The following is a 288,358-nucleotide window of genomic DNA, read 5'->3' on the forward strand; positions in this document are numbered from 1 at the left end:
ACCATAAGTGTTCCAGCTTATAAAAATGACTCTCCACCTTCCCTCTCATCCGATTCTGTGACAAGAGCTCTGTTTCTGGTTTACTCCCCAGGGGTTTGAAATTGTACCTAAGACACCATCCAGACTTGGAGAGGGCACTTGGGAACTTTAGTTTGCAGCCGAAGTTCTCTGAGGCCCTATTGCTTCTGCACAGAAATAGAGCAGAATCTGCAAGCTGTGCTCTGACCTGGCCGTACTGCCTGCTAATCCCATGTGTTTGTCACAAGCACTGTGTCAACAGCAAATGTGATAATCTAGAAGAGCATATCAGCTATTTATTATTTTCTCTTTCAAAATCAGGTACATCTCCCAGAGGTCTTGGTTCCAATCCCCGTGTTTTATGGCCGAGGATATTGAATGTAGCTATTAAGCTGTTAGGCTGGTTTTCTATGAGTAATTTTCTCTGAAATGAAGAGTAATTCCTGAATCCGAACCATTAGCTGGCATTTCAGCCGTGCCACACCGAACGATGTGCTTGCATGGGTAATACCCCAGCTGCCAGTACAGCTACGTGGCTCCTGTTTTACTGGTTTTGACTGGGATGGCGTGAGACAGCTGGTGGCTACAGCCACTGCAAATCTGCCAGTGTGGGAAGCTGAGAGCGAGCAGAGCCTACATGGGTGTTGCAGTGATCTGTCAGGAAGCTGAAGTGCAGTTGACAGCACTGTTGATTAGTTCTCTTAGAAATGAGCAGGTGTTTGCCTGGCTTTGGTACTGATTGGCAACCAGAAAATGATTTAACTGCACAAGTGACAGCGCTGCTGCGAGGACAGAGGATTTGTGTCACAGGCAAGGATAGGGTGCTGTACTTTGGAGGAGCTGTTTTAATGCCCACTGTTGTCTATGGTGTTTGTTTCTTGTATGGTGTTTGTTTCTCCAGTCTTGCACAGAAGTGGAAATGCTGGCCATAATCCACAGCAGGAGATGTGAAATTGTCGCTCTCTTCAGATTTTCACTTATCTTGTTGGGTTTTCTGAGAAGGAGAGGGCGTGACTACTTTGCAATAATATGGTGTCATGGCACCCTGCTTCATGTAGCTAGCTAATTAAAATAGATAATTAAGAAATAAGATTATTCTACATGGGCATTTAGTATTACATGGTGAGCCTAGCATATACATATTAATACACGTGCTTGTTTCCTGTGTAACTGATAGCTTGCAGTCTTCTCTGTTTTCAGAATGTACAATTTGCACCATGAATTTTAACCCAAACCCAGAAAAGACTTACACACTTTAGTGAGCAGTTTGCAGTCTTTCTTAGCCTTGTTTTTCCCAAGGTTGAATCTAATTGGATAAAGGATAGCTTAAAAGCAAATGTTACTTTGTTCAACTAGAATGCATTTTCAAAATGTCTTTCTTTATTTGAATTTTATTCTCATATTAATCTGTTTTGTCTTTTAAACTCTCAGATTTCATAGATAAAGCAATGACCTAGTATTTATTTTTTAAATCTCCGAAGACAGAAAGAAAGGCAGTCACTAGAAAAAATAGATGCAGCATCATTTGTTTGCATAGTTTAGTTGAAGCCAGGTAAGAAAATGGTGTAGAGCTAATACAAATGAGAGGTGGTGTTGTGTGGCTGAAGTGAATAATTTTCAAGTGCTCAGAGATGAGGCGTTTGATGAACTGCATCATATGTGTGGCCAAGGTGATAATTTGAAATGGAGTAGAAAGCTGCTGCTTGTGGGGGCTCTCTGACAACAGAGGCTTTTTAGGCAGACTCTGTAATTCATTTCCTCTATGTGTCCAGATATCTTTTGCTGTCCACTGATCCATTTCAGGGCTTCCTCATCTGTGATACTTTTGGCTTGAATCTTAAATTCATTTCGAGCTCTGTGCATGGAAGAATCTGGGATACTTGAAACAGAAGTGCAATCTAAGGAAGAACAATCATCATCTAAACTCTTGACATCCACAATTCAGAGCCAAGTCATGTTTTGATGACTTAAGGATATTGTACTTTATTATGTAGCATTTTTCTTACCATTCCTGGAGGATATCCTGAGTTTTTTATAATTTAATGGCCTGTGAAGAATTCCTAAATAAGACTTTCTCCTCCTTCCCATTTTGGAGTTGTGTTTCCTCTGAAGCATTGTTAGACTTGATTAGAATCTAGGAAATTTTTAAGTAATGAGTCAGAAAAAATAAACAAAATCTGAGCAAGCAAAAGGTGGGGAATGGAAAAGACTTCGGGTTTAGATGAGTTTAACTCCTCTCAGCTCTAAACCAGAGGTGTAGTTTCCCTCTCCTGCATGCACACCTTTTCCTTCCTTTTTCCTTGTCCCTTTCCTCCTCTTGCCCTTGTATTCTCAAAAAACCCAGGAGAATAGTTGTGTTGTGCCTTACTGAGACGACTTTATGGGTTGTGGCATATCTGTGGGATATATGTGCTTCTCTAAAAGGCCCTGGAGGGAAAGCTTTCAGCTGTAACAAATCCGTCCTGTAAAGGACAGAAAGCAGTAAATATGCTTTTAGTTGTAAGCACTAATGATTCCACAGCAGTCCCTTATGTACCTCTTAATCAAAAAATTATCTTTGTTGTGACTCTATGTGCTTTATTTTGGGATTTCAGGGTTTTTTTGACATTGTAACTGAGCTGTGATTAGAAGGTATGAAGAAATGGACCATAAAATAGATGTTTAGTGAAAGATAAGTAAAAGCACACTTGATAGGATTAGTGGAATGTACTGGAGATGTGTTATGTTGCCGGCATACCCGTGACTACTTAACAACTCAAATAATCTGTTGCTATTTAATCCAAATCAATTCCATTTGCTAGGTCGTCTGGAAGTTACTGAGTAAGTTACTTAGTTGCTTAGCCAAATGGCAGGGGGGGGAAAAAAAGTCAAACTACTGAAGAAATATGCCTTGACAGTAAAGAACATAATAAAATGTTAAGGATCTCAGTTCTGAAAGCAATAAGTGGTTGGCTGGAAATAATTGCTTGAATATTTTGAATTCATTATGGTGAATTTTGCCAGATGCTTTTGAAGAATATTTATGTATGTTTTTTGCTGTGGTGTTTCCTGTGCTCGCTGCAAGGCATGTGTACTTCTGGGTAATTTGATCCTATTTGTTTATGGTCTAAATACTTCTTTTCCCCCCAGACAGCAGTATTCAATTGTGCTTTATTTCAGCTGCTTTTTGAAAAACGTGACACAAATATAAGTCCCGGGCAATGTTTGTCTAAGGTAGAATTGTGTTTGTCTAAGGTAGAATCAAGCGTATTCCTTCTTAGCTGACAAACTTGGTGGAATCTTGACATATCTTGACAGATTTCTGAAATTTGTGTTTCACAATGTACCTGGAAACATTTTATGAGGCAAGATCTTCAAAGCGATGTTGCAGCTCAAATACATTTGTAGCATGTCTGGAGTAAGCAACTTATTAACTCCACTCTGAGCCGCTGACACTGCGGAAGGGTCAAGGGTGGGGAGGGTGTTTTCTGCTCCCTCCTATCTTGTCACTTATCTGGAAAGGTGTCAGTTATTTGAGTCTGCCCTGGCATCAGGAAAACTGGTATAGATGGCAAAGCACTGGATAATGCGGGAGCTGAAATGTAAAAGATTGTGTTGTGAATGACAGCTGTTATGTGGTTATTAGTTCTGTTCTACATCGATGTAGGAATCCTGCTCATGGCTGTTTGGTGTCTCAGGGTGTCAGGATGTTCACCCTGTAGTTCTGGAAGTCATTTAGAGTGAAATGATGCTCCTGAGATGGTGGGTGAAGCATTTCTCCACGTTGCCACCCTTTCCCTGTCTGGTTCACCTTTCTTTGGGTAGTGGCTCAGGTACTCTTGGTATGGCCCTGGGATGGAGTATGACCAAGAACTGGGAAGTGGGAGGAATAACTTCATTTAGACACGTTCAGTCTGACTGTGGAGCAACAGATCAAGATGCAATACAGTTGCTTTTCTGAGTAGATACAAAACCCAGGTGTTGGTTCATCATACACTGGATTCCTCAGTGCTTGCAGTGTGATTCATGGCTGACCCAACCAGAACAGATTTATCCACATGGACACAGTCTCTATCTGCCCTTCACTCATGTGCTTTTATGCTCCTCAAGGCACCCCGCTTTAATAAGAGAGGATGAGCAGTGCTGTAGTGCAGAAAGCTGCTTGTTACTATATCCAGTTTATTTGGCTTTGTCCTGAATTCAGGTTCCTATGTTTGTGTTTTAGGAAGGTTTGCTTTGTTTTCCTGCTGAGCTCTAGCGGGGAAAAAAACCAAAACCAAACAAAAAAAACCCAGAAAAGCTTTTCTCTTGATTCTCACCTCTCTTTAAAAATGAGCAATGTATTGACTTTTGAATGCATCTTATCTATTACCTCAATTTATCTATTAATTAGTTACAGAAAAGAAACAGAAGTTGCAGCAAACAGTGTGGTGGCTCTGTCTTATCCAGTGGCTGTCGTCCCCTGCTCACCCCCATTTAAAATATGCCAAAGGTAGAATTTTGCCTTTGAATCTCCACTTTTGTAAGGTTTGTCATAGCGTGGAACAATATGCCAGAACTTAATTGCCTTTTGGCAGATTATTTTACAGCTAATGGTGTTGGTGGTGCAGGAAGAGATGGGGGGTTCAGATGTTCAAGGGACTGACCTTTTAAAAAGAAGGCAGACCATTTAAACTGAGGTTTTTTGAGCTAGTCTCTAGTGGAATTGGGCTGCAGCAGAGTAGTCCCATTTTTCCTTTTGCCTCTCTCCCTGGCAATGACTTTGGAACTTGTTGAAAGCCTCCAATAAAATTTTCATGTGTTTCAAAAAATCTGGTGAATTGTTAGAAAATAGAGATTGATGTCAGCGTCCCTGTAGGAGACATGCAGCTGACTGGAGGATGATGTTTTGGAACAGTGAATTCTTGCTCATCACCTAAATCTGCTGAGTTTTAGTGACAGCTACCTTTAATAAAACTGCTGATAAAGAGTCTTTTTTTCTTGGTCATGAAAATGAATCCATTAAGCCCTGTCATAATGGATGCAGCCTTTCCACTTTGTTTTGGAGTGGCCTTATAGGTGCACAGCATTGTGGATTTTTATTGTGAATTCTTTATCATACTCAAGCAGTTCAGTCATCTCTTTTATTTACCTTCTGTTTTTATCACATGTTATCACATTCTGTTTTCTTGAAACTTTTGTCTTAGCCCTCTCCAGTCTGCTTTTCCAGTAGATAGTCTTTTGCTCACTTGTGCTTCAGCAGAACTGGCATGTCACATCTAATATATGTATAGTCTATATAAATTCTCTTGTTTTGCCTGTGTCTCTTCAGTGTTCCAGATTGTTTGGGAGTGGGCTATCAATCAAATAGCTTACCTGTTTTTCTATGGACTTCTCAGTTTGCTGTAGGTGGCCTCTATGCATTCCATATGCTCCCAGCATCTGCAGCCAATTTTGGTTACAAATATTCCTTTAGAAGTCTGGACATTTTTAAAACTGCATAGTTTGGTTGTGTTCAGATGTCATTTCAATACTCTTGGTTCAGTAATGTTGTAAATGACCTCCTCCTCTATCTGCACAGGATTCAGACTTGCTGGGTTTTTTGTATGTTTCTGAGGATTTTTATGGCTTGGCATGCTTTGGTGCTCTCAAATGAAACCAAAAAACAAAGGAGAAAATCTTGTGTGCTGCCTCTGTCTGTTCTCCCATTGCAAGCAGCAATGTAGTAATGTCCATCTAGAGGCTTTGAAGGTTACTCTTATCACATTAAAGAATTTTAGATCTTGTTGTTCACTGGGTTGTTTCATCATCTGTGCCTGTTTGTTTGGTACCTTCTCTATACAGTAATTCTGCTGCATTTTGTTTGATGTTTGTTCATTTTGTCCATGCTTGTAGGGATTTTTTTTTCTTTTTATGATTCATTTTAATTGGATAAAATTTTAAAGAACTAAATTTTGCTTTTATGAGTTTATCAGTTACCTGTTTCAGCTGCTTTCTCTTCATTTTATATTCTCCACTATTCCTTTTATACCTCTATTTCTCCACCATGTTTTGAAATTGAATGTGTGTGTCCATCTGCACCTTCCAGTTCATTCACAGAAGTTAGTGATAACTTAATTGATGAAAGCAAGAATTGGAAGTCAGAATATTTCTACATTTGTTCTTTGTGCCTGGTCCCCATCTGGAATTGCTCAGGAGGAAACTAAGAATAGGTCTGACTCAAACACTGAGGATGCAATTTCCATCTCTATGGTGTTTCACAAACACTCTTTTCCTCTGGCCACTTTGTGATTCTCCACATACTCAGATTGCCATTTATGATGTTGAGGACAGATGATCAATATGTACGAAGATCTCCTGGGTTTAAATATAATCTGGTGTTCTCTGGATGAAAAGATGAGTCCTGTTCAAAATTGTTTTCCTTTCATCTGCTACATTGCGATGATATCATGGATGGGACATTTTTAGCTTCTTGTGTGGTTTTTTTGGGGTTTTTTGATACTTAATATGTTTCACAAAGAAGGTTTTTCCTATTATTGTTCTCTTCCGTGATGAGAAATACAAATGTCCTGAAGAAACACTATGAATAATTTTAGCTGAAATAGACTGCTGATTTAAAAACCAGGTAGGACTCTAAGATGTGAAATGATATCTCAAGTTTCAGCAAGACTTTTTGGAGATTTATGGCAACTATTAGGGCAAATATTCTTAAAGTGCTGGTTTTTTTTTTTTCTTTTTAGCTGGATGGTTGTTTCCTCGTTGTACCTGAGAAACTGAGAAGACCACTCCGTCACTTCCGTCAATGAAATAAATGATCATAGGTCAGGGGGAGGTTTTTAGTTGGTTGGTCGGTTTTATCTGCAGTGTGAGTGAATGGAATATGTTAATCCTGATGTCCTGGACTTTGAAATAATGGTGTCATCAGTGTCCTGCTTTTCCAATTCTAAAATGTACATTGAGTGTGGTGACATGTGTGAAAGGAGAGTATGTGGGATTGTACTAAGCTCTGGATTGAAAATGCAAACAATATGATTAAAAGTTTCCCTGTGGAGAAACAAGGATTTAGACAGCTCCTGCTCAAACTGCACAAGTGAACAAATTAGATGTTTTTTGTGATGAAAACTGGGATGTTTGTGGCAGAGAAGTAAATGTTTTTCCTTTAAGCTTTGTACATCTACATCTGTTTAGTCCATTGGTTATATTGTTGACACAGCTTGAATTTATATTTATTTCTTGAAAACAGAAAGTATTCTAACGTCTCTCTGCATATTATATCCTGCCTGAGCACACAATTTAGTGTTTGGGCTCTAGATAACTTGTATCAGTGTGCCTAGATGAGTTATGTATTACAGTGAAAGAAAACTGTAAAATGTCTATTCTTACATTTCTGTTTTGCTGCTTGATATTGTCTGAATACTTGATCACCTAGATCTTGGTTCCTTGAAAAATTACTTGTTAGTTTTAATAAGTAGTCTGTTTTATTTGTCATATTTGCAAGCTTCAGTAAAAAAACATTCAGTCCCCGAAAAGAAGCTTTCATTTTTATAAAGCCAAAATTTGCTGTCCTATTCTATATAATCCAGGTGTGACAAAAAAATTGTTCTGTGCTAATTAGCAAGTATGTCAGTATGTCCAGTCACAATCACAGACTATCAGTCCTTGAGGTGATTGTGATTAGTTTCATTTAAGGAGCTGCTTTCATTAAGGTGTGCCTGAGTAGTTGGTAGTTTTGTAAATGTGGATGGCTGTGCATGGGCTGTGTCTAATGAAGATTTTGGTTTATGAAGTAGCAAAGCTAATGTGATTTTGTGGGGGTTTTTAACGTTTCTTGAATTGGTTGTTGGAGAATAGTTACACTCTACAAAAGTCTTCTGCTAAAATTGGTATCTGTAAGTCACTGTTAGAGTTTTCAATAGTGCATGCAGTGCTTCTTTTTATGTGCTCATTTTTAGTTGTCTATTGCTGCCTGACACTCAGTGCAGCAGTATCATGTGGTTAGCAGCATACTCCTTAACAGGAGTAAAGAAGTGGGGGGAAAATAAAAACACATGTAATGAAAACTTCTGTGCATCTATGAATAACTTTCTAAATGAAGAAAAAAATGTCCAGTCTCATACTTGAGGTTATGAACTTGCACACCAGAGTGCAGACAGAACTGAACACATCAGCTTCTGGTCGAAGCAAGCCAGGAAGAGCTCCATCCCAGAAATGCTGTGTGTTTACCTCCAGAGTCACGTCAGCATGCTTCACTCTTAGGGCAGCTCTGGAGAGTGAGAGCGCTGTGGACATGGCCATAAACAGTGGGAGGTTTCAGAGGTCACGTGGGTTTCATGGATTGGAGTGTTGAAAGGCAGCCCATGGAAATATCCAGTTTCTATCGTGTGCCCATACATTGCTGCCTCTCTGCCTATTCCATGCATAGTTCTGTATTTCTTGGTGCAATGTCTGGCTGTCTCTACATCAGTTGTTAGTACATGAGCGTGGTCAGAATCTTTTTGTAGCTTCTTGACAGTTATTATTGCTAGAGTTTTATTAGATTTTCTGGCACTTGTGTCATAGCATATTTGGTGTGTTGTAAGATGTCTGGAGTAAGTTAGTCATAAGTTATTTTTTGGAGAAGCATGTTGAAAGAGGCCTTTAGGTTAATTTTCATATCAGCTAGGTTGTAATTTTACTGAGGAAAAAGGGTTACGCCTGTATGTTAGGCTGAGGAAAGCTGTGGCTTGATATAAAACTTCTGTCTGCGTTGCCTGGTTTGCTTTGGGCTGCCCCTGTGTGAGGAGCAGCCTAAAGATTTGATGTGGCTTCTCTGTGGGGTGGCATTTTTTTCCAAGGTCTGTGTACATGTGTAAGTCCGTGTGCTCCCCGACATAAACACAAAAAGTGTTTATTTTGCTTGTGATAGAAAGACAGAACTTCTTCCTTGACAACTTTTATTGCTCTCTTCAGACCCTGAAATGGAGCTTAACCAGTCAGATATCATTCTGGGGCATGTGATTCCCATCCCCACCCTGTTTTTCCTAATTGATAGTGGTCAAGGTGCTGTAGGAAGCTTTTTGCTGATGTTAGGAATACCTGCCTCTAGCTCTTGGCTGTGATTTGAGCAAGTGCTGACTCTCATACCTGAAATCAAGGGCAGCCTGCTTTGATAATAAAATACTCCACATTTTATAGCTCTTTAGGAAATAACACCTGAGGGCTTGCACATGTTTCCTTGGCAGGTTGTTTCTGTAGTTTCTGCCAGGTTTTACTGCACCTGCAGCCAGTTTGAGTGTAGCTGAGTTTAAGCCTCTCACTGAGAGACAGGAAAATGCTTGATGATCATTTCAGATTGGGACCCCCAATTCTGTTGTGCTGAGTAGCCACACTGACTAAATGTAAAATAAGGACAACACTGCTTTTGAAACACACTCATTTGTGGGCCATGAAGTGCTCTGATGAGAGCTGCCAGAGAGCAGTTTCTTGTGAGTGTCCTCTGGCTTCAGGCTGCACTTGGAGCAGTTTGTGGCAAATAATGCACCAGGCTTTGCAAAGGACCATCAGACGTTCATTTGGTGAACTGCATCTATTTTGGTGAACAGGGCAATAGCCTACAGAAAGGTGTCACTGCACAATCGCACACTGTCATTATGGCTACATGTAAAGGAATCCCAGTTATGGTCATAATAGGCAACATTTTGCCATTTTAAAAACAAGGACTTCAGTTTTCAGAAAATAAAACTACTTTTCTTCTCCTGGACTGTGCTGGTGGCTGGGCTTGCCTTTTTGTGACAGGAATTTTCAGCTGAAGCACCCACTTCCTGCTGTGTCCTCTGTTCCTTTAGGAAAAGGAAAGTTCACTATATTATGAGGGAATTCCTTCTTCCTTCCCGCTGTGCAATCCCTGTAGATTTATCTCATATTTGATTAACAGCATGGCTTCTGCCAAAGGAAGTATTGGTAAATCCAGGATTTTTAAGAACTTTACAGAAGCTGATCATGCTTGGAATACTTCATGTGTTCTTCTTCATAATTTAGATTGTTATTGTTAATATAGTTGAAGGGATTGACAGTCATAGATATGATTCCTACTGGAAAGCTGGGGTTATTGCCCTTACGGGATTTAGCAACACACAATTTTGCAGAATCATTGTTTTTGGATCATCTGTTTCTTGTTCAGAGTCCATGACTAATTAGCTTATAAAAAAAGTCATTGAGCTAATATCTTATAGAGAAACCTGTGATGTCAGAGTTGATCCCCTAATTGCTCTTATAATTGGCATTTATTGGAGCTCTTTCACGACTCAGGGCAACAGACCTCGTTTGTTTTATGTAGAATGTTGTAAAAACAATTGAACTGGCAGCTGATTGCAGTTTTCTATTCAGTAAGCAATTCTGGAAGACTGTGGGCTAGACAGTTATCTGATTTGCCTGGGTTGTAAAACTTAAATGTAAAGAGAGATGAATTTTCAGCATATGGCTCTGTGTTAGCAATTACATGCATTAGTGGTTTAGCTGGTGCATTGTGTCTGCTTTATAAATGTTTATATTGCAGCCTTCTGCTAACAGATATTGATGACAGGCAGTGTTGTGGAGGCCCAGTGAATGGCAGTGGCCATTAATTATGGCACAGTAATGACCCATCTCTGTGTGTTTGGTTGCATACCCAGTTGTAACCCGTGCTTGTGGAAACATCAGCTCTTCTGTTGTTCCTCAGTAATTTAACACAAGGTCGTTGTCAACTGGGATGTAAATGTTTAACATTTTATATGGAGCATATTCAAGTTTTAGAACTCGTTAAGCATAAGTGAGCCTGGAAATAAAATTATGCTGATGCTTACATGAAGCTTGTCTTATTAATTCTGAAATAATTTGGAGTGTTTTCTGATTGCTTAACTATGTGTATAAAGGAAATATGCAGTCTCTTTGTCTGCTCTGAAACTACAGAGAGCTCTGTGGCTAAAGGCAGCTTTGAAATGTCACACGCTTGTCAAGGAGAAATAATTCATTGACCCTTGTCCATAAAAATTGATGGAAAAAATGGTACAGTTCTGACCAGTCTCTGGATCTCATGTCTCAAAAGCGTGAAGAACATGCTAAGTTTGAATTAAGCTATGATGGGTATTTTGACACCAAAATATTTAACTTTTGCCATATGGCTTCTGTCAGATTCCATACTACTTTCTCAGTTGCACATCAGCTTTGAACAACATGGGGTTTGTGCAATGATCTCCTCAAGCTGCAGACACAAAAATGAGCTTTTTTTCTTTTCCCCAGTATTTTTCAGTTAGAGACAGTCTTCTGAATTGTTTGCATTAAATTTTTTGTAATTGTAGCAATGAATGTCTAATATCAATGAAAAGAATGACTGAAGTATTTCTGGTGGCATTCATCCTGAAACCAAGGCATGATTAGGAAGTAATTAACTGTCTGCCATGCCTTTGCATGACTTCACTGGCTGGATCCCAGAAATACTAATCTTTCCTAGTGGGAAATAAGGGCTTCTCTTGGATGTTGAGTTCGGGTGGCAGAGTACAAATTGCTGTGACAAGTGTGACAAATGACCTGTGGACCTTATCCCAGGTGCGTGAGCCTGTAGGGCAAGAACTGCTGAGCTTTTCTGTGCCCACAGTGCTGCTGTGAACACGTCACTTTTTGCACTGGAAAGCTTTTAGTTTCTCTGGGGATGTTGATAAGTTGTTTTTTTTTTTTTTAACATGGATCTCTTCAGGCCGCTGAAAATTTTCTGTTCTGTTTTATTTCTCCACATTTGATAACTTCAGAGGAAACAGATCTGTTTATGAAAACTTTTATTTCAATCTGTAATATTTGGGAAAAAAGTGCCTTTCATGAGATTATTCAACAGTCTGTGCCTTTTTTATACACAAAGCCTCTGCACTAGACATGGTAAAATTGCCCAAAGAAGGCACATAAGTGAATTGTCATAAGATGTCATGGGAGCCTTGGAAATCCTTGGGAGAGTTGTAGTGGATACGTGTCCTGGAGAACACATCCCCAGAATTCTCAACTCTCTTGGGAGTTAATTAGTCCTTGGCATTGGAAAATTTTTCCTCTGTGTGTTTAAAAAAGTTTAACTGTGCCTCAAATCATCTCTTGGTTGATGTCTGACAAATTATTAGCCAGATCAACTTGATGTCCAAACTATTAGCGACATATGTGAGTACAGAATGAAGATTTAAAAATCATTTTATGAGTTGCTGAGAGTTTGATCTAATGATTGTGGTTTCTGATCTTTCTGACAGATACCTTGAGGTGAGATGCAAGACACGTGGAGAGGAGGCAACCACTAGATCAGGTTCAGTAATAACCTTTTTTGGTTTACTGTACATCTGCATTTGATCCCATAAATGTGCTTACCAACACAAACAGCTAGTCCTTTATGTTGGTGAGCTGATGTAAATAGAGTTGATTTCTGTTTGTTGTTGGAACAGAAACACTGCAGGAGGTTTTAGTGTGCTGTTTACACAGGGGAAAATCTGTAAACACCTATGGTCCTTTTGCCATCTGAATGCTTCTGTTGTCACTGTAGGGCAGGGAAACCATAATGGAACCGTAATGATTGTGGAATAGTGAAAGCTAATCCTTATCTTAGATGAGTGTGGTTAAAATCTTTCTATCCAGCTCATATCTTGAGACCTATGTCAACTTTTATCACTAATTTATGGTTCATCGATATGCTTTTTCTTGACCATTATTTATCTCCCTTTCACAGGCCGATTATTTTATCAGTTGCTTTACTTTTGTTTCAGAGCTGGACTGGGTTAGATCACAGAATGTGCAGTACTTTGGGTGATGTGTCTTCAGTGTGAGGTTGTCATCACTGCTTTGAGAGAACACAAAGCTGCCTTTTTACTGGATCAGTTTCCTGGGGAAGTGCAGTCATTTACAAGTTACACTTGTGACCTTGAATTTGTTCCATTTCCATTCATGTTGTTGCATTTTGGAACAAGGAGCCCAAATCACTGGCCAGGTCAGGTGGGTTTTGGAATTGGTAGGACTCTGTGGTTATGATTTGCTGTAGGATTTGGGTTACTGGTGTAAACTGCAGCCTGTGTTCTGGGGAGTTGAGTTCTAGAATTTGACAAACAAGTTTCTGTGCTGAAGATACACAAGTAGCTAGGTAGAGATTTGTTCCTGATGAAGTCATAGCAAGACTTACCATAAAACTGTGATTTTTTTATTACCTCACTTTATTACAAACCTTTTAAATTATTTTCTTGCAAAAGGAAGCATAAATTTAATCTGTATGATTTCTGCTCTCAGAGTGGGGAGTTACACTGTGTAAGAAGTGATGATGTTCTGGCACCTGTAAAGCACCATAGCTGATGCTGAACTTAATTGATTAAAATATTTTTGAGAAACACATCAGAAATGGCCAGATGGTCTGATATTCTGCCACAAACTGTGAGCTTTGGCCTCTTAGCTTAATCAAAGTGTTACGGAAACAAGTTGCTGGTATTTTGCAAGTTGCTGTGGATTATTTTGGGAGTTTAGAGTTTGGGGTTTTTTTTTTTCCTTTTTGGGGGCTCATTTTTTACGTTGATATATGTTGTCTGTAAAGAGGTGGTGTTTTAAGGCAGAATTTGGTGTGTCTTCAGCCCTTGCTCTGGTGTTCCCAGGCATCAGATCATGTTGGTCTATGGCATAAATTTGGAGACATGAGAGAGAGCCCAGAAATGAGTTCTGCAGGATCAGCAGCATACTGCAAGTCTTCTAAACTTCAGATCAGGCTCCTAAAGATACATTTCAGCTGTGATTGTTGCAGACAGAGAAATATAAATGGGCTCTTTCTGCTGGTGCTTGTCGCATGGGACAGTCACTCTCTGTGTAAGAGTCTGTGTGAGCTTCACTTACTTGCCTTTTTTTCTGGCTTTTGCCTTTCTGCCTAAGAATAAAGCCTCAAATTTTAGTACTTGTGCTGTGAAGATTGTTAGATACATTTAGTTACAGTGAACACTCTTCCAGGGTCTTACTTATTGGAACAGAATGAATAGAAAGCTGTTGTTTATATCTATATTCCCTGATTATTCTTACTAGTGTGCCAAATATCTGATGAAGAACTGCCTTGTGAATTGTTGGTTTATGTATTTATTTCTTGAACAAAGCCTGGCATGCTGATGTGATCTTATGGTTCCATAGGGGTAGGCTGATACACTGTAGTGGCATTAAGCTGGAGCTCTGTCTTGGCATCTTTAACCCCATCTGTGGGATTAGTGCAAGACTTTGTTGTTTTCCCCACTTCCCATCTGTCTTTGCTATTAATTTACTCAGTAATATTGGATGCTTATTAGGTTGACATTAGATAGGAAAAAAACCTTTTACTTAAGTTTATAAAAAGGCAAGCTCTGTGATTTTTCTTTATTCCTTTTACAAAGTAGTGTTTGCATTTATCCAAGGTGAGAGAAGAAACAGTGAGGCCTATATGGAATGAAAAAGGACATTTCCAGTCCCTTCTACAGATCCGGGTGTTCTCACCATAAGAGAAGCCTTCACTGTAACAGATGTAGTTTCTCATGAGTTATGTTCATCCTTTGGGATGTCTAGGTGTCCTAAAGCATCTTTAAGGACAAGGTGGTAAACCTCTAGTTTAAAGAATGCCAGCTCCTGATGACTTTGGAATTGTGCTGAAGTTTGGAGTAGGCACTATTCCTTGGCACAGGGAGGATGAGTGGTTTTAAAACTGTGTTTAGAACCTAAATGTTCCTTTCAACGTCAACATGTGGATGTCCTTCCTTTAGATTTAGAGGCAATTTAGTTTCGTTTTCACAAAGGAAAACCACAAATTACTAACAGTGCACTCAAGTCATTAGCTAACAGCCTCAATTAGCATAACAAACAAAATGCAGAATAAATTCAGGAAGAGCAAGACTGACTTAGCCTTGGATTTTCTGCTGTGCCTTATTATTGTGCTACAAGGCTTCATCCAGTAGACCTGGAAAACAACTGGAGACTCAAGATGTTAAACAATAAATTCCATTTTAATCTCTTTTGAGGGGGGAAAAAAAAAGCCACCAACTTTAGGGACCGAGATAGTAATTAGGCTGAAGCAGCATAGATTAGCCCCACTTAATGTGGAATTGAATTATTTGAAAGCAATTAAATTCACATAGAGTCTGCTCAGCTTGGGGAAGGGTTTGAGTATAGGGATTTTTGTCAAAAATGTTAATACAGTCTCTGTGCTATAACTTGGTTAATTGAACATAACTTTCTTCTTGCAGTGTCATCAATTCAAAGACAACTAGTTTTCTCTAAATAGAATAGCTCCTCTTGGTAGGAAAAAAATGTCAGAACTGGCTGGATTGGACTTTGGTTCCCGGTTAACAACAACCAGGCAGATAAGACAACATCCCTTCCTTTATTACATTTGCGATTTCCAGCCCTTTGCTTCCCCTCAGCTTGTTTACTTCTTCTTTACCACCTCGGAATTGCCAGTAACTGCAGCACAGCTACCAGGGAAACAGTTTGTCTGGGATTAAGGGAGAGATTGAATCTTTTTCCTCACTGTGATTTAAGATTCACAAGATGCACAGGACATCCACCTGTTGTGAGGAGCGAAACTTCTTTGTGGTGTTCTGATCAATCTTTCGCCATGGTTAAAGGAAGGAGGGCACAAGGCCACTGCTGGTGGAGCCACAGGTGTCAGGAAGGCACTGGGCAAGGGGAAGTCCACTTGGTGTGAAAGCTGCTGAACTTTTCATTTTAAGAAAGGATAGGAATGAAGGAATCCGGGATGTAGTGGTGCTACCATCCTTTGTGCAGTGGGAAAGAGGGCATTACTGGTCACCAAATGGATCCAGTTGTAGACAAGGTGGTGATGGTTTGGGGGTCACATCTGAGGGCTCTTGTGAGGAAGGGCCAGTCCAATGCTGCCTGTTTGCCCTGGCTGCAGCTTTTGGGTGCTGATTGCACCTGCTGCTTTGAGAAAGGTTCTCTCAGAGCAGCTGCACAGGGGTTCTTCAGTGCCTTGAGCCCCTTCTGCCGGTGCCAGCCCAGCCCTGGCAGTGGCTGCTGCTGCAGCTGGTGTAGGGCTGCTGGAGCTGGAGGTGTCCCCTCTCATTTGTCAGTGAGCAGGGGAGGCTATGGGCTGTGCTGGGATGTACACCAACTGATTTCTTGTGCACTGCCCGACTTTCAGATCAGAAATTTGGTGCTGAGAACACCTTGCTTTGGGTATTAGCAGGGACTAAGTGCCATCCCTCCATCCCTTCCTCCCTGAAGAAACCCGAACCCACAGTGCTGCTTTAGTTGCTTTTTTCTGTTTGTGAAGTAAAGGACCTGGTATTTTTATGGCAGCTTTAGGTTTCAAAGCCTGCTGTGTTAAGGTCTCAAGAATCCTTTGAACTTGTGATGTCTCTGTTTTCTGCTGGCACAGTAGATTTAAATGTGGCAGTAAAGAGTAGTAACGTTTTAAGTTGGAAATGTCTTTGGAATGTGGTTTGGGCATATATTTTTCAAATGAAGAACACAAGTTCAGATTTGTATTTCTAGTGATAGACCATTTTGAAAGATTGTTCAGTTCATGGGCGATATTTTCAAGTTTCTCTTGCTGGGTTTTCACTGAGCAGGTTAATGGTGTGTGTTACTCAGGCAGACTGCAGTGAAACTAAGAGACCCAAAGAGATCTCGTCATCCTTAACTTACTGTGAAACTGTTTGCATGCTGGTGGCTGCAAGAATGAGCTTGGAATGTAAAGAGAAGGAGAGAAGAAGTGAGCCCAGCTGGCTGTGCCTTTCCTCAGAAGGTGACTGCACTCTTTTGTACACAGACCACAGAGGAGTGGTGACTGTAATCTTCCTCCTTGGCCTCTTACATGTCCAGTTAGGAAAGGCAAAGGCTGTTCCAAAAGTCAGATTTTTTGGTCTGGATTTGAACAATGGGCTGATAGTCGTGACTTCTTTCTTCTTCTCCCTTTTTGTTGGAGGAAAAGGAGCTAGAAACCTTGGGATGCATCTGTGTTTTAATGCCCCTTGACTGGGGTGCAAAAATCTGCTGTGTTGGTGTGTTTGTAGCCCTGCAGTGGACTGTGCTCACAGGGCACTGTGGGTGAAGGCTTAACCTGCCATACCCTTTTGCAGAGTGTTTAGGACAAAATGGGCAGGGAAAGGCCACCTTTGGAGGCGTTTGGGGTTTGTCTTACCATTGCAGATAAATCTCTGCATTGTATTCATTGTACTGTGAATGAAAGGGCAGGTGTTTTGATTTGAAAGAGAATCTTGTTTATTGTTTTTGAGTGTAAGCAAACTGTGGGGAGGAAGCCTTACTGGGAAGCAGAAGAGCCTTCCTGGACCATCGTCTGGTTCAGCGAGTAATGACCCTTACGGTGTTTTGCATCAGTGACAAGTGTGTGTACGTGTATTTTTAGAAGGGCTTCCCAAGGGCCCCAGCTGCATGTGGGTTTGCTTGTGGCTCTGTTACACAAACCATGGCATGTTCCCAGCTCTGCCCCCCTCCAGCTGGAGTTCCCAGCTCTGTGTGCCCCTGTGAGCTGCCGCAGGGAGCGGGACTGGTGGTCAGTGATAGAGCTGTCTTTTCGCCTCAGTTTCCTCATAAATGGCTCCAAATGCTTATTGCTTTTCATCCCGCGCTTCAGCAAGAGCAGAGTGATACAGAGCTGGGGTTTGCCTTTCCCCGGGGTGCCGTGGGTGTGACTGATGGAACAGAGCCAGAAGAATTTGGCAAAGTAGCCGACTGTAAAGGGAATAATCTCTTTTTCCTGATGATGGATGGCACTTAGAAAGCAGCCGAGCCTAAAAGCCATTTCTCATGCTAAGGCTCTGCAATGTGCAGGTCAGCCATTGAGCAAATGCAAGCCTTCCAAATGAGAGCTAATAGCTTGGCAGGTTATGCCTGACAAGCAGCAAGTGATTTGCTTTCAGTTCTTTAGTGTGGGGAGGGTTTAGTAGGGTTGTTTTTTTTTGTGGATTGTAACACTCAGTAATTCTAATATTTTTCTAATGTTACATGATCATCTGTTTCTAAGTTCAGAAATATCTTAAAGAAAACACAGTTAATAAGGAAATGTATTTTCATAGTCAAATATAGTACGTTTCTTGAATATCTAAAGCATTATTTCTATTTAACTGCTGCTCATGCAGTTAAGAATATAGGGTTAAAAAAAGGCATTTAATGTGAGCCTTTGTTAAAATATTGGCCCTTCACTTTTCTCTGTAGCAAATTGACAACTAGAAAGAATCATGTGTTGTTCCCAAATAAATGGTCAGGGAATCATGGAGAAGAGATTTGAGAGGGAAATCCATAGTGGAGTGAAGGTAGATTGATATAGGATAAAAGTTGGAAAAGACACTTGTCTAATTTGACATGCCACATTGATAGCTCTTGGAGGGCTTCTGTTGTCATATTTACTGCTGGTCTGGTAAAAGAAGAATGCTGTCTGGAGGATAGGCCTCCTGCAAAATCCCCAAATACTGAGTTTACCCCTGCAAGTTTCAGAGCTGCTTCTTGAAGAGATCTGAACTTTGAACAGCTGCTGTTGTCTGACACAGGAGTTTGAGAAGGTGAATTGACAGAATATTTATATGGAAAGTCCAATAATGATAAAGTATCTACATGTGCAACGAAGTCCCAAACCATTGTAAAAGTGTGCATTTTTCTCCTAGGAGATAGGCACAGCACATGTTACTCTGTGTTGCTCTGTGAACACAGGCAGTTCTCATCTTGGAACTGCTTGTGAAGTGCTGCACTTTTGTCTAAAGGGTTTTGAGAACTGTTCTGTCTGCAACCAAATAGTGCATTATCCAAAACACAGACTTCACAAATAGGTTTTGTGAGATTGTATTCAGCAGGCAGCAGCATCTTGACAATAAGTACTTTTAGTATGTCTGAAACTCCTTGTGTTTACCAATTCTCACTGTGATGCTGGAATTGATTTGTTAATCACGAAGCTGGAGTTCTGTTTTACAGGAATGTATTGACACAGTAATTATAAATGCAAAGTTTTCATCTTTAGTGTAATAAAAATTTTATTATCCAGTGTTTGAAAAATTATTTTCCCAACAGACATATTCATATCTTGATACACATGTCCACTCAGTGCAGTTTTCCTAAGACTGTCTCAGCTTAGCAGTGGCTTAATAAAGTATTCAGGTGAAGTGGGAACCTCATTTAGACTTCCAAGAAGGTGAATTGTATTCTTGTAGAATGAACTCCCCTTACAGTTTGAATTCAGTGGAGTTGAATGAGGTTCTTAACTTGTTGTGAATCAGTTCAGTACAGACTGGGAATCTGCTTCAAATTCCTTCTTCTACTTTATAAAGTTAAGTATAGAGTTTAGAGGTTAGGTACTTCTGTGGTCCTAGGAAGAAGGGGTTTTTTTAGATCTTATTCTAAATTTGCAAATGCATTCCTGCTTCTTTTCTTGTTCTGCATCTTGATGTTATGAGAGCAGCTAAAGCCCTGTTGCAAGGTATCTGTATCCTGTTGTAATTGTGGTCTGATAAAGTCCCATATAAGACGAGGCTGTTTTTCCCTTCTCAAATAGTTGTGATCAGCAGACTTTGGAGAGCAGTGGCTTACATCTCTTGGCCTCCAAGGGCCAGTTGACCACAGTCCAGATGCAGTGTAAGGTGTTGCCTGTACAGCTCCTCAGAACATCCAGTTAGTGATGGAATATGCTGCTGTGGTGTAACTGAAATAATGCTAAACCCGTGTACTCCTCATCAGGAACTGGCAACCTTATTTACTGGGGCCTTGGTTGTTGTGAACATTAGAAATACATTGAACAGAAGGAGACATGAGAAATTTTCAATTTACTAAATAAGCAATGTTTTTGGGGAGATCAGGAAGAAAATGTGGCAATGAGATCCATTTTGTGGCAATGAGATCCATTTTGTGGTAGATCTGGTGTGCCTGTGATGGGAGGTTTTCAACTCTAAACTTTTGATTTATGGGAAATAAGTTGTGGAACAAACAGTAGATTGTTTGCAACATGGATGTCAAATCCCTCAGACTGTAGAAATAATGAATATATTAGTGTTTTATATGCAAAATACTGTGTTCTCTCTTAAAAATTAAAAAGTAAAAATCTAAAATGTTCAGGGTGATGCTTTAGCTAAAATTTATCCATCCAGTTTAGGAGGACCTTTGGCACAAAATCTTTCTTCTTCCTTGTTTTGTGTGATAGGAAGACACAGTCATACTATTAAATTTTAAGAAAGAGCTAGAGCAACAGATGAATGATGGAATATGTAATTTCTGCTTAGTTTAAACTTACAAGACTCTTAAGAATTTCTCTCTGACTTTTGGAGAGGTAACAAACCCAATGCACGGAGAGAGGAATAAGGAATGTTCCTACTGCATTTTCATAACTATACCTTTGGGCAAGTTGTTGCTCCAGACTTTGACTTTGTGCTAATATTGTGATAGATTTTTTTAATCAAGCAGTCAGCATTTTATTACTCAGTGAAGGAATGGAGTGGCATAAGGCATGCAGTGCACATGGCATTGTTTAGAGTGCTTTGGTTTACCAATACTTCCTCATTGCTGTAAATTCAGGAAATGTTGTCTACTAAGATCTGCCAAGTAATGACTTAGCCAAAAATCAGCTAAGGATTATGAGAATAACTGTTTCATTTTGCCTTTGTTTGTACCTGGTGCTATTTGCAGATGTTTCTGTTGCTTCAGATATTAGACGTGACTCAAGTAAGAAGCGTGAACATTGTTTGGAAATACTCCTTGGTTGTCTTCTGTGGTGTCTCAGTGTGGCTGGCATTTTTCCTGGATGTGGCTGTGTGTCTGCATTTGGAATGTGACAGCCCCAAGCTGTTTTTCCTGCAGGCTCTATGGGGTTTTGTTTTTCATGTTGAAGTGCCAATTTTTTTTAACCAGTCTTCATTGTGAATCTTCCTGGACAGTTACAGGATGGCTTTTAACAAACTTCTTTTCTGAGACTTAAAAAAGTTGCCTTGCTTACAAAGAGTAGGTGATTGGTCATCCCTTGCCTTTTGTGAAGAGGGCACAAGTGAAGAGGGACACTTGTCCTGCTGTGCAGTGAGAAGTGTGGCAAAAATACATTGACAAGTAAAAGAAAAGGGCAGTAGTGCTTTATCCAGATCTTTCCTTAACAGGAATGCCCCTTTATTTCTCCTTCTGTGGGGAAAACATAAAGTTAATGTCTGCTGGGTTCAAATGTATCCTGGGTAGCAAAGGTGTAGACTTGGGCAAGGCAAGGTAACAGGAGACAGCTGCTGCACAAAGTGAACCCTAATCACCCATCCAGAGGCATGTCTGAAACAATTTTGGTAAGGATGGCATTAAAAAAGGTAGCTTGCATTGTTTTCCTTCCAAGTGTATAAAAAAGACTCAGGAGAAGCTGAAAAAATATCTGCCTTCCAAATAACCCTGCTAACTTGGTATCTATATTGTATTGCTGATGTACTTTCTGGGGTTTGGCCACACCTGGAGGAGACATCAATTAGTGCTTTATTTCTGCTCCTTGTCATAGATCTCTCCTCATGCAGTAGTAGACATGATAGCAGGAACATGAAGAAATGTGTTTATTTTACTGTTCTTCCCTTATCAGAGTAATTGCTAAATACCTGTTGCTGTAACTGCAGTAGTTAAGGTCACTTAAATTTGACATCTGCGTCTCCCAAACTTCTTGTCTTCCCTTTCACAGCTGCTGGAGATAATCAAATTATGGAAATAAAGGATGAGGTTTTTCTCTTTCTTGTAGTAAAGAGAAGGCAGAATTAAAATGTCAAAAATCCCTTATTATATAAATTTTGTAGACATGGTTTGTCAGGAACTTAAGCGTACAAAAAGGGTTTGCCCAACATGCACTTGGAACCCCTGAATGCTGCTGTATTGGGCAATACTCCAGTTGGAGGCAATTAAGAGGACACATGTAAAAGGGTTCCTTTCTTTCTCAAGGCTGTGTGCTCAGCATCATAAAAACTCCATGCATGATGAAACATTATGAAATTCCAGAGCAGATTAAAAAAAAAAAAAAAAAAAAAAAAAAGCTGCTAATCCAGTTTGTCTTTCATTGAATTTCTTTTCAGGTTAAAGGTTTAGTCAAAAGGCTGTCTTGTGTACTTAGAGTTGCTAGAGACCAGGTTGGAGCTGAAAGTCTTCAGGGTGTCAAAACAAAGCTCCATGTGACACAAACTTTATTTTAAGAGTCCTCTATCACAATTCTTCAGGCTCATTGGTTATTATTCCCTGTGATGTGCACTGAGACTTCAGTAACAGCCGTGGCAATACTCTTCTGAGACTTCTCCAGTCTGAGAAACGTTGTTCTTCCAAACCTAGGAGCTTTTATCTCTTTCAAGATGTTCTGGGAAAGAATTGGGAATAGCAGAAGGAGAGGAGAAGCAAAGGGAGAGCTGCTACAAACTTACTGCACTTGCATGGCTCTCTTGGATTAGCACTACCCCTGCTGTTCAAAAAAAGCGGCAGCCTGAAGGTTGCTACCACAGTGTTTGTGGTTTTGTTTTGATAAAAGATACATGATCATCTGTGATTCACTTGAATCAAGTTTAATAGGGTCCAGTGTCATCCAGGTGAATCCTGGCAACTGGTTCCATTACGGATTTTTTTTTTTTATTTATTTTATTTAGGTGGCATGTTTCATGCTGTTTAGATGGAAGATCTTTGTGTTCTCCCAAAAAATAAAAAAGGAAGCCTTTATTCCAAAATGTTCCTCTTGTTTTTTAATCAGAGAAGTGGAAGTGGTTTTCTGATATCAAGGAATGAAGGTTTTCTGCTAAGCAGGTACTACAGCCATTTTGTGTGTCTGACAGTATATTATGGCATATTTGACAATGTTGGAAGCCAAGGAATTTGACTTATATTTAATGCACAGCTTGTTTGTCTCAAAATACAGTTTCTGTTTCTGCTGACTTTATGTAAGAGGTGTCAAATGAAACAGGTTGGTTACAGCAGATGGTACCCCTGGCTGTGATGACATGCAGAAGATATCTGTTCCTGAAGTCTCAGCCTATTTCTCAACCTGTGTTCCTGAGCAGTTGTGTTGTCTACTGTCCTCCAGAAGGTTTGGGGCTTTTTCAGGCTCGTATGAATGAATGTGAGATACTCTGATGTGTCTGGGTTTGTTGGTGTCCCTCTGAATTACAGCTTTGAGGTCTTGTCAGTCACTGATGTCTGAAATAATGGAGCTGCAAGGAGACTGCCCTCTATGACACCTGCGAGTCTCAGGTGGAGAACCACCCTTGTTCTGTGTTAGCAAGAGATGCTGAAGGGTGGGAGAGAAAATGAGATGAAATAGAAATGCAGTAGGTGATTTTTTGCCTTGTCTCCATCATAACAAAGTTTGATTTTAAAATACAGTCATGCCCATGGTGCCTGCTTATGGAGTTCTTGAGAACATAGTTGTATAACTGTAGAAAAGAGCCATAAAAATGTGAAGATTGGTGATTAGAGACTTAATGCTCTTCAGAAAGAGCAATTACAAATGCCTTTACTATATAGGAAACCAGCAGGTAGTAATGCTTGTGGTGGGAGACACGTAACAAGTATCAATCACTAAAACAGATGCTGAGCAACTGACTTTGGAGGTGAGGCATATGTTTTTGACAATGAAGATGATTCATCTTTTGGACAAGTTACCATTTGGGAAAACATTGTAGCCATCCATTGAGACGTTGAAATTGAAAATGTAAATTTTTGCTATAGCTTTTCAAAGGTGGAAATCCTTCCTAGATGAAATTTAATGGCCTGTGACAGGTGCAGCAGGTAATTTTGGTCATGAAATTTAGAAGTGCACTTGCTTCCTAGCTTAGCATTCTGATGTGGTGTTGGCTGTTTCATCTGGAACAGTTGCCACCGCTTACTGGTTTTTTCTGAAGTGTGATGTTGATCTAAGGGTCCAGAGATAAGCTCCCAGAACACTTTAGGTGGTGACTTATTGACATTGAAAAAGCTTCTTCCTCCTTAGGAAATGTCTTGAATTGGAAGCTTCTTTTTGATTTGTGCTTCTTGATTTTTTCATGCTGTTCAAAACTCAGTAACTTGCTGCGGGTAGTGTGTCAGAAAAGAGCCATTTCTTAGGCTTGTGACAGGTGTGGATTCAGCTTGTCCTTTTTCTTGTTGTAATGAGCAATATTAGAAACAAGGTTTGGCCTTTAACTTACTGATCGTTTAACAATGTATTATTTTTGTTTTCAGGCCCTAATGAAATAATGAATGTTTTGGTGCCTTCACCAATGCACTGAGGTGGACTCCTAGCACAACACTCTGTAGTGCTGAATTCTTCATGTTGTGTGCTCTTCTCATTAGTGTAAGGTTGACAACTCAGCTATGATCTTTAAACAGGACCTAGGAGATTGAGGGGCTAGAACACCTTACCAGTTTTGAGTAGTGGTCCATTTCACTCCTCACTGTGTGGATTTTGATGTAGTATCAGAGGCAGTGGTTAAATTCCTGTAGTTGGCATTTAACAGCAGGACTGAGAAGGCTGCTGTGGTGGCTGTGGACTTTGCAGACTGCTTTCTTTCCATTTCACTTTGTTGGGTGCTTGCTATCCGTGCCAAGAGGGTGTGGATCACAGGTACCAAGTGGAGATGGGAGGCAGCTCCTTTCCTTGGGGCCCAGGAGTCTGATTTTGGAGACGAGTTCCCAGACACAACAGGACAACTGGCAAGTGCTGCAGGAAGGCACAGCTCCCATGAAGTGACAGAAGGGGCAGTGAAGAGAAAAGCCCCAGAGACTCCACGCTCCATAAGGAAGAGAAGCAGCTAAATTAATCTACAGGCTGACAAACCTGCTGAGCCCAAAAGGATTCACTGGCAGGGAACCAGTGGGCAGGAAAAAGGCTATCTTTTTTTTTTTATCTCTCACAGTGGGTTCTCCTTTCTCAGCTGACTTATTGTAACACATGCTTCGATGAAACTTACATTTTTTGGGTTAAGCAACCTGTGGATTGTTTTTGTTAACTTACAGGAGAAATTCAATTCTAGCCCAGGCCAATTTGGGCTAGGAGAGCATCACAAAGCAATTAAGTAGGAGCAGTGGACTCAGGTATTGGAGAACTTGGACAATAAAGGCTATATTTGCTGTGGAAAGCTATATTTGCTGTGGAAAATCCGCATGTCAACAGTTAGGAATGTTAAGAATAGTTTTGTGGAATCAGGTTGTTCATCTTTGTGCTGTCCTGTATATGGACTAATTTTTTCCCTTTATTCTTTATTGCATGGAATAGCACACAGTTACTTTCTCAGTTACATGTAAGTCAAGGACAGCTTGGATCAAAGAAGATTTATTTTGTGCTTAGGGGAACTGGATGGACATTTTACCCCTATAGGGTTGTTCAAGCGCTTTTTGAATGCTTGAAAATTTGGAACATGGAAAAACCATGAGCTTTTATCAGTGTCCAAGTTAGAAAGTCTGTGTGCATATGTATTGAATACTTAGGGAGAATTGTTGTTGTAATGGTATTGATACAGTTGCCAAACATCAGTACTGTTTCATTTGGCATGTGGATTTAAATTGACTGCTTAAGGGGTTAGTGGACATCTGTTCAACATTCTAGCACACCAGTTGAAATAATTGCTTAATAGATGGTCCTAGCTGTATGTTGCATAGTGCTAACTTCGGGGGGAAAAAAAACAAACCTTTTTGTTTCAAGGCATAATATGACTTTTTTTGTTGTTGTTCCTGTTAAATCATTGGTGTAGAAACAGGGGCAGTGGCTCTGAAGTTTTGCTAGTTACATACACAGTTAAATGGTGTGTCGCTTCCAGAGAAGTGAGAGGCTGATGTAGGAAGGAACTTTTCTGAAGGAAATTGAGCACAATAATGCGAATCGAATTCCATTGGGTAGGAAATCTAGTGAATAGCTGAATTGTGAGAGAACAGAGGTACTGTAGTGGCAGTTCAGCTTTTAATTAAAAATCAAAGCAGTCATATATTTTTTCCAGTTCTATGCACTGTGAAAAATGAACAGTTTGTACTTGTTTTGTAATATACATACCATGTCCTTGTAGGAGAGTGCAGGGAGCAGCATATGACATCTTAGAAACTTCGTGGGATTTTTGAAACAAATGATTGTTAAAAACTTTGATACTTATCAGTGTTCCATATTTTATGTAAGTTTGAGCTGGAGCTGTCTGAATTCAGAGGATTTGCTGATACAAAATTGAGAGGATTGTACCCGACTTAGCTTTTGGAATATTGGAATTTATTTTATTTATTTACTACTTGGCTTGTTGTTTTCAGTCAATTTAATTATCCTTCAAATGAGGCTCTGAAATTTCTGTAACTGTAAAAAGATGAGGTAAGTATGTGTGCTCCGGGAAAAATTCCAAACTTGGTTTTTTCTGGTTTGTACAGAGAGTTTTTTGCAAAAATGGGAGAGGGGAGAAATGGGCTTGCAGCAGTTTTAGAAGTTTTTTTGATATGTGAGCAGGGATATCTAGGAGCCTTATGTAGCAAATACTTTACCAAAAAGGGAAGCTTGGAAAAGAATTTGTTGTAAATGCCAAGATTAGATGTTGCACTCCTCGCAGGTGTTGAGAAAGAAGACAAAAAAAAGGAAGGAGTTTGTGTTATTGCCACATCTTTTTTTCGGTTTCCGTAGCAGCCGTGGGAAGGGAAAGGCAGTTGGATCACCTCAGCAGTAGGACAAAGGAGCTAACTAAAAACCCCTACATCTTTCAAAACCCTGCTGAAAGAGAACTTCATGTATAGTACAGGAAGATTGCCTTCAGGAACTTGCCATGCAGAGCAGCTTTATGCTGTAAATCCAGCTTTTCCTGCACAATACAAGTCAATGCTTGATCTAACTGGTATCACTTGTGGAAATTGAATGTTCACAGCAACAGTTCTCACATCTCCTTGAATTTTCATTGGATTGCAAAGTCAATGTTTCTTGCCATAAATCTGTTTAGTTTTGTTTATGTTTTCATGCACAAGTAATAGCTTATTTGATTGTGGTTATTTGTGGCAGTGGTGTAAATTTCATACACAAGGGTGACCTTGGGATTCTGTTCTGTTTGCAAGTCTGGTTATAGAAAACCCATTTTGTCATGTGACCACAAGGTAACACTGTGATAATCTCATCCTATAGATATACCAAAAGAGAAGTGTTTTTTGAATTAGGGTAGCTTTTTGATGATTATTGACATGTAAATGCCCATCACTGACGTTTGTTAATATGAAAGTAAGTCTCTCTTGGGCTGCAGTGCATTAGAAATGGGATTCAGATTATACTTGACTAGAGGGAAAGGCTTCTATCATACTCCTCCAACACCCCAGTTACCTGTCAGGGGAGCTTAAAACCTGTGTTTTTTAATGATTTCAGATGACATCCAGGGCATTTCTCAGTTAGGGAAGCTGATAACCTGCAGAGGCTTTGATGTCCCGTTTCACATGGCTGTGGTACATCAGAGCCTTTCCTTTGTTCACCCAACAGCCTTGCTTAGGGCTGGTTCTCTGTTAGGAGCTCTGGAGAAAGTTATCTTTGCTGTAACAGGCTTGGCTGTGGGTGGTTGTGCTTTTAAATTTCAGAATTTAAAAGCTCTATTAGTGTTTTAGTATAGCAAGTCGCCTGGTGAAATGAGGGCAGGGGAGCTTTATTTAGGGTCCCGTATTGGTCTCATCAGTGTTGAGGTATCGCTTTTGTAGTTTTTGCAGTTGTCTCTGTTGCCCTACCCTCTTCCCCGCTGTGGGAAGTGTGACTTAATAGCCAGTAAAGTAAGTAAAACAACTGAAAAATGTACTATGGGCCTCCAAAGTTTTCTTTTTGAAAGACTTCAGTGTTATAAAATGCTGATTCTGTATTTCCCTAGTCTTTACTAAATGTCTTGTATCCTGATTTTTTCCCCAAGTGTGTGTATCTTAATGTTTTTGCAGTTGGGCTCCATTTCTCTTGGCTGTGACTCTGTGGTCATTACTGTGCCCTAAGAGAAGCTCAGCTGCATTCCTTCAGCAGTTTTGGTTTTTCATACACTTGTAGTCCGGGTGTATTCTGTAGTCCAGGCTCCTGTGGAGAAACATCTGTTTACTGTCAGGCTGTGTGAATACATGCAATCACCTCAAAACATATTTAAAAATGATAACCATGTTTTCCCTTGCTATGACAAGACCGAATTATGTTTTTTTTTTCTGGCTGTTCTGACCACGTAAAAGTTTGCCCTGTCCACTGCAGGTTTAGGTTGCTTCTAATCTGTAATGGAAAAATACAGAGATTTGGAGTGGGTTAGTTTTTTGGGGTGGGGGTTTGTGTGGTTTTTTTGTTGTTTTGGTTTTTTTTAATGTGGTTATTTCCTGCAGAACTGCATACAACCAGAGAAGATAGAACTGAGATCAGCTGGAATTTTTGCAGGCACATTGGAGGGAGCTTGTGTTGGGTCTGCGGTTGGTTTTCCTTGTTATCCCCTGGAGCTGGCACTGGCAGTCCAGGTGCAGAGCATGTAATGGAAGGGCCCCTCCCGAAATTGTGGATTGTTCTGTGTATTGATCTCCCATCATCAGTCAGTACAAGCTGATTGCTGCTATCTCAACAGGCAGAGGTTTTAACTAAGAAAACAAAGGAGGGAATAGTTAAAGTTGATTAAAATGTTTTTGAGTAGGAAGAGTAGGAGATCAGTTACTGGCTGCAAAATGAATCTAGAATCAGGATGATATTTCAGGAAGGTAAATTTACTGAATAATATAAACAGTAAGAACTGTTCATTTCTGTGAAGATAATTTTCATCCATTTTAAAAGATCAAAACAAGCCTTAGAGTGGAAGGAAGATGAGTACTTTATTTTCTCTCCTAATTAACTTAGTGTGCATCTTCTTGCTTCTAGGACAGGTGAGACTGAATGCATTTACAATGATGAATGACCTTGGCCTATTCAGCCATTGCAAGGGTCACCGCATCTAAATTGTGGCAAAGCCAAATACTTGCTTCAAGGGGATACGTTAGGTATTCATTTGGAACTAGGGTGAGGTCTAGTGTGCTGCCTGTGTCTGACTGAGGATGGCTCACTCCAGTGCAGTGGGTTTACTCAGAACTAGAGAATGTCCCTGTGAAATGCAGCTGTGGCAGCAGGACAACTGTGCTGCTTTCTTAGAGGTCATCGCTGCAGTGGAATTAAAGAGAAGGGGAGAAGCATTTGTGTGTAATCTGTGTGGAATCTAAAAACAGCTTCCCAGATGCACATAAATACTCCAGGATGCCTCTTCCTTCACAGGAACCCATGGGCATTGCTTACTCTCATGGTGAGCCCTCGGGGAAGAGTGAAATGGCATCTAGTGAAACTGTCCTTTAGTCTGCATCTGCACTCAGCCTGCCCATGCATCCTTACTGTAATGTGTGCAAGGTTGAAAGAATGTTATACAGACCTTTCTGTGTGTAGCATCTAGACTTGACTGTGCTTGAAGCTTTTGTTTGTGGGGGGAGATGTTCAAATTTAATCCTATTAATAGCTTTAGTTCAGGGATAATTTTTGAGCCTCTTATCTGAAAGTGTTTTATCCATCTAATATATTTTTTTTGCTGTGACTTAGGCTTATCTTTGCTTTATGTAATGTGATTTGCAAAACAGAGTTGGAGAATATCTGGCTTTCAGGTCACTGATTACAGCTCTTGTGGTGGAATGTATTTGGCAAATAAAAATCTGAGAACTTTTAAAAATTCAGATGAAAATTGAACTTGCCCACCTTGAATATATTATGCTTGTTAAAAATCTCTATCTGATGATATGGTTGAGAAACCCATCCAAAATACTTCTAGAAAGATAATTGTTTTATGTTTTGTAGGGGGGAGCTTTCCATTCTGTTAGTATCTATGAAGTATTTCTATTTTAGGTTAAAATATGCAGTGAAGCACACATTATTTCCATATAGTGCATTTTAATGATTGATTGTTAATTGCAGGTTTGTAGTTTGGCAGTCCTGTTTTTTGTATTGCCTTCCTTACCTCTTCCTTAATACTTAATAACATTAAAAGCATATCTCAAGATGGAAACTTCAATTTCTATAGATAACCTTCTCTACCATATTACCTCATACAGGTGAATGCTGAAATGATTCTTAGTTGAAAGAGCAGGTGTTTGTCAGGTAACTCATTCACCACCTGTGCCTTGTGGCAATTAGGGTTTTTCTTAAAAGAGAATGTCTCTAAGGACAGGGCAATTTGGGAAGTTGCCATGGATGCCATAAGTGTTCCAGCTCCAGTGTTCCAGGCGTTCTGCTGTGAAACTTGTCGTTTTGTACTTTTGTTCTTTTCTTTCCTGGGTTATCCCTGAAAAACAGGATGAATTACCCAGGATGAGGCTTGGTGGTGCTTCTGAAGTCTTACTCAGTCATGCCTTGAACAAGCCAATCTTCCTTAAGATGAGGATCAAGTTCCCTATGTGATGCTTTTGTGATTCTGGCATAACCCTGAGATTTTAAGTGAAGCCCATGACCCTCATTCCTTGCATTGCTTCCATCTGCAAGGGCAATTGTGGTTGGTGTCCTGCTCTTAGTTGGGTTCTCCATGCCTGTAATTAAGGGCAGTGAGGACAGAGCCAAAGGTTTAATAATAATATTGTGTCCTACACGTGAAATGGAGCCAAAAGAGTCTTTAAAAGCAAGATGGAGCAACTGAGAGTCTTTAAAAGCCATGATCATTGTAGAGAAAATACTATTGTTTTTCCAGAGTAATTTACTATTTACTAGATACCTGATGCTTTTTGTCCCTGTTTACTTGAGTTTTGTTTTCTTCGTGATTCCACATAGTTACTTTTGGAATAGTGTTTTCTATCTCTATTCCTAGCTCTGTCTTTCCTTTGCCTAGCAATTTTGTGTTATTACATGGTCATAACATGGAATAATATAAAAGAGGTTGAGAAATGTGATGGTGTCCCCTGTGCAGTTCAGAATTGTGCGAGAGGGGTCCTGTATAATTCCAATCTCAGCTGAAGTACTCCTAAGTATCAGGGAAATTTAGGCTGTGACTGAAGAGCTGTGTAAAGATGTGCTTGAGACTGCTGCAGGATGGCAAAAATAATATAATATGACCAAGTTTTCAAGTATAGTGAAATAGCAATAAACCTAGTGTTTCACAAAAATCTAGAGGGATGTGGTATTACAACCCAGCAGAGACTTTTGCCATGGAAGAACTTAATGTGAGACAGTGTAAAAGCTCAGGTTCAGGCTTTCCATGAGCAGTGCATGGCAGCAGCATTCACCATATGACCTCAAATTACTAAGAATCGTTTTCCAGTTTGAATCATGTAAATTCAGATTTTAGGGAAAGATCGTAGGTCAGATTACAACTTTGGATGTTTTTTTTACCTTCACACAGATACACTCTTGTTAGTCTTTCATGTTGTCAACTGCTTGTCTCAGCCTGTCTGTCCTCATTTGATTTTTATTTGTTCCAAGGCCTGATTAGGAGTGATGTGCTGCTGGAGTGTCTGTGCATATTCTGAAGGTGTCACTGTATCTCATACAGGAACCCTGTATGCTGAAATAACTGCCTTAGTCCTTCTTTACGTGGTGCTCTTCATGGCTGTTGTAATGACTGTAAGTTGTTTGTTACTAATCAAATGAACCCTTGATACATATTCATGTGCAGATGGCAGGGGCTCCTCTCTGAACCCTGCCAGTCCTTTGCCAGTTGGTTGAGTGTCAATGTGCAAAATTCTCTAGTTTTAATCAGGTATTTTGATCAATAATCATGACTGAGTGTTGGCATCAATTTTATTCACGAGTTTTGATAGCAGCACCAATTAAAGTAGTGGCATCTAATGCATCATAAGAAATAAATTTTATCCTTGGGATGATTTCTGTACTGAGTGCATTTTCTCTTATGAAGTGATGGCGCTATCAGCTGCTCCAAATGCAACTGTGTATCAATACTGTGATAAGAGAGATCAGTTTGCTGGGGTTGATTTATGTATTTAGAGATCTTAATCTTTTATTTACTGATTGGAATACTTCAAATTGTTTGGGTTCTTTTCCTAAGTAAGCCCAGGACTGAAGAGTTAAACAAAATGGTATTTTGATGTTAAATGCATTTGTTTACTACTTTCTGTTTGGGTATAGAGCAAGTGTATTTTATTGCAGGGAAGTAACGTGTCCATTTAGAAGATGACTTAGGCTACAATATTTCTGTGGGCAGATTTATTTTCCAGGCATAATGGTTCTGGTTTTTTTCCGTACCCATTTGTGGAAAGATGAAATCATCATTAATCATTTTTTAAAGACTGTGATGCTGAAGTTGCTCTGTTTTATGCAGCTGTGGGCTGTAGGATGTAGGCAGACTGTCATCTGCAACCTGGCCTTTTAAATTTCTTATAAATCACAAACATAATCAAAATTTTATCACCAGATAAAAACAATACTTTCCTTTAAAACTGGCTCTGAATGAGTAACTTGTCAGACCATTTAAATCAAAATTGTCATCTAAATAAGAGGAAAAAAGGCTGCGCTTCCTTAAATCAACTCTAGGCAAGCAGGTGGCAGGCTTACAAAGAGAGGCTTGAATTCCACTTTTGGTTTCATGGAACTACTACATTTAGAGAACCTGCACTGGAAAATTAGCGTGTCCAGTTGCTTAAATATAGTCATGTAGCTGTTCCTCTGAGGGTGAGGAGGAGGGATCAATCACCTCCTTAGCTTTTCAAAGGTTTTAAATAATGAAACTCTTCTAAGTCATAGAACAAAGCTTTTGCTTCCTGAAATGTTCTGGCTTAGTCTGTGTGATGCCTCAAAATATGTTTTTAGGCCTGAGGAGGGCTGTGAGGTTGGACATAGGATTGCCCACAGTGTGCAGATGTTTTGAAGTCCAATGAAAAAGAATTTAGGATACATGATGAGGCTCGTGTTGGCTATTTCAAAGCAGTCTTAATTTATGTACTTGGGCTTCAGTAAAGCTGAAAACCACAGAGGAGTGAATAATTAGTGTGAGAGTTGAGTAGTTGAGTCTAACCCAGCCTTGTATTTCTATTTGCATGTCAGTTTAGCAACATGGTAATTTTGGACGTTCCTCACTCAACTCAGCTTTGTTTATTTAAGATCCTAAGCACAAAATTGTCTTTTTTGAAATCTAAAAGAATGTCTCTCAATGCTCTGTGGGGTAGGAGGGAGTCCATTAATAAAGTCATGTACGTAAGATTTCCTCCCCACACACTTCCTGCATTGTTTCTGTCTATTCTTGACCTTGCCTGTCTCCACTAGCTCCATCTCCAGCTCTTCACGTCTTCAGACAATGTTTATATCACTGTCTTCTTGACTTACTGAGGTAACAAATAATCTCTGGAGTACACACTGAAATCTCGCTCAGTACAGCTAGAAGGTTGTTTGGGGCTTTTTGTGATTTTCATTTCCATATGAAATTTGGTAGTGGTGTTTCATGAAATTATCATTAAATGTGTAACAGCTCCTCTTGAATGTTTCATTCCTGGTTTTACACTTACGTGACTTTGCTCTCACTGCACCAAATTCCCTGCTCAGAGGGGTGGGTTTGCAGTGTCCCCATGGCCCCACTGGTGTTTGCTGCTGCAGGCACTGCTGTTTGCATGGTGAGTGTGGCACATCCCGGGCTGACTTCAGCTGCCTGCAGGAATTCTGCACTCCATGTGCAGGAGGAGTAGTTCAGGGGAATGCAAACAGTGCTAGGAACTTGCCAGGCTACAGCAGCTGAATGAGAAAACCATCCTTGCCAAATGGTAAATCCTGCAGTGCCCAGGGTTGCAACATAAACCTTTTTTTACAATGAGGAGGCGCCCTGTGGGAATAAATTCAACACAGTGCACAACATTTTTAGAGGAAAAAGCTGCTGTGGGAGACAGAGGTATTTTTCCAAAATGGTCCTGCATGAGTCATTTGGAGCTGCAAGCAATACTGTAATTATATTATAAATTGTACGGAGGAAGGAGTTCTGAATCCCAGCTTATAAATCAAGAAGTTTGTGTTTCTTGACTGTGTAACAACTGCTTCTGAGCCTTGCATTGTTCCCCTGTCTCAGTCCCTCTCCAGCTTGGAGTTAGGGAATGGACCAGCTGAAGGACAGATTGCTTGCCTGCTTTTGTGGCTCTCCTGGAAACAGCACTGCTGAGATCCAGACTGCAGTACACAGTGCAGAGAAATTGTTCACTGATGCACTCTGCGTGTGTTCACACACCAGTGTGTGTTTGCATGTGCACACACTCCATTCCTAAAGACGTACGGGAAAGTAATTCACTGTCTTATGTGTTTTTTTTAGTGATGTAGTGTGCAGATTTATCACTGTTCTTCCAATCTCACAAGGCTGTCATCATCTGCTCACAATTATTTCATCTCTCAGATGTTTTGGAGCTGGTGTGTGGGTGGGCATAGATTAAAAAAGCTTTTTTTTTAAACCTCCTCATGGATTATTGTTCCAACAGTCCAAGATTTTGTTTTGTTTGGGGTTTTTTATCGATACTATAGACATTTTAACATTTCTCATCCTGCTGTTTTCTAGCAGAATATAAATATTAGCTGGTTGGGGAATTTTTCTTGCTTTCGTGGCATCTTTTGTAACACCCATTAAAATGCACTGAGACAAGCTTTTGCCTTTGTTTGTAAACAACTATCTCAGATGTATATCTGCAGATTGGTTTATATGAGAATAAGGGCCCTGTGTTTGGGCAAAGACTGGCTGTGGAGGGAGAACTTGAGTAGTCATTTCTTAGCTAATGAGCTCTAGGCTTGCTGTCCATTGTAAGGCCAGGAGCTGTGTGTTGGTTGTCCTGGCAGAACTCTATGCAGTTCTTGTTTGGTAACTGGTTTAATTCAATTCCTTGTAAGCATTTTTTGAGGAGGTTAATAAATGAAGTATAGTGATGAAAGGTTTGTATTTGTGCATAGTACTTGCATATCATGCAGCTGAACAGAATCCAGTTTCTGTCAGTTTGCCTTTTTAATTTCCTCTCTGAATTAAATACCAACTACCAGCAGCTGAAAACTCCTTAGAGTCTCTTTCCAGCATTTCCAGGAGTGTTTGGCTTATTAAGCTTGATAGGCTCATACCCTCTCCATTCTTTGTGTCTGAGGCACAGAGACATGTAATGGTCAAATAAGAAGTGTAGCACTTTATCTTAACTCTCAAATCTGCATTTTACAGTTTGTTGTTCTTTCATGTTTTTTTATGAAAAGTTCTGTTGTCCAGCACTCTTGCAGCATGTGATTTGTATATGTGATGTAATTGTTTTTTAGTGAGAATAAGAACAGAATTAGCAGAAAAAATGCAATGATGTTACCAAGAAAAACAAAACATGCAATGTATTGTCTGAAAATAAGATGGGTTCACTGAATGCTTTGTGCATTGTGGCAGTTAATTCAGCCCTGGTCACAGCAGTGGAGGCTCCTCAGTGGATCACAGTGAGCTGGCCTGTCTGTGCTGGGCAGAGTCATTCACATTCGCCAGTGACTTTTACAAGCTGACTGAGGTGCCCTGTGCTCCTGCCCAGGCTTGGTAGGGGAGGACAAAGGAATTCTCTCTGGAGTCCTGGAGCTGCTGACCTGGCAGTGCTGATGCATTGCCTGAATACCTGGGGAGACAAACCAAAACGTGTGTAACTGCAGGAGTAAAATGGAGTGGGAGCATCCTGGGATAGGTGTGTGTCATTTCCCTGTTTCTCTAGTCCTAGAGACCTTCAGAATATCCCTGGCAGAAATGTCTCTCATGCAGAGGATTTAAGCAATAGCCTATTTGAAGGTTTCTTCCCTGTGTAAGAGTGACTGTGTCCTTAGTGTCAGCTTTGGAAATACTTTATGCCTAAAGTGTGAGAAATTTCTATGTCTAATTCGGGAATTTTATTTCCCCCATAGTCTTTTCTTTCTATAGAGGACAATGTGGCTTTGAACTGTAAAAAGTCATAGCTGGTTTTCCTTGAGAAGCACTTTAACTTCTTGCTCCCTGAATTAACCTTAAGAAAATAGTTTGGCTTAGTGGATTTTGATTATTTTTTTTAAATCAATTGGTCTACCCCCTTTTATTTCATTGAAGGCTCTTGCCTTTCCAAGAGGAAATGCAAGAATAAATACTGTATTTTCCAAGCACGTGTATTTCCAACCATGTTGCATACAGTATTTAAAACCTGTGTGGGCAACATGTTGTTTAGACAGCCCTCAGACTTGTCATGAGATTTGTTTTTGACCTGGATACAGTTTCTGATATCTAACTCTGGCTGCTTCCTTCCATAATCTGCTATTGCTCATTATTTTATGGGGCTACTCTAACATTTATACTGCAGGGTGGTGTAATTCCTTTGAGTACAGCTTTGATTTCTCTGTTCTATCACCCACTGTAGAATTTTCTCTCTTCTAGTCACCCACTGTAAAATTTACTTTAGGCCTTTACATATTAGCTTTATTAATTTTCCAGGATTATTTCACATTAAACTACAGATCCAATTTTTTTTTTTTTGGTGTGTGTTTTCAGCATTACTCTATGGGTATGTAAGTAAATCCAGTTGTAATGGGAAATACCTAGATACCATGTTCCTGAGATGTACAAGACTTGTACTCTCTGTAGAAAACCAGGGTCTCTGAAGTCTGTTGAACCAGAGTATTTACAACAATTATTTTTATGACCTTGTAAAAGAGGAAGGTTAAATACTTTGCAGAACAAAGAGGAGATTACTAATCACATTAAAATCCTGTAAGATTGCAATAGGGAATTCACCTATGAACTGAAGAAGATAGACAGGGATGGGGTAAACAAATTTGGAAAAGGGAGTTTAGGAAAGACTGCTTGCTTAGTTGTGGCTGTGGAAACTTTCTTATGGATTTAAGGTTTGGAATTATTTTTTTTTAATGTCATAATCAAGGTGAATGTATTTGCCCTAGATGTGCTATATAAGTCCACTAGGACAGGTGTGGTTATTTAGATAAATAAATGGCGTTTTCAAAAAGACAAGTTGAATGGTTTGGAACATTTTACTCTGAGATGATGTCAAACATACTGTATCTCACAGGTTTTATTGCCTTCAGTAAATGCTGTTTGTTGTTTTCTAAAACTGGCATAGCTTCTACAAAGCTATAAAGACTCATCTTCCCTCTCTTTAAGGAAGAGGAAACATGGAGTATTTAGGAAGAAGTTTTACTACATCCTAGGACTGGTATATTTTGAAATGTATTCTGAAAGCTGAGTTTCTTACGTGTTATTTTATTATGTGGGTATTACTGAAGCTTTGCAGGATTGCTTCGGATATGTACAAGTGAGAAAATACTGGTTTTGATAAAGACAGATTTTTGGCCACTGTTTGAGAACAAAACACAGCCAAGGTACTTCCATGTCTTTTTCTGATAATTCAGTTGAAGAACCTCTCTGTGTATGGTTTCTGCAATGTCTGTGCCTTGAATATAAACAGTGAATTGCTGTAACTTTCTGCTGCACATCCAAGTCCTTTTGCTGACACCTGCTCTATAAATACAATTCCTGAAATATTGGTTACAGTGACTGTGAACAGTACAATATGAAGGAGTTTCTAAAGAAATTTTGCTGGCAAGCAGCTGTATCAACAGCTTCAGGCACTATGGGGTGAACAGCAAATAAGCAAAAAGGAGTACAGCCATTTGAGTCAGTGTAATCCCAGTTCCACTGCTCCTTTTGATCTAACCTTGAACGCTGCATTAATGAGTGTTGCCTTCTAGAGCGTCCCATGACCTTTTCTCTTGTTCTGCTTTAATATGAAAAGCACAATTGGAATGCTGTTACCATGTAGTGACAAAAAACCAACAACAAAAAAAAAAAAAACCGAAAACCAAACACAAAACCCCAAACAAACAAAAACACCTGGGAGAGCCAAGTAAGTGTTTTCACTTTTTTTTTTTTTTTTTTTTTTTTTTTTTTTTAAATTAAACAGCGTTTGAATCTCCCAAGTGAGGTGTGAATGACACTTAAATATGTGTTTCAGACTTGTCTTCTGGGTCAGATCCTGTGTCAGTTGACATGACAATGTTAGAGTGGATGCTGTCTTTAAAACCCAAATTTGCAGAGGGGGAGGCTGAGAATTTAGAGCTTCTGCTGTTCTTCAGGGGAGCAGGAGGTGCTCAGCTGTAGAGTCACAAAGTCATTATGTGTGAAATAGTTAATGGTTTTATCTTCTGCCTGGAATATAAAACTCCTTAAAAGCACAGATACAGCTTAAAACCAAAAATGCATTTGTGAAAAAGCTGGAATTGCCACTCCTCTGCCTTGTGCACATTTTTTTAGTAGAAAAATGTGAGTGGTAGAACATCAGAGTGAGAGTACAGCCTTTGTGTGCTGCAATACCATCATGATGGTGAAATAATACAGGATACATTTCACATCAGATCAAGGGGAAAAAGTGTCTTGTAGCTCCAGAACACATTCTCTTAGACAAATGACCTTCAGCATTTATTATCTTGGTATCCCAATGAAGGTGTGATAAAAGCAAGCGAAATAGGCGAGTGTGATGCATTGGATAATTACTGAACCTGACACACGTTTGGTTTGGCAGAATAACAAGGCAGTGAAATCACGTCATTGTGGGGCAGTGTGCAGCCTGTTAAGGGAGCTTTTGGATGGTTCAGCACTGGCTTTCTGTTCTAATAGCCAACTACGTCATTGGGTTTTGTTTTGGGGTCATCACCACTGGGTTGGTGAGGCGAGTGCCTAGATACCTGAGGCTATCAGCAACTTGCTGGGTGAAGTTATTTGGGGTTATTAGGATTCAAAGACAGTAAATTGTGTTTGGTAGCTCTGACTTTTTGTCCCTGGTAGCATAAACACAATAATTATGCACTTGGTGCAATGTCTTGAAGCTTTTCTGCTTCTGGAATTAACAAAGTGTTTTTGCCGCAGAAAAACTTTAGGTAAGAGTATAGGTCTAGATTTGAGTAATATTTGATCATGGGGCTTCAGAGGTTCAAGTTTACCATGATTTTTACTTTCTTACTGAATTGAGACCGCAATGAAAACCAGAATTTCTCTTTCATAGATATCAAGTGCATGTGTGATGATCAAATCTTAAAGATGACAAAAATAAAATAAAAATGATAGTTCAGACTCTGATGTAATAACAATAAAAAAAATTTACTAACTTGATATTACTGTTTCTTCTTGTTTTTCTATGAAGATGAAAAGCTGATTTTGGTAAGAATTACATGTTTGATATGGAATTGCAAATTTTATCACTTATTTATTCATTGTACTGGAGTAGGTATCAGGTTGCAATTATTTTTGTTGGCCTTTGTGCTGTAGTTGAAAAGCCTTGGATATTTGTGCTTCTCCAATTTGTGGTTAAAAAAAGGATTTTGAAGTCCTTGAATACAAGAACTTTGTCTTCTTGGTAACAACTTACTGCAAAAAAAGAAAAAAAGGCATATCATATTGAAGGAAATTATTAAATCATGTGCCAGAGGCATTGGTGTCACCTGGCTTTACTTGCCAGCTTGACTAATGATATAGGAAAAAGGGAAAATATAATTAATTGGATTGATTTTGGTAAAAGTCAGTTGAGAACTAATAAACAAAACCAACCCTGTGGCAATTAAAAGAGAAAATGGTACAAGGTGAGGAAGTTTAATAATAATAATAATATCCGTTTCTGGTGTTTTCCTTAAAGTGAAGGGGGAAAAACAGCCGCCATGTCAGGGGAAGAGGAATGAAGTAGAGAAACAAGAAGTGAAGGAAAAGAAATAGCATGAATTCATATTCCTCACAAAGATAGTTTTTACACTAAGGCAGCAAAAGAAAAATCAATGAAAAGAGTATATAGAGGATGTAGTAATTTATTCATTTCATGGATCAGGGAAATTATATTCCCTTGCTGATTAGGTAAACTTCTAGGTCTTGATGTCTTGATACTTAAAAGTTAAGAGATCCAAGAGGACTGAAGGAAATAGTATAATTAAATAGCTCAGAGTGAATCAACAAAAATATCAAGATTCAGACTAGGATGGCTTATTTAAACATTGAGTGAAGAGCATATTTTCAAGTCCTCAGTTCTGCACTAGAGGGGATTGAACTTCCTTATGCTGCAAGAAAATGTGGTACCATTTCTACAGACACATTTCCTTCAAGCTGTGGCAGTTCTCCTTTTTATTTTCCCCTTTTAATAATTATGAGACTGCTTATCAGGTGGGTTTCTTTTTTTTTTTCCTTAAGGGATCAGGAGTTCTTGTCTAATTCTGCATGTCTTGTACACTTGATATTTAGTGGAATTTATTTAAAAAGTGGTCAAGCGACTGCTCCATGTGTAAAGTGGCTATTTTGTTGGTTTAGGGCAGATGAGGAAATTATGGTGAAATCTATGTATCAGAATTTGTATTTGAAAATACAGATGTATTGCTCACAGCATTTTGGTTTGATTTACACCTTTCTAGCAGAACTTCATTAGATCACATGAAACATATTTCCACTCAGCTGTTGGCATTACATTTCTTAAAATGAGAAAACAATTTCTGTGCTTTGATAATACTCTAGTTCAGAGCTTTTATCTGTCATTGCTTCTTTTTACTCTGCTACATCAGAAACTATAAAGCAGCAGTAACAAAGGTTCAGAAATGTTGGCAAATGAGTGATCTTATTCCACATGAGAATTAGTGTCTGCTCTGTACCTTGGCAAGAAATTGGAATGCAGAAGAGTAAGCTGGTGAAATTGTTGCTGTGCATTGTTTTGCAGAAAAGGATTAAGCAAATATTTTTTGTGGTTGAGTAGAGGAAGGTTTTTAAGACTTGGAGTGAATGACTCAAGTTAGGATTTTGGTTTTCTTTTCCGTATCAAGTGTAAGAAAACAAAAGGTTTATACGCTTTGGGGGTTAGAGATGCTCATGTTTGTTTCCTTATTAAACAGCACCCCTGACATGAGGCCCACTGAGGTCTGTACTGAGCTGCTGACCCAAAGCTCTCCCAGTCTAAGCAGCTGTGTTGCAGTAAGCCTACTGCTGGATGAGAGGATAATGCTTGCAGGCATGACACTTACCAACTGGCTTTTGCTTTTTCCTCCCCCTTTTTTACATCCCTCCCTTGTCCACAGCTGATAACTCAGGGCTTACAGCCCACTGGAGCTGCACTCTCCTTGCTTCACTTCTCTGCAGTCCAGACAGAAAGGCTTGCCTAGATAAAGGAAAGGCGGCAGCTGTGAGTTTCCATTGATTTACTGGGGGGGAAAAAAAACTGGCAGAATTTGGGGTTCTACAGCCCTATGGTGTATAAGAGTTCATTTATAAAAGTGGTTGTAATATACTTGGGGAAAACATTAAATGATATCTAAGCCTGGTTAGGGAACTAGGAGCCTCTGGAAAAGTGAATGTTTGTTTAGCTTTCTGAAAGGAAGGGGCACTAAAACATTGTGTCAAACTTTTATTGATCTTCAGCAGGGATAAGCAAAAGCATTTGTTCAGCAATCCAGTGGTTAACAAAAACTTTCTCTTGGCTGGCTTGTTTCAGTTGCTGCAATGTGCTCTAGAGCAAGTGATGAATTTGATTATAAATCCCCCCAGATCCCTTGAACCTTCCATGCTGCTCCAAACAGATGCAGTTCCTCCTGACCTCCTTGGTGCCCCGTGCTCCAGGGGGTATGCAAATACTGCATTTCAAGTGGAAGCTCCTTGGATTTTTGGATTATTGCTATGGCCTTGTCTTGTAGGATGACTTCAGTTGCTGCTGGTTTTCAAGAAGTCAGCGTGTATCTTTATGACTTGGTTGTTCATTGCTTCTGACAACAGCAGCTCAAAATCTCTCCCATGGATGTTCTGGATTTGCCTTCTAGCTCTGCACTCAGGACTTCCTGAGGGAAGTGAGGGGCAAAGCCAGACCCATTTGCAGAAATTGTTGTTGATAGGACTCATAACCAGTCCAAGGCACAGAATCATTCTGCAAATATAGACTTATTTGAAACAGATTTGTATAAGATTCTTAGGTACAAATTCTTCTGCTGATTTGCAGCAGGCTTATGTAGTGTGTGGAATTCTGGATTTTAAGACAAATCTGATGTTATGAATAAAGGCTTTATTTCTTTAAAAAATTAGTCCTTGGGCTTTTAATGGTGTATGTACTTCTGGTGTCCATGTTTATTGAGTGAATGGAGCATGTAAAGTTAGAGCAGAAATGACATAAAAATGCACAGACCAACACTACACAAACCTTTCGGGCCAGGGTTGATCACTGACATTTTCAAAAATCAGGTGTTGACCAGTGGGGATCTAAAAACTCCAAAATAGCCGACGCATTCTGACTTCACTGAGTGGAATATAAAGACATCTTTCAATGCGGTTTCGATGTGTTTTTGCAGAGGGTTAGAGTTTATTTTTACTGAAGGAGTCATGTGCTGCAGCAGTAAATAGTAGGAGGCTCTGGCATGCATGACCTGGTTCAGCTGGGTATCACTATTGATTTGTTTTTTTCAGTGCCTCTGCTTTAGCTAATTGTAACTTTATTTTCTGAGCCTTGATTAGCTCAGTGGTAAGTTGTCATTACAGCATTCAACTCCCTAAGGACATGATCTATAAAGGCAGACTTTTCCAGTGGAGGGTCATGATTCAGCTAGTTTACACATAATTTAAACAGCAGTTGGCCTAATACCCTGAAGTGGAATTGGAGGTACTTGTAGTCCAGGAGTGTAATGCCATAAATTACTGTTTGTGTTAAGCACTCTTTAGAGACCTGCAGGAGAGGCCAGTGGGACACGTAATGCCCCTTGTGTTCCTTTTTCAACAGGCAAGAGAAGTTAAAATCTCCAGGAAGTTTAAGAAAGCAGTTTCACTTAGGGCAAAAGTGCCATTTAACATTTCATTGGGAAAGCTTTGTTTCATCAGAGCTGCCATGATATTAGTTTGCCCAGACTCTGTATTTGGATTTGTTTTAATGGCCTATTCCAATAATAATGGGCATAATAAAAATGTCTTCGTGTGATTAGAGCAAGCTAATGAACTCTGACTTTTGCACATACTGGTGTTCCACATTTTGTGTAAGTTCAGTGCAGAGCTGCCTTCAGTTACTTTAAACAATTTTTGAGATACAGGGAATTTGTCTCTGCTGTAGCATCTAAATGGCTTTGTCAAGCAGAGCTGATGTCTCACCAATGTCTCTAGAGGCAGCAAATTGAGCATGAATGAGTTGAATTCGTGTCTTTCCTGACTGTTTTGGCACAACCTGCCTCTGGACTGAAGTGTGACTGTCACCACACCTGAGAAGGGATTGTTATTTACTGAAAGGTTTCTGATGTACACAGAGGCCGGGGTTTCCAGTTCAGTGCCCCAGCACACTGCAGGCTGGGAAGTGGCAGAGACAGTCCTGCTGCTCTTCTGCTTCTTATTGGAAGACTCTTCTTTTTGTAGAGTGTTATTGGAGAAAAGTTCAACACAGTTTTTTGTGGCCTTTTGGGGTTTTTTTCCTACACAGTTTCCTTACAGGAGATGTTTGTGCCAGTGCAGAAGGAGTAAATGTTTGGACAGAAGGCAGCAAGGAGCACAACTGCTCCACGAGTGTGCTAAATTAAATGTGAAACTATTGATAGAGTAACATCAGATCTGCAGCATTTGAGTGGCAGGTTTTCAGCCTGTGAGGTGGTGAGTAATTTAAGTGCTATAGCGAGGTTTTTAAAGAAATAGAAGCTGCCATATAGATTATTGGGGGGTTTTAAGTAGCTGTATTTTAATGTGATTGAGTCAAAACTGTACAAAACCTCCTCTCTCCAAGGGTGATAACTCAAATGATAACTCAAAACATGGTTGGATGTGGTTTTCCCCCAGAGGGTGGCTGGGCACTTGAACATGTTCACCAGGGGAGTGGTCACAGCACCAAGCCTGAGTTCTAGAAGAGTTTTTGGACAGTTATCTCAGACACATGGTGAAATTCTTGGGGCTGTTCCATGCAAAACCAGAAGTGGGACTAAATGATCCCTGTGGGTCTCTTCCAACTCAGGAAAAACATAAGTAATATGTTTTAATAAGCATGTATAACTAGTAAGTGTGTATATTCAAAAGATTTTTTCCCCTTAAAGCACTTAAAAACATTTGTGTAGGGAATATGAATGGTGTTCTGAGTTTGAGCAAAATCTTTGAAGATGATGTTCAAGTAGGTGGGCAGAGTTGTTATTTACATAGTCTGGATACTGAAAATCTTTCCTATAAATTATTACGCCAAGGAAAACCACAGTCTTAATCCAGTCTTAACTGCAAGGTGTTTGCATGTCTCAGTTTTAGTTTTCTGTTGTTGTTGTGTGTGTTTGGTTGTGTGGGTTTTTTTGTTGTTTTTTGTTGTTTTTTTTTTTTGTTTTTTTTTGTTTTTTTTTTTTTTTTTTTTTTTGTTTTTTTTTTGTTTTTTTTTTTTAATATTCCAAAGTGGATTCTGTTTATAGGGGACAGGAATTTCAGTGCACCCACGGAAAACCTGTGTGCTGTATCCTGTTAACCATGACCTGCTTGTGTAAAGCTCTGTTTCTGTGCCTTGCTGTGTGTGCTGAGCTGCCCCCATCCCTGCTGTCTGTCTGCTGCTGGATCTCTGCCTCCCCGTCCGCCAGACTGGTTTTAGCACTGCTTTGTCTTGGTTCCTTTATTGCCTGTGGTGTGGGCACGGAGCCAGGCAAGGCTGCAGCCAAAGGATTTGGAATGTGAAATGTCTTCCAGGTCTGCTTCAGTGCTTTACCTTGAGCTTCTTGTAGTCACCTTTCCTACAGGCAGCCTGCCATTTGGAGAGTCACTACTCCTTTTCAAAAATTAAACTTTTCAAAGTTTGTGGGGGGTGAAGATTCCGCCACATCTCTAATTAATTTCTTATTTATGGGCAATTATCTTTTTTTTTTTTTTTTTTTTTTTTTTTTAACCTGCATCTAGGTTGCATCATTGTTATTGTTAGTTCAGCATTAGGCTTTTGCATCTCCGAAAGTCGAGCAGTTATATAACTTTAAAGCATTTTTTATCTCCAACTTTTTGGTGTATTATTAAAATAAATGTGTGCATTGCGCAGTGCCTTTTGGCATAATATGTAAGGTCAAAGTGAAACTACCCCTTGGTTTAAGGTACATTTGAGATGCAATTCTAGCTGCTTTGAACTTAAATAACCGTAAGAACAGAGGCCTCCCCTATGGACGAAAGGGCTTTATCAATATCTAGATGTCCTCTGTCACTGAGAAGTGTCAGCAGCCAGAGGGTCTCTGTGCTGCAGTTGATAAAGCTTTTGGATGCCGTGCTGCATTATTTCAGTTTGCTGCAATCGAGCAGAACAGCCCAGTCGGTGTTATGGAGGACACAAGGCATGAAGTGATGTCCCAGCCATGACCATGTCCAGGTGGAGATAAGTATGTCTTAAGTGGTTGCCAGAAAAGGTTTCCAATATCCTGAAGACAGGTCATCGGTGATTTAAAAAGCAAACAAACAAAAATCTGATGGGTTTTGTACCTGTGTTTGTCTTCCTGAACCCCGACTACTGTTGGAAGGGTGTTTGGAAGAAATCCCATCATGTGCCTGGTCTCTTTTCAGTGCTTCTTTGGGTTATTTCCATTCTGCTCTTGGTGCTGCTCCTCAAACCTACTTGTTTTAGTCTTTGCTTTAAGAAATGCATGGTGACCTGCACTTCCTGCATTTATTGAGCTGTACTTTTTCTCTAGGAGTAAACAGATGAATCCAAGTATCAGAGGCCACCTCCAGTGGGCTTATGAGACAGCTCTGTAGTGTGTGCTGCTCTTTGTGGGAGAGATGAGTTACACAGCTCCCCTCTAGCTAATTCTCAGTCTGGTTTTTAACTGCAAGTCTCCTCCATATTTCTGAGTCATGTCCAAACCAATCCACCTGTGGTCAGCAGCTCAGTGGCTTTGCACTGCAGATATTATTTATCAGGTCTCTCTTTTTTTTTTTTTTCTGACACTGGTTAAATGGTATGTGAAATTGAGAAATTCATTCTCAACTTCCCAATGCTGTCTGTTGCCACTTGGTATTTTCATTTATAAATTACTTTATTTTTAAGGTATGTCTCCCCACAGTTAACATTCCTGACAAGTATGGAAGGGGTTTTATTTTTTCCTGTCCTCCTGGAGAAAAAGATGAACTGCAGTCTTTTATTTGCTGCTCTTGAGAGAGAGAGAGAAATAATTGCATCTCTCTATTTGGTATGAAAACACAATATTCTTGTTAAGACTGAAGGCACTGTCTTGTATTTCATATTTTATTTATTCTCCTGTAGTTTATGTGTATTCATAAATCACTGCATGTCATTTACTTCCAGAACTGGAAAATTCCCACCTTTGTTTATGAAGTCAGTCCAGTTTTGGAAGCTGTTTTATTCCTTTACCAACAGGAATATCCAAACGAAATTAAATTGCTATTGAGATAAGTCTTGAAGCAGACAAGTGCCCTTACCCCGCTTTGGGTTACTGCCTTTTTGCAGGAAGTTGCTGCTTGGTGCTCAGCTTTAACAGTGTTGTACTGCAGGTGTGGGGGGGCTGGGGCTCCTCAAAGCATGTTCAAGGACCTAGATCTATTAGGACTGATATTTCCACTGCTCTGGAACCTTATTTTCTGGGTTTTATTAACTTTTTTGATATTTGGGGCACTTTCACCTGCTCCTGGAGTGGAAATACAAAGGTCAGCTAGCCTTACAAATGTTTGAAAAACAGTGGGAGCTAACGTGTGGGTGTGTTTGGAGAGTCTGTCTCTACTTTGACAACTCAAAAACTTGATAAATGATTTAGTGATGAATAAAAATTTGCTTAATTGCTTCTCTAAACATATATACTCTTCAAAACATCTATATTTTGCATTTTTAAGTCATTATGGGGTTTGAGAGGAAGATGAAAAACCCTACCAAAGGAGAATTCTAAATAAATGTATTTTTAATATTTCTAAATTTAACCCAACATCTACTTTGACAAGACCATTAAAGTTTTGGTTGGTTTTAAAAAAGCCTAAATAAAATATATCAGACCTGGATACCCAAATAGGTCATATTTCAGTGATGCAGAAAAACAGAAAATAAAGGCTTGCTGTGTTAACAGTGACACTAGGATGCTTTTTGGAAAAAATAGTCAAGTGTCTCTCTGGAGTTTGTCACACCTATAATAAAAGCATTTTGGAAAAAAAGATTAAAAAATCAGGAACATAAAGACTAGCAATATTTAAAATTTAAATTTTCAGCTTCTGCTGTGAGGTTCATGGCCCTGTGGTGGCAAGCAGGGATTCTGTCACAGGCCCTCCTCCTCAATGTGTCTTTGCTCTTTGCGAAGGTTTTATTTTCCTGGGTGAATCTAATGCTTTTTGCAGACGTATTGCTCTGCCAGTAACTCTCCAGCATGTCCATTATCATGTGTTTGCTCTGCCATGCTGGACATTAATATGCAAGACTCTCTAAAAAAGCATTTGTGCCGGAGTGCTCCTGCAGCTCTGGCAGCAGTGTCAGCAGCTGGGGTGAGGTGACAGCCCAAAGGGTGACAGGGCTGTTTCAGAGATCTGTGGAGAGCTCTCTGCCACCTTTAAATAAATGGCATGGCTCTGTGATTTTGTCATTTTCCCTCACTAGGGCACTGTGTTTGAATTGTCATTCACACAACGTTCTGACAGATCCCTGAACAAGTGCTCATCTAAAACTGCCAGTCTTAAAACTCCATTTATTCCTCCCCTCTGCTGAGGAGTTAAAAATTAAAACAAGCCTCTGAATATTCTTCTGCACCTCTAGATTGTTTTACTTCGTGGCTGTTCACTCAAAACACAGGGTGTTTTTCCAGGTGTTGGCTTCCCAACACCTGATTCTGCATTTTTACACATGCTGGTCAATATGATCTCTCCCTGGTTTTATCCTTGAATGCTAAATGGTGGCAGAAATGTCTGCTCCTGAGCATCAGGCTCTGAATCTGCCCTCCTATCTATAAAACGAAACGAAGGTGGCAAGTCTTTATTATGTGATTAAAGAAGGTGTCAATACTGTGATAATGGCAGCTTTATGGATATTTAAGAACTGATAGCTAAGCCAGGTGATTTTCTAGTAAGTCAATTGCTGTTCACCTTAGAGAAATGATTTACTGCAGTTTAGAGAATTTCTGTTAATCAGATAAGCCATCTTAATTGCACAGATAATGGCTTACTGACAAGTACAAGATAAAACATGTAATTTTAACCTTGAGTCCAAGTGGTAATTTGTTACAAATTTAAAGGCAAGTGTATAATTTATTTCTTTGCTTTGGAGAGTGGATCTCATTGCTCGTAAAAATATCCCTGATTGATAGCATGATAAGACTGACTTTTTATTGGCCGATATCACCAGACTGTTTTGTTACACACCTTGGAACTGCACTCACAGTCATCCTTTGTGCTCAGATTTGGATGCTGCTGGGTAGGTGTCTTTTCAACAGCAGAAATGTAGCTTATTAACTCCTGCTGATGAAATGCAGAGATCTCTGTCTAGCAGTCTATTGAATAAAGGTAGTTCTCAAAATTAACTTTTTTGACTAGGGGGCGTAGCAGTGTCTGCCAGCAACTTTCCATTTATCACCAAGGAAATTCTACAGGATTTGCTTACTGACTTTTCAGGCCTTGAAAAGGTACCAATTTGAAACTATCACAGTACAGAGAAGTAAAAAACAAGTATCAAAGGGTGATTCTTTGTATGAGTAAAAAGAAAAAATTACTTGGAGATGAAAAGTGCAGATCTTCTGGCGCAATGAAATATCAATTTATGATTTTGATCAACATATTGTAAGGGAGTGCTCACGAACCAGGCAGATCAATAGATGTAAATGTCACAAGTGAGGTTGTTCGTGACCCTGAGCAAAGCAAAGGTTTGCTTTCATGTGGATGAATATTCAGTGCTGGAAACCTTGGACTAGTGCTGGAGCACAGCTGTGTACAAAACAGACCCCAAACCCCCTATTTAAGGTGAGTTGTGAGACAGAGTGGAAGCTGATATGTGGATGAGAATTCAGGGCAGAACTGTGTATCTCATGAGAGTAACCTAAGAGAGGATACCCAGCTAACTTTTACTGGGTTTGTCCAGGCGTTTGCTCCCTTTTGCCTTAGCCAAAAAAGTGGGGGAAAAAGCCTTTCAAAGCTGCCATCCTTTTGCCAGCAAGTTTTGTAACAGGGCAAGCCTGTGCGTGTATCATGTGTTCTGACCACTCTGCAAGATCTTTGTCATGCTAATATTTTAAATAATTCAGTGGCAGGGAAGATGCAGTGTGATACTTAATATCATAAAATAGCGATAAAACCACAATTCATCTCAAGTTTCACAATATCCACAAATAGGTGAAGAAAGTGGGATAGTAAATGCTTGTTTCTTAAAGCAGATAGTTGAACAGATTAAAGGTGTGGTGGTGAATTGCTCCTCCTTTTATTCCAGGCATTTGGAGGAGAACCTCTTGGTTTTAAATTTTGGAAATGAAAAATGAGAGTATCATTTGTCCAGGACCTTGCATGAGTGAACTCTCCCCTGTTCATCGAGCAACAACGAGGGATGTGAGCTGCCCTCAGCAGCAAACAGATTCATGTCAGCTAGGACTATTGGAAAGATGGAAGAGCTCCTCCTGTCAAGGAAGGCACAGCATGTCACAGTCATAAACAGAGTGAAGAAAAAGGGAGCAGAGGTTTGGCAGAGAGATGGGGAATTTCTATCCACAAATACACTGTAGTGCCTCATGACTCCAATCCTCCCAGCTTCCAACATTGCTTCCTCTTCAGTTTCTTTTCAGTTTCTCAAGCCATGTATTTTCACATGTCATTTTCTCTTCCAGCTGAAATAATGCTTTATGCTTTCAGTTTGCAAGGAAACTGCTAATCAATCCCTTTTATTTTCATCTCTTCCCTTCCCACATTTCTTCATCTTGTTTTCTCTTCATATATATAAATTTGTGTTGCAGTTGATATTGGTATTGACCTTGAGGTTTCTTTCTTCAAGAAAGGAGATTTTTCTCAGGTGATCTCAATGCTGCTGTTCTTTGGCTGCCTCCTTTTTTGTTTTAAAAGAGGAGCCCAAGATGCAAGAATTCAGTAGCAGTCCTTGTCCACCTGCAGGAGACAGTGGAGAGTGCACATCGATGTATATGCCTATGTAGAAAAGTAATTTCCAAAGAAGAATGAGCTTTGCTTGTGTTTTCTTGCATACATTTTCAATTAAAACAGAATGGGTTTTAGACCAGCGTGGGAAACTGTAGCTAAAGATGATATGTGTTTGAGCAGGGTATTTTTAACATTGATATTCCCTGTTAAGGAAATCCTCATATGTTTCTGCATTTCTCAATTATTAGCTTTGTGCTCGTTTTTTACCAAAAAAAAAAAAAAAAAAAAAAAAAAAAAAAAAAATTGCAAGTGCACTAGAAGCAAGCTGTTTAGGATGGTGATTTAACCTAACCTTAGCTTTTTTTTTTTCAGTACTCCTAGCTTTTTCTTTTGAAATGAACTGTGAAATACATAAATACCAGCAGAAATGCACAACTTGCTGTCTTGAATTGTCATTCTTTGACTGTATAGCAACATTAGAGACTTTTGGAAAAACAGTACTGATACTATGTTTGTAAAGTTGTGTTTATATCTCAAATCCAAATCATCAAGTAATTTAATTTTCTTTGGAAACTACCAGTAGTATTTGCATGTGGTTGTCCTGGAAGAAACTTAAAGAAGCAGAACAGTTATTTGTGATTCATAAAACCAGCAATGAGTGCTGTTGGGGGAAGGAGTGGGGGAGATGAGCACGTGGTTTGGTGTAATTGTGGGGTACAGCTGCAGTCTCACGTTGATGGTTCTGCTTTCTTTTCATCAGCTGATTCCTAGGTTTGGCTTTTGAAATAAAAAAAAAAAAACAAACCCAAAACATTTTCTTAAGTGTGTGAATTCACTTTGTGGTCAGTGGTTTGTCCTAAGGGTGATGATAAATGTGTAGGAGGAGATTGTGTCTGGCTGTGTGTTGCTGGGGTGTCATGAAGGAGTCAGTGAGTGCTGGAGCAGCTGTGAGCCCCAGGAGCTGTGCTTCCCAAGGAACTCGGGCACCTCTGGGTGCTCAGGTGCCTCGTGCCAGCTGGTAAGCACAGATGTTAAAGGTTTATGAACCTTTATGATCTCTCCAAAACAGCGTAAGTTCAGTTAGCCTGCAGCCTTCACCTGCACAAACAGATTTGAAAATCTCACTCAAAAGTGGTCACATTTGATACGCTGTGAATTCGTGCAGTGAGTTCTTGAAATCTTGGCAGTGAAGCTGAAGTTTATCAGAGGACTGAGGTGCTGTGAAGCTATCATAGTTTTGCTTCAGTGTTTGCAAATCTAGTCACTGTACCCAGAGCCGTAGACCAGACTAAATGGCTCAGATCCGTAGACAAATATGGGGAAAAGGAATGCCTGGCACAGACATTTAAGCTGTTCAGTATGAAACTCTGGCAAGGGTCCATCTCCATTTTTTTTAAACATTATACTTCCAAACTTTGAGGTTTGGTGTTCTATCTTTTTTTTTTGTGTTGTTTTGGGTTTTCTTCCCCTTTTCTCCCTGTCTCCCTGCATTCCTACTCTCCCCAGGTTTCAGGAGGGTAGCTTAATATTTTTTTTTTTTTTTTTTTGACACAACAGGTGTAAGTTCCTACTTTTCAATCCCTCTTCTTTTACATCCAGTCATTAAGTTATGGAATCAGCCACAGAATGTGATGTTAGCAGTTGCCTAAATTACCTCCCAGTACTCAAGAGGATGATCCTGTATTTCTTTCTCTTTGGTTCTGGAGGTTCAGCCCAAGCTGGTGCTTGCCTGGGGATGGAGTTGCTATGTGCAGTGGTTTGATATGATGGGTGATTGTGAAGGGTGGGACAAGGCAGTCTTTCATTACCAAATAGAAGTTGCCTCACTGCGGGTTTTAAACTATTTATTTCTTTTTAAACATTTCAACTCCATAGGTGTTAATTGGAGCAGGGACTGGACCTGGCCCAGTCCACAGCAGCCAAGTACCATTCTGTGTGTGATGTGATCAGGGTTTCAGTCTAAACCTGATGATCTCCCATGTTTTTAAAAACTTACATGTTCTCCTTGGTCCCAGCTGTGCTGGAAGATACAGCTACCATAGAAACTCTCCTATGTATTAGTCCGTATTTCAGTACTTTCCACTGAATTACTCTAGGATGGATCACTTGCCAAAATCTTGAACTAAGATTAGTCATGACTGTAATGGTGCACAAAATCTGAATGTTTCTCCTGATCAGACACTGTAATGAACCATTAGAATCTACACCAGCTCTGAAAGACAGAGATGTGGTGATAAATTTGTCATAAATATGATTTTGGTTCCCGTGCTTTTGTGCCACTTTCATATCTGTGCTTTTAACTTCATACCAGAACCTTACCAAAATGGTTGGATTCTTCAGACTGTATTCAGGTAAGCCAAGGGAATGTCATGTGATAAAGCCTAAAAACCAATATAATCTTGTTTTCAAGATACTCCCTCTGAGATTCATTTAGTACAAGTGAGAAAGTGGATATTGCCAATTTTTCTCAATTTTGAACACTGTTGAAATCACTTAAAGCCCATCTGATCTGTATAAATAAAACTTAATACTGTCCTTGAGGCTAACTAATTAAAGAGAGGAATCTGAATGCATTAATATTAATGAGAAATCTATTGATTTTAATAGTAAGGGATTGTGTTCAGTGTCATGGATTTTAAGTCTTTGTGAAGTGGATGACACTTTTTAATCCCTTGTGAAGTGAACGTCACTTTCGTATGTCATTGTTTCAGAAGTACTTAATGTGTTAATACAAGAAACTAAATTATTAGAAATTTTTATGATAGCGATCTTATCGTATAACCTTTAGCATTAGAGCTAAATGCTGGTAGGAATTGGACTGCAAAAGACAAGAAAGCCAGCACATATAGCCTGCATAGCAGTCTGCATGCTTAGACTTTATACAGGGTTCTGGTTCTCCTTTGAGGGACAGTTGTGAGACAAGACACCCCAAATTAAAGTATAAAAGTATGGACTTTAAGTCCTGCAGATAAATTAAATTGAAATAATGGCTTATATGCCTCATTTCCATAAGAGGATGATCTCTGCTAATTTTATATTGATCTTTTACTTTAAAAATCATACCCCAATAAAAACAAAAAACCCAAAAGCTTTTATAATTAGAAGAAAAAACCCAAACTGATTTCAGAGACTTGGGAAACCATTTGGAATGCCGTAGTTCAGCTCCCTCCAGTAAAAGGTGATTGACATTTTTCATTTTGCATTTATAATAAATTGGAATTAGCCTGTTGAGAGGACTGTAGCAAAGAAAATATCTAGTGTGTGCTGCACAGGAGTAAAAAAAAAATACCCAGGAGCATGTGTGAGGAGATGAAGGCACATCTCTTCTCAATCTTCTCTTGCAGGTTGTTGCTTGGTACCTACCCAGGGTTTCCTTGGTTGCTTTTGTCTAAGTGACATCTGGGGTTTTCACTTAGTCTTAAATCATCTTTGGGACATCAGTAATCAGCTTTTGAACTTCAATTAAGGTTAATGCACTTTGAGGGAAGTACACCAAGTGGCCCCCAGGGACCTGTTGAGCGTATGTGCACAATGGTATGTCTGATGCACTTTTCAGGATTAGCCAAGTATACTTCAGTAGAAGGGAAAGAGGATGGCTTTTGTTAAACTCTTGTGCTTCTATAACAGATCTGCTAAATATGATGAGTTTTTACTCTAAGTGGATCTAAACCTATTTCTGAAATTGGTGTGCTTTGTTTGGAGATTTACTTTCAGAATACCTAATGAGACTTTTGGTCTCTGCCTTTTCTGTCAGCAGCACTTTTTACAATGCTACTAAGAAAATGCAATGAATGCAGTAAATGTCGCTGGAAAAAGTTCAGAAGGTTGACAAAAAATTTGCTGCTGTTTTGAGACCTGGAAGTTTCACATACATACCCTTAAAGGAAATGCAAGGGGAGGGGTTGAAAATTATCTGCCAGGAATTAAATAAAGAGGTTCCCCAGATGGCCGTAGAGCAGTCAGCTCTCCAGAGGAGAAACAGTGATGCCAGTGTAGAAGTAACCAAACTCCGTGTCAGGGAATACCTTTCTTGTGACTGTCTCTATCTATTCAAGGGCTGTGTGAAAAATTCTGAAAAAGGACTCCTCCTGTGAGTCAAAAGCTCAAGTGTCCAGTTATCCCTTCCACCAGAACTGGTTTATTTTAAGAGCTGTTCTGTGTTTACCTGTCTGCAGTAGGCCCCAGGGATGAACTCTTGCTGTTAAAAACAGAACAGTCTCAGAGCTCCCCAGGTGTTCCATCATCCATCTGAAAGCAGTGGGACAGGCAGAAATCTTGTTCTGATTCTCTCTAGCTGATCAATTGGCTAATGGGATGTGAAATACGGAATACTCTTGTCTGCAAGATGTTTGCCATCTGTCTGTCCCTTGGAAGCAGATGAAGGTGTCTGAGTTCCTTGGGAGAGAACACGCAATAAAGCCTTTTTGCTGGCTCTGAGCAGCTGACATCTGTAAATTCTTGTACAGTGGAATAGGAATTAGGCTGACAAGACTGAAATCCTTTGTGTTTGACTCACCAGTGCTTGTGGACTGGAGGAGTAAGATAGCTCCTCTTGTATCTTATTACAATTATTTTGTCATAATGAAGCAAATAATAGAACAGGTTTCCGCAGGAGAGGACACTCTTGTGTTTGAAATGGCTCCTTTTGTTAGGGCAGTCTAAACTTCAGTTTGTTCAATGAGTCGTGTTATCTGCTAATACGTATCAGCATAATTAAGCGTAATAAAAAATAATTGTTTACAAGTAAATATGCTGAGAAGTGCAGTATTTTTTAAAATTACATTGTTCCTAATGCTTTAAAAGACATCTAGAGAACTATTTTTGTGGAACGAGTACATTTTCTATTTGTGGTTTCTAAAGGTCGTTCCATTATCAACTTGTCTTGAGGATTTATTGGTGCTCACAACAATTTTAAACACATTTCCTTCATAGTTCCATTTCAATACTGAAGTTTATTCTTGCTATACTTATTGCTGTTGGTATTTCTTCCTGCTGTAAAACAAAAGTTAGTGATAACCTTGCCTAAGGAGTTGTTTTTGCTGTCAGCTGAGTGATATCCCCTTGTCACCTGTTTACTCATCTCTGTTTTCATTTTTTTTCCTATTGAAAGAACAGGTTATTTTAGGAAGTGGAAGAGTAAAAAATCACCTAGAAAAGTTTTGTGAAAGCTACTATGAAATGCATGAGTTTCATATAAATTTTCTTCTTCCTAGCCCCTCTTTGATATTGATATCTGTAGCAAAACACTACTGTCTGCTTGCCCTTGGTTTCTGTGAATACTTTTTTGGCAGATCTACTGTGTGAGAAATTCTTTACCTGTAGTCTGAAAGACTCCTTGCTGTGGGCTGGAAAGCACTTTGTCACAACAGTACTAGACTTGTACTGCTTGAGAGAGGGGAAGAAAAATATAGGGCATGTGTGACTCTTGTACTTTCTTGGTGGTTTCAGGAGCTTGGAGAGAGCAGGGTGACCCTCAGTCAGACCACAGGAAGGTCTTTAGCTTCCACACTGGGGTGTTCCTGCCCATCCCATTCTCAGATGGAAAATCAGTATGTTAGAAGGCGAGCTCCTTTTCAGGGCTGTGGCTTCCAGCTGTTTTGGTGGTTGCCCAGATCATTTCTGTCTTCTCTTCACTCACACCTCTGAGCATTTCACTCACATGGTGCCCTGGCTGCAGGCTCCAGGGCCAGCAGAGCTCTTTGGGCTCTGTCCCATTGGGAATACTGTCATCTCAACAGCAGTGCCTGCTTTGGTGCTGGGAAGATGGGAATTTCAAATAGAAGACCAGCTCTTGACCAGTTTGCCCTGCCCCATCCTCTGCAAAGTTGGAAAAACTGCTGCAAGAAGTGATTTTGAATTTCTGCAGATTCACCTCCAAGAGGAAAGTATGGCTGCCACTTGGCTCTGGCTAGTGAGTGTTTTTGAAAATGTGGTGATGAAGAAAACCTTAGAAGTAATGTTTTCCAGTGACTGAATGTTTTGCTTTATACTCCATTTGTGCTTCTGTAAATTGTGAAGCACAAGGGTAGGTTAAGAACTTTGGTTGACAGAAAGAATTTTGGTGAAGCCCATGGAGCTGTGGTTTTTTGAGTTATTTTTCCTGCAAGTTTTTATAGTGCTAAATTTTATTTAAATGCTCTTGTGGTTTACAGTCCCACAGACTGTTCTATTATTGTTTATAAACATAAAAAGGGCTTACGTGTTTTCATAACCATGATTGAAAGAGCTCGCTGCTTTCGTAGCATGACAGTGCAAGTTAGGGTCTGCACCAAAGTATGTTCATTGACGTGTAATTTTTAAATGATTTTACTGTTTCAGGAGGAAAAGGGTTGTGGCAAATTAGTGTTTTAAAAGGAAGGGAAGTGCTTAAAAGGAAGGGAAAATGCCTCCTGATATTAAGATGTTTACTTGGGTTTGTGTATTACTTAATGCAGTCTTGTATTATAATTTTTTTTTCTTTGTTATGCCCCATGTCGTATTAAGGCAATATTTTTGTGGAGTTTTGGTCTAAATCAGAAAAATACTTACAAAGCTGTTATTATATTCCAGTTTCTCATCTTTCCTTCAGAAATAGCTTTATAAGCTTAAGTTTCATTTCAAGTCAGTGAATCACACATTCCTGTGTGCTGTGGCTGTTTTGAAACAGGCTTTAAGACATTTTGTGCTTCATTCTTTAAGAAATGTTGCCCAGTATGCTTTAAAGGCTGAGAGGGGAAAGAGTCTCAATCTTCATGTCTTCTGAAGCTAAATTTGCCTTTAGGGAAACTGAATGGGTGTGTAAGGGAAGGGACAGATTGGACTTGTGTGTTTTATTACAGGGAGTGGATGGGTGCAAGTTTGACTTTTTTTGAGAGGTTTCGTTGTCATTCTTTGTGGAAGAGGTATAAAATCCAAGATTCAGACCAGGTAACTGTTGTAGCCCATGCCATTCAAAGAGCTGGACTGGAGGAGAAACCCCAAACAAGTCCTCAGGAGTGTTTCCAAGAGGAAATAAGAGACAAAGGAGATGAGTTACAGTCTCGGCTGGTATCTTCCCTTCCTAAATGTGTTCTCTGGGCTCCTCTGAGACAGCTCTAAATTTAGGACACGCGTCCACCCCCAGCGTTCTGGAGGCGCCTGTGTGGTTGTTTCAGCAGGCAGGGAGGGCTGTGGCCGCCTGTGCTCCAGCTGGAAGTCTGCCACCCCGCTCCATGGTTCACTGCACCAGGCATGGGAGACAGCGACCAACATGACTGGCAGTGTTAAAAAGGAATTACTCACTGAGCTCAGCTCAAATCTTGCCGCCCTTGCACTCCCCAGTCCCCAGCCAACACCACAGGCAGCGAGGCCATTTGTTTATTGCACCCCTTGCCCTTCTGCAGTTCCCTCCTTGCTGTGACAAGAGCCCACCATGCAAACCAAGGGGTTAGTGACAGTGAAGACAAAAGGAGATGGTGTTTGCTTTCTCTGTGACTGCTTAAAGTTTGATATGACGGCTTAAATACTCACCTGCCCCAGGACATATGCCTATGTCAGTGTTCAGACTCGGGGTGTCATGTCTCTTTGCTCAGGGTGTTCGTCTGTCTTTGAAATATTTTAGTGTAATAAAATTATTTTCTAAGCTTTTTCTCTTTTTGTTCCTTTTACCTTTGTCCTGAAGAAAATAAACTGATATTACTCAGATTTTCCCTGTTTTGAGCCTGTCAGAACTCTTCACATTTTTTCAGTTAACCGTTTTGTGAAATCCTGTGCAGGTTTTTTATTTCCCAGTAGGGTTTGGTTTCTGGACAGTGCTGAAGAAAACTCTTTGGATTAAGGTGGAGAAACATTTTTTAACTAGGTGTGTCTTCCTGAGTGATGAGTAATGGGATGGCTCGGTCCACATTCCTATTCCCTAGTGCCTCTGATTGTTACAACTGCTTTACCCTGGAAGTCAAGTGGTTTATAGGGAGGACTCTCCCCTCGGTGCACAGGGCACCCTGCACCACAGTGGGGTTCTTTGACTTGCCTTCCTTTTGGCTCTCGACAAGTTTTTAACAGACTGCTCTGTTCCAGCGGTTTTGTGCACTGAGATTTGTCAGAAACTCAATTGTTTCCTGCCAAAAAACCTGTCTATCTTCTATTGCCAGAGAACAGCTTGCTTGCTCCTAAGAGTTTTATTCTTTGTCACTGGAATATTGTGAACAAAGATATTGCAGGATATGTCTAAACATGACTCTGCTGTTCTGATTGAGAGCTTAGTAGTGCTGTGTATGACAGTGATAACCACCCTTTGTGCCCCAAGCTCCACTGAGGAAACTGAAGTGAACCTTGGGGTGTTTGGCTTTGTCTTTTGTAAATAGCAAAATTTTATGGAGCATTTAATCATCTGCTTTAACACCGTCTGAGAGGTTGATGATGTTGTTCATATCAGAGTTTGAGGGAATTGTAAATGTGATTACATGATGCTAATTTTGTTTCCCTCTCTAATAACGTTTTCTGCGTGAACTGGAAGTGTGCTGATTAAGTGTTTTGGTATTGTTGGTTGCCTAAACCACATCTGTGTTTTGTTCTACTGATGTTTTGTTGGAATTGAAATTATGAACATAGTTTTGGCAATACTGCCCATTTTTAGCTAAGTCGTCAATAAAATCTGGCTTTTATTTGCATAGGTTACTTCAATGGTAATACATCCTTGCCCATGAGGAACAGACATAGGCATAGTTACACTGTGTTTTAAACAAAATACTTGCATGGTGAGCTCTAGAAGTGTGGCCAGCCAGCTGCCCTGTGATGTGCCTGCAGAGTTTCTATTTAGAAGATGCTCTGTGCAGTAACCATCTCAAATATGTTCATTAACAGTCTCTTGGATGAGGACAGGAATACACAAAAAAAGGCATTCCAAAAAAGGACATGTTATGATCCCATTGTGGAGGAGGACCAAAGTGTTTGGTCTAGTGCTGAGCAAGACAACTGCCAGAGGTATCTTAGAGGGAAAAGGAAGTTTTTAACTCAAATCTGACTGTGATAATCCAAGAGGGTGAGCACCCTGGACGAAGTTGTGATACTACTTATGTATCCTAAGCTTATCTAATAGGGCTCCTGTGTTAAACCTGTGAACTAAACACACTTGTAGATGCTTTAAAAACCTGAAATTCTGATGTTCTTCCTGACTACTTTATTTCAGCTGAGTGGATTGTCCTCACTCACACTGGGGAAAGGCCCACACTGTGCCTGTGCTGCCAGGAGAGCTGCTCGTGCATTCTCAGCTTCTGGGGACACTGGTGTGTGCTGGAACTCCCCCAGTAACGCCCACTGCCCTTTCCAGGGATGCTGCTAAAACCATTCCTAGGACTTGAGAGCCCCCATGGGTGTTTTTTGGTTTCACTGCCCCGTGTGTGCGCAGCTTTCCATGTGATGACAGTGAGGGCAGGGGATGGCTCTGGGGCTGGGAGAGGCGCCAAATGTCTGGGCTTGGCATCCAAATCATGCCATGGAAACTGGATCGCTCCTGCCTGGGCTTATTGTGGTGTTCCTTCCCTTCTTAAATGCTCAGCAGAATCTGTGAAACAGTGATCTGTGCTTTAAGGAACAAATGGTTTGTACCCAGGGTGCTACGTAGTGTAAGTAAACAGAGATTGCTCCTTTTTTCTCACAGGACTGTGTGGAGAATGACTCTGCTGCATCAGTGATTAGTGGAAAATAAAATTGAGGTTTTCTTGAGAGTTTTTTGCTGGTGGTTTGTGATTTTTTTGTTTGGTTTTTTGGTTTGTTTTGTTTTTTCTAACTGTAATCTCCCATGTGTTATAATCTGAAAAATATCAAATATTTACTTAGAAACTTGGGTAAAATGGCTGTAATTGAAAAATTTACTTGAAAAAGAGGGGTAAGCACCACAAGAAGCATTTGTGAGCTGCATGAAGTATCTTAAATTGTCATCATAATGCTGGCACTTGAAATATTGGCCTAAGTTTTATTTTTATGCAAAGTAAAAGTGTTGTTCTAGTTGATTTTAAAAAATCATCTGATAGCAAAGTGTTTTGATTTAATTTTTTTACTATCCCCTTGTTTTTTTCTTTTCCTTTAACTGGACTGCTTGTAGAGTAGAGAAAGAGAAAGGGCACTGGTGCAACTTTTGCTTGGAAGAACAGAATGAAAAGTAGTAATGGGAATTGCATGTGTTTGTAAAATAAAAGCTCCATAGTCCAGAATGGGATGGTCTTGAACAGCTTTGGATGTAGTGGATTTTACTCGGTTTTTTATGTTGGTAAGTGATAACATTAAAAAATAGTATTGTGAATCAAAAATTAAATAAGAATGTAAGAGTAGATCCATGTTTTTAAGGGAAGAAAATACAGAGGTTACTGTACTATCTGAGGAAAATGGAGCAAGGATGTAGTAGCACTGACAGAAGGCAATTTTATCAGTATTAAGTCCCTGAGTGAAGAAGAGTCTATATATTGTGATTTTTTTTTTTTTCCCCCCCCAAGTGTCAAGCCCATGTGAAGACGAAAGCCTAGCAGGAAATAATCTGACAGCCTAAATGACACAAAACCAGGCAGTGCAAATGTGAACTGAGTGTTTTTATGGAGTCTTGTAGTTAGCATGCATTTTCAAGCTTTCTTTGCGACCTATTTGTGTGTGGTATTTGTCTTCATGTATATGTATAATGCCACCTGCTCTGTGCCTCTGAAACCTTCAGGAGAGCAGCTTAAAGGAACCTTCAAGTGTCTTTCTGTATGAAGCATCACTGGGTGTTTTGAACATAGATCTTCTCCATGCTGAAATTTCTACCTCAGCAAAGCACGTCCCCGCTTTCTCAGAATTTATTTCAGAATTCTCTAAGATCTTGCAGTGTTTTTAATATGGAGATAAATAGAACTTCAACGATAATAATGGAATTTTCTGTTTTCTTATGTGTGTTGTTCTGCAGGTTAAAGTGGGTAGGAAAAAACCAAACCCAGAAGCATCATTGTCTGGGCAGATTTTTTCAACATGAATCGTGCTTTTAGCAGGAAAAAAGGTAAGTAATTTAGCTTATGTTTCATGGAGACATAAATGCCCTGTAAAATCCTTGAGAATATTATGAATTTTATAAGAAAAAACTTAATCATTGCACTGAATTATGTATATAAAAATGAGCAGCCTTCCAGAAGATGTACAGAGCAAAGCATTCTTGATTGGTAGTTACTGAGCTTTCTGCATTCTAAGGCTGAATTTGAATTTTGTGTATTTTTTTACTGCAGGATGTGTGCACACACACACATATAAATACATAAAATACACATTCTGTTTTCTATTTTTGCCTGCACACACCAAAGGAGGTGCTGGAGGGTTTTAGAACTTCTAAGAGTCAGTGACTTTTCTTTTTATATATATATATGTATATATATATTCATTGGATTCTTATTCATGGGGAAGCTCTGTTTTCAAACTGTGTTTAATATACTTGAACTCATGCAGCAGGGTATTTTTAGCTGTAAGAAGCTATTCTGGATTTGTAGCAATCTGAAATGGCATGCTTTCCAAAAGGATATCAAAGCAGTAAATATTCAGAGTTATATATGTTGCATCTCTGGCTTTCTTAGTCTCTTTTCATGGCCTCTTTATGATTAAACATAAGTCTTTAGAAGGAGCATTAGGAATGCAGCTTTTTATTACTGACAGCTTTGTTGCCATTTCCTATTTGTTTTTAAGGTAGAAAATACTCAGTAGGTCTCATTTCTTTATTTTCCATGTTTTCTTCTAAAGGGCCTTAAGTGTGGCACACAGTGAGAGGAAGCCCTTGCATGAATAAGGAGGTGTAACCTGAGTGTAAATGTTTAGTTGAGATAACAAATATTCCTGCTTTGGTATCAATATCAAAGCTGGAAATGAAAGGAATCTGGGTACTTGAGGCAACATGAAGTGACAGCATCACTGCATCCTTGTGTGTCCAGAGCATTTGTTTGTTAAAGCCAGGTCAATCAAGGCAAGAGAAGCAGTCCAGAATATCAGCACGTGATCACTAAAGGAAGATACACTTCCAAAACCTGCAAAATAGGATGAAAGATCTGTTAATACCCTGACAGCAGGAGGAAATAAGCTTAAACCCATAGGGTGTGCTCTTTTTAAGCACTGATGTATTTCCTTTTATAGGTAATTGTAACATTGCTGTCAATAGATCTGTGCTTTCCTGGTGCTTGATAGGGTTGCCAGGCTTCTTCCAGATCATTTGAGAAACCTTTTCATTATTCTTTAATTGTGGATTGATTTATCACAACTGAGAGAGAAACTTGGGGAGTGTAGATTGTTTTGTCTAGGATACCATGTAATTATGTTCCTTTTTTTTCCCTAATGACTTCTGACAATATTTGAAGATCAGCCTGTCATGTTAGAGAAACAGACCAGTTGTGTTTTACTGGATATTTTCTGAGTTTTGACTTGGACCCAGAGTGCTGAAATGCTCTGGCACTATTTCATATTGCCCATGGCAGTTTCTGCACCTTGCCTTTATCATCAGGTTGTGAAGTTGTATCCTCAGTTTCCTGGGTTCATTTGAGGGGGTCTCAATTAATTTCTCTCTGTTTTCATTTCTTCATAAGAAAATTTTTACTAATTTCTTACTAGGTCCTTACCTACATTTTTGGAATCTCATTGTATTCAAAGACATTTGCTTTGTTGTTCAGTTTAATTTTGTGCGCAGTTTTCTTTATCTCAACAAGAAAAAAGTATCATATAAAAGCTGTCAGGTGCAGTGAAATGCAATTAGCGTGGATTCCTAATAATGATTCAGAAGCTGAGAAGGCAGAGGATTCGGTGCTGTCATCCATTTATTTTACTCATAGTAACACTTGTGACATTTCCTTTCTCATACCCTAGGAAAAAAAAAACAAGTTTCAGTTAAGCAATTGTCAAGAATAAAAAGTTACATTTTCTTTTAATTACATTTTCTTTTAATGCAAATTGCAGTTCAGAAGAACTCTGTTCTATCAGTGTTCATGCATAATAACTGCATTTAAAAACAGTTTCAATTGCTGAACTTCCTTTATAGTGTTTGATTTCCCCCCAACCCAGATCTCATAGATACAGTTATTTCCACTTCTTGATGGATTATTTGGGGGTTTCTTCTGTCCACAAGGATGGTTTGAGGCATTAACTGTGACTGCTGTGGCTTCCCAAGCAGTTCTTGCTAAACCCCAAACCAATTTCCAGCTGGCTGTGCTGGTAGTGTTTGTGTGAATTACAATTTGCGCCACTCTGTTACCTTGAAGCCACAAAAACGAAGCCTGAAATCCGTAGGATTGTGAGGGGAATTCAAATGGGTGTAGGTGACAGTTTGATAATAGCCAGAGACCCTTTCTGAATTGGGCAGATTTACAGAATAAACGCTCCCTCATGTTCACTGAGATGATGAGTCGTTTAACAGGATGCACACAGAGGAGGCAGCTGCTTGTGCCATGGCTCCTCTCTTTCTGAACTGGGCACTAGAATGGCTGGGACTGCGCTGTTCCTGCTGATGAGCTCTGCTCTCATGCCACCACCTGATTCAAGCAAAATTTTTCTTCTAAATGTTCAGGAAATTATTTAATTTGCAGACACTGGTAGACAAAGAAAAAAACCATTAAAAGCAAGCTTTCTTTACCTTTTTCCCCCCTTTTTTTTTTTCCTCTGTTGGAGGCTGGATAGCAACCTGTGCTTTCACAAAAGAATTGCCATGAAATGTGAGTTGCTAAGACAGAAAATGAGTCCTTTTTAAAATTAATACTGATCCTTTGTAGGCAAAACTTTCTTATAGAGATGATGTGTGGCATGAGTGTTTATGGAGGGAATCTGTTATGGGAGCAGCAGCTTTGGCATAAATCAGAGCAGTTCTCTTGAGAGCACACATCTCCACTTTCAACATTACTAGTACTTCATTTTAAGGCACAATTTTTACTACAGGTATTGTATCTGCAGCCAGTACTCAGTGTAAGTTTATTTTTGAGGGTGATGGTTTGCACATGAAGTACCCACTTCAGCTGACAAGATCTGCTGAGTGCTCTGGCCTTAAAAAACTCATACAGCCATTGCCTGTCTGACTGCCCAAGATTTAGTACAAACCAGAACTGGTGAGTTTGCTTGTATTTCAATTGGAATTATTTTTACTTGTCTGATAGTCATTTTGGTAGAAGCCTTAATTGATATGTTTAAATCTCAAATTGAAAAAAAAAAAATCAAGCTGTTCATCTTTCATCCTAATAGTGACAATGAAAATTATATGAAAATGTGGAGTTTAAACAAATTCAGCTTGTGTTAGAAAGTACTTACACAGGTAAAGATAAATAAGTGGAATCTTTCAGCAGTCTAGGTTGTGATATCTGGTTTCTTCTGTTACCCATGAGCTTGTATATAACAGGGAAACAAACTGTAGACACTAATACTGGCCAAAAAGTTCATTTTGGGTTTAAAGCTGATATCAGCACTTGCTGTTGTAAGTTGCTTGTTGAAGTATGGAAAAAAACAAAAACAAAAACAACCCACATTCATGTGTGTTGACTCCAGTAGAGTTTGGTTGGACTGACAGATAGGTGTGTCATGGAGAAAATTCTCACTTGCAGAAATACTGTATAACTGTACAAAAGCAAGTATTCTGTTTTCCACTCATTGAGTGCAGTAAATTACAGTGAGAAGGTAATGATATTTTCTTTAAGGATCTCTTTCCTTCTCCCACCAAAACAAGTTGATGAACAACATGTATGTTATTGTTGTTTTGTTTTTACAAAACTTGTGAAAACGTTTGTGTATCTGTCACCCTGTTGGAAGCTTGCCTTTGTGTGTGATTCAGTTTGGGGAAAGGGGTTTTAAAGAGTCCTCTTTACTTTTCATTTTTAATTTTTCCTTTAAAGTCACATGTGGTAGCATGCTCACTTTGAAAGGTTGTGGTGCAAAAAGTCTGTAGTGAAGATGGAAGTCTGTTCAATTTGAAATATGTTTGCATCTTGAGAAATTCAGTCACTCTTTTAAGTAGCTTATGGATATTAATGTAATTCTCCTGTGAGAGATCTCTCTAAATGCTATATTGTTATGTAAATTTTTCTCATTCTTAGTTTATTTGCATCTAAACTGAATTACTTACTTGTTCTTAGTTTAGTGTGGATTTTGTGATGTGGCTTATTTGCATAAACAAAACAGAAAACATTAACTATGGGCGTTTTGTTTTGCTAATTTTTTAGTGAATGGAGTTGCCTCGCATAAATGAATTTGGCACGTTTTGCTAATCCTGCATCCTTCTATTAAAAGATGCTAGTGTAACTGGCAAAATAGGCTGAAATAGCTAGTATTTCCTGGCTTTTGCCTCATCAAAAATGTGAGAGAAAACTACTGTTCTTCCAGACATGGAAATCTTTCCTGAGTGAGGAATGACTGTAATCCAAACCCTTTGCAAGGAAAAGACTGAAGTTGTTTGAGTGACTACAAAACCGTGCTCAAGATGTAGATATATCTGTCTGCTCAAGATGTAGATGTATCTGTCTACTGAATCCCAATGGCTGAAATGGGTGATGCTGTGCAGGATGTACCAGTTGAATTTAGTGTTTTCTTTATTGTGCCCCAGTGGTGCTCCTTCATCACATAAAGAATATCAGCCTTGTTTTTCTTATGACATGAAGTTCAATGTATGTGGGAATCTAAGTTTTCTGGGATTTTTTTCCGTATGATAGCAGTTAATGAGGTAGATAATTGCTGCCAGCTACCAGCTCCTGAGATTGTCTTTACAATGCTAAATGGAATACATCAAAATATAAACCTGTTTTAAATCATGAGTTTCAGCAATAATATTTCTCTGCAATGGCTTTTTATGAGTCTTATTTATGAAAGTGTAGACAGGTGCATTTAATGGGCAGGGGCTAAGATATAAAAAACTGCAGTCCAAGGTTATAGGATGCTCTTTTATGTGAATGGACTGGCTATAATATGATCTTTATTTTTATTACAAACATATGCTGCATTCTAGAGATGAAATTTGGTTTATATTTTATCTCAATGAGAAGACAATAGGTGAAGGCCCAAAAGAGTGATGGGGGTAAGTGTAGTCCTAAAGTAAATACTTTCCTTCTGTTGAGTCTGTCTCACATCAGTGGTTTAAACAAATGGCTAATTGTGTGCTGGACTTCCACATTAAGAGTAATGATTAAAAAAAAAAAAAAAAAACCATAAAGAGGATATACTCGGAGAGTTTTAAAAGAATGTAAGCAGCCATCAGCTTCCCCACTGTGGTCTTCAGATATTCTTGTGGTTGCACTAGGTTTTTTCATAAAAGCATTCACCTTACAGGGGAGAAAAAACCCCCAAAACCAACAACCCAACAAATCAAACTTAGGTTTAAATTTCCGCTTCTGCCCCTACTGCAAAGAAATCTGCTGCTTGAGGTTTATAGGATTTTCTTGAAGAAAACTTTTTTTCAGGAGTGAAGAATGGGAGGAAAAGAGGGTGCTTGTTTGGTATAACAAATATTTCTGTATTCAGCTGGTCTTGACACAAAAATTATTTAATGGTTTTATAACACCTCCACAAAGAAGTCTTAGCATTCCAATTACTGCTTCTTGTCTTTCTAAACGTGGGGTCTTGTGGAAAACCAATATTCAATGGCCAGGTCCCTTTTTTTTTATTTCTGACTCTGTTTTTTGAACTTCTGTGTGCACTATTGGGCTGTGGCAGCACTCATTCGAGTACACCTGCAGGGTTTCCACCTCCATCTGGCAAAGACCCAGTGGTCTTCTCTTGGTGGGATGGGGATGTGCTCAGCCTGACACTTTGTGTGTGTTTGTAAATATTTGTATGCAACTGGACACATATTTATAGTCATATAGTCACATTCTGAAAGCAGAAGGGACAGCTCTAATTGATTAGGAAAAAAAAGGGTTACAGTATGTCTTCAGAGGAGGCATACAGATGAGGAGTGTGGTTTGGAAACCTCTGAAGGATTCTTGGCTCTATGCAGCTGAGCCTGATTTTTCTTTTCTTTCTGGTCATATAAAAATAGGAGGATAATTTCCTGTTGCTTATCTTATCTGTGTTATCTTCAAAAAGCTATTGCAGAACTGATCTTATCTCTTGCCTGCTGTCAGCAATATTCTAGGCAGGTTAACAGTGATATTTACAACAAATAACTATTTGTTACTTCTCCAAAACCTCAGGAGCTGCTTTGCAGAAGATGTGTGCTGCTGAGCCATAGGAACAAATACTGGCTTTGCAGTGGCAACAGCATGAAAGGAGTCTGAAGCTTTTTGGCTTCTACCCTTCTGAAATATACACAGCCACAGCCTAAATACTTGAGTTACACAGGTACATTGTGAGATAACTTTAACTACATACTCATCTGTGTGAAATAAATTAGGGGTGTAACAACCAGGCCTTGATAAGAATCACAATGGCTACTTGATTTCATAAGAATGTGTTATAAAGCTGTAGGAAAATTGCAAAGAACATCCAAAATAGATCACTCAGGAAAACGGTGTTTTGTGGAATCAAATCCTTCTGGCACATAAAAGGATATACCTTAGGTACATAAGCAAGAGGAGGCTAGAGATATGCATGTTTTAGTTGCTCACTTTGGTTGCCCAAACTCCTTTCTTCTCCTTCCAGTCTGAATTTTAAAGAAAGCTCCGCTTAAACTTTTATATCACATTATTTCAGTGTTCTGAAATCAAATAATTAAAATCCTATTTTAATTGTAGATGGAGATTGTCATTTATGCTCCTTTTCGTTTGTTTTGACTGATTTACATAATGTTCTTTAACAGCAAGAAATTCTTCTGAAGCTTGCTTTTCTAAACATCTTTTACAAGTTTAAGTGATACTCCTCCAAATTTATTTTTAGCAATCCTGGAATAGTTCACTGAACTCTTTTTCTACAACAAGACTACAAACGTGAAGTATGGAGTTGGAGGTTTGATCTCTACATATATCTTAGTGAAAGCTTGCAAAAGTGTGATCACTTGAATTATGTTATGACTGTAATCTCCTTTTTGACTTCAAATAGAAGTCTTTATATCAAAGACAGTGGAGCTGCTGTTGTAACTCGGAGACATATAAGGTATGGGCTGAATAGTTCAGATTTATTTTTCTTGGTTTTTTTCCTCTTTGGTTTAGGAGTATGAACTTGTTAAAAGTTCTTAACATCAGCAAATCAAAAGTGCAAAAGCTAAGATTTTGCTAACCACTGGTGAGTTGCACTGACACTTTGATCCTATTTTCCTTTATTGTCAAAACTTACATATTAGCATCCATATCTCAAAAACATAGTATGAAATGTGTAGGCTATGCAGCAAATGTTACGGTTGAAGGAAATGCAAATACTAGGCTTATTTTCATTTTGTAACTATGCCAACCCAGCATTCTGTGACACCATTTTGCGATTATAGCCATCAGCTGTTTAAAACCATTTACAAGGCCCTAAATATTAGGGGAGAAGCACACAGGCAAAGCATTTTGCCAAGCTCACTGTGTTCTAGGGAGATGCAAAGAATAGATGTGCATCCAAAGCAAATCTTAGGTTTAGGGGGCAAAAAAGAAGAAAAAATTAACAAAAGTAAATATTTTTGAGTTCTGTGTATTGATGGGCATTTTTCTCTATGTTTCTAGGGAAAGCTCTGATTCCTAATTTAATTTCCATAGACCTAGTATCCTGTTAATAGCTTTAATGAATTAGTGCTGTCAGACACCCCGATTTACTCAGTCATTGCTCTAGAAGGTGGGCTGAAACAAATGCTGCAGCTGAACAGTGCAATAAAATGGCAAGATTTGTTAGTAATATTTTGGTATTACATTCTGATGAAAACTCTGGTGCCAAGTGTTGAGTCTCGGGCCTCAGCCCATCCATTCATGTGTTAGCTGCAGCGAAGACAGATTCTACCTTCACAAGGGAGGCCTTGTGAGCACCTGCCTGTTTCTACTGCAGTCACAACAAAGGAAATTATTTAACAGTCTGGCAGCTCTTTCATGTCCTGTTGTGAAAGTTTTCTTTCTTTACAGAAAAATAGATAATCTAGGAATAATGAAAGAGAGAGTACTTATGTCCATACACTGAAGCAAGTAAGCTGTTTGTTCCTGAGGCAATAATACCTAGATGTGTTATAGATCTCCTAGGATATCTTCTCCAGGAGACTCTTATTAGGCTGCTTGTCACAAAAAATAAATTTTCATACCAAATTTTGTAAAACAGGAAGAAAAGACAGTTCGAAGGTTTCTTCTGTTAACAGTGAAAGCATTCATTGATGTGAAAATACATTGATCCAGTAAAGAATAAAGGCTTTAGTTTCTACCTTTTAGAAATTACTGTATTTTCACTGTGGCACTGAAAAAGAAAAAAAGAAAATCAGAGTCTTTCTCTGTTCTTCATACTAAATGAATGGCCACAAGCTCTAATATGCTTTGATAAACACTTTGGAAATGTTAATTAATTAATGTTACTTAATGTTAATGAATTAATAATGACAGTGGGGCTTAGGGAGGCAGTTAACTAAAGCTGCACTGTGAGTATGCCATTCTACAATCTCTTTGGGCAGCAATATGCAGGGAAATTAATCTCCAAGGGAGAACAATTTCTTGGCACTGCTAGCCCTTTTAGATAAATGGTCAGCTGTGCTGTTATCTAACCTCATGTCATCCTCCCCTGAGTGCAGCACTGTTGTTCAGGGTCCTTGATGAAATCCCCAAGCTGATTGTCTTCAGTGTGTGATGTGTCAGCCCACATTTGTCCCTCTGTCCTGGCTCTGCTGTGGCTCACACACGGGACCAAGCAGCTGGTGTGAAATGCAGGCTGGGAAGAACCTCCTCTTTTTAATGGGAATAGTCTGGCATGGCTCAGGTGGGTTAGAAAGGAGAGAAGGCTCCACTCTGAGCAGCATGAATCCTCTGCCCATGGGAGTGCCCAGCTCCCACCTCCACCCTTGCAATTCAGTCTGTCAGACCCTTGGCTCTCCCAGTGTTCACTTGACGTAGTTTTCCCTTAGCAGACTGGTGTGTGCTGGCAGGGAACAAAGCCTGAGAAGTCCTCACCAAAGTCAAATTCACTTCAAAACTGGCTGGGCTGCTGTGCTCTCTGTGCCACACGCTGAGGTGGTGTGAAGAGGCTCCACACAGGATTGCAAATCCAGCTTAATCAGAGCTGTGATTTACTCCATGCCCTTGAAACTGGAGTGGTGACCCTTTTTCACACCTCTTATTCCAGGCAATCCCAATGAGTGTGGCAAAACCACCACATACTGAGACTTCTTTGAATTTCTCAAAGTACCTTCATTTAAAATAGGTTTTATTGGGCTCTGAATGTATCAAAATCATCATGCTCAAAACCTCATCAGTCTCAAAAAATAACTGCGCAATTTTTAAAACTTTAATGTGAACTCTAGTGCAACCTGGATTAAGAACTTCAGACAAGATCTAAAGTAAATGTGCTTTTCACCCAGTATAACAGCATGAGTCCTTTCTCTTTCTATTACTGTTAACATTGGATGCAGGTTGTTGAGTTTGGTTTTATCTGAGCTTTCAGTCCTTTTTTTTTTTTTTTTTAGGACCTACTGTTTTATTTAGTTGGGAAGTGTCTAGAGCTCTTTTTTGTGTAACTAATAAAATAATAATATGAACTGTGATTTTCGTTGTAGGGTTTCATATTTTGCTTGTTGCTTCAGAATGAATAATTAAGTTTTAAACTGTGAAAACTCTTTAAAAATTAAATTAGGTGAGGGATCATGCAAACCACAATATCTACATATTGTAGATATGCCATATCTACATCAGATATTTGACCAATGCTTCTTTTATTGGTTCTCTTTTTTTCATGTTTTTCTGTTTTATTGTATGTAAAATGTCTGAAATTTGGTCTTTCTCAACTGCTGTGAATTCAAACTGATTCTAGGCAGTATTTCAAACAGCTGCTGAAGGCTAGTGTAAGTCCAAGAGCAGACCTTACAATTCAGGAGATGCTGGTAACAAAACTAGCCCATAAATAGCTTTCATGACTTCTTGCACATGTTTTCTGTGAGCTTGAGTTTTGCCTTGTATTGATTTAGTTTAGCAATGAGAGTTCTTTCCAAAGTACCACTGCTCTGTCTGTAATTACTACTTGTCTCTGAGCAATGGACTTCCATCCTCAGTGGAAATCTTCAGTAGCTGTGTCACAGTGTCTGTGGATCTGCCTCTGAGTGTTGGATTATTTTAACCAACAAGCTGAAATTTCATTAACGATTAACAAGTGAATGATTTAATTTTGAGCTGAGAGCACCTGCCCATATTTGCTGATGTTGCTCACAATTAGGGCTGCAAGAGTTACAGCAGCACCAGCCTAGCAGAGTTAGTCCTTGCTGGAATCTCTGTAACATTGCTGTTGGAGGCTGGTAGGCAACTTGATGATTTCACAGAAACATTGGAAGTAAAGCTTTGTACATGATAATAGAATTGGAAAGATTACCTGTTGCTGGGTTTAAGACCAGCTTTTCACACTTGACTCCCAAAGTAAATAACATTTTTTTCAGATTTGAATTTGCCCTGATGGGCTGAAGGGAGGAAGAAACATTTGCAAGTAGTTAGTTTTGCTAGTACCTGTCTAGCCACTTGTCTGCTTGTAAAATTGCTTTAGAAGCTACAGCTCTGTCACTTATTTGTGATGGTACTAAGCGTAAAAAGAAGGGAGAGCTATTACAATTTCCTTAAGAGGTTCAGTGCTCTACTTTTACTAGATTTTCTTGTATAAATGTATAAATATGATTGTATCCCTGCTGAAGCTAGTAAAGGGTGATGTGAAGAAAACAGGTAAATTAACCCTTGGTATTAGCAATGTGACTGCACGTGGAGGAGCTGAACTTGGCCCTGTGCAGGTGTTGATGGAGCAGTCAACCTTTGATATTGTGTTAAAGTAGAGATCGGGTTTCAGGTGTTAAAATATTCTGGGAAATGATTTCTTGGTTCCAGCAGTCCAGTCACAAGCCACAGTTAAAAGGAAGAGCCACTTTAATCACCCTCCTGGGCGCTGCTGAATGGACAAATCATTCTTCCTTAATTAAGAAGTGATAATATCACTCTTCAGTAATGGAGCTGAGCATTGCTGCCATCTAGAAGGAAATTTGCTCGGGGAAAAAAGAATTCTCCCAGCTTTGTAGTTCTGATCCTGTTACTGTGGTGACTGGTGAATATCTTGTTTAACGGTTTTCTTGCTTCTGCATAATCTCAAATATTTCATTATTGCTTTAGTGTCAATCAGTGTCACAGCTTTTGCTCTTCAACAGCTTGAAGTGAACAGAATTATATTGTTCTTAAGTGTAACTAACAAAAAAGTTAGTAATTACTATAACTGCAACTCCCCATAAAGGCAAAGGGAATTGTGAATATCCAAGGATAGAATTTTGCTTAAAGCTATTATTCTGTTACTTAACTCAATAAAGTTCCAGATTTGTGACTTGAATTTTTTTCTCATTTAAACCACGATAGTCTCAAGTTAAAAAATGCTACTAAATGTTCAATATATGTCATATAAAATACTAATTATAGTTAAAAATTCTTCTGTATGTGTGGTAATGCAAATTAGTATTTTGGAACATTTATGTTTTCTTAAATGCTCTCAAATGAGGAAACCTTGAAAATTTGTTTCTAAGATTGTAATTAAAAGAAAAAGCTTTTTCTTAACATTACAAATTCCATCTTAAATTGTGTAGAACATACAAAAAGGCCATTAAAATAAGAGGAGAAGATGTATTTGACAAATATTTACAGAATTATGTCCCTGCAGCAGGAAAAGTAAGAGAGTAACACAGTCTTGTAATGGGAAAGTTAAAGGTGAACATGCAGATTTGTTTATCATATGTATGGAAAAATTACAGATGATCTGAATTTATAAATCAGTTCTAAAACTTACGAATCTGATGCACATCCTTTTTCTTTTATAAAGATTAGAGCTTTCTTCTCTTGGTTACAGCTTGGATAATTTTTTGTTTGTCCCTTTAATGTCTTGATGATTCCTGAGAAAAAGCACATAATTAATCAAAAAAGCGTTGTTAGATGCACAGGATGCAGTCAGTGCTTTAAACAGCAGGATGCAGAAAATACTGATCTGAGGCAGAAACAGCGAACAACCTCAGGGCAATTGGTACATTTGTGAGGAGGAGTTGTAGTTCTTATGGAAAACCAAGTTGGTTAAAACAGGAAGTGTGCCCAACAGAAAGAAACAAGTTCTTTCTTCCAGGTGTTTGGGAAGGTGTGGGATAATTTCCTCCAGCCCCTCTAACTACTTGAGTCACTAGTTTTTAGAGTAAGAGGATGATTATTGAATTTTTCCACAGAGATACTATTATACTTCAGTTAACAAGTGAATAACCTATTCAGTGCTTCTTTTATTTTGCTTTTCTGTAGACAAAACATGGATGCACACTCCTGAAGCCTTATCAAAGCATTATATTCCCTATAATGCAAAGGTAAGAAAATATGAAGTTATTTTCTCCTCATACCTTTAGAATGCAGCACATTCTATCTTGTTTTTAACTTGAAAGCTGCAGGGACGTAGATTTGCCAGATGAAATAATGAAGAAAAACTTAATAAATGTCTGTTTAACATATGAAAATGTTCTGCTTTTAATGGCCAGTTGATTGTTGTTCTGAATTATGGTTTACTAGAAAGCAAGCCACTGTTCCTTTTCTGCTTGATTATGTTCTTTTTAAATGATGGAGATTTTGAGTGCAAAGGAATTTAACAACAGGCTGCATGCTACAATATTAAAATAATTAATGGCACAAACTTCTTTTGAGCAATATCAAAGAGAATGAGTAGCAACCCCTTCTGCTGGATATATTGAAATGTCAACACTCAGGAAATGTGGTAGAACAATGATGACATTTTTGCACAGTGAAGCCAGAAGCCTTACTTTTATTTTCTTATCCCAATCACAGTGAGATAAGTTTATATGAGTAATGCTTCGATTTGTCTGATGACATCCCTTGGCAGGAAATGCATCTTACCTGAATACCTTAGAACCTAAAGATTCCTAAAGACTTCCCTAAACACCAGCTTAGAAGATAGTTTGCTAAAAGGAGGAGAGAATATGCAGCCATCAGCATAACTCAGAGTCAACTGAGTAATCTGCAATTACTTGCTCAAAGTGTATAATTCAATAAAATTCTATTGTGTGCTGTTCTGGATGACGTTCTCTTATGATTGCTATTTCTTAATATAAAAGCGTTTCTTAAAATAGTCTTAATAAAGATCAACGTGAAAATTCTTAATATCAAAAAATTATATTTTTAATATATCTATATTTATTTACATACAAATGTTTTCTTCACTGGCCAGGACTCTATGTTTCTACATGAGTGTTCCCTGCTTTTATATTTGCCATTTTCTTTTGCTTAGCAGTGCCACACAGTGAGCAAGTATTTGTAGTGGAAAGTGGAGTTTCATTCTCATGGTTGCCAGGTTTTTGAACGTATTTTTTTATCCTGTTTGTTCTCCAACTAAATTCCTGTCCAAAGGATGTATTACCATTTAACTGAATAGCTTTACCAGACACCTTGGCTTTATATTACCCTTCTTGAGAGGGAGGATTACTTGCTGTGGTGACTGTGCTGTCTGTTTTGAGAGCAAACTGAAGCCCTGACTTCTTTCAAAGCACTGAACAATATCTGTTCATTTCTGGTCTTTGATAGAAAAAAAGAAACCTCCTTCATGTTTCATTGTCTTGCTTAAGAGCAGATCTGGTGAGTAGGTGTCAGTTCAGCTGTGCAGAAAAAGAGTTAGAATAAAGAAGATGGTGCTCAGATGGTGCTAACTGTAGAAACAACAGCATCAGCACCTTCTGGAGATGATGGAAAGAATGGAGAATTCCAGTCTAAAGGAAGTCTGCTCTCAGCCTGGTTAGGAAGACTCATGGATCAAAATGTCTTTGCACTTATTTAGGCTGGTATGTGCCTAAGTGTTCTCTCCATTTCTGCTCCTGTTCGTTGTTTATTCCAGGGCCTCCTCCACCTTTGTGCCTCTCAAGTCTCAGAACACTTGCAGGAAACTGAAATTTTAATACAACATATGCTGGGGTTTGGTTTTGTTTTATTAGTTGGGTTTTTTTTTTTTTTAAGTTAACCTATTTTTTTCATTTGGATCTCAGTAGAAGATTCTTATTGAGAACTATCAGTTATTTGATTCAAACAATTGCTCTGCTCTGTAGCTGGAGTGTAAAGGGTATGGGATTGCCTACAGAGTTTATTTTTTGACACTAGGAATAAATTCACACAGCTTTTATGAAGTTGGCTGGCTTATGCATGCATAACATTAATAAATCTAGATGATACTTCCACCTGAGTTCTTAAGTATCGCTCTCATTAAATTTTGTGGTATTTTTCACTTAAAGAGGGAAGTATTTATCTCTCTTATTTGGGGTTTGCAGCATTTTGGTTTTTCAGTGAAATGTCTCACTGATTTCACAACTTGTAACTATATTGTGAAATAATGATTGAAAGATTCAGAAAGCCTTCATAACACAAGTATTGAACAAGACTCATTGATTTTTGCCCAAATTGTTCCGCTTCCAATTCTCCAGCATTCAGTTGGTGTGTCTTCCATATTTGTTGGGAAGACAACACTTTAGTTGATTTATTTCAAAAAGTGATCGTGTGAGTGAAGAATGACATGTTCAGAAAATCAAATCACTTTGATGGGGAGTAATACCAGAGATGTTATTTGTCCATGAGCAAGTGAGCTGCATTCTCACATAGCTTTTTCGGATGCAGATTACTGTGGGTGGAAAAGTGGTTTCTGTTCTCTATAAGACACAAAAATAATTTCTCTGACACTAATCTGAGATGATCAGATCACGGGGAGAGCTTACTGGGAAAAATGAGATTTTGTTGATTCCTAGGACAGCTTCTTGATAAAATGCAGTTCATGAGTTGACTGTTATTAAAAAAAAATCCTTGCAAAGTTAACTGGAAATTAAAAGAACCCTGCAGTATTGACAACTGGCCTTTTTTCTCTACCAATTGGAGAGGAGTTTTTCACAGAGAATTAGTAGTGTCATGTTATCTCTTAGAACATGCACCCTCAGGATGATTTATGGCCATAATCCTCTTTGCAAGAAAACATGAGCCGAGTTACTTCTTCTGGAAGTAAAATTCCAGGAGCCATGAGTCTCCTAAGGAAGCCCTTACATATAAAAGTATCTGGAATTTCTCTCTCTTTTCCAACACACCCACTCCTACTTTGCTGTTTTGAAATTTGCTGATTTTGGCATGGTTTGGTTGGTGTAAATCAATGAGGGTTTGGGCTTTGGGGTTTTTTATTTGTGAGGGGAGTGGGTGACGGGGTGTTTATTTTCCCTCTTTGGTTTAGCTTTGTTTGCTTTTGTTCTCTTACTGTCTTTTGTGTGTGTGTGTTTGTTTAGTGATTTTTTCCTTGGGTCTGTTTTTTTCCTTTTTCTTATCTTACTGATGCCTTGGTCTACAGAAGGCACTGACAATAAGATTCCTCACACTTCAGCATGCTCTGGATATGCAGCCTTGGTTTAGTGAAGCCAGAGTTTTGACATCAAAATTGGTCCTATTTTTTTTTTACTGTGTCACTACAAATGAAAGCGTATTGGTCACATTATTCCCCCCTGAAAGATAATCTTGAATTTTTATAATACAGTATCAAATATAGACTCATTTTGATGTGGTGGCATGACAGTTTTAATATCACCTGAATATAACATTCTAAGACAAACCCAAACTTGTCTATGTTAACTTTTTCTGTAATGGTCCTTAATTGATAAGAGATGTTTGTGTTATTTTCTGTACTGTAAAGAAAAATCTCTCTTTTGCCCTTAAGGTGATTTTCTTGATTTAAGGCCAGCTTCCTTTCTGCAAAACAAAAGTGATCAAAGTGACTTTATAGTGGAATAAGACTGATAAGACTGCAGCCTTTCAAGAAGGGCTGGTGGTTGTCATCTCACCTGAGTGGTGCCTTTCTGCCAATCAAAGCTGCCCCAACCAACGGTGTTTACTTTGTGTCTGTAGTAATTGTGTCTGGAATCTCTGGTGTCACTCGCTTTTTTTTCTTTGGCTTATATCAAACTTGCACATGCACAGCGTCCCATTTTGCAGGGGAGAGGTTGTGCTTTGGCAGCCTGGTGTTGATGGTGGCTGCTGGCAAGGCAGGGGGTCAGTGGCTGTGACCTTGCATGAGGAAAAAGGGCTGCCCCTTTCCATGGCAAGTGCTGGCACATTGAAGGATGTGTCACCAAGAGGTATCACAGTTCCCTAGTGCTCGCACGGCCACTGGCTTAATGCATGCTTTAAAACTCACCTTCCGAGTGAGTTTTGTTTTGTCAGCTGCAGGTTTGATTCTTGATGCAGTAGGTTCGGTTTGAAAGCTCAGAGTTAAATGAACAGTGCAAAAAGGGAATTCAGTAATGGTTACACTTCATGATCTGGAAGGTCTTTTCCAACCCAAATGATTCTGTGAGTCTGGAATAAATGACCTCCCTTGGCAGTACCTAAAACTGTTAATCTTCACTGGAGGAGGATAAAGTTTATTTAGATTCTCAACTATATTCCATTTCTTATTCCATGTATTTTTTTATCATTGAGGAATGGCAAATAATACTCTTATGCAGCAGGCATTTTGGACAGGGGTCATAGGTCAAATGATGTCACTACTGTAGCAGGGCTCTCAGTGCTCTTCTGTCCTTTGAATATCTGCATTTTGCTGTCATTAGTGTACAGTATTATCAAAGCCACATTTTTGTGGCCTAAACTGCACTTCTACTACATTTTTTTTTTTGCCGTTGCTATAGAAAATCTCTTTATCCATCCAGTTAGCATTTCAGCAGAATGATCATGACTGTGTCATTAAAAGTAATGAAAAAATGTCAAATGGGAAATTGTATGTGGCTTTCCAAAGTCAGCAGAGTTACAAGGCACACTATTAAAAAGTATATTTAAGTTATGTGAAGTTAGATATAGCAAGATATTTGTTTCAAACAGGAGGAAAAAATGTTGAAAATTATAAGCTGCTGCAGTAGAAAAGAAATTGAGAAATAATGAATTTTCCTACTTTAAATTTATTATAATTAGAATTAATAACTTAAGGGAAATTAACTTTCATTAGAGTACCGAAATGTCTTGCATGTGATCATAACTAATTTAGTGTTTAAGCACAGGAAAAATTAGTATTATGAAAATACCCAAACGAGATAGCAAAGCAGAAAAATGTAATTTTACAAGGGAATGCAAATTTGAACTCCTTAGTTATTTCTGATACATTACAGTCATTAAATTTAGTGTGCATTATACCAAAGATTAATAAACATGTAAATGAAATATAACTATTTAAAGTCTGCAGCAGGTACTCTCAACAGACTTGGTTTGATTGTTCCTACTCTCCAGAAGAGGATCTCCTTCAAGAAAGGAATCAAATTTATGAGCAATTCCAGTGTTTCTTCCTTAAAATCCATTTGTGTATAGTACTGCAAGGCAGTTCAGTATAATGGATAATGTTTCATTTCTTTCCTTTTTCGGGAAAAAGGAACCATTAGGGCCTATGTGTTTCAGTGAAATATTTGTGGCAGGTTCCAGTTCAAAAAGAAAATGACAAGAGTTAATTTAACTGGGGAGGTGAGGGAAAAAACAGTGGTCGTGTTTGTCAATACTTTATCAACTCCAGCTGAAGGAAAAAAACCAGCAGCTCTTGATCTGTTCTCCAGGGCTGTCATCTTCTTTAAGGCTCTGCTTGTCATCCTTTGGGCTTTTCATAAGCTCCATTTGCCTTGGAATTTCTGAGTCCTGTGTGACATAGCTGCAGTTACAACTATGAAACATCCTCAAACACGAGGAAGTTTCTTGGCAGGAATCACAAATAGTTCGAACCAATAAATGGCATTCAGCGTAGGATCTGAGAAGTAATTGGTACTCAGTGCAGTAAGATGTTAAAAATGTCCTGAAACAGGATGGAAACAGAGCCCCTTGTCTACATGGAAGCTGATGTGTGATCTACCGCAGCCCTGAAGTATTTCCAAGTTTTAGGTTTCCTTTGTATCTGGGCAGTTTGTTTCTCTCACATAAATTGCTATCACGTCCATTTATTTAGCATCTTGGCTGCTTAATTAGTCTTTTTCATCCTCTCTGACTTTGAGCAGTCTAATTTTCACTTCTCTCATCAGAGAAAAATTATTTTAAAACAGTTTAAGAGCTTTAGATAAATTTTTGTTAGAAAGTTGTAAAATCAGTTATTTCACACATTATTATAATTTATAACAACTGTATTCTGGATTGAAAATATAAACCTGCAAAAGATTTAGCTCATTGTTGGACTTTGACCAGCTTCAATTTTAGGGAGAGGGAATGTCCTATGTATCCTTGAATGTTGGAGTTGTCCCTTGGCTGTCCTGCATTTGGGTTGGGATTTGCTTTGGGAATTGAAATGGAAGAATCCAGTGTAACATAGTCTGAAACAGACCTCTGGAGATGATCCAGCAGATTCCCATCTGAGAAATTATTTCAAAGCCAGGTGGTACAAAACAGAGCCTTATGGCATTAAGCTTTAAATGCCATTAAGGGCAGAGATCAGGGCCCCTCAGCAGCCAGTTCCAAGGCATATTCCCTACCATTCTGACTTCTTTTCCCTTATTTCTAGTTGTAATTTTTTGCAGCTTGTGATTCTCAGCCATGCATAGACATCCACATGTGCACACCAGACTCATCACCTTCAGGCTGAACAAGTGCAGCTCTGTTTTTCCTGACCATCACCTTGTCTGTCACATTCCTCACCACTTTCAACCCCAGCTGAGGTTTGGCTTTTCTAAATTCATCCTTGCATGCCTGGAAAATATTTCTGTGTTCCTCCTATGTGGCCTGTCTCGTGTCCCCCTTCCACGCCCTCCCCTCTGTGTCTCTGCCAGCTGCAGAGATGCTCCGTCAGCTGTTCAGGGATGCAGGAATGCTTTTGGGAGTTATGCAGTCTAACTGATGGCTGCCTGGCCTGTGGCTTTAGGAGGAAAGGTGATGCTGGTGTCTTACTTAGAGGCTTCAGCTACCATAGCAGCTGGTCTAGCAACTTTTCACATGGAAGTCAGGCTTAGTTTAAGCTTCCAAGTGTGAATGCAGCTTGAGAGAAAAATATCAAACTACAAGGCTTTATTTACCCTTCAGGGCCTGAAGAGTTTCCCTGTTGGGGTGTCAGTACAGGGAAGTTTGAATGTTGCTGCTCATGCAGAGCTGGTCTCTTGGTAGCAGAGGGCTGTTCTCAGCATCAGGAACTAGGAATCCAAAGTTTCTGGAGCATGAATATTGCCAGGTTTCTCACTTTGCTTAGATATGGGGAAGAATTTGGCCTAGGTGTAGTTTTAAGCCTTGCGTTTTATTTTACTTCAAGAATGGGTTATTATTGTTCTGTTTTGTATTAGAATCAGTTGCAGAAGGGCTGGAATGTGAAACCCCTGGAATTTTTATGAATTCTGCATCATGGGACACGTAGTTTATACATGTAGGGTAAACTTCCTTCTGATTCCAAGCTTTTTGCAACCTTTTACTACAAGATTGGGTTTCCTAAGTATGTATATTGTTTTGGTTGAGTTTGAAAATCCATAGCAGAGGATTCTGTGGTGTTGATTTCCCTGGCATGGAAGATTTGTGTGGATGGTGGGATTAACAGAGCGCATTGGGGAACAACATAACATCTGAGACCCAGCCTGTGCTTGGTACTTTCTTTATATTTTTGTTGTTGTAGTTGTATGAATTATTATTCTTTATGTAGATTATGATTATTAGATTATTCTTCTAAACTGTGATTCTTGGTGTAGAAGAGCTGTCTGTTGGAATGAAGAACAGCCATGTGTTCGAGTGTTAATCCAAAAAGTTCTGAAAGTAGAAGAATATATTTGTTTTCATAGAAAAGGGAAGTGGAGGTTTTTCTGCAGTAGTAACAGCAACTCTCAACAGCAATTCTTCCTACTACTGCATTTTGAGCACTAGTCCTATGAGGAGCTGCTGAGGCAGCCCCAGATGCTCCCCAGCTTTTAGCCTGGACAAAACGAGGTTGAGAGAAGACCTTACTGCTCTCTGCACACCCCTGAAAAGATGTTGTAGACAGGTGAGGGTTGATGTCTTCTCTAAGGTGACAAGTGACAGGACAAGGGGAATTGGCCTCAAGTTCTGCCAGCTGAGGTTTAGGTTAAATATTATGGAAACTTCCTTTGCTGAAAGGGTGGTCAAGCATTGGAACAGGCTGTCCAGGGAAGCGGTGGAATCACTAGCCCTGAAAGCATTCAAAAAACATGTGGATGTAGCCCTTAGGGCATGGTTTAGCAGTTAACATGATCGTGCTGGGTTAGCAGTTGCATGCAAGGATCCTAGAGGCCCTTTTGCACCTAAATGATTCTATGGTTTGGTACTGAACACAGCATCTGAAGAGTATTTCCAAAGACACCACGTTAACTATGCGTTTAAAGTATGTTTTGAACAGTTGCATCACTGGCCTCCCCTGGTATTGTCTCAAAAGAGGTGAGCAATGAGATGGTTGAGACAAAAGTTAAAATTATTAGAAGCTTCATTGCAGCTTTTGCAATGTCATTTTCCTATTCTTCAGAGAAAGACTAAGTTAGGATTTGAGTATTAATCTTCTCAAGTCTGTGATACTCAGAGTCATGAGTTCCTCAGCCCTGGATAAGAGCAGGCGCTCCTGAAGTGATCTGCCTGTTCAAGACAAATGAATAAAGCTCAGAGGTCTGTCTGGTCAGAATTAGCAAAGCAAGAAAGAGTGAGCAGAGACCTTAGGGTCAACAAAGATGTACTCAACCCTCCACATCCCTCTCTGTTCCCTCTCTCTTGCTCATATTTATTCCCTTGCCTCTCCACAAGTCTGCTTGAAGCTGCCAATTAGCCTCATTAGCATGTCCTTGGGGATTCCCTCCGAAGCTCTGGTTCCAGGAGAGCTGTGTGCTGTGGGAACGGGAGGTTTCTGTAAGAAGCCTCTGCACTGTCAAGTGTCAAGTGAGTTGCATGTCTGGAATTTCTAGTCTGTAGGGTTCAAACATCTGGATTATTGTCCTTGTGGGCTAGGTTGCTTATAGATTGGTTTACTTTCAATTAAACCAGGTTTGCAGATGAATTACTCCTTATCTCCCATATTTAATCTCAGCCTTTCTATAAACTAGAAGCAGAACTGGGCTGGTTAATAGAAAATAAGAGAGTGGCACAAGATTTTTAACAGAGAATTTTACAAGGAGACAAAATTCTAAAAACAAAACCAAGACTGCAGGAGTCTGTCCAGCAGCCAGGCTGTTCACCATTCAGAAAAAAGTTTCACATATGCTGATTTCCATGAGGATTCATCCTCAATAAACCGTCAGACAAACCACCAGCTGCAGTCTCTGACTTTATTAACTTTAATAAAATAGTAATGTACACTAGTCAGCTGTAGATCTTGGACTGCACTGAATTTTTCTCTCAGAAATGTCTCCTTCTGATTACTCTGGCTCAGAAAGGGTAAAACCAGTCTTGGCCTGTTTTAAAAAGCATTTTGAACCTTGAACATGAGAATATTAGGTATAACTTAATAGAGGAATCAATAATCTCTGGTTTGGAACATAGCAGAGGAGAAATACTTGCATTAAGTATTTTGTGAAGTTTTGTTGAAATCTTCTGCATTTTCACTAGGAATTACTATGTGCCACTAAAAGGGAATGATGGGTTACACTGGTCTAAACTTTCAATTTTTTTTCTGCTGTATTTTCAGAACTAATATTCTCTTCATTCTGAATCTTTAAAGAAAATCAAGACAGGGCAGGTCCTATTGTTTTACAAGTTGTTTTTCAGTGTGTTGCTGTAGTGTTACTGAAAACATGGAAAATTTATAAACAAGGATGTCCATTAAATCCTTGAAATGTGTGGAACCAAGGGTTGCATTTGAAGGAAAAGATACCTTGAAGCATGAACTAGAAAGGTCCTTAAACCCTGTCTTGTCCTGTTGCTGTAGCTCCCAATGTTTCTGAGGGAGGAACTGGGAGGACAGATAAGTAACTCAACAAATCATATTAATTAGAGCTAAAAGATTAGGTGGGAGGGAAATCTCGTTTACTCATGAATACAGGTTTATTGTGGAAAAATCCATTCAAATCAGGAATGTATGGGTCTTCTTAAGTCTTATGGGTCTTCAGAATTTAGAGGCCCTTTCCCAGCTTGCACTTTATGAGGCATTGAGGACATGAAACTCTTAAAGGCAAACACATTCTCAAAATTAAAAAGCATTCCCCAAAATTGCGTGTGCATACTTAATGTTCAAATTAATCTGAAGCCTTTAAAAATAGGTAAGGGTTTGGGGGTTAAATTTTGGGTTTTGAACAGAGGCGAGTGGGAAGGTGAGACCTCTTCCCTATTTTTTTATCTTTGAAATCTGCTGAAGCACTGAGTATGTGCTGTATAGCAGAGCACTGTTAAATTTGTAGTGGTTATAGCTCTTTATTTGTGTTAGTGTTTGCTGTTTGATGTGTACAAGGAAGAATAGGGTCGATGTTTTATATTGATTTTAATCAGTAACACTCAGAGGTACTGACTGAAACTGTGCTGTGCATTTCCAAGGGGTTACTGCAATTTATCACAGTTCATTAGATCATAAATTCTTTGAAGCTAAGGGCTATCTTTTTGATGTTTGTACGGCCTCTAGAATAATGAGAGAGAGGCTGTAGGTTCTACCCTGATTCAAATAGTCATAGATCAAAGCTCTGAATAAGTAGGCAACAGAAGACCTTGGCCTTCCCTCATGAGCTTTCTTCTCAGTTGGGATAATTAAATGATAATGCAGATAAGAAATGGGTGACTTATTATCCACAGCTTAAAGATAAGGAACTGAGGTAATACTGAAGGTTTTCCACATATCTGCCCCAAATCTCTGTTCTCAAATCAGATCCCAAATTTTGAACTCTGCTTTCATGCCTTGAGCTCAAGATTAAATGTCTTCTCAATACCTGCTCTCTTAGTGAAAAAGATTAGGTTGCTATTTAGGGAAGACTCCAAATCCTTATGTGAAGGATTTTTAAATACAGAATCAGAATTTTCTGGTTCTGTGTTCACCTAATGGTATGAGTATCGCAATAATGATCTAGACTAGATTAATTTTACCACTTCAGCACCAGATTGAGGTCTTTTATTGGAAGACATAATATTTTTTATGAAGTAAGACGTGAAAGCCAATATTATTGTTGGATTAATCACCATTGTTAAATAATTTACAGACTACTTTCCATTTCAGTTATGTTCTCTTAAACAGTTCATCCAAGGTGTTTGTCTCATCTGCTGGGGGATCTAAGGTCATGATAATGGTGGTTTCATTTCATATCTGATGTTGTCAGGTTGAAATATTTTTGCACTTAAAATAGTCTAATAAGAAAGTTCAGTTTTCTAATTTCTAGTGTTCAATGGGAAGAGTATCTCCTGTGTTTCAGTAGTGCTCTGCACATTTGCTAAATGATAACATCAAGAGACAGTTATTTCTGTTCCAAATAATGTTGTAAAATAAAATTACTCTCATCCTAGCCAGATTTTGAAAAAAACTCTGTTGTGGATATTCTTCAAGTGCCTGAAGGCCAGGTGTGGAATTATGGTGGCCACATCTGTTTTATGGCTGTCTTTTATGAGAGATTGTGTAAAGAAGGGAACTTTTTCTCAAAACAGATTCACAAGAGAGAATACAGACAGGCTCATAAAACAGAAATCATCACAGACAAGACACTTCCAGTTCCCTGGAGGAAAGTGAAAAATCCTGTACAGCTAAACCAATGTCAGAAGTGCTTTTCTTGTTGAGGCCCATTGCTTGAGTTGTACTTGCTTCCAGAATCTGTGATGGAGCTGAAGAGGAGGGATTTAGAGTGGAGTTTGTGTTCCCTGTAGTAGCACATTCACAGACAATGAGGCAGAGGTATGTTAAGGGTACATTCCCAGCCTTGGGAAGGGAGATTTCCAACATGTTTCTGTTTTCCCATAAAAATCTTGAATGCAATTCCCAAAAATCCTTGAACAGCTTCAGCATTCCTTGTGCTGTGGTCATGAACCCCTAGCAGATGACGATGCTGTTGAACTCTGTGGTTGAAGAGCCATTTCCTCTCCAGCTCTTCATTTGCTTTTTCAGTTTGCCTCCCAGCTGTGCTGTCTTGTTGCTATTGCCCCTTTTCAGTCCAAATAATCAAAGCACCCAGAACCCGTGCAGGTTGCCTTGTCCTTTTTCTTTTTGTTCCAAGATACCCACTTAAAGATATTTTGTCAGAACTTCAAATACGTTGCACTTTCAGTGTCATGGCTACTGCTCTGCTTTGTCCCCTGTGTATTAATCTGCTGCATGGACCTTCTCTCTCTGCACAATTAGTTCCTTCCACAAGTAATTAATTTGATTTTGACTCGGCTATCCCAGTTAAATATTCTCTGAAAATTTCTTGAGGGTATTCTGTGAATATAGCAACTGAGAAAGACGTTTGTATTTGTCATATGTACCAATTACCAACACGTTTAAAGAAGTAAATGGAGCTTGGGAAATAGTTTCTAGGAGCAAAGAAAAAAAAAATCCTTTTTAGTTGAACACAGACATTTTCTCGTTCACTTTTATCAAAATGATGATATTAATTTCTGTGATTATAGCATTTAATTTAGCATGTTCATGTAAATTATCCATGTGATTGTGGATTACACTTTGAAAATTGACTCCACCTATTTTCCCACTGAAGTTACATTACTAATAAAACATTAGGCTCATTCTTTCTTTACAAATTAAGTGGTTCTCAGTGTAGGAAATTTACAGTTTAGGAAAAGAAACAGCCAACCAATGAAAAAAACAACACACTTCATGTTTCTGTCCTTTAATACTCCTCAGCACCTGTGTTTGGGCCGTGGTGTCTATTATTTGCCCACAGAATGTATGTATAAATTATTTACTACACACAAAGTAGTTCTGATATTAGATTTCAAAGAGCAGATGATCTTCTCTTGTAATGATAGTTGGAAAAAAAAAAAAGAAATTGAAACTCTGTTCAAAATGTGGGTTCCTTGAAAAGCCTTCCAAAATTTATATTTCAAAGCTGCTAAAGCATTAGCTGCACACACTTTTTGGCTCTTTCTTCTTTTCTGGTGTGCTGCTTGTCCTCTCTTTGACAGCACATCGATTCTCTGAATCAAGAATTAAATCAGGAGTCATTTATTCTAATTATGGTGCAGAAAGCCTTGCAGTGTTAAAAGTCCTGATTCAGAAGCAATGCAGTGTCCTTAAAATAAGCCATTTCTTATTTCACATTAAACTGGAAAAGGCCTTTAATAAACTGAGAGGCAGGGACAATAGTTATTTGTTCCTATTACTGAGGCTATTTGTGTTGGAATGAGGATTTTGTTCCTATCTGTGACTTCTGTTTTTTGTCCCACAGGGAATTCCTGTTTCTGTGTTCGTAATGTCATTGCATGTTGCCATGGCAAAAGTGTGATAGTACAAGTTCAGTATTATGTTAGTCAAGGACAAGGGAGGTAGAAATTGGATCAAAATAAACTTTAACCACGAAATGGGACACGTCTGTGGAATTTAATCTCTGCTTTTATAAAGTATTGTTAATGTTTTCTGGTACAAAAGAACAACTCAACTGCTTTTTAATTTGTCCCTATTAACATATATATACATGTATATAAATCCATCAGAGTTTCTTCCAGAACTTGTAGAATTTATTTACGTTTTGCAGAGGGAGTCTGTAAGAACTTCATGTCCTGCTTCACTTGCTAAAAGCTGAACGCTCAGAATTGCACAATCCCACCTTGAACTGGCACATGGAAACTCCTGGCTGGTCTTGTACGTGTTTGTTATGAAAGAAAGAAGCTGAAGCCTGTGTTCAGAGCCCTTCCTAACAATGAACTCATCTGGGAAACATCTCCTGGAAGGAGCAGCTGCTCCCACTGGTGTCATGGCCTCTTTGCTCCCCTGCCCCAGAGCTGCACCCCAAAAGTCCTGAGTGCATCAAAATGCTCCCAGTTTTAGGAAGCATCACCTTACTGGTAGGGCAGAGTGGTTTTGTCAGTTTTCTGAATTAAGATAGCTTTTGGTATCAAATACCTGACAGCATATCTTGGCTCTTTATAAGGGCTTTTTGTTTCAGCTCTGCTTCCACTCATTTTGGGGAAGATAGGCCTAATATTTGTAAGAGGGGAAAAAAAGTCAGCGGGACTTTATGGAGCCTAACAGAGTTCAAGCTTGCTGTATTTTGTAAAAAGGAGAGAGTTTCAGGATGCTGATACAGAGCCAACCAGTATGTGCTGCAGAGGAGCAGTGGGGTCGTGAAAACCAGGGTGTTAATCCAGCAGGGCCAATTTGTCAAATCAGGACAGCAGCTTTGGGTGCCTTATGCTGGGTGTTCAAGTTGCTGTGAGAATGGCAGCACTAGGCATCTTCACCCTGCTGTTCCTTTAATCGTAGCATTTTACTGGAGAGGTGTGTGCTTTTGGAGGGGCCAGGGGATGGGGCAATCTCTCCTTTCCATTTGGGAGTGCTGAAGAAGGTGATCTTTAACCTCAGCTCGGGTGGAGCCGTGGCTTTACTCAAGCAGTAACAACTAAAGGTTTTGTCATACAGCAATGCAGTGGAGTTCCTGCTGCATGGCCAGGGTTGCTGCTGGCACCTGCAGAGGGTAAGGGGGAAGTGAAGCTAAATGGTCTCTGATGTTTTTAACACTACCTTTCACATCTGTACAAAGAATGTAGGAGTTGTTGCAATTTTGGGCTCTTACGCTTAAGGTAGATTAAATCACTGCATTGGCACCTGGTTCATGGGAACAAAAAGAAAAAAAGCAGCAAATGGTATCGAATTTGTTACAGTAATATGTTTCAAAATATCTGGGACCTAGTGAAAAACAGTATTTAGTACATTTAAGGGCCTACTTTGACTTTACAATCGTCATGAAGAAATTATTCTTGAGTTAAATCGAGTTTTTGTGGTGCAACAGCAACTAATCTAAGTCAGATTATGAATTTATAAAGCTGAAGAATCTGTCCCCTCTGTTATTATTTACTTCTGAAGCTGAAAATTGTCTGAATTATTTTTAGGTGACTTTCTTCAGTGAAGGTAAATGAAATATTTTTTTTACTGGAAACAATCCAGTCAGGAATATAAATTTTCTAAATTGAAGCATTCAAGCAGTGTGATGTGTCCTCAGTGAGTATCAGTGAGGCTTTCCACATTTGAATATCCTTTCTAAAGGAAGTGTCAGGTTTGATAGTTAGGACTGTTTGCCCTATCTTGGTACAGAATGGTTCTATTGAATATTGGTTCAGCAATGAAAATTGTTACAGAACCAAAGATATGCTGTATTTTAAGACTGACCAATCAGTTTAGAGCTGCCACTTCTTAATTCTTGGAGTTAACAAACTAAATGGAATCTAAAATAATATGAGAGTAGCAACAGAGGGCTGCCAGAGCCGACAAGGATGTTATTGAGCATCTGTGGTTGGATAGCTCAGTCGTTTTCTACATGTCAGAAGCAATTCAGGCCACATGTAGGGTCAAGCTAGATCACATTAGTCAATACCATGCTCATTTGATGGGTTTTCTCCTGGTGTTTATCCTTAAACTCCAGCTGTGCTGCAGGAGGCTCTGCAGAGTCGATGAGTAGTGGCAGAGAGGCAGAAGGCAGTGATTTGATGCCATTGTGTGGTGTAAGTGTCAGTAGAGTGTGGATTGAAGTGAAAGAGCTGCAATAACTTGAGGATGGTGCCTTTGGGTTACTCACAGACATCTCCTGCTGCAGTAAAAGGATCTGACAGTTTCTCCTACCAAAAAAAAAAAAAAAAAAAATTCAAGTGTGTAAGAAGCCAAAACCGCTAACACAGACTCCAAATTTAATGTCCAAATTTAAGCACAAGAGATTCATTTTGGGAATGTGTCGTTCTTTAATTTACTCCTTCATTTTGTCCAGCCTCTGAGCACAGGATTCTTGCATGTGAAGGCTGAAGAACATTGCAGCACAGGTGAGGAAAGAATGCTGTCCAAAGAACCTGTGTGACCCAGTCACAGGCAGGGAATACGTGATGAGAAGTGATGTTTTCCAGTGATGAATTTGCTCTCGCTGCCATTTTTTCCTGCCCTTGTTTATTACATGCCAAATGTTATCCTTGGTTTTATTTATCAGCTATGGGAAGAGCACCTGGGATTAAAAGGAAAACAGGCCTTCAGCATGATATACTACTGGTGTTAGCATCGCTGCCATTTGTGCAGTGACAGAGTGTTCCCTTTTTAAGCCCTTTTCTTGTACATCAAAGTTTTTAAGAATTTTCTTAAAGTGACTAGAGCTTGCTGGCCTTTTCTGCTCCAAGCTGGACTATCCCTAAGATGTATCTCTATTACCCTCCTGCTCATGCTTCCTCCCTCAGAGCTGGAGTGAACAGTCAGCTCCAGCTAACACGTGTGGAGCAGAGCCAGGGAAATGTTCTCTCCTGTCAGTGCCCGAGGTGGGAGCTGCCTGGGCTGCTCTCAGCCTGTGCCTGCAGCCCGGGAAGCTGTAGGGGTGCCTGGTGGTGTGTGCACTGGGAGGTCAGTGTGCACCACCCCTAGTGCCTCTCTGATCCTCAGGTCCAGTCTGACAGCCCTCAGGGCATGGGTCAGTTTGAGATGTGCTCCTGAAGTGCTGGGGAGATGGATGGACTGAAGAAATGCTGGCTGTTTCCTCTTGTGCAACTGGTGTTTTCTGTAGTGACAGCCTGACAAGATGCCTGTGTTACCTTTCCTACTGGCTTTCTGTATTCCAGCCCGCTCTGACCTCCCTTGTCTTGGTCCTAGCTGTATTAGCATTATTTTATCTTTAAAATTAGATGGTTTAATGCAGAGCACAGCTTTGATAGCTGTGATGCGATCCGATTTGATTTTTTATTTTATCCTTGTTGATAGCCACCTCAGTATGTGACCATACTGGGGAAGATTTAAGTTTTGATCATTTACCAAGTGTGTCCTGAAGTCTTCTGCAGTTCTGCTTACAAACAAGCTGGGTTTGGTAATTCAAACACATATTCCTATTGTATTTTTCTTTTTGAGTGCCACTGTCCCTTCTGGCTGCAGTGGGACATGAGGAGGAATGTGACCTTGTGCGATTATTCCATTCTTTGGCCTTTAGGGTTACACCAAGCTGGATTCAGCTGACTTGGCCCACATGTCAGATTTCTTCCAGTCAGTGGCTCAATAATTTCTCTTCTTACCGCGTCTGACCACGGGTTAGAAGGCAGGATTAGGGCTGCCACATGTCCTCAGTTTCTCAGGTGTTTTTGCCGGGCTCTTTCTGGGGATTCCTTTTTCCAGACATTTGGGCAGGAGCCACATCCAGGTGAGGTGCACTGCTCCAGGGAAATGTTGTCTCTGTCTGCCAGCTGTTCAAAGATATGTTGAGCTTTAGTTATCAAATAATGTTCTTTTTTACTGATAATAGATACAGAGTGAAAGACTGCAGTGACTGCTTGTACATTTGATGGTGGAGAGCTCTTAATTACTGCACTTGTAGAGAATAGAAGAAAGTAGAAATTAAGCCAGTGGGGCTTTTTGAACCTAATGATTTTATGATCCTTTCTGTAATGCTCTCTTTTCTCCCCAAGTATTTCAATAGTTATTAAATAGATTTTTCTTTCTTTATATCCTAATTACTGTAAATATTTTCTATTTATGGATTAAATATCTGGTAATATTTGATTTCCATTACTTTTTTTTTTTTTTTTTTAGTTGTGCATTCACCTTTCTTCTTTGCCAGTACTACTTGAACACTCCCTCAAAAAATACGTAGAATTTCTTTCCTGTGTCAGGGCCACCATTTGTGCAGAAAATTAGATGTCAGACAAGCAAAGGATATCCAGGGAATGTGCTGATGTCCGCGCCACTTTTCTGCCTCGTGCTCCCACGTAGTGAGTTGGATTTCTGCTCTCATTGAGTGGCAGTCATGCCTGGGAGGTGTTTTTAAGGTGGCACTAGGGAAGTGTTCTCCAAAGGACAAAAATCCAAACATTTGTGTGCTCTGGCAAAAACTGAGGAAGCTGCTGCAGGTGAGGAGCTGAGCTGGGCTGTGGGGTGGGGAAAGAGAAGGAGCCCAAAATACAAAGTGTTGTTTGTTTTAGGGTCCCTGTTGTCCTGCTGTTTGAGTGATGGAGAAGGATCACGTGTGCCAGGCTGAGCAAAAACTCTGCCTGGGCTTATGGAGTGGTGACCAGCTTAGACTTTTGTTCACACCTGCTCCCTCTTCTCTTTCATTCTTGTTTTATACACCGTTGTTCTCACAATGGGGAAACATTTATCTTCCTTTCATCAGTAAATCAGCATCCCTGTACAACTGAGGAGGTAGAAGGAGCTAATTTGTCAAAAGCTGGCAGCAGGTATCCAGTAATTTTGCATTATTGTTTCTTTTTTCTTTCTTTATTGTATGAGTTTGGTAAGTACTGTTTTGTATAATTGCATTTAAGTCTGCCTAAAAGAGAACCTTTAATGTTCAGAAATTTCAGAGTAAAAAAGAAATGTGGCACTGTAAAAGACTGGGATTTTTTGGGGATTGAAATGTGATGACAAAGGAAAGCAGATATTTATTTTTAAAATATCCTACACTGCTCTCTACTGGAGGAGTGGAAGTTTACATTAAATATTCAGAAGTGCACCTAAAACTATTTCTTAATCAAGGGTTGAATCTATTAATTTTTTCAATCTCATAAGGTTAACTTTTCTTAATAATGGATAGAGTTCTTTTTTCCCCCGCTAAGCTTTGAAGAAAGGCGCCTGGATGTGATTTGCATGTAAAGACAATAAAATGTTGAGGGCCAAAATCTAAGCTGCCAGGGGAAGAATTACTGGAGATTTTCCTGCTAAAGTCAAGGAAAAAAGGTGCACTGTTAACCTTGACACTTCACCTGGCCTTGCTGAGACCTGTTGGCACATCAGAACAGCAGCAGACTTGTCAGAAATGTGAGGGGTTCTGGATACCTGAAGTTGTCTTGCCTTTGAATTATGCCAGCAAAGTAAAAGATGATTTACCTTTTAATTTAATAGTTTTTTAATAGTACAAGTCAAAAAGCAATTTTAATAATTTCACAATGGAATTGGACAAAAAAAAAAAAAAAAAAAGGTCTTGTTCATGTTAATGCTTAGGGAAATGTCACATTCTAACCAAGATATTGGTTAGATATTGTCTACATTCTAACCAAGATATTCCCCACAATGTCTGATATCTTATTGTATAAGACAGCCCTCTTGGCCATCACAGGGCTGAATTTTCTCTCAGTTGCTGTCAGTGATAAAACCTCTGTTGATTTAATATGTTGAAATAGTGTCTGTTAATTCTTTGCAGCTGCATTATCTTGCAAATCTTTGCATGGGGAGTGAACGCATCTGGTTGTCTGCTAACATTAGATTAGAAACAGTTTGATCTGAGGTGTTTGTCTTGTATGTGGCTGGCCAGCAGCTCACTTTCTTCATGGCAGACATCACTGTACATTAAAGGAACACATAAATGGTTCTGACTGATAGGATCTGTTGGCCTCTCAAGAGTTATTTCTGATTGCAGACAGCTGCAAGTGAAATGAGAATTAGTAATACGCTAGGAAAATAACAGCTCATCACTTTTGTAGGGAGCATGTTTGGAAGAATGGCAGACTGCAGTGAACAATGTGTGATAAAGAAAATGGCTTTAGCTTGCTTTGTTATACAAAATATTAAATGTCATCTGCTTCCATCTTTTTCAAGTATCCAATGAACATTCAGTATGATCATGATGGTCTTATTCTTAATACTAAAGCAACACATAAATATTTGAGTCTAGTGGCATGCCTAAATTATGTATCGTGTCTGTTTGAATATTCTGCATGGAGTACACCAACCTCAAGAATAATCTTTTTGCTAGTTGCAGACAGTAAATAGATGTAGCAGTCATTATGTAAACATTTTTCAGCTGTATTATGTGTTTGAACACATTACTTATGTAAAGAACACTTCAGCATTTAATGCGTTTATTAGTTTGCTTTTAGGATTAATAGTGAATGATCTAAAGAGAAACTGTTATTTTAAACTGTTATTTTCTATTTCCCTCTTCTGCAGTGAGGTGCAGGAGTCCTGTTAGCTGGACTCTCAGAACCACTTGGGTTTCATATGCTGGTTGCTCTGCATGAGTCGAGTTGCAGAAGGGAACCTCAAATGAAGCACTGACTTGCCAAGTTCCCACCTAAAACTCTGGATCCGCACTGTTCCCTAAAAGGGAGGTTTCACATCTATCCCTTTTGCTTTGAAATTTTTGTTGCAGAAAGTCTTCCATGCAGAATAATTCTATTATTCATGCCACAGCTGGACCCATTTCCTGATATGACAAATATTTGTTCTCTGTGTTTGTGCGAGATTCGGTGAGAAAAATCTGCCGAGAGGACCATGCTGAAACGACCACCTTCCCGTGCCATGGGGGTGGGCAGTTAGTTGTTAGTGGCTCCCCTGGACAGCCCAGTGGCAGCGTGTCTGCAGTGCCAGGGGCTGTACAAACACAGTGACCTTGGCAGCTGAAGCCCCAGCTTTGCAAATACATCTGTTTGCTTAGCTTAACTCTCACGAGCAATGCCACAGTAATTGGGACCTGATATTGAACACAAAATGATGGTAGATGAGATGGACAAGGTGCAGAGCAGATGAAAAAGCAAGCAATAAAAAGCTTCCCATTAAAACATTAGCTGTTTGTTAAGCCTTTATTGCACAGTCATTCTTCTGTTACAAACCTGTCTTGGTCTGAAATTCAGTCTATATTTTTTCCTAAACAAAATAGTCCAGTTCATACAAATATTCAGAATATCTACCCTTAATTGCTGGTTTTCCTTTTATTACTCTTACCAAGAAATTAAGAAAGGAAGTCAAGCATGAAATGTGTAAGCAATTTGAACACATATAAATTTTAAAAAAGTACAAATGCAATTAAAAGAGTTAGAAATAGATACAAACAGTGCAATCCATAGTATGGCCTTGTAATTTTTCTTGGTATTAGCACTTAAGCTACAAATTTTTGCGTCTCTGGATTAGACATGTCTTACTGTCTTTTCCTATGCTTAATAGTTTATTATGCACATGCTTGAATTCCACATCCAGCTCAAAACTGCTGAGAGCAATAGAAATTTCAGTGGTGATGCCTAATGTCAAAACCAACACTCATCTGGAAGAGAGTGAATGATTTACGGAATTCTGGTGGGTTATGTTCCATAAATGCTGATGTAACACTCATGGTGTTTCGATATTCTCTGAGTCTTGATTGTTTATTTCTTTCATAACTTACTGAGCAAACACAAAGAGTTTTTCTTCAGGTTTTGTCAGTCTTTTAAAGTGCTTTCAGCACTTTATCTTTCTGTTTAGAAGTCTGCTTCTCCCTCCCGTCCATGATCATAAATGGTAATTTCTGGTTTGGGGACCATTACTATAAGCTTTAAAATTCAGTGACATTTAACAGATTCCACAGCTGTGGCAAAAGCTTAATTTGATGCTTACATTTTCTGAGGCAGTAATGTGAATTAGCATGAGGTATAAGCCTCTGGGAAAATGTATTTGTGGAAGGATTGGTCTGCTGCTGGGATTTACTGAACACAGCAAAGATACCTTCATCTTTCTTGGACTACAAAGCAGAGGAGAGAGCTGGAAGGAGAGTCATGGGAAAATGACTGTTTCTTTCTTAGCTTTATCTGAGCTCGCTCATCTGGATGGAAGTGAGTGAATAAAAAATGTAGGGCAGCCCTGTGCCCTCCTGCAGAAGCAGCTGCAGGTGAGGCAGCACAACCTGAGGCATCTCTGCGTGGCCATGACCCAGTTCCACCCAAGGCCTGGCCCTAAATCTGTATTGCCAAGTCCTGGGCTGCTGACCCCAATACTGGTACTGCCGGTTTGAAAACAGCACGAGGGTTAGGAAACAGCCATGGATGAAGCATCTGGCTCAGCTGGCAGCTTCTCTGTGGGCAGCAGTGAGCAGTGCTCTGCTCATTGAACCTTGTCCACGCCTGCAGCTCTTGTTCCTGTGTTTCTGCAGGATTCCTGCTCTGTGTGTCACAACTTGAGCTGCTCACAAACTTACAGCAATTATGCTTCTGCCTCTGGTGTTCTGCCAGGTGTGGTGGGTATAAGTACGCTTGTGTGCAGATATCTGGTAATGTTGGTGTTTTAACCTTCCTCTTAGACTCTCATCTGATCTTACCTACTGCTCTGGGGTTTCTTTACTCACATATATCACTCATCTTTCCCTTTCTGTCTCTGCCACGTGCATATCCATCATGTCCAAGAATCCTTCTTCCTTCTCTACATGAATTTTGTGCAGCTATCACTTTTCCAGGCAAGGCCACCCCCTCGGTCTGAAGCCATCAGAGATGTTGCATGGAAGACATTCAGTCATCAGCAGAACCTTCCGCTCTGTTCTTCCAAACCCTTGGTCTCCTGGCTGGAGAATTGTAATAGTAGAGAATGTTGACAGCAGATGTGTGTGGTGTTTTGATTTACACACTTGTTTTCAAGGTGGGATGTCATATTTCAGAGTCAGTAGCAAATGCCTTATGAGGCTTCATTATTGGCGGAGCTGCACAGTTTCTTTGTAGGTGTACCTTAACTGCACTGACTACACTTAATGTGTTTGGGAGATTCAATAAAACTAAAAACTTCAGTGTTACTCTGTTTAAATTGTCTGTATCTTGATAAATTTTAATTCCCTTCAGAATGGCTAGGACTTAAAAATTGTACATGCCTGTGTGTGTCATGGTACACAGAAAACTGTGCTTTGGGGAAAAAAGGAGGTTTGTTTTTTTCCTAGTGTTATTTTAGCATATACATGTACGTGGTGTGACTTAACTGTACTTCAGTGTGAAAATTGGGCAATAGAAAATCAATTAGTGTGTTACACAGATGGGTTTCAGGCAGGATTATGATACCTTTTGTAATAGTGCAGTAGAAGGCAAGTGTGACTGTACAGAAAAAAAAAGCATTTCAATGTACTAATAAAGAAATAAGATCCCTTTACTATATATATATGAAAGACACGTGTTTGGTTTTCATTAAAACCTTACTCGGTAAAAATATGAACTGTAATAGAAACTACTTGAATATGACTCTTGGTTTTACATAAGCTGGAACCTAGTTGCTGTAAATCTGTGAAGTTACTATACCAAGCAGCTCTGAGAGGAAAATCAGTTCTTTTAATTTATCCATGTTGTGTGAATGTTTTAGTGACATAGCCCAAATGATGGGCTCATGTTGATTCATGGGAAGTATCTTCCATCTGTAGCTTGTATATGTATGCATATTTTCATTATCTTCTAAAAAAGAGGTATTACCAAAGTGGTAATTCCCCTGTGGAAAAAGGTACTTGAACCTCTAATTTACAGATTTGTACAGGATGTTTTTTTAAAGTCAATTTTGATAGTGCTAATATTAGTATAGAATTAAGTTCTTGTTATTTTCTTGATTAGAAATAGCTGTGTGAAGGTTTTTTATTTATCAGCTACTGAAACAATTGCCTTTCTAAAATGCTGTTTGAAAATAATTGGAAAATACGATTACTCCAGTTGATTAGGCCTTTAAATGCATAACTTACTGCTCACAAATTACAATCTTTTCAGTTTCTAGGCAGTACAGAAGTGGAGCAGCCCAAAGGCACAGAAGTTGTAAGAGATGCTGTTAGAAAATTAAAGGTAAGAATTTTTAATAAAACATAACTGGAATGCACTCCTAACCTCTTTTTCACAACGAAGACACTTTTTAGGTTTTCTAGGTGAATTCACTGGCTCTCAAAGTAGTTGCTTTTACTAATCTCTTTAGTCTGCAGGTTCTTCCTTATCAAGTCTGTATGGTCAGGTGTTCTGCTGTGTATATTTAGTTGTCTTGAAGATAATTCTTCAGAAATATTTATAGAGTTCGTGTACTTCAGTGGGTGATTCTTCTTCTTTGGGCTTGTTTAGGGCTTCATTAATACACACAAAGTAGCAAGGATTTGTTTTAGCTGCCGTCCCCCGCTATAGCTGAGTAATCAGACTTTTGCTATTTCCTCTTGGTTACATTTGCTTGGGCACCAAGGGACGAGGTGGACAGCTAAAAATATCCCAGTGCAGTGACTTGTTGAGGGTTGTTTTCAATTAACCTGGCTGTGCCTTGACTGCTGAGTGAGAGCTGGCGAGGTCAGAGCTCTTCAGACACTGTGAGCTGGGGCAGGGAGTGCTGATTGTTCCAGTCCTCTGGAATGGCACTGCTTCATGCTTAGCTGCTCTGAGCTATTGGCCCTTCAGTTTGCTTAGATGCTGAAATAGTTCTCCCTACTATTGCATTTTTCATAACTTTTTTGCAGGCTTTTCATTATTTGTTTCAACAAGTTCCTTGGAGATGGGCAGCAAACGTGGGGAGTCAGTATCGAAAAAATTGTGTTGTAACATGCTAAAGAAATGCAGAAAAGAAACATTGAGACTGCTCATGTAGCTCAGCTTTTAAGGGTCAGTTTTCCCTTGAGAAGGACATCTTTACAAGATGGATCAGTAATCTTCTTAAAGTATTGAAACATGTTCTTTGCTATTGTTTTCACTCCACCAAAATAGTACAGCTGCCTTTAAAGATTCGTTGAGTTGATTCTTAAGAGTGTTTTGTGCCAAAGGGACTTTATTGTGGTGCAGTTAGTCAGAGTCATTATCAACTAACTAGCTGTTTTCAAGTGGTTTAGGCTAAGTTGGACCCTTTTTTAAGCATTGCAGCATTCTGTCAGTGGGGGAAAAAAAAAAGTGTGGGTTGGTGTGCACTTGTGTAGTTTGTCTTTATAAAATTCCAGTGCCCCTGGCAAAGTCGGTTCTGTGCAGAAATCTCTCACAGGGATATCTTGCTGTGGAGCAGCTTTGCTTCTGGTTTAATGGTGTGTTATTGGACTTGGGAATAAACCAGATGCTGAGTGTCTCTGTCTCACTGGTGGAGCCCCAGTGGGCTCTCACTGATCACCAGAGGCTTTGGGTGGGTTGAATTCTATGATTCCATAAAAAAGGATTCCAAATAACTGCTCTCAGGAGTGTGGGCAAAGCCAGAAATGTTGTGTATATGTTTATGGTGTCACTCTGAAGTATGTAGATATCTGCTCTAACTTTTTACACACATTCCCTAAGCAAACTGCCTTGGAGATAGAAGTCTGAATAGCTGCTGCCAGAATCACATTATTTTCTTCAAGTTTGGAATTTTGGAGCTTAGATATCAAGTATTGCATGTAATCTTACATAATCAAAAGTTTATTAGAGAACTTCTGAAGTAAATAACGATGACTTTCTGAAGGACTCAAAAAGTCTTGGAACAGAATTCAGAGAGCAATGAAAAGACTTTTATGTTTGAAACAATCCTCAATTAATTGAATACTCATCTGAAGACTGACTTACGTTGTGCATCTGTAGTGTTTAAAGAGAAGCCTAGAGGTACTGGATTTTTATTAAGCACACATCTGTAGCTTGTTTTTAGAAAATGCTAATTGAAATTTTTTAAGCGAATAGAACAGCTTGAAAAACTAATGTCTTATTGAAAGAAATATTGAAGAAATAGAAAGTGGTTTGGGGGTAGGAGAGGTTTTTAGAAGACATGTAGATTCTGATACCACACATATTTTTTAATAGCTTGGAATTGTCTTTAATTGCAATGTGATTAATCATAATTTGTTTTTAATTAAAATCAATAGCTAGCAGAAAAACAACTGACACTTCCTAATGTTTAGAGCTATTTTTACATGTGACATGCATCACTCTAATGAGCTCCTGAAGTCACTTGCTTCCAGTGATATGCAGACCATGAAACACGGCCACGAGAAGCATTTTTCTTAAGCCCTCATGTCACCAAACTGACAGAGTCAAGATTTGATATACAACTGTTTACTCCTCTAAATTAAAAACCCTTAGCACAAAGATTTGGGTTGCCCAGCACAGAAACTGCAGCTGCCATTCCACAAACTGATTCTTCCCAGCAGATGGAGCTGATGTTCTACAGAAACGTAAAATATCTTGGACAAACTTTTTTTTGACGCTTCGTTGTACTTTTATCCCAAATACAACTTTTATATTTTCTTGACAATTTTTCTGGGACAGTTGCAATTAGAAGATAGTCTTTTTCAAGCAACTATGTTTAATTTTTCTAGAGGATTGTCCAGTCGTTTTATCTAGGTGGGATCTCCCCTTGTGTTTTCCAAGTGCTTGGAGTTGTACTGCCAGAGAAAGAAGCAAGTTGAACAGTAATCTTTTACAATGTGTTTGCTTATTTATTTGTAAGATAAGGTGAATTATTATAATAATTTATTCCAAGCCATGTTTTCCTTCCAATTTTCTAGTCAGACCTATTTCTAGAATGAAACAAAAACTAAAGCACATGGCACCCAGGTGCTGTACCCAAACATGCCTATGGTACTCAAACGTCTACATGTTGTCAAATCACATTTTATTTTATTAAGTGAAATGATTACTTTCCTTGATTAATCAAGTTTGTAACTTCTCGACCAGACTGCAGGAATTTCTTATAAAATGTTAGAAGGGTTGCCAGAGGCAGAAACAGGTAGGAAGAAGAGATGGGAGGAGCAGCATAACCAAAGCAGTGGTGAGGAAGCTGCATGGAGGAGTGCCAGGGAGAAACCAGAATAAACACCTGAGTTTTGGGCTGTTTATTCCAAGAGTCTTCCAAAGGATGTTTTTGTGAGGGCCAAACTTAAGGCTGTTTGTTGACCCGGCTTTCAGCTCATTGTCCTTCTTTTCCTCCACTTTTCTTCTGTAAGTGGAGATGACCAGACAAAATGCAGATAGAATGAATCACTCTGAAACCACTTGAAGTATTTTTCATCATGTCCTTGACCTCTGAGGATACACAGAGTGAAGAGTGCTCGTTCACACACTTCCACACATGCAGAGAGGCTGTCCTGCTGCTGCCCTTAAAGGACCATCCCTGGATGTTGTTGTGAGCTCCATTCCGTGTTAAAGCTCAGTTTCATTTGCTGTTGAAAGGACAGAGGAGGGTGGAGTACAGAGAAGCTTTTAATTTTGGGATAAAGATATTTGCAGCCAAGCCTTCCAGCCATGACTGCTCTCTTTGAAGTACTGCAGGAAGAGGAATTTGTGGTTCAGGACCAGTCAAGGACACCCTGAAGACCAAAGCAAGGCAGATGAGAAGAGCTGAATAAGAAAATACCTGTTTACCCTGCCTCTCAAAAGAAAATATATAACATTAAACCCTGCCCCTTCCTCCACCAAAAAAAAAAAAATCAACGAAAACCAATCAGGAAAAAAAAAATCAAAAACCCACCACCAAAGAAACCCAACAACCCCCCAAAACTCCATGCCGCCAGACAAAATAACCAAAAGATCTCAAAATAGCAACAACAAAGCTGCCCACCCCCAAATGAAACAAAACACAAAAAATCTGTCAGGAAGTGAGAGATGGAAAAAAAAGACTGCACAGTCTTCTGCACTGTGGGTAATACATGCACAGCCTTCCTCTCAGTCCAGTGTGCGTGTGGAAAATAAAACACAAGCTAATCCATAGATACACACCTCTGGATGACTTTTTTCCCTGTCCAGATGTTTATTGAGAGGTTGAATTTTGCATATCAGTGTCTTCACATCCTTTTCCTCCTCTTGACCGCTGTTTTTCAGAGGCCGTAGTTTTGTTATGCCCACGTCAAATGTCCATGAGCATTTGGTCTATAACATGACCAATTAGATGACATGAAGGCACTGCAAGAAAAAAGGGGGTTTTTTTCTGACATGTTGCCTTATAATGAATATTGTCATGGAAAAAAAGGAGAAAAACATTTTCTCCAAGACAGGTTACAAAGCTGCTTCCCAGCTTATCCAACGACCCTGCCCTAAATCAGGGCTGTTTTAAGGTGTGAAGTGCAGGGTGGCTGATTTCTCACAGAATGAAGGAGTTTGAAGCTCTCTTCCCTGGGATTGAAGATTAGCACCCAAATCACAGGAACATCTATCTCCCTTTTGATGTCTCAACTATTTTTAATTAAATCTTGAATTGCGCAGGGAGGTGTAAATATTAAAGAGAAGCACATAGTTTTCATTGCATGGCTGAAATTGATTTATAGATATATAGAGCTAATTAGTCTTAATGATTAATTCTTTAGCTCCAGTTCCTGGCTGTCTTGAAAACATGATTTTTTTTTTTTCCTCCTCGTAGGATGTTTGCAAAGACTTGAGGCACAAACACATCAAATTTAATTTTAATAAGACTCTTAAGAGTTTGCATTTTCCCCTGCTGCTGTGATAAATTAAAAAATATATGGGTGGGTTTTCTTTTTTTAATTTTTAAAGCCAGGTTAAACCATAGAAAATAGGTTTTTTCGTATCTGTTCCTTTCCTAAAAATGCCATGAAAATATAATGTTAATTCTGAAGCAGCTGAATACAAACTAGCCCATCCCACTGAGCTGGACCAAACCTGGAGTTCATGCCTGGGAACATTATATATATAAACTAACAGTTTAAGAATTTGGCCCATCCTGTCTCATTTCAAGCCATGCTGTGATTCATTATAATTTTATATCATTTTCCATTTTGATGCCAAGGGGAGGCTGCAGATTTTTACCCTCTTAAATAATCTTGTTACTGTGCGAGATACAAATATTACTCAGTTTCAAATGTGTGCTGATAGGAAAATATAATGTTTGTGTATCTCCCAGGTCCAGAGGTCCCTTGGGGTCCTCCTTAGGTAGAAAGAATGACTAGAAATAAATAAAAGAAAATTCCTGATACTTGACTCAGCGGTGGGATGTGCTGTTCAAACCCCACACAAGTTTGGGGGGTGGCTGGATGTGGCATTCTGGAGAATGTCAGATGTAAAAGAAATTGCTGATCAGTATCTGTGTGCTATCTGTTATTGCACAGGACAGTGGGCAGGAAAAATGCTAAGAGATGAACTGCCACGTATTTTCTGAATTAATCTTTGTGTGCCCTTCACTGTACCCAGTAAACCTTTGATTAAAAAGCCCATCTGTCTGGATGTCTGTATGGAAGGGGTTCTTTTGTGATTGGTTTCTTTCACCATTGGCCTGGTTTTGATTTTAGGGAGTGTCTTAAAGTGGGCTTTCCAGCCCTTCGGTAAATATCCTGTGAGTTTTTTTCTCTGTTTTGTCAACATCCTTCTGCCTTTGAAGCCAACAGTGGATAACATTTGAGTGTTTGCTCACAAGCAGCTGATGCAGCATGGCCATTGTTGTCATCTTAAGGATCTCTTTGAAATACCTTCCCAGTTTTGGTTTCATGAGAAGGTCCTCAGTTAGTGGAAGTCCTGCAATGTTATTCAGACTTTATTCTTCCCTCCTCACACGGTAGTCTCCCAAGAACCAAAGTTTGTTGCCACACGTGGGATTTGCAGGGCTGCTTGTAGGAAAACAACTGGCTCAGTTGGGACGCCAGTCTGTGGTGTTCTGGTTGATGAGGTTCTCTCTGTTATTTGCCCCTTCATCAGTCTTTGTGCAAGCTTCCTCTGTAAGGATTTTAGATTTCAGATCATTAATTTTCTCCCCTTTTTTCCCCCTCTCTTATTTTCTTCTGCCTGCAGATTTTATCAGTAATTATTTTTCTCCTGGTCATTGTTCAGTAATGTCATGCTTAAGAAATAAACCCTGCTGGAATACATTAGAAGCATATCTTCCCAATGACAATTTCCTGTTTATAACTACATCTGGAGACTAATGTAACTAACTTAACTCATACTTTCTTTCTGTTGCTTCACTTTCTTAAATATAATGGCATATACAAAATGCAGAGTGGACAAGCTGCATTTTTTGTAAAATATTGATCATCATTAATTTCATGTCACTTGAATTCTCTAGTTCCTGAACCGGATTTCTGCTTTCTGAGACGTGGAGACATGGTAGGGTTAGTTCACCCTTTTTTTAGAATTGGCACAGAACTGCCTTCTGGAACTTGCTCAGTGTTATAAGTGTTGACTACTTGGAGCACGCTTTGGCCAGCTGTTCTAAAACTTGTGCAAGTTGTTCACATCACTTACTTTAAAACCTTTTTCTTTTAAATGTCTTTTCTTTAAAAACTACAACTGTTTCCATGTAGCTGTTGTTTGAGACTCTGGGATGAGTGCTGTTGGAAAGTCAAGCATTCCATCATTGCTCTCAATACATACCGTGAGTTTAATGCAGTAAAATCAAATGTTGCTTGTGCTTTCTCTTCCCTACTGCATAGAAAGACTCGTGCGTGGCTTGTTTGCAAAGGGACATTTCCAACAGGTCAGGGTTGGTTCAAGTTGCTGTTTCAACCTGAGTTGTGCCCCAGGGTTATCTGTTCCCTGGGTGTCTTTCTGGGCACCATTGAGTTGTTGGGAATTAGGATATCCAAACTATCCGGGTGATCTTTGGATTTTGTACTCATTCCATTTAACCTGGCCAAGTGCAGATGACTGAGAAAAGGGGTCACTCATGTCCTCAAAGTCCCACCCAATGAAGGGACATCAGGAAATTACAAATCAGAGAGGAAAGCTGGCAGAGTGCAGCTAATGAATGAATGCATGATCTGAAAATTATCTAAAGACACTTTAATTTTTATATTCATCTTGGAAAAAAAATCTGTGCTAATAAACCAATGGTTGCCCTAACTTTTTCCTATTTAAGCACAGACTTAAAAGGCTAACTTTGCAGTGTAAAATTTAGGATAGATTTTGTGTGGTTTAATGAGTGATTTTTATCGAACAAAACATATTTTTTTCTCTGTAGTGAATTGTAATTGCCCTTTGAAGTCAACATATGTTGGCCAAAATACTGTAAATCAGCAATTACGATTTTTAAAATTTTATTTTCTATAAAATGTCTTTTTAAAACATTAAAAGATTCATATGGAATGGCACACCTCAATAAAAACACAGAGAATAATGTATATTAAAAGTGTATGTAGCAAGACATGGGCTTGAAGTTAAACAGGTGGATGAGAAAAGGACATATTGCAAGAGGTATATACATGATGCTGAAGAGGCAGAATTAGAAATTATATTTTCTTGGCTCTCAACTAATTGGCTTTCACTAGTAAGTCCTGTATGAACCTTTATAAAATATATGGCCAGAGACTGTAACAGCTCTAGATGTTGAAGTGCAAATAGATATTTCTATTTAAGAGTTGGTTTTGAGAATGGCACAGAGGGGTTTAGATGGGGGATAGTTGTTTGGGGTTTTTGGGGTGGGAGAGTGCTGCTTGTTTTCCCAAGTGTGTGATACTTACCAGCTATTGGGGTGCAGGAATAAATAATGAAGCATCTGGGTAAGTCCAGTTACTGTGTGAAATTAATAGGATTAATTATAAATGAATGTTTAGCTATTAGAAGTCCAGTAAGTATGGACTTAATGAGGAATAAAATTGAGAGGAAGGGAAAACCAGGTTCATTCTGTGCTTTTAAGGTGGTTCTCCAAACTAGCTAATCATTTGCCATGAACAAAGCTGCCTGTAAGCAAAATGAAATAAAAGAGATTGACAATCATATTGTGTAAAGCAGATGTCTTATGGGAAGGTTTTCTGAGTACTGGTTGGAAAAGGATCAGAGCAACAATCCAGACCCTGAACTGTCACTTAAATGAATAATTCATTGTAAGCAGAGTTTTTAAGGATCTTTTAAGGGAAAGGTGTCAGTTGGCTCCAGCCAAGCACTTCTCAATCACAAGGCAATTTGGACTTGTGTATTCCAGGTCTGATAGGACAGCACCTTGGTGACACTCTAGATTCTTGAAGGCACTAAATGCCATTGTCCACACTGACTTCTGGCACAGAGAATTTGTACTGATGGGGAATTACACACCCTCTTTAGTCTCAAATGGAAATGTTGAGGATAATGTGATCAAACATAGACCTCTGAAGCAAAGACTCCAACTTCTGGCCTTTAGTGGATCATCATCCTTATTTATGCATTTGAAAATGCCATTCCAGGCTGTCAAAGACTTGATAGTAAAAGGGCAACATTTTGCTCTGGTAACACAGCAAAATATGGAGCAATCACATATATTTGCTAAGAAAGGTACCCAAATTTAGGGCACTTCTTAACTGTGATGCAGGAACAAGTTTGAGACACTGTGCTGATTTTATGGGAGTGTTCATGAGAGAAAGATAAGTGTAGAAAAGGAGATGGAAAAGGATAGAAAATGTATTGGACAGGACATATTACCCAACCCAGTCATATAAAGTGCTGTCTGGCCATCATCTAGTGGGCTGCAGGCAGATAAATGCTGAGAATGAAGTAGATAAGTATTTCTTAGTTGTTGGCAACTGTAGTGCTTTCAAATTGACCCTGCTAAAAGTGACTGATGGAATATCTCAAAGGAATATCCAGAAGTACCCTCCATGGAAGTGAGGTTAGACATAGCAGGTTGTGGAATTCCCTGCTCAACAACCAGGCAGCTGCTGAACTGAAAGTGTTCATGTTTCTGCTGCTCTCAGAGAAATCTCATGCAAAAGCTTCAATTAAGTGCATAGAAAGCAGATAAAAAGTTTCAGGGGAGCACGCTAAGTAATTTTAAAATACTTCTTCCTGAATTTTAGGAACATTCTGTAGTGCACAGTTAGAAATGCTGGTCTGTGCCCAGCTGAGACTCTTGGAATAGTTGGTGTTGTTTATGGGAGGCTTATTGATGAAGGAAGCAAACAACTTCAGGTGGAGGGGGTTGAGAGAAACTGAGAATTAATAACAAATAAACTTATTAATTATGTGATTGCTGTTGTGCTTTTTTGTGTTGCAGTTTGCAAGGCATATCAAGAAATCTGAAGGCCAAAAGACGCCCAAAGTTGAGTTACAAATCTCAATCTATGGTGTAAAAATTCTAGACCCAAAAACAAAGGTAAGAAACTTGATGTGGGTTTTTTTTTTTTTTTTTTGCTAAACTAGTAAATATTTGTTTCACTGGTTTTAAGGCTTTCATTATTTTGTATTTTTAAAGTGTTATAACAAAAGCCATTCTGTTGATGGAAAAAATCTTCTGAAATACCACGTTTTGTTACACGTGGGTGCCATCCTCCCAGGAAGGTACATGATAGTCCTGAAGGCACACTGTAGCTAATATGACATTCAATCTTTTTAATCCTTTCACAGCAGGACTTTTAAAGTTTGAGGAAGATGAAAACAACGAGCTGAATAAATGTTCATACTGCATATGATAAAAACCTTTCCATATATATGCTGAGTGTTGAATTTGGAAGATTCTTTTGTTCCTACTTAATTGTGGAGTAACTGCTGCATTCAGGCAGTGGCAGTGCTTTTTCTCAGATGGTAGCTGTAGTTCAAAGCTACAGATGCTTGCAGCCCATTTTTGTTTCAGATTCTTCACACAACCAGAACTCAACAGTTCATGCATAAGCAGAGGGGACAAGAACTATCCCATGTCAACTTTAACTGGAGTTTTTGCATCTTCCTTATGCTGTAGGGCAGACGGGGCTGTTAAACGCCATATCCTGGCAAAAACCGTTTTAAAATAACAGTTTGAAATGCCAAAAGATCTTAGCCTTCCTGCAGGGATTAACAGAAAGCTGTGGGATATATGTCTGGGGGAGTAGGAACATTCTAATCTCTTAGCAATGTTGTTATTACCACTCAAGTAGTAATCAACTGTGAGCATTTTATTTTTTTATCTCCCCCCCTTAGTTTCTTGTAGCTGCTTGTAAATTCAATCGAGTTTTTCTTCTTCTTGCACAGTTTATAAAATGCTTTAGGAAATTCAATTTCATGTTATCAGCACTAACTAGTCTTTTTTGCACAGTGTTTTTGAAACAAAGCACTTCAGTATGTTACAGAGGAATATTGGGGTTTAGTCACATAGTGACTATTAATGGCAGTAGGAACACAAGGCCAGCTCATGTATCAGGACCTGATTCTATATTTGGCATTCTAAAAAAAGATTATATAAAAGTGTTTCTGTCCTTGTATGATATAAAATAATTATGTGGACCTGTAAGCCTCACAGTGCCAGGGCAAGCACATGTAATTATTTCTGTGTGTTAAAGAGCTACCACAGGAGAGAGATTTGGGACATGGGAGAAACAGGACGCTCAGAACAGCTGTAAAGACTGAGAAAATGAACTCACTTGGGGCAAGGGGAAAAGATTGCCCATAGGGTGCATTTTTTTTGCTATGTGGCTGTGTGCAGAGAGGGCCTGGCCTTGTTTATGGGCTCACAGCAAGCTGGGAACCCCAGTGCTGCACAGACCTTTTTTTTTTAATAGATAATAGTTCACATCGAAAGGACATATTTTCCTTTAAAGAAAATATTGCTTTCCCATGTAATAAGCCAAATAAAATACCAAGAGGAGACTTGTTGAAGAAAAACAATAAAAAAATAGTTGAGATAGTTTATTTCGGTCTTGTCAAGCTCTCACAGCTGACCAGCATTGCCATTGCAGCTTTTTAAATAGTTGGAACCTGCTTTTTAATGGAAAATTAAATACAGTAGCAAAAATATCCAAATAATAATGCCTAAAAGCTGCTTATGTGGCACCTCAAGTAAACAAGTATTTATATGTCAGATTTATTTCTCTTTATTTGGTTAGCAAAGTAATTTTATTTCTATTTTCTATATTTAACGTAGCAAAGTAAGGACTCAAATCAGTAAGTCCATTTTAACAAACCTTGGAAGATGATGAAATTTAAAGATGTACATCTGGAAAAAGAAGAGATTACTTTACATAATCAGGCCCTAAATAAATTGCAGAGGGAAGAGTAAAATCAATTTTCTAGAAGAGAAATTACTGTCCAAATAAACAGTTCCACATGAATGCTGTCCAAATAAAAACTTCCTATTTACATTCAGTAAAAACAGGAGTGCTTTTTAGGAGATGAGTTTGCTAACTTCTGTTACATTTTAAGTCCATTTTTGGGTGCTCTCATGTACAGTAAGGGGCATTCAAAAACATTTATTGCAGCTTGCCTGCTCTTATGAGGAAATCCAGAGCTTTCCTTTGTGCATCTTTATCCTAAGAGAGGGCAGTAATTTGTTGAAAATGACCTTTTTGTTTGTTTGCAGGAGGTCCAGCACAACTGTCAGCTCCACAGGATATCCTTTTGCGCGGATGACAAAACTGACAAGAGGATATTTACTTTCATATGCAAAGACTCAGAGTCAAACAAGCACCTGTGCTATGTGTTTGACAGTGAGAAGTGTGTAAGTACTCGGGACACTGCAGGGCTGGAGGTCACTCTGCTGCTGAGGGGTCTGCCTTGAAGTGAGGTGGGAAGGGTTCATGAAACACAGCCTGCCTTTTAATTTCTCAGGCCACTATGGTAATCTTGCAACTTAGATGCATTAAATGAAGGAAGAGTCTCTTTCTTCAGTGATCTGAGGTGGTTTTCTGGGGTAATTTCTCTTGCTGCCCAGCTCAGCATCCTGGTGGAAGCATCTGCAATACTCTTGGAGAACAGGCTCCATCCCACCAGGCTGGAGATGTTTGCCAGCTGTTTGCTGTGACCACTGCAGCTCTGGGGCTGAGATACCCTTGCAGGCTTTTCAGCTGATGTGTCTGTCTCTGGTTTTAGTGTCGGGGTTTTGTGTATTGTTTGTTTTCTGGGGATTTTTATTATTTTATCACAGCAAGGCTCTCCCTTCTTTGTCCACCCCTTTCCCTGCCACATCTCCCAAGTGTGACACCACAAAGCCCTCCCAGACAGCTCATTGCACCAAGCACTGACATTCTCTGGTGTCTGAGACAGAACTGTTATTCCTTCCTGTATTTACTTTCTCTGCTGAAGTTTAAGTAAGTGGTGTATCCATATGTTCAACTTTTACTGGTCCTGCTTTGGCATCACTTGTTTCTGAAACCTTGGTCCTCCATCAGCTTCCTGTAGGCTTATTCTATCCCCATGATTTTTGACACAGATTCTACATTGACTGTATAAACACATCATAACACAGGATATGAATCAGCGTAGAACTAGTAAATTATTATACTTTGCACATACAAATGCAATTTCTGCAGATTTTTTTTTTCTGAGTATACGTAGTTGAAAATAGTTGGGCAAATAAATACTTGTCTGCAGTATTCTGAGTGAGCTTTTATAGTACTCACTAAAATAAGTGTTGAAATCCAGATTTAAAACCAATAAGGGTCAAAATATCCACTGGCATGAAAACGTTATTTCATTAAATTTAAAAGACTCTAATGATATTTAATGATTGAACAGGCTGTATTTGCTTCAGAAATCACCAGGAAAAGCCATTGTGCAGTATGGTATCTGTGTTTATTGAAATTGAAGACAGTTTATACTGTCCAGTCTCCTTTCTTTATCCAAAGTATTTTTACATTCTTTCCAAGTGTTTTGCCAAGGTATTTTGTTGAGGGGTGCTTGTCATGCTCCTTTGTAGCATTGGCTTCATGGTGGATGGGGCAAAGCCTTTGCATATGATACATGGTAGGAAGTATTTTGTCATCTTCTGAAATGAAAGGAGCTCCAGCAAATATTCTCAATTTACTAATTTCAGTCTTGTGTTTTATGTTAAGGCGGAAGAGATAACTTTAACAATTGGTCAAGCGTTTGACTTAGCTTACAGGAAATTTCTGGAATCCGGAGGAAAAGATGTTGAAACAAGGAAACAAATTGCAGGTTTACAGAAAAGAGTAAGTTCTGAACTATGTTGTTCTTTTTAAGAGACAAGAATTAAATGCTGCTGTATTTGTCTTACCTGCTTTTTATAGAGGCATAATTCTCAGCAAAATTTCCAGCGTCATTCTCAGATTGTAAAAAAAAAACCAGGAAATGTGTTAAAAATATTTTATGTTTTGCTGTCCTGCAAGGACGCCAAAAAGCAAAGTTGAACTATGGAGGATAGTGAAATTTCATTATGCTTTGTAGTCAGATAACAAGTTAAACCTTGATTCTAAATCACCAGATCTCTGATGAAACTTAAGCTCAGTGAATGCTGTTGTTGAAATCTGTGACTGTCCCAATAGCTCTTGAATAACCACTTGCTTTGTAGATCCAAGAATTAGAAACCGAAAATGCAGAACTGAAAAATAAAGTTCAAGATTTGGAAAACCAGTTAAGAATAACACAAGTGCACGCATCTCCAGTAAGTACACGACATAACTCTTGTGTCTGAAGCCACTCTGTATTTTATAATCACCTCTATAATCAATTTTGTGATCATTAAGAGCACCCCTGCTGTTCCCAGAGATTGCCATTAGCGTGCAGTGATCAAGTAACACGTCTGTTGAAGGGCAGTGTTGGGCTAACAGGGACATTGTGAGGAGGCAGCAGAAGTGCAGATTGCAGCTCCCCAGCTGTGGCTCTTCCATACCTATTTGTTGCTGCCTAAGGACAGTGGATGCTCATTCCAGCAGAGATCTGAATGTGCCAGCTGAGGGTGGAAAACAGTTCTGCACTGAAAGGCTCTGGTTCCTGAATGCTGCTTGGGAGCTCCTCACACCTTTGCCACAAGCACACGGTCCCCTGTGACTGACACTCTGCCTGCCAAGGAGTCCGTAGGTCTTGGTGCTAATGCTGGGGAAAGAGGAGCAGAGGTGGGTTCCTCGCTGGAGATGCCAACTGCTCTGCAGTTCCTGTAGATGATCGGGACAGAAGCTTGTTTAAATTGCTGGCTGGCACTTCTGACACCTAGGCAGGACTTCCAAAAACATGGGTTGCACTGCAGACTGGTCCTAATGACTCCCCTCTTCTTACAAGTGTGCTCCATCTGCATAGCTTTAGGCAGCTGTGAAAATAAGTCCAGTTTCTTAATGAATGCCTGGCAAAATCTTAGACCTAGAGGAACTGCTTTTCAGCTGTGCATTTTGGACTGCCTTGTTTCTGCCCTGAATGTTCACCACTTCCCCTCAAATGGATGTTCAAAACTGTGGGCAGTGCGAAAGCATTTTTGCAGTGGTGCTGACAGTTTCTCAGTAGTGTCTGTACACTCTTTATGTTGATTAGATGGTTGTTCCATGAGGGACTGCCATTTCTTTTTACTGAAATCTACTTGGAGGAGAAAGCACCATAAATTATAAATACTGTGTAACCACCACAGTGAACATTTTAAATTATGAATATCTTCTCACTTATGAAGCATTCAGTGATAGGTAATCAATTTTAATACTAGAGTTAATATCAGGTTAGTCAATTCTTTCATCTTTTATTTTTCTCAATTTGGATGACAGTTTATTTTTATTTATGAATATAATAACTAAATGCATACTTGAATGTAAATAAATAGGCTCTTAAATCCATTGCAATCAATTATTTTCTTTCATTTAAATTAAAGAACTTTGTAATTCCATTAAGAAAAAAAAAATTAAGAAAATTATTAATAATGCCCCCAAAATACCTGGTACCTTGTGATTTGTGGTGTCTTTTAAGACAATGATGTTGCATTCCATATTAAAGAGTTAAGCTCTCAATTTATTAATTTGCCAGCCACTTGTAAACTCTCTCCCTAGATGTTGTTTTATTGTTAATTACTCTTGGTACAGTGAACAAGTATATTGCTTAAATAGTACTTGTGCTGCAACAAAACTATAGAATATTGATATTCATTATTTAATTTCAATAATCACTGTTGGCTATTAATTTATTTTACTGTTTTATTTACTCCTTAATCTTTAAAATGAAAGCCCCAAACATTTCCTGTCACAAATGCTTAAAATTGCAGTAAGAGTCACCTCAGAGCCTGTTCAACATCTGCATCCATTCTGACACAAAAGATTTCCATAAATGGGTGGGTGCTGGAGCAGCCCAGAGGTTGGAGCTCTGGAGAGAGATCCATACTCCTGGAGATGCTGGATCTTCCCTGAGCATGGTCCTCAACAGCCTCAGCTAATTGGATCCTGCTTCAAGCAGGAGTTTGGATTAAGCTCCTCTCCTTTTACAGGATTCTTCTGTCAGTTGTGCAGCCAAAAATTAAAACCAAACAAAGCCAACCGACCAAAACCAAGCCCATTTTTTGGAAAACCTTTCTCAGCTGCAGGCCCACAGCGGCTCTCACCAAGCACTATGGACTTTGGCCCCTTAGCAAGAGGCAGCTTTCAGGCGGGTCCTGTCCAGACCAGGTCTTGTGGAAATGGTAAATGAGAGCTCTCAAGTGTGCTGCTGTAGGAATAGCTCCACGTCAGTGCGACTGATAGGTTGAGTGAAGGAATGGACTGCTGAGGCTGACAAGTGACTGCAGTGAGACAAAAAGAAGAATAAATATTTTTAGGGCAGTTTCAGTCTGTTAACAGGATTATCAGTCAATATGCCTGGGATAGCAGTGTGATGGCACCTATCTCCTTTTTCACTGTATGAGCAACAAATATGTATGAAGAAACAAAATTACAAACAATTCATATAACAATTGATTGCCTGTTAATAGTTTGCAATTGATTTTTTACACTTTTCAAATCAACTGTAATTTCAAGTATGATTCTGCAAAGTCTCAATTCCTATCAGTAAAAAGAAGTGCAAAAATTTCTTTCTCCCTGTTTCCACATAATTTCTGTAATGAGAAAGGTCCCTTTAGCTTTAAACTAAATAATTGGAGATTTTTTTCTGAATTTAAACTAAAAATATCTGTACTGCTGCTGCTCTGTCTTCAAAATTTAATAACAGATCTATATTGTGATTATTTTGTCAGAGTAAACTTTTCAGATCTGCTGATAGTATTTTTTGAAATAAAATAGCTTAAATGAAGCTGAATATCCACCATGGGGAATAATACCTTGATTGAGCCCATTTCTAAGCACCTTTGTATGGATGGGGGGAAGCTTCCTTCCATGCAGATAGTCTTGGTTTTACATGCTGTGAATATAAGATAATTGTTCTTCTGACTTAGAACAGATTTATAAATTATAAGTTTTATATTTTCTTGCATTTTTTGTATCACACTGTTGAACTATACAGAAATGCCAGTGCCATACAACAGCTTTCTAAAGCTTTTCTTAAACATAATTTTTTTTTAAATTTTTTTTTTAATCTTTTATGGCTGGAGCTCCTTTTCTGGCAGTCCAGCTCTGAGGCCTAGTGAAGGGATTGTTCAGTGGTCAATGGAAAGTTTTAGCCTTGATCCTTGACACCTAATGGGATAAAAGAACACGTGCCTTTAGCTGGCATCACAGCAGTTTGCAAAGAAACGTTCAGTTTCAGAAGCCAACTACAGATGGTCAAAAGTTGCTTCTGTTTGTGCTTGAGCAGCACCTTGGATTCTCGCGCTTCCCCTGTTGTGTTTGGTTGTTGGCATGCTGTTTGTGCTCTCCCAGCGTTTGCAGAGGTGCTCCAGTGGCTTCGCTGTCCCGCAGGTTGTTGAGCCCTTGCTGCTGTGCTCAGAGCATGGCCACAGCAGCCCCTGGCAGTCAGCAGCTGCTGCATCACCCCAGCAGCAAGGTGATGGAGCGAGCAGCTCCTTCCCAGAGCAGGGCACAAACACAGCACCAGGAGCACTGACATCCCTCTGGGCCGTGTCCTCTTCTCCCTCGGGGCCCATCCCAGTGCAGCCAGGGGGTCTGAGCAGGCTGAGTGTCAGCCAAGTCAGTTCCACCCCCAGGAGACAAGAATTAGGAGCTTTTAGAATTTATTTCACCTGTAGAGTGACACGCTGCTGTGACAGACAGCACACGATGTCACTGTCACGCTTTATATATTCAGGTCCTGATCCAGGGCAGAATGCCTCTCCCACTGGCAGTGACTGGGAAGCCCTGGTACCATTTGCATGCAGTGCCAGTCTAGAATTTCTTCATTCCTGCTTCTGAGGAGCATTGATTTTAGTGTGTCTTTACTCATTCTAGACACATTAGTCTTCCCCTTAGTTTTCAATGAAATGAAGAAGGGAGGAAAAAAAGCTCTTTGGGAAATTAGAAGTTCAGCAGGGGGAATTTTTTGTGTTATATCACTGACCTTTATCATTGCTTTGTGTGGTTTGTGGGGTTTTCTTGTTTGCTTTTTTTTTTTTAAAGCAAGCCAATTCTGCTCTTTCTGACAGCTCAGTCTTCTGATTCCCAGATCATTTTCCCACAAGCAGCATCCGATTAAATTTCCTGTTTTCACTTCAGTATCAAAAGAAAATAGAATGTAAGAGCATCTTGAAACTGTAGGGGGAAAACTTAATATGTGTATGGTTTTAGGGATCTGGTTCACTGCACATTAAAAAAAAAAATGTTTCAGCATGCTTCATTTTTAAGTAGATACATCCAGGCTGTCATTTGAAATAAACTTTTTTAACTTCCTGTTGTCAGTGAAAATAAGTTGGTAGCTAAATATGAAATAAAACCATTTGCTCAGCATCAGATGTAATACTATCAAGACTTAAAATTCCAATCCTGTTTTATTTCCAAAATGTTTTAAAAACATTTTTTCTGTAGTTTCACAAACTCTAGACCAAATGTGATGTGCCAGGCTGGACTGCAATATGTGGCTTTGCTGACAGATTTAATTCTCCAAAAGGAGTTGCCCCTGTGCTCACATATTCAGTTTTTGGATAGTAGTGGTGAACGTGTTCTTTTCAGAACATAAGTACTAAATACTAATACAAATACTAAAGCACCTTAATTTGCTGATCCCTCACATCAAAATGTGTACGAATTGATGACTTATCCAAAAATCCATGCACGGTCTAACTAAGAGAAGAAAATGCAAGCAGTGGACTGTAAGCTAAAGCTTCGTTTTAAGCACAGAATCAAAAATATTTCAAGTTGATAATTTCATAAGACAGAACATTTTTCCAGCTGAAATATCTGTTACTAATTGTTTTAATTAAATTATGTTTTAAGTGATAATAGTGAATTGGAGTTTTAGGGAGTTTAATGTGAATCCTCAGTTGCTCTATTTTAAAAAAATCAAAATAAATAACTTACATATGAAAATTGAAAGTAGTAATAATTTAAAAATTTAGGGATGACTTTTCTCTCTCCAGTTTATAAGTAGTGCAGGTGGAGGGCTTGTTCAGGATGTACAAATGAAAAGTTGGTCTAAAACTGCTTTTCTGATAATTCTTGCTTGTATTGCAGTTTTTTTGCAGGCCAACTAAGGGCTTATTTGAGGACATATTTTGAAATAATACTGACAGAGTGAAATGGGTGCAAAACACATGATAGAATAGTGCCATTACCTACCCTCTGCATTTTTGCAGAGTGTGTAAATGGGTGAAAAGCCTTGGCAGCAATCAAGTTCTGCTTTTGAGGGATACAATTACCATCAGGATTCTCTCCTTGCTTGGTTATAAGTATCACTGTGAAAATTTTTCTGTAGATGCTTGAAATCTAGCCATATGGCCAAATCAACATCAGTATAATTTAGGTGCTTTTTCTGTCAGTTCATAAACTCTGTGGGAAAAATAAAATTTCTTTCTGAACCTATAAAAGCAGCCATTAAGGCAATGAGATCATAGCTGGAAATGAAAGAGAGAAAACTGGATTGTGTAATGAAATTTATTTGCATAAAATATATTGTGGAAGTTGAACATCAGATTATCAATCTTCACGCTTTTTCTCTCAGGATATTGTAGCTAATTAGATTTACGTTTGCTCAGCACATTCAGTAAATAATGAACTGCTTCGTGATCATTTTTTCTGCATTCAGGTCGATGGGTTTGAGCAGTCTTTCTAGAACTTTGAAGAGTTAGTCCCTCAGATGGCTAGAATTTTGTTTGCCAATGCAGAAGTGTTATGCAACAGAAACTATCACTTTTTTTGGTGTCCTGAGTGCCTCTGTCGAGGACATGCAATCCCAAACTGAGAGTTCCCTTAGTTTGCCTCTCGAGCTGCGCTGCCATGTGCCATGGGAAATGTTGGCGTGGAATGTTTCCTTTGTCTCACTGCTTTGCATGCGCTGCTGAAGTTCCTGTGACTTGTGTATCTGTTGTTTACTTCTCATCTGTTTTAGTGGCTTGGCAGTGCTTTAATGGCTGGCCTTTTTCGCATTCTGTCTTGATTACGTGAGCACCGTTGGATTCTCGTCTCGTCATTTGCCTGTGGGGACACTGCAGCCTCCAGTGGGGGGCTTGGGGGCTGCTGCTGTGTGGAACTGCAGCCTCCAGAGCTCAGTGCAGCCCTGGCTTCACATCGTGTCCTGCTTGCTGCTGTTTCCAGTGCCAGTGCTGCCCAAAGCTGCCAGGGTTCCCTGGGAGCACTGAAATGGGGGGAAGCAGAAGGGAAGGGCAGCAGGAAGAGGTGCAGGGAGAAGCAGCCCCAGAAGGATCAGTGCTCTTCCATGCACCACTGGTGTTACCAAAGAAGCGGTGTGGAATACATAGTCCTACATGGAGGTGCTGCAAAACCCCTCCAGTTTTAAGCAGAGCATTAAAGATACTGATTTAGCCCTTTCCTCCAAGCTTTTGTTGGGAGCCAGAAGCACAGGCCACCTGCCCCAGTGACCCTCACTGGAAAGCTTTACCATGCTTATGGGAAAAACCCAAGATAGATGTTGGAACTCTATACAGATTTCAAAACCCATTTAGGAATGTGTTTATGCATATCGCTTGATTCCTGTTTCCACCAAGATTGCCAAGTGGGAAAATGCACATGGTTTTTGGTTGGTTTTTTTTCTCTTTCTCGCCTATCTTCAGCTTTTTTAGATTTATAGTATTCTGTGTTCAGTTGTTTGAGCACTTCTTCATGAGGGGATAAAATTCTGTTACACTTACGATGTTAAAGAAAATGAATTTGAAATTGCCTATGGCATATTTTATGTCACTGGAAAAGTACTAAATGAACTGAAGATGTAGCAGTTAATTAATGAAACTGCTGCTTATAACAGTATTTTATGAATTAGTAAGTTATGGAGTAACGAGTGTTCTTAGTAGTCCCAAATCTCAGGAAATGAGCAGGTTCTGGACTAAATGCATAATTTTCAATTCAAGGTCACTCACCATTCCCTGGAACATCACTGCAGTCACCCACTGTGGTGGTTCTGAATATTACCCATTTGAATGTTCTAAGGAACAAAACCATTTCCTGATTTATTCTAATTCACATTTAGGTGATTGCTATGTGGGTGTGACTCAGAGATTGAAATCAGTGTCTAGAGAGACTTTGTAAAAAGAAACAATTTTGAAGTGATTTCCTGATTAATAAAATCTCAATCGTGCTTTCTAGCATGATGCAGCACAAGAGTGCATCTTCAGCACCATTCTCAGTAGAATGAGTCAAAAATAAATCCTTTGCTGGCACATAATTACATCTAACCTTAAAAGAGACCAAGTCCACTGAACTAGTATGATAATTTCATGAAGTATAATTTCTTGTTGTTTTTCTTACGTTAATGGAATAGGGCCAAACTGGGACATGTTGCATCAATGCCACTGTTACTACAGGTCTGAGTGGGAACTTCGGACAAAACACAGTTGCTGTATAAAATGATAATTCAATTATTTTTACTCCATTTCCTTCCTTTATAATTTGGGGTAAGAATATTAATTTTCAGAAGCTGCACCCTTTTCAGGTTATATTTTTTAGAGTAAGGATCTCTTCCTTTTCCCCCTGCACTTTGTGCCTCTGTTTTCCATTGTTGAATACGCTTCCCTGCTGCCCCTGTGGTGTCTGTGGGCTGCTTGGACCCCGAGGGCTGTGGGCAGGAAGCCCATCAGCCCTGCAGGTCCTTCTGGGCCATGGGGTGAGCTGCAGAGCAGCACTCCCCAGAACACTGGGACTGTGCTGCTCTGCAAATGAACACTTCCTATGGAAAATTCATTTCCTGAGCAGGTGCATTCCCAAAAGTGTTGTAGGAAGCTGGCCACCCCACATGGTGTGTGGTGTCCTGAGTGTCACTGGTGGGACCTGTGACTGCTCCAGTTCAGGGCTCAGATGATACCAGGGCTGTACATTCTGGTTTGGAACTGAGTTTTTCCATTGCCTGGATTTGATACACCATCCCCATGGCTTTGCTGCTTTGTGTCCTATGGGCATTTTGCTGCTTTCTGTGTGATTTTTCACGTGATGTCCATTACTTATCCTTTGCTGTTTTGCATTTCAGGAGAGTATTTGGCTTTCTTAATTACACTGTATTAGTCTTTTTGAGTGTTTATTATTCCAAGGGCTGGTTTTTTTCCCCATAGTTATGTATAGCAGCAGGGATTCCATGGCAGTAGTGCACAGTAGCACTGCAATTCTTCTACCTCTAGTCTGCTTAGACTCTTGAAAAAATAATCAAAATTCTCTCCTGTAGGTTTTTTTTTTATTTCTTTCGTATTTATTACCATTCCAAAGTCTCCATTTCACAATTCCAGTATGGAAATTTTGGAAGTGGGGATAAAAACATTTTTATGGTGAGGGTTTTTTTATGCTTAATTGCGAGTTTTGAGTAATTTTGTGGGCTGTTTTAATATTCTCAAGTATGGCACTATTACTACATTCAGTCACTTGTACCCTTAGCCAGGTTAATCTGTGAAGAAAGAGGCTGAGACTCAGAGACTCATTTTAAAAAGATATGAAATGTTTTGTTTTCTACATAGCACTGAAAAAAAAATGTTTAAAATAATTGACTGAATCCTGCTCTACTGAGTTATGCAAACTTCTAATAAAATAATCATGACATACCCATTGTGTAACACTACAAAGGGAGCAAAAAGCAAGCTTCAGAATTGTTGCTGCACTCATCTGCTACTGCCCCTGCCTGGGCCAGTCCCAGGGGTTTAGGCAGGACACCTCCAGCCCAGGGGCCATTCCTGCCTCCTCTGTGTGGAACCCTTGGCTCTGGCCAGTCAGAACTTCCTGCACAAGTGTGCAGTCCCTTCTGTGGAGGTACAAAGATTAATGTGTCCTCTGAAGATTTTGGTTCAATAATGAGCTGTTCCTTCAGCATTGGTGGGGTATAAATGGTAGGTTTTTCCTCAGTTAGTCAGAGAGAAGTCTGACCTGGGCATTAACCAGCACAGTAACTCTTCCCCCCAGACTTGTGCCTGCCTGCTAATTTACAAGTGCAGATGTGAGAGATTGCTGATACCTTGTTGGATCAAGCCATTTCTTAGCATCTCATACACACTGTTGGAAAGATGTCTGACTTCATTTGATTTGGTGTCATGATCAAGGATCAGATTGTCTTTGTTCCACTTGGTACTGGGTTACCTCTAAATGTGGCATATTCTTATATTTAGTTTTGAAGTGTTTCTGTATCTTATAACTATATCACTGAACAGCAAGTTGCTGACAGGCTTTTGTGAAATATGAAATGTGTTTCTTTTTTCTTCTTTCCCTGACGTTACCACGTTCTGTTCCTCAGAATGTTTTCTCTTTCTGTGATTCCTTTTCAGCTGCTGCACATAAAGTGTGATAATGATGAACATATGTTTCAAAGACCCTCTACTTTTTTCTGGTGTAACAATGAGGATTCACCTCCTTGTTTAGATATCTCTTCCATTACGCTTACTCCTAGGAGTTCTCCTGACTCTAGACTACCACCTGGATTGTTAATACCACCACCTTCAAAAAGTGGTCTTCCAAAGCCTGCCAGTGAATACAGCTGCCCAAGACCTCGTGTAATCTTGCTGTGCAAAAGCTTTTTCAGTTTGGGTTTCTGTTTTTGTTTTTAATTTTTTGGCTTTCTTTTGTTTTCTGTTGTGTATTAACTTGCATTAAAAATGTGCATTTTGTACAGTGGCTAAAGGACAGGGCAGAGGAATCTTGGGTTCTCTAGGGGTACTCTTAAAATATGGAGTTTGTGAAGAATTACTCTTATTTCTACAGAGCTTTTTCTCTTCCATCCCCAAAACCTAAGTTTTTATTTTTCCAACGTGTTTAAATTAGCCCATTAATTAATGACCTCTGTTATCTGTCAATCTTTCATTAAATTTCTTTATAAAAAGGATAATGATTCAAAACAATTCTAAAGGTCCAATTTCAAGGGCTTCTTCCCCCATGAATTAACAGAAAAGCAATGAGCCATTATATAACTTTCAGTATATTTTATAAAAACTGTGCAAAATGAAGGTTGAAAATTATTCTCAAATATGAAATGGGCATTTAGCCTGCTTTTTCATATTCATGTGCTTATACCCTCAATTCTTCTTCCATTTGCAAGTAATATTTGGCTTTATTTCGTGACCATCCTGGGTTTCTGCATGTGCTCACTAAATAAAAATGCTTCTTGTGCTCATCCATATTCAAAATACACATTTCTTAATTCACTTACAGTGTTAATTAAACAATATCAGTAGAATCAAAATGGCCAGTAAGTGACTTCAACAAAATGGATTGTAACTGGGAAATGAGTCTAAAGTTTGGGTTTTCTTTTTTTGCCTGAAAGACACATTTAAAACTAGATGTAAGTGCTCTTTATCTATCTTCTAGATAGCCGTAAACATTTAGCAAATAATAAGATGTTCCATTAGCACATATGATCTCCAAGGCATTCTAGGATTACCCGTGGGAGTTGATGGAAATGAGGTGATGTAAGCATTTCTTTATCCCCTAAACCTGATCCCACCTTCCCGATGCCGACAAAAGCCCAGCTACAGTCCCAGCCAGGTTTGGATGAAGGAAGGGGTGGGCTTCTTTATTATGTTTATTTTGGGTCCAGCACATCCATTGCTCTGCTTTGAGTGGGAGCGGATGACTTGGCAGTGATTGGATTATCCTGGGTCCCTGCAGGGTTAAGGCAAGATCCACGGGCACTAACAGGGGCTTGTGGTGTCTTAACTCTGCACTGGAATCTTCACAGCACATGGTCTTTGGAATTCCACTAGTAACTCAAGTTGAGGATAGTAAGAATTTTGGATGTGTTAAAATCTGGTTCTTGTATGAAGTTAATTCACCTGTAGAATGTGAATTGCAATGACTGAGGTTTTTTGTGGGTTTTTTTAAGGTAAAAAAATAAAAGCAGCGTGTTAAATGTAGATTTTTTTTTATTGCTATGCTTCTGTATATCTGGAAGAAATACCCCAGGTTCTTTTAGATATTGAACAGTTATAGATCTCTCTTAATCCAATTTTAGAATATTAATACAAATTTAAAAGATGAATTCAAAACTCCTAAGAATCACAGAACCTCCAAGAAATAGGCAGTGTAGGACTTGAGAGCCCTGCGTTTTTTCCTCTTTTAGCAGCACTTTCAGAGGAAGGCTGTGGATCAATATAGAAATATTGATTGCTCAGCAGCCACTGCAGAGAACCTCCAGAGGGAAATAGGGGTGGTTCAGGGTTGCCTGTACTACTTGGCTTGGGAATCTGTGACAAGAGCTGTCCCAGGGCAGGTGCAGGTCTGCGGCACAGGCACTGAGGACAGGAGCGTTCCAAAATAAGGGTTTATCCATGGAATTCTCATGGACAAGCAGTGCTAAGGACTACCTGCTTGCCAGGTTATCATACTGTGTATTCTGAATAAAAGGATCCATGTGACTCATTTAACTCATGCCTCAAAATTTCTGCATGGATAGTTTGGGCAAACTGAATTTTGTTTCAGAGCTGCAGACCTTTGCTGCGCCTGGCTGGCCTTTCTAATACACTGGATGTGGGAATTTCTGTCTTTTCTCAGCAATAACACGAGCACACAAACTAGCTTTGCCTTCAGCTTGTCAGTCTCAGTTTTAATCTCTTTCATCCTCTGTCTTCAGTGTTCAGTATATTTTGACTCGACTGTGCCTTGCTTGTGCCCTGAAGTAGCAGACTGGTTGCAGGAGGAATGAACCATTCAAAACCCAATATGGCTGAATTGTCGTAATTGGTGGATTTGGGGTTTCTTGCTTGCCCAGTATTTTTTTTTTAACCTTTTCCAAAGTCCTGGGCCTTTTGAATGAAATATCTTCAGTTGTACCTTTGAGCACAACAGGTTTATTTTGGAAATCGATATTCAGTGTATCACGTCAGGATTATTATTATGGAAAAACACATTTAAAGCTTTGATCATACCAGTTTCTCTAAGCTGCCAAAAGAGAGTTCACGTAAAGAAGAGTTAGTAAACCAAGAATACTGGGATTGTGTCTTTTAACTTGGTTCTGTGCTCTCCAGAGCAGAGCACATCGTTGCTGCCATATTACCTAGACTCGGTCTCGTGAAGGTGTCTGTGCTTGTATGTTTGCAAGAGAGAACTGCTTGTCACAGCTTTGGCAGGTGTAACTGTGATACATTTTCAACTGAAAATGGAAAAATTACAATGCTGCTTTCGTACTGGGGAGTGTTAGCATGTGTCAAGGGTCTGTACTGCAAATGCCATTTGCTTGTTGTCAGGAGCTGGGGTTTGCATGCTGATGGTTGTTTTTTAACTTTTTTTTTTCAAAATGTGACTCTTATCTGCATGCTGAAGAATTCAGTATTGTGATCTTTGTCATGTGAAACTTTGCCCTAATATTTATTGTCCTTATTGTAGGCAGGCAGTGTGACACCTAAATCACCCTCCACTGACATCTTTGATATGGTTCCCTTTTCTCCCATATCCCCTCAGTCATCAACACCTACTCGCAATGGTACACAGCTTCCTCCAGTACCCAGTAGATCTACAGAGATCAGTAAGTTCTGTAACAACTGACCTACTTTTTGCTTACATTATTTTATTTTTTTTTTAATAAAGCATCTTTAAAGTTTTACGTACGTTTTGCATGAAAAGCCAAATACAGTTTTGGTAAATCGCATTCACTAATGCCGTTTCGTCTTTCTGCCATCTTCCCCAAGCCCTTGATGTTGCTGCCAAGTTGCATTATAAACAAACTTACTGTGAAACTGTGACATATACACTTGGAAGGAGCTGGGTTGGGGATTTTAACTTGGCTTTTCTTTTCCGGTCTCTTTTCTGTACTTCAAGGAATACTTTTACTTCCTGTTAGTTCTTTCCTTGTCAAGCCACGGTTCTAGCACCTAGAGCCTGCGTTTCTGGGGAAGGCAGCAGGTGGAGTAAGTATGGTGATGCTCAAGGGAGAGCCAAGAAACCCCTCAAGGAGACTTGGAATGCTGTTTTCAATACTACTTTTCACAGTCATGCACAGCTTTGTTTAGCTGTAGTTGATGAACCTCTCCAGATGTGTCAGCCACTCCGAAAAAATCTTCAAGTTATTAACAACAGCAATATTGCTTTGTAAACCTTGAAAGCATCTTGGGTAAAGTTCTTGACTTCTAGAAATATTTTTGGAGTCTGGAAAGCCTCTTTGAAAGCTTTGGGAATCCCTTGAGGGGGAGGAGAGTGGGGCATGCACAGGTGATGTTAGGGGTTGTGGAAATACCAGTCTGTGTTTGTGTCTTCTGTTCCTGATGCCTGCTTTAGGGTGGATAAGGGACGTTAATGTTACTGCCTGCCACCATATGGGGCACGTTTGAGGAGATTGTGCTGGTTTGGGGCACGCCTCTAGGATGTAGAATTTTCAGCTGTGAATGGGAGTTGTGCACCAAAAAAAAAAAATAAAAATGCATTTCTTAACTTTTATAACTGTAACAGTGAATGTCTTCTGTCCCCAAGCCCATGTCTAATGCACTGTCTGGTTCCAGGTGATCATTTGATCAGAATGTCTGCCACCTTCTAAAGAGAAAGCAAATGTTGAGACTCTTAATTCAATAAAGAACTCTGGGGTTTTTTTAAGAGAGTATTTAAAAATAATTAATTGATTTCTCTGGGATTCTCAAAAGGTATGCAAACAGAATATTACCTCTATCAAGTATAGTCAGTATTAACTGTTTTCATATAATTTAAAAGGATAATAGAATATTTTATTAGAATATTAGAATAGAACTGCTTTATTGAGAGCATTTTATGGCTTTGTAATAAAAAATTGAAAGAGTGCTTCTCTGAAACTACAGGCAACACCATAAAATAGATCTAAAAGTGCACATACAGTTTCAAGAATGGAAAAAATTGAATTGATTCGTAGGTCAAGATTTTGGTTTTTTACCTATTTTCCTACCTCAGTTCCATTGAAATTGTGGCTGAGTTCCATAGAAACTTTGTGGGAGTCAGGAGTCGGCATTCACACACTTTGAGGCATCTTGAAAATTCCAGCTGTACAGGATTTGTAATTGTTCAGGCAGTGGGTTTTCTAATATTAAAAAAAAAAAAAAAAAAAAAAAAAAAAAAAAAAAAAAAAAAAAGTTGCTTATTAACATTGATGTCTGTTGTTTAAAGTAGTTACTGCTTCTGCACTTCACTGATTTGCCTTCGGCTGAGGTGAAGATGATGACCTTCAGTTCAGAGATGCCACTTCAGGGAGAGGTTACAAAGCCCATCATGGTCTTTGTACTTTTGATCTCTGCTCTTTCAGTCTGGGTCATGATACTTTCTATGTTGAAAATTACTGTGTTCATCAGCTATTAATGCTTTTTGGCATATTTCAGAGTGTCACTGAAACAGGAGAGGAATATTTTATCGTCAAACAAGGGTTTTACTGTCCCAGATGAGAAAGTTCAGCTCCCATAAGCTCCTTCAGGCTATGCAATGTCCCATTACTGTGACAATGTGCAATAAAGCGTTGCTTTGTGGTGCCACTGCTGGCAGTAGCAGCAAGCTGGCATTTCTTTCTCCAGTACAAGTCAGAGGGCTGGCAGCCAAAAGGAGCCAAAATTTGGAGTCTCCATTTTCTGAGATCACCCTTTCCTGCTCCTATCTCTGCTTGCATTGTCACTGCACTCAAGCAGAGTTGGTTTGGTGAAATTGCAGAGTGATTTTGTTGGAATTTATAATTTTGTAACTTTCACCTTTCTCACTTTCAGTAGTAAAGAAGGAGAAAGATGAGGGTTTGCTATCTATGTGTTAGTATCACCTCATTTATTCCTTTTTCCTAAGTGAGGCCTGTTACCCAGGGAGTACCTGCAACAATACCAAGCACTTTGCATTCCTCCAAGACAGAGTTTCATGGGTAATTACTGGCACCAGGATGACAGTTCAGTTTCCCAGAAAGAGAAATGCCCAGAGTTAGAATTTTGCTTACCAGTTCTTCCCTTGGTAATCTCCCAGAAAAAAAAAAAAATTATAACACAGGGTGATAAATGGTACCTCTGGCTTTGCAGAGGTCACAGCATGTAGTTAAAGAAACCCAGCCTTTTTCAACAGGGCTGCTCAGTAAATGTCTGCTCACTACCGGCTGTATCAGCAATAGCAAATAAATGGGGTTTACCTACTTAAAGGAGAAAATGGCATAATTTTTGTACAGGAGGTTGCAGACTGGGCAAATGCACGCTGACTCTTCAGGTAATAATTGCAGCATAGTGAAATGCAACCAGAAATGCTATGCTGGAGATTGCAAGCTGTTTATTTTTCCTTGTAGAGTAAGGTGTTGTAAATGTTCTTTTAAGTTATCTGAATGGTCAGAATTAATTTCTTAATTTTATTTCATTAAAGGAGGAATTAACTTATGCTTCTTGTTGACACAGCATTATTTTCATATCTCAGAAAAGAACTGAAGAGGATTATTTTCTCTTGAGTTGTTCAATATTTATTTCACACAAATGCATCATGAAGAATCCAAGGTCACAACTGGCAGATGCAGAAATCTTCTCCGAGGTGCTCTTTTCCTGCAGATATTTAAGAGTATTTTGTCAAAATAATGGCTGTAATAATTTCCAAAGAAAAAAAATATGGAGTAGCCTGCAGCTAAAGGAAAGGCTTTCTGGATTTCCTTGTCTCAGTTTATTCCAAATATTTCTTTGGGTGCTTGTCTGTGTGTGATTCATTTTTGTCATCACAGCTGCTCCATCTGGGCAAAGCATATTTCAGCATAGCTGTATGCCTGGATGAGAGCTAAGGTAGAGATTGGGATGTCAAGTGCAGCAGAAAAGCCAAATATTTGTATTTTTGCTTAGTAATTGCTGATTTTGAATTTATCATAGAGTGCAGCTTGCTGTTCTCCAGTATTATGTGTTTGTTCTCCTGAATGCCAGGTCCCAGAATTTATTACTTGTTCATGTTATCCTGTGGTTTCAGCTGAGGATCTAAAACATCAGCATTTCATGGCTTTTGAATTTGTGGGTCATTTTTGCAGCTTGTGAATTTATTTCCATCCAGAAAGGAATGAGAAAGGGAAAAAGGAAATGATTTGTACCATTTGAAAGGATCATTTTCAAAGGCTTCTTGGTTGCTGTTTATTGGAGAAAGAAATGCCTGTCTATGCTACAGTAATTCTGGGGAGTATGCCAGGCAAGATATTCTTGTTATAGCTAATTTTCATGCAAATACTCTGGCCTGAAATAAAAAGTTACCAATTTATCCCATCTGTGCTAAAAGTAGACCCCCTCCATCAGGAGTGGAGTGAACACAGGTGGATAAACCTATGGATATCCCATGCAATGGTGCAGGGATGAAATCTTCATTTTTCTCCATTTTACACATGTTCTTCAGGTCCCAAGGCAAATACAAACAGTGCTACTGAAAATATTCCATGGAACTTTGTCCCTCCCCGACTCTCAGCAGTGCAGTCTCTCCTATAGCACTCAAACTTTAAATGCAGAAAAGCAGTTGTTCTGCAGACTTGTTCAGCTGAAGTGGATAGCAAGTGACGATAGAGATAGTTCCCCAGGTAACAGCTTTGCACAGAAACCCAACTAGGTAATGCTGCTTGATTTTGAATTTGATTCTGTGCAGGGTTTACTAGGCTCTGTCACTTGGAATAAGTCACACTGTGGCTGATTTTAAATTCTGACTTGTGTACAGTATAAATTCAGAAATCTTTCACTTTTAAGGAAGAAGTGACATTAAAGGAGTCAAAACTTCTGTTCTCCTGCTAATGAGCTCAAAAGTGCTTTCATTAATAAAAGCTCAGTAATAAGGCATGAATGAGATAATAGCCATAATATTGTACAAAACGCTTGCTTTTAAAAATAGTCATGTCATAATTCAGTACAAATCAAATGCAGGAGTTTTGTCCTTCACTGTTTTTTCCTAAATGCATTCATAGAATGTTTGCTAAGCCTTGGTGTTGGAACTGTCTGCTTTTGATTGTCTGACTACAGAGAAAGCTGTCAGCTCCTTTTAAAGGTGGAAAGAAAGAAAATGGACCTACATAATGAACCATAGACTGTTGAGGGTTATAAAGTAGAATCACTTTGTTGCCCAGCAGAGGTTAGATTGCAAGTGAAAGCTGCTGCACATCTGAAGGTTATTTGTTAGGACCATCAGAGCATTTCAGGACACTGGTTATACTGGAGCAGACCCATTTTGGCTGTGAAAGAGGCAAAGGATGAGGGACAACCTAATTTTTACATTAGATTATCCGAGTTATTGTCTCTCTTGCATGCAGGTGGTCTGCCTTTGCCAGGAAAGACTGGATTTCTTCTTGGCTCCAGTGTGGACTCCTGGAATAAGGCTCTCTTCTCTGGCCCATCTCCTGGTCCCATGTGACAGTTTGGCGCTGTTTAGCCACAGTTTTTGAAATATGTAATCAATCAAGTTCTGCTCAAGTTGCTGTCCTTTGTGGTGGGAATTTCTGTATTTTATTGCGAGAGCAAATGATAGTAGTGGCCAGTTATTTAAAATTTCTGGTGTGCAGCCTGATAACATCTATCTGTTTAAAAAAAAAGCCCTGACAGACTGATATGCACAATAACTGCTGGAGAGCCTAGAGAACACAGGTGTAAAATTCTGCCTGTAAGGATGCCAAAATCAAGCCTCTGTGCAGTGATACAGGACTGGGAACACTGCAATGAGGAGTTGGGTTCAGCAGTTAATTGTCACCCACACCTCAGGTGTTAAGGGTGAATTTTGTGCTTAACTGTCCAATCACTTCAGGGTTACTGTTGCCTCCCTTACTGTCATGCTCTAAAATGAGAATTGTTTTGAGGCAGGTAGAATGCTTGTCAGGTTTCTTCCTAGGCAGCCATGAAATTTAGGAGAGAGGATATTTCCTAATGGTTCTGGTTTTCTCTCCACCAGTGACAAGGCTGTAGAAACCTGGTAAATTCTGCAATCAGTGGGGTTGGTTTGGGTTAACAATTTTTTTTTAACTGCTGTAAGTTAATCCAATGTGAGATGGGAAAAGTGTCTAGAGATGGAACCTTTAACTGTAGGAAAGAAAAATCTATTACTAAGAGAGAAAAAACCACCCAAAACATGAAAACCCAAAAAAGAAATATTTGAGCAGGCAGAACTGTACTGGTCTAATATGAAAAAGGAATCCAATTTTATTGGAAGTGTTTCTACTTGCCCAGAGGATAAAAAAGAAACACCCCCCCCATCCTTTGGCCACTAGAATGCAAAACTACAGTTAAGAAAAAGGGAAAGTTCTAGTCTTGAGAAAGGGAAATTTGCAGTCATTCTATTTATGCACTCAAATTTGGTGGAATTTTATGTTTAAGTGACAACTCATGGTCATGTTGTGGTTTGGGGGGGTTTTGGGTTTTTGGGGTTTTTTTTTTTGGTTTTTGTTGGGTTTTTTTCCTTTCTTGATGTGATCTTATCCAAGATTTTAACTCATATGACTTTTAGTTTTAATTACTGCTAGTTGTTCATTGAGGAGCTGTATCAAACAAAGGCCTTGCCTGAGTAAGAGTATTTGCTTGTCTCACAAAAACATCCTTAACCTGAGGAGTGGCAGACAGGGGACACAAAGATTAGTTGGTTGGTAATTTGTTGTCGACATGATGTAGAGATGAAATTTGGCAGCTCATGTCCAGTTTCTTCCTCTGCATTTTTGAAACTCCACAGACTCCAGAGCACACATCAGTATGATGCCCTCTTCAAATGGCAACGACTTCTCCTCGGATCTCCAGAAGGCACAAGCATTAATGGAAGATAAAGAGAGGCTTAAACAGAGGTTCAGTGGTGTTCTTGGAAAAATATTTGAGTATTCAAGTTTGGAAAACTGCCCAAGACCTGGCTTGCAGATTGGGATGTTAAAAGTTGTGGTTGATGAGTGGCTTATCTGGTGGTGCTGTTAACTGAGCTCAGGAGATGTGAGGTGGCTTTTTCAGAGCACTGTTGTTGTAGCCTATACCTGTTCTCCCAGTGACTCACTTTTCTGTTGTTGCAGAGAGAGACCTTTTTGGAGCAGAACCTTTTGACCCTTTTAGCTGTGGAGCAGGAGATTTCCCTCCAGACATTCAGTCCAAACTAGATGAGATGCAGGTAACTGCTGACCTACGTGGGTTTGATGGCTGTGTGCCTGCTCTTGAAATGCATGCTTACAGTATTCTAAAAATGTGTTCCACAATGCTCACACTAATGCACAGACAAACCCCCATCGCTGACCATTCCTTCTGTAAGTTTATCTCCTGGTCCTTGGGCTGGAGTCTGGGTTTGCCTCAGGAGCCCCACCTGGAGCCAATACAGTCGGTGACACTAATGAGGGGTTTCTCAGCTGTGTAACCAACATGATTTGGGGGCCATTAACTGAGAAGGGACTGAGAGAGCTGAGCCAAGAGCCCTGCAGACCCCTTGACCTTTAGCTGCAGCGATCTCCACCATCCCAATTTATTTACCACACTCCTGCTCTGGCCCTCGGTGGCTTCACTTTGGTTTCTCATAGCGTCGGCAGACTTAGGTGCTTCCAGGGCTGTGGCAATTCTCTGCTGCCTTTAAAAACAGCCCTCTGGCAACCTGGGGCAATTTAACTCTTGATAATTGAGTCAAGAATTCTAAACTGTTGTGGTTTTATCAGAAAATGTTTGTTAATTCTGAAGCCCTCAACATTGTCCATTCAGTTATTGACCCAATTGTGAAACAATTCTAGGAGAAAGTCCTCAAGTTTTGGAACAAATTATGCTCTGCAGTTAGGCTTTCAAAACTAATTCCTTGCCAGCTTTCTTATCTCTATTCTTTTTTAAAGAGCCTGCCAGGAAAAGAAAAGGCTGGAAATAATGGAAACTTGAATTTCTAGGATCCTGGCTCCTCAGCAGAAAGTGCTCCCAGGGTTTCCAGCCCTCTTATCTCTTAGGAGCCCACAAAGTCCAAGGGCATTTGCTCTTGGGCTCCTTCTCTTCCTCTCTCCTGCCTAGAGAGCAGTAGAGGCTTCAATATGACTTAAATACCATTTTATTTTCCTGAGTACATTTTCTTTTCCGTGTCAGTTCAGGATGGTTCCACTGACAAACTCTACTCACAGTGAAGTAAGAAATTTAGCTTCTTGGTCCCCCACATAATTTCAAAGAGCATCTAAAAGCCAAAATTGTCAACTTTGCAATTCCAACAACATGCTTGTGTTTTGTGAATGTTGTAATGTTGTCACCAAGCCCTCGAACACAAACCCCAAATCTTACAGCACCTCCCATTGATATATTATCAGCATTTCCATTGCTTTAGGGAAAATAAACTGTAGCAACTGTGGTTACCACTCATAATGATATGTCAATATTTAAATGTCAAGTATTAAGAGTTCCTGTTACGGGTAATGTTTTGACAATATTTGGAATTGTTTGCCTACAACACTACAGAGTGCTGTCATCTCATAAAACATCAGGAAATGGAGTAGTAAATATCTTTATCAAAATGTTTGAAGTCCTGAAATTGCTTCATTGTTTGTACTCTCTTGTTCTAAAACAAGGAGACAACCAATCAACAACAAAATTTCCAAGCATTAAGGTGTTATTGTGTCCTGTTGGAAAGAAAGGCACTCCCCCCCTAGCATATCACCTATTCACTGAAAGTTAATTATGGGACCTTTATGTAGGCACAAAACTTGTCCTGTATGATCCAGCTGAGAACAAGTGTACAGCTGAAAGGACACAAAAACTCCCCGTATTTTTACTTGAGCCAAAGCAAAGACTGTGTGCGGTTATTTTATGTGTGGTTGCTGCAAAATACAGATTGAAGCATGTTTTTCCTAATGTCTCTTTTATCTTCTTGTGCTTTCCTGGGTGCACAGCGTCAGCGATGGTTGGTATATCATATTTTAATAATGGTATTTAAAGCATTTACAATTGAAATGTGTTTGTCCCGTGTTTCTATTTTTATGTATATTTGCTTATGTATAAAAATGTTAAGATTTATGTTTTGTGTATAGAGCTCTTAGGGCCATTTTCATTTTTAGGGGCCTACAGTCTGTAAGTTAAGGACAATTCATGGTCATTTTGTTTACTCTGTCTTGCCAGGTGCTAATACTAAGGCTTTGTTTTCACTGCTGTTTGAGTTGTCATTATCAGATTGTCACTAGTGAAATGATTTCAGCAAAACCTTTAGTACAAGAGATTGTGTCAGCACAATCACATTTGAGAGGAAGTCTTTGTTTGGACATAATGATTTAGAACTTTCCAATGAGCAGAAGCAGCTGTGCTCCTCTCAACAGCCCATGAGGAAGGTGAGAGCACAAAAGGTGTAATGTGCTCTGGAAATCCAACTATGAGAAATGTGGAAGAGAAACGTGGGCCTCTCTTCTTTTCTGAAATGCAAAGTGAATGAATCTGTCATCTTTGCATTATGGAAGTACAGCCTGCGATTCAGTAATTAATGTATTCCATTAAATCTGTAAAGGTAAGTTTTTTACAGACACCTAGCAAATAGTTCCAAGTCTAAACTTCCTCCAAGGGGGTGTTGGACCGTGCAGTGAGGGTGATAAGCAAAGCTGTGCCAGCCTGACTGGAGCAGCTCAGGCCAGGCTCTCTCACCCTGTTTCTTGTGTGGAGCACGTGAGGTGCCTCAGCACACACACCCCGTGTGCAGAAGAGCTGTCCTGACCTAGCCTTGTGCTGGAGGGGATTTGGGAACACAGTGGGAGAGGAGAGCACAGCATCAAGGAGGCACTGGAGAATAAACTCTGGAGTAGTGGGTGCTTTTCCTTTGCATCCTGCATTCTGAACTTAGGGAGATCAGATAAAGTTCCCTGGCCTCTAGGGGAACACTCTTATTTTTAAACTTCAGTGTGGATCCAAATTTCACAGTTAGGCTTTCTATTCCATTTCTCAGTCCAATCTCTGTTGATCTTTTTGGAGAGCTTAAAACTCAAACATTTGCCGAGATGTGACTTTTACAGCTCAGGCCTCTCTCTGATGACTGTCCAACCTCCTGTTTCCCTGCACCCTTATGCTGAAACATATTTTCATCTTTATTTTGACTGTATCCAGACATTAATAAAATTAATGTCTGCTTTCTCAGAAATCTTGCAGTGAGGAGAAGTTTCCCTGGATGATGAATCACACCAGCAGCAGCTGCTATAATTTATTAAAATCTCAAGGTAGTTAGTATCAGAAAGCATCCAGGAGCTGCAGGCCATTCTCCCTGCATGCCCTGAAGCAGTCAGTAGGCTTGACATCTTTCCATCTGAAATAAGTTATGCTCAGCCCTCTAAATACTCTTCTAAGAGATATGTAAATTTGTCATTGCTTCGTTGGGTTTGTGCTGACTTAAGCTCATTGAGTGAAGTCGCTGTGAAGTGATAAGTGAGTTAACTTCTGAGCCATAAGGTTGACTTTGGCAAATTCATCTCCCAAATAAGTGCAAGTTCTTTGTCTTGTGCTGCTTACTGGTTTAAACCAGAATAGCTCACATCTTTTTATCCTTGACACCAAAAAAAGGCCGAGTTTAGAGGAGGGATTGTTTCTGAGCTGTTTCAAGTGAAAACAAGTTTTGCTGCTCTCTTTAAGGCATCAATCACATCCCTTAGTACAACACCATTACTTTGTAGGTAACTAAACTGCTCAGTCCTTGTGTTCAAGTGCCTCTAAAGTAAAAAAAGCTCCTTGAGGAGGACATGAACACAGAAAAACAAGGCACAGTATAGATGCACACTTCAGAGCCCTTCTTGTTCCCTCTCCTGGCCAGTGCCACAGAGTGGTTTTTTTCAGCATTCCCTGAAAATCAGCAAATCAGAGAGAGTTTTTTGACTGCATGAAGAGTCTCTGTTTCCTGAACCTTTAAAGCACAGGGAGCTATAGCACACATGGGTTTTAATGAACAGGCAGAGTTACTCTAAGAACACATTATTAGAAGTTGAAGGGCCTGAATTTTACAAAGCAAAATATTGTAAGTGCTGTGCATTAAAATTAGTGATGCATTATATATAAATTGATATAAACTATAAAGTTTATCAAGAAGCTGACTCTATATGTCATTAAAAACAATTGCCTAACACATTAGTCAAGTTTATCAGAGGGAAAAAAATCATAATTTAAGTCTGTGTCATTGCAACTGATTTCATTACTATTACAGCTGTGGATGCTGAGCACTAAAAGCTGGCATGTACAGTTCTATAATGATCAGAGAGCAGCTTCCCCTGGGAGCCAGAGCACGGGGGAGCCCTGAGCAGCTCAGGTGTAGATATGAACTGCAGTCCTAAAAGCACATGTGGCACTCGGTGTTCTGCACCACTGTGAGAACCTGCATCAACAACAGTTCTATTCTGCATGGAAAGGGAAATCTACTTCTAAAGCCTTCCCATGGCTTGCTTGACTGCAGCTGATTGGATTTTAATTTTTAATTATGTGTTTGCCAAAGTATCGTTTTGGAGATTCCAAAAATTAGCTAAGAATTTGGAGTCAAGTTGCTGAATCTGAGGGGTTAGGAATAGTGATGGCTGTGGGAGATCTGATGTCTTTGCCTCCCTCATCTTTGGAAATTGCAATCACTCTGCCAGGGAGTCTTCTGGATGGAGATATTCTGATTATTTTTTTCCCTTTTGAGGGTTGCAATTCTTTTTTTAGGAATATTGATTGAGACAATGCAGCTTTCCTTTGTTTATACTCCTATTTACTTCATGTCCTCCACTTCAATATCCAAGGGGGAAAAAAATCTAGATTTTACATTCCTTGAATGAAAGGAATGCCCAGCTAGCCACCTGGATTGCTTTGATCCTCTTTATGGTGTTGGGCTTTTTGGCCTTGTGGTTGTTGTGGAAGTTTGAGCCTGCTTGGAGTTACAGAATGACATTGATGATCATGGATTTGGTGTGGCTCGGAAGTGACCATGGAAATGCCACATCCCTGTTACAGACAGGAACATACATGAGCCATTGCTCTCAGGAGTGCAACTGGTAACAGCACCTGGCAACCACAGCACTGATTTCTTTTAGGACAGACAATAGTTCATTTTTGAAAATAAATTTCAATAAAATTGAAAAGCTTTTTAAATAATTATGATCCATAAAAAGCAGCAATCTCTGGCCGGATTAGCATTGATCACATTGCAAATATGTGGGAATGTAATTTTTTAAATGCAAAATATCTCAGCTTGAGAAGGACTAAAATGGAGTGTGGGGAAGTGACTAGAGTGAAGCTGCAGAAGAAGAGGTCAAGGAAGCCACAATTCTTCAAGAAAGTAGAAATAGTTCTAAGTCAAGTCATAGCCAACAAGCAAAGTGCTAAGTGACAAAATACCAGTTTGTGTGGAAAAAACTTGTCATGCTCAACATAAGAGAAGTGAGATGAGTGTACTTCCAAAATGCCTCATCTGATTTGTTCTTTGCTTGCTGAAAAAGAGCAGTGGAAGTGAAGCTACTTAAGACACCAGCAAACTCAATGCTTAACTGTAAAAATAAGATAAAAATAAGAGTGAGCAGGACGGGAATGGGATGGATGTTCAGTGAAGGCTCTGGCTGGCTCAGCATGAAGGTCTCTATCCTTGTCAAACCAGCTGTTGGTGATGTTCTTCTGTTGGAGTTCATCAAGCACCCTCAGGCTGAGGCACCAACAACAATCCCTTGTTGCTGTACCCCTTTACAAGCTCCAAACTGGAAGCAGCCTTCAGATAGTTCAGAAGTTGAGCATCCTAGGCACATTGTAACTGCAGGGTTTAAAATGTACAGATTAGACCCTAGGGCTAATTCTCTGAATTCTCCTTCTGGGTAAGCAGTCCTTTGACTGCAGTTGCATCAATTAATTTTCCCTTTGGGTAAATGAACACTGTCTGTAACAGGATGTGTTTCACTTGGAATTTCAGCTGCTGTTCACTTGAAATATCTTTTGCATTGAATGTTCTTCCTTTTAATCCTTTGCTATATACAGAGGAAAAAAAAAAGGCGGGGGGGAATCTTAAATACACTAGTGGGCCTTGAGTGACCCAGGTAGAGCAAACTGGGATAGCACAGGTGGGGAGCAGTTTACACCACAGTGCTGCTACTTGCTCAGCATTTCATGGTATGGCTCTGCCTTTAGGAAAATGCACCTTTTTCTTGGAAATTCTCAGACCATTTAGTAACTATTGCCAGAAGGTTTGTTCTGTTTTGCCACATTGTCCTCCTGGTAGCAGTAGCTGGCAGGGCTATTCCATATTCATACACTTTTCAAATGTGATTTGAGTTGGTTTGAAATTAAGATGGCTTGACATGGGATTATCTTCTAAACCCAAAAGATATGGTCTGGAGGTACTGCTGTGCATGTGAGGGAAAACTTGAGTTTGTGCCTAATCCCCATACAGATGGGTTTACAAGAAGATTTATCTTGTTTACAAGATATTTTCTTGATGAAAGGACTGTTTATTGATTTCATAGCACAGAGTCAACACTCTCTCACTGAACAGAGCACTGCGACAGCTGCCACTGGAGTTGATGTTCTCATGGCATTTCCAGTCAGAGCCCTGTTTCCAATTGCTTAAACCTTCAAAGTACTTTCACCCAACAGACTGAAATTTTCTTGACTCCAAGGTGACTTTTGAGGGTCAAGCCGCAATTATTCCGCTTTTTTTAATGCAAAAGAAGAAACGGGGAAAAAAAGTGTTTTTCCTGTATTAAAAATGCAGTTGTTACTTTAGGACTGGTGTGAACTAAGTACCTTTGGCAAGCCAAGCTTGTATAAAATGTACAAAAAAAAGTATTTGTAGAATGAATTTCTTTTCCATAGAGGAGGTGTTAGCATCCAGCTTCTAATCTTTCTTGTGTTTCTACTAATAAAATGAATGAGGGTAAACTCAGGAATTTTGGTCTGAACTTTCAAAGCAGCTGATTGCACTTTCAGAATACCACTGTGTTTTATTTTACTGAGTTATGTGCCTTTAAAATGCAGAGTTTCTTCATTTGCAGTAGAGCAAGTATGATTTTATTTGCCTTTTTCATGAAGCTCAGAAGGCAGTGGGCAGTAAAGCCCTGTCAATTTAACTGCACTGGGAGCAGTTCAGAGCAGCCCTCTGAGGTGGGGTAGTCAGCACTTTTGGTTGGGATGCTCTTACAGCACCACAGAATGTAGCAGACACCTTGTATCAGTAACAATGTCCATGTCATACCTGTATTGTTCAATATAAATCTCCTTGAATTTTACTCAGTTTTTTTTACTTGTTTGGGTTTCTGTCGACCTATGTACAAGAATATTCAATTTTGTTATTTTATAGTGTTCTCTTCACCTTATGTACATGCTGTAGCTATGCTGTTTTATGGTGTATGTCTTTTAGGAGTTAACCACTAAGACTTTTTAAAAAGTGACAAAATAATGTAAATGTCCGTGGATTCAGGCTGAGATTTTATTGCAGTTTGTCTGCATAAAGATACGTTTGGATTTAAATGTTTTTACAAGGAGAGCATAATTCTCCAGAACTCACTTGGCTCTTTACTAATGATGTCTTGTTTCATTGCAGGAGGGGTTCAAAATGGGATTAACTCTTGAAGGCACAGTATTTTGTCTTGACCCACTAGACAGCAGGTGCTGATGCCAAGAAAGTCAATGTGAAATTCCTCCGCAGTGGTGGGGTTTTTTATTTCTGAACACGTACTCACAGATACTATCCATGTGCCAAAAATTGCTTTTTTCAACATGTAAACTCTTGTGAGGCTTGCTTCTGTAAAAATCCAATTTACTTCCAGTCTTTCCCTGTACAAATGTAAAAAGTTGTATTTGTTTATGAATTATGGATTAAATTACGCTGTTGTGTTTCTTTCTGTCACCTGTTGGCCCGAGTTTACTATGCTTTATGACTATTAGCTTGGAGAAGTTCTTCAGAAAGGTCACACATACCTCTCTCTCTCTCTGCAAATGTCCAGGCATGAATTCTACATAATATTTTACCTAGCAGCATTTTGAAATTATGCTTTTAAGGCATTATTTAATATTCAAGCAGTAATATTATTAATATTTGCTGCAAAAATTTCAATTAGCAGTGAAAAAAGCAGAAGATACTAACCATTACTATATGCTTCAAAAGTAAATCTGGATGCAGCGTGATCGATTTCCATCACTGTGTGGTTACTATCCTGTACAAATGTTGTCATTGGTCTATACAACCCAGATTTTAGGTCCTTCGTTCATGTTTTAAAAACTAACAAGTTGTAAGTCTGCTAATTAGTGCTTAATGAGCCTAGAAGAGCTGCTAAATTGCAGAATGGCGAAGCAACTGCCCTTTGTTTTGATGTTTTATAGCTGAAGTGTAAAATATGTACCTTGGAATCCATTATATGCTAGCCATAACTTAACAGGAAGATTATGGTCCTGCATTTACTTAGGAACTTCTGTAATTTTGTGTATAAGCAGGCACTGGGCTCAGTTCTGTAATTACTTTCAACACCTGAGTGTTTAGAGCCAGGCTCTATTGAGTATAATTCTTTTACTCTCTTCTTTAATGTTATATGTCTTTAATTTTGAGGCTTTCTGCAAAAGAACTGACTGTAAGTAAGTCCTTTGCACCCACTGGTTGTTCACAGTGCAGAAATACCTGCACATCAAAATTCTCAGCTGCTGGTGAGATGAATGCTGACATGTCTATGCATACTCTTCATTAATCTTTCTCATAAGCAATAAAACACCGTCTTAAACCCATCTCAGAAAATTATTATCATGAATTCAATTCAAAAACTTTCAGACCTCTAGTATTGTCCCTTCAAAACATAAAAATGTGGCAACCCCCTCCAAATTTTCAGACTATTTTTTGGTTATGAGAGGGTTTTTTTTGGTGACACTTATGATTTTGTCCTTAACAGTCACAGTTTACACCAAAACCACTTTTTCCAGTTTTACCACGTGTATTTTTCTGCCTTGTTCAACAAAGTACTTGTGCATGTACCTTTGGAGTCCGCTAAAAGAATGGGATTATTCCTTTGCTGGGTTTGACACATCCTCAGGTACCTTGCTGAATTGGGGCCTTAACATCCTACATTACATTTGTCTTCCTCTCTCTTATTCTGAGTTCATCATTCATATAGAGTATTATGGAGAAATATATATATATAAAAATATATATGAAATCACTAACAAATAGAATAGTATATGTTTCATAAAGAAAAGTCTTTATAATTTTGTTTGTCATATAGTATTTTCGAATTTGTATAATGAGGATGTTTAGTAGCCATAGTAATGGCCTTTTTTAACAGATAGAATTTGTATTTTTATTGTACTTTAAAAAGCTTTACATAATAAGCATCTATTTAGTGGTCATTTATTATCAATGGTAACACTAAGATAATATTTGCACATTTTAAGAAACCTTTTTCGTTACTGATTTTTATGATAGTTGACTGCAAATGGCATGGTTAAATCTTATATACCTGGTCAATACATACAAAAATACTTAAATCAACACAACAGTGCATTTTTAATTTTTATGTGATCCAATCGGAAACTGTATTTCTATGTAATCTCAAATGTCTGTTTAATTTTGCCTAAAATAAATGTTTTTAAATAAATTGCATCCTAGATCACAGTGTTCATTCGCTAAAGTGCCCAGTTGGAAAGTGGGGCTGGGAGGTGCCTAAATACTGGGCTGGACCTGCCACAAAGGAGGGTTTAGTGTTGGCATGGGTCAAAAGTCACCTTTGGAAAGGATCTGATCTCAGACAGGGTAGAATGACTCCAATCCCTTTTATTACTGAGTTTGGGCTAATCTGCAGTCAGCAGAGGAAAATCTTGCTCTATGATACTGACAGTTAGGGAGTAACTCTCTCTGCTGTGCTTCCTGGATTTAATTGACTTTTCTTTTTGCCTTTTTTCCCCCCCACACTTCGCTGCTCAATTTAGTTGGCTGCTGACTGACTATTAACGGGGAGGAAGGATATAATTGAAGTTTTCCTGAGCCTTAGCAAACAATCTCTATAACCCAGGTGTGTTTATGGGACAGGCTGCTGCAGATGGTGCCGGTGCTTTTGAGAAAAGTGATCTTAAACCATCTGATAATCAGTCATTGAAAAGGAAAAATTCACTGTGCCATGAAATAAGTCTATACCTAGAAATGAAAGTGACATCTTAGTTACTGTATTGTGAATAAGCAGCAAGGAATGTCCTGGCCTGTCTTACCAAGCTATTTTAACACCTAGGAGGAGGATTCCTTGTTTTACATTCCTTTTTCTCCTATGATATGAACTATTTTTTTCTTCCTACCTGCCTATTATGGTGTACCTGAGTAAATGAGCTGCTTAGGTTAGAATTCTGAAGTCAAACAGCTGAAATATGGTGAGTTTGTGTTTTAGTTTTTTGACCTTTGATAAATCATTGAGCATCACTGCAGGATGTTCTTGGCCTAGCTCATCGTTACTTCCTGCAAGTGGCTCTTGCCCTTCCATTTGACAGATGGGATTTATACTAAACATAAAATTGATCAAATTGCTCAAATCGGTAAAGATCAAATCCTTCACGTGGTGAAAGGAATTATATTTCATTCTGGCTTCACAGATGGAAAGGAAGAGGAGAAGGAGAAATTCTCACACTTGCAGAAGCATGGTTGTGTAATCCCAGAGGTGACTGAATGTGCCAAGGATTGGGGCTGGCTCTGAGACTTCATTATGATGATTAATTTTCAATTTGTGGAATTAAGCATGGTTTCATTCTCACCAAGCAACTCTGCTTCACAAAGAGAGGCCCTTCTGCAAAGGAGGAGAAATTGAGTCACTGCCTGAGAAATCTCTGCTTAAACACACAGAGCCTTATCTGTGCTGTATGTCAATTGTCACTAGAGATTGTCACCCCTTGGACACCCTCTTAAGACAGGAGATGTGTTAAGAATTGCAGGCAAGCTCTCAGTTTCCTTATTTTCACGCTTTGGGGGTTTGTTGTTGCTTTTTAAAATTAGAGGATGCAGAAGTCACACGTTAAAAACCCCTCAGAGTAACTGGCCATATGTTTTAAAATGCAACTGAAAGTGCCTCCTGGTAGGTGTTTGGTGGGCTTCAGCTAAAAGGCAGCAAGGGAGCTTTGGTACTTCATTAGCCTGCTTTTCCCCCTTTCTTTTTTAGACAAATTCTTAATGAGAGACTGAGGCATAAGTTGCACTGTGAGCTGGTGAAAAGTACTGATGAGTGGTTATCATAAATGAAATTGAGACCAGGATCTCAAATATCTGGGTTTGTTCAGTTATTTCAGAAGGGCAAGGCAGTGTTTTGTCTGAAGGAAAGCCTGACATTTGTATTAAGTGCTGCCTTCCTGGGATGTTTCAGCATTCAGACAGTGGTGGTACATAGTTTAAAAGAAACTGCACGTTTATTTATTCATCAGTCCAAAACAATTTCTGGAAGTACAAGAAGCAGTGGGATTCGTGGAGTGAGCATGTAATTTGTGTGTGTGATGGGATAGGGCTTTCCAAACATATGAATATGTAATTTAACTGTTGTGTTTAAGTGATTTGCCAAGAATATAATTTTTATATAGTTGGGGATAACAATTCCTGCAGGTTAAGAATCCTAAAGTGGATTCTGGAATGGACTGAACTTAAAATAAGTCTCAGATGAATGACAGTAACCAAAGTCAGCAGATTGCAGCCTTTAGACTCCTTTTTTTTTTTTTTTTTTCCCCTCACATTTTCCACTGTTTATTTCAGCAGAGCTTTTGCCTTGCAATAAAGATTAAAATGGAGCAGAAACAGATTAGGAAGGAAGTATAGAAGAAAATCGAAAGGGAAAAAAAAATCATCTTGTGCCAACATTAAGCATTTCAGTCACAGCACATTTTTTTGTGAAACTTAACTGATGCCAGGACTTCTCCCGTTCTGCCCCATCACTTTTAATGCCTATCTCAGGGTTGCACGAGGGCTGCCAAGAAGCAGATTTGCCATGTCTGCAGTCCCCTCTTGCAGCTGTTGAAGTGTGCCAGAAGCAAGGAACCTTGCCTCACACAGAGGAGGTAATCACACTGAGCCTTGTCCACGATGCTGCTTGCTGCAAGCTCCAATTTCCATGCATTTATCCTAATTTCTAGTAGTTGGCTCCATAATAAAAGCCTGGCTAAGTTGCATATCTGACAAAGGCTTCCAGAAGGAAGCCATCACAAATGTTCTTTAGCTAATTACCTTCATTCTAATATTGAAGGTATGACAGCCATCCATACTTTCTAAATGCCTGTTAATAAAACCTTTATATAAATTAATCTCTTTATAAGAACTTTCCCCAAAGAGGAGTCCTAGAATAGACCCTTCAGAATTTTAATTGGTTCAGTTTTCTTTGCAGCTTCGTGCTACACACAGGCTTTTATGACCAAAAAGAAACTCAGAAATTCTGTTCAACTTGACTACTTCTAAAAGCTACCTCTGGTTTTACCATGTGTGACATTTAAATTGTGGCAAGCTTTATTTCTTTTATGATTGTATGCTGTAAGCATTTTATTCAGTAAAAACAAGATGCCTTTTGAAGCTTCTGTGCCATATTATAATTGGAATATTTTGAGCATTTTTCACTGAAAATAACTGAGTGAGTTCTCTAGGGGTCTAAACTGGTTTGCTTTGGAAAACGATTGTGCACTTAAAATATTTGGTGTTCTTCTATTTCGAAGGTTTTTTAAAAGAAACTTCATTGATTTCAAATATAGCAATCCTTGATACTATGAAAAGACAAAATCCTTAGTCTGTGCACTGCAATAGGATAAGGCTCTAAAGATAGTGTGGTTCTTAGAGGGGGGAAAAGCAACAAAACCTATTTGAAGGGCCTGGATATGTTAAAAATCTGAGATTTCTTTCTCCTCTTCATTAATATTTAGAGTATGTTAGAACATTATCACTCATGTACACACTTTGCTATTGTTTTCGTGGTGGAAAAGAGCCACCATGATGGCAGATTAAAGTCACCTACAGTGTAAACAATGCAGGAATGGGTCTCCCCTGTTTTTGCAACATTATATACTATGAAAAACCCAAATCTAAGTTTTTGAAACACCTCAGCCCAGTAAAATAATGCCACGATCATGTATAATTTTAATCGATAAACTTGGGATGGAAAATAAGCAACTGCACTTTGCAATAAAGGTAAGAGTTTTCAAGGTAAGTGAGAGTGAGTGAGAAACTGTACAGGAGCATGGAAATGCTCTGTGGGATTGCTTGTGTGACTGGGCTCAGCTGATGAATCTGGCTGGATTTATGTAGCTCAGTTGATGATCTGTCATACTGCTGCTGAGGGAAAAAAAAAAAGAATTAACAAAAAAAATTACAGTGCTTGATGCTGTTTCCAGATTTTGAGTCGGAGTGTGTCCTGATGAAAAGTGTTAATGTTGACTTTACAAGCTGCTTGTCTGTTTTCACATCTCCAAGGTTTAGTGAGTCTGTCTTTCAGGGTGTTCAGGATTTTTAGCACTCACTGTGTGTATTTTGATGGAGCCTGTAGATTGCAGTAAGACTTGATGTAAAAAGACTGAGCAAGGCTGTGATCTGTGTCATATATATATAGTTGCATGCTGTGGTAGCACGGTAAAGGCTGGGTGTAATATAATCTCATAGAGGATTCCACTGTTTAATAGCCCTTTAAAAAGTAGGTATTTTAAAAGGATGGAATCTTATTTGAAAAGTCTGAAACATGTGACTCGAGAGCTTAGTAAACAAGATAAATTGCCTCTTGGCACTCTAATAAATAAACGAGTAAGGCCATTAAAGCCACATGAGTCATAGAGCATAATGAATTTACTTGAAACTCAGGGAAACAGCAATTTGTTTTCTCAGGACCACTGATTCAGTCTCTCACAGACCTCCCTGACTAAAAGGTTGAATGCCAGAGGGAAAAAAAATCCCACACGATATTCTAAGCAATTCTGGTGCAGGGGTCATCCTGAATCTTGGTGTGTGCTCATAAACAAACTATTATGGTGGGGAAAGGTACAGGGCAGCAGTGAGAAAGCTGATAAAAATTCCGAAAGTTGGTGTGAGGTTGTCAGCAGGAAAAACCTGAATTTTATGACCACACAGCCCCCACAGAAAACACTCACGTGATGCTTAACTGCTCTGAAAAGACATTTAGAGTATCAGTGAATGTAAAGCTGATGCAGAAAATGTTACTGAGCCATATCTATCAAGGGTCTAAAACTGCTGTCCTGCAGATGGCTTTCATTTCTCAGAAAAATGTGGACAAGCTGTTTACAATATTTCAAATCATATTTGGTCATCGATCTGCTCACTCTGGAGTGGGAATGCTGCACACATGCAAAACGGGGGCGCTGAAGCTTTCCTTCCAGAGACTGATGCTTCCAGAGGTGCCTCTGGAGTCAGGAGGGGGCACTTTGGGGTGGTGCTTCAGACCCTGCAGCTGCTGAGCAAGAACACAGATTACCAGAGTTGACAGAGTTTGTGGAAATGTCAAGTCAGTCTCCATCAGGATTTCAAGCACAAGGCAAATTGGTGCAGACAGACACTGAATGTGCTCCAGACACTGGCCCCTCGCTCAGCTGTTACAAAACAGAGAACATTTAAAACTTGCTTTTTCTCAGCATGAGGGGAAACCCGTGGGAAAAGATACCTTCATACCTTCTGGCAGAATATAGATTAAATAGGGACACATTCTGAGTCCCCAAATTTAATTAAAAAGGAACAAAATCACAAACAAGGGAGAGTTTAATGAAAGGTATAAAAAATGCATCATCCCTATGTTTTATAAATGCAAGCCTTTATTTGCAAGCCCATAGAGTATTCTAGCTTCTATTTGTTTGACTACTACTTATTTTACTACTTAAAAGTGCTTAGGTTTTAAGAATTCATTTTTATTTTTCCACAATTTTAGTCCTCCTAGAGAACCATCTGGAAAGCTGTGAAATATGTAGTGGGTGTATATCTCAATAATCTGACATCTCAGCTTAGAAAGAGTGGCAAGACTGTTTTTTTCTTAAAACCTAACATCCAGCCTTCTTCCTGGGAATCACAAATTGCATGTTGGTGTTTCAAAGGGCAAATAAGCCTCCAAAAAAAGTTGAAAAAAACCTCCTGTGGCTGGCCCCAAGAAGCCTGCTGTTTTCCAGGAATGCTGGATTAGTTTGTGATCTGCAGCTCCCTGTTTCCTTGCAGTTGTGCTTTCCCCCACCTTATGCAACAGCATCACACGACTTGAGCTCTGGCTGGAGCTGATTTAAGGTCACACTCCTGGAAAGCAGCACTTGAGAACAGTTCCAGGAGAACACAGCAGGAGTTTGTGGGGAGTTTGTTCCTGTGGGCATCCAGGGAAGCAAGTTCTTTGCATACTGAGACTTGAGCAAAGGCAGGGAAAATTCAAGTTGTGGTAATGCCTCAAACTCTTTTTTAAGGGTAACGTTGGTACAACCTTGCAGTCTATCTTTTTTTTATCTGACCAGCTTGTGACTGCTGTTTTTATTCTGGTGTTACAGTTTTTGTCCCACCAGTACATGGTAGAAAAACCACGCTAGATTTAGAAAGCAGGTAAACAGCACCATACCATTATTTTATAAAAATAATTTCTTACCAAAATTCTTGTGTGCTGCTCCGAGATTGTCTTCTACAAGCTGCTTTTTCAAAGCTGTTTTGTTAGGGGAAACTGTTTACCTTTCAGTTGCACTGCTATACTGGATGTTTTCTACTGTAGGTATGGTGAGATAGAAAAATGCTTCCATATCTTTTTCAGTTGCTTGGTGTCATTGGATGTCAGGCCACACTCCTTTATCTTCATATTGAGATTTAGACATAAATAAGATTCTATGTATAAATTGTATCTTTTTATATTGTTGCACTGCCATGTTCCTTTGAAGTGAGGGGTTAGGGCATTCAAGGCCCTCCACCGTGGAGCCAAATTCCAGCAAGCCCCAGGGTCAAGGGGGTTCTGTCTGGGCTTTGGAACCCCAGTGTGCACCTTGAGGGCAGCTGAGGGTTAAGACCTCCAGATTTGTCCATTCAGGTGACCCTCAGGTGCTCAGTACATGGGTGTCCATCTCTGGGAAAGAGGATGAGGAACCCAGAAATGCCAGCCTTGTTTGGGGACTCTGACACCCTTATGGTGCCTTGCATAAACTGGTGGGATGTCTGTACCCCACTCTGAGCTTACATAAGCCTCTGGTGTTTCAGCTCTGGTGTTTCAGTTTCCTCTTCCTCTTTCTCTTCCTCTTCCTCTTCCCTTCCCTTCCCTTCCCTTCCCTCCCCTCTCCTCCCCCCAGCAACCTCTGTGCCCACACCAGAATCATATCTACATAGCCACAGCCCCATTCATTAATCTGGGTTCTTGAACAGTTTACAGGACTTGCTGCTCTGTTCTAGAAAAGAAATCCTGTCCTGAATCTCACTTGATAGGCCTTAGTTTGGGTTTCTTTTTTTCCTCTCAAGCTTAAATTGGTTCCTGTGGAGTGTCTGCTGAGAGGGAAACCAGGCTTCCAAGCTGCACTGGTGTAGGACTTGTTTGAAGTGAGAGCATTTAAACCTCATGAAAGGCAGACTAGATACTTCTAATGAATCAGTCCCAGCTCCCCATTAAAGCCTGTCTGGAAGGACTTTCTTTGTGTGTCTGCCATCATGGTCCTCAGCAGTTCATTTGCTGGGGAGATGCTGCTTGAGGCCAAGCCAAATGTACTCCTGCTCTCCACAGGGCTGTCTCAGGACCAGTCTGTGGCTATGGCAGATTGAATGCACATGGAAAAGTGAACTGCTGCCTCACAGACTTGGCTGCCTCCACTATCCCAACTCTGCCACCCACACGATTCTCCGTGACCAATGTTCCTGTTAATGCTTTCATCCTCCTGTGGATTGCTGAAGGCCCTTATGCCATGTCTGAGGAATCCCAGAAAAGTGACCAACAGCGGTGCCACCTCCAAATTTATGGATTAACTCAGGGTAAGACCACCCATCCAAGCAGACTGTAAAGCTCCCAGTTTCATCTCCAGCACTTGATTGATGGATTAATTTCCATGTGGGCCACTGCCTCTGTCATAGCAGTCTCAATTCCTGGTAACTCCAGGACATTCAGGATCTGGCGCAAGTAGTTCCTAGAACGTTTTTGTGGTCCAGGCCTTTGCACAAGCTTCTTTCCTGTTCAGCTGCATTAGGTATAAGTAGCTTTAATTCAGAGTCTTTGTTGGTGTGGCCAGGGGCTCTCCTGACCTCTGCTGAGGGTTAAAACCACTCTTTGGTCAGAGGTGTCTGGGTGGAGTGTGTGCTGCAGGGACGCCACCTGTCCATGCACAGACTGCCAGGCCTTGGGCTGGGCCAGGTCAGGCTCTGACAGCTTTGTCAGCTCCCTCTGAGAGCTGTGTCTGGACAGTGTGACTGGGCAAACAAGTGTAAGCACAGAGGTTGTGTGGAGAGAAGGTTGGTGACAAAAATGATGAGCTTTCACCTTAGCAGCCTGTTAGTGTCATTAAAGGGAGAGGCACAGGGAAGACTTGCAGCTGAGGACAGTGCAGGGAAAGGCAGGAGGGAAAGCTGCACAATTCCGTTGTTCAGTCGCTTTCCACCTTGTGTCAGCGTTTTCAGCAGCTGCCAGAGAAGCAATGAACCACATTTTGTGTGAGGCTGTATGTGCACAGCACAGGGATGCTGGATTTCTGTGGCACTGGGCATCCATCCCCTCTGGCTTCCCAATTCTGACTTCATAGCCAGTGAGTGATGTGTTTGGAGCCCATGGCAATGCATGGGGAAAGCATTCCTTCTCCACTCAGTCCATGCATCCAATTCATGGAAATTTTAACTGCAAGGAACCCTTTGCTCCGAGGGATACAGATTTATGGTGGTGAACGGAAGTTTGTTTTTATGTGACCCTTTCATGGATTGTTATGCATTTAATTTAATTTTATTGTTTCACAATAGCCTTTATTGACAGAGTGTAATAAATTTTAGTGTGACAGTGGATCCCTCTGGGATTGTCCCATAGGTACCTAGGTACTTGACAGATAATGTAGACACTTAGCTCCCCTAGGTTTGGCAGACAGCTCTTCTCTGGAATAATTAGCAAAACATATTTTTAACCCCATCTCCAGGAAATCTAGTTAGTTCTTGTTTCCCTTTCTGAAATAAAGAAAAAATAAGTATACATTTCATGATTATATAATTATCTCTTCCTATGTGAAATCAACCTGCAGTTTGAGAAAGAACCTTTTCCCTTTCTAAGAATATGGCAAGACTGGCTTATCAACACAGCAAACTCCAGCTCTTGCCTTTAATCATGCAAGTTTTTATATATGCATGTGTTTAAATGGAGAGGCTTATGTATAGGTCTATATATGTACCTTCAAATAAAAAAAACCCCACAAAAATCTTTTGGAAAAGCCCACAGTAGCCCAGCAAGTAACCACATGAAATAGATGTAAGAGCTGTGGCCTTCCTTCCTGCCGCATTAGTGATGTTGCAATCTACTAGCTTAGACTAATGACTAGATTTATATACATAAACACTTTCCTGCATTTCTTATATACATTTGATATATAGCTTATGCCAACTTTCCTTTGTGGATATGGACAGAGTAGGAGAAAATCGAAATATTTTTATTTACTCTAGCATTTTCCATGAAGAACAAAGGGGAATTTGAGAGAAAGGGATCAAGGGTGCAAAGTTCTTGCTACAGGCTGAGACGTGTTGTGATAGATGTGTGACATATGCTGTTATTCTGAACTGGCTAGCAGAGCCTTACATAGAAACAAAAAAAAAAAATATATTACACATCAGGGAGTTACAGTGAAAGGGCAGTTGTGTCAAAATTAACACCACATTTTGAAAAGGCTTTGTTGGAAGGCAAGTCAGTGCATTACATGGCTTAAGCTCTAATTCTGTGTAGGATGCATTCTCTCTTCCCTGGATGTATTTTCAGATATGTCCATCCTAGTACTTAAGTTTCATTAGACAAATTCTTAGCATTAGACAGAGTTATTTGCTGATTTTCTTACTCAAACTATGCTAAGAATCTCATGTTCCAAATGGCGTGTGTTGTGGTAAAGCAGAGGTGTGACACAGAGAAGTGAGCACACTCCTCAGTGTGACTGACTGGTAAATTTGCCAGAACCAGCTTCTAAATGTACCGTGTTGTGAGTCCTAGACCTCCTTAACTAAAGTTGTAGTTTCTATTTCACTCGGGGCTGCCACTGAAATAACCCTGCCACAGAAAGTGCAGAGCAACAGAGCAAAGAAAAGGGGGGAAGGGGTGTTTTAGGAAAATAATATGATTAAGATGTTCTTCTTTCTTCAAATATACCCAGAACAAAGGATTAGAAATTGCTCAGAGGGCTTTTTTATAATCTAGTGACATGAACATAATTCTAATTTTATCCTTTACCAATACATTTGATCTAGCCACAAAAGTATGTAGGTCATTTGCAGCCAGCATTTTCAAGGCAAAAAAGCCCAAACCATCAAAAGTGATGGAAGCGTTCCTTGGTGTTTGTTGAGCTGAATTACTTTTGCTCTGAGTTGGTGTTTTAGCTGTCTTTAGTTATCCACTTAGCAAACTTTAACTTCAGTTAATTTCATTAATACTTCTAGGCTGTGATGTTTTTCGGTCAGATACTGGAGAGCTTTTTTACTTCTCATGATATCTGAACTCAACTACAAGTAAAGCTGTCAGTGTGGTCACTGGTAATCTGACCTCCTCTCACATGACATGACCACAAACTGAACTCTGCAATGAAGACTTTACTTCTTTGTTTCATCTGTGATCTGAAGTGATACCAAGTTTCCGTTGTTTCTGGAAAAACTCAAATCCAAGCTGAACTCCAACGTGCTCTGTGGTTTTGATCTAAGTCAGAACATGCAGCTTGCAAATCTCAGGCTGCTCTGCTGACAAGCCTCTGCTTCATTTTACTTACCAAAATCCTAGATTATTTTAGTCACTGCCCGAGCTTTTGGCACACCAGGGGGGTGAAATCAGGCCTGTCCCGTTTCTGTACTCTTGTAGCAGCTTGGCAGAATGAAGCTCATTCTGAATTGGTCATCATTCACTCTATGACCATGCCACAACAACAGTGATTTTTTATTTTTTGGGAGGAGGGCTGAGATATCTCCACATGAAAGCAGACAACAGAAACCCTTTCAAACCACACAGGTGCCACAGATTCTCTGCCCTCCCATAACTGCAAGCAGAAATAACCCTGTTGGCTGAGCAGGAATGGTTTCTGCACCTCCCTGTGGCATTGCCAGGCTGAGGCAGGGTGGGAGCCCTTGCAGGACCTGGCCATGGCACACACAGAAAACCCTGGTGGCTTTGTGTTGGTGAACAGCACAGCAGCAGTGCTCAGAGGCACGGGGGAATTCAGGGGCAGCAAAGGGGCATGAGGAAGGACCTCAGCGTCTCTGGCTCCTGATCTTTGCAGGGTAGCATGGAGTATGTCCCCTGGGGAGGGACAGTGGCATCCTGTGGATGTGCTGAGTGCCTCAGGGGGCATTGGGAAGCAGCAATGTCCTCTCTCATCCAGATTTGCTAAGGATGCAATGATGGGGTTTGTTGGTGGGTTGGTGTGGCATTTGGGTAGGGTTTTTTGTTTCAACAGATGAGGAAAGGATCTTCCCACGGGATTAAGAGTGAAGCAGTCTGAAGGGAGGAGAGTTGGGCAGGAATGTTTCCTTTCTAGGAAGGGAGGACAGAAAAGAAGAAAGATGAGAGTTGGAGAAGATAGCTAGGAAGAGCTCTTGGGAAAAACAGCATTGCCTCTAATCTATAGATCTCACTAGAGCTGTAAACAAAATAATTCAAACCACTTGCTATTAAACAAGGGAATTTAAATCTTTTAAAGGCAACAGCCTTTGTAGTTAGAAAAAAAATAAAAGAAAAAAGTTTCATAATAAGATGTGTTATGATTTTATGCCATTTTAAAATACTGGTGCTTCCTGTCATTATTGTATGGCAGATTGAACAGGAATTAGTTAGAAATACTCCTTTCAGAAGAGTCCAGTATGTAATCCTGGTTCTTTCAAGACACTGAAATATCTGTAGGCCACTTTGTCTTTACTCCTTTAAAGTGTGTGTATAAAATCCCTGTAATGTGTGGGCAGAGTGCAGCTTAATTTGACACTGAAACTCTCTTGCAGGCTCAGTAAGAAGCAGCACAGTTGTGAACAACAGCAGGGAAAGGAGCAGAAGGAGCAGTTATCAATTATCAGTTCTGCTTGCTAAAATCCTCAACTGACTGAGGACCTTCAGTTGTTTCTGTTTCTCTGGATGGATTGCCCATTTAATCCCACTGTTGTACATCTCTGCAGTAAAGCACAGCACACAGCTGCTGTCTCAAACAACTACATTTACAGATCCCCAATCCCAGCAGGAGCCTGCAGTGTTCCAGAGCAGCCTTTCCAAAGGATTGCCTGGTGAAATGCTAACCACAGGGCAGTCGATTTGATTTCTGTCACATGCAGATTATGTGTGGTTCCCTTTGCTGCAGCAGCACTGTGTGTCAAGGTGACACTGCACCAAACTGCCACATGAAAAAAAATGTAGTGATGTGCTGATTAGCCTCTTCTATTTGGGTGTTAGTTGATTTTTATTTTATGGATGTCCTTGGGGAAAATCCAATGTGTGGTTTTTTCTCAGGCTTTAGATCTAAAACTAATATTGCCACAAATTATTAAATTATCTGAGCACATCTGCTGTTTCCATCTGTTAAGAAAAAGTGCAACTTCCTGCTTTTATTCTTTATAAGTGCCATTATGTGGTTCACTCTGAAAATTTTCTGTCTGGAAGTGTCCTTTTGTTACAAACCTGAGACTTCAATATTTACCATTCATAGATACTCCTTTAAGGTGTGACCCCACTCAGATATCCTTACTGGGTAGATTGGGGGTTTTTCTGTGTTTTTCCAGTGGTTTTCTCAGGACTCATTGGGAATTTAGTATCCAAATTCCACAGAAATTCAGTGGAAAATACCGAATTGTGTAACTAAGTTTAGGTGGGGCAGTGGAGAGGCAGAGGTGCAACTCAGAGGTCTGCAGGAAGAACCTGAGTAATTGTGGGTACTTTGAGCCCTTTGAACGCTCTCAGTCCTTGCCTGACCCCTGGATTTAATCTGACTGCCTCAAGGACAGGATTGTGTCTCCTCCTGCTGTGATCAGCCTTTTCCCTGGGTCCTCTGTGCTGAGGCTTTAACCCATCCTCTTCACTGACTGCAGGCACACAGCCCATGCCAGGCCCTCCAGAAAATGCTTAAATGAGGTGTTTGGGCCATCTTCTTCCATGCCTGGAGAGAGGGAATTGAAGCCTGAGCAGAATCCTTTGATTTGTACAAAAGCTTTGAGGCTCACAAGCTTTGAGGGTCTCTCTTGAAGATTCAGGATTTGTAGGCTCCCCTAAACCTGCTGGAGGTGATGTCAGCTCTTCTGTATCTGGTCATGCTTTCCCACCATGGAAACAAAAACAAAGGGTTCCAGCTGTAAAGAATACAGCTGGAAGTAGAGATGGACACTTAGATATTTGATTTTGAGGGAGAGCTTCAGAAAACAAGGCATCTGCAATAAGGGGTCTTCTAAAGCCCAGCCTTACTGTCATGGTGCCAAGTGTTGGGTTTTCCTGATGGTACCAAAGGAGGTATTAATTCTTTATTTATTTGCTTTTAATCCATGCTGAGTAAAGGGTCCTTTTCCACCTCTTTTGGTAAATAGTGGATTTCCTCAGTGTTGTGAGGCAGAGCTGGAGTATTATGACGTAAATCAAATTACTGAAGTGTAATTGAAAAACAAGCACTGCCACTCATCTGTACCTCTCACTAGAACTGTAAACAAGATAATTAAGACCACCTCGCTATTCAACAAAAAAAATTACAAAAAAAACAGACAACAGCCCATGGAATTAAAAAACAAAAAGTGCAATGATAGAATAGTTATGCTTAGAGATACTTTACCAGGGTTTTCTTGATTTGGAGATCTGCAGAAGAAAACTCCCCCACGATAATTTCCAATTTTTTTGGCTCAGGTAATCATTATCAGAGGCCTCAGGGAATTCTGTCTTCCCTATATATTGTGAACCCCACAGTGTAAGCTATTTTCTTAATGAACCTGTCATACTGTTTTATATCAATATATCACTCATATCCCTGGTTCTACTAGTACCTGGCAGAGCCATTAAATGCTAATTTTGCTCAGGTTCTTTCATTATTTTCACCTGAACTGTCCTATTAATCCACTTTTAGGTTGCTGTCACTGCAATATTGCATGTAGGTCAGGGAACATATACTGGGAGAAACCTGAGCAGAAAACACGTGCAGTGATGAGTAACATCCAGAGAGTACCAAAAAATAGATAATGTAAAATAAGGTAAGCAAATATAATGACTGCAGTTGCATCTGCTTTCAACTTCAGCACTGTGAATAAATGCACTAAGTATATAAAATCACAAGTGAGACAATAAATATAGGAATTATATTAATATTAACATTTCCATGCTTTTAGAAAACTAGTCTGTACTTCTTGTGCTGTATCAATTTTATAAGGTATCCTGTAACTAAAACAGGAACTCTGCATAGTTGTGTATTCAAATAAGTCAATAAAAATATGCAAGAATTAAATCCTCTAGGATTATCTAAATCAAATTTTTTAGTTTCTTATAACATTTCTGTTGAACTTTATTATTCTTTTAATAAAACCACAGAAAATTCCCATAGACAGTCAGTTATAGAAAAACTTCACAGCATTGCAGAGACTACCACAAATAATAATAGCCATCCTATACAATCTTTCATCTTCATCCAAATCTCCATTTAGAGATTAAATACTTGGAGAAGTTTTAGACAGCTATGCAAAAAATCTGCAGTTTCTGGGTCATGGTTTCTCTTTTTTTCCCTTTCATCGTTTAATTTAAATCATTTATGTTTCAGTTTTCTCTTGCCTCTAAAAATTTATGTTCACGAAAATCATCAAGCTAATTCCTTATGAAAGCAATGATCTTCTTCCAGAAGATTCCTTACTAAACAAACAAACAAAGCCCATTTTTCTTAGTGAGTAGCAGTCCTCTGTATGTTGTTCAAGAACTAATGATGTCGATCAGGGGAGGGAAAGGAGAAGAAGAAAGTTACAAAATGCAGAGATCTCTAAATGCTGTGTGAAAAAGAGGGTGCTGAAATTCTAATAAAAGACAGGAACTGGGATCTAGGACAAGATTTTGTTGGATACTACTGCAGGACCACAACAAAACCCTGATAAAATAATTAGAGGTTGGCCTGTCAGTGCAGTTCAGAATGAACGTGTAGAAAGCAGATTATCTTCTTACATCCAGGAGATGAAAGAGAATCCAAAACAGTCCAGTTGAAGCAATTTGAGAACACAAAGCAGAACATATCAGATGTCATGTTTGTCACAGCATATACAAACCAGAACAGTGTCACCCTCTGTAGGAAGCACGTGGTGGTTTGGAAGTGCCAGAAGAGACACCAGTGCAGTGGCAGACACGTGACATGAGCACTTTTAGTTTAGGAAGGGTGACAGGATCCCAAGTCAGCCAAGATTTTGAGATCTGTCTGCACCCTTGTTCAAAGCAAACAGTCAAAAAACAAAAAAAATCAGATTTGTTTGTATAATATCTGGAACAAGGATATGAAACAGAGGAAATTCAAAAGAAAGAGATAAAAACAAAAGGGCCTGAACACAGCCTTTGCCAGCCCTCTTTGATTTTGAAAGACAGCATGTGTGCCCTTTCCCTGCTCTCAGTTAAGAAATATCCTATTGCAGGCCCCAGTTGTGGAAATTTCAAGTTGAATACAAGGATGTGTGGCAAAAATGTACTGATTTGAGGAGTGAGAAACTGCATGTCTCAAGTTTATGCAAAAAATATAAACCTGTCTAGACTCCAAACTGCAATTTCTGGAACCCCTGTGAAGGACAAAACACAGTAAAATGGATTGAATTTATTAGAGTAGTCATAGTCATTAAACTACAATATTAGTCCTTAGCAGTCCTAGATGGATTTTTTTGCCAACAATAGTATTGATTCTGAGAAAAATATGATTAAATTGCCATTTAAGGGTCATTTAAGGATTGGGATATATAATAGATGGCTTACATTGGCCCTAAATAAACAGCAAACGTCAAGGAAATTATTAAGGCTTTTGCTTGTGCCAAAGATTATAAAAAAATCTCTAAGGAGACCATGTCAGTACAGTTCTTTGGAATAAGTACAGATAAGCTTAGGCTGGGAGGGAGGGGAAAAAAGAGTTATTTGGCTTAATCTCAGACAGTAAGACTATATCTTCAAGACCTTCTTTAATCATATCCACTTTTGCTATATGCAGTGCATTTAAATGAGTGGATGGCAGCAGTTTAGTGAACAACTTCACAGGTTTCTGCATAGTGTGGGGTAAATTCTAAGCATTTTTATCTTCCACCTAGCAGGTTAGTGAGAAAAAGGTGTTCAAATAACTTCTTACCAAAATACAAAGAAGGCAACAAAACAATGTGAATATTTTGGTCAGCCCTGAGTCACGGTGTCAGAACTGTTAAAATATTCTGCAGAATCCCCAGGGAGTGCAGCAGCAAGAGACAAATCCAGCAGAGGAAAAACATAAGGGGGTGAGCTCCAGGAGCTTCTATTTGCTGAAAGTTGTATGTGTGGCAGCCGGGTGGGAAAGCAGGCGTGCTTTATCTCAGGGTGTGAGAGTGCCACACACTCTCCCAAGGGCTCCTGGGGCTGGGACACAAAGATGCCCAGCAGGAGCTGCTTGGAGTGAAGCCAGAGGCACAGGGAGCTGGGGTCACAGCGTGTGGCCCATCTGTGTGTGTCAGCAGTGCTGTGGAGAGGCATCCAGCAGTGCTGGGGCTGTGGGGTATTCACACGGAGCAGCCTGTGTATGAGCATTTACGGTGTTTGCTGTGGTCACTGTGGCACGTTGGTAACCCAACATTACTGTGGGCTTTGGCAAGAAGCAGGTCAGCTGGCTGGGATCTGGGCCTCTGGGATGGCTCTGGAAAGGAGCAGCTGGAGGCCTCTCTGGTAAGGGGATGTGTCACCTGTGCAGGTGCAGAGCTCAGTGGCGATGAACGGGGCTGGAAGGACAATGAGGACAGAAAGCAAGGGTCTGCCAAATTCCTGGAATGCACATTTTTCTAAGGTCTATTTTTTTTTTTTTTTTTTTTTTTTTACCTACGAAGTGTGTTGTCCCTGCATCTAAATTTCTTCCTTCATTTCTTTTAGAGCTTTCACGCTCCTCTGCACTTACCTGGGCTCTCCTTGTCCCAGATGATAATGTCCCCTTCCTCCCTCACCTCCCGAAGTTTCTCCACCTCTCCAGGCACTGGTCCTTTCCTCAAAGCACCATGGTAGTGACTTTTAGTTCAAGTGATGCCTTGGGAAGGCTGGCCTGAAACAAAGAGTAGACTGAACTAGAGAATAAAGTAGATATTTATTGAAAGCCCTTTAGGGTATACCTTGGGCAGGACAAGAGCCTGGCCAGGGCTACACCCAAGGTGGATTCAAAATTGTCACAAAATGGATGACCGGTCACGAGGTCTCACACTTTTATAAGTTTTGGTCCATTTGCATATTGGGGTTCAATTGTCCAATTACAGCTTCAGGTTGTGAGGTCCCATCCTTGTTCCTCCCTTCAGCCCACCATTGCTTGTGCTTTTGAGCCTGAAAGTTGTCCTTGGTCTTCAGCAGGTAAAGGATGTGTTTTGTCTCCCTGCTCTGTGAGGAGACCTTACTTTATTAGCACTTAATATAAGAACTACATCCCTAGGCAGCACAGATTCTGAGAAACATGAAAACTAAAACTTAAGGCATCACAAGGGTGACTTTCTAGTGCTACTAACCTCTTTTAAATAGGGCAGACAACAAGGCTATAGCATTTAGACCAATTTTCTTATTTTCTTTCTGGAAATAAAAATTGTATGATCACCCACAGTGCAAAATCCAACAGCTTAATGATTTCTCTGGCTCAATAACCTTGGATCATTTTTTAATAAGACCGGTTGATGCATTGCACATCCCTCTGTCCAAATGGAAAACAACATAGTCAGAGGCCAGATTTGCAGCTGATTTAAATTGGCATGGTTTGATTTTATTCAACTGAGTTTTGAACAGAATCTAGCTATGCATCTAGGTCTCCATCCTGCTTCCTGCTATCAAACCATTATTGAAAAAAAAATATAGAGATACATAATTCTATATTTTCCAACTAATAGACCAAATTAGATTAAGGTGAGACCATGTCATTTTTAATACTATCATTTTTATTGCTAGAATAAAAATGTCATTAAAATAGAATATTAAATTTTAATAATAGCCCAAATATTATTTCATAATCATATTTAAAAGACATGCAATTAATTAATGCAGAACTTGCATTAATTCAGTTCTCAGAATTTTTTTAACAAGATCTCTGCAACTGGGCAAAAAAAAGGAATATGATTTTACCATACTGATATCAATTCTACACTTATACTAATTTGCTTAGTGAAAATCTAGAGAAAGTGTTGCAGGGGGGTTGTAGGAGACTGCCTGCTGGCTCATCTGCATCCAAAACACTGTGCAGTTTCCTCCTCCTTCTCAGGGAGGTGCTGATGCCTCAAAGAAGCATCAGACAAAATTAGCTCATTATATTTTGTCAGGAGGAAATTCTGTCCCTTTCAAATGTTCAGCCACCCTTAATTCTGGGTCAGTGGCTGGGTAAGGAGTGGGACCACTAGGACTCAAGGATGGATTCTAAACTGCAGTGAAGCAAAATAAGAAACCTTGGAACCATTGCCCCTATTGTTTTTACAAACTATTACCACCTATGTTTGAGTCTTCCATGAAAATATGAGCCCTAGGAGCTGTGCATGCAGAAAGAGGAGGGGAATAAAAAAAACTGCTTTACTGACTGCAGCTTGATTTTTGTTGGGGTTGAGTTGTTTCTTTTTTTTCTTTCCCTGCAGAACAGCCCACAGAAAATGAAAACAGTGTTTATGTGTTCAGCTGAAAAAAAAAAAAAAAAAACAAACACTATTTGCCATGAGAAGGTCAGTGTGTCCTGGAGAGAAACTAATCTAGCAGTGGTTGCCTACTGTCCTTCTTTCCCACCACCATGGGAAAGCTGTCATTAACAGTCTGGCTTTGCTCCTTTCCCAGGCACAGGACCAGAGTGGAGACCCTCACATCCATCTCAGGTACTTCCAGCCTCTCAGAGAACATCACAAGGTTAAAGTCCCCCTTTCAACCACGCCTTCTTAGGGGAAAAGGCACAGTAAAGTACATGTGGATTTTCTTGTACATGTCAGTACTTTAAGGGTCATTACATAAGCTGGCACCAATGTCTTGGCTTTCTAGTCTCTGAGAATTGTGGTGACCATCTGTAAGATCTGAGTTTTGCAGCTGTATTCAATAAGACAGTGTTGGACTAAATCTTGGAAAAAAGTGCCTAATGCCAAACTGTCTATCACTGTCAATTTGGCTGAGCTTTAAACTTACAAATATAAATTTCCCTGAATACTTGGGAAAGAGTAATAAAGTCAAAAAGTCTCATTAAGCAATACATGCTTCGGCCTGATGAATGTATCACTGAGGAGATAAAGGATGAAGCGTAATTAAAGACAGAAGATAACACAGAGATTGTCTGGACCACAGTGACCTGTCTTTCAACTTTAACTCTTGGAAGAAAGAGGTTGCTTTACATAAAAAGGGCAAGTTCATCCCGGGCTTCTCCAGACCAGCACTGCCAAATAAACCAGATTATGACAGTGGTGTCATGCAGATAGCAACTTTCTGTAAGCTGGTCTTCCCTAAATTTGTTAGACATGAGAAGGTTTCTAATTTACTTTATGAGGCAGATGGGGGAACTGCAGACAAAATCAAATGCAGCAAGTAAGAGCCTTCAGTAGTTCAGGCTTAAATCAGTTCTTGAGTCTCTAGAGGAAAAAAAAGGCATACAAGGAAACAAATCTTGAAAGTAGTCTTACTCAATATTGATGAAATTTAAGGCTGTCAAATGTCTACAGGAAGGTGGGAATGAGGCTGATCCTAAATCATTCAATACCAATGAGATTTTGTCAATTGGCTTTATGGCCTCCTATTTAGATGCAGCAGATTTTGCCTTCTGATGGTTAAAGCTAGAGCTATCAATTCTAACATAAAAGCATCATCTAGTGTAACTCATTGGAGAAAAGAAAGCTGAGTGAATTGTTCCTGCTTACTGGAGAAACTTGTGTTGGTAAATATTTGCTGTTGTATCACTTAAGTTGTAAATCTGAGTTAAAACAGAGAGGAAATTAATATTGGTAGATGGAAGCGTCAAAGCTGAAGTAATATTGACACTGTTATTTCCATTCAATTCGTATTTAAATCATATATCATCTTTTTTGAAAGGGCTGCTGCTATTGAAACTTAATTAGCAATATTAGCCTGAAGTGTAATGGTAAAAAAAGTAAACAAATGCAAATTATTTTTTCTATTACTTAAGCATCATATTCATGTTATAAAACTGTTAAAAAATACTTCAGTTTTGGAAATTTAAACAAAGTGAGCAGGCTAGATTTTAAAAAATCAGAAATATAAACTGCCTTAGGAGAAACTGCAGCTTGCATCAATCTGTGCTGGTGTGTTGTTTAGGTTGCTCAGAAATTTTCAGCTTGAGGTGCAGTTCTGGTGTTTTATAGCTTCATTTTACAGCAAGTCCAAACAAAAAATATTTTTAAACCAATTATATATATACACATATATGTACATGTATATATGCGCATGTCTATACACATATAGATATATATGTATGTATTCACACCTCAAATATGTAATGAGTGGAGATTGTTTCTAACTGAGCCAAAATCGGATTTGGAATTGAGGACAATAAAATCTGCAGAACAGGCATTCTGACTCTGACTAATGCAGTGAAGAAATCTTTCACTGTTCTGCAGTTCTCTCACGACAATCCTCACATCCCTGGAAGTTTGACTCTAACCAGCAGCCCGATGATCCCTGCGAGCCATCCTGTGATTCTCCTGTGAGACCTGCAGCCCGCTGGTTCGCAGGAGTTTGCTGGGGCTTTGGAGAGCTCTGGCTGCCTCTCCCTGCCCCTCTTCCCCCTCCGGGCGTGTGTAGCCCAGAGCACCCTTCCAGGCAAAGGCGTGCTGGAGAGGCAGAAACAGCCTGTGCGGAGCATCTGTTTGGGAGCCTTCCTGGAGGCGCATCCCTGCCGGCTGCTGATGGGAAGCATCTGCAGGAACGCAGAGGCATGTGACCTCTTGGGGCTTCATTACCGAGAAGGAAATTGCCTGGGTCCTCTGCTCCGCCAGCTGCTTTTACAAAACAACAGGAGAAGCGTGAACCGGAGAGGCGCCTCTCCAACACCCGCCCGTGAATGAGCGTGTCTCTGATTTGCGTGGGCCCAAATGATGGCCCTCTCATGTCTGCGAACAGGAAACACTGAAAGAAAAAAGAGTGTACAGCTCTGTTTCTGCACAGCAGGAAGGCAGGTAGTACAAAGGGGATGTTCACGGTTTTCAAACCAGAGCACAGGTATCAGATATAGACAAAGGTAACTTTAATATGGCAAATATTGTGGAGGAAGCCAGCGTGACCGTCTGCACTAGAATTTATCCCAACAGGATTATAAATAAGCATGTCTGTTTTCTAAATAAATGAAAACTCTGGTGGCTTAAGGTAACATCAGCAGCACTTTACAGTGTCAGCATTGTACCAAGAAACCTCTAAAACTTGGTGCAAGACTTATATAACCATGATTAGCACGCTCATCCCGTTTTGTGCAGGACAAAACGAAGCTCTGCCAGGTACTGGGCCAGCCTTTCTGTCCACAGCTCAGGACTGAATGTATGGGCATTGCTTTTGCCACATTAACAAGAAAATTACAATTATCTTGCACAGCTCTGTTTTTGCATTTAGGAGAGGTGTGTTGTAGCTTGTAAAGAAACAACTTGCTGGTGAAGCAGGGAGGGATTTTGTTTAGATCTCAGTATCAATAGCAAGGATGCATTGCAAAAAGATTGCATTTTTCTGCAGTTGCCTCACAACGGAGATGTATTTTTGTGTGTAATAATGTATGAATGTTTTTTATCCATTTCTGTTGCAAGAGTTTTCTGAAGCAACACCACACAAGCCCAGTACCTATTGCCCCTGACTCATTCCTAAGGGCCTTCATATTGACACAAAAACACATGTATCAGACTAAAGAAATTTCTGTGGTTTGGAGCCAAGATGAATATAGCAACTTGGTGACTACCCAAAACTATTAAAAATTAGGAGTTTAGAAAAGTCTTCTGTATGGCAACAGTTGTGATACCACAGAATTTCCTGTTTCTAATGCAAGGGGATTGTGTGGAAGCTGTTGACAAACAGCTTTTTGTTTTGTCCTTTTTGTTCTGGGAACCTCTGTACTATGTCTGGGTTTTGAACAAAGTTCTTCCATGCTTTAGCACAAAGATGTGACGTGGCCATACAGCAAGCACGTGAGTCATTCACAGTTTCTGGGCTACACAACATTGACTACAAAGTATGTGATGAGGCTGGGGCCTGTCAGATAGATTAAAGCTGAAAATTAGTGTCACTGGGGAGTGACTCCAGAAGGGATAGGCTAGAGGTCAGGCTGGAGGAAGAAAAAAGCTGCAGGAACCCCAAGGTGGGAGGCGGGTAAGGAGAAGCTACTCTTTTTTTACAAAATGTTGGAAGACACACTGAAAGAAAAGCTGAGAATACAGAGGCTGGGCTGTGGCCCAGGCTGAGTCCCACATCCTCAAGGAGTCTAAAACAGACAATATTTGGAGTCTAGACATATCCAGCTGGTTGAGGGAAGTCATTAGTCCTTTCCATGTGGCACTTGTGGAGCCACATCATAAATATCCTGTCCCGTTTGGGGCATCCCGGGACAAGAGGGATGCTGACAAGTGGTGGGGATCCAGGAGAGCTCCACCAAGCTGGTTTGGGTGGGACCATGTTCGCGTACAGAGGGGCTGAGGTTTGCTCAGCACAGAGAGCAGAGGGAGAGAACATCTCTTTGCTTCCTTCAGCTCTAATTTTACAGGACAGAGCCAGACTCTTCTCAGAGATGCAAAGCCAAGGAACAAGACAGAAAAGTCACAGATTGCCACCAGGGAAACACTAAACACTGCCTGTGCCATACTCCCCAGTGGGTAAGTGGGGAATGAGCCTTACGACACGTGGTAACCAAGGAGGAAATGTCTCAGCAGGTGAAGTAAGCTTTGGATTTGTCCCAAAGCCAGGGAGGAGAAATGAGTAGTAAAGATCTTAAAGCCTGCCATACTTTTTGGTATGCTTATATTTTATTTTTACACTTCAACACTAGAAGTAAAACACCCTTATCTTCAACTCAGAAAGTTAAGCGCCACTTGGCTGTGTTTGTGGTCGCATTTCAAGTGGGGATTGGGCATCTTTCAGGGGATGGTCACCTGCTCTAGTTTGTCAAAAATGAAGAAAAATAACTAATCCAAATTTGTAATAATCAGATTGTCAGAGTATCTGTACTGCAGGTTGCTTGTTGCAGTATTTCTATGCTTGCAGATAGAAAGCCCAAATAGGGCCTTGGCTCTGCTTTGGAAACAAGTGCAGATGTCAAAATTGTCTGTAGACAATTTCTGATGTGGCCAAAGAATGCTATCTATAAATGTACACAGTCATTTCACTGGTATTTAGGCTATTGTTTATAAAGAAATAGACTGATAATAGTATGAGAATTTGCATGTTTATAGTTTGTTTGCCTGTAGAAAATTGTGGAAGAAAAGAATCAAGAAGGATGTGTAATAAGCCTGTTCCATTTTATTTCTCAGTCAGATTTCATTTGGGCTGTTTATTTATTCATTTATTCATTTATTTATCTATTTGATTTTCCTCTCAGCTGTACTCTCTGGAAAATACTCATGAGATGTATGTTCTGAATGCTTTTGTTTACCCTTGGCTGTCGTGGCCATCTCAAACACATGCATACTTGCATGATAGATCTGGTGTTCATTCTTTGAAAGTCACATGTATCACTCCGAGAGGACAATTCAAAAATCTTTTTGTGCTTTACAGCCTTTTGTGGTATCTCATTCTTGAGGTGTGTTTTGTTTGAGGACTGGCTTCCTTTCCTGTGGATTTTTTGCTAATTCATAAGCCAAAGTAATCCTTCTGCTTGATTTAGTTCCTTCGTTAACAAAACTAGAATGTTTTGAAATCGACACGTTCCTATTTGTAAAATAGGCTAGTGTTTATTGTCTTCAGCTGTGGCGTCCCATGATGTGATCCGCAGCCACTTGCAGCTCCTTCTCCTGTTCAGTCCTTTATTACTGGCTCACCTCACTCCAGCACCGTTTGCTGGTAAAAAACTAGCAAATTGGACTGAGGAAAAATGGGTTTGAACAGCTTAGGGGGCAGTTTGGAAGCACATTCTTAAGTTTTCAGTGGTTTCCACTGCAGACTAAAATAAACTAAAGGCCTGTCCACTTGCATGCATGCTACTCATCTGAACAGGGATCTTAAAAGGTCTATTTCTCTTTTGTAAATTGGTTTTATGTGACCAAAAGGGAAATGTGGATTTTATCCTTGTGCTAAATATAGTCATTCCATGGTCTTAAGTCTGTAGATTCAATTAAACTGTCTTAAAACCTGCCTTAAATTAACTCTAATTTAAGCTACATGAGGACTTACAGCTATAAGCACTGTTTGTCAGGAAAATCTTTTCCTCAAAGTTTGATAAAAGCATGAAGAAATGTATTTGTGAGAGGTTGCATATATTCAGGATGGCAATTATCTCTGTCAACCACAGCTAAGTAAAATGTGGTATCTATTTTTTGAAAGACATCATTATCAAGCAAAGCTGTTATTTTCTGCTTCAACATCCAACAGTGCTTGGATACATTAATGGCTTGTATTGAACACAGATCGTTTCATTTCAGATCCTTTTGGCTTTCATAGAAAACTGGCAAATGGAGTAAATATAAAACACTCTTCTGGCCGCTAAAGCTTTTATGAGTAGATATGCATAAACATGCAAGTTTCTTTTGGAAACATCTCCTCCCTAAACACCTCACTCCCATAGAGGAGGGTCAGACCCTATGGAAAATGGGCAAGAATTTGAAGCAACAAACCCCATAATTGTCCTGATTGTGTAGGAGGCCAGACCCAGCAATGGGAGAGATGCGGTACTTTGTGCCAGCTTGGATTGCCAAGACCAAATCAAACATCTGATAAACAGAAAATCCTCCTCATCACCAGAATCCTGCTTATATTGCAACTTCCTACTAAAATCACTTAAAGGGACAAAATTCACCCCAGACCACCTCCTAGAAAAGACTCATATTGAAACCTCAGGATGTATACAGATCTGTTTTACAAAACATCCTGAAACAGTGAATCCAATATTTTTTCATCTATTCTCATTTTTGTGCTTTACTTAAGTTACTGCATTTAATTTGATAGATATAAAAATACACTCTATTAACTGTATTTATTTACTGTAACTATCAAACTGGATATTTCAGCTTTATTCTTTGATTTAAAACAAAACCAAAACAAAACAAAGACTCTAAAAACCAAACCTGCTATCTGGGATGATTATTACTGTTTATAAAACATTAGAAGTTTAGTGCAGTAAAAGCCAATTAGATACTTCTTTTATTTAAATCTTGTCCTAGAGTTGAAAGAAGTCTTGGCTACAAACTAAAAACTCTTACTCGGGATCCACTTTTTCTGATCTCTTTTATGTATGGGGGATTTCAGTAGAGATGAAAAAACCTACCAATTCATGTTCTGTTCATGACAAAATCCACATGCCCATCTCCACTTTGTTGTTTTTTTAAGAGTTCAAAGAAACATGAATGAAAAATTGTGAAGATGTAAAATGGAGAATCCAGCCACCAGTGGTAGAGCAGAACACTGGATTTGTTTGTCTTCGGTTTTGAAAAATAACATTTCTTTAATTCTGTGCATTACTTGTGTTTAAATCACACTGCAAAACACTGGTGTGTGCAAACACTGGCCTCCCCACACTGCTCCATTCAAGAGGAGATTAAGAGGCATCACCCAGAGCAAGTGACAGCTGGACCACTGAGGCCACTTGTTGCACCTGCTCAAATGCTAAGGTGAGAGAACAGGGCATTCTTTTCTCCCCCATTTGAGACTGGGTGCTGTCACAGATTGGTGACATGCAGCAGCAAAACCCAAAAATAAGACAGGAAAAGATATTAGGAAAGTTGGATCTATGGACACAACTGTGTCTTGTGATGATTATGGAATAACACATGGCTTATAGCTGGTCAAAAGTGTTGAGAAGGGACCTTGATGGGAAATTTTTTATAGTGAAAATCACAAGCTGCCCTGAGGGAATTTTTTTTACAGGAATTGGTGAACGTGGGATTCACTGACCGTATCACTGAGCACACTGCCGAGTGCTGGGTGTGGGATAAATAATGTGTGATAAAGTCATCCAGTTCCCCAGATAATCTTTGCCAACCCTAATGAACAACTGTATAAGAAAAGAACAATAGCTGGCATGGTTATTGGAAATTTGGCTTATTGCTGCTTCTAACTTGGTTGTGTGTGACAGATTTTATATTTTTGAGCTATAAAAGTGAGGCTTGAAAGAGTAATTCCCTTAAGGGCTGGAAGCACATGCAGATCATGCAGATCATGGCTTTGGCCAGTTTGAGGGATGGAGCATGGACTCGAAGAGCTGTCAGTGCCCCAGGGCCAGGCATCTGTTCCTGGTGCCCACAGACATGGTGTGGGTTATTCACCTGCTCACTCAATGGGCCACTTGAGTTTTCTGGGTTGCAGCACTGTGCCTGCCAGTCTGAGTCACACTGAAGTTGCTTGTGTTTGCAAATCCCATTTACCAGTCCGATGTCCTGCTCTCACCTACAAAACTTGTGCACAATTTTCTGCTTGAGATGGTGTTTTAAAGCATCCAGTTTAACCTCATGTATCTTCTCAGCCACCTCTGGGGTTCTCATGGGCTGGACTGATCACTGCACTGATCCTGAGTTTGTTCTGTATCCTGCTTTTCCCTTACAGCCTCTGGATTCTGAATTGCTGTACCTAGCAACACTACATGGTTTTAAATCTGGTGTAAGAGCCCCCTTGCTAAAGCAGTGCTTGTAGCACTTGCTCAACAAGGCTGCTAGCTGAGAAGGTGATCCATTATTCATTTGGGTAGTATCTTGCTCAAAGACATGCATAGGACAGCTACCTTTGGAATGATCCCGGAATTTTTCATAGCAGTTGTGTTTCTATCCAGGTGCCTGGCAGCCAAAAAGATGAGCATGGATCAGCACACACTGTTTCCTTGCATAACTGAATAGGTCCTGAAGCTGGGAGTTCCTTGCTTTCCTTAGAACGAGATGACCACATGGAAGGCAGTTTCATGACACTGAATTTCTTGACTTGAATCAGCCAATGAAGCCTCACACAGGTGTGAAAGCACCTGGCAAAGAGCTCTGTGCCAGACTCCCAGGAGCAATGGGGAAGTTATCCCCTGGATACACAGGTAGGAGATATGGAGAGATGGCAGAGGAGTGCTTAGGATGGGAATGGTCTCTGTCCATCTGCAGAATACTATCAAGATGTAATGGAAAATGGCTGTTGTATCAGTTGCTGACTGTTCTAGGATTTTGGGACAGAAATGTGCTGCCCTCTCACACAGCCCCCTCTTGGCAGGGGTAAAACACAGGGTGGCTTCTGCTGGTAAGCTCCTTATTCCAGGAATATCATCATAGTCAGCAGGAACATCCATCACAGCCACCAGCAGATATTTCCCAAGTACTCTTTGCAATTCACTTGCCTCATTAAATGGGCAGAATTTCTTCATTCCGCTTCTGGTGTAAATCTCTGATAGCTTTATCAGTATCATGCTATAAACTTTAATGCTGTAATCAGCAGAGAACATATCTGCCTATTTCCAGAGTATTTGAAGGGCCAAATTGTTACATTTTTATGTGCAGTTGGTTAGATTGCTCTCACAGCCTCTTCTCTAAATGGTAGTTCACTGCAATTTTAATTTCTCTAGTTGTGCGCTAGCTATAGGAGAAGGGAACACAGGTGACCTCATCCCTGATAAGGGACAGCTGTGTTAATTACCAATACAGCCTCACTCTGATGAGCTGCAGCTGTAGCCAATAAAGGTCAGTTATAAAAGGCAGTGGGTGAGCTGTGGAGAGGAATCATCATGGAGGAGGAAGAACCTTGAGAAAGAGGGAACGAGAGGATCATGAAGAAGAAAGCTCCTGAGGAGACAGAATCACTGCTGTGAGGTCAGTCTGTGTGCAGTCACAGTCTGGCTGGGGAAAAGCTGCAGTCAGAGGCTGCACACTGATCCCTGCAGGCAGAGTTCAGCAGGAAATAAGCAGCAGTCAGAGGCTGCAAGGGAAACCTCCAGCAGGAGCTTGGTGCAGGCAGAGGCAGGGAATGGTTGGAGTCAGGATGGTTGAGCTGTACAGAGGAACAAACCAGGGCCCTTTGCAGGCTGGGATAAACAAGGAGTCTGTGTCTCAGTTTGTCTCTACCCTCTAACAAGAGGAGTGCTGCAACAGCTAGTGAGTCCTAATTTAATTAAAACAGGATATTTTTTTCCTGTATTTTCTTGCATTTTTTTGAGTAGAGTCAAATTCATTAGCTAATAGTGTCAGGGACACTATTTGTTGACAGTTCTAAGTGTTAAACCTGCAAACTGAGGACTCCTTAAAGAGTAAACCACTTCAGTGTAGGAACTGTAGGTGATGGGACCTCTTTGCCCACTGTGACTTTTCCACGCATCAGGGAATGCTTGCTCTGTCCTCTGTTTTGCTACCACAGCAAAATATTGTTTCACAGTCAATATTTGAGTTCTCCAGTCTATAATTTCCTCCCAAATGAAGAGAGATCTTTGAGATCAGTGATTGATCTCAGAGATCAATAATATCCGTACAAAAAATTATCCTATTAATTTCTTTTAAGTCGTGTTGGTTAACCGTTTGAAGCAATTATGGTACCTAAAGGGAATTTCAGGTATTTGGGTTGCATCTTGTATTATCTTTCTGTTCTGTCATCTGTGTTAAACCTAGTCTCCTTTTTTATCTTTTAATGATAATGTTATCTATCTTAGGCTTAGTGAGATGAATAATAGATCTTGATTAATCAAAACAGCAGTAGTATGTTCTACCATCATGACTATCTGAAAGGTTATCTATAGGAACAAGATAAGACTTGGGAGTCCTTTGGGTTTGGTTGGGGTGGGGTTTTTTTGGTGGAAGAGCATAAACCTTTTGGTGGAAGGTTTAAATACCTTCACAGGATATACGTGTGTGTGTGTATATATATGTATATTTAAATACCTTCACGGGAGCTTCCAACTCAGAAGGAAGTTCTAGTTATGCAAACAAGGGAAAAGTACTTCTGAGTCTGAACTGCTTTTAGCAAGCAAGCTCCTAAAAGACTCAACTAAATAAGCCCCTACAACCTCAGAGATGTCAGACTTGACTGGTGGAGGTGTGAACCCACATTCTTATGGATCTGGTACAGATAACCTGTTTGACGAATCAGGTGAAGGGTTTGCTGATAAATTCTGAGGTGCTGATAAGAGAGATCTTAGACTATCTGCTGAGTGAATCCCAACTATTTTTAAGTGTATATATGTCAGTGATGAACAAAAAGCTTGGGAGGGTATCCTTAGCTGTACATGTTAACATAATAGAATGAAAAGGTGAAAGATTAAAGAGCAAAAATGGATCAATAAGGGTGAAACAAGCTTTTAACCTGAATTCAAAAAGTACATGCTTGAGAAACTGAAAAGTAATTGCCAGATTAAGAAGTTACCCTTTGAATTACAATAATATATATAGCATATAAAAAATCCTTCTGATCTGGACATGTGCTGCTCCCCCCTTGTCTCAGCTTTACTGAAAATGTATCTGCACGTTAAACAGGCTGCCTTCATTAATGCACAATAAGGTAAAATTGTCTGCAAAAATCCTTGTTTGAACCTCAGTTAACACCATAAAAGCACATAAATATTTCATAAATCATTTCCCATTATGTATTAAGAAAAAAGTATCTTTGAAGGCATATTTTATAAATTAATTGAATCCAGTAAAATGATCCATGTCTGAAGGGCACTATTGAAAGTAAAGTCAAAGAGTGCTTGTTTCTCAGGTGAACTAATTACTGACTCTGGTCATGCCTTGAATGATGTGGCACAGATTTTGTCACTCCTGGTAGAACATTTTTGAATGATGCATTGAAAGATCATAAATTTAAATATTTGTGTTTTATTATCAAGTGTATCTTTTCTTTTCCTTAGTCCTTCAATTATTTCCTTATTCTAAAAATATCTTATGAAGGATTTGAATTATACTGCAGTTCCAAGCTTCTTTTTCTTTAATATATTTTTGCCAATTCTCTATATTCAAGGGCTGCAAAGTTCAGGACTTTAACTCTCTTATCTCTTGCCTTATGCATACTTAAAAACAAAACCTGTTAACTGGCAAAAAGATGGTCAGAAGAAATGAAAACAAACTTCATAGTTGTGTGTGCTTGCTTCCTTTCCTCCCCACTGAAAAAGAAATAGTCATTCCACACCTCTCTGTTTGACTAAGACAACCATTCCCTGATTGATATAATAAAACAGATTTCTCATGGGACATAACAGGCTAACAAAATAAAAATACGAAAGAAATGTGGGCAATGTACAACTGGAACATACTTATAAAACTGTACTCTATTATCCTGTTTTCTCTAACGCTCTCTCATGTGAGCTATGAATGAAAAACCGCTGCACCCTACACATGTACCAGCATTTCTAGATTAATTTATGTGAAGGTCACAGGTCTTTAAAGAGAGCATTAAAGTAATGCAATGTAGCTTCTGAAGGAAATGCTGTAGACTTTATTATTTTTTGCATTTATTGAAACGGTTGACTGGCCAAGCACGTGCTATTTTGAAAGACATTCAATCATGATATCAATTTTATTAACCTTTTCCCAATTAATCAGAGTAGCTCGCTCAGTAAGAAAAAAGGCATTTGTTGGAAACCATCAATGGAACAGTCACAGAGGTGACAGGCATTAAGTGGTGTATGATAAGCATTTGGGACTATGCTGTGCTTTTGGGTTTCTCCTGGTCTGATTACACATTTACTTGTAATTTAGTAAAAGTGGGCTAAATTTTTTTGTGTGGTAGGGAGAGCTTTTCCTTTTTTAACATTAGCAAGCCAGTGGAGGATGGTCACAGAGTACAGACAGCATCTTCTGGTGTTGCTGCAGAGGTGACAGCCATGGGGTGTCTGGGTCAAGGAAAAGCCTTGCCTCCACCCACCCACCCAGCAGAAGTATCAGGATGGATAGACGGATGGATAGCTGTATTTTGCCTCTACATTTCCAGTGCAGAGAGATCCCATTAAGATGTTCAGCAGATCGAGCTGCTGCTGTGTCAGCACACAGTCACCTCCTGCACTCTGGCACACTTCCCAAACCCAAGCAATACACCTGTCTTCTCCCCAGCCTTAAAACATGGCTCAGGCTCTTTGAAGTGACAAGAGAGCATGAGGCATCACCACAGAGAACAGAGTAACTCAAGCTAAAGAGGTGGATTGCCAGAGTCGGAGAAATTGTGTTGAATAAGGCAGATCCCAATAGGATCATAATGTCATTCTTCTTCTTTTCAATTTTAAAGAGTGAATACGCTTGGCACTTCAAGGAAACCAGAAATCCCTCCAGACACGTTAAATTCCAACTCAGCCTTATATTATTAAGTAACTAATGTGATCCAGCCATCCCTGTAATTACAAAGAAGTGCTGAACACAAGCAAAATAGCCATTTTTACCATGAATAGCCCTTTGTTTTGGTCTTCATGGTATCTTTTCCCTGCAACAGTCCTCAGAGGATGTGAATTCCAACAGCCCATTTTCTAAAAATAGTGAAACACACTGTGTAAACATTCTGCTTTCACTTTTGGGCTGTTCTACCCAGAAATGGCAGGTGACACTCTAATGGACATACTTATTCCTATTGCTTTTTTGTTTAACAAAAAGCTATACCAGTACGTTTTGGTACATAACGCGTGTTCTACATGCAAAACAGGAAAATGAGGCAATAGAGTGCTGGTAACCCAGTCCCACAGTAAAAATTATGTCCTGCCTCCCAAAAGTTCCTCTAATAACAGGATTTAGAGGCTTCCACATCAACACAAATGAATGCTGAAGAGCATTCCTAAGTGCTTTGATCATAACAATTGTCCTCTGACAGTCACCTATCCTGGCCTTTAATGCTCAGTGTGTTTACACAGAGAGCATTTTCCAGAGGCCTTCAGAGAGTTAGGATGCATCTTCAGTCAGAACACCATGACCCGTGTGGGGGTTCCAGGCAAACAAATGAAGTGCAGGAGGACGAAAAGCAGCTCTGTCCTCAGGCAGCCAGAAGGCAGGGCTTGGGCACAGCCCTGCAGGACTCCAGCTGAGCTGGGGCAGTTGTCGTGCCATGGGATAATGCAGATGGTTTAAGGCTGTGAGGTTCTGAGCCCTGTGCTGGGCTTCAGGTGGCACACACGGCTTGAGATTTTTGGGGCTGTGCAGCTTTTTGCACTTTTATGGCTTCCTGACCACCAGAGCTACTTTGGAGTCAAGGATGCTTTTAGCCTTTTAGCTTGAACTGCCTGCTATTAAGAATGAAGATGCAACAGATACTTTTACTCATTTTAACTTGTTCTGTGTCACATTCTTTCCCCGTTGGAAAGGTTATTTCAACATCTTGCTGATTTGTTGCATTTGCTTTTCCTCGCTCACTGTCTGCTCTCAGCACAGGAACAGCCAATTGCTTTGCTTCATTGAAACCTTTACTGTAAGAAGGCTGAGATCACTTTCCTGAGCAGTATTAGGTGGGAAGCATTGCCTGTGGGTTTTGTGTCCCAGCACTTGTTCTCTGCTGTTATTTAAGGACAATTCCAAGTGATGTAGTCATATATAGACTAATTGCCAGCCCTAAAGGCTCTTGCTAATGATTTATACACTCTGCCAGTTAGAGCACTTCTTCTACAAAATCTTCCATTTTTCACCCAGTTATTTATAACTCTGCCTTCCTTATTTTTAAAATTGCCCTTTTCTTCAGGTAGAAAAGGTTCACCAAGATAATAATGTATTTTAATGTCTGATTTTTGTAGAATAAACCTAAGAAATAATAATGTTATCTGCAGTAATGTTATCATCCCAGTTATCTGGTTTTAAGGATGTTGCTTCTTAAAGAATTGAGAGCAAATTGTGCAATATTTTGTTTCGACTCCTAATCCATATTTTCTTCAGTTCCGTTCTCCCCGCTCCTAGGCTGTAAATGTAATGAATAGGTCTGATTTACAAGACAGATCATGAGAAAGCAGAAAAGGTCTTCCCACTACTGTCTGCTGGCCACAGACAATTCCACTTCAGTCTTCCATTCAAAACAGAACAAGCTGCAGAAAAAAGTGTTTCCATGAAAAATAGACTGGGAAATATCTGCCATGGAAAGTAAGAAATGCCAGTAAATAAAGAAGCTTCAAAAAAGATGCTGTCCACCCTCTTTCATCAGAGAGAGGAACAAAGAATATTTGCATCTCTCTATAGTTCAGGTAGATGAAAGACTATGTTTTATGAAAACTTGTCCACTCTAATTTCTGTAGCCTTCCTTGGTCTGATGAAGGAAACAATGCCTTTTCTAAGTGTCCTGAAGTTAAAACTCTCAACCCACCATGATTAAGTTCAGAAACATACATATCGTATGTGATATTCTATTCCAGTTTCAGCAATATATTTTCTCCAGGATCATATTTTTCACTCCAGCAAAAATGGACAGATGTGATCAAAAAGAGTCAGAGCAAATCAAATCTGTGTAGTGACATGACATGTTGCAGAGTACGGGTAGCAAAGAACTTTCTGCTCCTTTTTGGTTGCAATTTGTGAGACTGCCAGGAAGAGGAGATTAATCATATGGTTACACTTGCTGCATGTGGAGGAGCTGTAGAGCAAATAAAAGTTTTACTGAATCAGAAGGCAGATCTTTAATGCTGTTACTTTTACTCCTGAGGTTTTTTCCAAGACAGGAGTTATAATCTATGCACAGGGAGAGCAATCAAAAGTTCCCCGATATGTAGACGTAATGTGATAGACCACATAAAGAAAGGTCTTAAGATCTCAAATGCAGACTAATGTATATCGATTTTTAGTAAAGTAAAAATTAGGTGCAATGCTGTTTTTCCATTCTTTGTTACTGTGTCCTCCTAAGGTGATAAATCTGAATTCAAATGCAAAGATAATTCCAGTAAAGGAATTTCAATTTGGTCTCCAGTAATCCAGTGTTTGGGGAATATGATGCTGTCCTGTATTTTAAACTGAATTGTTTATTTACCAAACACACAAGGTATTATTTCACTCAAAGTCGGAGTGATTGGCAATGACCTGGTTTTTAAAGTGGAAACAATTATAGCAGAAATTGACGTTTCCTCATAGGATTTTATGATTCAGAAATACAATTCATGCCATATAAACAAAAATGCTTCCAGCCTAAAAGCATGTGTATCAGTTTTGTAGAATGATGATCCCAAAATGACAAATGGAAATAAAGATTTATAGGAGAAATCAATCTTAAGATTTTATATTTGTGTTACTAATGAGAAGTTGTGCAGTATATAATTGTCATATATAATAAAGGGAATAAAATATGTTTTATTTGCTGGATTTTGCGAGAACAATGCAATTTATATAAATAGTTTGTCTCAGCTAGAAAGAATTCAGCAGCATTCTCAGAGGAATAGTCGATCTATGCAAATCAAGCTGGATGTAGAGGACTCAAACCAAATTGGACTCAGAAAGCAGCTATAGCATCCCTTGCTGCATCAATCTTGTCTCCCCACACCCGAAGGCTCTCAGCACTGTACGTGTCTGAGGCCGTGTCCAGGCACGCCGGATCCCTGGCAGACACTCAAGGACTCGATCAGACTCGGAATTTCTCCGTGACTGCACCCACTGGCAAGCTCTGTCTAGCTAGGCTCCCTCTCAGCAACTTCCCCTCCTAGGGTCACTCGAGGCCACAGGGAGCTGGCTCAGAACAGCCTTCTGCCTCACTTGAGCACAACGGGAAAAAGGGTGGAGAGGCTCTCAGGTACATTTCTTGTGGATGAGAAACCAGCTGCTCCTTCCACTGGGACCTCCTGGCTTTGGAGGAAATGGATGTTTAGTTTCCTTTAGTTTCCTCTCACCATGTGGTTATTTCCCCTGGCAATAGGCACCTGCTCTTGGCCTCATCTCTGCCTGCCTGAGGAAGATAGAAGTGCAGGAATGGCCTCTCCTCCTTAATGGTCTTCTTCAGGGCGTGACCTTATCTTGTGGTGTTCCTTTGTATTCTGATGGTCCATTTGTTGGACAGAATGCATCTTGCTATTTATTTGGGATTCACTGCCTGTGTGTAGAGTAAGGTCAAAAGTGAATACTGTGATAATTCTGGCTTGCAACCTGTTCTCAGCGAGCGTAGTGGCACTTAGTAGCAAGTCCATGATTCCTGCCACATCTTTATCAGCTCTAGGAGATACCAGGTCCTGTTGGAAAATCTCCAAGAACCTGGACATACATGGAAAAAAAATCCTGTTCTTATTTTATTACCGATTTTTATTGTATTTTATTTAATATTCTTATTTTTTATTATTTTTATTCTATTTTTAAAATATTTTAAAAGCCACTTAGGAGACCTTATTTTGCATTTTATCTGTCTTGCCTGTCCTGTTGTTATTAAATTATGGGATTGAGAGATAGTCTTCCAGAAATTAGGTGCTGCATAACTTTGAATAAGTTGCCTTCTGTTTCTGTTACTTTGATTGCTGGTGTGGTGTAGGGAAGAGGTGCCGGGGTAAAATGGGAGAGCACTTAAATATGAAGTGTTTTTATAGAGATAGAAACTAAGATCATCTTTAGGAGGATGAAGTCCTGCAGGATGATGTATAGTGGGGTTTTGGGGTTCTTAAGATGTTCTTCTCAAGCACGTTCTGTGTTTATACCAGCAAAGAAAAGTGTCATCAATGAAATCGAAAATATAAGGACTGTGACAATTCAAAATAAGTTAACACCTTCCTAAGAGAAATTTGGAAAATTTGTATGTCTCTGTCTTTGCTTCTTATGGCCTCTATTGCTGTTGGTTCTTTTCAAGTTAGGTGAGTAGATTTTTGATGACCTGCTTTGGGTGAGAGACAAACATGCCAGAAGTCCTGAAAACATTGACTTAATTACAGCATTCTCCCCAGATCACTAGAACTGGCAGGGTACAATGTGTAGCAAAAAAAAAAAACCTTTTTCATCTTGTAATTACATTCTGTGTAAACACAGACCTTCAGGTCTCAAGTATCCGTCCTGAATGAAATATAAAGTGGATAATTTACAAGCTGTTTTTCCAGGGGGAAGTTGATATGATGACAAAACACAGTTGTTTGAAAAGCTTGCTTTGAGTAACTGCCTCTGGAAAAGGGGACAACCTTCTGAATTGCTCTTGCATCTGGCTCACCCAAAGAGTTGTGCCTGCACAGGTTGGGTGAGCAGTAGGTGCTGCATCAGCCCTGTAATTCTAACCCAGCCTGCAGTGAAAGTGCAGCTTCTCCAGCTTCAGTGCAGATGTTTTCCATACAGGAAGCCTCTAATCCAAACTTTCCCTCGTCTCCTCTCACTGGCCTCACATGGCCTTGTTGTGCTCTTTGCTCATTCTGAAACAATTATATACATTCGAATAGCAGCCAGACTGATTGCAGTCTGTTGTTCAAAAATTACCCTGTTGTTCTGACAATTGCATTTAGCGGAACATTCAAATCAACCAGAATGATGGTAGAAAATAATTTATTTTTTCTTGGTAACAAGCTTAAGTATGAAAATCCACTAAGTAACTCCTGTTTCTTCTACAACCATTTCCTGTAGGTCCTACACTCAGGCACAAACTGTATATATATAAATATGTCTTTATTCATACTAGAAAATTTCCAGATTGCACCAAGGAGGCTTTGCCAATGCATTTCTCTGAAGTGCTTCTACTTCTAAAAAAAGTCAAGGCAAATCCTGAAAGATGCTCTACAGCACTCTGCTTCTGTTATAACTTGTAAAGACCAATGCAGCAAACCAGTTTTCCTGTGATGAAACATTACCTTCTTGCTTTGAAGTCACAGGGTGTCAGGGTGACATGAATTGCTTCAAAAGTTTCATAGCAGAGCTCAAGAGATTTGTTTCAAGGACTTGCATATTCCTTCTGTTTGCACAATTAAGAGACAGATTTGTATTTTTTTTTCTGGTGCCAAAACACACAGGAAAGTACACATAATTTACTGGAATACAATGGGATAAGGAAACCTTCTGAAGTATTTTATTTAGGTTTCTGTTCTGGTTTGTATTTGCTGCTCTTTTTTTAGTGGTTGGCTTTTTCTTTCTGGCAATGGGAATGGATCTGAACTTGCACTATCCCAAAATTTATAGAGCCTGTGAGCATGTGTGTGGCGTGGGTGGCTTAGCAGTATTTGCTGGATCTGCAAAAGGAAACTTTTGCATGTATTAAGATGATAAATTTCACAACTGCTTTGAAGGTGAGAAGGAACAATCTTGATAGTACTTGATTGATTGAAAAGATCTGTTTAATGGCCACTATCAATCATATTTTTTAATTTGCCTGTTGTGTGCCTTAGTCAGGACATGCTTCATGCAAACTAGGGATTTATTAAAAAGCTCAAACACTTCACATTTGTTTGTTCCCTCCCTTTCTGTTACACACAGTAACACCATTATGTCTTTATTTGTTCCCATGGAGATTCCAAGACACCAGTAAGAGAAGATCTACATTACATAAAGGTTATAAAACACATCTCTAACGCATGGGCCCCCTTGAAACACCATTGCACCTCCAGGCTGTTTCTATATGACCAAATCCACGTGTGCCTGGAAACATTTCTAGGCGCTGGGCTGCCAACATCCGTGCAGGAGAAGAGGGCTTTGCCTGGCATGAACTCATCCTTTTTACAAACAGTGCTGTACCCAAACAATGCCTGGGCACTTCTTGGTGTTTTGAGAATTAAATGGCTGTAGTGGCCGTTCTCTCCAGGCAGGCCTCCTGGAACCTCTTCTTTTGGAGACTGACAGTTCCAGTGCTGAGAATTCAGCACTGACACGGGCCATCCCAGTCCACCTGGACCCAAACACAGTTTCAGGAAAAGTTCATTTACTGAAACAGGTCTAGCCAGAAGAACTTCTACAAAAACCAGAAGAAATTGATATCTCCCCATGCCTTGTGCTGTCTTGGAAGGTTATTTTGGAAACAAGTAAACCCAGCACCTAGTCCCTTGGATAAGGAACATCTGCTTCTTTGTGGTTTTTTGTAATATCAGGTATCATACCAAACTAACAAAGGGTTTTCTCTCCAGCTTGGCTGTAACCAATCCCTTATTTTTGGGAACAGATTTTCAGCTGAAATATTTCCATCTCGGCCTCTGTCCCAGTTTATTTCAGTTTCCCACAGACCTGCTGAGCTCCATTGTTGTTGCAAATGAGAAATAGGAAAAAACTACAATTATCCTGAAGTTTCAGGGCAAGATGTGTTTGAAAAAGGAACTCATTACTCTGGTTACACTTTGGACCTCAAAAAGGGTCAGTCACAGAGTACTGAAGAGAATAAAAATCACATAAAGTTTTTAGTAGAATGTTGGATGTTCACAAACTTATTAGAATTCCTCAGGAAGAAGGAAAAAAGTTGACTGACAGTTAACTGATGAAAGACATGTTCTACCTCTGGAAAAAAACAAACAAACAAAAAAAATCAGAAATAGTTAAAGAAATAGATTGGCCACAAAGAGACTTCTGTCATAAACCAAATGACAAAAACCACCCACAGAAGTCAGTGAAGAAGCTAGTCTTGATATGACAAGGGTAAGCTGATATACAAGCCTTAAACAAGATTTAAATGTTGTGGTTTAAACAGGACATTAATATTTTAAAATATTTGCTGTATACAAAATTCCCAACTGAAGTCCAGTCTATTGACCTGGAATAATTTGTGCCTCAGAGGTGGACAGAATTAGTGGGAATATTTTGAGAATATCTAGTGGAAGGAAACGCAAAACATAAGCAGTGTAAAAGGAAGAATTTACAGAGAAAAAAATGGGTTATTTACACCAAGCTTTCTCCTAGAAAGGATGCAATGAGAAATATTTGTAATCACCAGGAAAACAATTTAAAACGTTAAAAAAGTAGAAGTTCTGCAGTGCTGTTGGCTGGCTTCCAGACCAAGAGGCAATCAAATGCCTCTCCCTCCCACTCCTTTTTGTGCTAGCAGGAGTCAGAAGCTCTGGGGCCAATAGCAACATTAACGGTATAAAGGTCTTTTTGGATCTTGTAAGCAGAGTTGTATTCAATCCTTACTTTTTGACTCTGGATTGCTCTCTGCCAATTTGTTATTTCTTATTTTCAGGTTATGTCAGGATTGCTTACTTCTGTCTTTCACTATTTTCTGTATTTCATATCTTCTATTACTCCTGTGAATTGTCACACTCTATTATTTTTTTCTTCCAGGAGAATAATTTCCTCTCTTCCTGATTGCTGTTCTGTAGCAGCTTCTCCATCTTCCTCCTAATCTGTGGCTGTCATATCTGCTTTTCCTCACAGAACTCCTTGTCCAGATTTCTTTTCCCAAAGGCAAAAGAAATTAAAGAAGTTAGAAACTATTTGTTCTAATATTTTGCAAATTATTTGTTCTTTTATCTTCCACGTTATCTCTTCCCTCAAGCACTTGCACTCTGCTGTCTGTTTAATTTATAGGTGCTTTTGTATAATCTCTCTTGAAAAATTCATTACATGCAAAATCTCTCTCATGATCTTCACTAACAAATTGGGGGTTAATAACGTCTTGGAATAAGTCAGAAGTGACTGGAGAGTTTTGGAAAGGTGCTAAGTTTTGAATGCATTTTTGATCTTGTAATACGACCTTGTGTATCTGTGGCCTCTTAGACCTAGCATGTTGTAAGTGGCACCAAGAGATGAACCTTCCTTGTCTAAAGGGTCTGTCACAACAATTACTGTGAACAGATTATTGCACTAGAGAAAAAGCGCTTGGAGGTTTAATAGACACCCTATAGGTACTGTCCTACCCTACAATTTTTGTCTTCAACTAAAGGGAGAGGTTTCTTAATGGAGCTTTATGATGGCACTTTTCCAGATGGGATTTATTCATTAAGAGCAGTGCACATGTGTATTGCCTAATGCAAGTCAAAATGAGACCTTCTTCAGCAGAAACCACAAACTGAAAAGTAGCCCTGTAGGAGGGAACATTAAGCCCAAAGACACCAAGCACCTGGCATCTGGTATTTATCTAAGCACTGGATTTGGCTTTGGCTACTAGTCTCAGCAATATCTGGGAAGCTGTTGAGAGAGTCCAGTTGTGACACACACCACGGTTTGGATGACTATTTGCTTTTCTAGTGGACAAAATTCTTCTTTTAATTAAACCCTGAAGGTCTGATGATGTTAGGTATGTGTGGTGATTGCCAGTAACATTTTCCCTTTGATCTCAATGGGAAGTGTTCCCTCTTGCAAGATGAAAGACATACCAAACAGGACATTCCCCATTAAATAGATTTGCTCCCCATAATGACCTAAAGTTCTACCAGATCTTACTTAACTTTTAGGTTTTGCTGCCTACCACCTTTCTGTTGGATAGTCTTAAATAGTACTGAAATTTGTCTTTGTGCATTATTCAGTAATGACAGCAGGTCAAAGTAAACTTAGCATTGCTATCACAGTAAATCATTTCCCTGTGGTTTACTAGAACAGTCTGAACCTGGCATGTGTGACATTTTCTCTGTGGAATGATTAATATCATGTGAGCCAATCGCTGAAATAATTACAAATTAAGGAAAAGGAACTTCAGCATAGGAAATATGGCATTAATGACCGACTTACCAAAATAAAACTGTGCTACACCTCAGAAAACAGCTGGGCATCAGATGCAGAAAGCAGCGATCCCACCCCTGAAAATGTCTGAGTACCATCTATTGACCAAATAGGATCCTGATCCTTTCCCTGTCTAGACATCTGTGTTCTGCCATCCCTGAGCCTACAATGCCATCAGCTCTGGAGTTTCCCACTACAGTGCAACTGTCCACATGTTAGTCAATCACCAGAAATCTGGACCTTGCAATGTCTGAAAAGACCCTTAGGACTGTGGGGAATGGAGAGTGGTTAAGGACACCTAAATGCTGATTTATTTTCTGCCAGGCCTCTCATTACTCCAGATCCAGCAGTCCAATCTGCATAGCTTTGCTTCCTTGTCGCTATATTTCAAATTGGCTTGGCTTGACTGTTACTATTGAATTTTTTTTTTCCCATCCTTGAACTCAAGTGATCTTGCACTTCAGGAGGTTTGTATACTTTCCTGAAGTTAATTCTACTTTTGTCAATGTTGCTGGTTAGATTTTATACCAAAAATCTTCCTGTTAAAGATCCAAAAGGGAATCATTGGATATGCTAAGATATGTGCTTGTAACTGTAATAATTATATTTTGTGGTTCTTCTGTTTAATGATTCACCTGACCTTTTTCAACTCGAATTTTTACTTTGTATAAAGAACTAAAAAGTTGCATTTATATTAAAAAAAAAAAAAATTGCAGCCACGTGTCTTTCAGCTGGTCTGATCAGCACTACTCAAACTGCCAAGAGTAGGAGAAAAAATCCCAGTAAGAAATCACCTGAAATGAGAAAATCGCTATGGCAAGCTAGGTTGCTAGCAGTCACTTCTTTGACCCCAGCCAGCTGGTATTTTCCATTCTTTGTAAGGCTCCAAAGCAGATCTGGAGGTTTCCAGTACACAGATGGCAGGAGGTTATAAACTCGGGGTTGTTACATAGGTTTAGAAACAGGCAACAGTGGGTCTAGTTCTGGTTTATGTCCTGTAGAGGACTGGTGAAATAAAGCTCTAGCTTAGGGCTAGAGATCAAATCCAAGTCAGCGCTTGAACTGAGAGGAGCCTCAAAGCTAGGTTTGTTGTTTCGTTTTGGTTTTTTTTTTGTTGTTTTTTTTTTTTCAGAATGAGATTATAGATTTTGTTTAGGACCCAATTAGTTTATTCTGTTTGTAGTGGTAGCAGTTGCTGGCCTGTGGTTAAGGTTAAGATTAGCATTAGGGTTAACTTCAATGCAGACAAGGGCCAAGGAGCAGCTCCACGTGAAGCTGCTTGCCTAGTTTTGTGTCACAATGTTGGATTTATAACTAATTCCATTGCCCAGAGAGGATGATCAGTTAGGTTCAAATTTGTATTTTAACTGGCGGTGTTTAAGGAGCTTGAACTGCAAAAAACTGAAATATGTTTCCCTCTCATAGAAAAAGAACAAATGCCAACAGAAACACCCTAATTAGGTTCTTTTAGCTGCCAAGGATTTCAGATTAGAGGAAAATCAGTACATTGCTGGATTGAAATTAGTGTTCAAATAAGTCACATGATGCAGAACTGTAAGTCCATGAAAGGGAAAAGCTGTCCACGTGGATAAATCAGGCCTCTTGCCTGAATCCAGTCTCTCTATCTGCAGTGCTATGGTTAAAGACTCAGGACAGCAAGGACCTAACCAGTATTGCAAAACACTTGGGAAGCCACTGGGGAGGATGTGAAGCAGTGCCAAACTCGGGTCTCGTGATGGAGTAACTGGCTGACGGATAAATACAGGACAACGACTAGGGGTCACAATTTCACTTGCTGGGGGAAGAAAGAATTAAATTTTGAATTAGCAACACTGTGTTGTAGCTAATGAGTTTTCAGGAGCTAATAGATGTGGGTTGAAAGTGTCAGCAAGGGCTGGTGCTATGGTTAGATGTGGGTGATAGAAAAGATGTCCCAAACACAGGCTTAGTCACAGCTCCTTGGCTTTCCTCTCTGACCATTTCTGCCTGACCAGAGGTCTTAAGCTCAGGGCTAGCTGTAGTGCTGGCATGTGGCCTAGAAGGGCTTTTAAATCAATGTTGCATACTAGGCAGCAGCACTGGGGATTTCATGTGGGAAGGAGTTTATGTGAGTCACACTGCTCTAGTATCTCATCTGGAGTAAAGGGGAGGATGGGGGCCAAGGTTAGGCAATGGCCTAATGTTGTCTGAGTGAAAATGCAGATTTAGAGCTAGTACTGAGAAGGCCAAGTGTATTTGTGTCAGACAGGGCTTGCAAAAGTTGCCATTTTATAGGCATATCCAACTTTTATAATTTATTTGGTGAATCTAGAAGAAAGTTTGTTTTCACTAGAAATATCGCTGGTTTGGATATGTGATATTCCCTTCCCAAATCAGGAATACTAGTTAAACATAACAATTCTTCACATTTATGTGAATTATCTTGAAAATTTCTGTGGTATTAGATAATTATTTACAGCTATCAGTATTAGTTTTCATGTAGTTAAATTGTGTTATAGGAGTAGAAGCTCTCAATTAAGTCAGAGCATTAGGGGCAGGTTTACACTCTGAAGTGTTAACTTGAGACAAAGTTCTCCTCTGTGTATGGGTATTGTGTTTCTCCATGTTAGAGAAAATTCATACATTAGAATTACTGTGCCAGATGATGGAGTACAACCCTCTTGCTTCCCTATATGAAGAATGGTGGGCCCAGGAAGCAATTTTGAGAAAGAAGTTTGGATGTATGTCCTCTTCCCATTCTTGGGGTAGAGAGAGACAACCTAATTTAGCAGCAGCAGTTCTCACCATAATCCCTTCTCACAATAAACAGAGTTATCTTGTTTCTTGAGTTAAATTCGCACCAATAAACATACAATGGGTTCCCACAAGAACATGCCCAAGGCAGTTCTTCCACAGTCTAAAAATCATCTTAAAACTATCTGAACAATGCCCAAAGTAGAGAAATTATCAGGGTTTTGTATTTGTCCTGCAGCCTACGAGTTCACTTCTGATGTGAAGTTTCTAAGCCTAAGGATGTCCACAGTACTCCTAAGCATCTGTAACCTCAGAGTTATTATTTGCTATAATTTTATTGTTTCATGTAGGAATAAAATCTTTTATCACTTTGATGACACTATGGTAAAAAAAGAAAAGTTGCTGAGAGTGAAATGCAGAAGCAAGTGATTAGATTTTAGACATATGTAAGAATAGTGCTCATGTTGAAAATAGAGGCAATATTCAAGTGCATAAGATTTTGTTCATGAAGTATCAATGTGGCTGATAATTTACTTTAATGCTGCAAAAACGTTCATTACAAAATAGGTCCCATTACAGGCTAGTCCCCCAAAATCAAACTGTTCACAATTTTCTATATCTCATTTTGATGCCAAAAGGTTCAGATTATGCTAAAATACTTTTGTCTTTTGTAGGATATAATTTTTCTTGCCGTGCTCCTAACCACGTAATCTCCCTACATGCAGAGTTCCCTTCTTTTCTGAGCAATTCCGTGGCATTTGTCATGCCTTTCACATTTTAATTGTGTTTTAAGATGATGGCATAGCTAGTAATAAAAGCTTTGGTTTTTCCACAGCTGCAAATAAAGCTAGTATTTTCAGTAAAGTTTAGGGAAATTAGACAGTCAAATCCCCAAAAATTTCAGTGGATGTTGGACACAGAAGTGGCTCTGCTGCTTGGAAAATCCCAAGAGACTTGCAATTTTCTTTGCTTTTACTATGCAAATATATCAATCTTTTAAAGTGGAATATTTAGAAATAAACTGTTCTGAATAGATCTAAATATTACAAAAATCTAGCAGCATAGGTCTTGTAACAGCGTCCATATTCTCTTTTCCATCACTCCTCCCTTTGTAAACTAAGGACCTGAGGAGCCAGCAACTGTGTCAATGGAAAGTGAAGCTGCTGAGCAACTCTGTAAACAAACTCTCACAGCTCAGTGAGGTATTTGCAGAAAAGCATCCAAAAATGTGCTTTCTGTTTGTGCAGTGTCTAAGTGCTCCATGGCTGATACCAGCTCTAAGTGCAACTGCAGCGCACTCTGGAACGAAGGGAGGTGTGTGAGCCATGGAGCTCTTTCAGCCTCCCAGCCCTCAGGTGAAATAATTGTAATAATTACAGCAAAAATAATTGAAATGTGAGCATGGAGAGTCTCCAGCTCCAAAGGCATGAACAGTTATTGGTGCTCATTAATTCCAGACCAAAAATAAGGCAGAACATGACTCCTTTTTCCCAAAAGTTTTCACTGCTTGTTCTTTAATGAAGTTTAATAAATGCTGTAAGATATATTCATGTCAATTTGTGTGTTCTGTTCATTTTCAGAAGCGCTAGTCTCAAGGCAGAGCATTTTCACAGGGTAAATTAGAAAGCTACTCAAATTAAGAAATAAGCCAATATTTTACTTCTTAACTGTTTGGGTTTTTTAATGCATGTTACACATTCTGCCCATTTTATCCATCTTCACCCAGCAGTAATGTTCCTCTTAGTACACAGGGGTTTTTTAAGGGTGGTTTCACTTGGGCAATAGATTCAAATGCTTAGTTACTTTAATGGAATAAGACTAGTTTCAAAATATTTCTGAACCTTAGCCATGGAGAAATCACTTTCCCTATTCTGATTGTTACACAATGACAAATCCATTTCCTCAGTAGTTATCTTTGCATCTTTGAATGCATCTTTGAATGGCCATGAACAAAATGCTGATTTTTTTTTCCCTGTGTATTCAGGGAAACCTGATTATTTAATTTTGATCTGATGGCTCCACTGCTTTGACTTCTCCACACCTATTATGACTCAGTTAAATTAGAATACCAAAACAGTCAAATTTTTATAAGTATTTTACATCTTATATGACTGTTTGAGTTGCTAAATATGTGCTGTAGAACTTTACAGTTTGGAAGGCAAAACAATTTCTGTTAAATAAAATACTAAGCAATCTGATCTATCCTAATGAAAATTGTAGGTTTAACATTCCTGTTTATGTGGTTGCACAAGCTTATGCTGTAGTTTCATTTCCCTCTTGCTACTCATCCTTCTGAAAAACAGATCAATACTGAACAAGATAGTCAAGGTATGATTAGGCATGCACACCCTAGGGCTTGTCCATTTGAAAAGATGTTTTCTGCTCTTGAGTTTTCCTATCTATCACATTTTTTGCATCTCCCTATTTCTTCCAGATAGCTGGTTCTCATAAATTATGCAAGGACTGTACCACTCAAAATAAGGACAAGTGATATCCTCCAAAGAATTAATGTGAGGCTTTAAGTAGGTCATTCCTGTTTGAGGCCACATAGACCATTATTTTTAACATGCCCCAGCAAAAATAGCCATGCTGCAGAATGTCTAGGGAAATGAAGACGTTCTTGAGAATCTGACTAACGTGTTTTGTACTGGAATAGTTACAGAAACCATTGAGGAGGTGGCTATACTAGGGGAAAAAAAAGACACAAAACTGATCTAACAGCTGAGATGAAGGATTCAGTTCTCAGAAACCAATGGGGTGCAATTCTCCATTCCTCTTCTGTATATTTCAATATAAAATCAACCTCTCTCTGGGAAGGTAGAAGAGGAAGAGGAGTGAAAGGAAGGATTCTATCTACAACTGTCAGGAAAAAATGCACTAATTCATTTTACATCAGCCTTCCAAAATTGGAGGTAAAAAGGGTAATTTTAAACTTCAGTTACTGCTTCTCCCATTTGTTATTTTAATAATATTTTAAGTAGGGCTTTAGAAAGAAGTGCCATCTATATTGTAATCTGAGTACACCAAATTGGACTGGACCTTTGCTGTTCACAAATACAGGCTTAGAAGCCCAAAAAAAAAAAAAAAAAAACCCAGGGCTAATTCAAGTGTGCTAAAAAATCAGAGGAAAAGCAACGTGTGTATGACTCAAACATAAACATAATCCAAGTTTAGGTAGTTTTAAGTAGTTTAGGTGTCATTTTTTTCTGGTGCCCTTCCAGTTTTTACTTTTTTGGAAGGATTTTCTGTTCTGCCACTAAATTTCACAGCTTCAATGGCCACTCTTATCTAGCTTTTCTTAGTAGCAGATGCAGCACAGTGTGTTTAACAGCAGGAACCTTGGCCTGGGGAGCCAGGAGCCCTACCCAGTGAGTACTTCCAGCACGGCTTTTACTCTGCTCCTCCGTGCTGACCCAACAACCTAGCAAACATTTCATTATGTAGGCTCTGTGGGACATGTGGGATGCAGAACAGAGAGCATGAAAGGGTAGGAACACTTCACTATTATTTTCTTATTATTTTGCAGTTACAGAATGTTTGGCAAATGATGGTACACAAAGTTGCAAGGCAGATGCTATAAATTGGGTCAGTATGATATATATGTCTGCCAAAGAGCTGTTAAAGTACATTTTCCCTGTTTCCAGCAAAAATAACGAGAGAGAAGTAAAGACATCATGAAGTAATTATGTCATTTGGAAAGAAAATATTACAGGGATTTTTAAAACATACATGCGAAGGGAAGAACAAATTGAACACACACTGTACTTGAAAACTTAATGGAAAAGGAGTAATCAATAACACTAAACCATTATCTTACCCTCAATTCAGTGTGAAATCTGCATTATATCATACATAGTGTCATTAAAGAAAGGAAAGGTGGAAACTGCTGTCTTTAGTTTGGACACCATTTTCAATTTCTGCTTAAGGAGCATGGGGACTTTTGTAATGCCAAACATTTTAGAGACTAAGGATTAGTTAAAACAATTGAGCACTGAAGAGAAAGCTAATCAGTTCAGCTATAACCAATTGTCTCAAATACAGCAGTGCAGGCCCTAGTCTTGCATAATCCCTAGTGTGGGGGCTACACAAGTATCCTCATCGCATGGCAGTCTCTCAGGCAGAGCTGTTAGGTGTTCTCAAACAGCGATCTGCCCACACTAGGAAAGGGGCACACTGTAAACACACCTATCAGAAAAAGAAGCTGAACACATAAAATAACTTTTTTTTGAAGATGAAACCATGTACATGAGAGTAAGGGACAAATGGTGAATGTCAAAGGACAGAAGGAAAAAGCTGAGAAAGGAGACTCCATTGTAAACCTCAGGGGAACTTCCCTGTTCTGAGTGCCAGGAGACAGCAACGTAGGGAAATACAGCAAGAACCAGGGCCACTTGATAATGGGCTGGACTGAAAGACTATGGTTGTGACTAAGTCAGTCCTAAGTGACTAATTAAGTCCTTTCCATCTCCAGTGTCTCCAATAAAACCTCTGTCCTAAAATAAAAAATAAATATATGTAGACAAGCCAAAACAGAAAGGGATGTTTCCTCTAGAAAAGACCCAAGGGCTCGAGGGCAATGCAAATCAAATTATTTTGGTTTGGAAGGAATTCATATTGTTATGAGCTGTGGAGGCAATCAAAATCCCATAAAGGAAACTACTAAAAGCCTACTTACCCTAAAATGTAGAGGTGATACTAAGCTGTGTGATGTGGAAAGAAGTCTGAGGCAAGTGTTTAGAGACTCATGTACCTTTATTAATGCAATGCTTTGTTATCAGGCCCTATGCTGCAAGGCATTGAGGAGGCTTTACAAATTCTATTTTTTTTTCTTGTTTAACAGAGTGGCTGGTGATTTTAAGGATTTGCTAGCAAGTTTGTGTTACAGCTCCTAAGGATATTTTCCAACATGCTAAACTTGCCATGCTGATTTCTATAGACCCCTCTAGCTTGTTACTTCCTAGTGAGGATAGTGTTAGAGCTGACTGAAGTTTTCAGTATCAAATTATATGTGGCTAGATAGCCCTGTCTCTTCCACAAAGGGAAATATTTCCTATTTGACTATACTTGCATTCCTATTTGCTTTATGCAAATACTTACGAGTGCTTTATGGCTCACTGTCTACAACATGCCACTTTTCATGCTATTCCTTTTTTGGTCTGGAAAACTTCTTTGGGGTTTTTCTTTCTTTTTTTTTTTTTTTTTTTTTTTTTTTAATACTACACCCTGCAATGCTGCATTACTCACAACAATCTTCCACATTTAACCATTTTATGGGACTATTTAATGGCTTGAATTATGCTGAGAAGTTGCAAAGTCACAGATTATCAGTGTCAAATTATCTAGTTTCATGCACTCTTAGGGCCATGTTCTGTTCAGGATCTTTCAGTTCTCTTAAGCTCTATAGTTCTTTGAAAGCCAGAACTTCTTATAACATGGGCTCTTCTTTCTTGAGCCTTGTGTTGAGCATCCCCATGGCATTGTGTGGGGCAAATCTGAGCAAAAGTAGAAAGGAAACTTCAAAATACCCAGGAAACAGGAAAAACCTGAGAGAAAGGTTTCAAAGATTTGCAGAACTCTCTGAAGTTGAGAAGAAGGAGTTTAGAAGTAAAAGACAGTTGTATTTTTGCCATAAGCTTGGCCCCCAGCTCTGCTCTTTGTGCAGATGCATATGCGTGCTGAGAAATGATTTTCCTCAGGACTTGCATCCTTGTTATTTATTATATCCCAGCAGCAAGATGTGATGTTCCAAGATCTCAGCTGGATTTGGCCCAATATTCCAAAATTAAGCAAGTAAATGGATGCAAGTCAAGTTAAAACTTTTCATTGAACTCAGAAGTCCATTAAGTTATGCCATAGCTATTCCCTCAGTCCGTGTTGCCTGGCTTTCAGCAATCACTGAAATGAAATGCAGTGTGGCACTGCAGACCTGGGCCCTGCTCCCACACATTAATTCTCTGTTCTTAGTCACTTTTCTGACCTCCAAGGGGGCTTTTCTGCTTGAACTCTCCCGTTTCCCACCAAGAACACACTTAAGGCTCTGTGGGCCTGGCAAAGCACTAAAAATACTCTTGCACAGTTTTTGTTTTACATCTGTGGTAAGTTTGCATAGGTGGTAAAATAAAAAAGATTATTCTAGTAGCTCTGCTGAAAAAAAAGAGCAAGTACCTGTCAGAGCAGATGTGCATCCTTATCAGCTCTGAAGTTACATGGAAGTAAGTTCTATACTACCCAAGTGTGACAAATAACTGGCATTCACTTTCTCCTTCCTAGTCTGCGTGGGTAAGAAAAACTGGCAATAATTATGTGCCTACAGTTGAGCAAATTCTTTGCATTTCATCTGATTTAAATAACTGAAAGTTTTTCTCTCATCTTGAAACTATCTTATGAACCTATATATAAACTTTCCTCCCAATATGGGGATTTGAAGCAATGCTTCCTATTACCAAGTAGGGACGCTTAGTGTCAGGCCTTGAGTTTTGGGAGTGGTTTGAGAGATTCTTTCTTTTTTCTTTTGATGCTGTTCTTGCATTTATCAATAAAGATTTCATAAGAGAAAGGACAAGAATTCAACAGGACTAAATTCCTACACTCACAATGTAAACCCCCCCCCCCTCAGTCATTTTCAGTCCATCTTAATGGCTTCTTCACTACTGGAGACAGGACAAACAGGGTAAAATGAGGAGTTCATCCCAGAACAGCGTGCACCAGATCAGTTAGACTGTGTTACCATGAATACTTGACTCCCTGTATCAGAGACTGTAAGTTATAAATAACCATAAAAATAATTTTTCCATAGGCAGAATTATTTGCTTACTCATGTCTGCCAGCTGTCCAAGAGTGACAGGAAGGCAGGCAGCTTTAATAATAACATGAACCAAGTACACTTAGATTAGTCTTCCAGACAGTATATATCTGGCATTCATACAATGCAGAACAATAAAAACAATAATAAAAAGCCAAAGTGGTGTAATTTGTTCTAAGTACAGAAAAGAAGAATGGATTTGCTGCACCATTTCTAAAATGGGCCAATAGGCTTTCGCTGTGCTGAGCTGAAGGAATGTGAGCCACAAACCTCTGTTTCAGGATGTAACTTCAGTATAACAGGAGGTCTAGGATACCCAGGTAGAACACCTGTTAAAACCTTTATTCTTAATAAAACTTCTAAAGAGGATTATAACTGTGCCAGGCTTTTAGTGTGGATGTACCCTTCTATTGTATGTAGAATCAGTGATTAAAAGAAACTTGTTTTGACCTTCCCTTAAAGAAAGAATTTTAAATTAAGCCTGGAATAGAAAAAAAATGCAAAATATTGTTTGGTTTTAGACTCTATGCAGTTCCCCCAAGTCAGGCTAAAAGGAAGAAATTATTGATGCTAATACTCCTTTTGATAGTACAATTTATATTTTCTCTCTTCCATTTATAACACATCTAGCTCTTGTGATTGTTTGGAAGATGTGATTTTGAACTGCATTTATTGTTTGGATTTACATCATGGATCTGACCCAACGGTATGAGGATTTGCAGATCCTGTTTTTAGTTTTTTACCTGCTGAGGCAGCAGCACTTCATTTTCTGTTTACTGCAGTGGTCTTTGAGCCAGGCTTTGGACATCATTTATAACTCTGCTTCCTGTCCCTACACTTTTTCTTCCTATGACAGTAAAGAGTTTCCAGAAAGGAGAAAGGCTGATAGTTTTAGCCCTACATCCAGTCAACAGAAACTTTTTATATTCTTTTTATATAATAAAAAAATTGTCTTATGTCCAGCTCAGCACAAAACTGCTGCAGTACAAGAACATACGTTGTGGAATCCCAAGGTAATAAATTCTTTATTGTGGCATTCCTCCACACCTCTGCTTTGGTGCCAGTATCTGCAGAACTTCTTTTAGCTTTCTGTGTTGTTCTCAAATGCTGAAGACACACATTTTTCTCCTTCTCATTTCTCATTTCCTTCCTGATTTGATGACAATAACTATTGGAGAAGGAATCCCAAATTTCTCAGAAATTACGACGCAGGTGAGGAATAATTTTCACACAAAGCTATGGGTTAAAGATTTTAAGCATTTCAACTATGCTGAACTGCATGGCTGGGAAACATGTAAAGTTAACTATGGAGACCAGGATATGTCTCTGAATTCATACAGATAAAGGATGTTTTAACACAGTGAAAATACCGAAAACACTGTGTGAGAAGAAGCCCTATGCTGTACCATGTTATGCTTTTCTCCTGTGAAACTGTGAGTACAGTATTCCTGTAACTGAGAGCACATTTTGGAAGGGAGCCTTTTTCACCACTGGATGCAGAAGTGTTTAATTGTTTGGAAATCTAGACACTTAACTCCAAAAACTAGCAATAGCAGCATCAATTTTTCCAAAAGGAGAACCTTATTTGCCTTTCCAAAAAGCCATAGTGCCTTGAAAAATAGACACTGCTTGACTTGACAGCAGAAATGGCTCCAGCTGGAGGCAGTGTGGCTGCCAGGTATGCATCCCTGCCACTGGAAGCAGGTGAGGGTTCCAAGCCTTCGTGTGCTTTGGAACCTGCTGTTGTTTTGTTCACGACCCTCTAAACTTCAGCTCTGTTGTTGTTTGTGTCTGGTGCAAGGGTTACTCACAGCCCACAGAAGAACAGGATCCTCCTGTTTCCTTACAAATTCATAGTTTCATTGTCCTGAGTAAGAGGAAGTAAGGTAGTACGGGGCAGAACCTGGGTAGCCACAGAACCCTGTGGTGCTGGAGCTCAGCACTGGCTCCTGCACTTCTCTCAAGGCTGTGGCCAAATTTTTTTCTCTCTGCATTGCCTTCCATCAAAGGCAAAGGAGCCATCTTCCCTGAAATTGAGTGACTATGTTTTCGCTTGTTTGTATGAAGTAAAATGAGGAAGAGACCTGGAAATGGGTAGAAGCAGCATTAGGTCTCTGTGCCTAGAATCTCTTGGCATCCAGGAGCGGTACGGAGAAATTGTGAGCAGAAATTCAGATATGTGACGTGAGTATATTCCTGTTGTTGGAGATGGAATAGGAGTTCAAGGAGGAAGGGGGAGTGCTGGCATGTTTGGAGGCTTGCTCCATTTCTGAACCAGTGTTTGCAGAAATCACACTGCTAGCCAGCAGTGTGGTGTCTCTTCCAGCAGTGCTTTCAAGGGTAATGCAAAACCCATCACAGCCTAGTGCCATTGCAGAGTACAACTTGGCAGCCTGCAGCATCAATGGGAGCTCCCAGCCTGTTACCAGGGACCAATATCCAAAAATACACTGAAGGCTTAAATATTCCTACACATACTGCATACCATTCAATGCTTATAGTTCCAGCCTCCAAATGCAGTATTTGGGAGGAAGCTGCTGGGTTCATTTTCTCAAGACGGGAAAAACATATTTCCAAACAGGTTTTATCCCAGCTTGTTCATTCTGCCCCGAATAGATTCCCAGAAAAGCTGCATCATGACATCTCCTGCTGGACTCAAAGCAAAAGCCATGCACTCATAATGTTCCTTGCCTTGGAAGGAAACAGTTCAGGAAGCTGACAGGTGCAGGACAAACTGCATAGCAGAATTTTGCTTTTAGTTTCTTTAACAATACCACAGTGGTAGCAAGGAAGGAAAAAGCCGATCAGTCCTAACAACCTTCTGGCATTTGGCTCGGATTAGTAACAATAAGAGAGAAAAACTACTTTCCAAAGTATATACACTGGAATGTTTCTGTCACTGAGCCATCATTAGTGGGATGTGCAGAAGAAGCCCTCTTAAGTGTATTAATTGCAGACAGTGAAGAGCTAGTAAACTATCTTTCCTTTAAACTAATACCAAACTAGAACAAGGGAAGGTTTTTCACAAGCATTAGATTAAAATGGAACAAGATCATTACTACTTTATCAGATTAATTGGTGGGCTTTGCCTCACATGCCTCAGATACAAGTGAAAACACCTGGCTTGAGGGGTATGGTGGAGTTGAGGGATGTTCAGGTACCTTTCTGCTCTGGTTGAAATATGGACATTCATTCTGTTCTGACAGAACAGGGATTTTCATTCTGTATGAACATCTGTATGTTCATTCATATGAGATATAGATGTTTATTCTGTATGATAGAAAGCGTGTGGGTGACTCATTTTCTAAAGAGGTTCGAGGCCCTGGAGAAACATTCTGGAATCTTGATTTTGGAGGAAATATTCTGTTTTCAGTTGAAGTAAACCAGAACAGGAATCTTTGAGAAACAGTGAAAAGGTGGTGATGTATTACTGTGGTGAAGCAGGCTGAAGTCCAGTCTCCAATACTTCTTATACAGGAATTCATAATGGGCAAATCACTGTTAGTCACTACACAAAGTGCTTTGATACCTTTGTTTGTTTTGCTTTACAAAATCATGCCCCTGCTTTTACTGTTTCCTAAATAGCATGAAAACTCCAGTTAAGTATGTATGAATAATGTATGGTTTCTTGTAACGTCTTCAATTTAACTATAGCAGTTTAAGAAGCTAGGGAATGATCTTGGGCACTGCAGCAGGAAAACACAGGAATTGAAGTTGTGCAAGAAGAAAAGGCCAAGACAGTCACTCCACAGTTTTTGGTAGAGCCAAGAAAAATAACTGGTCTATTTTAAAAAGAAAGATGCACTTGTAAAGATATTCTGTTTGGCAAGATCACTAATATTTCAGTGAAGTTACAAAATGTCACAGCTTGGTAGTCCACCTTCAGGGGTCTCTATACAATGTTCCATCAAGAGCTATGGGTACACCCATTACTTTTCACTCTAATCTAGGCACACCACTGACACTTTTAGGCTTCTTGATCGTTGATTTACTCGACAGTATTTTGTCTTAACACAAAAAAAGAAACAGAAAAATATTAAGGAAGTTTTTCCAGTAATTTGTGATTTATACTATGTCTTTTCTTGATGATTATTCTGTACATAACCATTGTTAGAGCAGAAATTAGGAAAAAGTGTGCACTTTCCAGTAATTAATTTAGTAGGTATACATAGTTTTGATGCATGTTGGATGTCATTCATACAAGGTATTATTCGGTCTCTACACTCGACATTATCATCTCTTCAAATCTGCCAACCTATAACAAGAGGCTGTAGGTTGACAGGAAAGGACATTCCGAGACAAAACTGCAGAGGAAATAGCACTGGCAATTCAAGAAATATCAATCACTTTTTCAAGCCAGTACCAAAGTGTTACCCTTTAGCACAGTATTAAGAGAAACAGTGCAGTCAGAGTGGCTGAGAAACACTCCCAAGTCTGTTCCGGTATCTTCCTACAGAGTAGAAGCCTGAGGATGTATATAAGGTATTCTCAAAGCCTGCTTCCTGTGGAAGGAAAATTGCCTTGGCATAGGATCTGTGCGAGACAGCTGCAGGCTGCTCCCTTGGGAAGCCCTTCTAGGCTCCACCAACAGAGAGTGGAGCCAAGGATAAAGGCAGGAGGAATGTGCTGAGAGCTCAACCTCTGCATTATTGCAGATGTTTGCAGTGGCACTATAATCCTCTTGCAGGGGCTGCAATGCAGCCCAGGTTTTCAACTGTCTAAATTACATTACATTTGTGTGAGAGAGATAATCAGGTGGGCAAGGTAATATTTGAACATTGCTCCTTTCCCCACTCCCGCCAACACCCTGACTCAGGGAGGTTCATGTGGAATTTGTGTACTGGGCACTCCTCACAAAAGAGAACTGGGAAGAGAGCCAAGTTGTAGTTGACTAAAACTGGTCAATATGGACGATTCTGATGCTGCTTGTGTCTGTCACAGACCTAGAGGTGGTGTTTTCCAAAAGCAAAGTGCAGGTGGTTGATGTCTTTGGTCTGGGGGAAAAAAAATCTCTTCTTCCCACACAGTACTGGTATCTATTCTCTTTCTTCCCCTGAGCTGTTTCTGATACAACAGTAGTTATGTGCTCATGTCAATACCATGTTTGTTTCTCTTTCTTTTTCCCACAGGAAGGATTATAGTTTTTGTATGTACGGGAAATACTCAGATCTTGACATCAAGAAAATCTCAATTACTACATTTTCAGTAGCCTAAATCACATTGCACTTTGTTCAGCACATTTTCCAGGTAAGTATAGGCATAAATTAGGCATAAACCCCTTGATTTTAATATTCAATTTACTAGCAGCTGATTTTTGTTGCTTTAAGCTGCATTTTTATGATTAGGCTAGTATAAAGCCTCAGATATGGAAAAAATCCCAAGGAATGAAAATTAATGATATTTATCAGGTTTCTAAATTGATACTTTAAACCCAAGAAGTTTACAAGATACAACTGGAATCAATATAATATTGGTCTACAATAAACAAATCAGACTTTATTTGTTATTTTATATTTAAGACATGGTGTATACATAATCACTACTGTAAGAGAAATTTAACCATTTAATCCTAAATTTAAACTTTTCCTGGATAATATTTAAACTGTGTAAGACATTTAACTAAACTGTCAGCTTTTCGGTGTGCCATGTTTTTGGGAACAGAAAGTAAAGTATAAACATTTCAAGGAATGTCAATGGATAGTTTTAATTTAACATATCATTTTTCATTCAGCAACTGAAAAAAGAGTCATGTTTACTTTTTTGTTGTTAGTACTGCTCAGGCTTTCTGAAAGAGTCAAATGAAAATGTTCTTTTTTCATAATACATCAGAATGTTCTGAGTTAATAGGTCAAAATATGTCAAAATATCTGCTCTGAAATGTCAGTCAAAAATTGCTGACACAAATTAAAACTTCTGGATTTTTTGCATTATCAAGTTCAAATGTAATTTTCCCAAAGCTCATTTTTTTTTTTTTTTACAAATGAGAAGTAGTTCTTTGGCATGTCTTTGAAAGCTTTGTTCCCTGCTGCTGAAGTACAGTCTGTCTTGCTCACCTAAAATGAGGAAAAACTTAATTTATGCCAAATAATTGCCATGCATTGACAAAGACTTCAACTAATTGGAAGGAATTCAAAGATTTTTCTGTCATGAAGTAATTTTAAAAATAGTGAGTTTGTCACACATATTTGGACAGACAGCAGTAGTAACACTTTATTTGAATATGTTCATTCAAATGCATATTCAAAGCAGGGAAACTGGAACAATTGTGAATCCTTTTTGTAGGCATTATGCATAATTTATGTAAAATTGAGTTGGAGAGTGGGCAGATCTGGATTAGAGTTTGAATAGCTTAGAATCAGGTACAAGATGAAAGGGGAGTTAAGTGTAACAGAATTTGCATTTTGGGTGGTTTGGAGGCTATGAGTTCTACAGTGTGGAACTTAAATTCAGAGGATCAATGTAGGGCAAATGACTGTCCAACACAAGTGGCTGTAAAGAAATTTTATTTCATATTTTATTTACTCTGAGTGAGGCATCAACGTTCCTCGTGTAATTTCTACCTAACTCATCGACTTTGGGTTTTTTTTTTTTTTTTTTTTTTTGCTGTAAACTTGATGAAACTCATACATCTGAAGGAAAATAAGTTTCATTAATGATGTCACTCAACTTCAAAGAAAACATGAAATCAGTTGCAGTGCACAGGTGAGATAAAAATGAGGATTGAAAAGGTTTACAACTGATTTGCAAAATGTGGAAAAATATTGAACAAAAAACTCATTATGGGATCTATTATAGAATTAGAGACCCGTATAGAACAATTGGGCCATATTAGTCTTTAGCTTGTGATTAAAGTGAAAAGTTATACTCATTCAGACAAGTTGTTTGGTAGCAAAAGTAGGTGACAGCAGAGTTGCGGGTGTTTTGATGTAAAGATTTTAAATTTTGACACAATAAAAACAGTCTCTGGACTGCTCAATTTGTGACTAACCATTTGGGAATTTATCATTCTTTTTCACCCTAGAGTGAGACAACTGAGACTTGCCTCAGACATGGTGACTAAAGTAAAAAATCTGGCTGTACTACAGGATATTTCAAAGTAGAATTCAAGCTTAAAAGAATCAGCAAAAAGATAATGCTCATTTAGGGGAAAAGTTAGGTAATAAGATTAAGTTTGTGGCTGAGGAATGACCATGCCATCATATTTAAAGAAATGAAATGGTATGAAATGAAATTAAATGTCCATTATCTGTGCATGTCATATGCTATAGAAGAGAATCTTTATGCCTGAATGCTGGTTTTTCCTCCCAGAAAAAACCCAGCATGACATCCATTTAACTGAGTGCACAGAGAATTTCTCAGAAACCTGCACTCAGCCAACCAAGATGACTGGTGCTGTCCCCTGGAAAGGTTAATATTCATCAGCTTGAGCTGCAACAGAATTAATGATAGGCTCACCAGTTTAATAATAAAGTGTTTATAGAGTATCATTTTGGGAGCAGCATCAGGAGAAAAATGTGACTTAAACATGACCTTTTTGCTGTTTCTTAGTTGCCGGAACAACAGAGTAATTTATTCCATCCCTCTCTTAAGTTTAGCATACTCTCCATCATAAATCTGGACACAAGTGTTGGCTGGCACATGGGGACTTTTTGTCAGCCTGAAAATTGCTGGCTCCTTTTATGCAGGTATATGAAGCATGCTGTCTTTTCTCTCTACTACTGTGCCTGTAGTCACAACTCCCAGGGGCCAGCTAAATGAACTGTATTTCCTGCTGCTTTCATGCATGGGAGCATGTGACTCGAAGAGACAACCAAACTTTCACAATACCTTTCTAGCAAAATACCCTGGTGTTTTTAAGTGCTGCACTTTGGGCAACTGCACTGTCATCTTTCCTCCTTAATTTCAACAAGAAATCACGTTTGTAACTGTAAGATGATGTTTGAAAAGAGAGAACGTTCTGTGTAGCGACCAACTAAGCTGCTCATCCCTTTCCCTAAAGTGGGAGAAGTGCTATTTTCCAGCTTGTGACTGAATTTCCAGTTCTATTGCCAGTGATTCTTATTTCTGAATCATCTTTGTCAGGAAAAGACTTCATTTGCTGAATCAATTTGTACTGCTCTAAATCTACCATCGAGTGTTGTTCAAGCAGGCAGCATTATTATATACACTCCTGTGCAATTAGCTGAAACATGGAGGCTATCACATTTAAAAGGAAAAAAAGAACAAGAATTTCTTCTTAACAAATCAATTACTTTCTTAAACAGTGCAGGAGTATCACGATGTTTCTTTGAATTTTGCCATCTACTTTTGTACTTACATCCATTCTTTACAAGAGAGTAACAATGTATCAGATAGGAAAAAAATTAAATTACACTGTATTTTAAAAGTATATTGAAATGAGTTTGCAAGGTGTCAACGTTAAGGGTCCAAATCACAAGTGAAAAAGTTGCCTTTCCAACTCTCACTTTGTTCTTTTTGCTTATGCATTTCATTGTAACATCATACATTTGATTGCTATTTCTTTCTGTTTGGAGGATTGAGCTTGCCCATTAAAAAGCAATTTCCTAAGGTGACCTGTCCTTTTATTACTGTGATCTTGTCAGATGCTGCCTAAAATACTGAATTATTAACTTATTTGTGGACTGCCTCACGTGAAGTCAGTAGAAGGCAGAATTATTACCCAGACATCCACGAATGAACCGAACAGTGCAAGATCAGAGCAGCTCTTTGTCTCAGGAAGTGCAGGGTTTTTTCAAAGCATAGATTTGCCCTTTCAAAATATGAAAAGGTTCTCCTGTGGCTTGCCTGCAGTTCTCCAGATTGGTTTTGGACTTAATGATCTTAAAGATCTTTTCCAGACTAAATGATTTTCTGATATGCTCATGCCCTTCCAGGATGCCCGAGATGAGTAGAGGATCAGCCAAAGACACTGTACATTGAGTGACAGTGAGCTTTATATTATTTTTCAGGGTGGCATTGTGTTGCCATGACTGACACCATCCTTTCTGGTTTCTCTCCAGGAGACAGGTAATCTTATCTTACTTCATTCACTTGATTCCATACAGCTGCTGCCAGGGGTGAGGCAAGTGCAAACAAACAAGTTACATTTTCCTTATGGGTTTCACAGAACAGAGAATGATGCAAGAGTCCACAGGGTGGGGGGTGAACTGTGCCACATGAGTAGAAGTTTTGCATAGCAGTATAAGGATGAAAACTAGGCTGCTGCCAGCCACATGAATTATGAGTTTTCTAACCTCTTGAAGTAGGATTCTAAAACTGTAATAAGACAGATAACCTTTATACCTCTCACAGTAAAAGAAAGGATTCTTGAGAAGCTTTCTATTACAGAAATAGAATATGAAACAGGAAATATCACCAGCATATTTTTATATAGCAATGAAGGGGGGGGGGTCTTAGGGGTTTTTGCAAAGACACAAGAGAAACTGACATCCTTGATTGCACAGACCACTTTTGACACCTGTCTTCAACTGCTTTGTAGATTAAACTGGTTTGTGCAGGCAGCAACTGATATAATGTTGACATTTGTTTGTAAGGCAGAAAGAGGCATTTATAGAGTAAGACGTGTTTTCTCAAACAATTCAAATGTACCACAGTCATCTTGCTATTTGCATTTATCCCTGTTTGTGAGATTGATACTGACTGGTCCTGTTCTCAAACATGTCTGCTATGTTCCTCTTGAATGAAGGTCTCTGCCACACAGTAAAGGAGGGATCCTTTCACATAGCTTCATGCTCCTGAGGGCATAGAATTTCCCCAAGTGCACAGGTACAATGGCTTAGATTTCTAAAGGGAAAGTACTCAATTTACATGTTGAGAAGCACATGTGACAGGATTTTCTGCAATCTGCCAAATTCCTTGGGCACAGAAAAGCATCCAGTTAAGATGACCTTGAAGGATCTCTGGTCTTCAAGGCAATCTTGTCACTTTATATATCACACAGCAACTCAGCCAAAACATACAATGAGACTACAACAAGCTTCAGTAGCTTGGCTTTATGTTCCATTTTAATATCCACCACATGTCCAAGACGTCTTTGGAGAATGCCAGCTCTACCTGTCAGATGAAAACCTGAACTCTCAGGAGCAGATTTGGTATGGAGCAAAGATTCAAGACAAAATCCAATAAAGTTAGTGCTTTGGCCTTCTCAGTTTAAAGACGGATTTCTGAAAGGTAGTATGCTGCTCTTTTAAATCAACACATAGACCCTCTCAAAAAGGCTTAATCATGCATCTGCGTATTCCAGGGCTTTGGTCAGTCTGACTTTGAAAGTGGCATGTCAGGTGGCTTCATTCCACCTGCTGACATGGGGCAGATGTTGAGGGGGCTGAAGTGGAGAGGCAGGAGAAATTTCTTGCCTTCACAAAGTCACAAGATCTGGTAGAATAAATCATACACTAGAATGAAATTAAATTGTGCTGTAATAACTTGATGGCTAAGAAAAATAATTATAGTATTACTAGGTGAAGAGACATGAAATAAATGAGTTAATTACTTGCCCACTTACCTCCGTGCTAAGCATGATACATCAAAATGAATTTATCTATGCTTATTATAGGCACAGTATTGCTCTATGGAATACATTCTAGAGTAAATTACTTTGCAATCTATTTCATGTTGTACCTTTTTTTAATTCTGCTCTCAGTCTAAATTGCCTGGATCATAAAAATCACAAGGACAAGGAATACTAATAAAGAGGACTAAACTAGAATGTGTATGTGCAGTTAAGACTGAATATTCCGAAACAAAAGCAGTTAATATTGTGCCTCCATTAACAACTTTATGCATTATCTGAAAGTGGAATTTGACAGCATCTTAACAATGAGGCTGACAAATGATACTAACTCAGAAAATTTGGTGTGCCCCAGACTAACCCACCATAAATGTAAAATATACGAATATGAGCACAAAATAACAAGTAGTTTGTGCTATCTCCTTATGTGACCTACTGTTGCATGCATTTTTAAATCACCACATTCTGAGGTGACACTGATGAAAAGACCAGTCTTTAGGCATTTCTAGGGTATCTTGCAATCATTCCATCCCTTAGAAATCAAGCAGCATCAATGATTAGTCCTACCAGGGGCTCTGCCTCATTCCCCCACACTTCAGTAATTCCTTGAGCTTGTTTTCAAAGTTGAAATGGTTTGAGAGCAGGCCTGGCTCTCAAATCCATATGAAATATCAGTTTCTTTATCCCACTGACATGGTTTCCCCTCATGAATGCCACACTCTTAATGAGACCACTCATTGCTCTTGATAGTAAAGAATATGTTGCATTGGGACTTTAATTTCACTGGTTCCCTGTCAATTTAGAGAATGTTGATATAAACAATAAAACAACAACTTCTCATATATGGTTTAAATGGTTAAATCGATAAATTCCATTTCTTTTTTCTGATTGTTATAGAAATTGCATTCATCTAAAGTGCTTGTACTGAGTTACAAAGCACAGTCATCTCACAGTTTGGGGGAAATACCACATTATGAAAAGCAGAAATATGTTGAGTTCTACAGTTACACTGAGAAAACCTTTTTTAAGCAAGCTTTACATTTCCATTTGTCATTTTTTCCAGTGATATGAAATAGTACACTGATATCCCTGTAAAGTCCTGCCAGAGAGAGAGAACTTCTGGATTTCTATAGTACTTTGAACTTTCACTGCATGCTGTGTCTCTCCTATTGACAGATCAATTTGATCATGTACCACATTTTTCTTCAAACCAGCATAAAAATTAACGAAAGAGATAAGTGCCCTTCAATCTTCAGGAGGATGGTGTAGTTTTTGGAATATCCCTGGGTTACCATATGCATTTCCACACAGTGTCTAAACAAGGTTTTATTTTTCCCTCTCTTACAGCTGTTTCTCATTTTCATCTTGCAGATGCTATCTTGCTTACAAGGCAGCCTAGTTAAAAAGCTGTGTTGACTCATAAGACCAAGATGTACAACATTCAGTTTGATGGAAAAGTGCATAACCCCTTTATCATCCACAGGGCAAAAAAGCTTGCAGGGGGAGAAGATTCTAGGTCCAGAAGTAGTGTCAAAGCTCCCTTTCTCTGTGAAGCATAGTCCACTATTAAAAGCCTAAAAAATGTGCTTATTCATCCATTATTATGGAAAATCCTGGTGACTCACTGCATGGGCGAGAGAAGATGGTTTAGTTTAGTTATTACTGTTTGTAATTGAGTTCTCTGTTAAGATGGAAACAAAACAGAAATAAAGTGTACAGGAGTTAAGGAGCAGGAGAGCATTTACAGGCATATCCCTGAATCATTGAATAAATGTGCCTAAGACACAACGAAGGAAAAAAAAAAAAAAAAAAAAGGGAGGAAATCTCAGTCTTTCCCCATCCTCCCTAGAGCCAGGAGCTGGAACAATGGAATTTCCCTAGTGGGGAAACAAAGACACGATGTCTAATTGCTAGGACATATGGACTCAGAGGGAGAGCACACAGTGGCCAGGAGAGAGGAAAAGCACTGACCCAAATGGTCAGAAAGACAGAGGAAGAATCTCAGGTCAGAGGATGCACAAACAGTTCAAGAACCCCAGCACAGCCAAAAGAAGGCTCTGGAGTATTGAGGCAAAGCAAGCAGACAAGTAGTTGCTACTCTGGTTTTTATACGTTTGTCTATCTGAATGCACACAGATATTCTTCAACTAACTAAGGAAAAGCAAAACTTATTAATCTAATCTAGGACAGGGCATACAATTCTGATGACTCTAAGAAACAAGGAACTCATTCCCTTCAGAGCATGCTACAGGAAAAGCAGGAGCTGAAAGCTATTATTGAGAAAGCATTTGGCTGTTGGAGTGGCTCCTAGACAGACCACACTCAAAATTTCAACCAGTGGGAACCCTACAAGGCTGCGAAAGAGGACAGAGTTTGTATCAGGAGATAAGAAAGAGTTATTCTTGGTAAAGGACTCACTGAACCCAGTTTTTTCTGTTATTCCCAGACCTGACATCTCCTGAAATCTTAGATCTCTTGATTCAAGTCAATAACCTTCAAATCAGTTTCCAGTTCCTTTCTGGGGAAAGCAAGCATGGAGTAGAAGTTTCTTTTCTACTTGATAAATTTCTGCTATAGACATGACTCAGTTGCAAATTCTCCTTTTATCCTCTGAATATCTCAATATTTAAACTTCAGAGTTTGAGGGAATAAATTTAGGTTCTCAGCTTTACTTTCAGTTTTTTAAGGCAAACATACAATATAGCATGGAGAATATGAAATCCCAGAGAAAGCAGAGAACTTAAAGGGACCAGAAAAGAAACAAAGTCTTTCAGAAATTATAGTATTTGATTTAGAAGGACATCCTTGAGTCAGGAGGACACACAAGGGTACTGGTGGTGTACAGTCAAACAAATCATACAGGCTTTTAATGAGGAAGTAATTATATGAGGTTTTTTCCGAGTGCTTTATAAACACTAATTATTACTTGCTCCTAAATTTTCCAGGTGAATAAACAGAACTAGGATCAGGTTAGACAGATTTCTAACCTCTGTGAATGAGTCAGCAACAAGCTTAGCAGCGGGTCATTTAAATTTTCATTGATTATTGCCCTGCTTTAAACCTTACTCAGTGTGGAAGGGACTGAATACCTATGAGGCAAAGGAAAGTTACTTTAAAATATTTATTGGAAAGGTACTGACCAGTTTAGATAAGGGTGCAAGCCTTCTGTATCTTTAGTTTTTATTTTAAATTTCCCCTTCACTCTCAAGAAGCAAAAAAGAAGTTGGACTCTGTTTTATTGGAAAAGAGGAGACCTCTTTGATATGTTTACATGCCATTAGTCACTGCATCTGGGAGGTAAGTTGCCCTTGGCTTTCTGCATCTATCCCCAGTGTAAGCAGATAAAGACAAATGCATTCTCAATGCCAGGATTCCACAAGCACAAGGGCCAGCCCTCCACTTCTCTTGCATCTCTCCCTTCCCTGCAATATCTTCAAAAGATCCTGTGCACTAGAAGAGCCAAGTTAATTATTTTAAAGGTTCCAATAGTTTATTTTTCAGAAAGATTCTCAGACGTATGAATCACCAGGAATAACCATAGTTCAGGAAAAACTTCTGGGAGTTGGATGTAACTGCTAACACTTGGTCAGAATCAATTATATGGGACCTGGAGGCAAAGGGAAGGGGAAAAGCAAAGCTTTGCAGTGCCCTTTGAGCACACAGGAAAGCCAAGCAGGCATTCTAGCTCAGCTTAGTGACAAAAAAACCACACCCCAAACACAAAATAACCAAGGTCTAGGTTTTTGACCCTGATTTCAATATCTTTGTGTTAACACAGAATTGACACGCACTAATGCTGGAGCCGCCTTTGCACAAGAGCTTTGCTGAAAGGGGAAAAATTTTGGTTATTTTGTTGCATTTTTCCTTTTCTACTTTTGAGTGATTTTCTCAAGCTTTTATAGTGGTACAAGCTAAGCCTTCATATTTAGTCATACAAACTTCTTGCCTCTAATAAAAGTTCAAGCAACAATGAGTACTTTTAATATTGAACAAAACCAGCAAAACTAGAACACAGAATATCTGTGCCACCAAAGTATGATTCTGCACAGAACAGAGTATTCACAGGATCTGTGGTAACACTATATGGAATCAATTTATGCCTGGCAAGGAAAATAAAAGTATAACATTTCTTGTGCGAAGATTTTTCCACATTCACTCCAATAGTGTGTGTCATTAGGTACATCTGTGACAAAAACATCACTTAAAGCAGGCTAGGAAAGAGAAACCTTGGCTCACTTACCCTATTACTTCATCTCTAGGGTTTGCCCTGGTGCACTTTTCCAGTAACATGATATTTCGATAGGCTCTGTATTGTCTTATATAAAAGAAGTTACTATAATAGCCATCTCCCTGCACTTTATGACTTATCCATAGTTGTTTCATTTGGCTTACAAGGTTATATCCAGTAATTTTATAATAATGTACAAATTAGTCCGTGTAAAATCAATCATACGTGTTTACATATCAGATTAATCAGCAATTTTTCTTTGTTTAGGCTATAAACTGTAATCCACCAGTCTCTTTATGGACTGAAGGTTCTGCATTGGGGGTTGTCATTTGTGGCTTTATGGTAAATTATAAGTTACCTCCTAGTGTGACTATATATTTTCATTTATGAAAAATCTAATTGCAATTATAAAGTGTTTTTAAACATTTTTCATTGCTATAACATTATTCCATCTTCATGTCAATGTTAAGATTTTAAGAGCAAATATAAGTCAATTTTGTGTGTTTCAAAAAAATACAGAACAGATTTGACCTTAAAATACCCCACCCATTTTAATATTTTCTTCCAAAGACTCAGCAGCAGCCAGTACCATATATTGCTGAAATACTTTATATACTTATGAGTCATTTGCTTTGTATTTAATTCAGTAAGGAGGGAATGCAAAATTAAATTTCATAGACTAATTCTCCAAGCTTTTTGTACAGAATATGTTAGATCTCACCCTCAATAAGACTCACCTGTAAATCTTTATGGAGGGGAGTAGCTTGTGACAAGAGTAGGATTTAAACCATTTTACCATTAAACCATCATTTAAACCATGATTTTCAGTAACTCCATGCACAGGATGCTGATGTGAGTCCTGTTCTTACAAGCCTTAGTTAATCTTGATTTGTATTTTGGAATTCTGTAACACTTACTGTGCAATGGAGGAGAGAACACCAAAGTGTGCAAAGGTGTACCAAGGACTCTCCATTGTAGGGAGGTCAGGCTTTGGCAGCAGTCATTACTCAGTCTGGGTGGGGAAGAGCTGAAATGTCTGTAACAGCAGATTTCTATACTGGTAAGGTGTGAAGGTCATTCTAATTACATCATGTAGAGTAAGTTGGATGTCTTTCTTTCCACCCCTTCTTTGTACTTGTTAAAACTCTGCTGTGCTAGCTGAACTTTTTTTCTCTGAGGATTCATACTGTCAGAAATAAATTTCTTATGCAGATTTCCTGACTTTCAAATGAAACCTTACAGTTCCAGACATCACTTTTCAGCTGACACCAAGGCTTACAAGAGGTTCATAATAATATAATGTTGTAAGAGCTGCTCCAGTAAGTCCGATTCTGAAACTTGGTTGCCCCTCATGTATGTGGGCCAAGATGGCAGATATTTGCATATCCTATTTGAAAAAAAGGTCTTATTTCACCCTTACCCTGTTGGCCTTGGGTAAGGGTGAAATGAGACCTTTTGATTCTGTATGCCTGCATAGCTTGCTATCAGAATGAATGAGAAAAAAGAATATTTTTAGTCCAACCTCTACAATAAGAGATAACAACATCAGGATATTCTAAGGAGAAAGCCGGTAGAAACCCAAGAGAATTAAATTCATTGTTTCATAGTAGGCAGTTGAATTTCTAAGCTTTTCCTACTGCAAAGTAACTCTCTATAACTACATTTTATTACATAAAGGGCAGAATTTATCTACCCAACCTTCCTTCTTCATAAATGCAAATGCTGTGTCATCTATTGAGGGAACATTAGAACCATGCTACAAAGCACCTGATCTTTGAGATGTCACAGTCAAAATTTAACATTTTTAAAACCTTGCTGTTTCCTGATAACTATAGTTTACACTGAAATATTCACCCCTCTGGAGCTGCCCCCAGAAAGAAACACTTGGAATAAGTGGGAGTGCATGTCCTGCTGTATTGTCTCTGGCCCTACTGAGAGTTCTACTGATATTATTGAAGATCCTCTGTGCAAGTACAGACTGGTAATACCAGTGTTTATGGAATTCACTGGTTCTTATGCCAGAACAGATGAGAAAGTTCCAAGTGAATTCAATTTTCACAAACTGCATCTTTTTATTCATTTCTATGGGTACTTCTAAGCTGGCCTGTAGTCCTTTCAAGAACCCCATGATATTCCAAGGTCTCTCAAAATAACAGAAGAAAACTTGATAAAAAGTTGTAGCTTTTGTGCACAGGCAGGTCTGATAAACTCATTGTGCTGAACAGCCCATTTCAGAGCTCACAGGAGGACACAAGTGCAATACCAGTCCCATAACAGACTATGGGAAATATTTGTTACTGCTGAGCCTTGCATATGTCATGTGCATTTCAAGTCTTACCGAGGATCTAGTTCCCATGACTTGAATTCTGGATTTAAGAGGCAATGTGACATATGGTTTTTAATATCTCCCCAACAGGGTATGATTTCCATGAGTTCAGTATGCTTGTCACTTTTAATCCAGGTTTTAAGAAGAAAATTAAATTTCATGGTCAAAAAAATAAATTATTGAATGCTTGAATCTTTTAACTTGGAAAGAAATTTGCAAAAATAGTTTCCATTCTTCCAAATTTCAAAGGAAAAAGTATCATAGAGGAAAAACTGGAGAGATGAAAAGCCAGTATTTCTGCATGGATTGTCAAGCCCCAAGCACCTACTCAGTGATTTATGTAATAGTGAAGCTTGTGGAAATCATTCTCCTTGGGCAGCAGCAGGACCAGAGCTGCCAAAAGCTGGTGTAATTAATACCACATTTGTGCCCATATCACTGTCTTTCAACCCTGTGTAGCCCCACTGCGGTCAGTAGCTGAGTATAGCACACAGTTCTGCAGTAAATAGGAAATGTGATCTAGACTTCTTCATCCCTAGGATGACCCACTGATGTCTGCAAGTCAGCTGGAAGGTAACTTGCACCATGTTCTGCCCCTCCACATGCCACATACTGAGCAACTCTTAAATCCAGGGCCTAAGTTAGTTTACGTGTGCAATTTGTTCTTGGTTTTCTGCCTGTTTATGTTGCTATGAATCTCAAACTACTTGCTAAGCCATGATAACAGAAACAAGAAATTCCTCCCCCTGCCTCTTGCCTCTCCCTCACAACTGCCAGAGGAAGGGCAGTGAAGTAAGAAGAGAACTAGACAAGCCATCTCTGTTATTAATAATAACACCGAGGGGAGGACTGGGGAAAATAGCTGCTCTAGAAACTTCCGACTGCTGGATTAAGCCAGTATGTGCTTCCTCTATCCACATTTATGTAAAATGCTGCTTCTCAGAGACGTCATTTCAGAGCTTAGAGAGGCCCAATTACGCAAAAGTGTTCTGAAAGTTCTTCTATATTCTTTTGCTATGAGGCTTATTCATCCTCTGTTTATTGAAAGGCTGCTTGGGCCCAGGTTTGTCACGTGTGTAACAACCGTCCCCAGCTGTGTCATTAGTGCTGGAGTACTAGGGAGGAGAGAGTTAAGAGGAGAGATCAAAGCAGCTGGGATCTATCAAGCAACCAGGGCCCACTGCCAAGGGAAGAGAAGGAACTGGGGCGAAGACAATGGCTTTGATCCCAGGAAGAGAGGGCTGGGGGTCAGGAAGCATGAAGTAAGACTGAATCTGTTGCTTTTGGCCCTGGTTTTGAGTAGGCTCCTCACCCTTAGAGGTAATGTTTCTGTTGTAATTAATTTTATAACTTGCTCTGTGCTTTTGCTGTGGTCTTGATTCAAATTCACCTGTGTGGCAGCAGAGATGACAATTACTAAGAGAAGCTGTGCTGCAAAGCAGTGTCTGCATTGTGCAGGATGAGGTGACATGGAGTGCAGGCTTGTGCTAGGCTGAGTGCTGGTGTACATCAGTGAGAGGCAGATTCTGTAGGTTTAAAATCCTGCAGCTTCACTCATATCATTAAGCTCCTAAAAAGGGGTGATTTGCTGCCCTTATAGGCAACTTAGCTTGGCTAGCAGAAGTTCTTGGTTTGGTTTGAGTTTTTTTTATCTTGTTTCCTCCCTTCAGTCTGATCCAGGGTAGCATTGCTGGGGTTTGTTATGGCACACTACAAAATGGGCGAGACACCACCATCAGCCATCTCCAGTGGTGTAGCTTTGGGTTCAGTGTATGGCACTTGATGGATTTTAGGTAGGCAAATCTCCAGAAGGCAGGGTGCTGTGTCTGGGTAGGGTTCTGGCTCCTTGGTGTTCTTTTTCACCTTGGTCCTTCCACAGCTGCAAGAAGCTGAAGGTGCTGAATGAGGTCTGAGTAAACACCTCTAATGAACAGTTGAAATTAAGAGTTTTCTTTATTTGCTTTATGAAACTCGTCAGTGCTCGAGGTGTGGGAACTCATTCCTAAAAATCAAGTTGTGCTGTAGGGCAAAAGATCCAACTCTGCTGTGAGTTCAGTGAAGAAATCTACCTAGATAGCACGGTAGCCTTGAATGATAAGCACTGTATATCTTAAATTTGTTTGGTTTTACCTTTCCAAGAAGCAGGTTTACTTTTGAAGAAACATCTCTAAATATCTTATAGTTTTAATATTTCTTTTAGCTTTGTTTAAATATACCAAATATTTGCTTGTACAAGTGTACTCTTTAACTAAGATAACTGAATTTAAATCAATCAATTCCTTGTTATGTAATTTAGTCCCCTCACAAGTAATTCAAAGCCACTTTTTTTTTTCCTTTATCTCCAGACACTGTACCTTTTGTTTGTTTGGGGGGTTGGGGGTGGGTTTTTTGGGGATTTTTTATAGTTTTATTTTAACTTGAGGGGGAAAAATGAAGGAAATTTGCTCAATGAAATGGAGGTTTAATTATCTTGACACTAGTATAAATATTTGTACCAATGTAGCTGCAAAGAGTTTTGCTCTACCAGGATAATTATAAGGTGGAATTTACAGTCTTCTTGGAAGGGTTGGATTTTTGTGACAGGATATTCAGTTTTTCTTAATTTTCCTTTCCATTTTTAATATCTTTATGTGGAAAAAAGTTCTTATTTGTTTCATGCATGGCAGTGTAATTGTTGTTCATGTGTTCTGGATTAGGAAATTTCCCTTGGGGAGCAGGGTTTGTTCAGGTGAGATAAAATGAGATGTCACCTTCACCTGTGCCATGAACTGACACTATTCTGCATCACAGTTCTCATAGAAATTAAAAGGTATAAACTACTTCTTCCTCCAGCATTTTTCCCTTCAGGCTTCTGTTGCACTGCTGCTTGAGAGAGATGGAATTCAGATTCTTTCATAAAACATTTTTTATATACAGACTGTGTGCACAAATCCTTAGAATGATATTTCTGGCACAGCCTAAACTCTGTAACTTTCTCAGTATCCCACCAAAACCTGCATTAGGAAGTTTTCCCTATGAACAGGCCTTTGCAGGAGATAACACAATGTCCCCCCCGTGCAGAAGAAGCGTAACTGTTGCTGTTAAACTCTATTCGTTCTTCCTACTTATAGCAATCGTGTAAAACCTCTGTGGTCTCTACAGGTTTTTGTACTTGTGTTGATGCTCAGAAGGATGTGGTCTGAAGCAGAGCACTGCATGTGAGATGGAGACATTCTGGGAGTGTGTGTGCATGAGAGCAATCTCAGTGAAATACTTGGCACAGGGATGACTATTCATCTGTTGAGCATGACCCTGGGACAGTCATCAGTGAGAATCAGTGTGGAGGGAATGAAGTCAAAAGAAAGTGATGAACTTTGCACTTAGGGCTGTGAGCTGTAACAAGCTTTCTGTTTCTTCAGAATACACTCCAATCAATCATGGATGGCTCTTTCCCTTGGGTTATTAATTTTCTAATAGTTTTCTGAATTATCTTACTATAGCAGCTTTGTGCGTTGTTTTTTTTTTTTCTTGAGATTGTCAGATAAGTCCTTAAGCCAGCAACAGTGAACACAATGCTTATTGAATTGCTTGTTAGCAGCTTTTATTCCTTCATGCAATGAAAAAAAAATTAAGAATAGGACCTTTGCATACAAAATTTTAAAAGGCTTTAAAAAATATTGGATTTCTTGGTCAATTAAAAGCTAATTACTTCATGTGTCAATGAAAGAAATATTTTCTGGTTTCATCCCAGCCCATTCTCTCTGTTCACTCAATGTCTGATTGACAGACTCAAATTGATGCCTGTGACTGGAAATAGAGGCCTGAGGCCAGCTTGTTTAGAGACTTCATATGGATGAGTGGCAACAAGGAAATTTGCTTCATTAATCACTAAGGAAGATGTTAATGCCTTGTCTAGAGTAAGAGACTTATTTATCACAGATATTTGAGAATATGTGAAAATTGTAAACGATTTTGAAGTTAACTTTGTAGCAGCTATCAAGTGCAAGAATACATCACCTTCAAAAAATGCAGCTGGCACCAACTCATCCTGGTGTGACTTAGGATTTACTCAGACTCAACTGTGAATTGACATTTCCATATCAATACAGGATCAGACACCAAAATATGAGGCAAGGAGGACTAATCAGACCTGGAACGTATTTTCTTACATATCTGGGACATTCCTAAATGAAGTCAGCTTTTGTACCTAACAGGAATTTCCCCAAAGAGGAAAATAACACTTCACTTGTGCAGTCATATAATTAAAAGAAAATAATTCCTTCATTTGAACCAAGACAGAAATTCTTTACTAGATGCCAGGGGAGGTAGGGATATAGATGAAGTAGTCTACATAATAATTCACTGGTAGAAAAATAAATGGGGGGAAAATCAAGTTTAATTTGAAATTATATGTCAACTACAAGAGTAATGTAGCATTTTCTTTCACCCTCACAGTTGTGACATGGCATTCTACTGTTAGATAAATTATTTGTTCTGAAATTTTTGACAACAAAAATTTGAATGTTTCTTTGTTTATTCCTGTAGCCAAAGCACACAGAGTGGAGTTAGAAACGCATATAAAATCAACTATTTCGCTCTTTCAGGATGAGGAAAGAATAGCATTGCATAATGCTGACAATAAAACAACCTGAGAATTTTTGGTTTTCTGTGATGTCAGGTTAAGGATTGGATTCTCCAATTAACTTGGTCCAGTTGCAGCACTGGGAGGTTAACATTACAGGCTAAAGTACTTTCTGCCTCAAGGAGATAAAATACCAGAATGCTATTTGAGTCATCAGAGGTTTAAATTAGTTGCAGTCTTGGGGTATTGACTTTCCTTACCTCTCTCCAGTAAGTCTGCACCTGCACTGGGCTGCTCGTGCAACCTGCGTTGCAAAATCTCTCTGGTTTCTTGATAAAGTGGTTCTTTGTCAACACTGTGATCAGGGTAAAAATGATTGATAGGCTGTAATAGAAGGAAGGGAAATACAGATAATTAGTTTTGTAAGACATAGGCTTTCAAGAAATATTTCTACATGTTCTGCACATTAAAAACCCCACATTTTTAGGTCAAAATGTGTTTCACCTTTTCAATTGTGTGTGAGGTGGATTTTTTGCTACTTTCTTCTGGAACCTGGGCCAAAAACATCTCTGTTGAAGAAAAAAGCAGCAGCTCAATGTCTGATACTCATATGATGATGCTCAAGGTTGTAAAAAAGTGGGGGTTGGTCTCTTCCCCCAGGTAACAAGCAACAGGACAAGATGGAATGGCCCCAGGTGGCACCAGAGGACATTTAAACTGGTTATTAGGAAAAATTCCTTCACTGATAAGGGTGGTCAGGCCTTGGAACAGCATGCAGAGCGAAGTAGCAGAGTCACTTTGTCTGGAAGTGTCCAAAAAACATGTAGATGTGGCCTTTGGGGACACAGTTTAGTAGTGAACATGGCCGTGTTAGTTAACAGTTGCACTCGATGACTTTGGAGGGCCTTTCCAAGTTGAGCAATTCTATGATGTGTACCTCCAAACTGATATCAGACCTGCTGGTTGTTGGACACAGTTTTTTTGCAGTCCTTATCATTGGAATTTATAATAAAATTACACCCTGTCATATTTATAGTAGAAGTGAGCCTGATAATTATTAGTGAGCCTAAAAAAAGAACAAAGAAACCTTCATCTCTATCAAAGAAAATAGCCTAAATAGTTTCCATAGCTGGTTTAGAATCCATAATTTAATGATTTTTGAAAGGCTTAACAACTTTAAAATTCTGCCTGGTTTTTATTCTAGATTTCTTTCTTAAAAACACATGGAATTGCTTGTAGCCTTTGTTAATCCCAGAGCAGTATTTTTGCTGCTTTAAGACAATGCCTGTTTTGCTCGAGTGCTATGAGACTGCTCTGCTCTTCTGGAATCCACTTAAACTCCTTTGGTGATAGGTAATTCTCTTTCTCAGTGCAGCCAAATCTCACTACCTCATTTAATTTTGCCATTCAGTGTTGTCAGTGTGGTATTTTTAGCTTTCAGCACAATTTAGGAAAACTGACTAGAAGAGCCAAGAGTAGAAAGGAGGTTCCCTGGTCCTCACTAAACCAGACTTTTTTCCAGTGCCTTTCTCCAGAACAGGGCTAGTTCCAAACCAAGTTGAAGAGACTACAGGAAATATTTAGCTCTTGATTCCCTGCAGGACTGATCCATTTATGGTTGGAAGACTCTAAGTAGTTAGAGTAGCTAAGTCTATCTGGATGTTGAGTGAATGCAATTTATTGTACCTCATTTACTGTTGTGCTTACAGAATTTTCTTAGTTTGTTAGCATTTGATACATATTTTAATACAACTAAAGGGGAAAAAGAAAACCCTTGCAGGTTTGTTGGCATGTATATGCTTTTAGTACACCGAAGTTTGGTCGTTGTTGTGATATTTTGGTCGGCTCTGTCTTAGTAGCTAAATAAATCCAATGGGAAAATTTTAATTTTATTCTGAGGTACAATTTTTAATTACAAGTTTATGTTCTCATCCAGCTTAACTAACTTATAAAGTGTAATTATGTAGTTCCTAACACACCAATCTCAGAGTCCCAGAAAAAGAAATGAAAGGCCCCTAAGTTAGCTGAGCCAAAGCACATCTATGCAATAATGGACAGAACTGGGTTTGGTTTGGTTTTTCTTAGTCCCTTTGAGAAGATTTCTGCTGTTGAACACTGCACCATCTTTCAAGGCTATCCGTCTCATGACTTCGCTACCTTTATTTGGACTTCTTCGAAATGATCCACAAATTTCTTGAAATACAGTTCTGAGAATTCAAATGCTCTTGGGCTTAGGTGAAATAATCCTTCCACTGTGATTTATAACCTAGCCTTTTGTTTCTCTGCAAGTTTAATGCTTGTCTTTTCTTAGCAGCATGACACCAGTGACTCATATTCTGATTGGGATGCAAAGTAACACCCAAATATCCCTCTTCAAAAAACAGATCTCAGATGTGATTGTCTGCAACAAGTGTGACTTCCTAGATGAAGTATATGCTCCTCTTCCTGTTTAATGGGATTCTGCTTTTCCAGTCCTTATCTCCAATTTTTCAGAGTGCTTTTTAATTCTTATCTTGTCCTGAAAGAGAGCTTCTGAGAATCTGGTCTCAGTTCTTTCATCTAGGTCATTAACTGGAATACAGAGCAGCCCTGGCTCCAGAGCAGACAGAACCTGATGTCCTACACCCTGCCCTGCTTTCATTGTGATGGATGGTCACTAATAAAAACTCAGAGTTTTCCACCTACCTTTTACTAGTTTTGTCAAAGATGTTTTTCCCCAGTTTTCAGACTGTCACATGAAATAAAGACAGGCCTTATTAAAATAAAGGTTTCTCCATTATCCACAATGCTTACAATAATGTCCCCCCAAACTATTGCAGTGGTTATACCCCACTTGTTCTCAACAAATACAGCCTGGATATGACCCAGATTCTTTTGTTCTTATAGGCTTAAAAGACTCTCCTGTTTTTTCCTGGAACTTAGGTCTCACATGTGTCGTACTAATGTTTAGCACTACATTTGCCATTTTCCAGTCTTCTCTAACTTCTACCTGTTCTCAAAGATAATTTTCAATGGCTTTGAGATAACAAGTCGTGATTTTCTACATATGTCAGAGTTCCATTTAGAAAACACCTATTGCAACTAAGTACTGTTTAAATTGATTAGCTCTACATAGGGCCTTCACACCACCAGGACTCATTTTTAGCTGCCTGGATGCTCTTCCTTTTATGGAAGGTTGAGAGGAAACAGTGGGCCAGGCTTGAATGATCTGCCTGTAACTGACTCCTGATGTGTTTCAGCCGTTTGTTTGCCTTCTCAGTTGTCTCAAATTCATCTTGCCTTATCTGCCTGGCCGGCAATTAATGACAATTTTCTTTCTGTGTTTGCGTTGCTGTCTCTTGAGTGCTCACATGTCAGTTTTCTGGCCCTACAGAAGCTGGCCTCTTAGACTGCATGATATTTATTTTGTTGCTTTTTCTCTTTCCGTTTTAAACTTTGCAGCTCATGACTATTATCTCCCAAGCTGCCATCCACTAACATTCTCCAAAACATTGTCACCAAGGTGTTCTCAGAACACGCAGAACAGTGGCACCTCAGATTTCAGGTCTGATTCCCTTTAATTTCTGGGTGTTTAGACAAGTTTAGCTGGTTTTGTAGCGCAGGAAAAGACTGCCTTTTCACTCATCCCCTCTTCTCTGAATAAGCTCTGTACTTGAAATTAAGAATCAGAGACACAAATATCCTACAAAGCAGCACTACATCAGGCACTGTAGTGAGCTCCCTTCCTTGGGAGACCAGTGAAGCATGCAAACAGAGAATGTTGTTCTTAAACACCTCCTGGAAACAATTACATAGGATGCAAGATGTGACTGTCAGACTTTTTTGTTCACATGAGATCCCTCTGCTGCAACTGAAGTCCTTAAAACCTTTACTGGCCTTGGCTTTCCACCAGGGAGATGTCCAAAACATCCCTGTGACATCCTCTTCTGTCCAAGACTTGAAATTGGAAACATCAATTTGCAGAGGAAGAACAGATTCAAACTTTTTGAGGATTTTTTTGACTTTTTTATTAGTTTGGGAAGCACAAAATGCTTTAATCCTGCTTAATTCTGCTGTAGGCCTTACAGTCAGAACATCAACAAAACTCTACCTAAAACAGTTTTTCCAAATGGAGGAAAACCTTAATAATAAAGGAGAATTTTTTGTATACAATCGTGTTAAATATAATTTGTAAAAAAAATTCAGAAATGTTCCCACCAAAAAGCTAAAATTCAAAATTTAGTAATCTTAGTTATCCATCCCAGCTAGCACTTTTATTGTGGTTTTAGTTATGGCAAAAGGAGAGCTATCAAGTCCTCTGGAGTCCCTTTTATTCTTCTGCTCACATGCCAGTTTCTAAAGGCAGTTGATTCAAACCACCTCTGTTCTGGTAGGAGAAAGAAAAAGCCAAATATTGTTCTTTATAGAGACAGATTTGACATATTTTTATTTCTGAGAAACAAATGTCTTGCTAGGTTGTTCAGGGTAATCTGTTACATCAAGAGTCTGTTCTGAATTAGGGCTAAGTAGATATCCCAAAAGACTGATTTTTTTTTTTTTTTTTTTTTTTTTAAACAAGTACTTTTTTTTGCCTCTCTTGACTTCTAAACATGTGGGGCTGTGACCAGAAGTGCATGCTGACTTAAATGGGCTCTAACTCATGATCCTTCAGCTAAGAGAGACTGGAGGCTGCATAACTTCAGAATGGCCTCCACAGCGGAGCTGCATAGATTTAAGCCACACTTGTTTAACTCTGAGCACTTACTAGTTCACCTGAAATTTGTAAGTGCTCCTCCTATTTAGACAAGAGCTGATTGTCAAAGACCAGACACTGGTGATTTCGGATATCCAGAGCATGCTGTGTTTGTGGCACAGTGCCCACCATTTCAAATGTTTTTATGGAGTTTGTGATCCAATGCAGACTTTTAGATGGAATACCAGCTTAAAGGTGCTGTCTGGGGATTCATTGAACTCAGCAGTGAAACTTCCACTGAAGAGAAGTGAAAAAAAAAGATTTCACATGTATACTTTGCTTCTACTAAACTGCTGGACAAACCTCTAAGAACACTCACAGCTCCTCCCTACTTTGGTAGCACCAGCAAATAAACGTACTTAACGCATATTTGATACCTGCATCTAGATCAGTTATAAAAGCATTGAAGTCTTTTATGCTTTTGGCCGCAGGACGGAGACCCGGGGTGCCCCACTCATGACCAGCCTGATATAAACCCATTAATGATGTGACCTCTTTCTACCCGTGTGTTAGCCAGCTGCTCAGCAAACACACCACGGACATCTCTAGCTGTGAGCTGGAAGGGTTAACCAGAGGCCATCGTGAGACAGTACCAGAAGTTTTGCTAAAATCCCTATCCCACCACATCTTCTGGTTTCCCTCAGCCAACTAAATGGGTGAATTTGTCATAGAAGGAAATCAGGTTGGTTAAACAGGACTTTTCCCTCATGCAATTGTGCTATGATCAATGACCTTCAAGGGTTTTTAAATAACTCCCAAAACAACCTTCTCCATAATTTTACCAGGCACTGAAGTGAGAGGGGCAGGCCTGCAGTTAGAGGGTCATCCTTCTTACCCTTATTGAAAACCAGGATTCCATTAGCCAGCTTCCCGCTGACTGGGACTTCTTCAGAACCAAAAACCTCTGAAAGTAATGCAGAGGGGCACATAGCGATGCTGGCCGCTACTCCGGGCTGAATTCCGATGGATTTGTGTCACAGTCTGCCCGACACACCCATCCCAGGGACGGCAGGTGCAGTTACAATAACCTCTCTCCTTTCCCGGTGATCCTCAGCCTTGAGGCACAAGGCTGTGTCCCTCTCCTTGGGCACACCCCGCGGCCGCGCTGGGGTCCCGTGGCAGCTCCTGCCTCAGGAGCCCGGTTTGCACACCATTAATTCGGTCGGAAAAGACTTCCCACAGCTCCGTTTTCCCGCCGCGGCCGCTGGAGCTCCCCGCGCCCCTCAGGCGCTGCCCGGGCCCCGCGGCCCAGACACTGCCCCTGTGCGGGAGCCCGGGGCCGTGCCCGGGAGCGCGGGGAGCCCGGGAAAGCGGGCACGGCAAGGGGGGAAGCAGGAGGCAGCCCCGGGAAAGCGGGGCACGGCAAGGGGGGAAGCAGGAGGCAGCCTTTCCTCCCGGCAGCACCAGCCCCTTAGGCGCGCCCGCTCCCGCAGCCCCGCCGTGAGGGAGGCGGTCACCGCCGGGGCTCGGCAGGGCAGCACGGGGCTGCATAAAGTCCTTTTGAAAGTGACCCAGAACGCTGGTGCCATTTAAAAACCTTGAAGACAAAATAAAGATGCAGGGAAGGGGGTCAGGAGGTTCAGTGGGGCTGGGAGAGGCTAGAAGCCCTTGGTTTGTTTCAGGTACGCAGTTGAAGATGGAGAACGCAGCATTCTTCCCCATGAGGGTTACACACCTGTTGACCAGGGAAGCTGTGGATGCTCCAGCTCTGTAAGTGTTCAAGGACAGGTTGGATAGCACTCTTAAACCTCTTTTAGCATAATGTGTATGAGTGCCCGTGGCAGGGATTTGTGTCTTTGAGCTCCCTTCCGACCCAAAGCATTCTGAGATTTTGTGAGGAGGTCTCTGCAGTTGCTAGCTGTTTGTTAGAGGACACTTTTCCCTTGGTGACAATGGCACAAGAACATGTGGAAAGCGGGGTGTAGGCAGGTGGGGATTGGTCTCTCCTCCCATGTAACAAGTGACAGGCCAGAGTAAACAGCCTCCGGTTTTGCCAGGGTGGGTTTAGATTGACTATTAAGTGCTGCTCCTTCACCAAAAGGCTTGTCAAAGATGGTAACAGGCTGCCCAGGACAGTGGTGGGGGCATCATCCCTGGAGGTATTTAAAAGACTCGTAGCTGTGGCAGTAAGGGACATGTGTGTTTTAGTGGTGAATTTAGCAGTGCTGGGTTGTCAGTTGGACTTGATGATTCTGGAGGTTTTTTTCTAACCTAAATGATTCTCTGATTGTATGATCAAAGTTGTTTTAATCTGGAAAACAGAAGAAAGCTTTAAAACCTCTTTGGAGTATCCTTCTAGTAAGAATACTAGAAGTCTAAGTGTAAAACCTGGTAATTTTTACATTAAACTCCCCCTCCTGCACTTTATAGATGCCTCCTGTCCAAAAAGCAGAGTTGAGAATATAGACAACCTTGTCCTTTGAAATCTTCTGTGTACTGAGTGTGAGGAATGCCTTTGTGGCACTGAGCGTTATTTGTCTGAATCCTCTGCTGTATACACACAAACAATATTTTTGCATAATTTATATAACTGACATTTAATTTCAACAATTCTGAGAAAAAGCTCAGCAAATGAATTATATGCGTAAACTGTTGACCATAAATTTATCTAAAAGAAACCTTGGCATTGCTTTTGTTTAAGAATGCACCTGACCTTTTCTGTTCCTTTGTACAATGCAAGTATGACTGTCAGTAGGAGTTTAACAAGACCCAGACAGTAGGAAGATTGCCAAAATCTCTTTACAGTGTATGTATTTACTCCATCCTCAGATTCCTTTTCTTCATGGGACACTAACTGTTGAAAAATATCTGCCTTCTGGATAAATTTGGAAGGCTTGTGTGGGGAGGGAGGGAATTTGGAGGTTCAGGAACATGAAGTAGTTCACACCTTGCTTATACTCTGTGTGGGCCCAAACTAGAAGAGCTTTGCTTGAACTGTGTTTTCATGGGAATGCTGTCTGTGTAATCTACATTCATATTAGGACTTAAGCCTCAAGACTTTGCAAATATTTCTGTAAGCTTTTCTGTATTTCTCCAGAGCTTACCTGCTTCTGGTCTTGTTCACACTGACTTAAAAATTAAGGCAACCGATCAGTATGCTTTGAAGCACAGATTCACAGAAAAATGCATTATTTACTTTGGAAAACCCTGGAGAGAACAAACTGGCATAGCTGAGGGGTTAGAAAAGTAGTATCCAATAAATCAGAGAAGATGCAGATGGTGTGTTCCTAGAAATTCCTATCTAATGGATTTCTCTTTCCTCACATCAGCCACTGGGATCATGTGGTGTGCTGGAAATAACCCCATTTGCATCTTTGATGAGAGTGATTTTCAGAAGTCATTTGGACATACATTCTTTAGAGGAGCAGAGAGTTATGGTCTGCTGTGTTTGCAAAGAGGAATTCAATTTATTTTTAATCTAGAACCATAAATTATTTAGTTCTGGCATATCTGAGTCACTGTTTTCTTTGTTGCACAGTTTGCTCTTTGCAGAGAGCCCTCTGCTCTCAAATTCCAAGGGAGACCTCCTGTACAAAACCAGGTGACTGTCAGCAGGCCTTGCATGGCGATGTCCACCAAGGCCCCTGTCAGAGGAATATGCTTCCCACTCAGCTCTGCTGTGGTGCTGACTTGTTCACACCCTGGACATGCTGCAGATTGCATGCACTTATAGAAGCCTTTGAATCCAGAGGTTAGTTTGTGTCTTCATTGCAGCAGTGTTTGGCCACACAGTGGTATTTATTGCTCTCTTAGCTACAAACCACTTTGCTGCAGTAGCTCCCTCCCAAACACTCAGCAGTTTTATTTCTTTGAGGTTTTAAATATAATGTGTACCAGAGCAAACTAACCTAATATGAAGAAGAGAAGCCTATGGAAGAAGTTTTTCGAAGGTGCTTTTCTGGAAGTGTATGTGGAGTTCAAAAGGCAATAGAGTTTTCACAGCCAAATCCTCTGGCCCAACATTTCTGTAGCTAGCTTTCTGCAAATCAGCCAAGTCACACCATCCTATTGCACATTGGAGGATCTTGACCTGGTAATTAATTCCTAGGAAATTCCACTTTTCTCACTGACTCACAGAACCAACTAGGCTAGAAAATACCTCCGAGATCATCAATACTCCAACCTCTTACCAGTCCTAACCTTGTCAATCTGACCGTGGCACTCAGTGCCACATCCAAGCTTTTCTTTCACACTTCTAGGAAGAGTGACTCCACCACCTCCCTGGGCAACCCATTCCAATGTCTAATCACTCCTTCTGTGAAGAAATTCTTCTCAATGTCCAATCTCCTTCACTAACAGTGACATAAACCTGCAGGCAATATGACTCTTACCTGCAAAAAAAACAGTTGATTAAGCCGTGGTGCAAGTGGTGCTTCTGTATTCGTCAGTTTAGGGGTCTTGTATTTGTTTCCCAGCAGAGTTATGAACCAGTGTTAGGCTGGTTCCCAACACTGTTAGAGGATGTTAAATAAAGTAAATGTCTGATATTTTAAGCAGCAGTATTTTGAAAAAAAAAGAAAAAAAATATTAGTGTACTCTTAAGGCAGTGTTCAGGTGATCCTCTTCAGTTTCTAAAGATCATTGCTGTGTGCAGTTTTGTATTTCAGTGTTTCTTCCTTTATTTAAGACTTTTTTTGTAAATGCAGTTTTTCAGTGGAGTCTAAACCTAATGCCAATCTTTTACATAACCTTGCAACAAGCCGGGTCAAAAACTCTGCCTGTCCTTGACCTCCAGTATGCTGTGGATCTCCAAGAAGTGAGGTAACTCAATTTCTAGGCCAGATGAGATTAGACTAATATATGAACTGGTCCAGATGCATGAATTATCTGTCCTTGCATTAAATACTCTAGGAATTTGGGACATTTATTTCTGGTAAATGACACTGAACTTATTTTTCTGCAATATTCTTTTAGCAAAGTACCAAATTAATTTGGCTTCAATTTTCTGTGACTTGTTTGACAGCAGTAGTGTAATCTCTATTTTTTAAATTAAAATCTCCCTCTTCTTACAATGATCAGTGATATAGATAAAAATACACATCTTTTTCTTCTCTATCATGCCAAGTCTGTTTTACATAATTCCTTGTGTCAAAGTTAAAAACGACACCTAGATGCTCTGTCATTTGCTGTTCACCTTTCGGCGAAATCCTTCTGTCACTTGAGAAACAGGCACTACAGCACTATTAATTAAAAGCATACTCTGTGCATTTACATCCTTTTCCTGCAACACTAAAAAAAAATTTAAGCATGGAAGTGGGACACAATGTGGTTTGGGTTTTTTTTCAAGGTGAGTTGGAGCAAAGTTTTACTCCAGGTGTGCATTTTTGCTGAAGAAATTGCTCTGTGTAGCAATACCCTGCCTGTCTGTGTTACTTCAGCAGGGGAAATACTCACTTTAGGTTATAAGTTATGTCCAGCTCATGGTAGACTCTTGCAAAAAGTCGTTTTGTCTTTGGTGTTTAAGCATGAGTTAAACATCACACTGAGAACTATCTCGCTGGCATAGTAAATCTTAAGAGTGTTACTCTGTTCTGCTTTACAAAGAAAGAGTTCCAATCTCTACACAGCAGAAATACAGCAACGGAAAATGCAGAGGAGTGAAAAGTTGACTTATTTTCCATTTAAACCAACTCTAAATTCACATCTTTCAGGAGCTGTATTTTTTTCTGTCTGTTGGTTGCAACACTGAAGAAATAATTTTGTCTACTGCAATAAAGAAAAAAAAAGATAAGACTGTTACCATCATCCGTTAAGAAGCTGCGAAGTCTGAATTTATTCTTATGGATCAGATGTCTAAAGCAAGTGCCATGAGCACAGATGTCTTTTCAAGGTATTTCCTAACAAGGAAAATAGCCAAGGGACAGAAGGTTATACATAGGCAATCCAAGTAATGGCGTATTCTTAGGTATAGTCAGAATAATGCAGCCAAAAAAAAAAACAACCAAAAAAACAAAAACCAAAAAAAAAAAAAAAAAAAAAAAAAAATAAAAACCACAACACCAAAAACCAAACCTTGCACAAAAAAAAAAAAAAAAAAAAAAAAAAGCAGTTTCTTTAGCTGGAAAAAATTAAATTCAAAAAACCATGATCACATAACATTCTGGCCGAGTTAGTTGCATGAAAAAGAGAATGCCAAAACTAAGTCATAGATTGTATATATCACTTGGAAAAAACTAGACTAAAATAATGCCAATTTTGTTTTAATAGCCCTACATTTATTTATAAACTTAAGCTAGTATGTGGCAAAATAGTGGTCTGCAGTTATGATATCTGTGAACGGTAAGATTCAAAAATTACTTATATATGGTTATCCCTTTAGTTCAACTATTAAAAGGGTGGTATTTAGAGTAGAAAAGTTCGATTTTTGCTTGCTGATAAAATTGGAAGGCAAACTGAAATTGCTATATTTTTTTCCTACTCTGTATTTCCTACTCTGTTGTTTTAGACTGAGAAATGAAATGGTTGGTTTAGACCCAATCATGCGTGCATGATAACAGTGAACAGGAACGGCATATCTTATTTCAGTGGGACAGTATGCCAGAGAGTTACAGAATATGCAGAAAAAGTTAAATTACATCCAAGCAGAAGTCTGAATTGTCCTATAAGCTATAGAAGGTGCTGCAGGGCTGTCTTATTCCTGAAACATCAGTTCATTAGAATAGAAGGAAAATAATTTGTGTATCTGGTATGACATCTTGGGAAGAGATTGATAAAAGATTGAAAGAAAACAAACAGGAGACTACTGAGCTGTTAACAGTAAATCCCCGGGATTTGCCATGTGTGGTGTGGAGTATGGATTTTACTATTTGGGGGTCTTTTTGTAAAATGTAAGAACTGAGGAAAAATACAACTTCAATAGCCATTGCTTTTTTATCATTGTTTTGGGGGGCCTGGGGGGTAAGGAGTTGATTGTTTGGGGGGTTATTTTGAATCGTCTTTTGAAATTGGGAAATTTCATAATTTCTGCTCCACTGCTCCACTGCAGTGCTGTTATCCCCAGGTAACTTTCCCTGCTCTTGGTTCAACTGTCAGACTGCTGGCATATGGCACTTGGATTTTAAGGTGAAAATGTTCTGTACTTCATATGAATGTGGTTTGATGTGGAAACAGACATCAAATTTGACTGAACCATTCTGAAGAATAGAATTATGGATAACAGACGAGAACGTAGAATATGAAGAGACTGACCATCTTAAAAATTAATCAAATAATTAAATGCTAAGTTTCCAATTGAATCAGATGTGAATATAAATATTTAGTAGTTATCTCTTGATTCCCCCTGACTATTAAGAATATTTTCTTAAAGCCAGCCTCCCCTGCCCTCTTCTTATACTCCATCTCTTTAGTCATCTCTATGCCAAAACCACGGCCTGGTGCTGGGATGATTAAGGATGCAATGGAATAAAAGGTCCTTACTTCATTCTTTTGCTGTGGTGCTTTTTAGTGCTGGTACCTACTTTTCCCTTATGAACCTCTGTTCTCAGTGTATGACTTAGCTGCAGAAAAGAGCTGGGCAGACAGATTTGCTGGGAACTCTCTTTTCATGTGTACAGTAATTCAAATGCAAACATCTTCGAGGGTTGCAGCCTAGATAATGGAATAAGTGATTTTTGCTTCTAAGAATGAGACATGCTTGTTTTCCAGTTGCAAACCTTTTTTTACAGTCAAAAGATCTATTGACCAAGTAAAAAAAGTCACTGAAAACTGTGACATTTTAGAAAAGGCCTATAGATAATGGCCTATGCTATTTACAAGTGTTCATTTTTAATCACAGCCAAACTATTTTACAGCAGAAATGTTGCATCTTAATGTTGTCATTAAAATGCGGGGTTAATTTGAGATTTTTACAACATTAAATACTGCACTGACCTAACCTGTCTCCCAAATACATAACTGGGTGTGCCGTGGGTAGTTTCCTATACATGACATTTCTAAAGTTGCTCTTTCCATCACCAAGGCATGGTTACACAAATGTAATTTTTTTTTTTTTTTTTACTGTAGCATTAGGCAGTGTAAGGTGAAGCTATGCAAGGTGCCTATGTGCAAAAACTCCAGTATGTAACTTTTTCTTTATACTCTTTATTATCAGTGTTGCAGGGGGTTTTTGGTTTTCCATGCTGCTGATTTCATTCAGACATGTATTCAAGTGAGGTTGCTCCTCAATCTACAGACCTGAAAAAGCAGTAGAAAAAGAGGTACCAGTGCTGAGATCTTGGCAGCAGTAAATACCTGGTTATTCCAGAGAAAATTGGAGAGGAAACTTTAAGGAGTCACGGCCAGTTCCTAGAGCTGGGCCTAGCTGAGCTCTGCTTTTACTTTCACATACATTGATACAACTTTGGGTTGGCTCAAGCGTGTATAACAGGGAACATTCTCCAAAACCATCTGGGAGTTTCAGACAGTCTGAACACACTATACTAAGCCTTTCTTTGCCCCTGGGATTGTGGCATAGCACTGGTATATTGCAAAAATTTTCCAGAGGCAGCTTCAGGAAAATCTTAGAGCAGGTGGTCTCGATGCCCCAAAGTGGCACAAAACTGTGTGAGACAAAGTCCTTATGTTTTCACAGCATAGACTGCTCTTTGCATTGTGGACACAGCACATAGTCTGTGTCAAGTTTGCAATGCTGTTTCTTTAGTGCAGGATTTCAAGCTTGCAAAACATTTCTGGATGCTGTCAGCTGAAATTTGGATTCTGTAATGCCTTTGGCCACGGCTTGTATACACAGGGAAGATGTTTTTGGAACTCAAAACACATGCGTGGAGCTCCACCAAGATGAATCAGCAGCTCAGGAAACTTAGTCTTAGTACATCTTTCTGGAGCCAATTTTTTTCTTTTTTTAATCTAATTTCTTTTTAACAAGTACTGGCTTAGTACTGAACTTTTTCCGAAAACCAAGTTCTTGCCCTGACAAAGCTTTGACCATTGCTGAACAAATTTATGGGATAGTCAGAAGAACAGTGTTGTCATGGGTCTGTTCTGACCAAAGTGCAGTACTGAACCCACAGTATGAAATATACAGGACATATTACAGCATCTTGAGGAAGTGGTGTGAATGCTCTCTACAGTATATAAGAGAGAGAAGGAACTTTACAGGAGAAGCTTTTAATCATTGTACTCTTAGCAAGCCTATAGAAATCAATTTTTATAGAAATCAATTTTTATCTGGCTTACTAATAGGTATTGAACTGTACATAATCTTATTAATAATATTTGGGTTTAGGATAAGTATGGTGTGGATGTGCTTCATTACACCACCAGAAGTTAATTTTCTATGTCTTTCAGCTAAACTGTCTCATGTTTTCACTTAGGGCAATGATGGGGGAAGGGGATCTATGTGCATTAATTTCCCACTTAACCAGTATTTGATTATTTCAGTACTTCAGTGAGTTTATTATTCCCTGGAGACAGAAATCTTCCTGACTGGTGCTGCGGTCTGTTCCACAGTTACGCTTCCTATTTCATACAAATCCAGAAATCCATTTCATATCCTCTTTAATATTGAATATTTGCAGGATGTGAAATACTGTATTGCTCTTCTGATGCTATTTCATAGCAGGAAAAAATATCCTAGTACATTTAGGTATGGAAAAAGTCCAGTTTTCACACTTTGGTCCACTTTGCTAGATAAGAGGATGGCATTTTTCCAGGGCAGGGGAAAACCAACACCAGATATTTTTGAAGCTTCATGCTTCAGCAGATACTGCTATTCAGAGCCAATGAATAAATGGAAATAAGCTAATGGGAATGAATGAATGAATAGGTTGGAAGAGATAGGTATTTCTGTAGCTGCACTGTCCCTACCTTGCAACACAGTTGCAGGTGTTCTGTGAAACCTTTCATTAGCAGTTAGCCCTTATTTCAATTTTTCTGTTTGCGGTAGTAGTAATTTCCAGGTGCCAGTGTCTTCTCCATTGCTTTCTGTTTCTAATGCTGTCTGTGTCACCTTAGTAGCTGCAGTAATGCACTGATAGAATAAGGTAACTGTAGTCTAGAACAAACGAGGTGTGTGACCACTGGAACACTGCCCCCTCCCCGATTCCCTTGTCCCAAAGTTTGGGGGTTTAATCTCTGATCATCCCACACGATTTCAAACTGAATCTTCCATGTCTTCCAGGTCATTTCTTTGTCTTTATGACAACACAGAACCCTTTAGGTGTGGAAAGGCTGTGTTATCAACCCAAATACTGATTTTTGCCCTGCATCCACCCCTCAAAAATTAAGAAGGTTTCTGCCTTAGCAAACTAGATGTAAGAGAGATCAATTCAATAAAACAAAAGTTTCAGATGGAAGGAGGAATCGTGTTATTCTCTCGTCTCCTCTCTTGCTTATGGAATTTTCTTGTTTACGGAATCCAATCAGTGAGAAAAAAACAATCCAAAGTAAGCAAAGACGATAGAGTAGGACAAAAAATATTATTTTTAGATAGCAAATGCCTCAGTGCCATTTTTCTTGGTTTCATTAAATATTTCCTGCCCAAGAAAGGAGAAATTAAAATCTGTCAAAATCAGCAGTTTTACTAAAAATGAACTGTTTTCCCCTCCTGTCCCGTGTTGCCTGATTTTGCTGCCAAATGACACATGCCAGTACATTCTAAAAGATCTGGAAATAAAGAGAGATCACTGTTTTTCTACAGGAAATTCTTACTAACTTTCAAATGACAAATTTTAAATGTGGAAATTAATAATCCAAACAATGCCAGCAGATTGCATTCTTGCAAGACAAGCAGCCCATCAGAGTGGGTGAATATTCAACTAAACCTTCACTCAAAACTTGATAACCTCTCCAGCCACATGTCCTTCCAGAATTAGCAGACAAGTGAGCACTGATTGGTGTGACCTGAGCTGGCACCTGCCTTTGTTTTCATTCAACGAAGTGAGAAACCACACAAAAGATCATTTACTCAAAAAATGCACACAAGTGAATGAACTCCTCTACCCACCTCTGACTGTGAATAATCCAGTATGCTGAATTCAAATGGGAACTTCTGCATCTTCTGCCAAAATTGAAGTAAAAAACCACTAAATTTTATGCTTCTAGCAAGACTTCCCAGATTACTACAGAATACCCATATGCTCTGGGTTGCTGAGGTTCTTACCAAGTGCTTTCCATGTTACTGCCTGTCATTTACCAGTCTCTATTTATCTCATCCTCTGAAAGGGAATTCACTGAGCATAAAGCAGCTTAACTAATGGATGTCAAGAAAGTATCAACCTATTGACAAGTGCTCAAGTTTTCAAAATGATCCATAGTGATTTAATTACAGGTGGCAAGTTCCAGGAAAAGGTCGCCTGTAACTTCAGTATAAAATTAGTCCTAGGTACTTCCAGGAGTTTTCAATCAACCTACAGTTTACAGTTCCCTTTCCTATTGAAAAAGCTTGGGAAGAATTACTTCATGTGACAGATACTTAGGTGATTCAGTTGGTAAAACACTTTCCTTTTCGTCTGTTTGAAGCTGACTAGCAATACTTTTCACACCTGTGCTTGCCTCTTTCCTGTGATATTCTTGCCTTCTTGGGGTTTTTTTCTGTGTATTCTTGCACTTGTGTGTATCTTAGAACCATCCAGGAAAATGACCGGTATTTTATGAGAATGCAAAACACAGCTAAGCTGGAAGAGAATGATTTATTAGCTCACAGTCCTGATTAAATCACTCACATGGCAAATAGAGATGTTTGCCTCACGTGCACTTGTAAGTCTGTTGTGGGCCCTCACTGCTGTTCTATAAATTTACTTTTGACTTGTAGTGCTGCATCTGATTGAAAATTCATTGTACCATGCCCCGTGTTTAGGGCTAATTCAAGATATTGCCTACATTTTTTCTACATAAGAAGTTTGCAAAACCCTACAGTGGAAATTCCTTGACTTGGTAATATCCTTCATAAAGTTCTTTGTAACTAAATTTTTATATAGTCTCTGATTTTGATTTGAAAAGTGATAAAAAGAGTCAAAGAACTTCCAGCTGTGCCAAAGGAAAAAATATACGTATTCTCATAAATGTTACATGAGTACTTGAATAGGTGAAAAGAAGTGAAAATGAAGAGGAAAAAAATATAGTTTTAATATAGTCTCCCTGCTATTCTGACTTGATTCTTTCTCTCAAAGCTTTCAAAAAATTGCTTGCAATGCTAAAATAACTGAAAAACTCAGAGTGCATTTGGAAGCTCCTAGTTTGGGCTATAAAATTTAGCACCCTGAGTAAAAATACCTTTGTTGAGTTGATCTCAACAAAATGAATGTATTTAGTGCCTAGGAGCTTCCAAAACAGCAGGGAGAAAACAGACACAGCTTCCTAAGGATTACTCCCACCTCCCATTTCTTGCTTTCTAGGATATCAAATGCTCTGTTAACAGAGTAATTCAAAATGTTCTTGGAAAGAACTAAGTCTTGTTTTTGTCTTCAGCTTTTCTTCTATCATATTTACTACATATATTTGTTTACTGATTTCTCTTAAAGTCAGTCAGTGTTAAGAAAATGAAAGATACTGCACAAAAAGGAGTAAATACATCATTCCTTAAGGACTGGATGTGATCATAATCCAGGTGCTGTGTGTTTAGGTAACCTGACAAAGGGGTGTCTTGATTTCAGTGACAAGACTTCAGGTATGAACTGAAAATATTTTCATGTGGTTTGATAGACAGTTATGCAGATTATGGTAACGTTTTTTTCCTTTAAATTATAGTGTGGAAATGTGAGGTAAAGTGAATCCTGGAATGCGCTGGATAGCACTAAGCTTGTCCATACTGAATTGTAATCATAGTATAGACAGCATGATCTTTTAATATTTTGGGGGGTTTTATTAGCAGTGGGCTCAGTACAAAGCTGTTGAGGAGAAGTGCAGCTAGAAGACAAAGTGAATCTGAGGTTGAAAAGAACCTGGGAGTGCATCTCTCCTGCCTCAGGTTATTTCAGCTCAAATAGCATAAAACTGAGTCAGGCCATGATCAGCAGTTTTTAGAACAGACACACATCTAATAACACGCCATGCTAAATCTCTGTAACACATCTAATAACAGGCCATGCTAAATCTCTGTAGGACCTCTTCCAGAGTCAGCTTATCTGAAAGCTCTACCTTAAATCAGGCCTGCAGGTCCTAATAGGAGGCTTGAATTGATTTCCTTTTTCAGGGGGCCTTTTCTATGAGGGTAGCTTATCCTCTGTTATCATAATCCTTAGCCCTTAATCTTGATTTAGGAAGAAATTTGGAATAGCTAAGTAGACCATGTGCTCTTCTGCTCAAGCTCAGAGTTTGTGTGAAACCAATTGAGATTTTCTCAGCTGTATAATTTATCTGGTAGCGTGCCTATAAAAATATTATCAAAACAAGCTCGTATTAGTGCCCTTAGCCAAAACCTTTCCAAAGAAAATCTTATTAGCCTGTCTGCTAATGAAGGAGGGCAAGCCATGAAGTGGAATCTCTCTTTCCAAGGCATCTGCTGCCTAAGAGCAATAAATTTGAGTGGTGGCTGCTGGGTCTTGTGCCCAGCCATGTGCAGAAGTGGACCTGCATGGCCTGCTGTCCACTCACAGGTCTACACTGCAGCTCACTTTTCTTCCCCCATGCCCTTCCTTGAGAAGCAGTCATGGATAGAAGTTCAAAGGAGGCAATGTATTTTATCTAAGTAGAGTTAGGTGTGATTTAAGTTCTGTAAGGACTTGTAAGGCTGGAGAGGATAACCAGGACGAAGGCTGCTAGAATGCATTCCATGGGGGGGTTGATATAGGAATCATGGTAGGACAAGATGCATTTAGCCAGGAGAAGTAAGGCACCATCAACATTGAAAAAATGTTTTGTTTATGATGACAGAAGATTTCCTTTGGGTTTCCTTCATGGCAAGAAATTATATAAAAAGGGAAATTACTGCATGTTCAAGTGCCTTGCCAGTTTAGCTACATTAATTATAGGCTTGGGTTTTTTTCTATTCCATGTCCGTGTTGCATTTAAATGAATAAAACTTTGCTTATGTGATGCAGTTTTAGTCACAAAAATAAATAGGCAGTGGAACAGGACACTGAACACAGTGTGTGCTGTCCAAAGAACTCATCACAATACTTCACAAGCAAAGCTCACTGCCAGCAGCAGTAACTTTGGAAAGACTCTTCCACCTGAGGTGTTATTGCTGAGCATGATGTGATATGGGATAGAAAATCTCTTTGGTCCTTTGGCCTGAGTGGTGCCAGCTGTGTCCCCTCCCAAACTCTTGCTCACCCTCAGCCTACTCACTGGTGCAGCAAAGCTGTGCAAGAGCTCTTCAGCCACAACTGAAACATTGGTGTGCTGTCAACACTGGTTTGGTCACAGAAGTCAAATCCACCACCCTACAGATTGTTCTGAAGAAAATTAACTCCCTCACGGTCACATTCCGTACAGCAAGACAGCAAAAATGTCTGTGCTGGGTGGAAAGTTGGTGGGTTTAGGTTTAACACCTGCTAGGTAAACCTGGGCACTTAAGTTCTTTAACAAGGGTGAAAGACTGAGTAGCCAGGGTAGGCTTTTTATTGTTGCTTTTAGAGAAAGAAGAGGGACTGTTTTCACACAGTCTCACAATTAATGCTTCCCTCTGGTTGCCAGAACTACATTGCTGCAAACCACTGTCCTTTGTATACTGGTTTGAAGACTGTAGCAATCAATTCCACTGCAATTGCAGCTTTTCTTTATTAAGAGTTGCAGAATTGTTTGTTTCCTCATGAGTATTCCCTAAAGACATTTGCACATCCTAATAATTTTTTTAAATCAGTTTAAACAATCTTACCCAGAGTATAGCTACTTTCTTACAGTCTTAAAACTAAAAATAATGAAAAAAAAGGTGAAAACGAATGGAAACTTCAAGCAAAATTGGAAATAACAAAAGCGTGGTTTCTCATACTGATGTTTAGAGAGAAGTCAGAGACACCAATGTACCAGTGGTCATGATCACACTACCTTCAGCTTCTAAAAAGCTGCCCTCTTCTATTTCACACTATTCTGTATATTAAGGACCAGCTGTAAAGCAGCTGTTAAAATATCTTTCATTCTTGCAACAGCTGAAATTCATGGAAGTGATTTCTTAGTGCAGTTGCAATAAAATTGTTTCCACACAATGTATGGAATGGGTTAGTCTGAGGAAAATCTAAAGATATTGCTGACAGTTCAGAATTATGTAGCTTCTCCTTTACTTCTGAGACTGAAATACTTTTCTTGTAGGTATAAACAAACAACATTCTGCCTTTGGCAGCTTCCACCTTGCTTGGGCATTTCTTGCTTCTTAAAATACAGGTGTGCTATAAACTGTACGTCAAAGGGAGAATAATCTATTCTGCAAAGCACTGGAACTCGAATAATGGGAAGTTGTGTACTGAAGGATTGTGCATCCTGGAGAGCTCCTGTTCAAAGCACGTTACCTGCAGAGCAGCTAGGACAAAGTCCTTTCTATTCTGTGGTGATTCAGCAATGACCAGCTTTCTTTCTCCTGATTGCCCAAAGAAAATGGAAAAAATGGAACCTATGACTTCAGCAGCTCCCAGAGAGATGTTTACATGTTTGGGAAATCTTGATTTTGTTACCAAGTGCAGCACAGTCTTGCAAATCACTTCCAGGTGACGATGAACTTTTTTCTTCCTTTTTTCTGCTACCCAACATCCATTTTCAATCAATCTCGGTGAATTTATAAATGTATTGCAATGTGATTTCATCAGAGGTGCCTCTCATATGTTCCACTGTGGAGATGCTGCCACTTCCCAGAGTTTGTGGTTCACTTTTGAGGACACAAATAGAATCTCTCTTAGGATGCAGCAGAAGCCAGGCTCAGAGCTGCTGTGAATATAGACAAAACAGAGCCAGGCTCTTCTGGCAAGAGGGGAGAGGCATTAGGAGGGTACAGACACAGCAGATTTGTCAAGTTTCTGTGAGACCCAGCTTTCCAAGAAGAGGTGATTTTGTCCAGTGATTTGGTGTGGGCTTGTAGCAAGTGTCGTTTTCATGTCCAAATGCTGTCACTGCAAAATAAGGGCCCCTGTTAATACATGCTTCATCAAGCTCTGAGGAGGAGTTATTTCTAAGTTAGAATTGTTAAAATTATAAAAAAATTGTTGTTTTCTACATTTATTTTTGTTTCAAAGTTGATTTTGAAAGAGTCAGCCAACAGTGTATCACAGTATTAGTCCTACTGCAACACTGGGGATCCCTTAGTCACTGTCTTGCTGTACTAGATTCTGTAACACTAAAGACTGATAGTATATAGTAATAAATTATCCTTTTAGAAATTTATAGGGTTTTTAAGATTCATACTACCATTTTCTTTAGTCACCAGAAAAATAATTCGTGACTAGGAGGCTCATAATCAGAAACAAGTTACAACACCTGTTGTTTCCAAAAAGTAAATAAGCTGCATTGAAATTATGCTAATTTCAGCATAAGGTGAAATTTCTCTCTTGTCAGGATCAGCTTTTCTGAAAAAAAAAATGGGACTTACAGCTGATTTAATGTGGACCTTCAACAATGTATTGTTTCATCTAGGATGTGAAAAAATGTTTAAAATACGAAAGTAGTAAGATTCAATTGATATTTTAATGTTAGTTATAATTAAGAATCCAAAGAGAAAACAATAGCTCTGTCATAGTATGTAAAAAACCATTATTGTACTTAGATTAAACATGTACATTTGTGTGCCTGCAGTAAAAAAACATCTTGATGGTTCTGTGAGGAAGGTTTATCTCAGTGTATGTCTAAAATCCTTCAAAACCTTTTGTATGAAGTCTGGATAAGGATGTTTGCACTCCGTGGTTGTTTCAGGAGTGTTGTGGTGCCCATTTCTCAGTATCATGTCGCTGTTTTCGGTACTTTCTCTTTGTCTCCTCAGTATTTTTAGTGCCTGTCCTTTCCCTCGCCACCTCCCTTAGGAAATTCCCATTGGCTTCTGTGGGGCTGTGAGTGCAGCCCGGAAAAAACATACACTGAGGATTTGAATACAGTCCTTCAAGTCCTTCCTTGAGGCAGCTCAAATGACAAAGCTGCTTCATCAGGTATTTCACCTTATTTACTGAAGACTTCCTCACTGGCCACCTTGATACCTGATTAACCAGCAGTGCTGGGCTGATTTAATGGGTGCTCAAGAGCTGGAATTGTCACAGAAGTTCTGCAAAGGAGCCAGCCAGCAGTTGGGGTAATGCCTCCTGGTGAATCCCTCCTGCTCTGAAGCCTTCCACTAATGCATAATCAAATCCTTATTAAAAATAAATCTATTTTTTAAATTTTAATACAAGCAGGATGACTGTGCATCTTGAGTGAGGGTATAAATTTGATTCTTTACCTCACTTTAATGTGGTCATGCTGATGTTTTCCACGGGGTTAATATTAAGAGATGGAACTGAGAAATAAGAGTTTGTCCCTCTGTCAAAATAGTTTGACAACAACGAAATGCCATGGCCACAAGATGGCCATCAAAACTGCCAGAGAAACTAGCAAGTCTGTTCAGAAAGCTACCGGCCATGTGTAAATATTGTTTTTCCCGTTCTAAAAATTGATGTGGTTATGTTTACCTCAGAGAATTAAAGAGCTTCCACAAGGTCACTTTTTGTTTCTTCCTCCTCTTTCTTTTTTCTTGTAGAAGGGTCACCCTTTTCATGATGAACAGTACTAAGTCCCACCACAAATATTTCTTGGAAAGATTCTTTGGGCCATCAAGTGCTATTTATCCAGAATAAATCCATCTGAACTGGGCCCACATAAATAAAAACTGAAGACATCGTGATAAAGATCTGATGCATTTCTCTTACATTTGGAAACTGTCTCTTCAGTAACTCCAAAGTATAACTCGGAGAGTCTGGGTCATTACACTGCCAGGAGCCAATCTCCCGTCACATTCAATGCCAGCTCTGTGCCACCTCCTGCCATTGTCTTCAGCTGATCTGCACTGCCCCCTCACTGAAATGCCTTTCCCCCTTCCTCAGGTCAGATGGGGAGAGAGAGATGACAACCACATTGCTTCAAAATTCAATTTTTCTCTTCCAAGGGTTTTAATACTGTTGAGTTAACTGATATTAGCATGTTATAAATAATTCCTTAGTTCAAAGGCTTTGTTTACAAAACTGACTCGACCTTTCTTCAGCACAGGTCTTGTGAGTTTTGCTGTCTGGCTTCAACACTTCACAGCTGACAAAATCGTCTCAGTAGCAACACTGGCCTCAAAAATCATGGAGGAAACCCCCTGGGGTTTTTTTTAAGTACCTAGTTTCACAGTGTATTCACACTGGGAAAAAAACTCCCAGTTAATTTTTTTTCCTCAAGCAAGACTAAATTTAAACTTTGAAAAAGATAGCATTTTGAAATTTTCTGGTAGTTCAGATGTGTGAAAATGTATCTTTCCACTTCCATGCAGATACCATTTATGTGGAACGGGTAGTCTGTAGATTTTAAAAATATGAAACAGTAGGAATTTTAAGGTATTACAACAACAAATTAACCTAGAAAATCACAAAAGGAACTAGTTTATTTTGATGGCTACATTCTAGGCACAAACTATATGAGCTTAACCAGCATCAATCCATCTTATTCAGCATTTATCAATGTCAGCATGGGAGTAATAAGGAATACATGACCAGGTATTATCATGCTAGAACATGTGATGTGAGGTCCCCTTACGTGTGCATTTCTCTGAAATCGCTTAGGTGAGCTACCTGTGAAAATACTAATTCTTCCACTACAGTAACGCACAGCATAGAATATGTATGTTCTAACTGCTGAGAAAATTCTAATGCAAAGAATTTGCAGAATCACGAATTTGTACAAGCATAGATGCTGATGGCAGTAGATGTAAGGCAAAATATTGCACCCAGGGAGGTTAATGTGGACTCCTTGGTATGTTTTATAAAAAGAGAAGGGATACTGTAAAAATACAAAAGAATACACAAGATCTGAAGAAAAATACAATTATAAGGTGTGATGGTCTTGGAAACTACTGGATTTTTTAAATTCAGCCTGCTTAAAAATAGACATTAGAAGAAATTTTCTGTTTATTTCATGACAGCTAGTAATACTACTGCTCTGGAAACTAATAAAATACTTACACATAGATTTTTTTAGAAAAATATACTTATAAATTACATTTAATTTTTAGTGGGCTGCAGTGCTGAAGTTGATCAAAAAGTTTGCTAATAATGTCGAAGAGTAATCCTCTGTGGTGTAAGGATTCCACCCTGGTACACGGGGGTACTTTGTATCTAATTGTAGGAAGGATTTTCTGTGTCTTTGATGTGGTTATTAGCAAGGTATTCTTTGTCCAGTGCAGATAATATAGAATATCTTTTATGGTGAAAATGGTAATTAGGCCTTGAGAAGAAGTCTTGGTTTAAGAAGTATTAGCATTTCAGGGTTTCATTTTAGTGCCAGATCTTTAATTGCAGATGTTAACCACACAGGCAACTTGCTTCTGAGGAAGCAACATAACTCTTTTGTCAGTGAGGACCCAGTACCCTGATAAATGGCTATCCATAATCACATGAGTAGTACTACAAAAATACAATGTGTATAAACTCTGTGAATCCTGTTTAGGCTTCAGTTTATCCATGTTAATGCTCCAGTCTACCATTTTGTTCTGAATTGCATAATAGTATTCTTCTCTACCCTATTGCTAGTGTTCAAGAAATACTTATTGGTAGACCTACAGGAAGCCCCAAAAGACTGTGGAATATGGGCGGTCGCCTAAATAATGAAGGGACTCTTGTAGATAATGTGTTGTATGAAAATAAGATTGTTGATCAGTAGCCCAAGTTTTTCTCTCAGAAAATAATGCTTGAGCTCATAGATAGCTGCTCTAGCAACCCAGCAGTGCACAGCTGTCTTTTACCTAATGGAGATGAGAAGATCTGCAGTCTCACTCCTGTCTCTGTTCTGAGGCAAGCATATTCTAATGCTCTGAACCTTCAGTCATGTATTTGTTGATGTGGCATCCACCAACAGCTGCAAGAGAGTAGTAATGCTGTCTTTTCCATTAATGGCTTAATAATACATAAATGATACATGAATGCTGTCCTCACATGAAGTACTTTCTTAGTGATTGTTTATAGAATTAACTAATTGCATATTATTAGTTTAGAGAGAGCTAATAAATAAGGAATGGTGTTTACTTAAACACTTTGAGTTTACTGCATTCCACCACATCAAACATTTGGTTTGCTTCAAGTCTTGTAACTCTAATTTTGGGGCAAATCATAGTCTAGACCCCAGCTGTCATAAAACCTCTACAGTTGCTTCCTCTGGTAGGTTTTACACTTTAGTGGAGTTATCTTGTGTGCACCAAAACTTGGACTCTGGGGTACCATGATTCTAGGGAACCAAAACTATTTTTGTTGATGGAAGCCAAGAGACCAGCAGAGACTGGTCTGTCTAATGTTCCTTCTTGTATTCTTTGCAAGTCACCATAAATCAAGGTATCTATTTCTGGCTGTCAGTTTTGCCCCTTCAATTGACAGTCATGACAAATGAGCATCTTCCACTCCTAGATAGTGTTCTGATAGTGTTCCACTCCTAGATAGAGTCACCAATGCAGTTTTGAGATTCTCACACAAAATTTGTGTCAAGTTCTCAAATCAGGAGAGTTTTTAAGGCATGAACTGAGTGAGTTAAGAAAAGTATACTGGAAATCTTTGTTATGTTGGGCTAGCACTGCCACTTCTTTAATCGTTACACAAAACTCCTGGCTGTGATGTCCTTGGATTTAGTTCAAAGGCAGAGGCACCACTTCTGTGAGTGCTAAATGTTAGTAGGCTTCTTTACTTGCTTCAGGAATTTCATTTTCTGGCAGTACTGATCCTTATCAAGTTTCTTTTGGTTAGGTTAATCAATCATTTAGGGTTGCTAAAAGATCAGAATGTTGAGAGGGAATACTTTCAAAGAGGTGAATGTGGTCATAGCTTTCACACCTCCTGTGGCAGGAAGAAGCCATAAAATGGGTCATTGCTCTGACTGAGCAGTGCCACTGAGCACGTACCACTCTGGGAGATACCTACATCATCATTACCCTGTTCTTAAACTGTGACTGATTATTAATGTAAATACTTCCTAAAAAGTCTGAGTACTTGGTGATTCAATCCAATGCAGAAATTGTCATTAATTTATTCCTTCTATAAAGTCGTGCAGCATCACGGTATTTGTAAGAAACATACTATGCATGTTTGTTGGACAGGCAGTGAAGAGAGATACCTGCAATTCCTACTGAAAGCTGTCCTAAAACTCTACAGTTGATACCAGTGTTATTGGAAAAAGTTGTGGAACCAGAACAGCTACTGCACTTTATTTCCTTAAGACAGAATCTGAGTATCTCTGAAATATTTAAGAAATAGTAACAGGGCTAATATAATGTCAGCCACTGAGTTCTAAGAAATGAAAAAATTTTTTTGAAGTTTAGAATTATAGTTGAAGGCAAACTTAGCCTTCAAGGGTAAAAGAACATGTAAACAAACAGAAAACAATGTGCCAGTGCCACAAGATAAACACAGAAAGATCAGACACCTGTGTATTGTCTTTCAGCATAAAGTTTTATAATAGAAGCACTTCCTGTGGACTGGTTGTGGTTTTGAGGAAGTCATTGTCCTCCAGTGATTTCAGAAGGGAGAAGAATTAAGTCAACACTAAGTGCTTGGGGAATTGCTGTTTTGTTAATGGATATATTTAGCCATTTTGATTTCCATTTATGGCACTGAGGGATTCTGCCTCATAATGAAATTTGTGTTTGGTTTTTACTTACCATCCAAGACAGAAAATCTTCAGATTTTCCATGTAAACATAGATGAAAATAATTAAAAACTAAAAATGAAAAGGATAGGCAACTAAGATCATGAGAAAGAAAGTGGGGAGAGATTTTTGAGCCAGGAACCGAGTAAATACGAATTGTTTACTCTGAAAAAGCAGATTGATGTTCTATAATCGTATTTATTAATCTTTGTTTTATTATAGTGTGATGATTAGCTCTTTGATTAGTGAAGGTATTCATCACAACAAGGGTAATATATAATAACATATAATCTGGCAAACAATATTCAGAATAATGACCTAAAATTTCTACAATCTCCCAAAGACAAAATCAAACACTTGCTTTTCAATATATCTGCCCTAAGTTAATTATTTGCCATTTTGTGAGTCAGCAATAATATCTTTTTTGTTATTCAGTTGGTCATAGAAGTACAGGGTTTTTTTCAGCTGAAACCAGTAAGAATGAGCATGTATAGAAACTAAGAAGCTCACCTTCTTGTAACTACAAATGAAAATCCAATGCAATTTTGGCATTTCCCTAATCCAAATCTAGAAGACATTTATTGTGTGAGAATTTGTAAACACTAAGATGTTTTTCAGGACTTAATCCTGACCATCATCATGAATTCTGATACGTGTTCAGCCTTTTTATTTGGAAATTTAGCTGGTGGAGGTAGCCAAAATGTTTTAGCAAAGTAACCTGAAACATGAAAGTCACAACACTTGAGCATCTGCCAACACTGGAATTAGAATGGAAGGAACTTTCCTGATCATGCAGATAAGTTTTCAGGTTTGCATCTTCCCTTTTTCCTGTCCCTGGGACATGTTCCCAGTTTGAAAATTCATGTCTTTGTTTTAAAATGGTGCAGTCCTACATGTAGCTGTTTACATGTAGAACAGGACTGGAGAAGGTCTCAGTCAGTGATTGCAGTCTTGATGTTTTCATTCAACTACTATGAATAAAGTGGAATAAATAATTCCTAAATGGATCAAACCTCCACCATCTTACCTCCCCAATGATTACAAGTCTTCATGAACTCATACTCTAAAGTTTTTCATGGTAATTTACAGCTATTTGCTCTTGTTATACCTGTAAACTCTACTTTAAAGCTGTAGTTTTACTTTTATTTTTATGCCATTTAATCCGTTTGATAAACTTCTAGATGGTAATCACACCTGTTCTAGTCTTTGTTTTATCAGGTTGAACAGGTAAAATTTTGTTTCCCTGTGTAAGATGGTGTTTTTCTGTAATTCTAAGAATCTTTCAATCTGTTCTTATATTTCTTAAACAAGAACAATCCACACTTGACTTGTTCAATATCAGGGGCAGTTTCCAACACTGTCAACTGGTATTGACTATTCATATTCCTACTGTGATTCCTATTCCTTCCAAGATTTAATCCTCTTATGATTTTAACTAATTAGATTATACTTATTATTCCTGAGGTGCATGGGTTTACATTACCTTATACTTAGCTTGATCTCATTTCTTTTAGGACTTCTGTTGAGATCTCTGTGGTTGAGATATCAAATTTGATAGGTCACTTTCCTGAATATTTGCTGAAAATACTCCCTACTTTAACTCGTTGAGCTCCATAGTTGGCTTGGTGTAAACGTTTTAAAAATGTGCCTCATAAACTAACCATTTAGGGAGTCCTGGTTTTCCCTTCAACAGCAACAGTGGTTACCTCCCATTTAGCCAAACTTCCCTTCTTAGGATTCGTTTGTATCTGAAATCCAAGACAACAAGCAGTGTACTGGGTGACACAATATTGAATATTTAAGTGGAATCTAGAAAGAGGATTTAATTAATTAATTTATTTAATTTCCTTTGCTTTTGAGTACCATCTGTCTTATGAAAGATACCCACTTCATCTGGTGCCATATATCTTTGTGAGGTCTTTGTTTCATTCTATCACATTTTCCAGTAAGTGTTTTTAAAATATTCTCTCAAATGAGTCCTGAATCTCACATACTGCTGAGGTCAGTCTGGTAAGTTTGTAGGTGTCTGTTGGAGCAATTGCTTTTCCATTTCAATATGCAAGAGTAATAGTCTAGGTTTGGAAATTTATTTTTGTTTTATGTCTGCTATGAAACTCTGAAAACCTTTAGTCATACTGTTCAAAAAAAAAAGCCATCTTTTGTGGCATTGCCATCATGCCGGGAAAAATCATGCAGCAGCTCTGGAAAAAATGTGGGGGTTTTTACTACCTCTGTCATTTTTTGTGTCAAATATTCAGTCTGTTGGTATCCCCATATCATTCTATATGGGGACCCAATGCTACCTGTTGTTGCTTTATGTTTTTCTATATCTGGTTAGTCAAACTGTCACTCACAGAACATGCATCTAGAAAGGTAGAACTCAGTGGCTTATTTGTCCTAATTTCTCAAACTTTAGCATTGTTATATAAAGCCTTGGTTTTGACACAAGTTTTGATAAAAAGAATACAAGCAAGGAATGTATTAAATGTAGGAGAAAAAGGTATATTCAGTAACTGAGAATACAAATAGAAAAATATGTAAACAATCTGACAATTCAGTCAAAGTTCTCTTTATTTACTTTTTGTGGACAGTGAGTTCTTGAAGCCACTGTGGTTTTTTTTCCTTTTTTTTTTCTGAACACAGAAGTCTTATCACCTGTGAGAGGCATTTTATTCATTAGGACTGGCATTTAGTCCACATTTTGTGGAACATGCTTATATCTGTAACATAAGTGAATTTTTTTCAAAAATAAATAGTTGAAGTTATATTATATTTCAGTGGAGCCGGTTGATCCGTGCTTGTTGGCATTGCTGTACTGAGAAACACATGAAAAGAAATGTTCTTAAAGCCAAAAAATGTAGGCCAAAAAGCTTGGTGTTTGAGTGGGTTTGGATGTGTATTTTTCTTTTGTTAAACAGTTGTTTCATATAAGTAAGTGCTGTTCTCTCCCCTGTTTTGGAAGTTTAGCTTTGCTGGAGAATATGTGAAATGGTTCTGATGTGGATCAGGACCAGCTGTAACTATAAACCATGTGCAACCAGTGCAACAATAAACATGGTCTTGCCTCTTTTGGATAGTGTTAGGCAGACTTTCGGTGAGTCATCTTTCATGTACAATGGAGGGAAGAGTAATTCTTTCCAGTGTAAAAAGTGAAATTCTGTGGTTTGAATAGTGCAATTCATGAGAATTTAGCTCTTGTTTTGTGGAAATCAGTAGAATCCAAAGGAGGAATCCAAAGTTCTTCTTAGTGTAGCTAACTTTGTGTGGAAATATTTAGGACAGCTACAGATGACTCAGTGATTGGTGGAGGATTAGTGGTCATGAGCTGTAGCATCTTAAATCCCCTAAGAGATGATCGTATTTGGATTTTGAATATGCTTTAATTTGTGCTCATTAGCTTCACACAGCTAATTGAGTCTTTCCTGAACATCTCTGCTTAAGCAAGCCCAGATGTTCTTTCAAAAGATCGTGAGAAAATTTCTTTTAAAGACCTTGAGAAATTCTTTATAGTCTTTGATATGTTTGACACTATTATGCTGCAGTCATCCAATACCCACATTAAGCAGTCTTAATGACCAGGGCAAAATTAGGTTATTTCAAATAACAGCTCTGCCAATAACAAACAGCTTGTGTAACTATCTATACATTTTTGAAACTTTTGTTCTTAATATTTCATCTCATCTTTTTTTCCTGTTGCTTTGTAGTACTCATCAAGTTGATGCATAACTGAGTATTATGAATTGTATATAGGCTTTGGCGTGTGTTTTGGGGGAGAAAAGGTGGTTTTGGTAGTATTACTGAAAGGGAAATAGCTCCCAAACTTGCTGCCCACTGATTCTAAATGTCAGTCATATATCAGAGGTCAGACAAAGATAGAGAGAAAATGAGTCAAATAGAAGAAAGCAGATTCAGTAGAGGCATACCTTGAAATCAACACTGACACTGTTGTTTGCAGAATACTTCTGGTCTCCTTACTGAGAGACATGGGCTTAGGCAGCCACTCAAACAGCATTTCACATATTCTGAGCCTTTTTTGAAGGCTCTGCACAGAGAAATGAGACCAGAGTAGTTCCCAGGTTGAAAACACATCCATAAGGCTTGCAATGGCAGGCACAGGGAAGACAACATAAACAAATACAGAAATGAACCTTCTCACCCTTATTTGAAGTGGTTGTCAGAGCCTGGCTTTGGCCAGCAGCTTTGGCCAGGAGCTGTCTGCTGCCAAGTGATGCTGCTGCCAGGTGGTCTTCAGTCAGATACAGCTTTCTGTTGATGTAATTACAGGGCTTTTGTATTGGAACTTGCTGCTGATAGCTCTTACTGAAGTTAGTATGATTGTTCTGTGATAGTCCCTTACCATACTGGCTCTGCAAACAGCCCTAGCGTGCTGGGAAATGGGGATAACACAATCACAATTTAAGCAGGCTTTTGGTACGGAATTGTTCCAGCATGAGGCCAGATAGTATCAAGGCTGTACTGTAAATCAAGCTGTTACACAACTTAGGTATTTTTCTTCGTTAATTGAGGGGAGCAGGCTCTCTGTATCTCTTTTGTCAATGACTTAGTGGCATAGTCTTTTCCTTATGAGTGTAGGATGCAGGGATTTTAAAATTCCATCACTGATGATTTGCACCAAAAGTTTTGCTTGAAATTGTTTAATAAGTTGTACTTTGTCTTGTTAGTCAGCTCGTGCTGGAAGTACAGAGTATGTGGCTCCTCCTCCTGTGCTTCTTAGGAATGCCTAAGAATTAGGCCTAGTTCTGATTTTGTTGAACATATTCAATTTAATTTTCTGTAGAAGTGTTGTCTTTAACATCAAGCAAAGTATGGTTTTTGTCAAGAAATAAATCAGCTACAAATTAGTCAAGCATTGCAGAAAGAGAAAGTTCACCTTTAGCATTTTTAATTTTATCTTTTACTGCATCTAAACTTAAGTCACCCATTCTGAAAATAGCTGTTCAGAAGGAACAGTTGCCAAGATGGTAAACATTTTAGAATTTGTTTGAACAAACGTGAAATTATGTCCTGCAGCCCTAAAATAAAAGCCAAGTTCAAGACTTCAAAGCCCAGGGTCTCACTGGGAAAATATGCCAGTTATTCCTGTGGGCTTTGTGGAGAGCTGCAACCATTATGGGCTAAATGGATAGAAGATTTAATGCTGCAGTTTCATAAACTTATTGACTTTTGAAAATAGCAGATGGCAACATAAATAGAAAGAAAACCTAATATTCCACAAGGGATTGAATGTGAGAATTAACATGGGGGAAAGGAACAGGGAGACTTGCATGTTATCTTTTTTTCATGTGTACTTCCAGTATTTATCAGGCAGGTAATTTTCAGCAGTCAGAAATAAAGACTAAGGGGTGCATAATTAAGACATGGTAAAAGAACAGAATGTTGCCTCAGTAAAAGGGATTATGTTTAAGAGAATGAAGGTCATCAGCAATGCTATAATAATTCCTATACATGTATCCAATGGGATGCTGAACTGTAGAGATGCAGTCAAAGCCAAACAAAATTTCACAGTACCTTGCAATGAGTTTTTATATAAGAGCTGCCAAAATTAAGACCAAATTAAGCAAAAACAATAAAGACTTCTGAAAAAAGATGTGAAATAAAATGGTTAATGTGAAATGTAAACAACCTGGAATTGTAAACTGTTAGCTTAATGTGAGGATTTAATAAATGCTGATGAAAAATCAACATGTTCTACCTGCTCTGTAAACAAACAGAAGGAGCTTAACTCTGAATCTAAAACACATTAGGGACATGGATTTAGACAAAGACAAAGGTCAGCAACGTTGAGACAGAAAAACAAGTTATTACTTGCATCTTGGACATTCTGCAAAGCCTTTCAGTGAGACAGAGAAAAATTACCTCTAATCAGAGAGAAAGCTGGCTACAAATGGGCTGAGATTGACAGGGTTAAGACAGTGAGAAATGTGTGAAGATTGAAGGGTATGTACAGTATCCAGGGAAAGACAAAGGGGGAAGATTCCTTGATTCCAGCAGAATTTGGATCCTGGGAGTGGGAAATGTAAGATGGGCAGTAAAAGTTACTAGAAACAGTAGTACTTAAAAGATGTGGCTAAAATTCTTAAGGATTCTAAAGAGAAAAAACAGGTGGTTACTAAACTCAGTGGTAAAGCTCATGCTAAAACCATTAGGCCCAGACTTTGGGGATGGAAAAGGAAAGGAGCAGCAGGCAAATGGCAAGGATGCCAATAAGAGAAATATAAAGACACAACTGGGATGGTGTTGAGTGTGTAAAAGGCTAAATTGTTATTAGCAGGTTATACCTTCTGTGTCTCTGCTCAAACCATGATGTAGAAAAATTTTTGCCCAGTCAAGATACCTTTCAGCATCTTCTTGTGAGCTTATAGATCTTAAATATGGATCATTTTTCCAAAAAATTTCAAGTAACATTGATGCCTTTTTGTGAAGCCATTATATATATATTTATATATACATATATACCTGCACTATAAGATCAAAGACCTGGGCAGAATTATTCTGCTTGTTCCCATGAAAAACATGCATATTCCAAATAGAAAGCTGTTATTACCATTATCAGCTGGATATTTTAAAACCACATTATTATTTCATAGTCAGGAAAATATTTTAGTGATTAACTGTGGTTGTCTTTGCTAGGGAACACCTCATTCGTTCTGTCAGATACTCCCTTTCTGGCAGTGAAATCACTGTGAACCCTTTCATATCCCAAATGGGCATATGGCTGACTTGTGTGTTTTCCAGTAACTCTTTAAGGAATGCAGCTTCTTGCTTCAGACTTTCCCTTTTGATGTAATGGGTTGTCTGCAATGTAGTAACTGCATTGTATTTTCTCAAAAAAATTTTTTTCCCCAAAAAGGTTTTAAAAGCACCTTCTAATTATGCAGTTACTGTAGGGGATGCATTCTCCAAGAAACAAAACAGAAGGATCGTAGAGGAAAAAAATATAATTTAAATATCTGGGGAGATTTGAGTTGTTTCTGTATCTCAGATTTGTGCAGAATGGACATTGCAGTATTTTGTCCAAACTGATATTGTACATTTGCATAGGAATTCTCAGTTATACAAATCCATGCTGTGAGTTCTTCAGGATGGTATTGTTATTTCACCTCTTGTGTTCTGTTCTTGCCAGCAGCAACTTTTACTCTTCAGTAAGCACCTAAAATTTTATTTCTTCAAAGGTCTCAGAATATGGTATACTATTATCCAGTCTCCTATGTCACCACTCTGTTTTTCTTCTAAGACCTGTACTTGTACACTTTCAAGCCCCAGCAGTGTGGTCCTAACTAATCTAATAACCTGGAGTCCTAAACAAGGACAGAGTTAAAGAGGAAAATGTGTATATTTGTGAATTTCCTTTCTAAATAAAGATGTAAATAATTTTCATTCCTATTTTTAAACATCCAGTTTTGGAACTAAATGGTAGTTATTTTTATGAATTTTGAAAACTTTGAGGGATTAAATATAAATTTAGATATAAAGCCACTTTACCCCAAAAATTCCCTGTTCCTCCTAAGCCGCAAAATCTGCATCCCTATGTGAAACGCACAAATAGATTTTATGTCTGTTTCTTCACTGGGCTGGGCAGTGGACCACAGGAGAAGGTATTTATACTCACCAGAATGAACCTGATGCTCCACCCCCTGCATGGAGTAACAATATGAAGAGGTCATTGTGTCTGTCTCTGGCGATAACTGCCTACTGGTTATGATTTGCCTAAATTGGATCTAGCCCAATAATTGAAGCTCTGCAGAATTTCATCACTGTGGGAATAATAAGCATAAATAATTGACAAAGAGATTTCTTATCTGTGATTTCTTACATTCAACCACAATAAGCACATTTAGGCACGTGCTGATAACCATTACTAATATGTTTAAGAGCAAAAAGGAGAATTTAACTTTTTTTTCTCTAATATTCTTGTATACTGGAGAGGTCATTGAAGACTGATGTAACTGCAGCCTTGCTGACTGTTTTGTGCAGACACCAAATGATGGTGGTCAAGTGATGCCTGAGGATGGGAGGATGGAGCACCCTTGCAGGACGTGCCTTGGGTGGGATTTGGCACAGTGGCTGACTTTCACCCAGAAGAACAGCCTGTGCAGGGAGGTCACTTGCCAGTTAATCAGCTGGTGGCATTTTTAGACATGTTCGGAATCTCAGAAGACTCTTTTGTGAACCTCTTGTTTCAAAGCACTAGAATTTGCCAAAGCCAGCAAATACTTGCCTGAGGCCTTAGGATTTATGCCTGTGGGATAAAGCACAGGCTTTGTAGTCAAGCAGTTCCTAAGCCGTGCCACAAAGTGTTACAAAGGATCTGGCAAGGTGCTTGCGGCTAGTAAAACATTGTCTTCCTTTTAATGTGAGAGTACACAGAGTACAGGAGTCACATCCCGACAGTGATCTTCCCTGATTACCCTGCCCACTCCTGATTCCCTGAGTTACAGTTGTTCCTCTTGGGAGCCATTCCATGGTGAGTCAGCAGCAGCAATTAAAGCAGTTGGATTTTGTGTTTCAGATGCAAGAGACTTTGCACTGGTTCTCATCAGGAACATATAGAGAGAGGCACCTAAAGTATCATTATTTATTGGGATTTAATTATTTAGTACTGTTTTATGGAATAGGTTATATTAGGGTTTTTTTTAAAAAACAGCTTTCTTTCTACTGGCTGGTCAGTCAGATGGAGTGGTGGTTTTCTGATGAGTCAATCAGAGAAAAGAAAATCTCTGAAACCCCTTAATGTAGTTCTTGCTCAAAGGCCAAAGCAAATTCTCCTTTGAGGAACCATTCTGTCAAAAACATGTCACTTGTATGCACATATAAAATATTTTACTACTATATCTGGCATGGGTAGACAAAGGGAACTTCAATTTTCTTGTTTACCTACCTCTAAAATGAATAGTGTAGTTATATAAACCTCATCTGTAAAATACAATCAAAACTGGTCTGAAAATAACATTTTCTAGAAGGAAAAAGTTGTCTCACTGTAACACTTCATGTCAAAAAGTACTGACAAATATTCCTTACAAAGCAGCCAAAGGCAGGGAAACATTTTACATTTTTTAAAAAAAGTTTGCATATTACTTGTACAATTTTAAAAAGACTTTGTAAACAGGGGTCATTTAAAATTATACTAACACATATATTTTTGTAACAATGACAAATCTAATAATATTTTTTCTGCAGAACAATATCTATAACTGAAAAAAAAAAAAGCTCTCCAGAAAAATATGGAGGGAGATGTCAGAAGTAGAAAAGATGAATTATGGAAACAGAGAGAAACTAAATCACTTCAATCATCTCTGTGCTTTTGGCCACCACAGTGGCTGAGCAATACTATTTATTTGTGCTTTTTCACCACAGCAGTATCTAAAGTGACTTGACATATGTCATATGTCTTGACACTGCCTGAGGTGAATTCCGTGTACCTATGGATACTGATGCAGCCTGCCTATGACTGCATAATAATCCGTGTCCCAAAATGAGGGAGGCCTCAATTTGATGCAGTGTACAAAAGGGGTATAGGACATTGTGGGGTTTTTCCTGACAAATTTTGTACATCTCTAAAAAATTTTGTAAAAGCAAAGCACAGTTTTTTTATCCGAGCAAGGGAAGTTATCTGGAACCAACATTTTACAGGCATCAGCCAAAGTGAGGACAATTTTCCTTCTCTGTGATTGTGGTAGGAGATGAAGTGTTCTCAGAGCCAGCTGCAGTGTTCTAGGCCAGAGCCCTTGGATTGAAAAAATGTGTGCTGTGACCCAGGCAGAGTCATCCCGCAGCTGATACAGAATAACAAGTCATTCCTAGGAACAGCTGCTACAGCAAGAAGGGTTCTGACCAGTTCCAGTGTCCTGGGTTCAGTCCTAATTAATTTAAAGAGACCTTACCATCTCAAAAAATGCAACACTTCTCCGGGATAGCACTTTACTGTGCAGTCCACTTTGCACTTCTCAGAGGTTTGGTCACCAGTAAAGTGTCCCTTGTCTCCAAAGCTGTGTTCTCAGGCCTACTCCCAGCAGAGTGATCAGTTCGGTCCCACCAATTTTTCTATGTGCGTGTGTAATTTAAACAGCGTGTTTCACATTTCGGTGGTAGCAGTCGCACAAAGTTTGCCAAGAGGAACAGTCAGGTCTCGAGAGTTTCCAATACTTGTCCCCAATACATGCCGAGCTAAATGAGGTCCTGGTGATGATACAAAGTGATTTGCAGCAGGGACAGCCAGGCAAGCATGGATGATGCAGGGCAGAGCTCTTCCCAGGCACAGAAGTAGTTTTATAGGATCCTTTGTTCACTGCAGATACAGTTCCTTTCATCTGCCCAGTCACAAGCCTGTTATTAAATTATTGCCATCTGTTAGCTGGAAACTCCCTTTAGAAGCACAAAAAGAGCCAGCTACAGGGATATCTGGCTTAAAAGACTTCTACTTTACCCTGCAGAGTGATTTCTCTCTCATAACATGTCATGTTTTATATCACAACATAAATTGTATGGTAATAGTAGTGGGAGTTGTTCAGAAAGGTGTTAATTTTCAAACTTCTGAATCAAATGGCTGACTTAATTCCAGTTTTCTCCAAAACAGTTCCAAGACTGCTACAAAGCATTCAGGCATGTTTTTGTTGTTTTTTTTGGTTGGGTTGGGGTTTTTTGTGGTGTGTTGTGTGCATGTGTGAAAATACAGGAAAAAAGGAAAATTAGGTTCATGTCTTATGCAATTTGATGTTAAGGAGATTGGTAAGAAGCAGCTCCTGTCAATTATGTCTTTATTCATGTCAGCTTTGGCAACTGAAATGATCAGGTAGTTTGGAATACCTTGGCCTGGTAGCATTGACTTGTGTTTGCTGTCAAGCTTGACAAGAAAAATCTTGTGTTATGTCCTGTGGGGTTTTTATTATTTTTTTTTAAGTGAAAATAATACAGGGTTTGGATCAAATAATACAAGTTTTGGTTCAGCTGTGTGGAATTACCCCCTGAGTAGTTTGCTGGTCTATCAATGTAGGCAAACATTGCATCCATACCCATGTGTGACTCTCACTGCTTCCTGGGAAGGCAGCTGAGGGATTTACCTTGAGTGAACCTCTGCTGAGGATGCTGCATCCTGTCTCTGCACATGAATGGCCCCATTTTCAGAACAGACCAAAATGATGCATTGTAGGAATGAGTGATTTCTTTCTCTAAGAAAATTCTTAAGCACTGCAGACTTTCCTTCTCTTGCAATGTTCTGTGTAGTAACTGTTATTTATAGCATCAGTAACAATTATTTATAATTTTTAGTAACCATTTAGAGTATGTTAAAGATGTCAGAATGTTTTTAGTCTTTTATGTAGGTCCTATATGAGATAAACTGCCTTATTTTTTTTCCATGTTCTACCTCTTTACTGCTATTTTTGTAAAAGATATTATATTAACTATGGAGACGCTTCAGCTTTGAGAAGTGACTGAAGTCTTATGATCCATAGATGATGAGCCATTTTGACTTCCTGTGTGTGAGGATAGGAAACTTTTTCCATTAATACAGTACTTAGTATTTTCAACTGAGTAAATGTCTTCTAACTTTAACCTGGTCAGTTTTTATTTAATTTTTAATTCCTCTTCTCTTTCTGTGCATTTTCATCCAGAACTTTCTTCCTGTGACTCTCATCAAGTGTGACCTCATCAAGGCATTGGAATTTCAAAATTTATCCATTCCTTTTTCCTAATGGATTCTCCCAAAAAAATTTTCTCAGTTAAGTGAAGTCCCTTTTACTTAAGTAACTTTGCTGGACCCAATTCTATTTTGACCCATTTCTGTATTTCCTGAATGATCTCCATGGCTTTTGAAACCTGGGGAAATATTATTTAGAAGAGCTAAATGAAGGTGTTTTGATATAACTATCATTAAAACAGTGAGGTTTGTTGCAGAGAACAAACAAAGCTGGAGATGAAATTAAGCTCCTCTTCCGTCCCACTCCCCCCTCATTCATGCTCTGCTCAATGGAAACATATCCTGGCAAAGACAAAAAGCTGTACCTAAACAACATTTGTGGATGAGTCACTCAGAGAGAACTGGAAAAAAAGAAAGAAAGAAAAAAAAAACCCACAAGCCTCTGCTGCTTGATAAGAACAAAACTATGTCCAGATGGTCTCTGTAAATCTTCCTATGCTTTCCTGAAGAAGAGAGCACAGAACCATCAAGGGCCATGCTTATGTTTTCAGTAGTTCATGTTTTTCATGGTGCAACAGGGACTTTGAAGCACATGGGAACCCTCCTCATTAGACTTTGCACAGATTAAGATCAATCAGGCCATGCTGAGCACCATGTTGCTTGCAGAGGTGTTGATAACAGTTTAATAAGGATTATAACAAATTATTTGGAATAGCAATTCAATGACTAACATGAAAATACGGGAGTGAAAGAATTTCATTTCAGTGCCATGACTTTGCAGAGACCAGTGCAACGCACAGCTCCGGTGGTTACAGAGCATTCCTATTGAATCCTTGGCCAGATTCCAGGACAGATGGAGTCTCTGGGGTAATGACAATGAAGCAAACCCTAATAAGTATGTGCAGGCTTAGTGTTTGAAATGTCTCTGTGTTCAGCAAGCTTTGGTGGGTTTTCACAAGAAAAGCGAAATATGTTAGTCTGTGTCCTGTCAAACTTCCAAACTTTGTTCCTTAGTTTGGTGACATGAAAGGCTTTCAAAGAATAAGCATTATTCCTCTCCTTTGCTTCGTTTTCAGAAGTGAAAAAAGTGTTTTGTCAAAGATTGTTCCTTATTTATACTTCCATACCAGTGTGTGAGAGAGTTTGGTCTTGGATGATTTCTACTTAAGTAGCTAGAACTGTACAAACTTCCAAAAGTGGAACTGTGTGGTGACACACCTGGTGCAAATGTGATCAAGATGATGTTGCCAGTATGGTGTGAGGTGTGTGTATGTGTTTGTGAGCCTGTGTTCGGGGCTGTTACCTGTACTTCTGCCTCAGCATCATAAATGCATTGTGCATTCCACTTCTGTTTTCATCAGGAAAATATCCTTGATATTTAGAGTTAAGAGTGTTCAAGAAACTGTGCAGTGCAATATGGATAATTCTAATTTATGTAAATTAAAGCTTCTGAGAAAGTTGGCTAATGATTAAAACTGTGTTTAACAAGACCCTTCAAGTTTAACTCGCAGCTCTGCACACAGCCATTGGCTGCTGTGGTCAGGCATCACTCGCCACGTATTAATCAATCCATTGAAACTCAGTGATGCAGGCTGGAATATATTTTCAAAGAACAATCATGTTAGGAAGCACAATTTTTTGTAGAAACCATTGTTTAAAAACAACTGTAAATCACCTTTGAAGTAGCTTAAACCAACAGGTTTCAGCCTGATGTTCTTGGCTGAAACGTTTCTTGTGGATTGCTATAACAAAGTGATTAGGTGTGGACCACTATAAAGTAAAACTGCTGGCAGCTGCTCTTTGAATTATCCTACTTTGACTGTATGCTGAAAACAGATATTTTAAGTCACTCATAGCTCATCAGAAAAAATCAAAATAAGCCCTAACTAAGGGAAGGAGTGGATGTGAGCACAGCTGCCTGGCCTTTGCCAAGGAAGCTCCATAAAACTTCTGTGAATTCACATCATACTGTGATGTGAAGAGTTCCAGCCACTAGCCTTTGACCACCCTTTTTTTCCTCACCACTCTCTGTGGGAGCTGTCCCCTCTTCAGCTCTGCAAGGAAAGCAGGCAGAGCTGTGACCTGGGTGACACTGGATGAGGTTTGAGCCCCTTGCTCACTCCTGCATTTTGTCCTGGCGCAGGTGAGAGGAGTGCTGTTACTTCCCCAGGGCAGAGATCCGCCTGCAAATGTTCTCCAGCATGGCTGGCTTCAGTTTGGCCAAGGGCAGCACTGTAATGCTGTGCATTGCTGGAACAGTTCTGATGGAATTCTCTTTGGCTTTAGTCAGGCCTCTCTCCAAAATGCAAAGCAAATACCACACAGACATAATGTGAAATCCTGTTTCTCTGAAACAGGAGAAAATAGCTCCAGACAGCCCTTAGAAACTAAAGCATCAGTGTGAGAAGCACCATGGAGGGAAATGTGTTTTGAACTGGCCTTTAAACCTGACTTTAGCTGAGGACATGGGGAGTTTTTTGTTGTTTTATTTTAGCTTGATAAAAGAGAAAATCTTAGATTCAAAGTAAGTTTTTGTTTTTTAAAAGCTTGCTTGTTCTGTGGGAAGATCTGGATGGAGAAAGAATTTGAAAAACTGTTAAGAAAATGAAATATACACATTTGATGTTATGGTGTTGATGTTTGTAGATTGGAGACGCTGCCAAAGCTGGGTTTTATGCACAAAGAGATTTTTTACAAAAATGTGACCCTCTACTGTAACACAGCTGCATGGAAGAAAAAATTCTTTAATTTAAACTAGCTTCATTACCAGATTAGTTTGGTTTGTGCTTGTTTGGAAAAATTCTACTGTACTTTCTTGATTGCTTCCTTGGCATTATCACACCATTATTATGCTTCTTGGAGTGCAGTTTGTCAAAAGGATGATGAGAGGAGAAATGGGATCAACTTTTAAACTTCACAAGGTCAGCCAAACCCCAAAATTTGAAAATTCTTTTGTGGTGGCTCAAAGGATAAAATGGGTGCTATGGAAGTACTGTGAGCATCCATAAAGAGATAAAGATATGATTATATATCTTTATCTCAGGACGAAACCAAAAACTTCTGAGTTTTGTAGCCTTTCAGAGTTCTGGTTTGAGTTCTTTTAATGATGGTGGAATAATCACCAGAAAGTGACAGAAGATTTGTCATTTGAAATATTTAAGGAATGAAAGAAAAAAAAAAGCTGGTTCAAGTACTTCTGAGAATAATCCCGCTCTGAATTTGGCTTCCTCCAGTAGTTCATCAATAACAATTAGTTTCCCTGGTCAAGAGAGAGTGTCTTTTGTATCCACTGGCTGCTTGTAATAAAGTAGGAAGCATGAGATGCAGAAATGCATTCTTTAAATAACTCAAAGGCTGCTAAGAAACAACAAAATGTCATTAAAGTTAGTGGAGATTGCAAAATACCACAAGCAGCAAAATCTTCTCCTGCTTAAAATTCTTTCTGCAGAGTTCTGTTGCGACACATTATAAATGGTAGGAGCACTATTTATGGGATGTAGAATGTATTATGTTATGAAATAAAAATTAAAAACTATGAGTTACTTAAACGGAGTCATACTGGTTTTACACAGAGGTAGATATGGAGCACCCACAAGATCTGTTCACTTTGTGGATCAATGGTGCTTCACTTCCAGCTGACAGACAGCACAGGGCTGACCTCACACAGCCTCTTCACATGTAAAATGCAAAGCCTTTAAAGCTAGGTCAGTCTGACTCTTGGCTGCTGCACTTCTACTCTCATCCCGATTTCCAAGAAATCTCCTCTGAGATTTCTCACAAGCTGGTTGCATGTTGAACCAAGTCAAGGAGGACTCACGCCTTGTCAGCAAGGGTCTGAAGAGTTGAGAGGCAGCAGGACCGTGCAGCCCTGATCAGGACAGCCAGTCAGGTGGATACAGGTGCCTGCAGATTCATGTCTTCTCTATGTGTCTGTGTCACACAGTCTACCTCTTTGATCCTATAGCAGAATTAATCAGCTGTGATTACAATAAAGAGAAATTCTCAATTTTCCCAAAGAATTGTAAGTGTAGGTGGCTAATGTCAATCATTGCCTTCTCATTTAGACCTTGGCAGGCCTCACAACCTTTCTGCAAGTGCAGAATACAGGCAGTGCTGAGGGGAGACACAGAGTGAAGGAAAGCAGATGTAAAAAATAAGTAAATGATATCAGAATCCATCTTTAGACAATCTTTAGACTAAATGGGAACATGGGCAAATACAATCTGTAGAAATGTCTTATGCAAGTTCATCAAATGAAAGGATACAAAAGTGGTGGAATGGCTTAGGTTTTCAAAATTTACCACTATCTAAGTTTGTAAAAAATGGTAAAGAAGTTACAGCAACATGAATTTTCTAAGGGATGATCAGACTGGCATAGCTCTGACAAAAATGAAAATTATGATACATTGATCTGAGGGAAAGTCTAATGGGAGTTTAGAAGCAAATAATGATTTTAAAACATACACAAGTATTTTGAAAAAAAAATCATAAATTACAGGTGAGGGGGGTATTGTATAAAAATTAGTCCAAATTTCCATGTATTTGGCATGCAGGAAAGGAAAAATAATGCAAATGTAATGGATCTGTGGTATCTGTGGTAAGTACCAGACCTTAAGTGAAAAAAGAATTCTTGAACTGAGGAAGGGCTGGAAGCAGGTAGCAACTCATTTAATCCAAATAGGAATAAAGATTGGTGTTGGTGATGATTAGTCATCTTTTCAGAGCTATCTTATCAAAGCCATGCTCTGGCTGTTCCTCCCTAAACTAAAAGCAGCTGAAGTATTTTTGTGGTGAGCTCATTTCAGATAACAGACCGTTAGGAATGTTGCATTTTTCCAAAGGGCTGGTCTTACAAACACGTATGCATTAGCATAGTTCATTTTAGCATTATACATAAGTGCTATTCAGGCATGAATCAAGGGAAAACGAGATGTTTACAACCTCTGTGCCCATTCTATTTGTTGTGGTACTTGTCTTTGGAATTCAGACCTTCCTCCCCTCAATAGTCCTCTTATTTTCTGCAGACTTTTGGATATGCAGAAATCTTGCCATACTTACAGTTGCAAATTGCTACCAAAAAAATTGCATAACCAGTAAAATAAAATTACAGTAATAATCACAGATCATTAAATTTTTCATCAGGAAACTACAATATAACATTTTAGAGTCTAAGTGGTGTACAATAGCCTTGGGTGGAAAGAGGGAGCCGAAAGACAAATACATGTGCGAAGAAGCCTGAGTACTTTGGCAAAACCAGAGACCAATCCTGGTCCCTCTAATCACAAAAGCTAATGAGAATGCAGCCAGTGATGCTTAGAAATTAGGTGAAGGAAAAGAAAAATTAAATCCCAGCTGTCTGCTGGGCAGCCTGAAATACATACATCTCTACAAGTATAAGAAGCAACCAGAGATTGATATATAAGTAAATAATATGATATAAATGAGTAGGTACCCAGAGTGCAAATATCTAATGCATGGTTGGTTGGTTTTGTCCTACCTGGTGTGATTTCCATGGCTCTCAGTAATCCTCTGTAAGATGCTGCATTGATATGCTTCTCCAGCACAGCCAGTTGGAATTTGGAAAAGAAAACCCAATTCTACAGATGTTGGCATGCCAGAGTTACACTTTTAAATACAAACTACCCAGCCTTTTTTATTATCTTTGTTTTATTTTGGGTTGCTCTATTTTTCTCTGTTATAGTAAACAAACGGTGCTTATTTTTAAACAGCTATAAAAATAGATAAGTCCTACGATAGGCGGAGCAAAACAAGGCTAAATGGGAATTCTTGTTTAATACAGTCATGCATTCTAATTCTTGCTTTCCAGTAGGGTCTGTTCCACAAATGAGTTTAGAGGGCGTAATTGTTCCTATTAATTCATGTTAATTTATAAAAATCAACTTCACTTGAAAAGTTCTTCTGTTAAACATTCATGCTATAAGCAATGGCACTATTTTTAAAATGTAAAATTAGAAATATTTGGAATTATTTTGAGAGCGTTGCTATACAGAATAATTACAGTTAAGTCCTGTCAGTTTTGGGTGACTTAACATGATTTTAAAATGGGAAATGTACTTAGTTTCTAAAAGACAAAGCCAAACAGAAGGAGAGATGGGAGGGGATAAAAATATCACAGAATGAAGCATCAAATTAGCAATATCTCAACTTGATAAGGAAATACTACTGCACCAGACATGCAGCCCATCTGCAATATAAGCATTTATATGTCCATAGGGACTCCGTTTTTCTTTCTTTTACATCTAATCTACTGCTTCAGTGAGGCCATAATTTATTAATAGAAATGTATTTAAACATTTTCACCAAGAAGCATTCACATGTAAAGGAGAATATTTGCCTTTTTAGAAGAGGAAGTTATTGCTTCTATCCATTCATGTTATTCTAAAATCTAATTAATCTTCTCATAAGGTTAATCATCTTTTTTCCTAAAAAGCCAATTTTTAGAGTATGTCCTACTCCCCTAAGGTCAATGGAATACACCCATTGGCCAGCGTGGGTGATTGATTCTACCTCCATGTTTAACTTTCAGTCATTTTATGTAACTATTGGGTAAAATTTGTTTCAAAAAATCTATTAGGAACCCCACAGTTTTGTTAGGTAAATTTGGAGACTATTAAGAAGTCTTAATACCATGAATAAAAAAAAAAGGGGGGGGGGGGGGGAGCTTTGTTGTTTAATCATAGAACAGAATTCAAAACTGTTCAGAATTCATCTGCTTTCCTTTTAGAGATGAAAGTTCTCACTATCTACTGTTGCAGCAATCATAGCTTACAGCAAATTGTGCAGGTATATAGTCATTCTTTGGATTTGAAAGAGAACAAGTTCACTAAAGAAAAAAGAAAGCAATCGCCAAGCTATTATGAGTGTTTTTTCCTTTTTACTAGTGGATACAAATCTACTTCACTTAGAACTTTTCTGGCATGCCACCTAAGTACTGTTCACACTTGTGGAAAGGAGATATTTTACTCTGAAGTGAGGAGTGAACAATAGTTTTCTATGAAATAAGAGTGTTTTGAGAGCTTGAGAAGGGGGTGTGAACATTAAACTTAAGAAATAGGAGAAGGGACATCTCAAATGTAGAATATCCTAAGAATCACTAGGGGAGAAAAAGGAATGGAACTTGCTCCTCTCCAGTCTCTACTGTTGTATACTCTTGGTTTCTGTGGGTACTGTGATTAAAGTGGGATTCTTTATTTCTCGTGGGTTCTTTTGTATATTCCTTGCTTTTCTAAATTCTTTCCTTAAAGCTTCATTTTTACCTAAGGAGCGTGGAAAAAAAAAAAAATTAGAATAAGTAGAGACCAGGTTAGAAAATTTAGAAGATCAGGAGGTTGTTTAAAGCATTACAGTATTAATGAGGAAAAAAAGTGGAATATGATGAATAAAATAATTTTAAAAAATTCAATGAACCAACCTAAGAAAAGAAAGGCCAAAGCATGTGAACAGAAAGAAAACTGTCATCCAATGGAAAAAGGTTTCTGAAGAGAGAAACTGTGATTTTGCAAGAGTAAATCCAAGCATGTTGTGTTGTATCTCGTCTGTCTGTTTATGTTGAAAGAAAAACCAAGTAGCACTCATATTCCTATCTCTAGGATCTTCAGGGCTCCAAAACGACAGTTGCTAACCATTATGCCATTGCAGTGAGTCACCCTCTTCACTTCATTTCTCTCTCTAACTACTTCAGATGATTCAGATTTCTTTCTGAATGCGGGAAAACCCATCCGAAATTTAATTAGTTTTTATCTTAAAATAGTCAAGGTTTGCCATGCAGTCCACAAAAATGTCAATGTTTCAGTGTACAGTGTCTTTTTAATATGTCTGTCCATATGTTTTTGCAACTTCTAACAATTTTAATCGGTGAGGCTCATTCAGTTCAGATCCAAGATGATTATCAGGAGCTCAAGGTCCTTTTCCTTTGAGGTCTGCAGTTCTGGGAGACGATATTCTGCTGTGAATATTACACCCTTTCCTTTCTCTCAGGTATCAAATTATCTTGCCTGCTGCGTGAGTCCTTGACCCAGACATTTCTTTGACAAAATTAATGGCAAAACTTTTAGGTAAGGAGTCTGTTTGAAAGAGGTAGGTGTGTAATTCTGAGAGCTTTAATCAATCCTTTTGGATGATACTCCAAAAGGCACATTAGCTGAGTCAGTGTGCTTCACTTTTATATGGAAATGTAGATATGCACTATTGTACTTTGCAGCTAATTATTTTTTTCATCACTTGATTTGGTACATAAATTCATTCTGTATTTAATGCAGGGGAATTTGAAAGAATTGAATTTTCTTCCATCAAATTTTATGGTGTTTGCCATGACTGTATACCAGATTTACTCACTCTTCTCCACAAGGTCAATGTAAAAGAGTATTGCTACTAAGAAAATAAGAATTTATACATATAACTAGGTTTAAAATTGCATCATAGAGCCCAACATCTTTAGTGTAAGTAGCAGGAGGGAGCCATCTTTAGAGTGGTCACTGAAATATAACTGAGATGGGTAATTACAGTGTTTGCTCTGCTTCTTGCAATACAAGAGAAGCAATTGAAAGGATACCTGTGACTTTTAGTGTGCAATTTAATGTTAGAGAATCATCTGATATATTCATGAAAATAAAAATATTCATATTTTTCTCTCTTCTACTGTTAGTGCTCTAAGCATTCTAGAAACACAGGTAAAGATTGATTGTATATAAATTACTGAATGTAGGCTCTCAGTTAATTACTCTGCTAAATGTTTGAACATGCAGTGTTCAAAATGGGAGTACCCACTTCCATTCTGTTCAGCTATATATGCACAGCATGCAGGAAGGGCTACTAATGACATTTTGTCAGACAGTTTTCCATATGCTGAATTTATAATTTATTTCCTTCCCAAAGTATTCTTAAAATTTCAGGAAGAAAAAAACATACTGAAGGATGATAAACTTTTCACAGACTTTAATTGATAGTCTTGGAAGTAAAGTACAGCTATCAAAACATTTACAATACAGCACAACAAGAAACAAAGTTTGGAAGGAATTATATACAGTTGTATACAAACAAAGCTTTGGCAATGTCAAATCAAGAGGAGAGATTAATTTGATGATTTGTTATTCTGTAGCTGCTCTGCAAGAATTCTTTATGCTTTTCTTGGAAGCAAGTGACACCAGCAAGTATGGGAGATGAAAGTCAGAATAGTTGAAATTCTGATCTGATACAGAAGTCTTAATGTATGATAGAAGGCTATTTATCCCTGGTTTTTTTGTATCTTGAATATAGTGTTTAGCTGTGACCCACTGACCAAATATACAGCTTCTGCAAGAGTACAAGAGGAGGGCAATGTATCTTCATGAATGGAATGAGAAGACAACCTCCCACAAAAAGGCAGATGGCTACCATTTGACCCACATTAGTTCAGTGAGTAAAAATTCAGAAATCTTAGGCTTGGTTAATTTCTATAATTAAAAATCTCTGAAGACATTCCAGGACATACAGATCTCTGGAGTGACAGAGGATCCCCTGCAGTTTATGACTAATCTATAGACTGGTTAGTTGCAGAAGGAGAAGTAAACACAGTCTAGGGTTGGAACTTCTGCCGTCACTTTTTCATGTTTGCAGAAGATGTCTGATGAAAGATAAACAGTTCTGAAGGAAGAAAAATTTCTTTATACTAGGCCTTATAGGTTAAACCTCAAAAGGTAACAGCATGCTTAACATTTGCTTGCCAATCCATAAGGCTGGATCATAGGCTTACATTATAAAATATCTGCCAGGGAAGACTGAAGAATAACATTACATCAAATCTTTCCTCTGAAAATAACATTGAGTGTTGAGAAGTTACACCTTCATCTGTGAAAATGTAGCTCTTAAGTTTTCTTTTCTAATTATTTCAAAGATATCACATTTTATGCAAAGAATCAGGGCTAATTTAGCCAGGTCTTACCAGTTATAGACCTTCTTTGTTAACTTCTCAATTTCTGAGTATTTAAATGAATTCTAAGATACAAGTGGAGATGGGATTGATTTGAGTTCCTGATGGGCATTAGCACAGGGTTTTGCTGTGTTTTTCATATATTAAACTAGATATATGTGACCAAATTACATGGAATACACTGTCTGCAGCTTGCAGTCTTGAGCATTATTCAAATATGGAAATTTAAAGCAAAAATCCTATGTTTTGAAGAGTTAATTTTCTTTTGCTTACTTAAGACAAAATGTAAGGATTTCATGCAGTCAGTTTTAGTATCTTATGGATGACTATATCTGTTAGATAACCAGAACTTTCAATATTAACTCTTAATATAGGTAGAGAAGGTAGGATAGAGTGCTTCTAGGTGAAAAGTGGTATAACAACTTTTTAAAGATTTTTTATTAATAGTAGTAATAAGTTCACTGGTTGGCCTATTTTATTGTGAGCATTGGGGAATTTTAGTTGTGGGTTTGGTTATTTTATCCATTCATTTACATTTATGAGCTGGGTTTCAGGAGGAAGTTTCACATATTGTTCAGTGGCCTATAGTTATGGTGAAATACGGATTTGTAACTCAGGTGCTTCCCCATATCTGAGTTACTATCTCTCTTAAACAGTGTGGCATTACCATTTTCTTACACACTTTCCACATCCTTGCTGATAGGATGAGCCACCCAAATCCCTCCTGGGAATGATAGTGATCCTTCCCATTTGTGGCACATGCTATGCTTGAGATGATTTATAACATGTTCAGCCTCCAGGTGTAAAGAACACTTGATTAAATCCTGTCTTTCCCTCACCTGGAACACCTGAAGGGGAACATCTGGCTCACTGTACACACATTGCTCACATTTGTTTGTTGTTGAAGAGCGATAACCTGCAGCAGGTTTTCACTCTTCAGAACAGTTTTGAGTAACCACTCAAATTTTTTAGCTTTCAGTTATTGCCCTTGTCATAAGTACCATTACTCCTCATGATTTAAATGATGTTACTTTGATCCTTAGGTGGAAATGCTTGACCTCAGTGTTGCATTTCCTATGGCCTGAGTATAGTAGCTACACAATAGTTACTGTGTGTGAGAGATGCCTGGTGTGCTGGAGAACACTTGACACTGCCTGGTACTCATCCAGAAAAAATCCCTTTTTTGTGCTTCAGACCAGAAAATTTTAGTTCTATGGTGTATGTGGAACTGTTCTGCACCTCCATCCCCACCTGAAATTCCACAAATCTGTATTCCATGAGTTAGAATGTAAATTGCAATTTGTCTTAAATCATAGGGAAGTTTCCCATGGTACTGTACCTACCTCACAGGGAGCTCTGTGCACTGTGGGAGCCCTCCTGATGTGCTGGAGGGTGGGAATAGGCTTTGGGGGCATCTTAGAGTCAGATTTGTCACCTTCAGTGCAGGCAGTAGGTGGAGAGCAAGCAGCTGCCTTTGGGAGATGCAGCACAGCTGAAGCTGCCTCCAAATTCCGTGCTGGAAGTAGTAAGAGCCTTTCATGCCACAAGGACTCTCAGATAGTCTTAACCATCTGTGGTAGTTGCTGTTTTACAGATGATGTGCAGTACCTTGAGCCTCGAGGCTCAGGGAGCTTTAGCTAATGTCCAAAGAAGTGACAAGTCTTTCTGTGCCTTCTGGAACAGCTGTGTCTCACACTGCTCCCAGCTGTGCACATCTTAATGTTGATGCTGGGTTCTGTAGTGTGTCTTCTCAGAACTGTTTTGCACTGTCATTTTCAAACCCTCTTTCTTTTATATCTTTATTATACGAATGTTGATCCTCATACTTGCAAGTGGCAGCACAGAAATGGTATAAAATTCACTGAAAGTGAATTATTTTATGTTACATACTGATGTCATGTTAGGCACAAATCCTCATGAATTAATTCAGATTTTCCAACTTTACTTAAGATCTTTTAGTTCAAGGAGACCTTGATTAAAGGCAGATTGAATCAAACCCAAATAATAGCAAAGGGTAGGGGTGGTGTTTACTTTGACTTTAATAGAGCTGAAGTTCCAGTTTTACTCAAAGCCATGGCTGGAAATACCTTAAACCTACTATGTGATAGTTATGTTGTAGAAGTTTCAAGGGATAATACAAACATTAGTAAACCCAGTCTTCTGCTGGATATAAAGAATTTTACCTAACAAACAAAGTTTGATTTAGCTTTTAGACTTTATAATTTCACTACTAATTCTCCTCTTGTTTTTATTTTATCCATCATTATTACAAGCCTTTGGCAAAAGAAGCAAAACCAAAATATTTTCCTACCCAGATTATTTCATGGTATTGAGGCAAGGAAAAGGAAATAACCTTGTTTGCACAATGACAGCAAAAGCTGTGTGGGGTAACACAATTTATCTCAAACATTGTAATCAATATATCACAGTAGTGCTAGAAATACATATAAACAGCATTATTAGGGTCATTAAATGAGGTGCAGTTAGGTTAGGCATGCTGCAAAAGCCATCTCTGTAACCCTTAACCCTCAGTAATTTTCCATTCTTTTTCTATAGAACGTATTATGGACATGGAATTCTGTTCATCTAAATGTGCAGCTTGACTCATTGAACGAGAGTAATGTAAATGAAATCTGAATTACATCTGTGTTGTGTTATAATGAATAACGTCTGCTTGCTAAGACTGTGAGTCAAGGGCCTCGCTCTGTGGAAGGAAAATATTTGTGTGTTGCACTGGAAAAGCTGACAGGCATACATCTGTGTGCTCTGCTTCACATGCTGAACACTAGGAATAATGCAAATTGTTGATTTGGCGAGGAGTAGGAAAAACATGGTTCGAGAATCAGACCACTTTCTGCGTGACTAATTTTGAGAAACAAATGCAAAGTCTTGAGCACTTTTCGGTTTTTTTCGAGTCTGCTTATTTTGTCTTTCATATTTTGTGTTTCTTGTGGTATTAGCTTCAGTCTGGAATGTCTTAAGCAAAGTTCAACAAGTAAATCAACAGTTATTTTCATCCAAGATAGATAACTGATTAGCAAAGCAGGATATGAAATAGGGTATTTAATTTGGTCTGAATTTCTCGTGTATGTACATGCAGCTTTAAATAAACACTTTAGCTTCCTGAACCAGCAATGCTTGTTAGAGTTTGAGAGGCTTGTGTGATTCATATGAGAGCTGTTCGAAGCTCTCTAAATCTTTCTGATTTTGAATTTCACTGCGAAGTCAGCTCTGAATATGAACAAACTTTAAGCATAACAATGGACTTTAGACTGTTCATGCGGTCCAGTTGCATAAAGCTATTTGAGTATGCACAAGATTTCTTTCAGAGTAATATGATAATAGCACATCAAAATTTCAAAAATGTCATCTCACAAATGTATGCTGCTCTTTGGCTGTGTATTACATATGCCCATATATCAAATATTAGTTTTAAAACTGCAGGCACAGTTTAGAAGACATTTTTTTAAAACCATGCAAAAATGTTGTAAACCTGTATCACACTGTAACAGATGGGCATTCAATTAATTTTCAAGTGCTCAGGTTAAAAGGTAAGAGTTCTGTTTGAAATAGAAAGGAAATACTGATTTATTAGGAAGTGTTGGTCAGTACCTAGCCTGCTGCTCTCAGGAGGAGGCTGGAAGACTTTGGGGGCTGAATTCTGCTGGATGGCAGGACCACAGATGGCCAAACCTGTTCCAGAGCAGACCTGTTTCAGCAAAACAGGAACAATGCCAGGAATTCAAACAGCTGCTCCTTCTCTTGGTGCTGTACTTTCCTCAAGTGTTGCCCTGATGACTGTGCTGAGGGGTCAGGGTCATATCCCTCAGAATTTAAGCATCATCTTGCCTAGCTTAGCACACCAAGAAAGAGCTGGGAAAGGCAGCATTCTGAGGCAAAAATCTTTTAAAAATAAAAGAAAAACAGACTGGAATATGCAGCCAGTTTTCACCTAGGAATCTTCTTGTTTGACATTACAGTTCCTTATGTACCTTATGCATTGCTTCCTTGCATGTCCAGAACTGCCTTTATCTGGATAGCTCAGAGCCTGTTTTCTACCCAGACTTGATTTTGCTCCAAGAACTAGACAGCTGAACAGCTAAACACAAGGCAGCCCCAGTGCAGTGCGTGCTCTAGGAGCACATGCACCACGTTCTGAGAACTTTAAAGTTGTAATAGTTGTGGTAATTTAAACAAGGCCAAAAGAGCTGCCTGCCACGGTATGGAACACGCATGCAGGACTACACGTACGTTCTGTTGGGGAGCTCTTTTGACTTTTGTTTATACAGGTTTGTTTTTAAAAGCTCTAGGGAAGGCTCTGCTCTAAGTGTTAGGTAGAGTGTTGCAGATGAGCTTTCCATTTCCTTATCAGCCTGAAAGGACTCATGCCTTTGTTTCCTCAGGGAGACACTTTCACCATTGGCTACCTTGGGCCTCTTCAGTGATTTTGTCTATATACCACAGGCTCTTGGTTTAGTGCTGCTGAAATCTCTACAACTATGCCATTTGTGCAAGTAGGAAGACACCTTTGCTGAGAGAATAATGTTCATTTGAATAAAATGGTTTTTCTATTTCTAGTCCTCGCTGCATAGTAGATATGAAAAACTAATGTGTATATCAAACATTTATAGGAAACATTAAGTCGCTGCAATGTTATCTCAAGTTATATATATCATTATTTCATATAAAAGCACTAAAATTGTTATGATCCATCCGTCTGGCATTTAAAATAGCAATAGTCCCAGTCAGTCTTAATAAAAGACAGAGCTTTGCAACTAAATTTAGTTTTCAGAAAATTTGTTTGCTTTAAAATAAATATTGATGTAATCCATATATACTGGAAAGCAATTCTTTTTGAAGTGATACTGCCATCCAAACTCAATTGCACTTTCTTTGCTGCAGCTCTCAGACTCACACAGATTTTTTTACACTGTGCCATTAGTCCAGTATTGGCTCATACTTTCAGTGGACACTAATAAAATCCAGTGAAATCTTTGATGAGTGCTTGAAGTGAAAATTATCTTAAAACAAGATTTGAAATTTCTAGGACTTGGTTTTCTACTGCAAGATACTAACAATTTTGCAGAGGGTTTTTCTTACCCAGACTGAGAGAAGTGACTTTTTGGTTCCTTTGCAGCTTATGTTACTTCATCTGAGTTCCAACATCAATTAATTTTCCTCAAGCAATAGATTTTCTATTTCTAGGGTGGATTTGTGGGTTTGGGATTGTTTTGTTGTTGGGGTTTTTGTGGGTGGGTGGGTTGGTTGGTTGGTTTTGTTTTTGGTCTTTACACTAATATTTTTATGTTCCGAAATCTGTTCGGTAAGTCAAGTTGTTAGAAATGAAAAAAACTAAACACTTATATTTATATGCACTAGCTTGGAAAAGGTCTCTTCAGGGCCACAATAAAAATTTTCTTATCTCTTTTCTGGAACTAATGCTGCTTTAAATCTGTTTAGGTTTGGTCCGTTATTTATTCGCCTTGAAATGAAGTCTCTCTGTGGAAAGTACACGTTTCAAAGCTGCCATGTAGGGCAACAAGAGTCACTCTTTTAATAAACCAGATTTCTAATTTGATTATATTTAAGTATTCTATAGCTTTCTACTTGGAACAAAAGTCAATTTTACTAGATTTAAGCATGATTCAATATTACATAAGGCTTTGTAATGTCAGATTTAAAACAGGCAAAACTACCACTTAATTTAGGCCATTGGCTACATTTCTTGGTGTTTGAGTATCTTGGTTTCTTTCCCTCCTCTGCACTTCTCTTCATTTCTTCTCTTTCTCTTGTCTATTTACACAATATGATGTTTACAATTAAATTGTTTGTCTCAGTAATTTTGTTCAACGTTTTGGATTTTTGGCATGTATAGTCACGTACTTGGACACTGAGATCAAGCTTCTCTCTTATTTAGCTACTCAAATGTGCCATACAAGCCATTGCTTCTAGCACTTGAACAGATGCATGCATCTGTTCTGTATTAGCCTATCTTTACTTGATAATTAGTTGAGAAAGGAGTAAAAGGACTTTGGTTCACATCCTTTCAGTATTTCGCTCTTACTTGGGTGGCCAAATTTGATTGAATAACATCATAAGTACTCAGATCTTATATCCATTCAAACCCAATTTAAAATTTTCTTGGAGAATCCATCATGTTTGGTTGGATTTTATTATAATATACACTAACAACTGTACTTTCTTTCAGTAGTCAGCCTTGCTTGGTATTACAGTGACACTTTGAAATGAGGCTTCTTGATTTATGTTGTGTCTAGGCAGGCCTGATGAAATTCCTTCAAAGCAATATGGAAGATGACAAAGACAAAGCAATTAATTTTAAAATATTTGGGTGAAAATAGGCATCTGTGGCAAAAAGAAAAAATAGTCTTCAGTACCATCATTTAGAATAACCTAAATAAATATCACACATTTCTCTTAGGATTTAATCTTTTTCTGCATTCAGTCACTCCCACTACCCCTCAGTGTACATCAGAAGCAAGCATGAGGGGAAACCAAGCTGAAGCTACAGCTGCTGCTTTGATGTGCTGCCTCATAACATAGTTATGTCAGATCTGATGTCATGAGGCAGTTTTGTTCTTCCATGTGAGTGGGAACAGAGTGGAAGAGGCAGATTTCAACCTTCACAATGCCTTCCTGCCTAGCACCACTGTAATTTTCATTAAGACTCTGCTGCAAAGGAGAAGAGATCAGTCCCTGGTTTTCATCTTCACATGGACTGCTACTGTGTTGTGAACTGAAGGTCTTGGTTCTCTGCTTCCCCATGATCTGAGTCACAGAGCTAAACATTCTCAAATTTGTATGGTAAGGAACTGATATATAACACAAGCATGAAGCCTGTGGCTTGTGTCTACCTCTACATGTGATTTTCCAGTCACTGCAACTTTTATTGCCTTTCTTGCCATTAAAAGTGACCGTTGCAGGAGTATAGGAAAGCTCTTACATCAGCCAAGTATAACCATCACCTTTATTGTCTGCTTTTTTCAACCTTTCACAGTTATTGTGACTGGAGAGTGACAGACACATTGGCCAAGCAACCTAAATGTAAAAACCACACTTTTACAGCACACAGTTGTAATCTGGCAATCTGAGTCTCTGTAACTTCTTGGCCAGATGGGAGTGAGACAGGAAGAGCAGCACTTGCAGAACAGCAGTCACCCAGGCCTGTGCCAGAAGGAGAGAACTACTAGGGCATGAACCTTCCAAGTTGCACACCCAGAGTGCTCTGGATATGGCCCAGAGCCAGAAGAAATGTAAGTACTGTTTGTTCAATCAAGAAGAGGCAAACTTTGTCTTGCACAGTAGCCCTTCCTGCTTCCAAGTGGTCTGTACAGCACAATTCCTGAGAGGCAGTGAAGAGTCAGTCAGTGCATCCATGAATGCTAGAATCTGTAGCATTCAGGCAAGTATTTGGATTGGCCCAGGTGTTTGTTGAAGGTGTCTGTACTACAGAGGTCATAGACAGTACAGGATTTTAATTATCTCTCGGCAATTTTCTTTGTCTCCTTAAAAATGCAGCCATAATTTGTATTGCTCACTTATTTCTTACTTAAAATTATCTGACTCATAATGATATCCTTGGTAATATTCCACTACAGGAGAAATGAAGAGTTCAAAGAAAATCCTGTGGAAGCCTTCTACGCTTTAAAATCATAGGCAGGATGCTCAGGAATGTAAAACTGGTCAGATCTTCAAAGGCATACATCTCTATTCTCTTTTCTCTCATTAGGACACTGTCTGTAAGTAATAGAAGAAAGCAATCCTGAAGAGTGGCTTTTAATAGGCTTTTTAGTTGTGGGGTTTTTAAGCAGAAATGAAAGAAAAGGTTTCTTGAAGCATTATTTTATAATTTAGGAAACTGTTTTCCAAATTTATGACAGTCATAATGAATTATTTTCTTAAAATACCTTCTCTCTCTTTATACTACTTAAAATTATTGTGTATCATGGCATGGATCTCTTTCTTAAATACTTAAATATAGTATATAATTTAGGAATGAGCCAAATCTCTGCAAATGCTATCAAATATCTTGGACTTCTCTAACTAACTTTTCAAGTAGCACATTCTGATTTACTGCTTTGCTGGAAACACAGGAAGGAACAATAGGACTAGAATTTCTTTCAGAGATGCCTTTTAACAAAAGTGGTGAAGCCTATTGAAAGAGTATTTGTAGCATTTATCATCTCTCTTCAATTTTTTGTTTTTTTTTGTTGTTTTTTTGTTTTTTTAAAGTTTAAATCTGAATTTAGTTCTTTTTGTTCATGGAAATATTTTTTATTATATACATAGCAACATTTCAGCACGCATCAGATAAGACCAAAGTCTTACCTCACGAAGTATGACTATGGGAAGATCTTGTTCTCTTTGGCGTTTTCCATGCAAAAATTCAGTTGGAGAAGAATGAGAAGGGAAAATTTCTGGGGGCTGAGCAGTGAAGTTTAATTCCAACACTGAAAGGTCTCCCAGATGAGTACAGCAAACCAGACAGCCCAGCAGACACGAACTCTGGCCCATAACCTGCAGATAAATCTGGTTGCACAGACAATTACCTCCACAGTCCAGTGATGTCAGTGGAAATCCATGCAAGGGTAAGGATTTGTGGGCAGACATTTGGCTCTGCTCAGGTTAGGGAAGCTGTTCAGGTATTCCATTTCTTCGTAAAGTGAGCAGATTCTTGCTGCCATTCCATGCTTTTACAGTAGACCATGATTCAGTTCAAGCCACTAAGAATTGCTGGCTGTCAGGCTGAGCTGAGCTGGATTTTTTTTTTTTTAAATCTTATTGTTATCTCCTGTTATCTCCTTTTCATGCCACACAACAAAACTACTTCAGTTCCCCCCCAGGTTTGGTCATGTGTGAGGATACATAAAAAAGGTGAAATTGGACTTCTAACAGAGTTTCATGGGACAGTTGGTTACTATGCAACTAAACCAAAATAGTGATGCTGCAATTTTTGTACTTTCATGAAAAAATTCCATTCACAACTGAATTATTTATGCCAGTTTATAAATGTTAGAGGCATCTTCTATGCATACTTCTCTATAATCCAGTCATCACTTAATGAAATACAGAAGAAATGTGTTTTATTTATTTATTCCACAATGTTGCTATTCCAAACTTAGATACATATTTTGTAAGTATTTTTAGCTCTGTTTCCTCTCATTGTCTCTACTTGCTTTCTCCTGTCCTGATGTCATCTATGTTGGCCAAAAAGTAACAGATGTCCCATCGATTAGAAGTGTAGAACACTGACTTGCTGAAGTCTTTAGCAGAAAAAAGAGAAGTCTTCTGAATGGTTCAAACTTCCTGGAATCTTTTCCTTCACTCTATCTTTGCTTCTTTTTTCTTTCTTTAGACACCTTTTTTCCTTAAACTCATCTATTTCTCCCTATGTTCAGAATACTGTTTTGAAAGCTTTTTAGCTCAGAAATCTAAGATAGACTAACTTTTGATGGACCAAACAAAAGCATTGCCTTAAATTTGGCTTGTTTCATTTGTATTTATTTAGTTCCATGGACAACATCCTAATTAGTTTTTTGGTTTTCCATGTAGAATTTGCTAGGAACAAAGCACGGAGTTGAGAGGAAGCTGTAGCATCTATGTCTATTGTTCTGCCTGACATTTTGGTTAGCTCAGGTATTCCATTTAAAAACCTGGTTCTTCCATTCTTCCAGTTCTAACACAGATGTTTGGAAGAATCAACGTATATGCTTTGAGACACTACAGTAAGAATTATCAGTGTATCTGCTTTGAGATACTCCAGGGAAGGCACACTGAAAGTTGGTGTAAGGCAGCTCCAGCCTTTCCACTTTGGCCTCTAAGAAAACGTAGCAGGCTAGTGATGCTGCCAAGTTTCCAATTCATTGTTAAATTACACTTTTGAGTTCATTAATTTAAGCTGTTATCTGGATTGCATATTAGTCAAGTAAGAAGCGTCCCACAGAAAATCAGGATAGTAGCTCAATATTTCTTGTAGCACCAGTGTTGTGGCTTAAGCTGACCATATCACAGCCCTGCAGTTCTGCATGAATGAGGCTATCAGGGGCTCTTGGCCTCTCCAGCAGGTATTTCCCTGCTTTATTCATTTTAAGAAATACTGACTCCTCTGATTTTTGGCTATTACTTTTCTCTGGCACAGCTGAATTATAAGACACAAACCTTCCCACACTTGAGCGCACGTCTCTGGCAAGTCAGCAGTCCGTGTTCCTCGGAAGCCAGGATGTATGGATGGCAGCCATGCAGCTGACAGAGCTTGATTTAAAAGACTGTAGTGGGAGAGAGTGAAGTTATGAGTCCTCCAAAACAGGAAGGTTCTCGGAAGAAACTCTTGCTGCTGCACCACTGACCTTTCTGTTCACTCCTTCTGGTCTCTGCTAATAGCATTGTGGCCTTCGCAAAACATATTTCCCAAAAACCTTGGACTAAATGGAGAGGAAAAGCATCTTGTCTACTGTATGCAAACTTTTCCCTCCAGGTAAACTCCCTTCCAAATTTCGCATTCAGAAATCCATAGGGGTTTACTTATTTCTTGCCACAACTTTCTTTTCTCTTTCTTTTCCCCACAACACCAGGGGAAAACCTCAAGGCTCTTAGACCACGTTATTTGTAGTGCATATTTGCAAATAACAATATAGACAGTTACAAATTAATCAATTACAATATGGATAGGTTCTTGAGAGTGTCCTGTGTAGGGACTGGAATTGGACTTCAATGATCCTTGTGGATCTTTTCCAACTCGGGATATTCCATGATTCTGCATTATTGCAGTCCTTTCCTTAGCCTCCTTTTTTAGTGTCATTGGGATAGACAATGAAGAATAATAGCAGGAAAGGACACCTTTTAGTGGTTAGATTGTGTGCTGCTGATATTTTGTTGCAGATTGTTCATACCCAGAGAACAATGTCTGCAGGAGCTCGAAGGGATAACTGTCTTGATAATCTGTGCTGTTATCCAGCATTGCTGCTCTCTGCACACAAAAAGCAGAGTAGTCCTGTAGACTGATTCTCCCTGCAGGTTTTGTCACTGACACATCTAACAAAATATTTAGTGAAACCAAATCATGGTATAACTATGAGCCCCATTCTTTCAGTATGTTTTTCTTTGTATGGAGATCTTCATATCCTAATAAACATCAGTTTAAAGTATTTAATCTAAAATGTTACTTTTAACCTAATGGATTATGTTAAATTTAGCCAAAACACATTGCATGAAAATCCAGAAGGTACAGCTTTAGACCATATGTAGCACTTTTTTGGAATATTGTCCTAACTTAACTGGGATTATTCAGATATTTAATATTAAGTACAAAAGCTTTGCTGAGCTAGGACCTTGTGTAAACATACTATCATTCTTGCTTTTACAGAATTAGAGGGAAATAAAGGAAAGCTAAACAAGAGAAACTCAAACAAGATATGTGGAGCTTCCCTGGTATGTTAATCTAAAGACAGAGAGGAAAAACAGAATCAGATGTAAGAACTGAGAAACTGAATTCAAGGTCAATGTGAGTAAAAATTATTCTCTTGGAAGATTACATAGAGAAATTTTGAATATAATTAAGACAGAGACATTATTTGTTTCTTGTTAACGTATTCCTATAGCTCATATAGAATAAAGAAACCGTTTCTTTTCTTAAGGTGATTTTGACGTTACAATTAAGGCTGCCACTATACCCTGTGGAAATGGGCTCTTAATTTTCATATAATAGATGATAGCTTTGAAATTCTCCTTTTGCAAACAATTTCCTGTTAAAGACACTTTGAAACTATAAAGTTGTTGTTATGATGCCTTTCCTGCATGGGACTTCTGTGTACTTTCTTTTCTGCAAAATTTTTGAATAATATAATCTTTTATTTACAATTTCAGAAGGCAAGAATCACATCTTCTGTCATCCATTAGAGTGCCATCGCATCTTTTACAAATTTCTGCCATTAAAAAAAGATCCTATCTAATTTTCCAGTTTTGGGGAAAACAAGCATTTACTGTAGGCAATCCCAATAAAAATTGCAGGAGCATTGGTTTATGTAAACAAATTATCACTTTTGACCATCTTGGAAGAACAAGAAATTCTACAGCTACACGCCTCATAGTGTTTAAGTTGCAATTAAGCAAATCCATGTGCCGACAGATATCTGAGCCTCATTATTCATTCAGTATTTTGAAATTCTTGTTCTTTCTGTATGTACTAATTTCTAATTGGACAAATGTAGAAAAATGCATGTAAGTGGTGATGGCTGATGTGTTTGTGATAAATCATCTTTTAGAGCCTGGGATGATTCTCTACTTACTTAAAATTGTCCAATTTTTTGGCATTAAGTGTCATTTTGGTGTTGAAACCTCTCAGAAAATAGCCACCTTATGCTGCAGAGTCTGAAAGGGAGAACTGAGTTGAAACAGATGAGATTTGGAACTGAAATGTCCTTATCTGTTCATGAACACAGTTTTTTAAAGGATGTACCACAGCTGAGGTAGTGTACAGACAGAGGGAATGATACACCAGCTTTGTCAAGTATGAATGAAGTTTGCTGAAGTTTTAGCTCACAACTGAAATTTAATCGAGCAAGAAATGAAAAGTGAGAAAGTATTTTGAAAAAACGGAGTGAAAGAATGGGTTTTATGATGTCGAAATACACAGCCTGCAATAGCTTTGTTTTTTCTTGTTAGGTTTTCTTCTCAGAAAAATACTGTTTGTGTTTTGATATAGTCTGCTGAATGTGTCAGCTGATTCGTTTTCAGCCCAATTGTTCCCAACAACCAAAACCAAAACAGTAAATTTTGCAAAATAAAATATTCTAGACATCCAAACTCATTCTGTTTATGCAACATGTTTAAGCAGTCATGTGATCTTTAAAGTCATACAGTTTTGTATTATAATTTTTAAAGATTAGTAAAAAAACCAACTCTCTCAAAAAAAAAAAAAAAAAAAAGAAAAAAAAAGAAAAAAAGCCACAACAACTTAAAAAAAAGATTCTGAAAAGAACAAGTTCAGTTATACTTTGCATGAACTATTCTGGTACTTCTCTGCTCAGTTCTTGCCCAGCCCTCACTGTTACTTGCAGTAAGTTCTAAGTTTATCTTTACAGTCCAAGGGTAATTCATGTTCCTGGCACAAAGATCAATCTTCTATCCACAAAACAGTGACCAAACATGCGACAAGCTGAACTCTTTTGGGGGAAAGATGGGAAAGGACACATTCTGCTTTTCTCCAGGTCCATGTGTCTGAACTCAGAGCAATTCCATGCCTGTGTCTCTCAGCTGGCAGAGGAGGTTTTGAGATCACAATTTGGTTAGAGAACAACAGTTTGACCAATGCTCCCCAGCCTCAAAGGCAAATCCTGGAGAAAGACTTTGAGTGCTTTATGAAATAATGAGAGGAATGAAAGAGATAAATAAGAAATGGTACTGTGCTGCCTTGAGCTAGAGGGCATTGAATGAAACTAGCAAATGCCAGTATCAAACTACACAAAAGGATTATTTCTAAACACAATACAATGAAATTCAAACTGCCAAGGCTGAGGGCCTTGCTATGGGATGCTCTGAATGCTGTTTGTATAGGTTCAGAATTTCCCAGAGAACTTGCGAGGAAAAAAAAAAATAATTAAAAAAAAAAAAAAAGGCAGCAAAATCCCATTTGGAAGACATTAAAACAGAAATACTGCTTTTTGCTTAGGAAATCCCTTAGCTGTAAATTGTTAGAAACAGTTTTACTCTGGGAGAGTATCAGTTTTTAATTGGCCTACTCTAACACTCCTCCTGAGGAATCTGCAGTTGGTCACTGGTCAAACTAGAATTTGAGTCTAGAAGGGCCTGTAGTCTGATCCAGTACAGGGAAAATAATGTTCTTGTTCTAAGTGATGCATACCACATTTTGCTGCAAAGTCCCCGATGCACAGTGACTCATCAGTAAAAGAACAGTGTTAAGTGAATAAATTATGTTTCTGACCATAATAACTTTCCTTCAGTGAAGGAAAGAACATGGGGTATGGAGCAGTTACCCAGCAGCCAGACTAATTAATGCAGTGCTAAATAGCAGCTGCCTGATACTTGTGTAGAGCCATCTCTTAATATTATGCAATTATGTTCCTATGAGCTGGACATAGCTCATATATTTACAAAGATGTTTTGCATAGGAAAGGAAAAGTTTTCTTATCTGTGACTTAGATTTCTTTGTTTCTTCATGAAATAAGGCCACACTGAGAATGCTGGTCTGTGTTTTAGTCCTAAATAGCTATAAATATTTATGAATCAGGTATTTTCCCTTATAAATATCCAGGCAGCTGCTATTGATGGCTCATTTAAATTTACAGGTGTTAATAGTCTCACTGGGGAACTCTAAGTCTACATGAAAATACAAATAAATAATTAATTGCTATTATGACATAAAGCAATCGATATTCTGGATGTCTGTCTGAAGCACAGTAAAACAGTCCCTCACATTATTGCGTTCTTACAGCTCAAATTAAAGTCTCACAACAGCAGATTATTTCAGGGAATACTGGGAGGAAAAGATGGAGGGGATAAAGGAAATTATTTATATGCTGTTTAGCATATAGTCAATGTGTATCTATGATTGCAGGAATAAAACAGGCACTGAGTTCATGTTTTGTAGGGCTTTATGTCCATTGTGTTAATGGTGACATGGCCAAGGCCAGAGTATATAAAATGTTGCTGTTACCTGTGCACTTAGATAGGAATAGCGTATCGTATGATTTTTCACAATTATAGGAATTTTCAGAAATCAAAATATGTAAAAAACAGAATAAAATTGAAGTGCTTTCTCTTAGAGAAAAGAAGTAGTTTGCCTGCAGAGAAGGCAACAGCAGATGAAATCTGTAATGGAAACAGAGAGAGCGGGACACAGACTGCAAAAATATGCACAGTATGTTATTTTTATTCATTCCTGTAAGTCTGTAATTCAGAAAAGATTTTCATCTTGTTCTTTCAATTTACCAAACAGACACATTTCATACCCTTTTTCTTTCTGCACAAGACTAAAGAGCTAATGATGGTTTACCTTATTTACTTTCTTTGTTTCGAACAAACTCTTTGATTAAATGGTGCGCAGTGGAGAATGTGGAAACCTATAGTGTTCACAGCAGAGTAACTGTGCTCCAAAAAGTAGTTGAGCTGATAGCTGCTTATAGGTCTTGTGCCCTTTGTTTTCTGAATTAGTTAAGAATCCTGTTCTACTTTTTTACTAATTAGCTGATTTTGTAATTAACCACATTTTGGTTTAAAACTTTTTCCTAATCTGCCTAGAGAAGACGCCACATTGGCTATTTTCTGTTGTTTAAATCACGTCTGCATTTTAATATCAGTTTCATTTCTTTTGGTCTTTAGATAAACCATACAGGTATTTAGTACCAAGTGGGACAACAGCTGTTTTTTAAGGCAATGAGTTTTGCTAATCTGATGTTCCCTTTGGGTTATATATTCTTTTCTCCCATTGTCAAGTTGTCTTTTCAACTTCACCTCTGGTTTAGTGTTGCTTAATACCCACATGTACTGTAATCCTGCATGCAGCCAAGTATTAGAAGTGAGACAAGGTATCTTCTTTCATTTCCTGTTACTTCTGATACTCTGTTTAATGCTTTACAATATCACCCATTGGATTAATTCATGTCTTTTTATCCCATTAGGGAGACTTGGAAAAACAAGTGCCTGTGTAATAATTTGTAGTAATGTGTATTTACTTTTAATTCTTGATTCCTGGACTGCAAAGTGTGAGTATCAGTGTGGTTTTATAAACGACTCTTACACTCTAAGTGATCATAAATAAATGCTGTTTCTGGTGTAAAACATACATTTACTAAAATTTAAATTCCAATGCCTTACTTAAATTCTTTGACAATCCTTGTGAAGAACTATTCAAAGAAATTAACAAAATTCAAGGAGTTATCTAGCAAAGTTGAGTTGTAATTTTTTTCCTGGCTTCTACAACACAGAACTCTACAAAAGGTTCAGTATAAATCTAATGCTACCCACGCTGTCAGGAAATAAGTTTTCCCTTAGGTAGCATCCCACATCCCCTAAGAAAACATGTGGTCTGTGACCTACAATCCTTTAAGACCACATCATGTTGCCTTAAATTCATCAAGAGCAGCCTTAATTTAACTGTTTATATTTATAGGATACATGAGGTTTTAATGTAATCTTACTACATTGAAACTCCAAATCTTGACTTCTCAATGAGTACCTTTTAGAAATCTTTGAAGTTATTTTGTTTCCTGCCAAACCAAACAGCAGGAGCTGCTTCTGTCATGGTACTGGGTGTGGAAGCTCCCCCCTCAGTCTGTACAGAGGGCACCTGCACACTGTGCCTTGACATCCTCTGTAGCTGCTCACAGCTGCACAACAGCCCCATCTGACAGCACTGGCTTTACACAGGCGTCTTCCAAAATAAATTCAAAAAAAAAAAAAAAAAAAAATGAAAAAGGAAACCATTCTTTTCTCCAGTGAAGATTGCTGTCCTTGCACGTAGCATGTACACTTTTGCTTTACAGTATTGGGGGGAAAAAATGTATCGCCTAGGAACTATAAACGGTAATGCCTAGTAATGTATCCACTCCCTTTTAGTGAAACTATGTACAGAATGAACTCTAGCATACCCTAGGAGTTGTAGCTCTTTTCTTGCCCAGTCTTTGAGGGCTGATCAGACTTCTGAGTGTTGTACCTTGGAGCACCATTGTATTTAGTTCATATTTCATTTGCTACATAAGCAGTAGGAAGTGGAAGTAGATTTTAAGAATCCCATTTTAGCATATGTGGAAAATAGTTATTAGGTTTGCTAAAAGCTGTTGTCAAAATGGCCTTCTGGTCTGGCCTGCCTGAAGAGAAGCTGCCTACTGCCCTGGATGCTGTCAAATGCTGTGTCAACAGCTCCCAAGCCTGCATGGAGAATTATTCCTCTCTTTTACCAAAATTGTTCATTTTCCAAAGAAACTCATTCTCTAGCTGGCATTTTAATAATAATAATAATAATAAAAGTACTCTCTCGAGGATGCTCACAAAGTCTTGCAGACTAGAAGTAGAAAGGGCTTTTTAGGTCATCCAGTTTACACATCTGCCAGTGCATGATTGTGCACTGCAGTGCAGTTTTAATTCTCTGTCTACTGCCTTTTTGTGTCATCTACAAAGGGAAGCAGGATTTATCAGTTCAGTCAAAAAATTCGGTGGAGAAAGGCTCTCATTTGCAGATTCTGCATTTCTTGTTCACCTTAGTTACCATAAAGACTTGGAGATTTTGCATATTCTCCTTTCAGACTGAGACCACAACCAGCAATTTTGGCTTAAAATTAAATTGAAACTGAAAAAAAGCAACTTTTGAAGCTGTTTCTTCAATTATTTATCGGATTCTTTTGCATCAGAACTTGCATAGTTCTAGGTGTGGGAACAGAGTAAAGGGTAAAATTGACAATTTGAATTGTTCAGAAACTTTTGTCTCTCTCTTTATTTTTTTTTATTTTTTTTTTTTTAACAGAGCTCTTCCTTTATTAACAATGTCCCCAGACTAAATATTTTCTTGTCTTGCAGAAACCAAACATTTGTTATGATGAGGCTCTATAGGCCATCTCCCACGCTTTCTCACTCCTGATTCAGCTCTTTCCCTGCACAAGGCCTGATACTTCTTGGATTTGAACTCATCTACAATTATTTTGTTCCTGTCAGTGGCATCTTCATGAGACTCAGTGCTCAAAGGTAGGCTCCAGAACACCTTTCATCAATGTAGCAAGGTACAAGGTACCTAAGCATCCTCAGAAGACCTATCAGAGCTACCATAAAAGTGATAGTTTCCTACCTAAAATCCTTTTGGTCATCAAGTTTCTGGATAACCAGAGATAAATGTCTCTTCATGGTTGGATGTACATAGTAGGTCCAAAGTTTCTGCTGCTCTGCTCACAAAATTGTGGAGGAAACACAATTGCTTTGGTATATTAAAATCTGCATAGATTTCCATGTCCTGTCCTTTCATCTTTCCTTCTTTTAAGGCATTTACAAAGAAACTGCTACTGTTCCGTTTCAAAATATGGAAAATGCTGTTAGTTCTCTAATTAACTGTTTAGTTCTCTTTGGAGATTCTGAGCAAGTTCTTGTTTCAAGACTGAGGATGTAAGACTTTAGAAACTGCACTCTAAGGTCTGCTGTTTATCCACCAAATCTGTTTCTAACACATGGCCAGATATGGTGTCCTAATAACATTTTATCTCTTATTTCAGATCTCTTTAACTATTGAAAAGGCCTTGGGGGAAAAAAAAAAAAACAACAAAAACCCACCAACAAAAAAACAACCCCAGCATAAATGAAATATTGTTTAAAGTTACTGAACTGAACACAGTTTCTACATATGATTTAAAAACACATTAAATGTCTTAAGATATTTATGCTGAATTATACCTTGTACAAGGAAGTAATTGTTTATAATATACATAAACACAGAATTTCCACAAACTGTCAATTTAGTTGCTTACAACCTCTTCTACCATTAAGTTCCAGCTTGCCTTGATTGTTAGGTTTTCATGAGAGCAAGCAAAATGGAATTGTCTACAGGAACCAAGATGTATTTATTTCAAAATACCTTGTTTACCTTGAAAGATGTACCCAGAAATCAGGAGACATAGTTCCAGTCATTCCACCTGAACTGAGGAAGTAATTTTGGATTTTGTTCTGCTAATCTATTGGTTATAATGATAAAAATGTCTTATTTTTATATTTGAGAAAGGACATAAATTTAGAACACCAAATTGAAAATTCTAGTCCTTTTTTTTAATTGGCTTCAGGGAAAGGGCCAAGAGATTTTCTGGATAAGATTTCCTTAAAAAGGATACCCTATAACTGAAAAAAACCCCCAAAACCCAACCACAGAAAAAACCAAAATGATTCACTCTGAAGCTGAAATATATGAAGCTTACTTAACAACATGTATTTATTGGTCATTATGCTATCAAAAGTTACTGACAGTTTGTATGTTTTCTGGAACTAAGAAGTCAACTGTTCATTTTTTCCCAGGCTTTTACACATCTCATTGCTATCTAATCTAATGTCCACAAATCCACTGTAAACACAGACTGCTGGAAAGTAAACACTGAAGCCTCAGTATCAGATAAACAGAACATTGAAGATTCAAATTTTTCTCCACATAAGTCTTCCCAACTTAATTCACAGCAAACTTTCCATATGTATCAATTTTCATGGGACTTTATAAACTTTACATTGTTTTCTTTGATGGAGTCTACAGTTTTCCTGACCATACAAAGGCTCTGATCATACTTTCTGTAGATGGGACTTTGGAAAGTGAAGGAGGTGCTGTGTACGATTACAAAATATATATTAATAAGTACAGAGGTCAGGAAGAAAATATTTTTCACTTTTCCCAGAAAAAAGAATAAAAATGCTTTAAGACCAAAGTCTTAAATTTTTGTGAGAGCTTTTGTATGATTTGCAAAATTTTTGTGCTTCTCTGCCATTAAGATTTCCACCAAAGAGAGGAGTATAAGTGGGAATTTTTGAAGACATTCAGAAAAAGTTGTGTCTCAACTTTGCTGCTTTGCTTCATTTTACAGAAGCTTGGGGACCAAAAAAAGCCCGTAAAGTGGTTTTTAATGAGCTAGGTGAAGGCACTAAAAGGGCATTTGTTAAATAACACTGAACAGGAAGACAGTGGAATGTTTTGTTAGAAAAGATATGCTTGGCCAGATGAGGATTATAGTATTAGCGAACACCAAAGTGATGAAGTGTGAAACCAAAAACTGAGGAGTTATGACTAACTTTATGTCCAGATACTACTATGGGGTGCTTTAGGGAAAAAAAATAAATTTTCAAGCATATAAACAAAAGAATCATTTCCTATTTGCCAGCATAGACAGAAACTAATTTTGCAGATGCAATCTAGGGATCTAGTTACCTGGATTTTTTAATGCACTTCGAAAGTTCAGCCAGCAGTAGTCTGAACTTTTCTAATTAGAAAATACCAGGGATATTTTTATTGAAAAGGCTGCAGGAAATGGTGCATTAATAATATTTCTTTTTAAATCCATTACATTTCTCCTTGATTTATCTGAATAAAAATACAAGATAGGATGGCTGACGATGAAAATAAAAGTGCAGGACAATGAATAGGGCAGAGATGTAAAACTCAGTCAAAAATGGAAAAGACAGATTGGCCAGGACCAGGGATCTGCAATCCAAACATTCCAGAGAAATGAGTAACATCTTTTGCAAACGCTCCCCAACATAATTAGTTTGTAGTTTTGTGTGTTCTGATCATCAGAGTGATTTTCAGAGCTGAGGAGTCAAAAATATTTCCACCTAATGCAAACACCTAACCTGCTTTCACCCTGATTTTAGTACCCAGTGACTAAATCAACCTACTAATTTTAGGTTTTCGAAGAAACTGGTGTCCATTTATTGCAGAACATAAAGGTTTCTCCATGTTACTGCATATGCCTATGTCTGCAGCACCAAAAGTACCACTTCATCCAGGTGAGTGAAAACAATCCCTGAGTTTACACACGTTATTTCTGCTCCTGATAGAGTTATTAATAAATATTGAAAAAATTGCACGTTCTAGAAGAGGAGTCTCTGGACAGTATGTAGTCAATTTATTTGCCATATTTAAAAAAAAAAATCAAAGCAGCTTTTAAGTAAATATATGTCTTTCAAGAAGATCACATGGCAGACATGCCAGAAATTTGCTTACAAGGCTGGATTGCTGAAAGGCTGGCAGACAGATTGATACCCCTCTGCTCCTGCTGCAGCAGTGTCTAAAGTGGCTGCTCATTTTGTGGGTGGTTCTTTTGCTTTTCAAATTCTCAGCCGGATAGCTGTGACTCTGTCCAGGCCCTGTCCTTCCCAAAGTACACAGAGATTGGGGAAAGGATAACTAGCAACTGTGAAAATAACTTGGGCATCCAAATATGCTTTCCAAGGCAGTCATCTCAAGAAACAGGCCAAATCTTGGGAAAGCAAGGACAGTTTGTAATAAAATAAATTATATAAAACCACATTTACTTCAAGTTAAGTATAAAAATACTTTTAAAGGCAGAAAGGCAAGTTACACTTTAAAGAAGTTGTACTTTTAAAAAAAGGATGGCTTGTGTCATTTGGATAAACAGAGTGAGATTTTCTTTTCAGATCAGGAATTACAGGTTCAGGTAGATGCAGATTAATATTTTAAAAATATTCTGGTCCAGGAGAATATGCTAAAACCATAAAATTATATTAAAAGGCTCACATGATCTGCAGAAAAGTATAATTGTTGTTGCCTTGTGAACTAAGAAAATAAAATTTGTCTGAAACTCAACTATGTCATTTTATCATTCTAAAAATCAATGTAATTAAAAACTACTCATGATTTGCAAGGTCTTTTATTAAGATAAATTTTTTAAATTCAAAATTCGTAAATCCCAAAGCTTCTGTATGCACTAAGTGATAAAGGGTAGAGGTGAAGTGCATGAAGCGTTTTTGTTGTAGGGTTATCTCATTCCAGAGTGTATTCTGGAAAACAGATGGATCGGTCCTTATATTAACTTATTTCAGACAGAATACATTTTATTTATTAACGTGCCAAAATGCCTTGACTCCGGTTCAGTTCAATGGGTGGAGGTTGTCATGTGTAAAGAAAATATGCTGTTCTGTTGTTGCTGGCTTTGCCTCATGAGTTTGGAGGCAGCAGACAGGAGCAGAGCTCCTCCAGCACGCTCCCACAGAGGCACTGATGGAGCAGAAAGCTCCAGGAGGGCTGGCAGGGCTGAGGTGTCAGCCTTTCTGCTCTGTCCTTGTGTGATCTGATGTTCCACTTTTCTCCATTCACAGAGTCCATGGCTCAAATGTCAACCTCTTGCCTGCAAAACTGCTTGGTCTGGTTCCTCCAAAAACCCAAGTCCCTCAGAATCCTGGCATCCCTTTTGCTGGTCACTGCAGCAGTGCCCGTCCTACACATCTTGGGAGTTCCCTCCTTGAATAGCTGACACTGAAAGTTTTCAGTTACCTGTCTGGACAGGTGATTGTTTTGGTGGTTTAACATTAGTTCAAAAATGCAGAACTGCCCAGTTAACTCAGCAGAGGTTAGATGGCAACCCATGGCAGACAAACATGCTTTCATACAAATACAGCTGGCTAAAGATAAAGATCACTGGTGAAAATATTCAAAACATTTGTAATAATGTGCAGCAGGACTTTGCAACACTTTACAATCTCACATGTGTGAAGGCCATTTTACAGTACAACTAGCTTAAAAATTAAGGCAAACAATTCTTATATCTGAAATTATTGCTAAAAGCATGAAACTTGAATAGTTAATTTAAATTTGAAATAATTGGCAAAGCAAAGCACAAAGAAGAAATACCCTAAACTCTCCGGGGCAAAGTTTTCTGTTCATGCTACAAACACACTTGCAGTGAAATATCAGCACACAAAGAAGCACCGATTTAGCTGTCCTTAAATTTTTATTGTGTTAAGCAGTTTACAAAAAAGTCATTAGCGTGATGACTGTGAAATGTTAAAAGAGCAAGCAGCTTCTAGCTCTTGATTCCCTGAAGATAGCTGAGAGCCTGTGGGGTCAGCCAAGTAGTGGAAGCAGTGTCCTGCTTGTGCCTCGCTGGCAGGCTGTGGGGCTGCTTTATGGCTCTCTGGGGACAGGGGTGAGGGCTTTGGAGAGCAGGCTCCCCAGCTGCCACAGGTCTGAATAGCTCCTCTTCAGTCTCTTCGTTGGGCTTTTTCCTTTTGTCCAACTGGACTCCAGATGTTCCCAGTGCTCTTAGTTAACCAAATGAGGTGTTAAGTGGAATGAGAACTAGATCAGAAGCTCTATAAAAAGAGAATGCAGCAAGTAAAAATGGCAAGTATATACACCATACCAGAACCTTGAGTTCTGCAGGTGCTCACAGACTTCTCTTCTTGTAAATAAGACAATATGTATTGGGGTCCTATTTCTACCTCATAATAGCTGCTCTCTCCAGACAAATTGATCATAATTTTTTAAAAAAAAACCTTTTTTTTTTTTTTTTGTACTCTTTAAGGCAGCATTCAGATGCATCTGAGCCTGGATTCCAAAGGAGATCAAGCTAGCCTAGATATGGTTAGTTTAACTAGGGAAATCAAAAGTGCTTCAATGATAAGGAGTGTGGGAAGTGTCTTCGTATTGGCATGATAAAGTCATGATGTTCATACGGTGTTTAACATGCTCAAGAGTCTGACTTCTGTGTTAATTCCTAACATTGTTTCCCACACCTATTGCTGAAGTGGTAGAAATAACTCTACAGTGCAAGAATTTCTTTCATGTGCCATTTTTGCCTGACACTTTCACAGAAACAGAAAATAGAGAAATATTTGGGCTTGTTGATGCTTTCTTTCCATTACTCAGTTCATTAAATAGGCCTTGGTTTGTCTATAGATGTTTTCTATCTATTATAACACTTGCATAATGAGCATCTATGTGTTTTGGAATTCTGATTTATTTTAAACAGAATCTTCAAAGTTTCCTTTCTGCTTCAAACATATCAGAATGTCATACGTCAATATCAGTTCCAGAAAGAGGCCAGATGCAGACATTTCTGGGAATGATTAATAGGGTTTTTTTCTCTTTGAAGGGGTCATTAGCTCTGCATGAATAGATTAAAGATTCCTTGCTCATTGTATTCCAAAACAGCAAAGCACTGGGTCCAAAGAAAAAGTAGTGGACATTGTTCGATTGATAATGTTACAAGTTATTCAAGGTCAAATTCTCTGAATTCTTATGGTTTGAATTATTTTTTACTCTTTGCTTAGCAGAAATAGCAGTCCACCCTACTCATGTACTTTCACAAGTACTATATTTAAAGCATCTTATATTTTTTTAAGTATTGCTGCTGACAGCTTTGTAGCCTTTCAAAGATACTGATAAGGTGAATTTTCCTGATGTTCATTTGTTTGAAAGCAGTGTTTCAATAAGGGTTTAAAGATGAATGCTAAAAAGACAGCTCATTGCAATTTTGAAAAGAGTTTTTTAAAAATTAGTAAAAAAGACCCTATTCTCCTCCTGTGTTTGCATATAGGAAATGTTTGATTTAAATATATGTTGTTTTTTCACCTACATGACATTTTATTCTCAAGTTTATGAAAAATGATAATACGACTAAAAGCCATTGCTGAAATTTTGCATGCTCTATGTTCATCCATCTTTATTAGAAGCCTAAAATAAAATTTAAAAACACACTAAAATAGTGGTGCCATAAATTTGCCCTGAACACGCACACACCTTGTACTATATTTTCTTTTTAAAGAAAGAAATCTTTATTTATCTGCACTGAGGGTTAGGGAAACTCAGGCTTTCCTATGACATAATTTCTGACACTTTATTTTAAGTGGAGGTCCTGACACTCAAAACATTTCCGGTGGTAACATCACACAGCACCCATTTTTAGTTCATACACCATAAGTGTTACAAATTCTCACCGACTACATTGTGCAGCTTTCATTCTCTTGATGTTTCTTGAGGATGTGTGCCCTTGCCCTTGGTTTAGTTGAAAAGCACGATGCCTGTGGCAGCCAGGTGTGGCAGGAGAGAGTATCTGCTTCAACAGCAGCTGCTTACACAGAAAGGAGCTCTGACTTTGAGGATATCGAGGATCTACCCCACCAGAAGTTCATAAACCTTTCCACGATCTTCCCTTGGCCTTAATTTTAACAGCGGCATACCACTGTTAAAAACACACAGGTTTTTCACCATTTTACAGCAGGAGGTGACTATTAAACATTACAAACTATGTCATGTGGCCACCTGTTGCAACATGTGGCAAATCTGCTGCCCCTTTTCCCACTGAAGTTTCAAGGTGCATTCCTGCACTGACACAGCATCCCTCAGCCCCCAGAGCCAGGCACCACTCGGCTCTGCGTGCCAAGGGTCTGTAAGAAGGAGCTGCAGGGCTGTTCAAAAGAAAAGGATCTTTTATTCTCTTTTGCAATGTGGAACCAAGTAAATACTCTTGTCAGCATGTTTTTCATATTCAATAAAACTCCTGGTTTTTATCACACCCAGGCTAATGTGCACGCACACACCTGCAGAAGGCTACTGTAAAACTTTATCCTGAGGCAGCTCCAAGCTAAAAAGCATTGGAACAGACACTGATGGAAAGCATCCTTTAAGTTTTGTCTTTTTTTGTTGTTTCCCTAGAGCAGTCATTGCAAATCACAAAAAAGAGAGGAATTGCACTTACTGAGAAGAACAGGCATGGAGCAAAAAGTCATTTATCATTTGTATTGGTATTTTTGTATCAGTTAGTGAAATTGATAATTTCATTGATATATTTTGTGCTGCAATGCCCAATTTAACTTGGAACATGAACCTCAACAGCAATGCATCTGTCTATAGCTTGTGCACATGCAAGGTTTTAGAAATGTTAACCTTTATAAGAATATTGATTAAATACATCCTCAAAAATTTGTTCTACACTGTGCCTCTATTTAAGAAATGCCTTTTTTTTTTTTTTTTTTTTCCTTCAGATTTTCAGCCAAAAGTATAGAAGATCTGAATCTGGGGATCTGCACTACCTGAACAGTGGCAAAGGACTAAACCAATTTTCAGTGTAATACTCTTTCATTCCCTGGTGGCACCATTCTGTTTCCAAATATACCAAGAGTTTGATGGGAATGCCAGTTATATTTCTAAGGAATAATGGTGAGTATCATTTGGCCGGGTGAGGATCAAATCTGAAACACCTGAAAATCTCCACAAGCTGTAGTTCACTAAATGTGGCACTGGATCAGGACCAGTGCTCATGCTTATTCTGTTCATGTATTTATTTTGTATTTTTAGAAATTATTCTCTTATCCTTATGTTGTAGTTTCTTGTTTGATTAATATAAGGGTGACAGTTGATAAAATTCTCAGATCTCTATAGATGGTGAATGTGTGAAGTAGTTATTCTGAAATTTCATGGCTCTTCCAAAGGAAAATCTTTCCTCTCTGAGTAGTTAAAATGGTCGTGGGTGATACCTTGGGAGCTGGAAAATTCATAGTATGCAGTGGTTTAGTACAAAATAGCAAAGCATGAAGACTCACAGGAAGGCAGCTTATGGGAAACATAGTACAATAACAACCCTGACCTCCTGACCTCTAGAAATTAGGAAGTGCAATTCCTAAATCAAATCCAGCACCAGAAGTTCTGGGAATGGAAAGAGGCTTAATTCTTTGTAGTGCAAGGAACCCGAGATTTCTGTAACAGCGGGTCAGACCTTCAGTCCTGTGCATGTGTCCGTTTTTTTCGTGCATTCCCAGGAGTTGTGTGTTCTGCTGGCCTTGGGAACCAGCAGAAGCCAGTGGGGGAGAGGCAGAGTGGGTGGCAGGGGACTGGCACTCTTTTCATCTTGTGGGATGCAGAGCTGCCCTGGAGAGGGGGGATCTGTATACAGTCCTCTCTTCCCACCAGGGCATCTCTTTGCAGTCAAGACTCTGCTTCTCTCCTGTAGTGCCACTGAACTGGCTGAATGCTTCCACTGCTGTTAACATTAGGAGTCTCCCACAGCAGATCCCTAACCCTGAAATAAATACTAAATCAGGCATAGTGGCATTCACCAAGAGATTCTTTCCACTGCTCCTTCTTTTAATTTTCTGCATGCAAGATTTCTTCAGTGGTGTGAGTCCTGGAGCTTGACTGATTTCTTGCAAGAGTTTGGTGGAGTATCCTTTTTAGGACAGGGGTTCAGCTGGGCTGGGAAGGTGGGATGGAATGTGTCTTCATTTAAGGTGTACTCTCAGTTCTTTGCTCTCAAAATCATGACTACAGTGTTCTGCTGTAATCACAATGCTGGCCTAATAGTGTTGTTTTTCATTGTAATCACACCAACCTATTCACTGTTCTTCCATTTGGAAAAAAACCCAAACCATTTAATACCATTCAAATAAGGATTTGATTAATTGGAGGAGGCACTTTTCTGAATTTTACATGTGTGGAGAAAATGATGTGTTGAGAAGAATACATTCTTATATTAAGGAGTAAGATTTCACACCTCAAAGCTGTTTATTGGGGAAAAAGTTATATTGTTCCAATTAAAAAGCATATTTCTCCTATTATATTTATTTCTATTTTCCATGAAACACAATTTTTAGGAAAGGAGATAGAAAGCATCCCTTGTCTTTAACAAACAAAGAGCAAGTGGATCTTGAATGAGGCATAACCATATTCTGATTCATAGAAAAGTTTGAATACAATTTACATAAAGGGTTTCAAGTAAAAATTTTTAAAAAATTATGTTATTACCACTCTTCATGCCACAAAGTCTACAGGGATGAAAATGAATGAATGTGTGGTATTTGCATTTGGTTTTTCCAGATGATTCTCCCTAACTATTGAACTTGGTCACCAGAGCCTATTACAACTTGGTTGTTACTACTTTAGGTGCAGGGGTGGCTGTGGGGTTGTGGTGTTTTTTACTCAGTGTATCTAAGAAAACTTTCCCACCCTTTCCTATCATAGCCCAGTCAGTTCTACTGAAATACAGTTGATTTCTTTGAAGTTGGGTTTTGTGCTCTGTAATATAAAGATAAAACTTTCAAACCCATATAGAGCTTAACCATAAAATCAGTACAGATCAATTGCATAGCTACATACCTGGTTATATTTCTTTAATGCCTTCTTTATATACCATTATACTGGATGTTGTTGGTATGGGCTTTGAGAGACTCGAATACTAGGTGGTGATGTAACCTTCTTAGGACAGGATTCATCCTGAAAGGAAAGGGGTTCTTAAAGCTGCCTTTGAAAAGCAGAACAGATCAATCATAAATCTAAATTAGGGTCCCAAGTTGTTGCTCCATGCATGACATGAATTCATAAGTGGCACCACTTTCCAACAGCAGAGGTATAGTGGACTCTATGACAGGACACTGGAGTTAACAGCAGAGAAAAGAATGTGACAGGTCAAAAAATCCCATAAAATACATGCCAAGAGAATCCTTGCAGGCAGCCCTCCAGGCTGTTCACCCACCAGTGTGAGCAGCAGCAGGGCTGGCTCCAGAGTGGTACACTCTCTCTCTCTTTCCAGAAAAGCAGCTAGATGCTGTTACTCCATTCTAGGAAATTAGCGTGCACTTTGGGACACATGGAACACTTACAGTCCAGAAGAGAATCTCATACCTGCCTCATGCCATCAAAACTGGGCTGGCTCTGTTCCTCAAGACTGCTATTTCTTTTCTTTTTTCAAACTAGGATTTCATTTTTAGTGGAAGACTCTTGTATTGCAATGGTCTCTGACCTTCTTCCACATCTCAGTGGCCTTCATTTAGAAAAGGTTGGGTTTTTTTCAAAATTTCAATTAGTTTTTGCCTTGGTAATCTCTTTTGCTTCCCATTAATATTGAACAGATCAAGAGTTAAAACATTTAATCCTGTGTTCTTCTGTTTTCTGTTTTTTCTAATGGATGAGTCATAGTACGAATGGCCTTTTGTTTTTCTTTAGTAAATTCAAACAAGAATATTTATTACTCATTAGAAAAACAATAAATCAGCAAACAGAAAAATGTACAACAATGATTTTTAAAAGATATTGGCTACTTCTTACAGTTATTCTTCTTCTTTTTTTTTTTTTTAATTAAAAAGAGATTACAAAAAAAAATGTGTTCCTAAAATCTGCTGGATTGCTATTGCTGAAGCCTAAAGCCTGTGGAACATTTTGATGGTGAGGACCCATAGGAACCAACAGCTGAAGTACAGTAAACCTGGGCACTTCTGGGACACACATGTGCAGTCTGGAGCAATAGTGACTTGAGCAGAGCCAACAAAAGGTTGTGATTTGCATGATGTACCTCCACTTTCTACATCAGAGGTAGAAAGGACATCCTGCTTTTTATGATACTTCATTCTTGGACTGTTCTGATGAATGTAACACATTTTTTGTTACTTAGAGATATATCAAAATACTATTTATTTTGTGATTGTATAAAATTAAGCATATGCACAAATGTAGAACCGAGTTTCTTCTTAAATTTATAAATACTTTCTGCTGTCTTATATTTTTTTGATGTCCAACAACCACAAGTTGCAGAGCACAAAAGCCTTTATGAGACACTCTCCTGACAGAAAATCTTGTAGCTGTTTCATTAAATACTTCCTTAGGTGCATAGGACTGTGCTGTTTCTTTAAGAAGTGAAGATCTGGGGTTTTATTCAGTTGTCCAGTGGAAATCTGGACTGGAGACAAGAAGAAAGGATTCAAAATAATTTTGACACCTCGGTGAAAAGGAGGAGCATCCTCAGAAAGGCGTGGAGCCAGTGTTCTGAATTAACGGATTCCATCCCTGGAGGCAGGAGAAGGTGAGTGTTCAGTACAGAGAAACCCCGCCCTGGCCATAGATGTCAAATTTCCCCAGCTTTCAGTACACCCAGAGGTCATTAAACTGGTTTGGCTTCTGTCCCTCCTGCTGGGAAGAGAAAAGGCTGTGGGTGCTGTCTCTGCTTCACCCGTATGCAGTCATAATTTTGGCTCTGCCTTAAGAGCCTTCACAGCTGTGCTGTAACACAGTTAGTTCCCCAACATGACTCAGAAGAAGGATTTTATTTAATCTGCACAGAACTTTTTTGGGAAAAAAAAAAAAAAAAAAAAAAGAGAGAATTTTAGTTTGTGGAAAGCTTGAGAATGTGCAAAGCTGAAAAAAGAGCACATGTGAACAAGAGGCTGGATCTCAAAACCTGATTTCCCATTGTCTTAGGATAAAATTTCAGTGGTAATTGAAAGACGGGAGAAGAATTAAACCATTTCATTGCTCTGGCTGCCTTCATTGCTGCAATTGTCCATTATGGCATCAGTCATAGTTTGCACTGCTTCTAGCTCACAAACAGGAATGGTAACGTGGCTGTGTTTTGGGGTTTTCTTTGTTTGGTGGCTCTAGATTCTGTTTTTCTTGTAGTTTTTTTCCCGCCACTGTGCTTTCTGTCACTATTCACAGGGTTTTATTTCTGTAAGACTATACATTCTTTTTAAAATTTGGAGGCTCTTTATTGGGACTAAAATCCATACAGAACAAGAACAAAACAAAACCAAAAAAATTATCTTGTTGCTGGCATAGGAGTAACAGCAATGGTAAAATTTGAAGATTCTTAGTTCAGGTTAAAGTCTTGAAAACAAGGAATAGTTGCAACTGATTCTACAGGCCAGAGCTTTGGGAACCTTTAAAGCAACAATCATATAAGTTACTTACTTAAGGACCTTTTGGTGGGGTGGACCAGAGGCCCCCTGATAAATATGTAAAAGCAAGTCTCTGATTTGTCTTTCTAAGGCAGAATGTCACTAACCACAAGACTCAAACAGGCACAAGGAATCCCAGATTGCATGAATATTCCAGCATCTGATGGAGAGGTAGTCAACAGTTTTGACCTACACATCTTTTATGGTATCTACTGTAGAGCACAAACACACTCAATAACTTTTACAAGCAATTGTTTCAGGCTCCTCCATGAAAGGTGCACCAATTTTAATACGAGTACCTTTTCCAGTTTAGTCCAGATGCCAAGACATTGCATCCCTAGGAAGATGAGTATTAAACAAGAGCTACCTAATAAATAATCCAAAATTGCCTGCAAGACTCAAGAACCTGTTTTTTAGGGAGGCAGAGTATGTGAAAAGGAAGACTTTGAGCACAAAGTGTGCAGAGGATGTTCAAGGAATGTTGCTGTGCCACAGCATCCTCAGGCCACGTGAGTAAAATGGTGAATGCCACTCAAAAGGAGTTGACTTGTGACAGTAAGTGGAAAGTGCCAGAGAGTTTTACACTCGAGTTATAAAATCAAATCTATAGCCACTATTATGTGAATGTAGCACTGATGAAGAATTTTAATGTA

At 39.0% G+C, this 288,358-nt stretch overlaps 1 protein-coding gene across 5 annotated transcripts; it reads left to right on the plus strand.

Moving 5' to 3' along the window:
* Positions 1-12,229: 12,229 nt before the first annotated feature.
* GULP1 (GULP PTB domain containing engulfment adaptor 1) lies at positions 12,230-138,066 on the plus strand. 5 transcript variants are annotated; one of them, XM_066322508.1, is made up of 12 exons: positions 12,230-12,271; positions 60,739-60,828; positions 73,166-73,227; positions 96,371-96,442; positions 105,489-105,587; positions 107,763-107,900; positions 109,234-109,350; positions 109,710-109,802; positions 118,941-119,165; positions 121,990-122,128; positions 128,564-128,658; positions 136,024-138,066. In XM_066322508.1, the coding sequence occupies exons 2-12, from the start codon at positions 60,801-60,803 to the stop codon at positions 136,093-136,095; spliced, it is 1,140 nt and encodes a 379-aa protein (XP_066178605.1). In that variant the 5' UTR covers positions 12,230-12,271; positions 60,739-60,800; the 3' UTR covers positions 136,096-138,066. The 5 variants fall into 5 exon arrangements, with proteins under 5 accessions (XP_066178605.1, XP_066178603.1, XP_066178607.1 ...); XM_066322506.1 differs by lacking the exon at positions 136,024-138,066 and adding an exon at positions 130,394-130,551; XM_066322507.1 differs by lacking the exons at positions 12,230-12,271; positions 136,024-138,066 and adding exons at positions 59,446-59,518; positions 130,394-130,551.
* Positions 138,067-288,358: the final 150,292 nt, after the last annotated feature.

This window comes from Sylvia atricapilla, chromosome 7 (assembly GCF_009819655.1).
Source record: "Sylvia atricapilla isolate bSylAtr1 chromosome 7, bSylAtr1.pri, whole genome shotgun sequence".
In the NCBI taxonomy this organism is placed as follows: domain Eukaryota; kingdom Metazoa; phylum Chordata; class Aves; order Passeriformes; family Sylviidae; genus Sylvia; species Sylvia atricapilla.

Bases quoted from the DNA above. Each gene is read 5' to 3' on its own strand.
- GULP1 (XM_066322506.1), top strand. From the start codon at position 60,801: ATGAATCGTGCTTTTAGCAGGAAAAAAG. The intron at 73,228-96,370 runs GTAAGAAAATAT...CAATCTTTTCAG, and splicing joins ATATTCCCTATAATGCAAAG to TTTCTAGGCAGTACAGAAGT. The intron at 128,659-130,393 runs GTAACTGCTGAC...CTGGGTGCACAG, and splicing joins CCAAACTAGATGAGATGCAG to CGTCAGCGATGGTTGGTATA.